The sequence below is a fragment of the Bos mutus genome, chromosome 27 (assembly GCF_027580195.1).
Source record: "Bos mutus isolate GX-2022 chromosome 27, NWIPB_WYAK_1.1, whole genome shotgun sequence".
NCBI lineage: Eukaryota > Metazoa > Chordata > Mammalia > Artiodactyla > Bovidae > Bos > Bos mutus.
The window spans coordinates 26,100,713-26,389,070 of record NC_091643.1 but is presented as its reverse complement, the minus strand read 5'-3'; the positions used below and the strand labels follow the sequence as shown (position 1 = coordinate 26,389,070).

The following is a 288,358-nucleotide window of genomic DNA, read 5'->3' as shown; positions in this document are numbered from 1 at the left end:
ATGACAAGTTTATATGTAAGTACACAAGTTTTAGAGAGAGCACACATTTTACACTATCTTCACTGACTGTTTCTGCTATCTTGGCATAGAGTACTGAGTTTGAATACTGAACCAACTTAGTTTAAATATCTAAATGGTATCTACTATAAGCAACCAGTGAAAATATTAATTATACACACCCCACTCCAGTACTCTTGCCTGGAAAATCCCATGGATGGAGGACCCTGGTAGGCTGCAGTCCATGGGATGGCTAAGAGTCAGACATGACTGAGCGACTTCATTTTCACTTTTCACTCTCACGCATTGGAGAAGGAAATGGCAACCCACTCCAGTGTTCTTGCCTGGAGAATCCCAGGGATGGGGGAGCCTGGTGGGCTGCCGTCTATGGGGTTGCACAGAGTCGGACACGACTGAAGCGATTTAGCAGCAACAGCATGGCATTTCAAATATATTTCAAAATACGACTCTGGTGAATGAAGAGTAGTTGCTCTTTTACTATGATGGCATTTATGATTAACCTGTCAGAATAGCTTCATAAGTAAAAATGACTGAAATGGCTCAACTATACTCTGGCCATAATGAAGAAAATTTGAAAAATGGATATTTTTCTCTTTGTGTCCTTCTATCTAATTATAAGCTACAAAATGTGCTTTCATTCACTCAAAAATACTTACTGCATACCAGTCATGATGCTGGTAGCTAGGGAAACACAGAAGAGTAAAACAGATACAGTTGCTGCCTAATGGAGAATACAGTCTAGCGGGAAAGACAGACATTAAAAAAACAATCATACTAATAACATATGTATTCTAGTCACAATCCATGATAAATGCTAGGAAGCAGGGGTGGGGAGTGCATGACAAGATTTAACTAAGGAACCTAATTCAGATGGGGGGAAAATATTATGGGAGAGGTCTTTGAGGAGTGACATTTTACCAGACATAAATGATGAGTAACAGCCATCCAAGCAGAACGTAGGAAAAGAGTTTTCTAGGCAGAGAGATAGGCATATACAAAAATCCCTGAGTCAGACAAGAGCTTGACTTATTCCAGGAACGGCAACAGGCCAGTGAAAGCAGCAGAAGCAAGGTGAAGTTAGAAAACTAAAGCAGGAAAAATCAAAAAGGCATAACAGAGCATACTGAGGCTCTTTTATTTTACACTAATTATGGCAGGAAGAGTGTTCATTCTGCAATGCTGGTCAGCTTGTTTTCAGGCTTCACTTCTGAAAAAATTTGTTTCCAGTTTTCTCTGGTCTGCTCTATGTGTTTTCACTGGTCCATCTGTTTACCAGTGTGTTCATTTCCTAGGGTGACTATAACTACCATAGAGTGGGTAACTTAAAACAACAGAAATTTGTTTCTCTCACAGGTCTGGAGGCCAGAAGTCTGAATTCAAGTTGATCACATGGTTGGCTCCTACAAAGAGGCTCACAGGGAGAAACTATTGTGAGTCCCTTTCCCAGCCTCTGGGGGCTGCCTGCAATCCTTGGCATTCCTTGGCTTGTGGCAACAAAATTCCCAGCAAGCACCACGAGGCCTCTCCCTGGGTGTTCATCTGTCTTCAAAGTTCCCTTTTACTAAAGACAACAATCCAAGAATTAGGGCCTGCTCTAATCCAGTATATGGCTCAGCAGTTAAGAATCTGCCTGCCAATACAGGAGACAAGGGTTCAATCCCTGGGTTGGGAAGATCCCCTGAAGAAGGAAATGGCAATCCACTCCAGTGTTCTCGCCTGGAGAATCCCATGGACAGAGAAGCCTGCCAGGCTATGGTCCATGGGATTGCAAAAGATGGCCACCACTTAGCGACTAAATAACAACAACATAATCCAGTATGATCTCATTTTACCTTGATTACATCTGCAAAGATTCTATTTCCAGATAAGGTCACAGTCACAGATACCAGGAAGGTTCAGCCCACAACAAGGAAGCTACTGAAGCTATTTTACCATGGAAGTGACATGATCATATTTGTATTTTAATATCACATTGCCTATAATGTAGAAAATGGATTGGAAAGAGGCTAAAGCAGAAAGGGAAAACCAATTAAAAGGATATTGTATGCTCCATTTTTAATAATATTGTAGAATAAATGTTCTAAAAAATTCTCATCATATAGACACATAGAAATACTAAAGAATATTTTCAGATTCTTTTAAATATATTGTTGAGCTAGAAATAATAATATAATTAACTTTAAAGGATGTAGAAATTTTCAAATGCCAAAAAATGAAATGAGAACTTCAATCCAGAGTGGTAAGCTGTCACTGCAGTAGGAGGTGTAACCAGGTATTTGCAACAACTTCTGGGGTTGGAAGCATGAGCTTTATATGCCTTAGATGAGAAAGTAGGCAAAGCATTTAACTTATATGCAGAGTACATCATGCGAAATGCTGGGCTACATGAATCACAAGCTATAATCAAGACCGCCAGGAGAAACATCAACAACCTCAGATACGCAGATGATGCCACCCTTATGGCAGAAACTGAAGAGGAGCTAAAGAGCCCCTTGATGAAGGTGAAAGAGGAGAGTGAAAAAGTTGGCTTAAAACTCAACATTCAAAAAACTAAGATTATCGCATCTGGTCCCATCACTTCATGGCAAACAGATGGGGAAACAGTGGAAATAGTGCCAGATTTTTTTTTTTGGAGGGGGGGGCTCCCAAATCACTGCAGATGGTGACTGCAGCCATGAAATTAAAAGATGTTTGCTCCTTGGAAGAAAAGCTATGACCAACCTAGACAGCATATTAAAAAGCAGAGACATCACTTTGCCAACAAAGGTCTGTATAGTCAGAGCTATGGTTTGTCCAGTAGTCATGTAAAGATATGAGAGTTGGACCATCAAGAAGGCTGAGTGCCAAAGAACTGATGCTTTCGAACAGTGGTGTTAGAGAAGACTCTTGAGAGTCCCTTGGACAGCAAGATCAAACCAGGCAATTGTAAGGGAAATCAGTCCTGTATATTCATTGGAAGGATTGATGCTGAAGCTGAAGCTCCAATTCTTTGGCTACCTGATGTGAAGAGTCTGATGCTGAGAAAGATTGAGGGCAGAAGGAGAAGGGGGCTATAGCATCACCAATTCAATGTGCCGGGGTCCAGCCCCGGCTGATCCAGGGTATTCGAAGGAGAGACGGCATCGGCGACCTATTTATTTAAATATTCATCAAAGATATAAAGAGTAATAGAATGAAGATAGCTCAGTGAGGAAATTCAGTGGAGAAAAGAGGCTGAAATAAGAATAGCTCAATGAGGAAATTCAGTGGAGAAAAGAGGCTGAATAATTCAGCCAGAAGGTGAGAGAAAGAACGACATGGGGAGACCAAGTTTCGGTGAACAAGGCCCGCACTTTATTTTCCAAAGTAGTTTTTATACCTTAAGTTGTGCATAGAGGATAATGGGGGAAGCGGTAGAGTCATGCAAGGACAGCAGTTCCTGATCCTAATCGAAGCCAGGCTTTTAAACTCATCGTATGCAAAAGTTTAGGTGATTTACATCATCTTCTGGCCAGGAGGCCTGTTAACATTTTAAGAAACTTATTTTTCTCTAAAGGTGATTAGTCAGGAGCCACCCTCCAAAAGCATTAGATAAAGTTGCATTCCTATAGGGCAAAGGTGTGGTGGGCTCAATCAAGAAAAGAATTAACTCAAGTGTCCAAGGTTACAAACATTGAGGCTACTACTTACATTTCTATACACCCATTATATCAATCAATACACTGCCAAGGACACAGTAGGTAAGGGATATGGAGACTTAGCAGCAAACATTGGCCCAACAAGTGAAAAACCCTTCACCAATACAATTTCTAATCAATCTTTTAACTACTCAAAGGAATCTGTGTTTAGACAGTTTAGAACATCTCCTGCCTCTCACAGTTGGGAGGCTCTGAACAATCACATGTGGCCGGAAAAACCTATTCAGGCAGGCTAGAGGATTTCCAAAGGAGTTTGTAGGTTAAAACACTGTCACACCCAGGAATTATTAACTGGAGCTGTAAGCTAACTCTTTTTTCAGAGAGAGGTAGTGGGGGACAGCCCCCTGTAAAGTCAGAGGTGTAGGTGAAAGCACAAAGCAGAAAGTAGGCAGACTCTGGTTTTGGGGGTAGATGCTCGAGAATTTCCAGGGGGACTCCTGAGGCTCAATCCTGCCTTTGTGTATGCCGAGCCTCCTTCCTCATGACCTTTGCCATGGGCGGAGTTCCTCACACTGGCTCCCGGCAGTGATAGAATTCCAGTTGAGCTATTCCAGATCCTGCAAGATGATGCTGTGGAAAGTGCTGCACTCAATATGCAGTATGCACTCAATATGCAATATGCTGGCTTCCAGCATCAATGGACATGAATTTGAGCAAACTCTGGGAGACAGTGAAAGACAGGGGAGCCTGGCATGCTGCAGTCCATGGGGCCGCAAATAGTCACACCGACTTACTGACTGAAAAATAACAACAATAAGCTTGATGCAGCCTGTATCTAAATCCATAACGGAAAACACTATAGTTGTATGTTTCTGTTCCAGTATTTGATAGTATGTGACCCTGTATTTTCAATAAGGCTTAATTTGGGGGGATATAAATTATTAAGGTAATATACACGTATATCATGTATATGTATGGCTGAGTCCTCTTGCTGTCCACCTGAAACTATCACATTGTTAATTGGCTATACTACAATATAAAATTAAAAGCTTTTTTTAATTATTAGGGAAATACAAAATGTAAGCCTTTATTTAAAATAAGCATGTATAGTTTGATCCTGGATTTATAAAACTTTATTTTTTGTCTGTCTCCAACTAGTTGGCTAGTTGTCCTTTGCCCTCTGAGTGTGTATGTGTATGTCGTGTGTGTAGGTGTGTCTATGAGTATATATGTGAAGGAGAGACAGCAGTGTTGGCATGGTGTTCATCTAATTTGCTGACTATTATTTTGAAGTCGTAAGATTTTAGGTGATAATATATTCTCATCTTACTGCTGCTGTTCAGTTGCTCAGTCCATCCAACTCTTGCAACTCCATGGATTGTAGCCCGCCAGGCTCCTCTGTCCATGGGATTCTCCAGGCAATAATACTGGAGTGGGTTGCCATGCCCTCCTCCAGGGGATCTTTCTGACACAGGGATCAAACTCACATCTCCTGTGTCTCCTGTATTGCAGGCGGATTCTTTACCCACTGAGCCATTGGGGAAGCCCCATATATTCTCATCGTAACCTTTCTGTATTGCTTGAAATTTTTAAAATGAGAATGAATCTTAAAATATTTTAGAAGCAATTCATGCTTATTGTAGAACTTTTAGAAAATATTTAAAAGCATGAGAGAAAAATAAGTTACAGTCTTAATTCTATCAATGTGTTAACACTTTGGTGTGGTTCCACAACAATTTATTTGAATATTCAATTGAGACTTTGCTTTTCTACATAGAAACCATAAAGTGTTTCCTGTGTCATGAACCATCACAGTACATTAGGAGAGGATTCTATGCAAGTAGATCATTTAATGAAAAGAGATGATGTTCTGTACTGGTGTGACAAGAGGTGCAATTAAAACAAAGGAGGAAATAGAATTATTTAGAGACAACTAACAGAATAAAGTGATGAATTTGATGTGTATTTTAAAATAACTTTCAAGTTACATTGATATATATTTTGACAAACATAAAGGTCTCACATAATTTTATGATAAATCAAGCAAAGAACACCAGTGCAATAATACCTTCACTGGAAGTACATGGAAATTTCTTACAAAGTCATAACTTGAAATTTCAAATTCATGGGCCAACATATTTATCTAAAGAGTCAAGAGAGTAGGTTTATGGGAATTATCTTTTCTAATGTGCATAGTCGCTCAGTCATATCCGACTCTTTGCGACCCTGTGGACCATAGCTTACCAGGTTCCTCTGTCCTTGGGGATTCTCCAGGCAAGAATACTGGAGTGGGTTGCCATGCCCTCCTCCAGGGGATCTTCCCAATCCAGGGATTGAACCCAGGTCTCCCACATTGCAGGCGGATTCTTTACTGTCTGAGCCAAATTTTACCCAACAGTATAAATGCATATGTTTCCTTCTGTGAAAAGAAACAAAAGGCTCGAAAATAATAGAAAAGAAAACGTCTTGGCTCTTAACCAGAGACTTCTATGGCACAATTCTGTCTTCACTACGTAACAGTGAAGTCTATTAAAAGTCCAAAACTGAAGCAAACTCAACTCCTCTTGCTGCTTTAATAACTGCTCTGAGGGTCTTTGCTACATATCTGAAATGTACTATATTTTCAAAGCTAACTGACTGATTTATGAGCAAACACACATGTGTTTTTTTGCCTCCCAAAAGCAACCCAAAGCACATTTGGATATTATTAAACTGAAAAGATAAAATATTGCACAGGTCTGACGAATTAATTTTAAAATGTTTCTTTAAGATAAACAGTGCATCAACTATATCTCGAATGTCGTCACTTTGAATGACCAACTAAGCAGATTTACAGACAATTGCATGGCTAAAAAGGAATTATTTTGGTCTGTCTGTCAAAAGCCATTATGTCCAAAGACATGGGCATTATCTCCACCCACCCTGTAAGCAGTGGAACCCCCACTGATAACAAGGGAGATATACTCCATGTCAAGCATAATTCTTCAAAGTATTTTCTCATTTTAAGATTGGCTCAAAAGTGGCCTATTCCTAGCGGTCACAAGAAGGAACTGTCAGCATTCCATCCTTCAGACTGTAATTCAGCTGTTATACAAGTCACATGCTGGTCTTATCAGAAATCTGCTTTCTTAGCTTTTCTTTACACATTCCAACCTATCTTCACATACTTTGGGTTTTTTATGATGAAATAAGAACTCTAAAACAGAATCGTTGGTTGTTGGTTTATACTTTATTAACCAGGTCTACGGCATGCATTTGATGAGTCTGAGAAAGGCTTCCACACCTAGCCAGCACCCAGCCCAGCCTGCCATGTGGCCCTGGAACAGTCCCTCTGCTGATGGGCATCTCTCTACAAGCCTGATGCAGCCACTCTGAGGGCTTTCAAATTCTCAACTACGGCCCCTTGAAGAGCTGCAGAGTTTGGCCACAGAGTTCTTCTCCCTCGGGTACCAAACTTGGAAGAAGGGGGCAAGCTTTTCTTAGGATAAAGGAGAAACAACACATCGGCGCAACTCGTTGATAACATTCTCCCCATATGAAGGTCCCTGGAAATCAAACTCCAACAGACCCACAACCCACAGTTTTTCTTAAGGATTCATTCATCCATTCCACAAATATTTACTGAGGGTCCACTACATACCAAGCATTATTTGAGCAATCAGGATGGAACATCAAACAAAAGAGAGAAAAATCTCCTTCCTCATGGAAATTACATTCCATATTTTGGAAGTTGATCCCTGGGTCAGGAAGATCCCCTGGAGAAGGGGTTGACTACCCACTCCAGTATTCTTGCCTGGAGAATTCCACAGGCAGAGGAGCCTGGCAGGCTAGAGTCCATGCAGTCGCCAACAGTAAGTCAGACATGACTGAGAGACTAACACTTTCACTTTCACTTCTACTGCCAAAGGGGATTCATTCTCGCTTAGGCAGAATCCAGAGGTGCTGGGGCGGGGGTGGGGCAGGGCGGGCAGTAGTTACACCCTTTACAACAGATAGACCCAGGAGAGAAAATTGGAGCTTCTTATTATAAATAATAGCTAATATCCCAATAAAAAGGCTACAGCAACTGAAATGCTACATTCCCTCTCCAAAGCTGAATTTCTCTAGTATTCATAAACATATAGCTGTACTTTTCTTAGGGAAAAAAAAGAAGTATTTCAGAGGATGAATGGTTTGAACCACTTGGAGCTAAGTGTAAACAATCTGGTACTTATACTTAACTATTCTGTTTCTTAAGAGAAGTTAGCTGTGTTCACCACCTTGGAGGGGCAAAAAAAAAAACCCATCACAGATGTTGGGAAAGTATTGTATTAGTCATAAAAAAAAAACCACAGTAATGTGAGGAATCATTCTCAGAAAGACTTTAAATCCTCTCTCACCTTCTAGCACATGGGAAGCCTAAGGATCTTTAAAAATACCTTGGAGGACAATGGATAATATCTCTTAGCACCTTGACTCCCCCAGGAACTCGAGATAAAAGCACGATGCTGGGGCCCCATCTTTCAGCAGTTTCTACTCACTTACAGGAAAACAATTCTTTCTTTCTTATGTAAAGAATAACCCTTGTAACCATTATGACTGAATTATCTTGACATTTAATGAGGTATGGGGTCTACAGAGGCAAATTTTGAAAGAAACAGGATTTTATTTAATAAACTTAATTTGATTAGTATTCATGCTGTCCAAAAATAAGGTTACTCAACCAAAATGTAGCAAGGCAAGATCCATTTTTAGTTTCTTCCTAATCATAAGGCTCAACAGGAGAATAATAATAGGGAAAATTTTATCATGGAATTGGATCCCACAAAACCTAAGATAAAGAAACAAAAAAAATGAAAAATACAAGTTATTCCAATTCTCCTTTTTCTGGATTCCCCTCTCCTTTTTAACACACCACGCTGTCTAGATTATGTATTCTCATGCTCTAAAAGGGAACCTTCCTATTGTGATATCTGTAACCCAAATATTTCTGTTAGGAATTTTTCTATATATGCATTGTTTTACATTGATATAATGCTTATTTTTAAAGTCTGTGGAACTCAATAGGTCATTAAATTAAAATTTTAGATGACCTACTTGAGATGGCAAATAAGTCATTCTTCCACAGGTAAACAAGCAGATTAAAATCACTTTGCATCCTTGATCAAAGATATCAACATTCAAAAACAAGGCTGACTGGGAGAGCAACACAGATATTCTATAACTTTATCACAGTCCACAATCTGTGGGCCCAGAGTGGAACCTTTGAGTAACTCACAGGCCCCAGTGTAATGAAGGTTTCATTCCTGTTTACACAGTCTACAGGTTTCATTCTCAAGCCCAACACTTAACACCTGGAGAAGTCCCTGATTTCTTGACCTTGGAATAGAGCTGCACTCAACTACAGGGAACACAGCACTGGCTTGGGCACCCTCAGAGGAGAAATAGGGGAGCATTACCTTCCTAGGGGAAAGGACTCAAGAAGAGCTTCTCAGCTCTCTCTGGGAACAAGGAAATCTCCCCAGACTGTTGACAGGAAGAGTTCTCACAAGTTCTTTATATCAGTTCATCCTAGGAGTTCACAGGCTTCCTTCTGCTCCGTGACAAGGATTCCTCCCACTCAGCAGCTCTGGCCCACAAGGATCCAGTTTCACACACACCTGCTAAGTACTGCATGCTGCATACACAGAATGCAGTAATCACCAACCTCTCAATAAAATTGGTCAATAGTAGCTGGTCTCTCCATGAATAATTATGTGTGCTACATCACTTCAGTCGTGTCCGACTCTGAGTGACCCTATAGACTGTAGCCCGCCAGGCTCCTCTGTCCATGGGATTCTCTAGGCAGGAAAACTGGAGTGGGGGGCTAATCCCTCTTCCAGGGGACCTTCCTGACCAGGGATCGAACTCACATCTCTTATGTCTCCTCCATTGGCAGGCAGGGTCTTTACCACTAGCGCCACCTGGGAAGCCCATTAAGTATAGGAAGTAAGCGAAATATATGGAACGGGATTATTTCATGGGGTTGAAAATATATCTAGTACTCTTTTTTTCAATTCCTTCATCATTTGGAATATAGAAAAGTATTCAGCAAATATGTCTTTGTTGGTTGGTCTATACCCAGAGTATCAAATCATTTTATGCATCAGATTTGCCCAGAGTCATAAAACTCTGGTTCTATAATAAACATACACAAATGAGTGTCCTAAAGGCTTACCCCTTTGAGCTCTAAACATTTCTTACTTTTTTCAGAACCAATACATAAACCACACAAGAAAAGTAAATGCATTGCTTTATAGTAACTCCTTGTTTTTGACCCAAGAGAATATGATTCAATCTCATCTACCACTTTATTTACCAGACTTAACTTGGTAGATGTTGACTATTTCACTCTCCTCAAAAAGCAAACACTCCTTCCCCTGATGACATCCAAATTAATGTGTCATAGAGTCCAAAAGCATTTTCAGAAAGTTCAGAGAAAGTTTTGATTAAGAGAACAGCTGGACTAAATATTTGGTCTCCTGAGCTCATAAACACACAGACTCTCAAATGGCAATGACCTGGAATGGTAAACTTAGTGTTTTTACTACTTATTACTTGATTTTATACATAGAGATTACATTCTGGATGTGCTGGGAAAGAACTCATCTTTTACAGATTAGGAAACAGTGAATATAGACTCTGATTTCTAAATAATTGTGTAATTATATTTAACTGAATTTAAATTCACACATATGATAGCATATCACATTATTTACAAATTCACTGAAAGTGAATCTTTATGCGTTATTTCCAAATTGCTTATATGACTCTGAAACTTTTAAACTTTACGTCCTTTGGAGAAATTTTTAGATTAAGATATCATCCTTCCTCTAAGCAAATGAGTTAGCTAAAATTTTCAGAAATGGTTTTCCTTTGGAACTATATCCTTACACCCTAATGTTTAAAGGAGTCTGCTCTGACTTATTTTTCAGAGGCAAAATCATCATGATATAATACCGAAACCAGACATTTTTCACTGCAAGCCTTTTTTAAATCAAAATGTTTATCAAGATAATTATAAAGTCACATGCAGTTATAAGAAATAATAGAGACAGATTCCCTATATACTCTTCCCAATTTGTTCCAATGGTAACATTTCACAAAACTACAATACAATACCACACTCAGAAAATTGACCTTGTACAATCTAGTAATCTTATTCAGATTTCCTTATATTTGTCCTCATTTGAGTCTGAGTATGTGTTTATTAGGTTTTGAGTGTGTGCTAAGTTGCCTCAGTCATGTCTGACTCTTTGCAACCCTATGGACCGTAGCCCACAGGCTCCTCTGTCCATGGGATTCTTCAGGCACGAAATATCGGAGGGGGTTGCCATGTGTTTCTCCAAGGGATCTTCCTGACCCAGGGATCGAACCCATATGTCTTCTGTCTCCTGCATGGACAGGCAGGTTCTTTCCCACTAGTGCCACCTGGGAAGCCCCCCTATCAGGTTTTGTACAGTTTTATCACCAGAGTAGGTTTCTGTATCTACCACCACAGTCAAGGTACTAGATAATTGCCTTGCCACAAAAATCCCTTGTTGATTTATTATTTTTTGCTTGGCAGACAGCTGCACTGTGGTGAATGAAAGTCACCAAAGTCTTGCCTGGTTTTCACGTATTTGGTTTTCACCCAAATGTGATTTTTCACAATTTGTTTTTCATAATCTGCCATCTCAGCAGGATCCAGATTACAGCTGCAATTTTTTATAATCAAGTCTTATTTTCAGCAGACCATACTTGCTGCACATCATTGTCAGGAAACAGAGAACAGAAACACTTTTAAGATGGCAAAAGCCATCATAGTCCCAAGACCGATAAATGTTAGAGTCCCCAGCAAAGTGGATGACCACCGCCCACATGCTCCTTTGCTCTTGGCCCTGCTGCTGTCTCCCTCTATTTCCATAACTTGTGTTATTTTATCCCCATCCTTACTTTCTTTTAAAGAGATATTGACAAGTAAAGAAAGTTGTGAAAGGAAATTTTTCTATTTTGAACTCCTAATATCAGAAGAATTTGAAGTCAAAACCAGCAGTTGATACAGACTAGAAGATTGTTGTTGATGTTTAGCTGCTCAGTTGTATCCAACTCTTTTGTGACCCCATGGACTCTAGCCCCGGAGAAGGCAATGGCAACCCACTCCAGTACTCTTGCCTGGAAAATCCCATGGGCAGAGAAGCCTGGTAGACTGCAGTCCATGGGGTCACTAAGAGTCGGACACGACTGAGCAACTTCACTTTCACTTTTCACTTTCATGCATTCGAGAAGGAAATGGCAACCCACTCCAGTGTTCTTGCCTGGAGAATCCCAGGGATGGCAGAGCCTGGTGGGCTGCCATCTATGGGGTCATACAGAGTCAGACACGACTGAAGCGACTTAGCAGCAGCAGCAGCAGGAGTCTAGCCCACCAGGCTCCTCTGTCCACGGGATTTCCCAGCCAAGAATACTGGAATGGGTTGCCATTTCCTTCTCCAGGGGATTTTTCCAACCCAGGGACTGAACCCACGTCTACTGCATTGGAAGGTGAATTCTTTACCACTGAGCCACCAAGGAAGCCCAGAGGAGAAGATACAGGTAAAATCAAAAAGAGCAGAAGACAGGAGGATAAAGTGCAGAGTTGTAAATAGCCCTCCAAGTGATCCATCTTCATGTAGCCAGAAGATTCTGGCAGGGCAGCAAATCTTAAAATGAAGAACATGGCAAAAACAGAACAGAACCAAACAGGAATGGAATATATAATTAAAGAACATAAAGACATTCATGTGGAGACTACATCTAAGATTCTCAAGCTGACCGTTGCAGAGGGCTCCACTCCTACAGGCAAAGCTGAGTTCAGAGAATGGGCTGCACTGTTTCCTTTGCACCAAGAGCATTTCTACATTTTCAAGGCCAGGATAGCCATGTCAGGACATCACATGACCTTGTTTATCTCAGATGGTGCCCTTCCTGGAAGCAAAGCCATCTTTGAGTGTTTCAGGATTTCATAATAGACTCTATTCCTGGGATTCATGAAAATTTAAGGTACTTTCTGAAGTTCACTTCAGAGAGATACCTATTTCCCTTTAGGGAACAGGCTGGCTGGTCCCACTAGAGACTCCCTGACTCGAACCTCATATAGGATGCAATCCGCTTCTTAAAGCCTCCCTCTCAGTCATTAAAAATCATCCAGGTGAAGTTTGTCCTCTGATGTAGTCATTCCTAATTGAAGTTTCCACTAATTCTACCCCCTCTGGGAGACCTGGGTTCGATCCCTGGAATGGGAAGATGCCCTGGAGAGGGGAACGGCTACCCACTCCAGTATTCTGGCCTGGAGAATTCAGTCCATGACTGAATTCTGTGACCCCTATACAGTCCATGGGGTCACAAAGAGTCAGACATGACTGAGTGACTTTCACTTTCACTTTCTTTATCCCCTCTGCATCTCCTTAATTCTATTCACCAACTAAATGAACATCTACTGAGTACTTAAGAGTTGTGCTGTGAAGAGTAATCAGTGAATAACATTCAATAGTATTCTTCATATTGCATGGCACTGATGCATATTCTTATTACATTTTTAGGAGAACTGTATAGTATAGCATATGTGTTTTCAACACCTTTGCTAAAAATTTCCCATATCTCTTTCTCCGTTGGCCTTACAAATTATTTTTATGCTAATTTAATACAATTAAATTATTAGTCTATGCTAACTCACCCAAATAAATAAGTATTCTAGGGCTCCCCTGGTGGTCCAGTGGTTAAGAATCCACCTGCCAATGCAGAGGACACAGGTTCGATCTCTGGTCCAGGAAGATCCCACATGCTGCAGGGCAACCAACCTCATGCGTCACAACTACCGAAGCCTGAACTCCCTAGACCTGTGCTCCGTGACAAGAGAAACCACCGCACTTGAATGCCTGCACACGGCAGCTGGAGAAAAGTCCTCTTTTCTCAGTAGCAAAGACCCAGTGCAGCCAAAAATAAATAAATAAAAAATTTTGTAAATAAGTATTCTATGTTGATTCATCCAACTTTTTTATGCCATTCCAGTCCATTGGAACTGCTAACAGCTTCAAAATTGAGATGTTTCCATTTTCAATTACTTTTAAAAAGGGTAGGTCCTCCCCCAGTTAATTCCTATAGCACCTTGAACTTCCTGGATAAGAGCACTGTCCTAAAATGGTCTTTCCACCTGTCCGCTAACCCCAGTATAACAAGTCTACAAAGTAATGAATTGTTGTTTAGTCACTCACTCACATCCGACTCTGCAACCCCACAGACTGTAACCCGACAAGCTCCTCTGTCCATGAGATTTCCCAGGCGAGAATAGTGGAGTGGGTTGCCATTTCCTTCTCCAGGGGATCTTTCCAATCCAGGAACCCAGCCTGCATCTCCTGCATTGCAGGCAGATTCTTTACCACTGAGCCACCTGGGAAGCCCAAAGTAAGGAATGCATGCTGCACGCTAAGTTGCTTCGGTCATGTCTGGCTCCTTGACTATAGGTACTGCAGCCCACCAGGATCCCCTATCCATGGGGATTCTCCAGGCAAGAATACTGGAGTGGGTTGCCATGTCCTCCTATATGTCCCTCATTCATCACTGCCATCCCAGCGGCTGGGGTAGGTAATCAGTTGTTAAATGAATGACCATAAGTCATTTTTTGTTTGCCCTTTCTGTGTGTTGTCTGGTTCAGACTGCTGACACCAGTATAAGTTGAACACAAAATTACTCCCACCAATCTGTTGGAAAGAAACTCAGCCGTGCCTTAACACACTTTGACCCTTTTCAATATCCTTTCCCAGCTGCTGTTTTCTACTCCTTGAAAGCATAACAAATCAAAGGACTTCTCTTTTTCAGTAAATTCTGAAAAATAATCACCTTACAAATCATACCAGGTGAATCTCATTAAGCTCTTTTGATGCTGTTAATACTAATTCATAAAAGAAAATGTCCTAAATCCCGACTCTAACAATGACAAAAGTTTAGGGACTCATCTAATTCAGCTCACAAAATTGGGCTACATTTCTTTTGCCATGAGCACAGCAAAAGGGAATCAACTGACTGAAAGAAAACAAAAGGGAGGGTTAAGTAATGGCATATTAAATTCGTTTGGGGGTGGGGGAGAGTTTCTAATGCTGTAACACAGGGATTTTTTTTTTTTGACCTGACTTTCCCCATCTTTATTAATGACTTTGGGGAGGAGAAGCAAATAGCATCTTAATAACCTCTGCAAGCAAATCACAACATCCATCTGTGCAGTGTTGTTAACATTCAGAGCTGAGAAATGAAACCAAGTAATACAGTCAGATTAGAAATGGAGGCAGGCAATAAAAATAAGATCCAGCCTAGTAAGGTAATATCTCTGTAGGGAATGTTATAAAACACCTTTCTGTAATGGAAGGAAGGTCCTTGTAAAAGTATAATAATAGAAGAGACATAGAACTGTTATAAGAAACTAAAACAGGATTTACTATGAGTGATGACAGCTGAAAAAAAACCAGTGACTGAGATGTGGGTGGTACCAACACAGGCATCTGAGAAGTGATATGGGAGTCTCGAAAAGGACCCAGAGGACCAGTGTCAATGTTATGCTTGGCTCCTGGGACTTTGGGTAAGAAAAATACAGAATATTAAAGAAAATTTAGGAGATAGAAAATAATACGAATCAGGGATTTCCTTGGTGGTCCAGTAGTTGGGGCTTTACCTTCCAACACAGGCATATGGGTTCGATCCCTAATAGGGACCTAAGATCCCACACACCTTGTGGCCAAAAAACCAAAACATAAAACTGAAACAATATTGAAACAAAGGCAAGAAAGACTTTAAAAATGGTCCACATCAAAAAAAAAAATATTTAAAGAAAATAAGAATTAAACACCTTAGTGAATTATTTATGTGAAAAGATTGGAAAGGTCAGATCTGTATGGTTTACCTAAATAATGACTTCGGAAGATACAACTATCTATTTAAAGCTACAGAAAATATGAAATTAAGGAAGTAAAACAAAATTGAGAGGAAAAAATTATAATGTCTTACTTGGATGTGGTGATGGTCTTTCAACAGACACCAAGAAAACGCCACCACGGGCCAAATCAAAAGTCTTGCATTACATGATTGGGGGATATTTTATGGAACAAAAGAAAATTACATATTCTTTGTTTTTCCATAAATAATTGAGGGCACGTTTTCCCCATCCTTCTTGTACTAAACACCTGTGTTACCTAATGTGTGTTGAAAATGTGAGGAAAATGTTTAAACCTCCATTCACACTTTTACAGTGGAATATTCAACACTCTTGCCCAAATATTTGTCAGTTGGGACCTATTCAAGTGTTGATATCAATGCTGGTGTTGATATTATTACAATCACCTTCCAAGAAGCTAGGGGGTTATTCTGTCATATATAGAATTTACTGTACAGAACAAAGAACAGTCAGAGTAGGGGTACAGGTGCTATTTTCCAGAGTTTTTTCTTTGAATTCCATTTTACCCTAACCTTTGGACCCAAAGTCATACAATGTACAATATGCCTTAATCTTTAATCATTTGTATGTATTTGACAATATAACTAAAATGAATTCTAACGAAACAGGTTCAATCTGTGTATTAAAATCTCATTTTTTACCTAATACAAATAACCCAGTGTCCACCCTCAAGAAATTTATAGTCTTCTTAAAAAGAGTGGATATCTATGTAAAATTAATTCACCAATACAAGGTAGAAAACAATCAACTAAATGGAACGGAGGCACAGTGAGTCATTAGAAGTAAAGAAGCTGCGAGACTTGGGAGTACTAAACTAACCCAAAGATTGAGAAAAAATATTCAGAAAAGATTTGAGCTCTTTATCGTTTGCTTGTTTGTCTTTTCTACAAATAAATATTCAGCACCTAGCCGATTTGAGACAATCTTTAAGATAGTTCCACTGTACCTCTTGAATACACTCATTCATGTGTGCGATATGTACCTGCATGCCTACCATATACCAAGTACTATTTTTAAAACTGGTGATACAGCAAAAAACAAAATTAAGTCCCTGATCTCGTGAGGATCACATTAGAGAAGGGGGGAGCTACCAGGAAAGACATTTTTTAAAGTGTATATGAAACATGTCAGGTTGTAAGAGGTGCTATGGAAAAGAATAAAGTAAAATTAGGGACTGCAGCCGACTCATTAGAAAAGACTCTGAAGCTGGGAAAGACTGAAGGCAAAAGGAGAAGAGGGCAGCAGAGGATGAGATAGTTGGAAGGCATCACCAATTCAATGGACATGATTTGAGCAACTCCGGAGACAGTGTAGGAAAGGGAAGCCTGGCGTGCTACAGTCCATGGGGTCACAAAGGGTCAGACATGACTCAGCAACTGAACAACAAAGGGACTAGAGAATGGTGAGGACACCATTTTAAATGAAGGAGTCAGAAAAGACTCCTCTGATGACAGGGCAATATTAAGCAGAGGCTTGGATAAAGGGAGAGAAAGTGAGCTATGGTGATATTTGGCTCTTTTATGGGAAAGGAATTTTTTAATTTATTTGGCATGCAGATCTTCAGTCTTCAGTGCAATATGCAGGAGCCACAACTCTAAGTTGCAGCATATGGGATCTAGTTCCACGACCAGGGATTGAATCCAGGCCCCATGCAATGGGAACAGGGTCTTAGCCCCTGGACCACCAGGGAAGTCCCGGAGCCATGGGTGACACTTGGTGGAAGAGTTTTCTGGGCAAAGGCCCTGACGCAGGAGAAGCACGTTTGCCTGGCATCTTGGAGGATTATCATGGAAGAGGGGGACTTGGTTGGACTTGAGATCAGGGAAGAGTCAGGGAACAAGATGATCCAAAGCCTTGTTCACTGTAGCAAGTTAGTGACTTTTACTTTGATCTGAAAAATGATAGCAAGTTTTTAAGCATATGAAAATATTATCTGTCAAAAAAAAAAAATATTATCTGTCTCAGAGAAAGAGAACTATCACATGACATCCCTTATTGTGAAATCTAAAAAGAAATGATACAAATGAACTTACTTTCGAAACACAAAGAGACTCACAGACTTACAAAACAGAACTCATGGTTGCTGGGGGGAAGGAATAGTTAAGGACTTTGGGAAGGTCATGTACACACTGCTATATTTTAAATGGATAATCAACAAAGACCTATTGTATAGCGCGTGGAACTCTGCTCAATGTTATGTGCCAGCCTGGATGGGAGGGGGGTTTGGGAAGAATGGATGTGTGTATATGTGTGTGGCTGAGTCCCTTCACTTGAAAGGGACTGAAAGTGTCACAACATTGTTAATCAGCTAAACCTCAATAAAAAAAAATGCTTTGGGTATTAAAAATAAAATTAAAAAAAAAGAAAATATTATCTGTCTCATGTTTCAAAAGGCTTACTCTAGCAGATGAGTGAAGAATAAAATGCAAGGGACAAGAGTGAATATATGAGAAATGAGTTAAGAGGCTGTTTAATAACCCAGGAAAATGATGTACGGAGGGAAGTAGACTGAACTCAATAGATGTGGTGAGAAAAGTGAGATTCGAATATAGTTCGTGTTTGCTGGTTGGGGTGTACGAAGTAAAGAGGAGTCAAGGTGAGCTTTTTTGCCCAGCAATGGGTAGCATGGAGTGGCCCCTTGCTAAGATGGGGAAGATCAAGGGCAGAGCAGGTGTAGGGGCCCAAGGATGTCAGCGAGGGAGCAGGAATCCTCCTGTGCATATGTAATGTTTGAATTGTCTATGACTCTTCCAAGAGGCAAGAATTAGCATGCAATTAGAGATATGAGCCTGGAGCTCAGGATGCAGTTGAAACCAGAGATACACATTTGTGTGTCTTCAGCGTGTAGGTGACATTTAATACCACTGGACTTCTTTGGGGATGAGTCTAGGTAGAAAGAGGCTAAGGACTGAAACCTGAGATACTCTTGGGTTAAAAGGTAAAGATTTCTTTTACATTTTGAACCTACAGAAATGACGATACAACAGTCAAATGCTGAAATGCTGCTCAGTTCATAGTAACACAAAATTCCTGTTTATCAGGTCACCAAGTGGCACTGAAAATTCAGAATTCTAGCAGGGATCACAAACAGGAAAGAAAAGTTAAAGTCTAAACTCAGATCAGTGGCCAAAACCCCGCCTTCCTTTCATGTATATGTATGGCTGAGTCCCTTCACGTTTTACCTAAAACTATCACAATGTTGTTAATTGGCTACACCACAATACAAAATGTTTTTGGTGTTAAAAAAAATAAAATTAAAATAAATAAAACCCTGCCCTCCTTGACCCTCCCATTAGAAAATATCAGTAATAACACAAATATATATTTATGCATCACAAGGTAAAGTCATAATACACTCAAAGATCCATTTTATCTACTGCACCATTATCATGGACCTATAGCAACAAAGTAATTTGATTAAAAATACACTTCCATGGAGAAGGAAATGGCAACCACCCAGGATTCCTGCCTGGGAAACCCCATGGACAGAGGAGCCTGGCAGGCTATAGTCCATGGGGTCACAAAGGGTTGGACATGACTTGGCAACTAAACAACATATATATATGCATATATAATATATATGTATAACTTATACACACATATATTTATGTATTTTATATATATATATATATATATCACTGAGGCATTTTGCTGTACATCAGAAATCAATACATTGTAAATCAACTATTTTTTCAATTAAAAAATTATTTCTCCTCTTCTCAAAAAAAAATAATACACTGCCACTCTCAAGCCAACAGCAGTTTATAGATACAAGACAAGGAGCTTGGTCTAAGGAGGCTAAAAAATAATTGAGAGAACAAGTAGATATGAAACTTGCAAGGAACAGAATCAGGCAGATAAGCCAGAGACAGTACAAGTGGCAAACAAAGCCAGGTAGAAAGACAAAACCCAGGAGTGGACAAATACCAGAACACACAAGAGGTGGGGTGTGCAAAGTTCAATGAAACAGTCAGTCACCAGCTAACCCATCGAAGTTTAAGCAAGAGGAAGGTAGCCGAGAGGGAGAGGGAGAGGGGCGGAGGTCTGCAACAGAAGACGGATGCAGGGGTGGGGGATCTACTTGATTACTTTGCAGAATGAGAGGCTCAGAAAATAACTGAGAGCCAGAGCTCGGAAGACTATCTAAACATATTAAACAGCTGGTGTTCGTGTCGGGGACCCGTGCAAAGTTTCTTTGTGAGGAACTGACAACACCATCACCTCACATCACATTTTTAGAAAGAATATAAATTGGGGAGGGACAGGAGGAATCTCTTACAATAAACGAAAAGAGTCTAAACACGGAGCAGCCGTGGAAATGGAAATAAAGTGGATGTAAGAGATTTCTAGAAGGCAGAATAAACAGAAACTAGAAGGGAGAATACAGGAGGGGGTGGGGTGTAAGGAGACTTACAACTTTCCAACCTGAACAAGGTGGAAATAATAGAGACTACAGAAGTAAAAGGAATGGTCCCAGGGGTTGGGAGTAGAAGGATAAATTAGGTTCCATTTTGTACAGGAGGAGGAGGAGAAAATTCAAGTAATTCATTTTGATTGTTTAAGCCAAGAAAAAAAAAAATTGAAGTTAAAGATTATAGAAGTGTCAAGAATGTTTTATGATGTTGAGACACAGAAAGCAGGTCCAAGAAAGCAAAACACTTCACATTTCTCTTCTGGTTAAAACAGAAGAAGAATAATTTTTCTGTTAAGGTTTATGATAACATACTGTTTCAATTAATCAAAGGTAGGCAGGATAAATTTGGCTATAAGTAAAAATACAAAAAAATTAGTTGCCTCTCTGGAAAAGGTAAGTCACTATTTCCTATGGTCTTAAATCGTTCTTCAAAATGATGGGACAATTGTGATCCTATTTACCTAGCCTTCTCCTTGATAGATTAAAGATTTATACAAAAATATTACTACATCTCAAGGACAATAATACACTCCATTGCTAATCTACACAATGCTAAAAGTATAAATCAAGGGAATTTGAAAACCAGACACAGTGTTCTAAAGGGAAAGATTATTCCAAAATGCTTCTGCATGCTTTAGAATAATTTCACAATTAAAAGATCTCTATACTTTCTAAAATCAGCCAATATTTTAACAACAAGTATCTCTAATAATAACAATATTAGAACTTAACAGTTTATAAAGCACTTTCATTACCTCCCTGCATTTAAGAAAATTCCTATGGCTCAGTATATTCAAGCATGTTAGAAAAATAACAGTTTTTGGAAGACGACATTTATAAGTGCAAATCACAAAATTTAAGTAATTTCTGACCCCTGCTATTGGTTTAAGCCTAGGAATTGCAATTGTTTATCATTCGGTCTGTAAATAAATCACAGAAGGCGGACTATCCCCGCTGGGAGCCTTGGGTAGCATAAGGCTCCAGGGGCAGAGGTGAAGGGTTGTAATTTAGTTCAATCATACATTTGAACTAAAGCTCTGACAGGCTTCAGCTCTATGGGTAAGCTTGGCAACACAAAGAAATTCTGTGAAAAGTACTGCGCACAAAGAATCGATCCTCTCTTCTTAAGATACAAAATGTGAGTTTTGTATCTCTAAAGAGCCAGTGAAATAGAAATTCCAAACAGGGACCGAAGTCGGACATGTAACTAACAAAATACCCCTCGTATCTGTTGTATACAATCCTACTCGATATTCAGGACTAACTCAAATAGTGCGATCTCCATGAAAGCGTCTCTGTTTCTCTCACCAGATGTACTTGCTGACTACATCCTCTCACCCAGAGCATGAAGTACGTTCTCTGAGGTTTTCTACCTTTAGACGGTAACTGAGTGCCTATGGTCAAGGACTTCACGGTCCGTTTTGTGACTCCCAATACAGTTGTCCTGCACCAAGCACACAGAGGATACTAATTAATGTTGATTGAACGCTGTGAAACCTTGGAATGCCACACGGTCATTGCAACATGGGTAATCATTTTTAAAAACATTTTGCAAGTTCTTTCGGTGTCAATTTTTTTAGATATTTTAATACTTCCAGGGATAGCAGCTCTTGCCCTTCCAAGTTAAATCTTATTTTAATTTAAAAACTGTCAAAAGTCATACAAAATCAGGCTTAAATATCTGAACAGCCTCTCTTCCTTCCCCCTTGATGCTAAGGAAAGGCCCTTTCTTTCCCGGGGAACTGCTTCATAAATAAATCTGTTGAATGAACAAACAAGTGAATAAGTGAAGTAAATGAGAGATCAAATTGTATACGGGTTTATTTATTCAAAAATGAGGGATATGACTGCCATACTGCTATCACTAGGCTCTGTCCTTACCTTGGAAACCCATGGCTTTGACAATGAAGAAGAAAGAACATAGAGTCCCTACCCGCCCCAGGTGCACTAAGGCTTTTCCGTTTACCTTAAGAAGATGCCCTTGCAGGTGAGAAATAATGGAGAAAGAGAGACCCAATCAGAAATGTAGGAGGAGATTTAATTGCCCATGAATTTGACTAGGACAGAAGAGAAAGCTGGACTTAAAGCCTCTAGACTCTTGACAAGGCAATAACTACCATCCATCTCTAACATCTGCCATGGCCTCAGGCTTCAAATGAAAGGGCTTCCCTGGTGGCTCAGATGGTAAAGAATCCTCCTGCAATGCAGGAAACCTGGGTTCAATCCCTGGATTGGGAAGATACCCTGGAGAAGGGAACCGCTACTCACTCCAGTATTCTGGTCTGGAGAAGTCCATGGACAGAGGAGGCTGGCAGGCTACAGTCCATGAGGTCGCAAAGAGTCAGACATGACCTCGGGCTTTCTAATATATGCCACAACCTCAGGCTTCAAATAACTCAGCACTAATAATGCCTTGACCAGAGATGCCAGAGACTGCCCAGGGAGCCTTCAGAGCATCACTTCCCACTCTCCTGACCTGCCTCACTTTCCTTGTAGGACTTGCAGGGCCCTCCAGCATCACAGATACCATTCCCCAATGTCCTAACATCCAAGTCTAGCTCCTCACTCTCTAGCAAGCACCAAGCTTGATTGTGTATCTAACCTCTCAGAAGTCAACCTCAGAGTAAGCCTGGATGGAAAAACAGGGGCAAGGAAAATAGAAGCAGGGAAAGAAGGCACTGTAGTGGATTTACACACATGACCACATTTCATCCACATACCAACCCTATAAGGTATGTGTTGCTGCGACCAGAAAATGAGGTTCAAAGAGCTTAAGTAATTTGCCTAAGACTTCACATGTCTACTGAGAACAGAGCCTGGATTCTGAATAGTTATGAGACTTCAAAGTCCACGTTAGTTCCACTGTATGTGACCCTAAAAGGCAGCTTAAATCAGTAAGACTGACTTCATCGCACATCTTATCACCAGCTCTGAAGACCAAGCCAACAGAAGAATCTTCGAAATGCTTTATGAGCAACGGTAGCATCCTGGGAATAAGTTGATAAATGTGCCCAGTTAGTACCTGTGACTCACTTGAGTTTCTTCTCTAAACGTGAAGTCAGAGCAAGGAAAAAGAATCTAAAGAGGAAGGGCTGAGGTGGGTGGGAGTGCAGGCCAATAAGGCTGAGCCGCATACAAGTCAACCCAACAGACAATTTGGGGATTTTTCTTCCTTTTCTCCAGATAAATCCAATAAAGATGTCTGTATCTACTATCTAAAATCAATCTGAAAGGTCCCCCTCCCCCCTCCCATCTTAAGTGACTTTATAGTGAGCACATAATTCAACTTTAGTTCCTATATCAAAGTTATTTCTTTTAATATTTTTATAGTATCATTCAAAGCAAGTCTTTTTACGTTATCCTTGGCAACCATAAGCAGAATGTCAACAATGCTCAACATATTAGCACTATTAGAGAGAAACTACCGTGCAATTCTAAAGACTCTGCTTATTGGGCAATGAAAAATTCATGCCCTGCTCTGGTGGAGCAAAGTTCTGGCAGTGTTAGTGACACAACGCCAAGGTACAAATGAAGTTTCAACCTGCTGTTTCAGATAAATGGCTTTCATTTTACTGTTTGCTTGTGTTTAATAAGGTACCAATTGATTCAAGTTGTTCACAACGCCTTGAAGGCAAAGGATGTCGTAGCACGCAGCATCCTCACAACTCACCAATGCTTTTCTAGAAGGAAGGTTCTTGTCATAATACCTGAGAAGGCAATGGAAATACTCCGCTTTTCATCATATATTAACTTTGCTCTGGAATGAAAGTCAAAGTGCTATTTGCTCCATCGTGTCTGACTCTTTGTGACCCCATGGACTGTAGCCTCCCAGGTTCCTCTGTCCATGGGATTCTCCAGACAAGAATACTGCAGTGGGCTGCCATTCCCTCCTCCAAGGGATCTTCCCAATCCAGGGATGAAACCCGGGTCTCCTGCATTGCAGGCAGATTCTTTACTATCTGAGCCACCAGAGAAGCCCTTGTTCTGGAATAAGTAAAACGTAACTACCAGAAATGCTCAGTGAGGATTTTGTGCTGATCCTTATGTGTGTTGGCTAAACTGTTAGTAGACCATAGGAAGATCCATGGTGCCAAGTCTCAGACCGCAGCAGGACAAGTATCAAAACATCTATTCTCAACTTGGAGCTGAAAATTCTAGTAAGAATTTTATTTTCTCCATAAGTACTCTTATGGTCTCAATGTTTGTGTCCCCTCCACCAAAATGTATGTGTTCAAAACATAATTCCTCAGATTTCCCTGGTGGCTCAGTGGTAAAGAATCCATCTTACAGCGCAGGGAATTCAGGTTCCATCCCGGGTCAGGGAACTAAGATCCCCCATGCCTTGGAGCATCTAAGCCTGTGTGCCACAACTAGAGAGTCCATGCATCACATCAGAAAAATCCCACATGACACAACAAAGATCCCAAATACTGTAACTAAGACCCAACACAGCCAAATAAATAAATTTTTTTTAAAAATTCCTAATGTGATGGAACTTTGAGGTGGGGCCTTTCCCAGATGACTAAGTCATGAAGGTGGAGCCCTCATGAACAGAGTGAGTGTCCTTATAAAAGAGGCCCCAGACAGAACTCTCAGCCCTTTCACCCCGTGAGGTTACAGTGTCCATCTACGAGGAAGCAGGACTTCACCAGACACTGAATCTGCCGGCACCATTATTACGGACTTCCCAGCCCCCAGAAATGTGAGAAATAAATATGTGTTGTTTATAAGCCACCCAATTTATGGTAGTTTTGTTCTAGTAGCCTATAGCCTCAACTATAGGCTTCCCTGGTGGATCAGTGGTGAAAAATCTGCCTATAATGCAGAAGATGCAGGTTCGATCCCTAGGTCTGGAAGATCCCCTGGAGAAGGAAATGGCAACCCACTCCAGTATTCTTGCCTGGGAAATGCCATAGACAGAGGAGCCTATGGGATGACAGTCCACGGGGTTGCAAAAGGGTTGGACACAGTTTAGCGACTAAAACAACAACAACAAAACAGATTAAGACTAGTATCAAGAAAAATATCTCAACATCTTAAAATATAGATCATTGAAAAGCAACTCCTTCTACCCTTCACACTGACAAATTGAAATGTTTGAAGTAAAACTTAGCTCTTATACTGTCACCCTCCCTTTATCCAGAGTTAACAGAAATGTTTATAGTACTGCTTGAAGTTTGTGGCTTTGATGGATTTAGTTATTGACATCTATATTTATTGTTTCTCACACACATCAACCACAGAAATCTCATATGGAAAAACCATTTCTGAAGGTATATGCTAGATTTCAAATTCCAACTTTCTTATCATTGTGCTCAAGCTAGGAAGCTATACTTCCCACACAAAGAAGTTGTTTTCTAAGAGCAAATGCCTCACAGCTCCCCCAACACCTGCCCTCCAAAACCCCACAAATAATTAAGACATTGGTCTTCTTCTCCCTTTAAACTGATTTATATGAAACAAAAGGTAAAAAAATCAGAAAAGGAAGTATGAGGCATCCACATACCCAATATCTAACACTATGCAAACAGAGTAGAAAAATTACAGGACAAACAAGGAGGAAAATGTTTTTTTTTTTCCTTCAGGTGTTTATAATCTAGAGTCTGAAACTAACACGAAATATTTGAGAATATTCCAGACAAAGAGCAAATACAAACATGAGAGAAAAGATGAGAAACCAGAACTTGGGCAAGTATTTCAATGGAGACACAGCAGTTCTGACTTGGGAGATCTCTGGAGCTACTCAACTTCCTCTGGGAGGTCAACCACATAGACTTTTTTCATCACTGGAGGAAGTCCCCCACCACCCCCCGCCAGGTCACATCAGTTTCTTTTCCCAAAGTCTTATACCTGTTTCATTTAAACAAACATATCTATGTGTGTATATAAAATATTCACTATGAGTTTGGCACTGTTATAAGCAGTGAAAATGTAACAATGACATAAAACAAAAATATTTACCCTCATTCAGATTACATTCTAGTGGGTGAAGGTGGACCATCAGCAAAATAAGTATGCAAGATATATAATGTTCTAGCAGACGATAATGTACGGAAAACTTAGGCAAGAAAAAGAGATTAGGAATTCTGGGAGAGAGCAGGTACAAAGTCAAGTACGATGGACAAGGAAGACACAGTAGCAGAATAATGATGCCCAAACATATCCACATCCTCACAGGGCCAAAGGACTATGCAGATGCGATTAAGCGAAGGACCATCGGATGGGGAGATTAGCGTGTGTTATCCACGTGGGCTCAATGTGATCACAAGGGTCCTTATGTGGGAAAGAGGCAGGTGGCAGAGACAGAGGCAGAAGGTGTAAGGACAGAGGCTGGAGTGATAAACTGCTGCCTGGGAGGGAGTCATGAGACACAGAACGTGAACCTCTTCTAAAAGCTGGGAAAAGTAAGGAAACAGACTCTTATTGGGAGAGAATGTGTGTTAAGTCGCTGAATTTGTACTAATTGACCACAGCAGTAATTAAAAAACTAATACAGATGATCTCACTGAGAAGGTGAAAAGGGAAGCCTGGCGTGCGGCAGTCCATGTACCACCAAGAGTTGAACATGACTGAGCGACTGAACAACAAGAGCCCTGAGAAGGTGACATTGAGCAAAGGTTTGCAGGAGGTGAGGAACCAGGTAGGCAGGTATCTGAGGAAAAGGTGTTCCAGGAAAAAAGGCAAACTGCGGCGAGAATGCCCTGATGAGAAAAGGGCCTCTCCAGATGGAGAAGCAGAACAACCCGGGAGTGGGGCAAACAGGATGAGGCAGGTTAGAGAGTGGGGTGCATCCGCTCGTTTAGGGCTTTGCTGGCCACTGTAGACGCTTTGGCTTATTCTGAGTGAGACAGGGAGTGTAGGAAGAGCTAGGAATATTCATAGGAATTCTGAGTGTTTACGAGGAGAATAAAAGTGGTGTCCTGGTAAATAATGGTAGGGTGGGGGTGGGGAGAGTCTGGGTTTGTAGCATTTGCTGATTTCCATGGACAGAGGTGCCTGGTGGGCTACAGTCCATGGGGTCACAAAGAGTCAGACACGACTGAAAGTGACTAAACACGCATGCGTGCATGGTGTAGATACTCCCATCATGGTTGACTTCACGCTCCCAGGAGTCTAATAACCAACTCACAAAAATTCCTGAATATTTCATTATCAGCCCCAGCAGGCACTGTGATCTCCATTTGCCAGTTCCACACTATATTCCATTTGGAGCAAGTGGGTTAACAGTCAGCTGGTGGCAAAACATATAAGAAAGCCCTCAATAAAAATCAGTCAGAAGATACCTGAGTTTAATAGATTTGGGATTCTGGAATCTAATTTCTCTTTACCTGCTCTACCTTGTATTCAGTTCAGTTCAGTCGCTCAGTCATGTCCAACTCTTTGCAACCCCATGAATCGCAGCATGCCATGCCTCCCTATCCATCACCAACTCCCGGAGTTCACCCAGACTCATGTCCATCGAATCAGTGATGCCATCCAGCCATCTCATCCTCTGCCATTCCCTTCTCCTCTTGCCCCCAATCCCTTCCAGCATCAGAGTCTTTTCCAATGAGTCAGCTCTTTGCATGAGGTGGCCAAAGTACTGGAGTTTCAGCTTTAGCATCATTCCTTCCAAAGAAATCCCAGGGCTGATCTCCTTCAGGATGGACTGGTTGGATCTCCTTGCAGTCCAAGGGACTCTCAAGAGTTTTCTCCAGCACCACAGTTCAAAAGCATCAATTCTTCGGCGCTCAGCCTTCTTCACAGTCCAACTCTCACATCCATACATGACCACCGGAAAAACCATAGCCTTGACTAGATGGACCTTTGCTGGGAAAGTAATGTCTCTGCTTTTCAATATGCTATCTAGGTTGGTCATAACTTTCCTTCCAAGGAGTAAGCGTCTTTTAATTTCATGGCTGCAGTAAAGGATGAGTTAAAAAGAAGCACTCTTTCTTTCTTATCAGAATGTTTCTATTAAATAAATGGAAGATATATTGAACTATATTCAGTTTTGCCTATTTTTCATTATCCTTAACAGAAACATCATCAGAGACCAGCTTCATAAAAAGAGCTATTGGGCTGTTGTTGTTCAGTTGCTCAGTCATGTCCGACTCTTTGAGACCCCCATGGACTGCAGCACACCAGGCTTCCCTGTCCTTCACTATCTCCCGGAGTTTGCTCAAACTCATGTCCATTGAGTCAGTGACACCATCCAACCATCTCATCCTCTGTCGCCCCCTTCTCCTCATAAAAGATCTATTGGGTAAAAAAAATAAATAAATAAGTTTTAATATACATTGGCTCCATCAGAAGGGAAAAGCAGACGAAAAGAAAAGAAGGCAGGCTTGGCCAAGCCAAAGAACAATACTAGACTCAGCAGGCACCAGGAGAAAAAGGAAGTCTGCCGACTGTTTAGTCTAGCTCTGTACTTCTCACTAGAGGAAAGTGAAATGTATATCCAGAAATAAGACCCAAATTCAAGACGGCTTGGATGGACATCATGTCTAGTGCAAGGAAAAACATGACCAAGATAGCACACAGTGACGTTTCCGTAAAAGAGAAGAGCATCCACGTTCTTTCTCTGGCATTAGAAGCCAGTATGGAACTCCTCAAGATTCCTGAATTGGTGCAATTTAATGCAGCTCAGCAGCCTCATTTAAACCATGCTCCTTCACTCAAAGGGGTGGAGGGAGATGATTAGGACTGAGGATGGCTGAGGACCTGGACCCCAGGGGAAGCCGCAGGGGGCAACAGGGAGAAACAAAGTTGTAGAGGCCAAGAAAGGATGTGAAGAATTGATTTCCCTCACCACTTCCGGCCCCTGAAGTTAGGGGCCTTTGGAGTAGCTTCAGGCTCTGTTCTTTACTCTTTCCCCATTCCCAGCTTTAGCAAACACAGAGATATTTTTGACTGACAAATACCTGATGATTGGTGAGATTTTAGGGGTCCTCTCATCTCTAGGCGGAGAAGACAATGGCACCCCACTCCACTACTCTTGCCTGGCAAATCCCATGGACGGAGGAGCCTGGTAGGCTGCAGTCCATGGGGTCTCTAGAAATCGGACACGACTGAGCGACTTCACTTTCACCTTTCACTTTCATGCATTGGAGAAGGAAATGACAACCCACTCCAGTGTTCTTGCCTGGAAAATCCCAGGGATAGGGGAGCCTGGTGGGCTGCCGTCTATGGGAGTGCACAGAGTCGGACACGACTGAAGCAACTTAGCAGCAGCAGCTCATCTCTAGGGAGTCATATGGGTCAATAACCAATAATCTTGGAGATTATTGTTGTTCAGTTGCTCAGCTGTGTCCAACTCTCTGCGACCCTATGAACTGTAGCCTGCCAGGCTCCTCTGTCCATGGGATTCTCCAGGCAAGAATACTGCAGTGAGTTGCCCTAACCTCCTCCAGAGGATCTTCCACACCCTAGGATCGTATTCACATCTCCTGCCTTGCAGGCACATTCTTTACTGCTGAGCCACCGAGGAAGCCCATAAATAGCATAAAAATTACCATTTTAACCACTTGTAAGTGAACAATTCAGTGGCATTAAGTGCATTCAAATGCTTTGCAACCATCACCACCATCCATCTTCAGAATTTTTCCATCGTCCCAAATAGAAACCCTATCCTATTAAACAATAACTTACCATCCCCACGTTTCCCCAGCCCCTGGTAACCCTCATTATACTTACTGTCTCTATGAATTTACCTATTCTAGACACCTCATGTAAGTGGAATCATACAATATTTGTCTTTTGTGTCCGGCTTACTTCACTTAGCATGTTTCCATATCCATGTTGTAGCAAGTATCAGAATTTCATTTGTTTTTACGTCTGAACACGATTCCATTATATGTATATACCACTTTCGTTATTCATTTATCCATAAATGGACTTTGGGGTTATTTCCACCTTTGGATATTGTGAATAGTGCAGTAATGAACATGGATACTCAAGTCTCTGAGTACTGCTTTCGGTTATTCTGGATATATACCAATCTATGGATGTGATTGGGCTTGCCTGGTGGCTCCGATGGTAAAGAATCTGCCTGCAATGCAGGAGACCCGGGTTCAGTCCCTGGGTCAGGAGGATCCCCTGGAGAAGGGAATGGCAACCCACTCCAGTATTCTTGCCTGGAGAATTCCATGGACAGGGGATCCTGGTGGGCTACAGTCTTTGGGTTGCAGAGTCAGACACGACTGAGCGACTACCACTACTACTACTGTAAATGTGATCACTGGCTCACAGGATTACTTCATTTAAGTTTTTGAGGAACCAGCACACTACTTCCCACAGCAGCTGCACCACTTTACATTCCCACCAGCCGTGCATGAGGGTTCCAACTTCACCACATCCTCACCAACACTTGTTATTTTCCATTTTCTAATTATAGCCATCCCAACAAGTGTACAATGTCGTTTTTTAATGCCACTCCTTTGATTTTAATGTGTAACCAGGAGTCAAAAAAAAAAAAAAGCATGCGTGTGAAGCTCAATTTTTCACTTGAGTTAAATGGAACAAATGAACCCCCTCTTAAAGGGTGGGTGTGAGGAGTAAATGAGTACCCCATAGAAGGCGAGTACCCCATAGAAGGCAGGGCTTCCCCTCAGCAGTGAAGAATCCACCTGCAATCCAGAAGCCCCAGGAGACATTGAGTTTGATCCCTGGGTGGGGAAGATCCCCTGGGGGAGGAAATGGCAATCCACTCCAGTGTTCTTGCCTGGAGAATCCCATGGATAGAGAAGCCTGGAGGGCTATAGTCCATGGGGTCACAAAGAGTTGGACACGACTGAAGCGGCTTAACAGCCAGCAGCAGCAGCATGGAAGGGCAATCAACACATGTTGGTCCCTCTCTCCTCCCTTAGATTTCTACTAAACTTCCTCCCTCAATGTCCAAAAAAGCTCTGTGCCGTTTTAAACTATGTAGATTTGACAGAGGGCTGATTATAACTTCTGCTTGGCTTTACCTACAGATCATGCAAAAGACGCCAAATGTGCCTCCATCACCCCTAAACGGCACTACACCTGCACCCACTTTCCTCTGCAATCAGGCATTCGTGAGCTCTCTTATTAAACAAACAAGGAGCAGCCGTAATGCTGAAAGGTTGCGTGGGATTGTACTTTAACGTGACAGCTCTGCCAACACTTTTAGTTTGTTGAAAAACTCCAACAAATTGTCTAGTTAAATTAATAAACATTTTGGCACCATAAAATCCTGAAACACTTGGCAATAGAAGCAATAAAATATTTTACAAGTAAAGTATACAAGTATGACACTATAGAAATGTTTTCAGAGGTAAGTAACGGTGTTTACTTTTAATTACTGTGTTTTCATTGGTCTCTCAGTCACAAACTATGGCTTCGTTCATTGGTTGAACACTCATCGCATGTCCTTTCTAACGTGCTGGAGATCTACAATAATGTTATTTTGGGGCTTCTTACAGAATCTGCAGAAGGCCCCAGGAACCACAAATCAATCGGTCAGCGATGTAACGTCTAAAGTATTTGCAACAAAACACTGAACAATTGACTTGCACCAAAGCTGGAATCCAATTACATTAAAGAAAAGGTGCCCTAGCCAGATTGTCTACAATACACAACCATGGATCAATGAAATATTGGAAAACCCAGAGTGACTGTGACTCACTGCTGTGCATTTATCCCGTGGTGTCATAGTGTGGCAAATCAACACAAAACAACTACATCAAGAGGTTTTCTAGGGTGGACTCAAAACTCTGTTAACGCAAACAAAGCTTGTTGCAACTTTCTGTTTGCTCAAATCAATTCATACTCTTCACAGACTTCACAGGCTCCTCTGTGTAATCCAAAACTTTTTTCTGCGTTGAATTTTTATTTCAATTTCCATTGTGGATTTTTTTAATTAACTCATTTATTTTAATTGGAGGATAATTACTTTACAATACTGTGATGGTATTTGCTATACATCAACATGAACTGGCCATAGATATACATGTGTCCACTCCATCCTGAAACCCGCCCCCCACCTCCCTCCTCACCCTATCCTTCCAGGTTGTCATGGAGCACTGGCTTTGGGGGCCCTACTTCATGCATCAGATGCACACTGGTTATCTATTTTATATATGGTAATGTGTATGTTTCAGTGCTATTCTCTCAAACCAAGCCTCTCTCTCCCACTGAGTCATGACCCAGCAATCCCACTACTGGACATGTACTCCAAGGAAACCAGAAACTGAACAAGACACTTGTACCCGAGGTTCACTGCAGCACTATTTACAATAGCTAGGACGTGGAAGCAACCTAGATGTCCATCGGCAGACGAATGGATAAGGAAGTTGTAGTACATATACAATAGAATTTTACTCAGCTATTAAAAGGAACACATTTGAGTCAGTTCTAAAGAGGTGGAGGAACCTAGAGCCTATTACACAGAGTGAAGTAAGTCAGAAAGAGAAAGACAAATACCATATATTAACACACTATATATGGAATCTAGAAAGATGGTACCAACAATCCTACGTATAGGGCAGCAAAGGAGACACAGACGTAAATCCAAAACTTTTGAAAGGTCACACTTAATTAAAAGTTTAACAGCTTCTGACTGGCAGGCTTCACCTCCCCTGCCTTCCTCCCTGGCGTCTCACTTCCTTTCCCTTCTGGGTGTCACAGATGCGATGAGAGAATCCACTACTTGGCTGAACTTATGCTGGTCATCTGGGGAAGGTCTCTCTAAAGAACTAACACTGAGGCTGAGGCCACACTTTCCTATGCACGTGAATCACTGAGGACTTTGGTGAAGTGTGGATTCTGCTCCATTAGGTCTAGGGTGGGACCTGAGTCCTAACAAGCTTCCAGGATGCCCAGGCCTCTGATCGTGGACACCACTTAGTGTAGCCAGGCCACCAGAGAATCCAGCCAAAGGGAGAGTGGGTGTACCACAGCCCAGGCAGCCTGGACCAGGCCAGCTACAGATCTGGAAAAGAGCAGTGACCGGGACAGATGAGTACTGGTGTGAAAGACGAGGCTGAAAAGGCTGGCGAGAGCAGGGTCGCTGCGTCAGGCCCTATTAGGTATTGGCATGAAGCACTGGGCTAGGCCTGTCTGTGTGCCTGCGCTCGGTTATTTCTGACTTTTGGGACTCCATGAACTGTAACCCACCAGGTTGCTCTGTTCACGGAATGTTCCAGGCAAAAATACTGAAGTGGGTTGCCATTTCCTCCTCCAGGGGATCTTCCCAACTCAGGAATCAAACCCATGTCTTCTCCTGCATCTCCTGTATTGGCAGGTGGATTCTTTACCACTGAGCCACAGGGAAGCCTAGGCTAAGCTCTGGGGAAACAGAAATAAACAGGACAAGCCTTTTTTTTTTTTTTGCAATTCAAGCAAATTATTTAATCCATATTTGGTTTTTTGTTTGTAAAAATGGAATAGTAATACATGAGTCTTTGTGTTATTAGGATTAAATATGCTATTGCTTGTAATGCTTATAATTTTACCTGCCACACATTAAACCTTACAAAAGGACCATCATGTATAGATGCCAAAGACAGCTGCCCATTATGTCAGTTTAAACTCATGTTAACAACGGTAAGCAGAATTTCATTGGCAATGATAAGGTAGCAGCACTTCACATTTAAAAAAATACTAAATGAAACCAAATGAAAAATATCTTGGCAAGATCTATCTCCAAAAGGATACAGCAGCCTTAGAGCTTGCAATCTAGCAGAATTATCTTGTGGGTGGGAAACCATTAATGATCTTTAAACAGAGAATAAATAAGATCTAATTGAAATCTTTAAAGGACCTCCCTGGATGCTCCGTAGAGAATGAACTGGAGGGGCACAGAGTTGGAAGGAGGAGTTCTGTTTACTCACCGGGTGAGAGGTACTCATGCGGATGGAAGGAGATTGCTATCAGGACATGTTTTTGAAGGAGAGTAACAGGACTTGATTGCAAGTGGTCCCATAGAGGTGTGACAAGAGAAAGAAGCATCAAGGATTACTCTTCATTTCTGGCAGAAGCAAGTGGGTAAATGAAGGTTATTTCTTTTTTTTTTCTTTTTTTTTTTTTTTTTTTTTGCTATACTAAGCTTTTATTTATTTTTTTTAATTTTATTTTATTTAACTTTATAATATTGTATTGGTTTTGCCATATATCAACATGAATCTGCCACAGGTATACATGTGTTCCCCATCCTGAACCCTCCTCCCTCCTCCCTCCCCATACCCTCCCTCTGGGTCGTCCCAGTGCACCAGCCCCAAGCATCCAGTATCGTGCATCGAACCTGGACTGGCGACTCGTTACATACATGATATTATACATGTTTCAATGCCATTCTCCCAAATCATCCCATCCTCTCCCTCTCCCACAGAGTCCAAAAGACTGTTCTATACATCAGTGTCTCTTTTGCTGTCTCGTATACAGGGTTATCGTTACCATCTTTCTAAATTCCATATATATGCGTTAGTATACTGTATTGGTGTTTTTCTTTCTGGCTTACTTCACTCTGTATAATAGGCTCCAGTTTCATCCACCTCATTAGAACTGATTCAAATGTATTCTTTCTAATGGCTGAGTAATACTCCATCGTATATATGTACCACAGCTTTCTTATCCATTCGTCCACTGATGGACATCTAGGTTGCTTCCATGTCCTGGCTATTATAAACAGTGCTGTGATGAACATTGGGGTACAGGTGTCTCTTTCAATTCTGGTTTCCTCAGTATGTATGCCCAGCAGTGGGATTGCTGGGTCATAAGGCAGTTCTATTTCCAGTTTTTTAAGGAATCTCCACACTGTTCTCCATAGTGGCTGTACTAGTTTGCATTCCCACCAACGGTGTAAGAGGGTTACCTTTTCTCCACACCCTCTCCAGCATTTATTGCTTGTAGACTTTTGGATCGCAGCCATTCTGACTGGCGTGAAATGGTACCTCATAGTGGTTTTGATTTGCATTTCTCTGATAATGAGTGATGTTGTTTCTATGAAGAACAAGAAGGCTGGATAAGAAGAAAACTAACAGGGAGGAATAGATTTAGGAAGAGGCATAACTTTGGGGGATAGACCTCAAGTTTTCTGAGTTCTGATTTTAGGTATGACTGTGAAAATCCAAGTGGAAACGTTAAAAAAAAAAAAAAAAACAGTTGGACATGGTGTTCTGGCACTTAGCAAGAAAGGTCTGTAGTACAGACTTACATCTGTGTTAAAATGATATTTAAGGCATAGGCATTATTAAAATCTTAAAGTTTTTATCAAGTGAGAAGAGAAGAGGACCCAGAACGAAGTCCCGAGGAATTCTAGCACTTAAGAGTTTGGAGGTAAGGAAAGATGGGGGGGCGGGGTGCACAGGGAGCGGGGGATCTGAGCCAAAGAAAGGGGAAAAAAATCACCCAAGTGTAGAATCAAAGGAGCACCCCCCCAAGAAAAGAGGAAGAGGTTTAATACTGAAAATTCCTCAGATCCCACCGGACTGAAAAATAAGAAGGCGATTGATGACTGTTATGTCTCAACTGTGTTCATCCGAAATGTATGTGTTGAAGTCCTATCACCAAGACCTCACAATGTGACTACTTGGAAATAAGGCCTTTTAAAAGGTTACTGTTTCATTGTTAAGTCATGTCTGACTCTTTGCAACCCCATGGACTGTATCCCACCAGTCTCCTCTGTCCATGGGATTTCTCAGGAAAGAATACTGGAGTGGGTTGCCATTTCCTCCTCCAGGGGATCTTTCTGAACCAGGGATCGAGCCTGCGTCTCCTGGAAGACTCTATACCATTGAGCCACCAGGGAAGCCCTAAGATTTAAATAGCTCTGGGTCAGAGAGTTGGAGAAACTCAGGGGAAGCTTATTTTGAAGGGATGAAAGTAAACCCGCCACAACAGGTGAATGAAATTCTAATTAAGTGAGAGATGATGAAATTCAAAATGAAAGGCTTTCACTTTCAGGAATCTGAGATTTGGTAGGGGGAGTGGGCAAAACCTAAAGACACAAAATCAGAAGCCTTCTGGGGGAGGGAGAGACTATGAGAAGCATCAATGAGAACAGCTTTTTTCAAATTCAAATAGACTATTCGAACTCTCAGATCGCTAGGACTGAACTCTGATTGGGAAAAACTCCGGGGGAACTGCTCTCCAATCCCAGGAGATCCCAAACGTGATTTAGGTAAAAAGCTTTTAGATTTACGGCTGGGGAAGGTAGCAGGAAAAGAAAATGAACTTCCTGCCAGTGATTCTTTCTCAAGCCCTGCCAATTTCCGCGTGTGGGGAAACTATAAAGAGTGTCCAACCTCGTGCTCTAAGAGTGGCCACTGATCTCCAGCCTACCTGAGCTGGAGCATCCCGGCATTGTAAGGCTGCTCGCCGCCCAGCCTGGAATGGGGAGGAAGACCCTGGGCTGCTGTTCACCCTCCACTGCAGGATCTGCCCGACAGGGCCATCAGCAGTAGGTGTCGGAGACACACAGACCACTGGAGCAAGCAGCTGATGAAAAGCAGAATCTTTTTCTCTTTGGCAGTAACGCCAACACCTGAAGCACGTCTCCTCTGGAGCTTTCCAAACCACTTCAAAAGCACGTTTTCTGGCACGGGTTGAGAAAGCCAGGCAAATAGCCCCCACATGCATAGCCATCAGCCAAGATATTGATGAGGGAAGGCAGCCCAGGACCCACACTCAGGCCGTGGAGTGGTCGTTCTCAGAGCTCTCTTAGCTCCAGCAGACCTGGGCAGCATCTGAGGGAAGCGGAGTGGGGTTTTCTGATGTGCTGCCAGCCCAAAGGTGGCCAGTTCCCTAGACAACCAGCGCCACCCTTCCCTGGACCCAGCCCGCTTCCTTGTGGCCTGCTCAGGCCCCCTGACACCAGATTTGTCTTGTGTCTGCCAAAACCAAGCATCTGGGGCTTCCCTGGTGGCTCAGTTCAATTCAGTTCAGTTCAGTCACTCAGTCGTGTCCAACTCTTTGCAACCCCATGGACTGCAGCACGCCGGCCTCCCTGTCCATCACCAACTCCTGGAGTTTACCCAAACTCATGTCCATTGACTCGGTGATGCCATCCAACCATCTCATCCTCTATCATCCCCTTCTCCTCCTGCCCTCAATCTTTCCCAGCATCAGGGTCTTTTCAAATGAGTCAGCTCTTCGTATCAGGTGGCCAAAGTATTGGAGTTTCAGCTTGAACATCAGTCCTTCCAATGAACACCCAGGACTGATTTCCTTTAGGATGGACTGGTTGGATCTCCTTGCAGTCCAAGGGACTCTCAAGAGTCTTCTCCAACACCACAGTTCAAAAGCATCAATTCTTCGGCGCTCAGCTTTCTGCACAGTCCAACTCTCACATCCATACATGACCACTGGAAAAACCATAGCCTTGACTAGACAGTCCTCTGTTGGCAAAGTAATGTCTCTGCTTTTAATATGCTGTCTAGGTTGGTCGTAACTTTCCTTCCAAGGAGTAAGCGTCTTTTAATTTCATGGCTGCAGTCACCAGCTGCAGTGATTTTGGAGCCCAGAAAAATAAAGTTCAGTGGTAATGAATCCACCTGCCAATGCAGGAGACATGGGTTCAACCCCGGATCCAGGAGATCCCACGTGCCAAAGAGCAACCACGCCCAAGTGCCACTATTGAGCCTGTGCTCTAGAGCCCGGAGCTCAAGTACTGAGCCCATACGCCCTGGAGCCCGTGCTCCACAACAAGAGAACCCAGCTCAACGAGAAGCTTGTGCACCACAACGAAAAGCAGCCCCCACTTATCACAACTAGGGGGAGAAAAAGAAAAGCAGAGTATTGTCGTGAGGGCTGAATATGAAGATAGTCAAAATTATTTAATAGGTCCAGTGCTTAACATAGGGTTAAGCGTACAGCAGGTAATCAATAAATATTTACGACCTTCCCAGCTCACACACATCTCCCAATAGTGGAATTTCTGATTGAGACAAGAGATAGTTCCCAGCAGTCTATTCCAGGCAGTCAAGTTTATTGCTAACCAATCAGGAAGTTTGCGGCAGATCAAAATATCCCTTTTATCACCAAGCCTAGAACTTGGTGAACAAGGGGGGAAACAATCAATATCCCTAAGAAGACACAAAAAGATTGACATCGTAACATAATTGGCTCACTCTACTTGTTCACTCAATCTCCATTTAGGTTTCAGTTCCACAAGGGCAAACAATTCGTCATAATGGCAGTGATTAAGATGGTATTTGGCCAAGGAACCAATCTCCAGACAATGTCCCTAAGAAAGATATATATGCACAGAAAACAAAGCACAGGAAAATAACAGTTTATTACTACCTGGAGATTTTCCCCAAACACACAGAGAGGTCACTGAGCTGAGTTGAATGCTGGAAGGACTCTGGTGTGTGTGTGTGTGTGTGTGTGTGTTAGCTGCTCATTCATGTCTGACTCTTTGCAACCCCATGGACTGTAGCCCGCCAGACTCCTCTGTCTATGGGATTCTCCAGGCAAGAATACTGGGTGGGTTGCCATTCCCTTCTAAAGGGGATCTTCCCAACCCAGGGATCAAACCCAGGTCTCCTGCATTGCAGGCGGATTCTTTACCATCTGAGCCACCAGGGAAGCCCTTGGTCGGATGCCAAAACAAGCCAGAGACCACTCCTGCCTACTTCTCCCAAAGGTCAGACCCAAATCTTAGATCTGGATACTCTCTTATGAGAAAGGGATGGAACATCTGTCACGAGGAGGACGAGGACAGCCACCAGACAGAGTAGACTTGAGGAAGCCTGGGAAGCCTGCCTAGGTTTCACTGTATTCTTTCTTATTTGTTTCTGGTTCTGTGTTCAGTGAAAGAGAGCGGATATCCTCTATTGACAAGGATTAGAAAGCAGATGCATTTTATCCAGCATTTGAGGGAACGAAGGGGAGTCAAAGAAAGAAATGATTAGACTTTTTCCCGAAAGGAGTAGTCGCAAGCTACATTAATTCTTCTGCTTGCCCATAAATCTTTACCTAGTCTCTAGAGGGACTTCTTTGGTGGCCCAATGGCTAAGGATCTGCACTCCCAGTGCAGGGGGCACGGGTTCAATCCCTGGTCAAGGAACTAGATCCCACATGCCACAACTAAGACCCAGTGTAGCCAAATAAAATAAATATTTAAAAAAAAAAAAAAAAACTTTACCGAGATCTAGGAAAGTTCTACCTCTCCCCGGGGGCTCATAAAAGATCCTTAAACTTGACTAACTGTAAAAAGTCCTTTGGAGATACAGTAAAAGGGAAGGGAATGGTATAAGCTGTGGGCCTTCTGTCCTGCACAGGCCAACAGTAACGTCTCTACTTCTTACTGAACTGGTGCAGAGAGAGCCTTCAAAAGATGCGTACCCACTGGCGATGCCACAGGACTGCTCCTCACCACAAACATTAGATTTCAAAGAACTTTTTTTGTCTGTATTATGGTGCCCTCTTCACAGATTGATTAAGTTGCTACCCAGAAGGAAGTGAGATTTCAGAAGGAAGAATGGTGGCATTCTCCAGGCCTTAAAAAAGCAGTGTTGGACAATGGTTAGGTCGTGGACTCAGAGAGACTGAGTATACCAACTTCAGCTCTACCACTTACAAATTGTGTGATCTTGGGCAAGTCTCCCAAAGTTAGTTCCTCAGCAAAACTGGACCAGTAAAAGGAATCAAGAGGAGGGTTTTGTGTGGATTTGTTCACAAATTCTACTGTATGATTCCAAAGCACATGCTTTACCCCTGGTGGCTCAGAGGTTAAAGTGTCTGCCTGTAATGTGGGAGACCCAGGTTTGATCCCTGGGTCGGGAAGATCCCCTGGAGAAGGAAATGGCAACCCACTCCAGTATTCTTGCCTGGAGAATCCCATGGATGGAGGAGCCTGGTGGGTTACAGTCCATGGGGTCGCAAAGAGTCGGACATGACTGAGCGACTTCACTTCACTTCACTTCATCTCTATGATAGATTAAATTATTAGAATTCTCCTGGATGTAATTCTGTAAAAATTCTGTAACTACAACAGGGCATGGATGAAGAAATCTTTCAAGGAAATAGTCAAGTATGCTTTGTTTTTAAGAAATCCAGACAGACAGTTTGGACAAGAATCAAGTCATAATTTTACATCATTTTTAGGGACTAGATCTTATCAGATGATGTGCTGTGGTCTACATGTTTGTGATTTCTCAAAATTCATATGTTAAAGCTATTCCCTACAATGGGATGGCATTACAAGCTTTTGCTTTGGGGAGGTGATTTAGTTTAGGTGAAGTCATGATGGTGAGGAAGTCATAAGGGGATTCGTGTTGTTGTTAGAACAGAAAGCGAGCTCTCTTACCATGTGAGGACAGGAGCCATCTGCAGATCAGAAAGCAGGTCCTGACCAAACGAGGAATTTTCCTTCATCTTGGACTTCCCAGATCCTACAACCGAGAGAAATAAGCAGTTTCATGTTTATGATTATATGTTATAGCAGCCCAATCAGACTAAGACATAAGAATTCTCTTAAAAAAAAAAAAATCCAGTTTAGGGCTTCCCTGGTGGCATAGTGGCTAGGAACCCACCTGCCAATGTGGGGTACACGGGCGCAATCCCTGGTTCGGGAAGATTCCACACGGCACGCAGCAACTAAGTCCACACACCATCCTCTACGGAAGTCCGTGGGCCCTAGAGCCCGAGCTTCGCAACAGAAGCCACTGCAATGAGAAGCCTGCGCGCCACAAGCAGAGAGCGGCCCCACTCACTGCAACTGGAAAAAGCCCGTGCAGCAACGAAGACCCAGTGCAGCCAAAAATAAATAATAAATAGGTAATTTTTTTTTAGTCCGGTATAAATGCAATCACCTATCATCAGGAGATGCTGTCTCCTCCCTCCTCCTTTGAACTATGAGCTCTAGGGCTACCGCTCCAAGGAGCCAAACCTGTACCCTCACCTGAAGAGCATGTCCCTGCTCCTGAAGGATGTCTCTATCAAACTTAGCCTAGCAAAGAGCATCTACCAAGTGGAACGAAGCAACCCCGTGCTGCTCGCCAGCCAGCATCTGAGGAGCACACTTCTGTGGGTTCTGTTGGATCTCCAAGGTGACTCAATCCTCCGATCAGACTGGAGTCTCAGCTGCAACTGAGACACCTAGATGCTGGTGTCAGATTTGGCATTAACGCCCTGCTTAGATTTGAGCTTTTTTTTTTTTTTTTTTTTTTTGAGGTTTTTCCAGTAGTCATGTATGGATGTGAGAGTTGGAGCATAAAGAAAGCTAAGCACAGAATTGATGCTTTTGAACTGTGGTGTTGGAGAAGACTCGAAGACTCTTGAGAGTCCCTTGGACTGCAAGGAGATCCAACCAGTCCATTCTAAAGGAAATCAGTCCTGAAAAATGGAAGGGCTGATGCTGAAGCTGAAACTCCAATACTTTGACCACCTGATGAGAAGAACTGACTCTTTGGAAAAGACCCTGATGCTGGGAAAGATTGAAGGCAGGAGGAGAAGGGGACGACAGAGGATGAGATGGTTGGATGGCATCACCGACTCGATGGACATGAGTTTGAGTAAACTCTGGGAGTTGGCGATGAACAGGGAGGCCTGGTGTGCTGCAGTCCACAGGGTCGCAAAGAGTCGGACACAACTGAGGGACTGAACTGAGTTCGCTTTGAGCACCAGACTCTGAACACGTGGCCACAACCTCTGGCCAGTGGCTTCTCTCCAGGTTCCAATGCCAGCCAACCTGACGCCTGGTCAGCCTTGGCCTTCAGTGAATACCGGATCACGTTAAGTCCGTCCAAGTGAGAACAAGATGACGTGCTGGCTCCCCATCCAGGGTTTCCCTCCAACCCATCAGCATATATACTAAGTGTATATACAAAACAACCAGGCTTGCTTTATTTTCCTTTCCACATTTTGCCACTTCCTAGAACTCTCGTTTTGAGAATCCTGACCTCCCAACATTCCATAATCCTCTTGAAAGGAATACAGCAAATATGCTCTCTGCACAGTGCAAACAGAAGCTGATTTCATTTTTCCATCATCTGAAAAGCACAGAAGGTAATTTCTAAGCCAGCAGTAAAATCTATTTATAAAGAAAGCTGATTTGTTTTCTGCACTTTCCAGCACAGAGGTTCAATTTATTTCCTTACCATAAAAAGAACCATTACTTTTTTTAAGCAATCGTAGTTGGTACATTTTTAAAATGTTTTAATTTCAAAAAAAAAAAAAAAAAAACCCAATTTGCAAATTAGAGCGTAAATAGCTTTCTTAAAATGGCCCGTTTCAGACCCAGTTTGCTGATTGATGATTTCACTGTGCTTCAAGGCAAATGATTTCACAGTCATTGGGTGTATAATATAATGATGTTTTTATGAAGCTGTTAGTATCACTAAAAATATAATTATTATAAATGAAATTATAAGGGAAAAAGAGAATGAAAAAAATCTTCAATCTGACAATGCCAAATTTTGTACTAAATCATAAATTATGCTTCTATAAGAAAAACTACACGTTACTTCTATGGGACAAACCTAATTGCACCCTGAAAAACTAATAATTATGGAAAAGGACCTACGGTGATATTTTGAGTCCCTTGTGTTCCTGGGATCGGCTGCCTTGTGTTATTCGTAGGGAAACAGCACCACCTTGTGGACATATAAGAAATGGCTACATTTCGCTCAAGGAGCATCAGATGATGTTAAGGAAAAAATACCAGTTCTTTTCAGTTTCTGTAGCGCTTTCTACCGGAAAAGGCAATGGCACCCCACTCCAGTACTCTTGCCTGGAAAATCCCATGGATGGAGGAGCCTGGAAGGCTGCAGTCCATGGGGTCGCTGAGGGTCTGACACGACTGAGCGACTTCACTTTCACTTTTCACTTTCATGCATTGGAGAAGGAAATGGCAACCCACTCCAGTGTTCTTGCCTGGAGAATCCCTGCCCTCTATGGGGTCGCACAGAGTCGGACACAACTGAAGTGACTTAGCAGCAGCAGCGCTTTCTACATGAAGAGCGTTATATTTGTATTTAAAGGACAGCATAGTATTGCTGATATTTATAAGTGATCTCAAAGTGTATTAGGGGAAACACATCCTCTAAATACAGCTTCAAGGATGCTTTCTAAATTCCAAATTTGGTTATGAGTACTTTTTTTAAGCAACACTTAACTTTATTACACATTCGCCCAACACATGCCTGCCTTTAGTAGTAATAATTTTTTAGGCTTTTATTGAATTTGCTGCTGCTAAGTCGCTTCAGTCATGTCCGACCCTGTGCGACCCCATAGAGAGCAGTCCACCAGGCTCTTCCGTCCCTGGGATTCTCCAGGCAAGAATACTGAAGTAGGTTGCCATTTCCTTCTCCAATGCATGCATGCATGCTAAGTCGCTTCAGTCGTGTCCGACTCTGTGTGACCCCATCGACAGCAGCCCACCAGGCTTCTCTGTCCCTGGGATTCTCCAGGCAAGAATACTGGAGTGGGTTGCCATTTCCTTCTCCAAATTTAGTAGATATCAAAGAGCTTTCACATCTATTATCATTTCTTTACACTTTTTATTTTGCACTGGGGTATAGTTGATCAAAAAAATGTCCTTTTCATTATAGGGGACTGGAATGCAAAAGTAGGAAGTCAAGAAACACCTGGAATAACAGGCAAATTTGGCCTTGGGGTACAGAATGAAGCAGGACAAAGGCTAACAGAGTTTTGCCAAGAGAACACACTGGTCATAGCAAACACCCTCTTCCAACAACACAAGAGAAGACTCTACATATGGACATCACCAGATGGTCAACACCGACATCAGATTGATTATATTCTTTGCAGCCAAAGATGGAGAAGCTCTATACAGTCAGCAAAAACAAAACTGGGAGCTGACTGTGGCTCAGATCATGAACTCCTTATTGCCAGATTCAGACTTAAATTGAAGAAAGTGGGGGAAACCACTAGACCATTCAGATATGACCTAAATCAAATGCCTTATGATTATACAATGTAAGTGAGAAATAGATTTAAGGGACTAGATCTGATAGAGTGCCTGATGAACTATGGACAGAGGTTCATGACATTGTACAGGAGACAGGGATCAAGACCATCTCCATGGAAAAGAAATGCAAAAAAGCAAAATGGCTGTCTGAGGAGGCCTTACAAATAGCTGTGAAAAGAAGAGAAACAAAAAGTAAAGGAGAAAAGGAAAGATATAAGCATCTGAATGCAGAGTTCCAAAGAATAGCAAGGAGAGATAAGAAAGCCTTCCTCAGCAATCAATGCAAAGAAATAGAGGAAAACAACAGAATGGGAAAGACTGGAGATCTCTTCAAGAAAATTAGAGATACCAAGGGAACATTTCATGCAAAGATGGGCTCGATAAAGGACAGAAATGGTATGGACTTAACAGAAGCAGAAGATATTAAGAAGAAGTGGCAAGAATACACAGAAGAACTGTACAAAAAAGAGCTTCACGACCCAGATAATCACGATGGTGTGATCACTCACCTAGAGCTAGACATCCTGGAATGTGAAGTCAAGTGGGCCTTAGAAAGCATGACTATGAACAAAGCTAGTGGAGGTGATGGAATTCCAGTGGAGCTATTTCAAACCCTGAAAGATGATGCTGTGAAAGTGCTGCACTCAATATGCCAGCATATTTGGAAAAGTCAGCAGTGGCCACAGGACTGGAAAAGGTCAGTTTTCATTCATTTTCATTTCATGCCCAAAGAAAGGCAATGCTAAAGAATGCTCAAACTACCGCACAATTGCACTCATCTCACACACTAGCAAAGTAATGCTCAAAATTCTCCAAGCCAGGCTTCAGCAATACGTGAACCATGAACTTCCAGATGTTCAAGCTGGTTTTAGAAAAGGCAGAGGAACCAGAGATCAAATTGCCAACATCCGCTGGATCATGGAAAAAGCAAGAGAGTTCCAGAAAAACATCTATTTCTGCTTTATTGACTATGCCAAAACCTTTGATTATGTGGATCATGATAAACTGTGGAACATTCTGAAGGAGATGGGAATACCAGACCACCTGACCTGCCTCCTTAGAAATCTGTATGCAGGTCAGGAAGCAACAGTTAGAACTGGACATGGAACAAGAGACTGGTTCCAAATAGGAAAAGGAGTACGTCAAGGCTGTATATTGTCACCCTGCTTATTTAACTTCTATGCAGAGTACATCATGAGAAGCGCTGGGCTGGAAGAAGCACAAGCTGGAATCAAGATTGCCAGGAGAAACATCAATAACCTCAGATATGCAGATGACACCACCCTTATGGCAGAAAGTGAAGAGGAACTAAAAAGCCTCTTGATGAAAGTGAAAGAAGAGAGTGAAAAAGTTGGCTTAAAGCTCAACATTCAGAAAACTAAGATCATGGCATCTGGTCCCATCACTTCATGGGAAATAGATGGGGAAACAGTGGAAACAGTGTCAGACTTTATTTTTCTGGGCTCCAAAATCACTGCAGATGGTGATTGCAGCCATGAAATTAAAAGACGCTTACTCCTTGGAAGGAAAGTTATGACCAACCTAGATAGTATATTCAAAAGCAGAGACATTACTTTGCCAACAAAGGTCCATCTAGTCAAGGCTATGTTTTTTCCAGTGGTCACGTATGGATGTGAGAGTTGGACTGTGAAGAAAGCTGAGCGCCAAAGAATTGATGCTTTTGAACTGTGGTGTTGGAGAAGACTCTTGAAGAGTCCCTTGGACTGCAAGGAGATCCAACCAGTCCATCCTATAGGAGATCAGTCCTGAGTGTTCATTGGAAGGACTGATGCTAAAGCTGAAACTCCAATACTTTGGCCACCTCATGCGAAGAGTTGACTCATTTGAAAAGACCCTGATGCTAGGAGGGATTGGGGGCAGGAGGAGAAGGGGACAACAGAGGATGAGATGGCTGGATGGCATCACCGACTCAATGGACATGAGTTTGAGTGAACTCCAGGAGCTGGTGATGGACAGGGAGGCCTGGCGTGCTGTGATTCATGGGGTCGCAAAGAGTCGGACACGACTGAGCAACTGAACTGAAGTGATAGTCAATCAACAAACAATGTTGTGACAGTTCCAGGTGAACAGTGAAGGGACTCAGCCATACACATACACACACCCGTTCTCCCCCAAACTCCTCTCCCATCCAGGCCTGCACGTAACATTGAGCAGAGTCCCACGTGCTATACAGTAGGTCCTTGCTGGTTATCCATTTTAAATACAGCGGTGTGTACATGTCCATCCCAAACTCCCTAACTATCCCTTTCCTCCAGCAATCGTAACTTCCTTCTCTAAGTCTGTGAATATCTTTCTGTTTTGCAAGTAAGTTCATTTGGGTATGGGTACTTTTAAGACAACCAGAAGCTACTTGAGCAAAATGCAGCCATTTTCTTAGTTGTCCACAAGGTGGTGCTGTCGGTTGGGACTAAGCTTTCCTGATAGTCCAGACTGGATATTTTTTCATAACCTGATGCTGCCTGAGGATGAAGGTGAAAGTCGAGAGTGAAAAAGTTGGCTTAAAGCTCAACATTCAGAAAACGAAGATCATGGCATCCGGTCCCATCACTTCATGGGAAATAGATGGGGAAACAGTGGAAACAGTGTCAGACTTTATTTTTCTGGGCTCCAAAATCACTACAGATGGTGACTGCAGCCATGAAATTAAAAGACGCTTACTCCTTGGAAGGAAAGTTATGACCAACCTAGATAGCATATTGAAAAGCAGAGACATTACTTTGCCAACAAAGGTTCATCTAGTCAAGGCTATGGTTTTTCCTGTGGTCATGTATGGATGTGAGAGTTGGACTGTGAAGAAGGCTGAGCGCTGAAGAATTGATGCTTTTCAACTGTGGTGTTGGAGAAAACTCTTGAGAGTCCCTTGGACTGCAAGGAGATCCAACCAGTCCATTCTGAAGGAGATCAGCCCTGGGATTTCTTTGGAAGGAATGATGCTAAAGCTGAAACTCCAGTACTTTGGCCACCTCATGCGAAGAGTTGACTCATTGGAAAAGACTCTGATGCTGGGAGCGATTGGGGGCAAGAGGAGAAGGGGACGACAGAGGATGAGATGGCTGGATGGCATCACTGACTCGATGGTCGTGAGTCTGAGTGAACTCCGGGAGTTGGTGATGGACAGGGAGGCCTGGCGTGCTGCGGTTCATGAGGTCGCAAGGAGTCGGACACGACTGAGCAACTTATCTGATCTGATCTGATCTGATGCTGCCTGACAAAGGATGAAATCGTTGGATGGCATCACCGATTTGACGGACATGAGTTTGAGTAAGCTCCAGGAGTTGGTGATGGACAAGGAAGCCTGGTGTCCTGCAGTCCATGGGGTCGCAAAGAGTCGGACACAATTGAGTGACTGCTGCTGCTGCTGCTAAGTCACTTCAGTCGTGTCCGACTCTGGGCGACCCCATAAACTACAGCCCACCAGGCTCCCCCATCCCTGGGATTCTCCAGGCAAGATCACTGGAGTGGGTTGCCATTTCCTTCTCCAATGCATGAAAGTGAAAAGTGAAAGTGAAGTCGCTCAGTCGTGTTCGACCCTTAGCATGGACTGCAGCCTACCAGGCTCCTCTGTCCATGGGATTTTCCAGGCAAGAGTAATGGAGTGGGGTGCCATGAACCGAACTGAACTGATGCTACTTGAGCAAAATGTAGCCATTTCTTATTTGTCCACAAGGTGGTGCTGATGGCTGAGACTACAACAAACCTTTTAAAAAGTTGGTCACAGCAAAGACAGTGATAGATAGATAGTGAAGTCACTCAGTCGTGTCCAACTCTTTGTGACCCCATGGACAGTAGCCAACCAGGCTTCTCCGTCCATGGGATTTTCCATACAAGAATACTGGAGTGGGTTGCCATTTCCTTCTCCAGGGGATCTTCCAGACCCAAGGATTGAACCCGGGTCTCCTGCATTGTAGGCAGACACTTTACCATCTGAGCCACCAGGGAAGTCGAAAGAAACAACCAGAAATAAAAAGGCAGTCTACAGAAATGGAGAAAATATTTGCAAATCATACATCTGATAAGGGATTAATATCCAAAATATGTAAGAAATTCAATAGAAAAAGCTATTTTAAATGGTCAAAGGAACTGAATAGATATCTTTCCAAAGGTCAACAGGTACATGAAAAGACACTCAATGTCACTAATTATTAGGGAAATGCAAATCAAACCACAATGAAATATCACCTCAGACCTGGAAGACAAGAGATAATAGCTTGCTACAACATTTCATTTATATCTTTCTCAGGGCACTTTGATAGCTAATAATAATAGCTAACATTTATGATGCACAACTTATCAGAAATTTTAAAAGTCTTTTCCTATATTAACTCTCAATATTCATCATTACCCTAGGAGATATCCCATTTTACAGCTGGAGAAACACAGTTACATGGAAGTTATATAACTTACAAATGAGGGAGACCTGGGTTTGATCCCTGGGTAGGGAAGATCCCCTGGAGAAGGGCATGGCAACCCACTCCAGTATTCTTGCCTGGACAGTATTCCAAGGACAGAGGAGCCTGAAGGGCTACAGTCCATGGGGTCACAGAAAGTCAGACCCGACTGACTTTCACACACACACACACATAACTTTACAAAGTCATCAAACTCAAAAAGACAGCAAGGTTTGTCTACCACAGCAGTCTGTCTCAAGCAGCTACACTCATTTTTTTTCGGGGTGGGGAGCGGGGGGTGCGGTCTGTGCTTGGTCTTCCTTGCTGCACACAGGCTTTCTCCAGTTGTAGCGAGTGGCGGCTCCTCTTTGTTGCAGTTTTGCAGGCGGTGGCTTCTCTTGTTGCAAAACATGGGTTCTAGAGCACAGGCTCCGTAATTGTGGCACATGGTTTAGCTGCTCTGCAGGCAGTTGTGGGATTTTCCCAGACCAGAGATCGAACCCGTGTCTCCTGCACTGACAGGTGGATTCTTTACCACTGAGCCACCAGGGAAGCCCTATACTCTTAATTATATGTTAAACCGCCTCTCGCTGCACATTATTTACTTAGATAAAGGCCCTTAAGATTAGGCCCTGAGTCAAAACATCTTTTGTATTTTCCTACCACTAGGTGGTGTAGGAGACACCAAGTTGCAGACACAGCTGGTAAATAAATAAGGAACTAATATCCAAAGGTCTGCTATTCCTTACCCATCCAACATGTCTACTTCTGTTTTTCTATCGCAACCCAACCTAGTCAAGTCACACTCTGTTCCACTCCCTTCATTATCGTACCCCAGGCTTTGGAATCTTAATATTTTAACTGATGTTTAGGCACGGTCTATTGTGAAGCAGGCATTGGGTGTGGGTGTAGATGAGACAAGTATAAATAAGCACACGGCTCCTGTGCTTTAAAAAGCACACAGTAAAGCTTTAGGATAAGAAATGAAGGCTCTTTGGGGAGACACAGGAAGTTACTCAAAGATGGCTTTTTGGAAGAAATAAGCCTGAACTTGTTTTAAAGGCTGAAAAGGAGGGGGCAGGGCCCACACAAAGAGGGTGGGTAAGCAGCTAGAGCAGCATTCTGGACAGGACAAGTAAAGGCAGAGCTTTCAAGCATTTCCAGTCAGGCTGTGCGGCTGGGGTTAAGGCAGCATGAGTTCCGGGGTGGGAAGGAGGCCAAGATCACCAGTTCACTACGTGCACTAGGATTCTCCCTCCCGAAACCAGGAGGCCTCCCTTTAATAGACTTTAGGGATAATGGCTTTTCATACTGTCCGTGGGGTTCTCCAGGAAAGAATACCAGAGTAGGCTGCCATTTCCTTCCCCAGTGCAAAATAGAAGGGGAAAAAAAGGGAAGCAGTGACAAATTTTATTTTCTCAGGCTCCAAAATCACTACAGATGGTGACTGCAGCCACGAAATTACAAGACCCTTGCTCCTTGGAAGAAAAGCTATGACAAACCTAGACAGCGTATTAAAAAGGCAGAGATATCACTTTGCTGACAAATGTCTGTATAGTCAAAGCTGTGGTTTTTCCAATAGTCATGCACGGATGTGAGAGTTGGACCATAAAGAAGGCTGAACACTGAAGAACTGATGCTTTCAAACCATGGTGTTGGAGAAGACTCTTGAGAGTCCCTTGGACTGCAAGGAGATCAAACCAGTCAATCCTAAAGGAAATCAACCCTGGATATTCATTGGAAGGACTGTTGCTGAAGCTGAAGCCTCAATACATTGGCCACCTGATGCAAAGAGCCGACTCACTAGAAAAGACCCTGAAGCTGGAAAAGATTGAGGCCAAGAGGAAAAGGGGACGACAGAGGATGAGATGGTTAGATAGCATCAATGACTCAATGGACATGAATTTGAGCAAACTCCGGGAGACAGTGGAGGACAGAGGAGCCTGGGGTTCCACAGTACATGGGGTCACAGAGTGGGATAGGACTTAGAGACTCAAGGAAAACAAGGGGGATAATGATCAGCTGTTTCTTTAGAGAGATCACTCGGCACTACAGTAGATGGTTTGGAAGGGAGAGACGATGGAATCAGAGAAGTAGATTATAAAACTGTTGAAGAGATGGGAGCAGGGACTGAAGCTGTGGAAGCCTCTTAAGATCCACCCTATACGGAGAAAGACCTCTCTGATGCATTAACTTTCCCTGTCACCCGCCTGCCCATCTCCACCCAGAATCCTGCAGCGCTAGTGAAATCTTCCGCCCAAACCTTGGCACTTAATTGTCTTTTATTTTATTCCCTGTTTGTTTCCTCTGCATTACTCGAGTCTCCGTAAGTACGAAGAGTACAATAAATGTTTACGCAATTGAGACGGCTTGTGAAGTCGCCCAAGGCCAAACAATGCGCCCTGTGTTAGTCAACGCCCCCGCTGCACACGCGGGCCCAGCCCTTGGCTGCGGGCGCGCAGTCAGAACCAGTCCATGGAGCGGCTTCGGGAGGGTTGATTTGAGTCAAAGCATCCCTGAGCTAATTACCGCCTCCTCCCAAGACCTAGCAGGCGGACTCTCTCCAGAGCGGCTCCAGTCGCCCAGCTCGGCTGCGAGACCCGCCGAGTCCACCAGAGGGCGCGTCTCCCCGGCTTCCGCATTCGGAAAAGCCCGTTCTCAGGGCGCAGGCAAAAAAAGAAACGCGGGTCTATTTCGGCCCTCTGCGGATGCCGTACCCAGTCTGTAAACAGGAAGTGGAACTCTATTTGGGACTTGACGTTGGGGTGAAAAAAGGCCAGGGGCCGGGGGGAGACGTGCCGTCTCTGCTGGAGCGTACGTTTTCGGGGAGCTTGGGCTTCACTTTTGTGCCTCCGTCGCCCGCTCCTGCTCCGCTTCACGTCTTTTGCCACGACCATGGCCGAGTACTCCTATGTGAAGTCCACCAAACTCGTGCTCAAGGGAACCAAGGCCAAGAGGTAAGGACGCGGGTTTGCGTGGGAGATTCTCGCCCTCTTTCTTGACGCCGCTCGGCCTTCCCCTCCCTGGGGCGAGTGTCCTGGGGCCGCTGGCAGCTGTCATTCAGGCTCCCAGTCCTTGGGCCTGGCCTCTTGCCGTGATCCTCAGATGTCAGCGCCCACCTGGGGGACCAGGAGCCACAAGGTTGGATTTCCCTTCATGAACCCCCAGCTCCAGACCTATGCTTGGTAGGGCTGTGTTAGTCTGATCGTATGGGTTATAAAAGTAACTTCTTTTATTAGGGATAACTGTTTTCATCATTGCCTCCCTGCCACCTTTAAAAAAAATTAATTTTAGTGCACTATGCAGATACGGATTTTGAAAAGGCTATGGGTTCGAATCTGGACTCCCCCAATTACTAATCTTGTGGCAGGTTCCTTAGTATCTTTGAGATTCCTCTTGGGGGGATTAGTGATGCTCGAAAAGGGTTGTTTTGAGGGTTAAACGAGGTGACGTGTACAGTAAATAAATAGAGCCAAATGCAAGGAAGAAGTTACCCTGGTGATTTATGAGATTTTTTAGGAAAAGATATCTGGCCACTCATACGTACACCTGTTTTTTAACTAGTAGATTTGCTCAGGGTTGATCATTTACACAAATGCTGAGCATTTCATCCTGGTCTCAGTGATAAGAGTTTTAGGTACTTTTAGATGGGATGGAAAGAAAGTGTCAAGAAGCAAACTGAAGCCACGACTCTCAAGAACTCTGCCTAGGAGTCTGGGATTAAGAATTTATCCTGAATACATACGAAACTGTTACTGTCTGAATTCATAGGGAGGAGAGAGTTAGCTTGTGAAAGCTTATTTTGTGATGAAAATACAAACAAGTGTGTCTTATAGTCATTATAACTGTCAATATAATTAACACACATGTAGCATTTCATATGTGCCAAGAACTGTTCTAAGCAATACCTATTAACTTTTTTAAAAGTCACTCTTGGGCTTTTTATTGTTGAGATATACTACATATACTATAAAATTCGCCCTTTTAAAGTAGAATTCAGTGGTTTTTAGTATATTCACAAGGCTCAGCACTGTTGAATTGCTGAACATTTTCATCCTCTCAGAAGGAAGCCCCACCATCATTTAGTAGTCACTCCACGTTCTGCTCCAGAGAAGGCAATGGCACCCCACTCCAGTACTCTTGCCTGGAAAATCCCATGGACGGAGGAGCCTGGTGGGCTGCAGTCCATGGAGTCGCAAAGAGTTGGACACGACTGAGCAACTTCCCTTTCACTTTTCACTTTCGTGCATTGGAGAAGGAAATGGCAACCCACTCCAGTGTTCTTGCCTGGAGAATCCCAGGGACGGGGGAGCCTGGTGGGCTGCCGTCTGCGGGGTCGCACAGAGTCGGACACAACTGAAGTGACTTAGCAGCAGCAGCAGCAGCCACGTTCTGCTCATCCCCTAATCCCTGGCAACCACTAATCCACCTTTTGTCTGTATCAGTTTGCATCATAAACATTCCATATAAATGGAATCATACAATATGCAGGCTAGGACACAACTGAACAACTGAACGATACAATATGCAGCATTTTGTATCTGGCTTCTTTTACTTAGGATAACATTCTCAAGATTCATCTATGTTGTATCAGTACTCATTCCTTTTATGGCTGAATAATATTCCATTAAGGGCTTCCCAGGTCTGGAAAGAGTAGAAATCTCTTCAAGAAAATTAGAGATACCAAGGGAACATTTCATGCAAAGATGGACTCAATAAAGGACAGAAATGGTATGGACCTAACAGAAGCATAAGATATTAAGAAGAGAAGGCAAGAATACACAGAAGAACTATGCAAAAAAGATCTTCACGACCCAGATAATCATGGTGTGATCACTCACCTAGAGCCAGACATCCTGGAATGTGAAGTCAAGTGGACCTTAGAAAGCATCACTACAAACAAAGCTAGTGGAAGTGATAAAATTGCAGTTGAGCTGTTTCAGATCCTAAAAGATGATGCTGTGAAAGTGCTGCACTCAGTATGTTAGCAAATTTAGAAGACTCAGCAGTGGCCACAGGATTGGAAAAGGTCAGTTTTCATTCCAATCCCAAAGAAAGGCAATGCCAAAGAATGCTCAAACTACCGCACAATTGCACTCATCTCACATGCTAGTAAAGTAATGCTCAAAATTCTCCAAGCCAGGCTTCAGCAATATGTGAACTGTGAACTTCCAGATGTTCAAGCTGGTTTTAGAAAAGGCAGAGGAACCAGAGATCAAATTGCCAACATCCGCTGGATCATCAAAAAAGCAAGAGAGTTCCAGAAAAACATCTATTTCTGCTTTATTGACTATGCCAAAGCCTTTGATTGTGTGGATCACAATAAACTGTGGAACATTCTGAAGGAGATGGGAATACCAGACCACCTGACCTGCCTCCTTAGAAATCTGTATGCAGGTCAGGAAACAACAGTTAGAACTGGACATGGAACAAGAGACTGGTTCCAAATAGGAAAAGGAGTACGTCAAGGCTGTATATTGTCACCCTGCTTATTTAATTTATATGCAGAGTACATCATGAGAAACGCTGGGCTGGATGAAGCACAAGCTGGAATCAAGATTGCCGGGAGAAACATCAATAACCTCAGATATGCAGATGACACCACCCTTATGGCAGAAAGTGAAGATGAACCAAAAAGCCTCGTGATGAAAGTGAAAGAAGAGAGTGAAAAAGTTGGCTTAAAGCTCAACATTCAGAAAACTAAGATCATGGCATCTGGTCCCATCACTTCATGGCAAATAGATGGGCAAACAGTAGAGACAGTGGCTGACTTTATTTTGGGGGGCTCCAAAATCACTGCAGATGGTGATTGCAGCCATGAAATTAAAAGATGCTTACTCCTTGAAAGGAAAGTTATGACCAATCTAGATAGCATATTAAAAAGCAGAGACATTACTTTGTCAACCAAGGTCCGTCCAGTCAAGGCTATGGTTTTTTCGGTGGTCATGTATGGATGTGAGAGTTGGACTATTAAGAAAGCTGAGCACTAAAGAATTGACGCTTTTGAACTGTGGTGTTGGAGGAGACTCTTGAGAGTCCCTTGGACTGCAAGGAGATCCAACCAGTCCATTCTGAAGGAGATCAGTCCTGGGTGTTCATTGGAAGGACTGATGCTAAATCTGAAACTCCAATACTTTGGCCACCTCATGCGAAGAGCTGACTCATTGGAAAAGATCCTGATGCTGGGAGGGATTGGGGGCAGGAGGAGAAGGGGACAGCAGAGGATGAGATGATTGGATGGCATCACCGAGTCAATGGACGTGAGTTTGAGTGAACTCCAGGAGTTGATGATGGACAGGGAGGCCTGGCGTGCTGGGGTTCATGGGGTCGCAAAGAGTTGAACACGACTTAGTGACTGAACTGAACTGAACTGAAGGTCACTCAGTGGTAAAGAATCTGCCTGCCAATGCAGGAGACGCAGATTTGATCCCTGGGTGAGGAAGGTCCCCTGGAGAAGGAAATGGCAGCCCACTCCAGTATTCTTGCCTGGGAAATGCCATGGACAGAGTAGCTTGGTGGGCCACAGTCCATGGGGTTGCACATTGTCAGACACGCCTGAGTGGCTAAACTACCACCAGTGCTCCATTGTATGGACATAACACATTTTGTTTATCCATTCATTAGTTGATGGACATTTGGGTTTCCATTTTGGGGACTCTTATGAATAATGCTGCTATGAATATTCTTATGCAAGTTTCTGTGCAGACCTATGTTTTCATTTCTCTTGGGTGTAAACCTAGGAGGAGAATCATTAGATTCTGTGGTTTCCATAAACCTAATTCCGTGTTTAACTTTTCAAGAACTCCAAACTCTTCTGGTTGCATCATTTTACATTTTCACAAGTAATGTATGAAGATCATGCCTTAACTCCTAATCCTTACAGTAAGAGTTGGATTAAATTGTTATCCTCATTTGTATAGGTGGGGAAATTGACAGATTAAGTAAATTCTCCAAAAAAATCACAGAGCTAAGAAATGACAGAATCATGATTCTAAAAGGCAGTCTGGCTCCTGAGTCTGTTTTCTTTAACTGTAACACAATATGAACAGGATCAGAAGTAACTTCTCTGTGTTAGAAGTAAGAGGGTATATCAAGTTATGTTGTTGTAGATCAGTAATTTATATATTAGTGTATATCTTAGAAGAGTCTTCTAAGATTCCATCTTACATTTAGTATGCAAATCAATATATCTAAACTCATCTATATAAATTATCTCCTGTAGTAAGAAGAAAAAGAGCAAAGAGAAGAAGAGAAAAAGAGAAGAAGATGAAGAAACTCAGCTTGATATTGTTGGTGAGTCAATTTTCTATTACTTCATTCTGAGAAAAGTTAGCACTGGTCGAGATCCCCTTAAAAATATTTTCCTAGTAGGGATAAGTAGTAAAAAGAAAGTGGAAGGAATTTATGGCCAACTCACGTTTGTCTTAAAAGTGCTCAAATATTGGAGTTATAGGTTGCTTTTATGTTCTAGCACAGTCGATGTCTGATGCCTTTTCTTCATCATCAGAACAAAGCACAGGAGAGAGGAAACTTAGGGCTCCGACTTAATAGGTGCCATTGTTAGACTACTTAATAGCCCAGAGATTCTGATATATCATTTTAAAGGCCTGATGCTTATAAATATCATTTAACCAAATGTATTTTACAAATTATTTTCTCTCTTTTTGTCATATTGATATGCAGTTGTCCTAGCACTATTGATGAATAGACTTTCTTTCCCATTAAAGTGCTTTGCTGTCTTTGTCAAAGATCAGTTGACTTTATATGTGTTAGTCTACTTCTGGACTCTGTTCCAGCGGTTTGTCTATTGTCTGTTGTTCTGTTTATATATTTGTCTTGATTACTGTCATTTCATAAAGTCTTGAAATCAGGTGGTGTGTATCTCCCAGCTTTATACTTCTGTACTTCTTTATACTCTTGTAGATCCTTTGTATTTCCATATAAATTTTATAATCAATGTATTGCTTTCTACAGTAAATCCTGTTGGATTGACTGTATTGAATTGACTGTATTGAATTTAGAAACTAAGTCATGTGGGGAGAATCAACATGAAGTGTACTTGGTCAGTATAGCACAGAACATATAAAATACAAATTATTTTCTATCACTAACTACTACCTTTTTAATAAAGAATGAATGATCATAGGATGTTGATAATGATTCTGAGTAAAACATTTTTTTTGTACTGAAACAATTATAAGTCAGAAAAAACTCAAATTATCTTGCAAACCTCTCACTAAATTATCTGAATTGTAGTAAAATATACCTAACATAAAATCCATTGCTTTAGCCGTTTTTAAGTGTACAGTTCAGTGTCATTAAGTGCATACCCACTACTGTGCAGCCATCACCATCCATCCATCTTCAAGATGAATTTTTTTTATCTTACAAAACTGAAACTTTTCACCCATTAAACTATAAATGCCCATACCTCACTCTCCCCTAGTCCCTAGCAACCACCATCCTGTTTTTTATCTCTCTGAATTCAACTACTCTAGAACTGCAAAATTAAAAACAAAAAAAAGTTAATAAGTTATAATGACAACAGCAGCAAGTAAGAACCTCCTGTCAGAAATACAAAATGTAAATTTAAATGACTGATTTTATCTTTTAGGAATCTGGTGGACAGTCACGAACTTTGGTGAGATTTCAGGAACCATAGCAATTGAAATGGATCAAGGAACCTACATACACGCACTCGACAATGGACTCTTTACCCTGGGAGCTCCACATAAAGAAGGTTTGTGTCTGGTAGAGGCAATGGGATGGAAAAGGCCACTTGAAGTTAATATTTTATGGCGTTCATTCACTTAGGCTAAATTCTAATAGCAAATATATGCCAGAGGAGTGAATCCATCGACTCGACTCTTCCACTTTTCTCCTTCCTCACTAGTTACATTATTGGCAACTCCCTCTTTCCAGTGTAAGCACTTGAAAACATTCTGTAAGTTCCAAAAGGGTATCCATGGCAATCAAACTAATGTGAATAATTGAAATAATAAAAGGAAAGAAAAAGAAAACCTAGATGAGTCAAAAGTTTGAATTCCTTTACTCTTTAGACCTTTTGCCACAGCTAACCCGGGGCACTGTTAATCTGAAGTTTTCTCTTTTCTTTTAGCCCATGGGAAGAAGCACTAATGAGACATGAAGCAATTAGAAAATTACTAAGAGCTTTTTGTCCAAATGGTCATCCCTTGAATAAATTAAAGCATTTTAGTTTTTTAAACATTAAGTGCTTATTTGTGCTGACTGCATTTTAAAACACAAAGAGATAGTATCTTGGAAGTAACTAAATAAATAAGCATCATGCTGACCTATCTCATTAGATATGTAAAACTAAACTTTAGTTTTTTTGTTTTTTTTTTAACATATGTTCTCATTGACTGTTAGAGACTTTCTAACAAAACTAAAGTTTAGTTTTACATATAGAAGATAAAGTATTCTCTCTCTCTCTTTTTTTTTTTGGCTTAAAATAACACAAATTTATTATCACACAACTGTAGAGGTCAGAAGTCCAAAGTGAGTCTTGATGATCTAGAATCAAGATGTTAACAGAGCTACATTTGAAGATAAAGTAACTCTTGATACTATGAATTCTATGTCATGTGTTAAGTTATTCAGTCATGTCTGACTCTTTGTGACCCTGTGGACTGTAGCCCGCCAGGCTCCTCTGTCCATGGGATTCTGCAGGCAAGAATACTAGAGTGGGTTGCCTTTTCCTACTCCAAGGGATCTTCCCAACCCAGGGATTGAACCCACATCTGCTTTGTGGCAGGTGGGTTCTTCACTGTCTGAACCACCAGAATACTGTATTATAATTATATAATATTCTTACATTTGTTTTTAAAAGAGAAAGAGCTACCTTTTTTTAAGCTAAAGAGTATTTTTACATGTATATTTATAAGAAATGTCATATTTACTTCAAAATGTTTTCTCTTGTAGTTGATGAGGGCCCTAGTCCTCCAGAGCAGTTTACAGCTGTCAAATTGTCTGATTCCAGGTAAGCTTGAGTTGAACTATAATTAATACACTGTAATACAACACGATACATTATAATAGAATATATCCATTAAAAGTGGTGTTTTTGAAGAATAATGAATTTGGGAAAATGCTGCATAATGTATTATATAGTACTTGTACTTAAAAAGTAGAATATTAACCTGTATGCACAGAACCACATTGTCCAGTATGGTAGCCACTTGCCACACATGGCTTTTGAACATTGGAACTGTGGTTAATCTGAATTTTATACACACGTTTTTATGTTCCACATTTAAATTTCTCTCAGTTTTTAACATTAAACAATTTTATTAATCTGAAGAATTGCCCTGAAATCTGGCTATGGGAAATACCTTGGTATAAATTCAGACGGACTTGTTGTTGGGCGTTCAGATGCAATTGGACCTAGAGAGCAGTGGGAACCCGTCTTTCAAGATGTAAGTACTATTATTTTTTGTTTACAAGCTCCTTCTCAGTGTAAGAGAAAGTCTCTAACAGTCAACGAGAGCATATTTTCAGGAAAAAAAAAAGTAGAGTGCAATAATATAATGCATTAAATTTTTAAAAACTAACATGAATTTATAACCTTCAAAAGATCTCAAAATATAGTGCAACACAGGAAAAAAAAACACAACAATCAACAGAGTGAAAAGACATGCTGTGGACTGGGGAAAAGTACTTACAAGCTAGATATCTGTTAAAGCGTTAATGTCCAAAATATATAAGAAACTCATTCAAGTCTCTGAGATCTGCTCTTACAGAAGTGGATCAGTGATGAAAATAGCCAAATCTGAGCATCAGACCTTTTAGTCTACCTGATACATGATCTCTGTAGTTCTGAGAAGCTAAAGAATTTAAAATAAAGTGTGTGTGTGTGTGTAAAGGTGACAGCAGATAACTGAGGACTTTATTGATGGGTGAGTTGTGTGTATTAAAGGCTGATCAGTTCTGAGCAATGATGAAAAGTTTTTATTACTATGGACCTTTATAACTGTGAAGGTTTCTACACTTGATCTGAGCTCAGAATTTTAAAAAAAACATTCAGTAGCAAAAACCAAAAAAAAAAATTTTTTTTTAATTGGCAAAGAAACTGAATAGCTATTTCTCATTATATCAACAGAAAAGGCCAGCATATCATAAGGCAATATGATGGCTCAGATACTACCATCATACAGAATTTTAGGGATTTTCATTTCACTTTATTTTGGGGGAAGACACTAAGTTTTAAAATTTTAAAGAAAGACTTAAAAGTCTCTGGTGTAACAAGTAAAACTTTAATGCAGAAAAGGGACTCAGCAGAAAAATCAGCAGCACAGATTTAAATCATCTTGGACTAAATCACAGCCACATCCCAGCTTACCAAGAGTCATGCAGATGACAGGAAACTCAGCCCTCACTCCCTCAAATAAGAAATTAAATCAAACTCATGTTATTAGCACTTTGGTCACTGGTTATGATAGATAATTAAATTCTTCCTACACCCAAAAGTCCCTCACACATTGATTCTTAAAAGTTCTGAGCAATAAATTCAGAGGCATCGACGGCTAGCTTTTCTATTCTTTTTCTGCATTTCTTTTTTTTTTAATGTTATTGAAGTATAATTGATTATACTTCAACTATTATTTTTTTATATTTTCTAATTATGGAGTAAAATCTTAAAGTATTACTATTTGAGTAAAATACATTATATTTTTTTTTCTTTAAAGCTAATTAAAAAAAAAAAAAAAAAAACTGACTAAATCAATTATATCCCAGTAAATCTTAGAGACCAAAGGAAATAATTCTATTCCATATAGTTAGAATTTAGTCCTACTAAACCTACTAATAGAATAAATTAAAAGTATTTAATGTGATTATCTTTGAGTAGTAAGATTATAAATGATTCTGATTTGCTTTTCTGTGTGTTTTTTTCTAGGTTTTCTTCACATTCTTGTTCCTGATTCCTTTTAGATTCGGGAAGGAATCAGTTCAATCTCAAGAGTTAAGAATCTTTTTGCAGATATTCTTATAACTTACTTCTTATTTTGTTTCATTTAGGGGAAAATGGCTTTACTGGCCTCCAATAGCTGTTTTATTAGATGCAATGAAGCAGGTGATATAGAAGCAAAAAGTAAAACGGCAGGAGAAGAAGAAATGATAAAGGTAATCATGAGAATTTTCTATAGACTAATGCACGTCACATATATGGTGTGACTACGTCCGTTTAAAATGTTGCAGTCTGATCCACACTCACTGTGTGTAATGCATTAATTAGTGAGGGCCATGGTGGAAGGCAGAAAGAAATGAAAAAAAGCCTTTTTTAAAGTGGCCTAATTCTTATAAATAAAGCATAAAAATCCACGTTACATTTTCTCTATCAGCATAACTTAAATGCATCTATCAAGTATGTGTATACATTTTGTTTTAAATTCTGTGTCATATATTTGATTCTACTTTTTAAATATTCTCAGTTCTCATAATCTTCAGTTTTACAGTCTTACAGTATTCTTTTTAACCTCAAAAATATCGCTAATCTTTTGAAACAAGAATGTTAATACCAGTAACTCTTCCTTTCATCATTTGAAGTTGATTGATGGAGAAAGAAATACCATTCTAGATAACTCAGGAATTAGAAGTTTTAGTATATCTTCCATAGTTTTCTCAAAAGCCATTTTTGCTGCTAAAAATATCCAAAAAAAATTTAAATCTAAAACCTAGATTTTCTTTTGTTGTAATTTTTAAAAGTGTTAGTCATAATATTTTTCAATTATTCAATACATAAAACTAAAGCAAATAGCTCTAGGCACATGCATGATTGTCTTTAGTGTTCCTATAAGATAGTTACTATTATCTTTTAACTGTCCAGGGGAGGAACAGCCTCTAACCATCCTTAAATCCTCACTGTTTTGATCAGTCACTGCACGAAGTCACACAGCGAAAGTGGAGACAGAATGCATATCCAGGCCCAACTGACCCTAGAAGTTACATTCCACAGCACATTGCTTCTCCGAAAGCAAGTCACTAGAAAAATGCTGGTGGGGCATTCTCTGGTGGTCTGGTGGTTAAGACTCCAGGCTTCTACTGCAGGGGCACGGGTTCTATCCCTGGTCAGGGAACTAAGATCCCACTCACCTATTTATTTCATTTTTAATTATATTTAATTTTTTGTATCATGTTTAAATTGTTTACTTGGATTACATTATAAAAGTATGATTATTGAAGACAAACAGTGCAACTCTATGAGCAGTACTTTGCACAACTACAGAAGGAAAAAAAATTATGCTGTATTTATCAACAGTTGCAGCTGTTTTTATATGAAGTACCTGTCAGGTTTCCCTGGGTCTGTTTGGTTGGGCAGGTACCTGGAACCTCTGAGCAGCGATAATCAGGACTCGGTCCACCCTCCCTTCCACATTGCAGGCTCTGCTTGTCTGCGTCAGCGTCCACCTTCATAGACTGGCCTTACCTACCAGAACACATCCCTTCCTGCCAAGGGCAGTATAGTGTCGCAGTACAGGATTTCCACAGCTCTTTGAGGACTCCTCCAGCCAGAGTGGTTGCACACATATTAATCGCACATGCCTTATTATCGCCTACAACTTTCAAAGCAGTCTTGGAACGTGCTGTAAGCCACAGAGATCACTTTCAAGATGTTGGTCCTTTGGGTTGCAGATGCCAGTTCCTTGGCCCTGAATTCTATCCCCTTCCTGCCCCACTCCATTCTCCAGTCAAGAATACTGGAGTGGGTAGCCATTCCCTTCTCCACGGGATCTTCCCCACCCAGGGATCGAACCCCAGGCTCCTGCATTGCAGGCAGTCTTCTCCATCTAAGCCACCAGGGAAGCCCTTTGCCCTACTCAGTTGATCTTAATTGTTATATCTGTGTCAGTTAATCTATTGCAGGTGATAGTATCTGTCAAAACTTATGAAGGTAAAAGGATTTAAGAGGGATAAATTCCAATTAGGTAGAAACAAGTTGTGTTATGTCAAAAGCTTTGAAGCATTTGGTAAAAGCCTGTGCATAGTAAAACAGCTACTGTCTTAAACTTTCAGTGTTATAAAGTGTACACTAAATAGCAGGATAATTTGATTCTACTGTATTTAGTTTTGGAGTCAAAATTAAACTAGTTAAATTATTGCCTAATTGGCATAGTGATATCTGATCTGTAAAATGCTTTTCAAGTAATTTTCTCTTTAGTTTTTCTCACGTTTAAGGGCTCTAAGGAAACATATAATAGCAATTACTTATGTAAGTTACATATATATATAAACATATCTAGAACTTGTTTTTTTCTGAATCTAACTGCCAAGCTGTTTTCTTCTTTTGTATAAGAAATCATCTAGAATGTTCTTTTGTAATAAGGTGGAGCAGGGGAAGATAAATGTGTAACCTCTGTATTCTCATCTCCAATATATAGATCAGATCCTGTGCCGAAAGAGAAACTAAGAAAAAAGATGATATTCCAGAAGAAGACAAAGGAAATGTCAAACAGTGTGAAATCAATTACGTGTAGGTATTTTTGTTTCTTTTAGAACCATAGGTTTGGCAGTGACATGCTTCTCAAGACACCTAAAATAAAAGACCTGAAAGACAAGAAAAGACAACATAATACAGAATCTAGGACAGGGCACTGAGCTGAATGCCTCTCGTAAGGGTTCAGGTTTCAACATTCCCGTCACCTGGATTGGTCTGTTCTCCCTGCTCAAGGCTTCCCCAGTGGCTCAGTGGTAAAGAATCCGCCTGCCATGCAGGAGATGCAGGTTCAGTCCCTGGGTCGGGAAGATCCGCTGGAGGAGGGCATGACAACCCACTCCAGTATTCTTGCCTAGAGAATCCCATGGACAGAGGAGCCTGGTGGGCTACCATCCATGGGGTCGCAAAGAGTCAGATGCAACTTTGCAACTAAACAACAGTCCTGCTCTGTAGAGTGGCTGTCACTGTCAGTACATAAAGCCTGTCAAACGTTGCCAGGACACAGGAGACTCCAGCCAACACTCCCAAGTGTTAATTAAGTTTGTAGTGCTACCCAGACAACTGCCTTCTTGATGGTGGGGTAGAAAGGTCATTTTTGTTGTTGAAAAGTTGTAAATTATTTGAGAAAAACAGGGGTTTTTTTAGTAAATGAAAAACTTAAATATTAGTAAGCTTGTTAGTAAACATGTATAATCAAAGTTTGAGACATTTTTCAAGAAAGGCATTTTCTTAACAGAAAAAAATTCCAGAGCTTCCAAGACCACAAGCTTAAAATAAGTAAAGAAGACAGTAAAATTCTAAAAAAGGCCCGGAAAGATGGATTCTTGCATGAAACACTTCTGGACAGGTAAGTAAATTTTTATTCATTTCCAACTATTTTCAGTGTCCAATAGAAGTGGTGTATAAACACATGTTCTTTTCTTAATTACTGTAATTTTAAAAAATTGTCTTTATTTCTAAGTTTTGAATGTGGTGGTATTACCTTAAAAGGGACATTGTAAGTCTGGGAAAAGATCACCAAAAAAAATTTTTGGAAATAGCCAGATTCCAAGTGCTTATATATTTTGTTACAAGCAATTCAGGTTTGACCAAAACTACTTCATAAATTCATTTACCATTGACTTTTTTGTAACTGTTAAAACCAGGGCTAGAGAGAAGTAGTTTGACTAATTTTAAAATTCAGTGGGCTCTGTTCAAAGTACTAGAGGTTTCCAAAAATGAGATAAATGTCAGCTTAAAAATTTCTAAGTATAAACTTGATAAAATTGAAGCACTTTGTTAAGTTGAATTCATACATGTGCAGGATATTCAACATAGCACATTATTAATATTTGTTTATTAGTTCCTATTTAAGAAAGTAGTGTCCTGGATTTCCAACATTAGTAAAATGGTTGGAGAGGCTTAGCTGTGAGCTTACAAGTACACATCAAGTAAGCACCAGATCAGAAGAGAATTTGGTAGTCTGCCACTGTTCAAGTCCTATGTTGCAAAGTTAGCTTTAAGATATTTCTTTAGATTACTTGATAATAACAGTGCTTTATCAGGTATTTCCTGTTAACCAGTCAATTAAGTGACTACCTGAAGACAGCAAATGATGATTATTTCCAGCTGAGCGTATTAACGTACCTATTTCTAGGCAATCAAGAATAGTCAATTAAAGTAATCAGGATATGGAATTGAAAGAAACAGAATAAGGTCTGTGTCCTGTAACCTTTATCAGTTATGAAAATACAACATTCCCACTGTATTAAATAGAAGTTTAGGCCATGCTTAAATTCAGAGGCAATTAAATTGCTGTTATGGATTTTAAAAGCCCTTAGGCAACATGAGTTAAAGATTAGGAAAAGTGTTTTTTGTAAGAATAAAATCCCATGTATTATGAAACATAAAATTGAGAAGTAAACATTTTAATTAAAATATTTTACCATAAGCAGCATGGTAAGATAATAGCTGAAACTGAGGGCACAATTGCCGAACACAAGTTTATGATTTTAGTAGCAGGTGACCACTATATGACATGTTTTCACATAGATTAATTTTTTTATTATTTGTTTTTTGTTTAAACAGGAGAGCCAAATTGAAAGCTGATAGATACTGCAAATGACCAGGATTTTTGTTTCTGTCTTCTCCTTTTGTGGGTTTTTTTTTTTTTTTGGATAATAAAACCAATGTTTTTACAGAATTATTGGGCTGTTTTGTAATTCTTGCTGAACCAGTAGCTAGATTTAACGAAGATTAATCAAGTTTAATTGAGCTTCCCCATGGAGGTACTTGGAAAGTGGCACAGAATTTTTTTTCTTTTCTGGATTTCCTGTCAAAAGGATGAGGTTCTACTATATGAAACTAATATTTCTTGTGCAGTTTGTGGAAGCTGTCTTACTGCTTTACAGTCTTACTTTCCATTTCTTAATACAATAGGTGTCTGAGAAGTGCCTTTAAAAGGAAGTTAGAAACTCCCAGTCCATCAGCAAGGCTTTGATTCTACCTCTGAAACTGCCCAGATCATACACAAGCCAAGCAAATAACAGGATGAGGGGGCTGGACAGAGAGAAAGAAATTGCATTAAGCAGTGGGGTGAAAACAGGAAACATCACAAAAGAGCAAGTAGGTTCAGAACAGAGGCTAAGAGTAAAATTGAGGAAATTCCATACTTAGGATCGTCTAGCCATAACAAATATGTATGTAATGCTTTCATCCTCACTTGTGGGATGGAAAGGGAGCTATGAAAGAGGTTCAGACACTAAGCATTGCTGAGGTCTGCTTTGCCCAGGCAGTTTTATGCCCAGTCTATCTCCTGGGCTGAAACGCTGGGCTGGATGAAGCACAAGCTGGAATCAAGATTGCCAGAAGAAATATCAATAACCTCAGATATGCAGATGACACCACCCTTATGGCAGAAAGCAAAGAAGAACTAAAGAGCCTCTTGATGAAAATGAAAGAGGAGAGTGAAAAAGGTGGCTTAAAGCTCAACATTCAGAAAACTAACATCATGGTATCTGGTCCCATCACTTCATGGCAAATAGATGGGGAAACAGTGGAAACAGTGACAGACTTTTTTTGGGCTCCAAAATCACTGCAGATGGTGACTGCAGCCGTGAATTACTCCTTGGAAGAAAAGCTATGACCAACCTAGACAGCATATTAAAAAGCAGAGACATTACTTTGCCAACAAAGGTCAAAGCTATGGTTTTTCCAGTAGTCATTTATGGATGTGAGAGTTGGACTACAATGAAAGCTGTGCATTGAAGAATTGATGCTTTTGAACTGTGGAGTTGGAGAAGACTCTTTGAGAGTCCCTTGGACTGCAAGGAGATCCAACCAGTCCATCCTAAAGGAAATCAGTCCTGAATATTCATTGGAAGGACTGATGTTGAAGCTGAAACTCCAATAATTTGGCCACCTGAGGCAAAGAACCAACTCATTTGAAAAGACCCTGATGCTGGGAAAGATTGAAGGTGGGAGAAGGGGACAACAGAGGATGAGATGGTTGGATGGCATCACTGACTCAATGGACATGAGTTTGGGTAAACTCCGGGAGTTGGTGATGGACAGGGAGGCCAGGCGTGCTGCAGTCGATGGGGTCGCAAAGATTGGACACGACTGAGCGACTGAACTGAACTGAACTGTCTCCTTCTGAGTTCCTGAACACAGTGCTCAGGATGTCATCTAACCCTGTGAGTGTTCCTGAATCCAGGTTGTGTACCAAGTACCTGGACTTCACTGGAAATTCTGCTTCAGTAGAGCTAAGGCTGGCTGATGGATTTTTATGTTTTTACAATTCCATGTTGATTCCAGTGCACAGCCATGACCAAGACCTGGTGTGACACCCTGTCTAGTTCTCAGCCTCTATATTCCATCTGTCACCAACTCTAGACTCCCATGGCCCCTCTACAAAAATGTTGCTAAGCCACCAACATAACAAGCCTTGTAGAGGAACTTCTGTTGTAGCTCTCACCCTAACGTGGCATCCTAGTTCCAACAGCTTGACATTCTCCAGTGTTGCTTTCTCCTCCTTTTTATCCCCCAAAGCAGTGGTTCTCAAGCAGGGCCAATTTTGCCCACAGGGGACATTTTGGAATGTCTGGAGACATTTTTGGTTGTCACAACTGGGAGAGGAGGGGGTAATATGAGATCTAGAGGATTAGAAACTAGGGATACTGCTAAACATTCTCCAATGCACAGGACAGCACCCCCCACCCCGAATAATTTGACAAAGAATCATCCAATCAAATTGCCACTGGTGCCAAGACTGTGAAACTTGCCCTAGGACTTAGTCCATTCCTTGCTTTTGTCAGCTCCCCAACCCCTAAAAATAAATGTATATACATAAGAATTGTCTAGGATACCTGTAGATTTCCAAGACCCATCCTTAGAGACACAGGCTTAACAAATCTAAGATTAGTCCCCCAGTTTTTAACAAGCACTCCAGGTAATTCTGAAGCAGGCCTCTAAAACACACTTGGAGAAACACTACCCTCAAGAGACAGATTCCCTGGTGGCTCAGCTGGTAAAGAATCCACCTGCAAGGCGGGAGACCTAGGTTCAATCCCTGGGTTGGGAAAATGCCCTGGAGGAGGGCATGGCAACCCACTCCAGTGTTCTTGCCTGGGGAATCCCCATGGACAAAGGAGCCTATCGGGCTTCAGTCCGTGGGGTCGCAAAGAGTTGGGCATGACTGAGCAACTAAGCACGCAAGAGACTTAAGTCTTATTTCCAACACTAGCTTGGCACCAGGGACCCGCTGCCAGCTGACTGAGTTCCCTGAAACAAACATTCTGTTAACCTGAATTTCTGAATGTAATACATTCCTGGATTTCTTGTCACCATGCTCATCTTCATGTTAACCCAGTGTCTGCCCCTGTTCAAGACAGCAGGACTAATTTCAGGTCTTGGCATCTAGGAGGATACAGATAGGCATTTCTTGTCTTCATGGAGTTTATATACTAGTGAAGGAGGATAACAAGTAAGTAAAAAATCGCAGGTAACAGGTCAGTGTTCCTTCCCTGTTTCGGGTATTGCATTTTATATAACCCCCATTATGTAGCACTGAAGTCAGTCTAGAAGAGTGGCAGAGATCAAGAATGAATGTACAGAGAGCCATGTGGTCCACATTTTTCCATCTTGTACATAAGCATATCATGAGAAATTTTGTTTAAAGCACTGTCAAAATCAAGATACGTCCTGGGCTTCCCTGGTAGCTCAGTGGTAAAGAATCCACCTGCCAATGCAGGAGACACGGGTTAAATCTCTGACCTGGGAAGATCCCACATGCGGCAGAGCAACTAAGCCCCTGCACTACAACTGTTGAGCCTGTGCTCTAGAGCCTAGGAGCTGCAACTACTGGGTCCACGCGCCCTAGAGCCTGTGCTCTGCGACAAGAGGAGCCGCCACAATGAGAAGCCGGTGCACGGCAGCTAGAATAGCCCCTGCTTGCCGCAACTAGAGGAAAGTCCACGCAACAACGAAGACCCAGTGCAGACAAAAATAAACATTTTTAAAGATGCGTTCTGATGAAACATTCCCCTGACTTACTAGTCTAGTAAACTTATGAAAAGGTAGGCTATATACAATAAAAGTACAAATAAAAAGCTCCCCACACCTGATTTTGACTGCTCACACATTTTCAGATTAGATCATCTTGAAGGTTTTTCTATCTTCATGTTCACAGACTCACTCTTTTTTCATCTCTAAACTGCTGTTAAACCCATCACTTTTTCATCTCAGACACTATTCTTCACTTCTAGAATCCATTTGATCCTCCTGTGGTTTTTGCTTTGTTGTTAAAATTTCTTTTTCTCTGCTGGAATTTCCTATCCATTCATTAAAGTCTTTTTTGGTGTTTTTGTTTTTAGGCAGAGTTATAATAGCTCCCTTAAAAATCCTTGTCTACTAATTCCAACATCTGGGTCAGTCACCACTGCTTGCCTTTCCTTTTTAGTATGTTCTTCATATGTCTGATTTAATTAGACTGTATCCTGGATGTTGTGAATAATATATTGTAGAAACTGTGGATTCTGATTTGTCCCTCTGAAGAATTTTTGTTGATATTACTTAGTAGTTGATTGTTGATATTGTTTAATTTGGTTGATCTCAAGCTCCAAATTCTAGATTTGTGTCTAGAGAAGACACATGTCTCATGTCTAGACTATGTGTCTAGACTCCAAATTCTAGACTTGTGTCTAGAGAAGACACATGCCTCACATGTGTCTTCATGTCCTCACACATGCCTCATGTCTAGACTATTTAGTTGCTCTGAACTCTGTCCTCAGATTCCTCATGTAAGATTTAAGTTTTAGTAACAGTAAGGTTTCTGTATGAGTATTAATGACTCTTAGTGGCACTTCCTGGGGCCTGCCCTAAGTTGAAAAAAATGTTAAGAATGTTATTTCCTTCTTACTAGAATTAACTCTCCTCAAGTTTCTACATACTTTTGGTCACCCTCTATTACCTTTAGATAATTTTTACTATTTTGTCCAAAGTTTAATTTCTGTCATGTGAGAAGGTTAGTCTAGTCAAGCTGCTCCACCATGACTTACTCAAACTCTTACTCTCTGCCCACTCTTCCCCAAATTAAGGACCTGCCTGGAATTTTTAGATACAGATACAAAACTCAACATCTTACAGAAAGAATAGTTAAAATATTCAAATATCTTAAAATAGGACTGAAGTCCTAAAATGGACTCAGCGTACCAGATGGCCCAATACCCACCCAAATGCTGTGGAATTCCTGGGTCAACTCTAGTGTAGACACTAATCAGTCCATACTTCAACTCTTTTTTGCAGGAATTATATTTACTCAATTGCTCCAAACTCTTATGATGCAGAAGAATTATTAAAATATGCTAGATTAACATCATATTTTATTAACTAAATTATGGCATGATAGCTAACAGGTGAAAAACATCAAAATGACTTTTCAAGTTATTGTTCTTCTATGGTATTATTATTATCAATAATAGCCTAAGGGATATAATGTGATAATTTTTCTGTGGTAATTTTTTCAGACTCACTCATCTTGAAATCCATTCATTTAATTAAAAGATTAGTAAGAAAATGAGAAAAAGAATAATTTCATGCCTTTACTTTCTCTTTTTCCTCATCTACCTATTAGTTTACAGTGAGTTTGTGTGGGTGGGTGTTGTTTTTTGTTTTTTGTTTTTTTAATTTTATTTTTTTACTTCAACAAGAGACATTTATTTATCACAGTTCCAGAGACTGGTAAGTCCAAGAACAAGGTGCTGGCTGATTCAATTCCTGGTGAGAGTCTCTTCATGGTTTGCTGGTCGTCATCTTGCTGGGTCCTCACACCGGAGAGAGAGGTGGAGAAAATCTTTGAATAATTTTAGATTTACAGAAAAGTTCCAAAAATTGTACAGATTTCCTTTATACTCTTCACTACAGATCCCCTAATATTAACATCTTATACAAGTGTTTTTTATGCATATTTCACTAAACGAAATGGTGTTAAGGCAGGTTTTATTTTATGACATTTCCTATGTATTAATACTTCACCCCTAGGAAAATCTCTGGCATTATTTGATTTATTTCTGTTTAATATTTTGCCACTGGGCTACTTCTCTTAAACCATTACTGAGGCTTATTTTCCATGATGGAAAAAGAATAAGCATTCTTTCCATCTGATCTTGTGTTTCAACCCTGCCTTTGTATTGCATAAAAAAAAAAAAAAACACCTAGATTTTCTTTTCAGAGTGTACAGCGAGGACTTGTAAATTAAAACCTGTAGGCGTCCTCACAGTGTTCTGCAGACCTGATGAGGTTTTGCAATCCTGTTCTGAGTGCTGCAGAGACAAAAAGAGTGTAGCACTACTAATTAGTGTTTATTTTTCCATCATGCTATTTCTTAATCCTGGTCCTCAGATACTAAGTGGAACTGTAAGGGAGAGAATACAGAAAATAAAGCATGTCTCTTTACTCCTTTAAAAAGGTGGAAACTTAAAGAAAAGTAGACTCCAAGGTAAGGAATCAAGTCATGGTTTCTAACCTTAGTTCCCTAACTAACTGTACCACCTGGAAATTTAAGTTGTACGTGTGCATGCTCAGTCGCTTCAGTTGTGTCTGACTCTTTATGACCCCATGGACTGTAGCCCACCAGGCTCCTTTGTCCGTGGGATTTCCCAGGCAAGAATACTAGAGAAATCTGCCATTTCCTAGTATCAGTTCAGTTCAGTTCAGTGTCTCAGTCATGTCTGACTCTTTACAACCCCATGAATCGCAGCACGCCAGGCCTCCCTGTCCATCACCAACTCCTGGAGTTCACTCAAACTCACGTCCATCAAGTCAGTGATGCCATCCAGCCATCTCATTCTCTGTCATTCCCTTCTCCTACTGCCCCCAATCCCTCCCAGCATCAGAGTCTTTTCCAATGAGTCAACTCTTCGCATGAGGTGGCCAAAGTACTGGAGTTTCAGCTTCAGCATCATTCCCTCAAAAGAAATCCCAGGGCTGATCTCCTTCAGAATGGACTGGTTGGATCTCCTTGTAGTCCAAGGGACTCTCGAGAGCCTCCTCCAACACCACAGTTCAAAAGCATCAATTCTTTGGCGCTCAGCTTTCTTCACAGTCCAACTCTCATATCCATACATGATGACTGAAAAAACCATAGCCTTGACTAGATGGACCTTATTTCCTAGTATAGGTCACCTTTAAAGCAGAGCAGCAGGAATTATGCATGTGTATCACTTCTTTCTATTGTTTGGGAAAATAATTTATTCCCCAGTTCCTACAGAAAGCTTCTTGTATGCCCCCGTTTTTCATTTTTAGTCCAAAACTGCTCTCTGGGAGACCTTCTATATGTCCATCACAGACTCTTCAACCTCTCCCACCTGCCAACCTATGATTACCAATTTTTCTTTTTCCATGTTCCTTTTACTGCCTTTTTCATTCCTCACTGGTGTGCTCTTTCTATAATACAGAAAAATGGACAAAGACTTAAGCATTTAGCAGAGGTGTAAACAAAAATTTCTAATAGACAAATTTCCTCTTGACTCTCCCATGAAAATGCCCCTCCTGACTCTTCTCAAGCTGAATTCAGCTCGCATACCTGTGCACCCAGAGTCAGAGAATCCTGCACCACAGCCCAAGTACCAGGTTTGAAGCTTCTCATTATCCCCACCCATCAGTTCAGGCCTTGAAGCACATACCATCCACACCCATTACCTCTGCAGTACCACACTGCTCTTCATCAGCATCCTCAACCCTCCAGGAACCTAGCTCTCAGTCTTTCTCTTCACGGAGCCTCCCATCCTCGGTTTTATCAACTTCAGTACTGACAGTATCCTGACCATTCAATGAACTCCACTAAAACAGTTAAAGCTTAGCTTAACTAAGTTAAAGCTGCCTTAAAGCTCAGCTGATCTTTTGCTCCACCTTAAATTAACTACAGGCCAGCGAGGTTAAGCATTGTGCTTCCACTACCTTCTTCCTAGATTGGAAATCCTTATCTCTAACGCTGAATGACCCTTCAGGAGCATTACCACTCATTCTTCTAACAAGAACACTTCTCATTTTTAAACATTTTGAAATATACCTTCTCAGTTCCATGCCCTCTATGTTATTATTAGATTTCAGTAGTGTTTTATTTCTTGTGTGTGTGCATGTGTGCTCAGTCATGTCCAACTCTTTGTATAGCCCACCAGGCTCTTCTGTCTATGGAATTTTCCAGGCAAGAATACTGAGTAGGTTGCCATTTCCTCCTCCAGGGAACATTCCCTATCCAGGGATTGAATCCACGTCTCTTTATAGGTTTTAATCACTTTGACTGAATAGATGCATATCCTACAATTCACAGATACCACTCCTTCAGATTTGAGATACAGGTGCAATATTAACATCCAGGAATAGATCCCATCTTTTCCTATGTGATCCTGATAAAATTAAGTATAGAATTGTGGTTGGTTGTGCATCTTGTATCTTTAATAGAAAAATGACAATGAGACAATCTCTAAAATTTTATTTTAGAGTCTGGAGAATAGAAAGCAAGCTTATTTCAGAGATATTCTGAGAAAAAAGCCCAATACCCAAGGTGTATCTCCCCAGGTCCTTGATCCAGCCTTGCTTCAAGAATTCATACTTCTTCCAATGCCCATCACAAACTGCAGACTTTCTACAAGAAGGTTGGAGACCACGAATACCACAGAGAGAAAGAGTGAAAGAAGTGTGGTTGAGGGAACAGGAGAAAAGGACAGGCTTGTAGAACTCCAGTTAGAATTTGAAGTGTGCTCCCCACAAAGTTTCATTACTTAGAGAAGTTGGGATCCTGAGCTCTGTAACTAATCAGTCACTTAATCATCATACATTTATTATACACCATCATTATGTCAGGCATTGCACCAGATATTGCAGATATAATAATTACAACATAGACATGACCCCTGTCTTGAGAGGATTTATAGATTCAGGAAGGCAGACTTCAAACAAATAAATAACTGAGTAATTATATGTACAAACAACTGACAAGGAGAAGTACAGGATAGCTGAGAACTGAATAACAGGGACCAAACTTGGTTTAGACAGTTGTAAGTCACAGAAGGTTTTACTAAAGAAGACATAAGCTGAACTCTCAGGAGTTACATATGCAAGGACAAGCATGAGAAAGAATATCCCATGTATAGGAAGCCAGTGAGTAGGAATACTGAGGCAAAAAAAAGTGTGGCATTGTGGAGGAACTGCTTTAAAAGGAATGATTGAGGGGGTGTGATAAGCAATAATGCCTTCCAGAGAGAAAATCGGAAGCAATCTGGTTTCTAAGCAGAGCCTTCTGAGCGACGGTTGAGAATTCTGGACTTGACTGTAGGAAAAATGGGAAATCACTGAAAAGATACTAAGCAGGGAAGCGAGAGCATAGGTAAAGAAAAAAAGAAATCTGAAGACCAGGTTCTGGGGCACCCCACAGATAGAGGTCAGTCGAGAAATAGAAACCAACAGAGGATATTGAATACACTTGTCCAGTGAGGAATATAAGAACCAAAAAAGAGTGGTATTCCAGAAATAAAATGAAGTGCTCCAATGCTGAAGACATGACAATGGAATTGGGCATTTGAGGTGAAAAAAGAGAAGAGGTCAAAAAACCTTGAAAAACCAGAATATTGGAAAAACTGTTTTTGTGGACATTGCAATCAGTAAGAATATTGACAGGAATCATGTTTAAAAGAGTGATAGTGAGCCAGATGTGGAAAATCTTCAAAGGGGAAGGAAAAGCAGGAGCCATCAGGGTCTACAGATGATCTTGAGTGATGGCCCCAGCTTCCAAGTCAAGTCAAATAATTGTGAGTATTTGGGGTGTCAGTAATACAAGGCTGACCATATAAAAGTGTTGACAGTCAACTACTCATTAACCTACAAACATTGCAGGCAGATTCTTTACCAACTGAGCCACCAGGGAAGCCCATATAAAATTGCCAATTCTGCAATTTCATGATTCAAGCCAATATAACTGAATATATATAATATACATGGTAGAATATATATGTGAATTGTGGTTGACCTCATAAGATGGTAGCTATTTATGTTAGTAGTATTTTCTTTTTCAGTTGTGAACTACCTTTGATTAGGAATTCCTATTTTACTGCATGTGTATCTTTTTCTTTTAATTGGAGGATAATTCCTTTACAATGTTGTGTTGGTTTCTGCCATACAACGTGGATCCGCCATAAATATACATATATCCCCTTCCCTCTTGAGCCTCTCTCCCACCCCCAACCCCCATCCCATCCCTCTAGGTCATCACAGAGCACTGGGCTGAGCTCCCTGTGTTATACAGCAACTTCCCTCTAGGTATCTATTTTACACATGGTAATGGATATATTTCGATGCTACTCTCTCAATTCATCCCACCCTCTCCTTCCCCCAACCTCTGTGCACAAGTCCATTCTCTATATCTATGCCTCTATTTCTGCCCTGCATGCATGTATATCTTCAACGACTCATACTGATCTGCTTGGTACTTTTAGTAGGTCATTTAGTACTTCTTATACACATGTTACTATAATTGCTACTGCTGACTTATGTTGTCATTTCAGGGTGAGAATCATTCTCCTCACATTTCCTGGTTGGGAAATGATTGAGAAATACACACAGGCATCAGGTGAGAATCAACATCAGCTTTACTACTGATTAAGCTGGAAAAGAGAAAACAGCTGGGACCTGAGGCCAAGATGGGGCACCAACTCCTTCTCCTCTGGAATGAATTTATGCACTCAGTCATTTGACAAATACAAACTGCTTCCCAGGGGCACAATTTCTAACATGACAGGGAGTAAACCAAGGGCAGGGTAGGCTAGGTTGGGAGGTGGAAGATGCAAGTATGTACCAAAGCCTCCATTTTTAAATTACTTTCTCTTAGTGTCTCCCAGAGCCACCCTTTCATGATGCTTTCTTCAGAGTCTTCACAGCCATTGTATCAACACTATACTTTTAAAAATTTGTTGGATAGGTGCCAATTTTGGAAGACACAGTCAAAGGCAGCAACTACTTTCCCTTCTGCTCTTGTCAGCAGGGCTGACCACTATGGGCAGACAGATCTGAATGAGAGAGCTAGAGAAGCCAGGCCTCACACATGCAGTGACCCATCCAGCTATCTACCAGTTAGGTAAGTTACCCTTCCCATAGGGAAACATGTTAAAGGGACGGGGGAAAAAGGTGAAAATTTTCTCTTCCAAAACACCTAATGGTTTTGTAAGGCCTAAAGCTTATACAATTTGGATGGTCCTCTTTAAGGAAACATATCCAAAATTACAAGTGTAAAATTAGGTAGAAAGTTTGGAAGATGCCTGAGCAAGTGAAGACCTTGAAACCTAAGTGTTATAGCTTTGTAAATATATAGCTTCATAAATTCTCCTCTGCTCTTGAGAAGGTAGATAAACCTATTTCTATGTGTACAGCAGTTAAGATGCTATCAGGTACAACAATTCAACTTGCAAGCAAACCAACCTGAACTGGCTTAAATGATAAACAAGAGTAGTGGCTCATAGTAACAAAGAGTCCAGTTGTTGGACAGGCTCTGTGGTTGGTTGATCTAGTCGCTTAACAATGCCATAATGACCCAGTTTCTTTCCATCTCTCCTCTGCCGTCCACAGTGTCTATTCATCCATAAACGGCTCACTTCAAGTTTAGAGCATGAATGCCAGTAACAGTGGAGACTAACAGCTTACTCTTTCCTGTTAGAAGAAAAAAGACAATTGCCTCAATCATAGAGTAAAAGCCCTGAGATTCAAACCATGGCCTATTGAATTCAGGAGTCTGAGTGACTCAGGCCAAAACCAAGCACGGGGGCAAGAAGACTACGATAACCTTAAAATATCAGGCCAAAAAGGGCCTACCTCGAGATGGGACCAAGGATGAGGCTATGGCTCATCCAAGCCACACAGCTGCTGCATAACAGAGGAGTGGAACTGAGGTTGGTGAAACAGCCACAATATTCAACCAGAGGGTAGAGCATGGAATAAGCAAAATCTATTGTTGTTTTACAAGACAGTCACTTGGTTTAACTTTTGCCTTCCATCTTCATTTTTCCTCTCCCATAAGACAGAATTCCTCTCCCATAGACAGGGAAAGAATCATTTTTTTGCTAGTCACCCAGCATGTAGAGTAAGTGCTTAGTGTTTATTGACAGAATAAATGAATTTACCACAAACTTGAGAAACAACTGGTTGGAAGCATCGAATAGGAAATTAGAATGGTTTACTTTGGCCACCTGATGCAAAGAACTGACTCATTTGAAAAAAACCCTGATGCTGGGAAAGATTGAAGACAAGAGGAGAAGGGGACGACAGAGGATGAGATGGTTGGGTGACATCACTGACTCAACAGACATGAGTTTGAGTAAACTCTGGGAGTTGGTGATGGACAGGGAGGCCTGGCGTGCTGCAGTCCATGGGGTGGCAAAGAGTAGGACATAACTGAGCGACTGAACTGAACTGAACTGATGTAAAATGAACTATGCAGGAATATGAAGTCAGAACAACAACAAAAGATGTATTTAGGGATTATTGATTTGAACTGAATTGACAATTTTCAGGTCAAAAGGACTTTCCCAGTGTAAGAATCCACCTTCCAGTGCAGGGGATGCAGGTTGGATCCCTGGTCTGGGAGCAAAGATCCTGCATGCCTCGGGGCAACTATACCCACAAGCCACAAATACTGAGCCAGTGGGGTCCGGAGCATGCAAGTTCCAACTAGAGGATCCCACATGCCACATCTAAGATGCAACACAGCCAAATAAATAACTAAAAATGATAATAATAATTCTCAGGTCAGAACCATATGTCTTATCAAAGAAAGTAGAAAGAGACAGAAGGACTTTTTTTTTTTTCAGAAGGACTTTTTTGTAAAGTGACTCTTCAGATTCTCACATGCCTGTGGTGTCAGAGGCTCAACAAGACATCAAAAACGTTTCACAAAGAAACAGAAAGGTAAGTGCAAAGTGAGGGGTAATTAAGATAACTATTTGACTTTGACATTATATGTGGGGACAATTAGATTAAATGGGAACACTTCTAGTTTTGTAATAGAATAAAATATCATTATACCTTTGAGTCAAAGGTAATAATTTGACATGTTTTTCTATATAAAAGCAAAACATATAAAGCAAGTAATCTTATTTAGTGTGATAAAAAAAACTGCTGGAGGGAAGGAATCATGTAACAGTTTTGCAAGACTTCTGATTTCCATGTTTTCTCTTTCTTTAGATTTCTTCCTGAAAATATGAACAAAAATCAAAGCTTTGAAACTCAGATTACATTTTAGATATACTGTCTTTTTTTTAATTAATTAAGCAACTCATTGGTAAATACTTTTGGTAAAATGTTTTTGCTTTTTTTAATGGAACGTTATTTCCATATTTCTTGCTTTTTTAGTGCAAACCTTTGAATATTCAGCTTTACTAAATCAAGTCATATCTGTCCTGGATAATATGTTATGTGTGATAGATTTCATTCAGGATTGGGTGGTTAAGTTGCAATGATTTTAAATCAAGTCTCCACCTCAGGAACCCAGGAATGTTAGATAGGAGATTAGAAAAAGTCCACAGCTTACCAAGACCTTCAGCTATTCTGATAAACAATTCGATTACTGATGCTGACTCTTCATACTAAACAGGTTATCCAAGTCTTATTCTTGATGCTTCCTGTGTAGGTAATATTTGAACCACCCTTTCCAACATAATCATTTGTACACTTAAATACCATTTCTATGAATATGTCAGTGTGCCACAAAGCACAGTGAAGTTTAATATGGCTGCACATTTGCCTTGGTCTTCCTTCTGTATCTAGTACCAAAAAATCGAGTAGGCTAAGAAAAAAGATGTAGGTGTAATTTAAAAAATACATAAATGGCATAATTTTAGGGAACTTGATTTAAATTTTGTCTGAAAACAGAATCAAAGGTATATAATAGAGTATTGAGAGTTAAACACAAAGTTATATGAAAATCATGTCTAAGAATATTATGCCAATTGACATAAATTTTCTGCGTAAAGATTCTGATTTTGCCAGACCATCTAACAAGCAATTAACATCCTCTTGTAAGGAAAAAAGAAATGTGTTTGGTGATGTGTTTTTTTAAGTATTTATTTATTTGGCTGTGCTGGGTCTTAGTCGCATCATGTGAGATCTTTCATTGTCACACAGTCTTAGTTGCTTCATGGCACGTGGGATCTTAGTTCCCCACATTACAGGGCAGATTCTTAACTACTGGACCACCAGGGAAGTCCCTGGTAACATGTTTAAAGTGCTCTCAGTAGTATTTAAGATAAATGATCTTGAAGGATGTGGAGAAAAGGAAACCCTCGTACACTGTTCGTGGGGATGTAAATTGTTGAAGCCACTGTGGAAAACAGTATGGCAGTTTCTCCAAAAACTAAAAATAGAGTAGTTCTATTTTTAGGTCACTACTATATGACCTAGTTTTAAAGAGCCTCTTGATGAAAGTGAAAGAGGAGAGGGAAAAAGTAGGTTTAAAAGTCAACATTCAGAAAACTAAGATCATGGCATCTGGTCCCATCACTTCATGGCAAATAGATGGGCAAACAGTGACAGACTTTGTTTTCTCGGGCTCCAAAATCGCAGATGGTGATTGTAGCCATGAAATTAAAAGACGCTTGCTCCTTGGAAAAAAAGCTGCAACCAACCTAGACAGCATATTAAAAAGCAGAGACATTATTTTGCCAACAAAGGTCTGTCTAATCAAGGCTATGGTTTTTCCAGTGCTCATGTATGGATGTGAGAGCTGGACTATAAAGAAAGCTGAGCAGCTAAGAATTGATGCTTTTGAACTGTGGTGTTGGAGAAGACTCTTCAGAGTCCCTTGGACTGCAAGGAGATCCAACCAGTCCCTCCTAAAGGAAATTAGTCCTGAATATTCATTGGAAGAACTGATGTTGAAACTGAAACTGCAATACTTTGGCCACCTGATGGGAAGAACTGACTCATTTGAAAAGACCCTGATGCTGGGAAAGATTGAAGGCAGGAGGAGAAGGGGATGACAGAGGATGAGATGCTTGGGTGGCATCACCAACTCAATGGACATGAGTCTGAGTAAACTCCAGGAGTTGGTGATGGACAGGGAGGCCTGGGGTGCTGCAGTCCATGGGGTTGCAAAGATTCAGACACAATTGAGTGACTGAACTGAACTGATATGACCTAGAAATTCCACTTCTGGGTATATATCCAAAAAACAGAAATGGAAAAGATACATGCACTCCTATCTTTATAGCATCATCATTTATAATGACCAAGGTATGAAAGAAATCTAAGAGTCTATCAGGATGAATAGATAAAGAAGTAGTGGCATATAAATATATACAATGGAATACTAAAGCCATATAAAAGAAGGAAATTTTGCCATTTGTAGTAAAATGGATGGACTTGGAAAGCATAATGCTTAGTGAAATAATATAGAGAAATACGAAATACTGTATGCTATCAGTCATATTGTGGAATCTGAAAAATAAAACAAACTAGTTAATAAACAAAAAAGAAGTAGATTCAAAGATATTGAAAACAAACTAGTGGTTACCAGTTGGGGAGAAGTGACAGGGGAGGGGCAATAATGCAATTATATGAAATCATGTATGTGTAATTTTTGAAAATTATAAAGCACCACAGAATTTAAAGAATCTTTTATTTGTTAAAATTTTTTTTAAAAAAGATGAATGATCAATGCCAGTGCAGTCTGTGCTCAGGGTGAGCATGTTCAGGGTGGCATTTCCTGTTCTTGTCCCTGTGCCACTGCAGCCAGGGTCTTGTCTGCTGCAGCCCAACCATGGCTTCAATTAAGAAGAGCTACAGAAAGATCTAGAAGAGTTGAAAGTGCCGCTGGAAAAAGCCACCAGAAAAAGAGTATCTGGTCCCCTCACAGCTGAAAAACCCAAGATTGAGACAGAAATAAAAAACAAAATGCAGCAGAAATCACAGAGGTAAAGCAAAACTTTTAGAAAATGAAAAGCTAGCTGCTGTGGTTGCTCTTATTAAAACAGCATATACAGTGAAATTCAGTAATTATGGATGGGATCAGTCAGACAAGTGTATGAAAATCTACATTAACTTCACTGGAGTTCATCAAGTGCCCACTGGGAATGTGCAGGTACATTTCACAGAGAGATCATTTGATCTTTTGGTAAAGAATTTAAATGGGAAGAGTTACTCCATGATTACGAACAATCTCTTGAAACCCATCTCTGTGGAAGGCAGTTCAAAAAAGGTCAAGAAAGATACAGTTCTTATCTACATAAAGAAAGCAGAAAACACACAGTGGAGCTACCTGACTCAGGTTGAAAAAAACGTTGAGAAAGATTAGACGTCCTATGACATTGAAACAGATCCTGTTGCTGCTGCTGCTAAGTCACTTCAGTCGTGTCCGACTCTGTGTGACCCCATAGACAGCAGCCCACCAGGCTCCCCCGTCCCTGGGATTCTCCAGGCAAGAACACTGGAGTGGGTTGCCATTTCCTTCTCCAATGCACGAAAGTGAAAAGTGGAAGTGAAGTCGCTCAGTCGTGTCCGACTCGTAGCGACCCCATGGACTGCAGCCCAGGCTCCTCCGTCCATGGGATTTTCCAGGCAGGAGTACTGGAGTGGGTTGCCATTGCCTTCTCCGAAACAGATCCTAGTGAGGAATTAATGAACATTCTAAAGAAAATTTACAAAGATGGAGATGATATGAAGCGAACCATTAATAAAGCCTGAGTGGAATCAAGAGGGAAGTAAGCCAAAAGAGATACAGAATTCTGAAACCTGAAAGTCTTTTTGCGAACTGTGATGTGGAAATAAAATGTTTCTAATAAGGAAATGCGGTGAGCGGCACAAATGAACATGACATGTAACTACTTACACAGCCTTCTTCTAAGTAAAGGCAATAAATTCTCCATTTCCTACTGGAGGATTTATTTAAATAGTGATTTAGTCACTAAGTTGTGTCTGACTCTTGGGACCCCATGGACTGTAGGCTGCCAGGCTCCTCTGTCCATGGGATTCTCCAGGTGAGAGTACACGTGTGGGTTGCCATTTCCTTCTCCAGAGGATCTTCCTGACCCAGGAATCGAACCCAGGTCTCCTGCAATACAGGCAGATTCTTTACCGACTGAGCTATGAGGTAAGCCCCTGATTTAAATAAAATACGCTTATTAAACACTTCCTCCAGAGATGGTTTCTTTAGTAACTGGTCATTTTATTCAAGAAAAGAGTAATGTATTCTAATGTGAAATGTAAAAAGTCTTGCCTAATGAAAATGCTACATTATGTGTATTATTATTCGGCTAGGAGGTAGAAAACAAAAGTTACTACTGCTTGCCTTTCGGTTCCTGACATCAGCTCCCACCAAGAATAAGTAAAAATAAAACCTGAATGTTTGCATAAAATGCAAAAAAAAAGATGATTTCAAATCAAATAGCCATTTATATAAAAGATGGGAATCCTCTACTTTTTTTCCTCTTTTTTTGTAGACTTACTCTAAGGTCCAAGATAAATCAACCTATTTACACATTTGCCTTGATTCATGGGGCCTAACATTCCAGGTTCCTATGCAATATTGCTCTTTACAGCATCGGACCTTGCTTCTATCACTGTTAGAACTGGACATGGAACAACAGACTGGTTCCAAATAGGAAAAGGAGTACGTCAAGGCTGTATATTGTCACCCTGCTTATTTAACTTCAATGCAGAGTACATCATGAGAAACGCTGGGCTGGATGAAGCACAAGCTGGAATCAAGATTGCTGGAAGAAATATCAATAACTTCAGATATGCAGATGATACCACCCTTATGGCAGAAAGTGAAGAGGAACTAAAAAGCCTCTTGATGAAAGTGAAAGAGGAGAGTGAAAAAGTTAGCTTAAAGTTCAACATTCAGAAAACTAAGATCATGGCATCTGGTCCCACCACTTCATGGCAAATAGATGGGGAAACAGTGGAAACAGTGTCAGACTTTCTTTTTTTGGGCTCCAAAATCACTGCAGATGGTGACTGCAGCCATGAAATTAAAAAGACGCTTACTCCTTGAAAGGAAAGTTATGACCAACCTAGATAGCATATTGAAAAGCAGAGACATTATTTTGCCAACAAAGGTCCGTCTAGTCAAGGCTATGGTTTTTCCAGTGGTCATGTATGGATGTGAGAGTTGAACTGTGAAGAAAGCTGAGCCTTGAAGAATCGATGCTTTTCAACTGTGGTGTTGGAGGAGACTCTTGAGAGTCCCTTGGACTGCAAGGAGATCCAACAAGTCCATTCTAAAGAAGATCTGTCCTGGGTGTTCTTTGGAAGGAATGATGCTAAAGCTGAAACTCCAGTACTTTGGCCACCTCATGTGAAGAGGTGACTCATTGGAGGAGACTCTGATGCTGGGAGGGATTGGGGGCAGAAGGGGATGACAGAGGATGAAATGGCTGGATGGCATCACCGACTCGATGGACACAAGTCTGAGTGAACTGTGGGAGTCGGTGATGGACTGGGAGGCCTGGCCTGCTGCAATTCATGCGGTCACAAAGAGTTGGACATGACTGAGCGACTGAACTGAACTGATGATCTTCTTGCTCACTGTTGAATCAGGAACTACTTTAATCATGTGATATGTTTTAAAAAGCAAACTTCCCTCATCAAAGAGAGGAATCCTGTCATCTACCAAAAAAAAAGAAAAGAAAAAACTGGAATAAATGTTCCCACATATCAAATTCTCATTTCCCAATTTCCAACAAAATCATTGATTTTTTCTAACAAAGTAATACAAATGGGTAAAACTGCAATTTCAAACTTACATAAGAAAAAAATATATATGAAGATTTTAGTGACAGTATTCTGATTTTGCTAAAGCATTAAAAAAAAAAATGCCAGTTGGAAATCAAAAAGGTTCAATCATAAAGTGGAACCGAGAGCTCAGGATTTCCTATTGAATTTATATGGCTAAGATGGTAAAGAATCTGCCTGCAATTGGGGAGACCTGGGTTCCATTCCTGGGTCGTGAAGATCCCCTGGAGGGCATGGCAACCCACTCCAGTATTCTTGCCTGGAAAATCCCACGGACAGAGGAGCCTCGCAGACTATAGTCCACCGGGTCGCAAAGAGTCGGACACGACTGAGCGACTAACACTTACACTTTATCTGACTAGGACAACAGTGTCCAAACACCGCACACGTGCCAAGCAAATACACCTGTAAAGTTGTTTTCTAGGTGCAGGCTATAACAGACTGCCCGCCTACCCTCCTCCCAGGTCCACCTGGGCTGTGCCAACCTGCGTCCTCTCACTGCAGCACGTGAAGAAGGTACACAGGCGCTTCACTCCACGGAAGGAAGGTTCTCGGTCCTTCCTGGGCATTCCACCTGTTGTCTCAGTGCGAGTAAACCGAAGCCTAAATTCTGTGGTTTGTCACTTCAGACGCGAAAGTCTAAATGGGTAAATTCACAGCCTGGAGCATCCGTGAGAATTAACTATGCCCTGCTCCTGGCCCCTGACAGCCGTCGGGTGACCCCACGGTCAGGACCAATAACCTCACTCACTTCGGGCCCTGCTCTCCTCAGAGGGCAAAGAACGGTCGCTGTCGCGGGCTACGCCGCGTTTTGAGACTCTCGTGACTTGTGCCCGTCTCATGGACATTTGGTACCGAGCAGCCCGCGTGCAGACTTCGCCCTGGGCCTTACGGGAACGGTGCGCGGCGGCACCGGCCGGAAGAGGGGAGGTGGTCCCCACCCCCAGGCTCTGAGGAGGGCGCGGCCCTCTGTGAGGGATCGAGGTGAGGAAAGTTCCACAGCCGCACCCGCCGGGGCGGGGCTTAGGGCCGGAGCTCGGGCTGGGCGCAACCACTGCCCGCGGTGCGGGAGGTGGGACGAACACCACGGTCCTAACTCGAGCGCTCACCTTCCATCCTGGGGGTTTGTTCTTCCTCTCGGAAGGCTCTATCGTCCTGCTGCGTCACTGAAAAGCCAGTTCCTCTCCTTGCCGCCCTCACCCCGGTGCCTATCTCCCCGCGCCCACATCTCGAGTGGCGCGGTCCGGCTGTCAGGTCACGTGGCAGCGTGGGCGTGGCCTGCTCGGCGCTCAGGTGGTGCCTCGTGCGGCCTCCTCAGGAGTCCTTTGCAGCTTGTTGGTGGCTGGAAGGATGTTAGGCTGGAGTCGTCTAACCTTCATCTTGCTGAGCGGGATCGTCACCTGCTTGGTGGCGCAGCAGGTGCCACCGGTGGGTGAGCTGGAGCCGAGGAGGCTGAGAGGGGCGCGCCGGAGCGTGGTGGGGGCGGGGGGGGGGGACGCGCAGGTGCGGGGCAGGCGGGGCTTGATCGACCCCTGGCAGCATCTTTACAGGCATCCGTGTTTCTCTAAGCATGTAAGAGGCGTGGGTGCAGAGCTGGCTGGCGAGCCTCACCCCTGGTCGACTCGGTACAAGCTGGAGCAAAGAAACTTTGAGGGGAAATCATCTCTGCAGACTGGCGGTTGTGTTTGCACACCTCACATTTGACTGAATGCACTTTTTCCACGCGCCTATAAAACTACTGGAGGAAGAGTTCCAGTTGATCTGTGTACCTAATTAAGTTACGAGTTGCTTGAGGACTGGCTTTCTCTGCCTTGTGACGAGGTGCTGAAGGAGAGGTTGTAACTGAGGATCTGAAGGGCCCTGGGAAAGGACGAGGCATCCCGGGTTAGGGCGATGGGAGTAGTCCAGGCCAACCCGAGTCAAGTGACCACCAGACCTGTGGCTCTTTACCCCTCAGGGAAGTAGCAGGAACACAGACTTGATAACTGAAAGAGCAAATGTGGGACCAGTTTCATTCTTTGCAAGGGAGGAAGTAGTCGCCGAGTGAGTCAGTGACTAACCAGAGGTCACACTGTTGTTTCTGGGTTCATGACAACTCAAGCCTCTGGACACCGAGTCTGGTGCTGTTGCACAATTCTCTTCTCAAAAAACCGTAAGACTGCATTTTTCTTTGTCGACTGATCAGATAAATAGGAACTTGGGTGCATGTGACTTAAGATTGACTAGATAACGCTGCTCTTGACGGCTTAAGTAGGATATTGATATTGCAAGCAAGGTGTGCATTCGCCTCCTTTATTCTTTTATTTCTCTACGGAGAAGTGCTTTAAGAATAAAATCGTGGTGACGTAGTAGTCAGCCATTCAAAAGTGACACGAGATAAAGCAAGTAAAAGCAGAAAACAAAATGGTATGCACAGTGATTTCTGTAAGAGAAAAATACACAGTGGGCATGGGTTGGAAGGATATAAGGAAAAGTAAAATTAGTCTGCTTTAATGTGGGTAGGGAATTAATTTGCTGTAAAATGGCGGGGATTATGAGAATTTTAAAAGAATCTTATACTTTGATACTGTCAATGCTTTCAGCCAAAGACCCCAGGAAACACGCCTATAGTTCAAAAACCTTGTTTTTATTGTTCCGCGGTGAATAAGAATGCTCGTCATGGGCAACTCTGGGGCCTCTCAGAAAAAAGGCGTTAGGAGAAACCTGGTTTATAATTTGGATTTAGTGTGTTTCAGGGTCAGGTCTAAGAAATCAGGGCTTTGCTGTAGATCAGATGCTTTTAGAAAGTGAGGCGACTCTATGATTGAGTGAAGAACGTCATTTGTTTAGCAGTAGAAGAGGGTCTTTCGTGTTTTGTGAGTTGCAAGGTACCCTTGTTTTTTTTGTTTGAACTTAGAGTCACGAAGTGGGCTTGCTTTGTATGATTTTATCGTGCCTCAGATTAACCTTCGCTGAGGTAGGTATTGTGAGGTCGATTATGTCTAACAGGAGAACAGAAATGGCCTGGCTGTTGAGTGTCAAATCAGCAAGTGCTAATACTGAGAGGTCTAGGTGTGGACCTCAGAACACTCTCAAATGTCAGCGAATGCTTTTTATTTCCTTTCTCAGTACTTAAGCAAAATTACTTTTAAAAAAAAAGGTATTTTTAGAGCAAGAAAATAAATAACCCCTCCGTGAATCTGGGCTTCCCAGGTGGCTCACTAGTAAAGAATTCACCTGCCAATGCAGGAGATGTGGATTTGATCTCTGGGTTGGGAAGATCCCCTGGAGAAGGAAATGGCAACCCACTCCAGTGTTCTTGCCTGTGTGACTGAGCAACTTCACTTTCACCTTTCACTTTCATGCATTGGAGAAGGAAATGGCAACCCACTCCAGTGTTCTTGCCTGGAGAATCCCAAGGACGGGGGAGCCTGGTGGCTGCCGTCTTTGGGGTCACACAGAGTCGACTGTGTGACTTAGAAGCAGCAGCAGCCAGTATTCTTGCCTGGAAAATCCCATGGACAGAGGAGCCTGGCAGGCTACAGTCGGTGGGGTGTCACAAAGAGTTGGACATGTTTGAGCATGCGCACATGCTCCATGAACTTAGTAGTTTTTATCTCAAACAGTGGTTATCAAAGTCTAGTCCAGCCTCTGGTGTCAGTTTGGGAAGCTGCTTTCACAAATCTTTAATGAAATGAGAAAAAATAGGCCATAAACTTATTAAATTAGAATGTTAGCTTTTATTCTGATTGCAGGTGTTCAATTTTTGTTAAAATGTTCTTTCTTTTATGTGTGTGAATTTTTTTTGTTTGTTTTAATATTTTCACTTTGGAGAAAAAATTGGGACTCCCCTGTGCTGGGCCCCTCTCAGTTTCTTAACTGATCTGGAAAATCTGGGAGCCACTGGCTGAGAAGATTTGGGGAACTTCAGTGACTCATCTTTTGACAGAAATAAGCAGGTTTTCATTTTGAATCATTCTATGATAAACTGTTGCCACATAATTACAAAACATATCTCAGAGCTGCTTTTGATAAATATGATAGTGGAAACTACAAGCCAAAACAGAAATCATTTGATTTGGAACATCTGTGGATTTTGTTCTGTTTTCTGAGGCTTTTCAGAATATGGTGTATTTTAAGCTCTTCTTGAGTTATTCTTTGATTCTATTAAGAGATAATGGTAGAGGAAAACATAAGCAGAATGCTGTATGACATAAATCACAGCGAGATCGTCTATGACCCACCTCCTAGAATAATGGAAATAAAAACAAAAATAAACAAGTGGGACCTAATTAAACTTAAAAGCTTTTGCACAGCAAAGGAAACTATAAACAAGGTGAAAAGACAACCCTCAGAATGGAGAAAATAGTAGCAAATGAAACAACTGACAAAGGATTAACTTCCATAATATACAAGCAGCTTATGCATCTCAATAACAGAAAAACAAACAACCCAATCCAAAGGTGGGCAAAAGACCTAAACAGACATGTCTCCAAAGAAGACATACGGATGGCTAATAAACACATGAAAAGATGCTCAGCATCACTAATTAATTATGGTCCAACTGTCACATCCATACATGACTACTAGAAAAACCATTAGAGAAATGCAAATCAAAATTCACTCATTATTAGAGAAATACAAATCAAAACTACAGTGAAATATCACTTCACAACAGTCAGAATGGCCATCATAAAAAATTCTGCAAATGATTAATGCTGGAGAGGGTATGGAGAAAAGGGAACTGTCTTACACTGTTGGTGGGAATGGAAATTGATACAGCCACCATGGAAGACAGTATGGAGATTCCTTTAAAAACTAGAAATAAAACTACCATATGATGCAACAATCCCAGTACCAGGCTTATAGCCTGAGAAAACCATAATAGAAAAAGACACATGTACCCCAGTGTTCATTGCAGCACTGTTTACAATAGCTAGGACGTGGAAGCAACCTAGATGTCCATTGACAGATGAATGGATAAAGAAGCTGCAGTGCATATATACAGTGAAATATTACTCAGCCATAAAAAGAAGCACACTTGAGTTAGTGCTAATGAGGTGGGTTAACCTAGAACCTGTTATACAGAGTGAAGGAAGTCAGAGAGAGAAAAACAAATATCATATGTTAACACATGTATAAGGATTCTGGAAAGACGGTATTATGAGCCTATTTGCAGGGCAGTGGTGGCGATGCTGACATAGAGAACAGACTTACAGACATGGCAGGTGTGAATAAAAAGGAGAGGGTGGGACGAATGGAGAGAGTAGCATGGAAACATACACACTAACATACATAAAATAACCAGTGAGAATTTGCTGTATGACTCAGGGAACTCAAACCTGAGCTCTGTGACAACCTAGAGGGGTGGGACGGGGTGGGAGATGGGAGGGAAGCTCAAGAAGGAGGGGACATATGTATGCCTATGGCTGATCCATGTTGCTATATGGCAGAAACCAGAATATTGCAATTATCCTTCAATTAAAAATAAAGAAAAAAAAGGAATACAGTCACAGAAAGTTTTTAAAAAAAGATGATGGTGACAAGCTATCCCATCTGTGGGTATTTATCCAAAGAAAATGAAAACACTAATTCAAAAAGATATCTGCATTCCCATGTTCGTTGAAGTATTATTTACAATAGCCAAGATACAGGAACAACCTAAGTGCCCATTAATGGATGAATGGATAAAAATATCTCACACACACACACACACACACACACACATTTGTGCACACACACATGCAGTGGAATACTACTTAGCCATAAAAAGATGAAATCTTGCCATGCGTGATAATGTGTATAAATCTTGAAAGTATTATGCTGAATGAAATAAATCAGACAGAGGACAGATACCATATGATTAATTCACATATGGAATATAAAAACAAAATAAATGAACAAACCAAACAAAGACAAGCACGTAGATGCAGAGAACAGAGTAGTGGTTACCAGAGGGGAAAAAGGGCAGAGGGAAGGAGAATTGGATAAAGGGGATCAACCCAATGGTGATGGATGGAAACAAAGTTTTGTGATATATACAGAAGTTGGGGCTTCCCTGGTGGCTCAGTGGTAAAGAATCTGCCTGCCAGTGCCAGAGACTTGAGTTTGATCCCTGGGTCGGGAAGATCTCCTGGAAAAGGAAATGGCAACCCACTCCAGGATTCTTGCCTGGGAAATTCCATGGACAGAGGAGCCTGGTGGGCTCCAGTCCCCAAGGTCACAAAGAGTCAGACACGACTTAATGACTCAACAACAGCAAGATTCAGAAGTAGATATATAATGTTATACACTGGTAACTTACATAATTTTATGGACCAATATTATCTTAATGAAAAATTTTATAACATTTTAAAAGAGATACTGGTGACAGAAATGGTGCAAGAAAAGTCTAGAAGGGGAGATGGAGATGACATCATCAGTGCTTTGTAGATCTTACTAAGGATTTTGGAATTTATCCTAAAAAGCACAGGAAGCTGTTGACTGGTTTTAAACACGATGTGATAAATTTCTCACTTTTGAAAGATCAGTTTTGATTGGAAGGGAGTAAGTAGGGTAGCTACGAGGACACTACAGGAGAAAACTAAGTGACTTGCAGGAAGGTTGTGCCAGTGGAAAAAGAAAGAAGTGGATGGTTCCAGAGAAGATTCGGAGGTAGAATGAGCAGAAGGAAGGGTCGGATGGGGTGAGAGACAGGTACCTTTCCAGTGCTCAGCTGGGTGAACGATGGCATCGCTAGCTGGGAACAGGGGAAGGGAAGAATGAAGATCATTTTCACTCTGGTTACGTCTAATTTCAGATGACACTGAACTTTCCAGCAGGCACTTGGGAGCTCAGGAGAGGGTATTGGGAGTCGTAGGCATATTGTTTGAAACCCACTGAAGCAGGTGAACATTGAGCAGATAGGAGAGAAGAAAAGAAGAGGCCCAGGGACAGGTATATGTCAGGTAGAGAAGAACAGGCTAAGCGAGAGCAGTGGCCAGAACTGAAGAGCAAGTGTTAGGGGAGATCGGGGAGAGAGCAGGACAGACCACCTGTGTTGAAGGCCAGGAGGATGTCTAGCGTCTGTTGCGCTTGGCGCTGAGAGGTCGTTGGTCACCTTGGCCGGAGCAGTGTTGGGAGCCGAAAATAGATTGTGGTAGCCTATGGAGTAATCAGAAGGGAAGGAATCAGACTGTGCCTGTATGCTAAGTCGCCTCAGTTGGTCCAATCTGCGGCCCCATGGACTGTAGCCCATCAGGTTCCTCTCCATGGGATTCCCCAGGCAGGGATACTGGAGTGTGGGTTGCCATGCCCTCCTCCAGCGGATCTTCCCGACCCAGGGATTGAACCCCTTGTCTCATGTCTCCTGCGTTGGGAGATGGGTTCTCAGTAATAAATCTAAGCAGATTCCTAAAACTGTGTGAAAATTAACCACACTGGCTCCGTAGTGAATTGCTGAATCGAGCTTGCTTTTATGCATCAGCTTCTGAAGTGAGTAACAAATATTGTGAATGTTAGCCACTGTATCAGCTCTTAGCATTGATTTGCAGAGTCTCCCCAAATCACATAAACCCCCTCTGGTCCGGCCAGCTTTATTGTACTGCATTTGCCTTTACCCCAGTACTTTAAAGGGAGAAATACACAGGTTTGCTTAGTCAACAGATACTACACACCTACTCTGTGCCAGATTGTGTTCCGGACGCTGGAGGTCTCTGCCCTTATGAAGAGGTTGTTCATATTCTGTCTAAATATCCACAGATTAATAAGGTACCATCTCATCAAAGGTCAGAAAACAAGTGAAAAATTTTGCATGCTCATTTGAGTTTGAAGAAACAGTCCTTTTCTTGTCCAAGAATGTCTTGAATGTGTCTGCACTGTCATACATGCTGCGAAGTCGCTTCAGTCGTGTCCAACTCTGTGCGACCCCATAGACGGCAGCCCACCAGGCTGCGCCATCCCTGGGATTCTCCAGGCAAGAACACTGGAGTGGGTTGCCATTTCCTTCTCCAGTGCATGAAAGTGAAAAGTGAAAGTGAAATCGCTCGGTCATGCCCAACTCTTAGCAACCCCATGGACTATATAGCCTACCAGGCTTCTCCGTCCATGGGATTTTCCAGGCAAGAGTACTGGAGTGGGGTGCCATTGCCTTCTCCGACTGTCATACATAGAGAACATCTTAAGAGACAGTTCTTATTTAGAAACTAGTTGTTGGTGAATTAAAGAATTGAATTGAAATTGCCTTGCTGTAATTGTTCAGCTTCTTTTCCTAAGGTAAGAACTCTGGTGTGCACTATATACTTTCTTTCATTGCCTTTTTCTGATTATGTGAATAAGACAAGCACTTGAGGGCTTTGTGGATTCTTTAGTACAGTCTTAGAAGCACGCATTTCATTGAGGTTCTCATCTGGAAGGGCTCATATTTTAGGGAGCTGGACAAGGTGTCATTTCTTTTAGGCATGGGGCAGCCGGGTTACTGATGGAAGAATTTTCAGTTTATATGTGATTTTCCTAAATATAGTTATGTAAGTAGCTCTATGGTTAGTTTTTTGGGTTTTTTTTGTTTTTTTTTTTTTAGTGAGTGGGGAGGATATCACGACTGAGGAATTTCAAAGAGTCTCAAGTTCTTATCAAATAACCAGAATAATTAGGGAATTTGCTGACCCAGGAAGTATTTACAAAACATTTTACAGACATTTTCACCACTTTCTTTGGCTTTAGGAAGCAGAAATGAGAGAGCACACAGATGAGAGAGATTGAGGTTTTAAATTGGTTGTGTTTTTTAACCCTTTGACAAAGTAACACAGTATACCACGCAGACTACCTAATATCACTCCTTGTCATCTAGTTACACTCTGTACCTATCATCTGTTTAAGTTTTTGCCTACCTTAATAAAGTTGTCTGTTACTAAAATCTTGTATAGTTAAATTTGGAGATAGTAAGAATCTGTAAATAACAAATGCGCTCACTGTAATTTTGTTTCAAGTCTACACGTAGATTTTGAAGCCGTCTTTCCTTGTAGAAGTTTCCCTTGACAGTGAGAATGTAACTGTCTTCATTCTACCCCAAATCTAATTTTTTTTGTTTAAAATGACTGTTGTTAGTGGGTATTATGCTTAGTGAAATAAGTCAGAGAGAGAAATACCATAGATTATTGCTTATATGAAGAATCTAAAAAATAAATGAATATAGCAAAACAGAAACAGGCTCACAGATACAGAGAGCAAACTAGTGGTTGCCAGTGGAGAGAAAGAAAGAGGTGGGCCAATTGGAGGTAGGAGATTAAGAGATACAGAGTACTATATGTAAAGTAAATAACCTACAAGGACGTTGTGTCCAGTTCAAGGAATAAAGTGAATATTTTATAATAACTGTAAATGGAATATGATCGATAAAAATTTGAATCATTATGCTGTATACCTGAAACTGATATAATAATGTAAAATCAACTCCACTTCAATAAAAAGAATTAAAAATTTAAAAATGACTTTGGTGACAGCACTTGATGTCTACCTGAAATAACCCTGATCTGGTGGGTGTTATCTTTAAAAATTACAATCACATTTACCCTTTACTCTTAATAGCCAAATTCCATGCAGATTTCATGTCTGTATATTTCAATGTTTATTTATTGCTACCAGGGTTATCGTGGTTCACTGGCTTATCAGCCTCCTGAATGTGTGATGAGTGGGTTACTTACTCTCTTATCTCTGGGGTAGGTTGAACTCTTTCATAATATTTGACAGAGAACCATTGCCTTCTCATTTATTGGCTTTGGAACCCAGGTCATACAGATATAATTACTAGGAAAGATGAGCCTCCTTACATTTCATTTACTCACTGAGTTGAAAAATCCCTGAAGGAATTACAGATTGTTCCCTATTAGGAAATAAATTGAGGCTTTATTCTTATTCTGTGGGAAGCTAGGAGAGTAAACAGGGAAGCCTGGGCTGGGACTGCCAGTGGGACTCCCGTTAGTCCCTGACCAAGCTGGGCTTTACATCCAGTGCATGACCCTAAAGTTGCTGAAAACTTGAAATGTAGCAAAAGGGCCATAAATTTGCTTTCTGCATTTTTTACTCACCTGAAGGTCTGATATTTAAGTAAGTTAGGATGAGGTAAGAGTTGCATTTCTAAAGTTAATACCTGCCCTTCTTTTTAAGTGATGTGTTTGGAAAACTTGTAGTTTGAGTTCTTAAGTAGAGTGCTGCTTTTCGGTGTCCAGTTTCAACATTTCACTAAACAAAGATTTAGAGTACCCTGCCCTCCACTGCAGTCACCACTGTTTTTAAATAATTTTAGATAATGACAGTTAAAAATACTTAAAATCATGTCAGGGAATCAGTCTCTGAAAGTCCTCCACATGATATAGATGAAATCTTGCAGGTTTTTGATTTGATATTTTAAAATGTGTATCAGAGTATACATAGTTAAAGGAAATCGAATAATACAGAGAGCTTTATGATGAAAAGCCGCCATCTCTAGCTCTTTCCTTCTGCCCCATCCCTCTTCTCTGGAAGCAAACTCTTTTTGTTGTGTTGCGTTTTCTGTTTTTTTTTAAATGTAATTGATTTACAGTATTATGTTTTTAGGTGTACAGCAAAGTGATTGAGTTATCAGATCAGATCAGTTGCTCAGTCGTGTCCGACTCTTTGCGACCCCATGAATCGCAGCACGCCAGGCCTCCCTGTCCATCACCAACTCCCGGAGTTCACTCAGACTCAACGTCCATCGAGTCAGTGATGCCATCCAGCCATCTCATCCTCTGTCATCCCCTTCTCCTCTTGCCCCCAAGCCCTCCCAGCATCAGAGTCTTTTCCAATGAGTCAACTCTTCGCATGAGGTGGCCAAAGTACTGGAGTTTCAGCTTTAGCATCATTCCTTCCAAAGAAATCCCAGGGCTGATCTCCTTCAGAATGGACTTGTTGGATCTCCTTGCAGTCCAAGGGACTCTCAAGAGTCTTCTCCAACACCACAGTTGAAAAGCATCAATTCTTCGGCGCTCAGCCTTCTTCACAGTCCAACTCTCACATCCATACATGACCACCAGAAAAACCATAGCCTTGACTAGATGAACCTTTGTTGGCAAAGTAAGGTCTCTGCTTTTGAATATGCTATCTAGGTTGGTCATAACTTTGCTTCCAAGGAGTAAGCGTCTTTTAATTTCATGGCTGCGGTCACCATCTGTAGTGATTTTGGAGCCCCCAAAAATAAAGTCTGACACTGTTTCCACTGTTTCCCCATCTATTCCCCATGAAATGATGGGACCGGATGCCATGATCTTTGTTTTCTGAATGTTGAGCTTTAAGCCAACTTTTTCACTCTCCACTTTCACTTTCATCAAGAGGCTTTTGAGTTCCTCTTCACTTTCTGCCATAAGGGTAGTGTCATCTGCATATCTGAGGTTATTGATATTTCTCCCGGCAATCTTGATTCCAGCTTGTGTTTCTTCCAGTCCAGAGTTTCTCATGATGTACTCTGCAGATAAGTTAAATAAGCAGGGTGACAGTATACAGCCTTGATGAACTCCTTTTCCTATTTGGAACCAGTCTGTTGTTCCGTGTCCAGTTCTAACTGTTGCTTCCTGACCACATGTATTTTTTTCAGATTATTTTCCATTATAGGTTATTATAAGATATTGAATATAATTCTCTATATTATATAATAAATCCTTGTTGCTTATCTATTTTATATATAGTAGCTTGTGTCTGTTAATCCTGTACTCCTAACTTATCCTTCCCTACACCCCTCCCTTTTCCCTTTTGTAACCGTAATTTGTTTTCTATGTCTGTGAGTCTGTTGCTGTTTTGTAAGTAGATTCATTTGTATAATTTTTTATATTCTACATATAAGTGATACCATGATGTTTGTCTTTGTCTTTCTGACTGACTGCATTTAGTATGATTATTTCTGGGTCCATCAGTGTTGCTGCAGATGGAAGTAAGTTCATTCCTTTTTATAGCTGAGTAATATTCCATGTCTTATCTTTATCCATTCTCCTGTTAATGGACACTTAGGTTGCTTCCACGTCTTGCCTGTTGTAAGTGTGCTGCTGTCAACCTTAAGGCACGTGTATCTTTTCGAATTAGACTTTCCATCTCAGAAGCAAACACTTCTGTGCTGTGCACAGACTCTCTAGTTGTAGCTTGCAGGCTCAGTAGTCGTGGCCTGTGGGGTCTTAGTTCCCCAACGAGGGATGGAACCCATGTCCCCAGCATTGCAAGGTGGATTCTTAACCATTGAACCACCAGGGAAATCCCAATATCCTTTACCTTTTGAAATATCTCAGTGATGTGTCTCACTGAAGGCGCTTGTATTCAGTCATTATTTCAAATAATCAGTAGGCCTTTTCATTTTGGGGCCTCATCTCCTTTCAGCTGTAGACATTTTTCTTACATTATCTCTTTCATTACTTTCCCCTCTTTATTATCTCTGCTCTCTTTCTGGAAGTCCATGCATTGATGCTCTAAATCTCTCTCTCTTTTTTTTCCCTCCTTTTTTTTCTCTCTATTCTGGGAAAAAGTTTATCACCTTTATTTTCCTATCCTTTTTATTTCTGCAGTTATGATTTTATTGAAGTATAGTTGATGTACAATATTATTTAAGTTATAGGTGTATAATATCGTGACCTACAATTTTTAAAGGTTATACTCCATTTATAGTTATTATAAAATATTATTTGCCTCATATTGTATAGTACATCATCGTGGCTTATTTTATGCCTAATAGTTTGTAACTCTTAATCTCCTACCCCTATATTGCCCTCCCGCCTTCCCTCCCCACTGGTAACCACTAGTTTATTCTCATGGCTGAGTAAGTATTCCATTCTATATATATACCAAGGAAAACCCTTGCAGGAGTTTTGACTGACGAAAAAAGTGGACAAAGGTGTTCTGAGGAAAGGCGATCCCAGAGAGATTCCTGGCTCAGAGTAGCATTTATTCTAGAGAATAAGAATAATGAAGACGAAAGGAGAGTTCAGTTGAGGGGCCAGTAGACAGAGGACAACCCCCACCCCAGCCTCTGCATCCAGACTTGCATATGGCACTGCAGCTGAGCAAAACACTAAACCCATACAGTGTCTCTCCCTCTTCTGTCTCTCTTTCACACATACATGCCACCTTCCCTTGTGGCTCAGACTGTGAAGCATCAGCCTGCAATGGGGGAGACCCAGGTTTGATCCTTGGGTCTGGAAGATCCCCTGGAGAAGGGCTGGCAGCCCACTCCAGTATTCTTGCCTGGAGAATTCCATGGACAGAGGAGCCTGTAGAGCTACAGCCCATGGGATTGCAAAGAGTGAGACGTAACTGAGCGACTAACACTTTCATTTTTACGCCACCTCGGAGGGTTTGCCTTGACAGAAACTGAAGAAATCATCTAGCAAGAGCAGCTTGTTTAGGTGTCAGTACCCTGAGTGCTGGTCTGGCACCTGTTTTTGTAAGGTCTGTGAACTGGGGATAGTTTGTATGTCCTTCAGAAGCTGGGGGGAGGGTGAAAGTGAAAGTGTTAGTCGCTCAGTTGTGTCTGACTCTTTGCAATCCCATGGACTGTAGTCCGCCAGGCTCCTCTGTCCGTGGGATTCTCCAGGCAAGAATACTGGAGTGGGTTGCCATGCCCTTCTCCAGGGGATCTTCCTGACCCAGGGATTGAACCCAGGTCTCCTACATTGCCAGCAGGTTTTTTCACCATCTGAGCCACCATGGAAGCTCTAGGGGAGAATGGATACATGTATGTGTATGGATGAGTCCCTTTGTGGTCCACCTGAAACTATCACAATGTTGTTCATCGGCTATACTCCAATATAAAACAAGTTAAAAACAAAATAAAATTTAAGAGGGTACAAATGGAAAAAAAGTTGGGAGGGAATCAAAAGAAGATTAATATTTCATGACGTGTCAAAATTACATGAAGTTCGTACATCAGGGTCCATACACCAAGCTATATTGGCCCATAGGTGCTCTTGTTTGCATTTTGGCTGTGGCCGCTTCAGCACAGGAGCAGTTGGCTTGTTCCTGAAGAGCCTGAGTGTGGTGGGCTCCAGGCTTTCAGTGCTGTTCCCTGTGTTTCGAATGGAGCTTACGCAGCTTACAACTCGGCTGCATTTAAGTGTCACATGAATTGACACATCACGTTATTTTAATCTTTAAGAAAATTACGAGGCTAAGCCTATCACATCATAACAAGGAAAATGGACTTCAGATGTGCTCTTGAGGCCAAGCAGAGTAGGGATTTTCTTGATAAGTAGCTGGCAGAACCTTGTGTTTATTACACAGAGACTCTAGAGTTGTATCCAAAGAATACAGCGTATGTTGACATCGCAGGACCATGCAGACATCACAATGTTCCCAATTCCTAGGGAAAAAAGTGATCACAAAACAACAGGTAGAGTATCTCATCACCGCAGAATTTATTGACATATTTTAAAAAGTAAAATGAGGCTACAACCAAAGTAAATCTGCAGGTAGCTTATTTATAAGCAAAGCAGGGAAAGCTGTTTATTAAAGGTGAGTTGATGAAATCACATTTGATGGCAGAAGTACAAGAAATGTGTCCTGAGAAAATTTGTTTCACACTGTTTTAGCCTTCAGCCAAAGACTGCTGCTGCCTGGGGCTTCAAGAGCAGTGTCGAGATCAACTAGACAACAAGGCAAATGATTCCCAGTTATCTTCTTGACTCTTGACACTGATCGCTTCTCAGTATTTATTAGAGCATCCAATGCCAAGTTTGAGACTAAAGATTTAGTCTTTGTGAATAGTCTGCGTAAAGCAACAGCAGGCCAAGGGTGTTTTCAGAGAACTTGAGAATTTAGTAGTTCCCTAAAACCTGAAGTGGAATCTGCTGTGATATGTAACAATTAATAGTGGTGGAGCAGAAAAAAAGCTTAGTTGGACAAATGTACAAAATTTCTGAAAATGCCAGATGTTTAAAGCTTATGGTTAGTAATTTTATTGTTGATTGGCAGGTACTTTGTGGAACATACTTAAATCTATCATGTTGTTGTTATTCAACTGTGAACTTCTTTTGCTCTCACAGATTTTTCACTTGTGTGAATTTTATAAGAAATAGACGCTGTGTATCCTGACTGTCCCTGCCTCTGCTGGCAGCAGTGCAGTTTTACTACAACTTCTGAACTCAGGACTGAGACTGAAATTTTTCTGAATAAGAACCACCACCCTCAGTCAGTCTTATTGAACACTGATTGGCTTTGAAAATTAGCTTGTGCTAATTTGATTCTGAACTGTCAAATCGATACTATTTAATATCTAATATTTTATATTCCAATCATGTGAAATGGAGCTTAAGTTCTAATGATAGCCTTTGAAAATTTAAGTTTACACTTAATACTGTTTTTTAATGAGTTCAACCAAAAGTGATAAACAAAACGGTACTTACATGAGAAACGTATTGTGGTATTTTGACAATTAATGTTTGAATATCGGGTAACGTCAGACTACCTTATACACTTCCCGGGTGATCAAAAGTTAAAACAGGATGTGAGATCTGCATTCCCAGACAAATTTGCTGTGGATATATTTTCTGAGGTCAAACTACAGTGCTAGTAGTTTCCTTTCCTACGTCACCTTCCTTTTACTGTGAATTTATGCTTCTTTAAAACAATTTTTTTTTCTCTTGCAATATTGGGTCTCCAGCAAAAAGAAGATGAACGCATCCTGGCATTTTGAGACTAGTAATAAAAGAATGATAAATCAGTGTGGATTTTTTTTAAATCATTTTGTACTGAGAACCATTTCGGTTTTGCTGCCAAGACTAAACCGTGTTCCCTAAAAACAGTCTTGTTCCTTCATTACCTCAGCGGTAGCCTCCGCGCAGGGGCTCTGCACACTCCTCAAGAACACAGTCTGGTCGTGAAGAGACGCACAGAGGAGTACAGGGCACATCAGAAGGGTAGCAAGGGAGATGTGTATGTGATCAGAAGGGTAGCAAGGGAGATGTGTACGTGTGCTGTGGGAGTAAAGAGGAGAGGGTGGCTATTCTCCCGGGGCAAGTAGATGAAGACATCACCAAAAAGACATCTGAGCTGGATCTTAGAAGTTGGAGCCAAAAGTTTACAAGGTGGAGGGTGGGCCTTGTAGGCAGAAGGCAGAGCGGGTGCTTGCACAGGCATGAACAGTGAGAGAGCACAGCATGTTGTTGCATGTGGCTGTACACGGAGGCTGGGGTGATGAAGGGCCAGAGTATGAAGGGGCCCGGCCTTGTGCCCTGAAAGTCTGGTTTAGGATGCAGATTTCTTGCAGTAGAGTTAGCTCATAAGTATATCAGATCCTGGCAAGTGATAAATCAACCTAGTTGTCATAAACCTTTTTCTACAGTTTCTTCTTCCTTTGGCTGCACCATGGGGCGTTTGGGATCTCCGTTTCCCCACCAGGGATTGAACCTGGGCCACAGCACTGAAAGCCCAAAATCCTAACCACTGGGCCTCCAAGGAACTCCCTCCATCTACATTTTTTTTTAATTTTTTAAACATTGAAATATGGTTGATTTACAATGCTGTGTTAGTTTCAGATGTAGCAGAGTGACTCAGCTCTACATCCATTTATGTGGGATCTTAGTTCCCCTACAAAGGACTGAACCCACACCCCCGGCATTGGAAGCACAGAGTCTTAAATGCTGTACCACCAAGGAAGCCTCAATCTATATTCTTGTATTTCCTCTTAACTCAATGTATTTGCAGTTGAAAAGCCAAATTAGTAAATTGAAGAGACCGAAAACTCACTTAAGTTTGAGATTTTGAAGTTTTCATGGGAGAAAAAGACTTTTAAGAGGCATTGAAATGGTCTAAAATGACAAATCATACTTGATTTTGTCTTCACCAGCTGTCTTTGCAGATTGCCTACTCTGTTTTTCTGAAACTTTTGTCTTTGCTTTTTTAGTGGACTGAAGACTGCAGAAAATCAACCTATCCTCCTTCAGGGCCCACGTGAGTAAACATCAGACGAGCAGGATTCACACTGACCTTCCTGGAGATTTCTCTCCATGTTAAGTATGATCTCATAGAAGTAACGACACTGAATAAAACCTTAAGTCATGTCTTCTATCCTGAGATGATTTTGTTTCCCTCAGGTTTGTGTGGTATGCATTTGGCTAAGACTTTGAACAAATGTGAAAATACCCCATGATGAAATGTCCCATTTCGAGCCCATCAAAATCAGGGGAAGAAAAAAAGGATTAGCATTCTCCACTAAATTCTTCTATCTCCCCCTAAGTATTTTTCTCATGCTAACAAATGCAGAGGTCACCGGTGATTTTCTGTGATGCCTGAGTATAAACCACCCTATCATGCTGAAACAAGAGAGTGTGGGATCTCACGTGAAACATTCAAAAAAATAAAACCCTGCCCATGATAATCAAAACTATTGAGGCCAAAACAGGATTGGAAAACAGGAAGGGCCAATATCATGTTTAGTGTGTTGAATATTAATGTTTTTAGTTGAGGGTTTTGGCCTTTTCAAATCCTACGTGGCTAAATAGGGAAAGATCTAAGAATGGCTCACCACCCCAGGGGGTACAGAATGTGAAAAAGAAGGAAGAGGTGTCAGGAACGGTCACCGTTTCTCCCTGCTCTTCCCTTGCCCTGAAAGTAGCCTGCTGCAGAGAAAGGAAGACAGAATGCATACAGCTTTAACAAAGAATTATTCTTCTTCATGACTACAGAAGTATAAATAGGACCCCAATACTGTGACTTGTAGGAACTAACACATCCCCTCTTAACCCACACCCACTATAGAAATCAGTCTGGATTTATGTCTGTATATTTAAGAGCCTGGTAACATTGTAGCACCCACCAGAGTGCACCATTTGCTTCTCTGGAGCAGGGCAGTAAAGGAGCAAATGCTGGCTATTTTTAGGCAGATTTAAGCTTATCAGTCACTGAATGGCACACCCGTAAGAGGCTCTTTCAGTTCAGTAACAGGTGCCAGAACATAATGTTTCCGTGGCAACAGAGAATAGTAGCAGAGTTCATCCATCAGGATTTTAGCCCTGGCTCCACTGATCAGTAGTGGATGTTGCTACTATCCTCACAGTAGAAATGGCTATGTGTAAATTGAAGAGTAGGACTTCGGGGAATGAATATGATCGAACAGTGACTTGGCTTGGACTTAATAAGAAGAATGAGGAGAGAGAATGTGGGGGCTTCCCTGGTGGTCCAGTGGTAAGACTCTGTGCTTTCATGCAAGGGGTCTGGGTTTGATCCCTTGTTGGGGAATTAAGATCCCATATGCCATCAGTTCAGTTCAGTTTAGTCGCTCAGTCGTGTCCGACTCTTTGCGACCCCATGAATCGCAGCACGCCAGGCCTCCCTGTCCATCACCAACTCCCGGAGTTCACTCAGACTCAACGTCCATCGAGTCAGTGATGCCATCCAGCCGTCTCATCCTCTGTCATCCCCTTCTCCTCCTGCCCCTAATCCCTCCCAGCATCACAGTCTTTTCCAGTGAGTCAACTCTTCGCATGAGGTGGCCAAAGTACTGGAGTTTCAGCTTTAGCATCATTCCTTCCAAAGAAATCCCAGGGCTGATCTCCTTCAGAATGGACTTGTTGGATCTCCTTGCAGTCCAAGGGACTCTCAAGAGTCTTCTCCAACACCACAGTTGAAAAGCATCAATTCTTCGGTGCTCAGCCTTCTTCACGGTCCAACTCTCACATCCATACATGACCACCAGAAAAACAATAGTCTTGACTAGACGAACCTTTGTTGGCAAAGTAATGTCTCTGCTTTTCAATATGCTATCTAGGTTGGTCATAACTTTGCTTCCAAGGAGTAAGCGTCTTTTAATTTCATGGCTGCAGTCACCATCTGCAGTGATTTTGGAGCCCCCAAAAATAAAGTCTGACACTGTTTCCACTGTTTCCCCATTTATTTCCCATGAAGTGATGGGACCGGATGCCATGATCTTCGTTTTCTGAATGTTGAGCTTTAAGCCAACTTTTTCACTCTCCACTTTCATTTTCATCAAGAGGCTTTTTAGTTCCTACAGCATAGCAAAAAAAAAAAAAAAAAAACGGAGAAGAGAGGACGTATAGTAGGATGCCTGGAAAATCCCATGGACGGAGGAGCCTGGTGGGCTGACTTTCACTTTTCACTTTCGTGCATTGGAGAAGGAAATGGCAACCCACTCCAGTGTTCTTGCCTGGAGAATCCCGGGCATGTGGAGCCTGGTGGGCTGCCATCTATGGGGCTGCACAGAGTCGGACATGACTGAAGGAACTTAGCAGCAGCAGCATAGTAGGAAGAGTAGCATGGCTGAGTCAGTAGTGAAGGTTCTTGAAGTCAGTGGTGGGAAGCTCATATATTATGTTGCCATTCTGGGGGCTTAAAAGTGACCTTACTGAAGCCAGCTCTAGAGTCAATGATTTGACAACAGTGTTGAGACTATCTAAGAGGGAATTCTGAGACTGGGAAACCAAATGGAGAAGTCCCCAGAGCCTAGACTAAATCTTCGTAGAGATTTAGGATGGAAAAAAAAGGTATATATTTTCTAGCAGTGATACTCAGGTTACATACAGCTATTGAGCCAAAATTGATTATTTTACCTATCACCATTATGCGTTAACCTTTCTATAATGCTGTAATTCCATTTTAGGGTTTCTAAAATGGCATTGAATAAATGACCCAGCACAGAAGTGCTGAGTGGAAAATGAGCTTTTTTGCAAATTTTGGTTTGAGTACCAACTTCTCTGTTGTTATTAAGAATATGTCTCTAACATACCTATAATGATGTAACTATCTAACCATCATGAGGAAACTGCTTTTAAACATTTGAAGATGATACACCTCTCATTGCAGTTACAGGGGTCCAGTTCCATGGTACACCATAAATCTCGATTTACCACCGTACAAAAGATGGCATGAATTGATGGTGGTCAAAGCACCAGCGGTAGGGTGTGATTCTTAAATCTTTTATTTCTGACTTGACTGAATATAATTGTATTTAAAAGAACACATCATGATACTTTGTACCACGTATTTTAAGAATCTGCTTTCCATGGTTCTCTGCCATTTATAATAAATGATAGTAGAGAAAAGAGGATGTCATTTTTCTGTAGCTTCTCGATTTTTACTAGCCTCTGCCTTTGTTTCTTTATCTCACATCATATATTATCATCTAAAGTTAATCGTGTATCATGTTAAAGATATGTCTTGTTTACATATGTTTTTAAATAGTACTCTCTTATTTAGCTACATATAGATAAGTCAAAAATCTATATCTTTTTTTTGTTACACCAAAATTAATCTTTTTTAACACTTAAAAAGCATTCAGTTTTTTTATTAATATATATATTCATTGCACACAGTTGAAATAAAACCTTCTGTAATTCATTGTGTGATTCTTGATTAAAATACAGATTATAGGCTTTCAGAAAATTTTTATTGGGGTATGGTATACATACAGTAAAGTGCACAGATCTTAGGTATACAGATCAGTGTGACATGATGACAATTATGATTACTGTGATTTACAAAACAGGGCTAATCATTTAGTAAACATGGATGTACATTAATTACAAGCCTTTTCTAAAATGGTCTTCAAATACTTTTCTATATGAAGATTAATGTTAAATGTCAACGCTTCCTTATGTCTCTAATCAATTTTTAAATTTATTTTTCAGCTGAAAGTTATAGTGAATTCCATGAAGAATATAGTAAATGCATTTGTGCCAAGTGGAAAAATTATACACTTAGTGGATCAAAAGTTGGTAAGAAATATTATTTCCTACAATAAATGTTAAAGACACACACAGCCAAATATACACACGTTTCGGCAAAGGCTCTATACTTATTTAAAGGCGTAATTTGACAGCCTTGTCTAAGGAACTTGGACAAATTTGCTTTTATTTCAGACTACTGTTAAAACCTCAGAGGGACTTAAAATTCTGGCCCTTGGTAATATTACAAGACATAAAATAGCGTGGTAAATTTCAGCAATTAGTTGCTTTTTAATGTATTTATAAAAGACATGGTTTGTGGATGAACATGGGGCAGCTAAGCCTGCAGGCCACAACTACTGCAACTACTACTCCATCTCCTGCTCCATCTGCTGCTCCGTCTGCTGCTCCAGCTGCTGCTCCAACTGCTACTCCATCTGCTACTCCAACTACTACTCCACCTCCTGTTCCGTCTGCTGCTCCATCTGCTGCTCCACCTGCTGCTCCAGCTACCGCTCCAACTGCTACTCCATCTACTACTCCAACTACTACTCTAGCCCTCGCACCTAGAGTCCATGCTGCACAACAAGAGAAGCCACTGCAAGGAGAAACCCTCGCACGGCACCTAGAGAGTAGCCCTGCTTGCCACAGCTAGAGAAAAGCCCGAGCGCAGCAAGGAAGACCCAGCAAAGCCAAAAATTAATTAATCAATTTTTAAAAACACAGGTTTTAACCCCTTAGGCAAAAAAAATAAGCTTTGATCACCTGTTGTGGCAACAATGGCTAGTACAGAGTATATGTAAAAGAACCAAATCTCAAAGCTACAGTTCAGGTTGAATGATTGTTAATGTATTTGTTTTTCAGCCTGGTCTGCTTGGCAACTTCCCTGGCCCTTTCGAGGAGGAAATGAAGGGGATTGCAGCTGTAACTGAAATCCCTTTAGGTAAAGTTCACTGCAGTTTTACAAAGTTTATTAAAGTACCCCCAATTTTTTATTGGGGTATGTTAATGCATACAGTGAAGTACATAGATCTTAGGAATACAGATCAATAGAATTTTTAAAATCCAGGAGTGTGTGTGTCTCAGTCATGTCCAACTGTAGCCTGCCAGGCTCCTCTGTCCCTGGCATTTTCCAGGTAAGAATACTGGAATGGGTTGCCATTTCCTACTCCAGGGGAGCTTCCTAACCCAGAGATCAAACCCACATCTCCTGCATTGGCAGGTAGACTCTTTACCACTGCACCACCCGGCACTCCCCATGCATACGTGCATTTAATCACAACTCAGAACAAGATACAGAAACAAATTACAGCAATCCAGCCTGCTCCATTCTGCACGATTCTGAACTTCTTGGTAACCACTATTTGGACTTCACCTTAGGTTAGTTTTGCCCCTTAAACGTCGTACAAATAGAGCCAAACAATATGAGCTGTTGTCTGGTTTCTTGCACATACCATTATAGGCAGTAGGCTATTGTACGACTAGGATATTTGTCATTTCCACATTTGAGTTATGAACATTCTTGTTCATGTTTTTTGATGGGCATGTACACGTATTTCTCTGGGATATGACCTGGGTTATAGGTTAGCTGAGTATTTAGTCTTGGAGTCTCTGCCAACCAGTTTTTCAAAGTGATTTTAACCATTGACAGTTAGCATAGTATTGATACAAGCCTTTTTTCCACTTGCTGATTCTCCATGTGATAGTGTCACTCTCTTTTATTTGGGCATTTTGTTGAGTGTGTTATATTCACTCTTATGGTTTAATTGGGGCTTTCCTGATAGCTCAGTTGGTAAAGAAAGTGAAAGTGAAAGTCGCTCAGTGTTTCCGACTCTTTTTGACCCCATGGACTATACAGTCCATGAAATTCTCTAGGCTGGAATACTGGAGTGGGTAGCTTTTCCCTTTTCCAGGGGATCTTCCCAACCCAGGGATCGAACTCAGGTCTCCTACGTTGCAGGTAGATTCTTTACCAGCTGAGCCATAGTTTCAGTAGGTAAAGAATCTGCCTGCAATGCAGGAGACCCCGGATGGTTCAATTCCTGGGTTGGGAAGATCTGCTGGAGAAGAGATGGGCTATCCACTCCAGTATTCTTGGGCTTCCCTTGTGACTCAGCTGGTAAAGAATCTGCCTGCAATGCGCAAGACCTGGGTTTGATCCCTGGGTTGGGAAGATCCCCTGGAGAAGGGATAAGCTACCCATTCCAGTATTCTTGCCTGGAGAATTCCACAGACAGAGGAGTCTGGCGGGATCTAATCCATTGGGTCACAAAGAGTCAGACATGACTAAGCGACTAACATAAGTGATATTTGCCTACCCCCAAAACATAATTCTTACGTGTTTTCTTCTCTATGACTTTTGTTTACTTTTTACAGATAGGCCCATGGTGTATCTCGAATTAACATGCATATGGTATGGGTTAGGGATCAAAGTTCAAGTTCTTTCCAATTGACATTACTGTTGACTAAAAAGGCTATCCTTTCCTCAGTGAATTCCCACAGTGCCTTTGACAGAGGGAGAGACCCCTGCCCCACCAGCCATACAGGCTCACTCAGGTTATCTGCAGACACTTAACGTTTGCCCAAGCAAAAACTCACATGATGACGATAGTTACACATTTTCTTAAAAAAGAATTTTCCTGACAATGTCACGATTCTGCATATTGACCAGAAAATTTCCTTTTTTTTCTCATAGGAGAGATTATTTTATTCAATATTTTCTATGAATTTTTTACCATTTGTACTTCAATAATAACAGAAGACAAAGAAGGTAAATGAATGTGTGCTGGGGGAGGGTAGGTGGTGCAAAGCACAAAATAGAAGAAAAATCTTGAAATAAATGAAATCAGAACTTTTAAAATACAGACTTGCTATGCATTTATGTGCATGTTGCATAGGGTTTTATAGATCTTGATTTTTTTTTTTTTTGGAAAGTGAATTGAAAACTGTTCTTATTTTAAAATCACTGTAACAGCTATTAAAGTTTAATTTAGGCATGCAGACCTCTTGCACAAATTGTTTCAGGACTGAAAACATTCTTTCTTTCCCTCATAGGCTACTTATACCCCTATTTGTCATTTGATCTAAGTACTCACAGGGGCAGAACAGAGTTTCTCCCATCATTTTCGGGCCAGTGGATCCTGTGTAGACCAACTTCACTTTTCCATATTTTTCCTGACAAGTCCTTAGATTACAAGGCCCAGGGTGATGTACCCTGATTCACTGTTATTTTTTGACCTATACTCTGGGTACGGCTGTAGGTGACAATCCCTGAAGGGAAGTGTGTTGGTAAGTCACATTAGGTGAGGCCGAGATAGCTTTGTCTGAGGAGGACAGTGTCATGGTGAAACCATGGCCGCTGATCTTTCCCCATCTTCTAGTCTTACCTGGAGCCCTGTGCTCTCAGGTACCGAGGGGGAATCTGGCCAGTGTGACAGGGACAGCCTTTTCATCTTGTTAAGGCTTGTGATGTTAGGTGCTACTTAATTCTTACTGTTGAATTGAATAGTCAGGAATATTACTTAACCAAAATTAAGTGTCCAGCTTTCGTTTAGAACCAATCGTCCTGTCATAATTGCTGTTACACGTCTCTTCTGCTTGCTTTCAATTTAGGTCATCTACTACATGGGCGAAACTTGGATTTTGGAGTATTTCTTGGGTAAGTAAAAAAACAAAACAAAACAATGTGGTATGTCTCAGTCCCTAAGAAGAGCAGGTAGTATTACATTGATGACAAAGTTAAGTACCAAGTCATTCCCAGAATATGACCAGAAAGGAAGACCCTAGATTTTTTAGTTTTGAGACCAGATTAAGCATGCTCCTATTCAGTTGAGAGTACAAGAATAGCATTCTATTTCATGTGTCTTCTTTACCTTCCAGAAAAAAAAATATGACAGTGCTTTGTAATTGGAGACCTAAATATTATCTGGGATTTGCTATTTATAGGCTGTGTCATGTTAGGGGAGTTACTTAACTTCTCTGATCCTCAGTATTATCATGGAAAATGGAAGATAAAACTTACCTATATTGGAAAATCCTTATGAATATTGATCATTGGGGATTGGGTCGATAAAGCACCTGCTGTAATATCTGACCAGGCTTCCCAGGTGGCTCAGATAGTAAAGAATCAACCTGCAGTGTGGGAGACCTGGGTTTGATCCCTGGATTGGGAAGATCTGCTGGAAGAAGGCATAGCAACCCACTCCAGTATTCTTGCCTGGAGAATTCCCCTGGACAGAGGAGCCTGGCGGGCTACAGTCCATGGGGTCACAAAGAGTCAGATACGACTGCGCGACTAAGCACAGCACACAGCACAGCATAATACTTGACCATAGTCTTCATACTCATCCTTATTGTCACTGTTATTAAATGTCACTGAAATTTGTCTTTTGTAGGTGGAATATAAATAATGATACTTGGGTCATAACTGAGGAACTAAAACCTTTAACAGTGAATTTGGACTTCCAGAGGAACAATAAAACTCTCTTCAGGGCAACAACCTTTGCTGGCTACGTGGGCATGTTAACAGGATTCAAACCAGTAAGGAATCTGTTGTTACCAGATTTTACAGGTAGCTCTGTGTGAATGATGGAGTCTAAGAAAGTGAGAACCTGAAAAGAATATGAAGCCCCAGGTCGTCCCATTGTACTTCTTGTTACCTTTAGCTCATGAGGTAGAGAAGAGTAGGAGGAAGCGAAGATTTCTGAGCCTTTTTTGGACATAAAGCCCATGGTTGGGTCACTAGGGCTGAGTGTAAACCTTGGAATCTGGCCATGGCTCTGGCCCTCAGGCAAGTTAGTCATTAAGTCCTTGCACTTCAATTTCCTTGTTGGAAAAGTGTGGCCAATAACATCTATCTACTTATCTCACACACTAGATGTGAAACATGCTTTGAACTTCTAAAAAGTAGTATCATGCCTTGATTTTTTTTTCTCTCCCCCCACACCCTGAAGTCCCCAGTCTAGGCCCTGATATAACAGTATACAAAAGAGCACAGTCTCTGGAGAAGGAAATGGCAACCCACTCCAGTATTCTTGCCTGGTAAATCCCATGGACGGAGGAGCCTGGTAGGCTACAGTCCATGGGGTCTAAAATAAAAAAAAAAAAGAAAAAAAAGAAAATAAATTTAAAAAAAAACAAAAGAGCACAGTGAGAGGGCTTAAACAGGATGGTGGAGGTTTCTGACCTCACGGCTTTGTTTTCTTTTCAGGGACTGTTTAGTGTTACGCTCAATGAACGCTTCAGTATAGATGGTGGTTTTATGGGTAAGTAGAGAGCTCTTAAATGAAATGGGAATTTCATAGCTGTTTTAAGAAGGCTAGGCTGTGGTTTCTGCTTAATAGTTTAATCTCTTCTAGGTCCTGTGACACTGTGTGTGTTTTATCTCTTCCAGGTGTCATGGAATGGATTTTGGGAAAGAAAGATGCCCAGTGGGTAGGGTTTATCATTAGATCAGTTCTAGAAAATAGCACAAGGTAATCTGTTTAGTTGCTTTATTATCAGATTTTTTATTTTTATATTTTTCCTTGAGGTATAATTGACATATTAGTATAAGAAGCATGCTACAAAATGTTTAGATATTTGTATATATGGCATAATGATCACAATAAGTCTAGTTAACATCTGTCACCACACAGTTACGATTTTTTTCCTTGTGATGAGAAATTTTTAGGTTTATTCTCTATGAAACTTTCAAATATGCGGTACAGTATTATTAACTGTAGTCACTGTGATGTACATGGCACCCTCAGGACTGATTTTATCCTGGAATTTTGTACCTTTTGATCCCCTTCACCCACCTCTCACCACCCTGCCCCACCTCTGTCAGCCACCAGGTTGTTCTCTATACCTGTGAATTTTAAAATGTTTTGTTGTAGATTCTACTTCTAAGTGTGATCACATGGTATTTGTCTTTATTTAATTTAGCAAAATGCTCTCAAGGCCCATCCATGTTGTCACAAATGGCAAGATTTCATTCTTTTTTATGGTTAAATAATATTCTATTGTATATATACCGCATTTTCTTTATCCATTCATCCTTCCTTAGGTTGTTTCCATAACTTGGCTTATGGTAAATAATGCTGCAGTTAATATGGGGGTGCGAATATCTTTTAGAGTTAGTGTTTTCATGTCCTCAGATCATTACTTAGAAGTGGGATTGCCGGGTTGTGTGGTAATTTTAGTTTTTTGAGGAACCTCCATACTGGTGGTTCCGTAGTGACTGCACCAATTTACATTCCACCAAATGTCACAGGGTTCCCTTTTCTCCACGTCTTGGCCAACACTTATCTCTTGTCTTTTTGATAATAGCCAGTCTGACAGGTGTGAGATGATCCTTATCCTTGCTTTGGTTTGCATTTCCCACCTTCTCATGCACCTGTTAGCCACCTGTATCTCATCTTTGGAAAAATGTCTGTTCAGACCCTCTGTCCGTTTTTTAATCAGATTGTCTGTTTTTTGCTATTGAGTTGTGTCAGTTCTATATATACTTTGGATATTAAATCCTTATCGGATGTATGAGTTACAGATATTTTATCCAGTTCAGTAGGTTGCCTTTTCATTTTGTTGAAGGTTTTATCTGTTGTGTAGAAGTTTTTTAGTTTGACATTGTCCTACTTGTTTATTTTTGTCTTTGTTACCTTTGTCTGTGTGTCAGATCTAGAACTTATTGCCGTCGTGTCAAGGAGCGTTATTACCTGTTTTTCTTTTAAGAGTTTTATGATTTCAGGTCTTAACGTTTAAATCTTTAATGCATTTTTATTTTTGTGTATGGTGTGAGACAGTGGTTTGGTTTCATCCTTTTGCATGTAGCTGTCCAGTTTCCCATATACCATCTTTTGAAGAGATTGTTCTTCCCCAGTGTGTATTCCTGGTTCCTTTTTCATAAATTATGGGCTGTTTATTCTCTTTCACTGATCGTTTTTTTATGCCAGCAGCATGGTTTTGATTACTGTGGCTTTGTAATACAGTTTGAAATATAGATGTTCTTCTTTTTCAAGATTGCTTTGGCTATTCATGGCCTTTGTTATTCCATACAGATTTTATGATTGTTTGTTCTATTTCTGTGAAAAATGCCTTTAGAATTTAAGAGAGGTTGCAGTGAATCTGTGTAGATTTCTTTGGGGTAGTATGGACATTTTAACATTAATTCTTCCAATCCATGACCATGGAATATCTTTGGTTTTTTGCATCTTCTGCTTCTTTCATCAGTGTCTTATAGTTTTCAGTGTACAGGTTTTTCACGCATTGGTTAAATTTATTCCCGTGTATTTTATTCTTTTGGATGTGATTGCAAATGGGACGATTTTCTTAATTTCTCTTTCTGATCATGTTACTAGTGTATGGAACCACAACTGATTGTTGTATACTGATTTCATGTCCTGAAACTTTACTGAATTTATTATTCCTAAAAGTTTTTTTCGTGGAGAGTATTATAGTATTATATCATCTGCAAATAGTGACAATTTCACTTCTTCCTTTCTGATTTGGATACCTTTTATTTTTCTTGCCTGATTATTCTGGCTAATACTACCAATACTATATTGAATAAAAATGGTGAGAGTGGACAAGTTTGTCTTGTTCCTAATCTTAGAGGAAAAACTTTTAACTTTTCACTATTGAGTATAATGTTAATGGTGAGCTTCTCTTATATGGCCCTTAATTATGTTAAGGTATGTTCCCTCTGCACACACTGTTTTGAGATGTTGAATTTTGTCAAATGCATCTGTTAAGATCATATTTTTATCTTTTATTTTTTTATTCTTTAATTGGAATTGCTTTATAGTTTTTTTCTGCCATATGACAATGCAGTTCAGCCTTCATTATACATGTATCATCTCCCTCTTGAACCTCCCTGTCCTCCCCCTACCTAAGTCGTCAGAGAGCACCACACCGGGCTCGCTGTTACACGGCAGCTTCTCCCCAGCTTCCACTTTGCAGGTGGCAGTGTGTATATGTCGATGCTACTTTCTGCATGTCGCACTTTGTCCTCCCCTCACTGTGTCCACAGGTTCATGCTCTGTGTCTATCTCCCTCCCTCCCTGCAGATGGGTTCATCAGTGCCATCTCTCTGCCACATGTGTGTTAATATACAGTATTTGTTTTTCTCTGATGTACTTCACTCTGTGTAACAGGCTCTGGGTTCATCCACTTCACTATAACTGACTCAAATTCATTCTTTTTTATGGCTGAGTAATATTCCATTGTATGTATGTACCACAACTTCTTCATCCATTCATCTATCCTTCATTGCTTATTGGGTGTATAAAGTTGATTAGTTTGTGGATGTTGAAACCATCTTTGCATCATGGTACATGAACCTTTTAAAGTAGTTTCTCTTAAAGTACTAATATTAAAATACTTCTGAGCTTTATCTTCCATTGAGAAACTATTTCAGAATTTCTTAGGTGAACCTTTGACACTAACATGGAATTCTGCATGTTTATGTGTGTGTGTGTGTGTTTATAGCAAGAAAAAATGGCAACCCACTCCAGTATTCTTGCCTAGAGAATCCTGTGGACAGAGGAGCCTGGTGGACTGCTGTCCATAGGGTCGTACAGAGTCGGACACGACTGAAGCGACTTAGCATGCATGCATGCATTGGAGAAGGGAATGGCAACCCACTCCAGTATTCTTGCCTGGAGAATCCCAGGGATGGAGGAGCCTGGTGGGCTGCCGTCTATGGGGTCGCACAGAGTCGGACACGACTGCAGCACCTTAGCAGCAGCAGCAGTGTATCTGTGAAGGGCATCTATGAAGTTTTCTTGGTATGCAAACAATCCCCCACCCATACAAAAAAGAATTTTGTGTAACAAAATCTTCATTTAAATTGTAATACCTGTTAACCTAGAAGTTATATTCTGTGCTGTTACATAAATCTGGTAGTAGCAAAACTGCCTTTAGCCAGTACTACCATGCAAATGACCTAAAATAAATGGGCATTAGTCTTGATTTCCAGGGCATACGATTTAGTAGTCTTCTTTGAAAATCCATTTCCATTTTTGATAGCTCTGATTTTCAAGTAATAAAATAATTTATATTATTTTCCCTAGTTCTGTTGTTGAGTGAAAGGTATATAGACTGTAAGGGTAGATGATGATCATTTCGTTTGTCCTTCACGTTTGATGTCACTGTTTCACTGTGAGGAGCGAAGGACTGTTTTCTCCCTGAGCCATTGTTCACTATTCTTTTTAGAAAAACATGTTCCTCAGATGTTTTCCCTTAGTTTCCACAGCTAAAAATTTCCATTTCAGGTCAACTAAAAGTTTTTCCTTTGTTCTAAATGTTTCTTTGTAGTTATGAAGAAACCAAGAATATATTGACCAAAACCAAGATATTGGCCCCAGCATACTTTATCCTGGGAGGCAACCAGTCTGGGGAGGGTTGTGTAATTACACGAGACAGAAAACAGTCTCTGGATATATATGAGTAAGTACATTTGCTCAAGCAAAACAAGCAGAAACTAAAGCATAGACAGACGTGTGGATTTAAGGTGTGAAGCCTAGGAGAAATCTCTCTTTGTATCTAGACTCGACCCCAAGCACGGTAGATGGTATGTGGTACAAACAAATTATGACCGATGGAAAAATCCCTTCTTCCTTGATGATCGCAGAACACCTGCGAAGATGTGTCTGAACCAGACAACCCAAGAGGTACATTCCCAGTGTCATATAGAGAAATGGTGACTACTAAAGATTATCTCCATTCTAACATTTTTCATTGGCCTTTAAGAATTTATAAACCTCCTAACAGTCATTGTCTCTGGACAGTTTCCACTGAGTTTTTAACATAAAGAGCAAAATTTCGCTGTACTTTTCCCTTGTTAATGGTGGACACCACTCTGTGGAGTTGAATCTCAGGAATCCAAGAAGGAAGGAAGAGAAAGAAAGCAAGCATGCTATATTAGAATCATCACCTGAACAGTGACCCAAGGGAAATTCTTTCATGGGGGTTAGGGGAGGTTGATTGAAGAATATCTTGGTCTAATGACCCATTTGTGTGGATAAAGCTGCCAACATCTGCATTTAATGTACTAAATATAACTATTTTTGTGTTTTAGAATATCTCATTTGCAACCATATATGATGTCTTGTCAACAAAACCTATCCTCAACAAGGTATTTTTTTTCAATATATGTACATATGTGTGTGTGTGTATATATATATGTATTTTTGATTTTAGGAAAAGAATTTGATCCCATGTTTTATCTTTCCCCTTTGTCTTGGATCAATCAGAGCTAGAATTCCAAGTCATGTTTGGCTTAAGGCTGCTTTTTAAAATGTTTTTGTGTGACCAAAACCATAACTCTTGGGGTGTGACAAAGAAGTTAGTCACTGCAGCTTGATATACAGTTTGGTCAGAATATTATTTCCAGCTTTACTTACATGGCATTCGGATTGAATTTAGCATGTTATTAGTGACTTCTCCATCCATGAGGAATTCAATGCTGTATGCTGCAACTAACACCTAATACTAGACAAAAGGAAGTCTGAAGTCTATTTTTAGACAGCTTTCTTAGTGGATTAGGTTTTTTTCTTAAACGTTAGTACAGCCTTTTCCCTACTCTTTAGCTAAAATTTGCAAAAGTCTTCTGATCATCCAGTTTGCTAATAGCCCCCCTCTTGCATGTTTCTGATTCCTCTGATTTTTCCCATTTGTTCCTTGCCGCCTTTTGCTAAACCCTAAGATCAGTGTCAGAGAAGGCAATGGCACCCCACTCCAGTACTCTTGCCTGGAAAATCCCATGGACAGAGGAGCCTGGTAGGCTGCAGTCCATGAGGTCGCTAAGAGTCAGACATGACTGAGCGACTTCACTTTCACTTTCCTGCATTGGAGAAGGAAATGGCAACCCACTCCAGTATTCTTGCCTGGAGAATCCCAGGGACGGGGGAGCCTGGTGGGCTGCCATCTATGGGGTCGCACAGAGTCGGACATGACTGAAGTGAATTAGCAGCAGTAGCAGCAGCAAGATCAGTGTGCCTCCATGAGAACCTGGCTTCTGAGGGAAGCTTTCCCTCTGCCCACCGACCCTAATGTCTCATTTTGCCCACGCCGTCTTTGCTTGAGTTCACAGTTGGGTTACTTACAGATTCTTGGTGAGTTGGGTGTGTACCTTCTAACCTGCGTGTCTGCATAGTTTTCCTCACTGCTTGAGAAATGGTTCCAGGATAAGGAAAGCCAAAGCTACACTCTATTCTCCACAGTACACCACTGGTCTTTGCAAAGTATGCACTGAGGAGCATTAAGTGAGCCTTAAAGCATTGTGAAGCAGTGTATGGCACAGAATCAAGACCTTGTAAAGAACTGAACATTCTCTCCCATACCTGTTTATAGCGTGGTAATGGTTCTATTGAAGTCAGTTGTTTTCATTATTATTGACTTATTATGTGGATCTTTTGTTTTGTGTCTTTACACACACACACACACACACACACACACACACACACACATACACACATAATCTACGATGGGAAGCCTGGCGTGCTGCAGTCCATGGGGCTGCAAAGATTTCAGACACAACTCAGCGATTGGACAACAACAAATTTAATGTTAAGAAACTTCATAAGCAGTTCCATAAAAAATGCTAATACAAGTAGGGTCATCTTAGAACTGAAAACATCCTTAAAGTAAAAGTTGACTTTTCTTTCAGCTGACGGTGTACACAGTCTTGATAGATGTTACCAAAGGTCAATTTGAGACGTACCTGCGGGACTGCCCAGACCCCTGCATAGGGTGGTGAGCACACACCTGGCCTACAGGACGCGCCCTCTATGACGTCAGGACCGGAGCTCCCGTGGGGCTGAGTGGAGTGGCGTCCGATCTCCTTCCAGAGACTCAGGGCAGTTTCTCTTTGAGGCGTGAGCTTGTCCTGCTGAGTATGTTTATAGGTCACAGGCTGTTTTTGCCATAATGTAGGTGATTGCCGTGTAACAAATAACTTCTTTCAGTGAAGTACAGCAGTCATCCAGAGTTTACTGTGATTCATTTTGGTCTGACATTTGGAGGCGGGGATAGGCAACTAAAAATGTGGTGGGACCCTCCAGGGAATAAAGCCAAGATTCTCTATGAGCACTGAATCCTGTACCTCTATGTGAGTAAGTTAAATAGCCATTACTCAGTTTTTCACTTTTATCTTTGTATTTGTGGTATGTTTTTGTCTTTTCCTCCTGGCTCTAACTACTATTAAAGTCAATACACTATTGTCTCTGCTGTGACAGCTGTGTATTTCACTAATTTTAATGGGATGGGGATGAGACAGGCATTCAGCTGTATGTTTCTCTTCATGAACATCACATTGATTCTGAATAGAAGGTGGCACTAATCGTAAAGAACCCACCTGCCAATGCAGGAGACATTGAGATGCGGGTTCAATCACTGGGTTGGGAAGGTCCCCTGAAGGAGGGCATGACAACTCATTCCAGTATTCCTGCCTGGAGAATCCCATGGACAGAGGAGCCTGGCAGGTTATGGTCCATAGGGTCACAAAGAGTCAGACACAACCGAAGAGACTTAGCATGCACAAGTAGTACCTTTTGGGGTTCTTGAAGTAACCAGTATGCAAGCAAGGCAGCTTTTATACTCAGAATTGAGGTGTTTCCTTTTTCATAACTAGCCTCCAGCTAACCCCAGAAAGTTATTAAATTTCAAAAACAGTCCCAGTTTCTGTGAATCAAGAGTAAGCAAGCAGGTCAAAGACAAATGGAAAATAGGAGATGAACCGTTACTTAACTCTTCATAAGTATCATTGAATACATTTGTTTAGTTTGTCCTTGTGCTCAGTATGTATATTTTAAAATGTAAATTACTAAAAATGTTTTATAGAAATCAATCTATTTATAAGTGCTAATAGAACTTGTTAACCTTTCATATTTTCATAATCAATTTTGAAATGTATGCCAGCTGGGCTAGACTGTAGCCACTTCATTGATGTGTAATGTCAGCTGTCTTCGTGACATTCAGTAGTCACTGGAAGAAGTATCAGTCAGCAGTCATGTACGCTGATTCAGTGTATATGTTAAGTGTCAGTTTGAGGGTGGTGGCTATGGAGAAATCCAAGCTGAGTATATTTGAATTAACATTATAGGGTTATGTAAGTGGGTTATTGAACTTATGACTAAGTGATCACAGTCTTACATGACTCATTGTAATTCAGTGGTTATCAACCTAGAGTGTAGGTGTCCAAAGGCAGCTTTTCCGACACAGGAGGTGCTTCCACCAAACTGCAGTGATGAAGCAAGGAGAATTACAAGAGGTTGTGTGTTAAAAACAGGATTTGATTTTTAAAGATCCTCTGTAATTTACACATTTCATAATTTTTTAATAGAAACTGTCATGAATTTTTCATGAAGTCCTATGTCCCCTGCAGTTTACCTCAGCGTGTCTTAAAACAATGTCATTTTCTCTGTGTGCCACGACCTGAGAAAAGGGGAAAGCAGCATCACAGAGCTCTGGATGGAAACCTGGAGGCCTGACTCTGGCTCTTGATCACTCAGTGGTGCGCCCTGGGGCAAGCCACCACTCCTTTCTGCCCCCTCTGACCTGCCTTGGTCAGGTAAGGGTTTAAACCCAGTTTCCCCCCAAGGTTTCCTCTAGCTTTATGAATCCAGACTTAAACTGCATCTCAGGTTAGAAGGCAGTTAGGGAGCAGTTGATATCCAGGTGCTGTTGGAAATGTCAGAACTGTTGTAGTTTTCTTTATTCACAGATGTAAGTGGATGAATCTAATCAAACATTTTCTTAATAGTTAAAATAATGATGACACTCAGTTTGCACGAAGCAAATTAACGTGCATTGTTAAAAGCAATTATGGCAGTAGCTCAGATGCCTCCAAACAGCCTGTCAGTTGCAAATAGGTATACACATATAATACCTGGATAACATGTGTATCTTACACACAGGCCGTAAATATGTTTTGAAAACACCTAACTCCTAAGTTCAATATCAACACTGTATCAATCTCAGGAAAACATAGTTAATTCAAGTTACGCCCTACAGTAGGCCATTGGGCTAAATAATTTCAGCTCCCACATATAGATAAGATATGAAACGGGGTTGATAGAATTATTTCAAAGTATAATGATAAGAGATAGGAATTCTAACAAGTAGAGTCCAAGACCACATACGCCCAGGTGTTTGTGGATTAAGTGCAACCTCATCACTTGCAGGATCAATGACCAAGAAGAAAACCTTGATGCTAGTAAGTTTCTGTTTTTCATGTACTCAAGCTACAACGGACCATATCACCAAATGGAATAAGTAAGACTTTTCATTTCAGTTACTGAGAATAAGTATTTCATTGTGTAACTAACTCTTAATCACTGGCTCGCCCTGACATTATCAGTAGAGAATTAAGTTTATTGTCTGAACTACAGAAAATTTTATATTTTTTTCCTGTTAATTTACAGTTGCTACATGGAATGAGTCAAATTTTCACTGTTGTTTGCCTTTAAGGATACTGAGTTCTTATTATATATGTAATAGTTTCAATATTGAAACTACTGCCATTGAGAGTTGGCAATAACTCTCATTGCCAGTGAGTGATTATGTCATGTAGGGGAAGGGGCATCCCTGGGCATTACGAGACTCGGCTTCTAGTCTTTGCTCTGCCAATTACTTTCCCTGTATTTAAATAAGAAGAAATCAAGGCGCAATGGAAGATCTTTGATATTTGCCAAATTTTTAGGGCAACCACAGACCAAGGAATGAGGTTTGGCTGTTTTATAACCAAAATAATAAGGGAATCTATAACAAATCAATAAGTACTGAACAAGACTGTTGTCTTGGAAACCAGTAAAAACTTCTAGTTTTCAAATCATTTCCATGTAGAAAATCTGCCATGGCCAAAGCAATCTGATATGGAATATATTTTTCTACCATCTCCTTAAAGCTATCAATATGCCAGGATTTTTTAATCATAGGTAGTTATTTAGAAAAGATTATAGCTATTTTCTTTTTTTAAAATCATAAAATTGATAGACTATACAGCTAGATCCTAGATTTCAAGGGTTGAATAGAAGTGCTTTTAATTTTTTTTTTTTCAAACTCAGTTACTTAGTGATAAATTTGCCATTAAAAACAGAAGAGCTAATAAATTTTCAGGTCATTTATAAGAATTTTAACCAAGGCAATTATCCTTTGTTGTATTATTCTGTGTAAAATACATGAAATAAAATTTAAAAAAAACCTGCAGCTTTGCTAAGGTAGTCAGAAAACAGAAGTGTACATTTTACTGAACTATTTTTTATCATTTTATTTTTGACAGTTCCATTAGTTTACAGGTAGAGTTACTTTTTCCCTCTTAAAATTAAAATACATTTAAAATTTGTAGCACTGTGAACAACAGATTTTACAGAGTTAATATTTTAAGAGTTCAGCTTAAACAACTAGGTGCAATTTTTTATCATGACATTAACAACAAATTTATTTAGAGAAAATGTTTTCTCTTTTCATGTTCTGCTTTAGATATGGCCACAAGATTTAATAGTAATTTTAAAATTTTATTAATAAGGTTAGGTAACCCAGATATAACCTTAACCTTATTAGTAAAATAAGACAGAATTTGGTCCACTGGAGAAGGGAATGGCAAACCACTTCAGTATTCTTGCCTTGAGAACCCCATGAACAGTATGAAAAGGCAAAATGATAGGATACTAAAAGAGGAACTTCCCGGGTCAGTAGGTGCCCAATATGCTACTGGAGATCAGTGGAGAAATAACTCCAGAAAGAATGAAGGGATGGAGCCAAAGCAAAAACAATACCCAGTTGTGGATATGACTGGTGATAGAAGCAAGGTCCGATGCTGTAAAGAGCAATATTGCATAGGAACCTGGAATGTCAGGTCCATGAATCCAGGTAAATTGGAAGTGGTCAAACAGGAGATGGCGAAACTGAACGTCGACATTCTAGGAATCAGCGAACTAAAATGGACTGGAATGGGTGAATTGAACTCAGATGACCATTGTATCTACTACTATGGACAGGAATCCCTCAGAAGAAATAGAGTAGCCATCATGGTCAACAAAAAGAGTCTGAAATGCAGTGCTTGGATGCAGTCTCAAAAACGACAGAATGATCTCTGTTCATTTCCAAGACAAACCATTCAATATCACGGTAATCCAAGCCTATGTCTGAACCAGTAACGCTGAAGAAGCTCAAGATGAATGGTTCTATGAAGACCTACAAGACCTTTTAGAACTAACACCCAAAAAAGATGTCCTATTCATTACAGGGGACTGGAATGCAAAAGTAGGAAGTCAAGAAACACCTGGAGTAACAGGCAAATTTGGCCTTGGAGTACAGAATGAAGCAGGGCAAAGGTTAATAAGAGTTTTGCCAAGACAACGCACTGGTCATAGCAAACACCCTCTTCCAGCAACACAAGAGAAGACTCTACACATGGACATCACCGGATAGTCAACACCAACATCAGATTGATTATATTCATTGCAGCCAAAGATGGAGAAGCTCTATACAGTCAGCAAAAACAAGATGGGGAGCTGACTGTGGCTCAGATCATGAACTCCTTATTGCCAAATTAAGACTTAAATTGAAGAAAGTAGGGAAAACCACTAGACCATTCAGGTATGACCTAAATCAAATCCCTCATGATTATACAGTGGAAGTAAGAAATAGATTTAAGGGACTAGATCTGATAGAGTGCCTGATGAACTATGGATGGAGGTTCATGACACTGTACAGGAGACAGGGATCAACACCATCCCCATGGAAAAGAAATGCAAAAAAGCAAAATGGCTGTCTGGGGAGGCCTTACAAATAGCTGTGAAAAGAAGAGAAGCAAAGGAGAAAAGCAAAGATACAAGCATCTGAATGCAGAGTTCCAAAGAATAGCAAGGAGAGATAAGAAAGCCTTCCTCAGGTATCAATGAAAAGAAATAGAGGAAAACAACAGAATGGGAAAGACTAGAGATCTCATCAAGAAAATTATAGAGATACCAAGGGAACATTTCATGCGAAGATGGGCTCGATAAAGGACAGAAACGGTATGGACCTAACAGAAGCAGAAGATATTAAGAAGTGGCAAGAATACAGATGCTAATGTTAAGTCACTTCAGTCGTGTCCGACTCTGTGTGACCCCACGCACGGCAGCCCACCAGGCTCCGCCGTCCCTGGGATTCTCCAGGCAAGAATACTGGAGTGGGTTGCCATTTCCTTCTCCAATACATGAAAGAGAAAAGTGAAAGTGAAGTCACTCAGTCGTGTCCAACTCTTAGCGACACCATGGACTGCAGCCTTCCAGGCTCCTCTGTCTATGGATTTTCCAGGCAAGAGTACTGGAGTGGGGTGCCATTGCCTTCTCCAAGAATACACAGAAGAACTGTCCAAAGAAGAGCTTCACGACCCAGATAATCATGATGGTGTGATCACTCACCTAGAGCCAGACATCCTGGAATGTGAAGTCAAGTGGAGGCGATGGAATTCCAGTTAAGCTATTTCAAATCCTGAAAGATTATGTGAAAGTGCTGCACTCAATATGCCAACAAATTTGGAAAAGTCAGCAGTGGTCACAGGACTGGGAAAGGTCAGTTTTCATTCCAATCCCAAAGAAAGGCAATGCCAAAGAATGCTCAAACCACCACACAATTGCACTCATCTCACACGCTAGTAAAGAAATGCTCAAAATTCTCCAAGCCAGGCTTCAGCAATACGTGAACCGTGAACTTCCAGATGTTCAAGCAGGTTTTAGAAAAGGCAAAGGAACCAGAGATCAAATTGCCAACATCTGCTGGATCATGGAAAAAGCAAGAGAGTTCCAGAAAAATATCTATTTCTGCTTTATTGACTATGCCAAAGCCTTTGACTGTGTGGATCATAAGAAACTGTGGAAAATTCTGAAAGAGATGGGAATACCAGACCACCTGACCTGCCTCTTGAGAAACCTATATGCAGGTCAGGAAGCAACAGTTAGAACTGGACATGGAACAGACTGGTTCCAAATAGGAAAAGGAGTACATCAAGGCTGTATATTGTCACCCTGCTTATTTAACTTCTATGCAGAGTACATCATGAGAAACGCTGGGCTGGAAGAAGCACAAGCTGGAATCAAGATTGCCAGGAGAAATATCAATAACCTCAGATATGCAGATGACACCACCCTTATGGCAGAAAGTGCAGATGAACTACAAAGCCTCTTGATGAAAGTGAAAGAGGAGAGTGAAAAAGTTGGCTTAAAGCTCAACATTCAGAAAACGAAGATCATGGCATCTGGTCCCATCACTTCATGGCAAATAGATGGGGAAACAGTGGAAACAGTGTCAGACTTTCTTTTTTTGGGCTCCAAATCACTGCAGATGGTGATTTCAGCCATGAAATTAAAAGACGCTTACTCCTTGAAAGGAAAGTTATGACCAACCTAGATAGCATATTGAAAAGCAGAGACATTACTTTGCCAACAAAGCTTTGTCTAGTTAAGGCTATGGTTTTTCCACTGGTCACGTATGGATGTTTGAGTTGGACTGTGAAGAAAGCTGAGGGCCGAAGAATTTATGCTTTTGAACTGTGTTGTTGGAGAAGACTCGAGAGTCCCTTGGACTGCAAGGGGATCCAACAAGTCCATCCTAAAGGCAATCAGGGCAATCAGTCCCGGGTGTTCATTGGAAGGACTGATGCTACAGCTGAAACTCCAGTACTTTGGCCACCTCATATGAAGAGTTGACTCATTGGATGAGACCCTGATGCTGGGAGGGATTGGGGGTAGGAGGAGAAGGGGACAACAGAGGATGCGATGGCTGGATGGCATCACCGAGTCGATGGACATGAGTTTGAGTGAGCTCCTCGAGTTGGTGATAGACAAGGTGGCCTGTGTGCCGCGATTCATAGGGTTGCAAAGAGTCGGATACGACTGAGTGACTGAACTGAACTGAACTGAGCCCAGATATAGTAAAATAAAAGAGTTGTCTCCGTGTAGATACTACATTAAGTTTCTGTCAGACCTACTTTTTTCAGTTACACCGCTGAACTACTTGGTGGCTTCTATACAAGAAGCCACTGGGTTATATATCTTACTATTTTTATAAATATACAAACAATTAGCAATTTATTCCTTTTGGTAAAAAAGTTTATTTTCTTTAGTGAAACAAAAAAACCCAAAAATCTCTTTATTTCATCTAATTCTGCTTCTCTGCCAGGAGGTAACCCCTCACACAAACTCTGCTATGTCTATGTCCTATGCTCATTTTTGTTGTTCCTTTAGCAGTATGAATTTCTTTCCGTGTCACTATCAGTTTTCATCATATTTTAAAATTCTTTGTAGGATTCTAAAATACAATTTGTGGACATTTATTTTCATGGCTTTGCAATTACAAGTAATGCTGTAGTGAACATACTTGGAATGAAAGCTTATAAAGCAGGTAACAGATAAAGATGTGTTTAGGTGCACACTTATTTTGTATGACACTCCTGAAGTCCCTTCCAGAATGTCTGAATCTTTATGAACTTCCACCAGCAGTGGGGAGAATGGCTTTTCCTGAGACATGCAAACAGTAATTGTAGTTAAATGATATCAGTGAACATATTTGTAAGAGTGAGACTACAGTTCCTCTATTTCTACTACCAGATTCATTTTCAGAGAATCCCTGGCACATCCTGCAAAGATATCCCTGGGGAGAGGAGGTCAGGTGGCCAACTCCCCAGCTTGGCGAGGGGTCCACTGTGAGTACTGCTAACAGGTGCCCGTGTTGGAGCAACTGAAAAAGGGAGAAGGAAGACCAACAGAAGACCTCTAAACCTAAAAAATCTGAAAAGGTGGGAAGAAATCAAGAATTAGGACTCCTGGCTGTAGCCCCATGTGCCAAAACAGTATTTTCCACCTAGACAAAATAAACAGCTTGTGACCAACTCACTTCACATTATAAGTCAACAAGTTCAACACTGAATGATGTATCCAAGGTGCTATAATTATCGTTTCGTAAATTAAGTCATTTTGGAAACATCAACTACCTAATTCAACCCTTTTGCCTACTGAGTCATTGAATTCCAGATCATTCAAGAAAGACTGTTTGCTTAGCAACAAAACCATGCACAGAAGCAGGGGACATGCCCCCAAACAATAAAACAATCGTGGCATGAGACCCACGTCCCTGCCCAGTGAGCTCAGTAAGCGCTTATGATAACTCCTCTGTCCACACTAAAAACTAGAAAGAAAAGGCTACATTATACTAGAACCTGATATGATTTACCATTTTTAGCACATGACAGTCGCAGCTTGACCAGGCACGGACAAGAAAACTCCACTGGAGAACAGAGCTCCTCGAAGCGCCCCCAAACGCCACCCAGTGGTTTCAGTTTGTCCACAGGATGTACTATTCAGCAATTCAAAGGTATGAACTATTGATACATGCTACATGAATCTCAGTATCAATAACCTCAGGTATGCAGATGACACCACCTTAATGGCAGAAAGTGAAGAGGAACTAAAGAGCCTTCTGATGAAGGTGAACGAGGAGAGTGAAAAGGCTGGCTTAAAACTCAACATTAAAAAAACTTACAGATTATGGCATCTAGTCCCATCACTTCATGGGCAAATAGATGGCGAAAAGAAACAGTGACAAACTTTATTTTCTTGGGCTCCAAAATCACCGCAGATGGTAACTGCAGCCATGAAATTAAAAGACGTTTACTCCTTGGAAGAAAAGCTGTGACAAACCTAGACAGTGTATTGAAAAACAGACATCACTTTGCTGACAAAGGTCCATATAATCAAAGCTATGGTTTTTCCAATAGTCATGTGCGGAGATCAAAGCTGTCAATTCTAAAGGAAATCAGTCCTGAATATTCATTGGAAGGACTGATGCTGAAGCTCAAGCTCCGATACTTTGGCCACCTGATGCAAAGAGCCAACTCTTTGGAAAACACCCTGATGCTGGGAAAGATTGAGGGCAGGAGGAGAAGGGGCCAACAGAAGATGAGACAGTTGGATGGCATCACCAACTCAATGGACAAGAGTTTGAGAAAGCTCCAGGAGATCAGTAAAGGACAGGGAAGCCTGGTGTGTTGCAGTCCATGGGGTCACAAAGAGCTGGACACAACTGAGCAACTGAATAACAACATGAATCTCTAATACCCTGAGTGAAGAAAGCCAGACAAACTTATATACAGTATAGTTGTATTTATATAAGTTTCTAGAAAATGCAAGCTAATCAATAGTGTCAGCAAATCAGTGGTTGCCTGGAGGTGAGGTGAAGTGGGGCATAGGCTAGACGGAAGGAATCCCAAGAGGCCTCAGGAAACTTTGGGGGACAACAGATATATTTATCATCTTGATTGTGGTAAGGGTCTCACAGGTGTGTACACCTATGTAAAAACTTAGAAAGTTGCACAGAGTTCACAATAATCCCTCAAATAAGGTTGTTAAAAATATACTTGGGAGCATACCCAACAACATGGGTGGTCTGCTAGGTATTGTGGATACCATGTTGAGCAAAAAAGAAAAGGCAAGGTCTTTGTAGATCTTAAGACACTGAAGAATCCTCTGTCCCATTTTCTTGCTCAGCTCCTGCTCCCTGCTACACACACACACTCCCTCTCGGTGACTACAGTGTCATAGGAGGAAGCTGTTAACATCAAAAAGGATTCACTGGATCGCTGCTTCAGGCAAGGGCTGCTAGAATTAGTATCCTAGAGCCTGAAGCAGCAGCAGCAGAGCCTGAAGCTAGACTTGGCTGCTATTTGGAACTGGATAGAATTCTCTGGCCTCTGTTTGTAGAGACAGTGACATCTATTTTTGTACTGTTAGGAAAGCTGTCTAGCTGTCCTCGGAAGAGCCAGCACTGGGTTAAAATCATGGGCTCAGAAATAAACCCACAAACCTATCATCAATTAATTTTTCTCAAAGGAGGCAAGAATATACAATGGAGAAAAGACAGTCTCTTCAGCAAGCAGTGCTGGAAAAGTTGGACAGCTTCATGTATATCAATGAAATTAGAATACTCCCTCACACGATATCTAAAAATAACTCAAAATGATTTAAAGACCTAAATGTAAAACGTAACACCATAAAATTCTTAGAAGAGAACATAGGTAAAACATTCCCTGATGTAAATAATAGTAGTATTTTCTGAGATCAGTCTCCCAAGCTAAAAAACTAAATCCCAAAATAAACAAATGGGACCTAGTCACACATAAAAGTTTTTTACATAGCAAAGGAAACCATAAACAAAATGAAAAGATATGGACTGGGAGAATATATTTGCAAATGATGTGACGTTGAGGGCTTAATTTCCAAAATATACAACAGTCCATACAACTCAGTATCAAAAAAAAAAAACCACCCCAAAATAAAAAATGACTAGAAAACCCTAAAAAGACATTTCTCCAAAGAAGACATACAGATGGCCAATAGGCACCTGAGAAGATGCTCCACATTGCTAATTATTAGAAATGCAAGTCAAAACTCCAATGAGGTACCATCTCACATTGACCAGAATGACCATTATCAAAAAGCCCACAAATAATAAATGGTGAAGAGGATGTGGAGAAAAAGGAACCCTCCTGGACTGTCAGTGGTTATGTAACTTGGCACAACCACTACAGAAAACAGTATGCAGTTTCCTTGAAAAACTAGAGCCACCATATGATCCAGCAATCCCACTCTTAGGCATATATCCAGGAAAATGAAAACTAATTTGCAAGCTACATGCACCCAGTGTTCATTGCAGCACACTTTATAATAGCTAAGACATGGAAACAACCCAAATGCCCATCAACAGATGACTGGTTTAACATGTATGTACACACACACACACAGAGGACTGGCCATAAGAAAATAAATACTGCCATTTGCAGCAACACGGATGGACCTAGAGAATACCACAGTAAGTGAAGCAAGTCAGATAAAGACAAATCTTGTATCACTTACATGTAGAATCTAAAAAAAACAATACAAATGCATCTATGTATAAAACAGCCTCAGAGAGAAAACAACTTACGGTCACCAAAAAGGAAAACAGAGGGAAGGATAAATCAGGAGTATGGGATTAATAAACTACTATATAGAAAATAAATGAGTAACAAACATTTACTGTATAGCACAGGGAACTACAATACTTTGTAATAACTAGGGAAAATAATCTAAAATATATATGAAAGTGAAAGTTGCTCAGTCGTGTCTGACTCTTTGCAACCCCATGGACTATGCAGTGCATGGAATTCTCTAGGCCAGAATACTAGAGTGGGTAGCCTTTCCGTTCTCCCAACCCAGGGATCAAACCCAGGTCTCCTGCATTGCAGGCAGATTCTTTACCAGATGAGCCACAAGGGAAGCCATACACACACACACACACACACAAAATATAAAAATACATATACAAATAAAAAAGTCACTTTGCTGTACACCTGAAACTAACACAATATTGTAAATGAATTATACTTCAGTTAAAAAAGTTTTTGTTAACAATGAAGTATACACGTTGTTTTGAACAATATCCACACATATGCTTTCTTTTCTTCATCCTTTCCTTTGAATTGTAGTTAAAGTGTGAGGAAAGGGTAATGATAAGGGCAGGGAAATAAACTTGACTAACATTTTGCAGTGACAAATGTAGATTTTAAAACGTATCAGTGAAAAACAACTAGTCAGATGTGCTGGCATCCACTGTAATACTAAACACCATCAGTAATTGTATACAAGAACAGAAAGACTTCAAATCTCCTCTACTCAAACTTATCCATATAATTTTCCTTGATGGATCTGATGCTTTGCTGAATTCGTGGTGTTTTTCATATAAAAAAAATCCTTAATCAGCAGAAATGGCCTTCAGAAGGCCTGACCAATCACCGATGTCTCACTTAAACCTTACTGTCAACATACACAATGTCACAAAAGAGGTGGTGCAAAATAAATATAACTATACACCCCATGGTACTCCACCCCGCGGCCCCCCCCAAAAAAAAACATGAAGAAATGAACTCTGCAAAATACCAAGTAGGAAATGGCCTTGTTTTTGCTGAGAAACTGTACAAGATGTTTGTGGTTTAGTAGTGTGATTGCATTGTCCTGTTCTCCGACCTCCTATATGACCAGCATATTACTACAGACAGGAGAGGCCCACACACTACCGCTCCTCCTCTGCCTGCTTGGCCACTCTCGGCAATAACAGGAAGATGACAAGGCAAGCAAGGTTCCGTTTGCCTTTAAGGTTAGAAACTATTGATAAGGTTGGCCCTGTCCTTTTTTCTTCCCACATCTTGGATCCTCAATAACAGTCTTTCCTGAACACGTGGGATGTTTGGCCTTCTATTTATAGAGAGGTAGTCAGAATGGAATCCATTTGCTTTGAAGAAGAGTTAACATTAAGTTGTTGTTTCCCACAATTTAGCCACCAAACAGTAAACTGTTGTGGTGATTAACAATAATTACCTCTGTTCTTGAAAAAGTTTCTTTCAAAAGTCTACCTAACCACTTCCCTTTTCAAAAATTGGGGACACTGAAATCAGCAATGCCAGAATTCTCTGAGTAGCCAAAGACCAGCAAATAATAGGTCAGTTGAGTTATTACATAAGTAGTGCATGCTACTGAAGTTGACAAATACAATCAAACTAAATTTCTGTACGGAACCAGAAGACAACCTAAACGATTGGAAAGCTACAGTGTTCATGGATTGGAAAACAGTTATCGTTTACATTCTTACTTTCTCAAATTGATCTATTTATTCGGTGCAATTACAATTAAAATCCTGGCATTTTTTTTTTAATGAAAAACTAAGACAGTTCTACAATTGGAAATGCAAGACTACAGACACAGAATAGCCAAAAGTTCTTGAGGCAAAAAAGAACACATTTAGAAGACTTACGTTGCCTACTTTTAACACTTTCTAAAAAACTACAATAGTGACATGGATATGTCTGATAAGACTAGATATATGAATGGGACAGAGATTCTACACACAGAGCCACACATGGCCAACTGATTTCCATAAAGGTGACAAGACAGTTTATAATAGACAGGGACAGTCCTGTCAACAAATGGTGTTTGCTCCCATATATCTTTATATGGGAGAAAAATAAATCTGATCCTTACCTCACATAATATAAAAAATCATTCAAAATGGACAATACACCTACATGTAAAAGCTAAAACTATAAAACCCTTAGAAGTAGGAAAAAAAATTTCAATGACTTTGGCACAGGCAAATAAATATTCCTTAGGATACAAAGTACCAAACATTTAACAAGAAAAAAATAACTACAAGCCACCGACTGGGAGGAAATAATTTAAACAAATATGTAAGACAAAGGACTAATTATTATCTAGAATTTTTCCTTGGAAGGAAAGTTATGTCCAACCTAGACAGCATATTCAAAAGCAGAGACATTACTTTGCCAACAAAGGTCCGTCTAGTCAAGGCTATGGTTTTTCCTGTGGTCATGTATGGATGTGAGTTGGACTGTGTGAAGGCTGAGCGCCGAAGAACTGATGCTTTTGAACTGTGGTGTTGGAGAAGACTCTTGAGAGTCCCTTGGACTGCAAAGAGATCCAACCAGTCCATCCTAAAGGAGATCAGTCCCGGGTGTTCATTGAAAGGACTGATGCTGAAGCTGAAACTCCAATACTTTGGCCACCTCATGCGAAGAGTTAACTCATTGGATGAGACCCTGATGCTGGGAGGGATTGGGGGCAATAGGAGAAGGGGACGACAGAGGATGAGATGGCTGGATGGCATCACCGACTTGATGGACATGAGTTTGGGTAAACTCTGGGAGTTGGTGATGGACAGGGAGGCCTGGTATGCTGTGGTTCATGGGGTCCCAAAGAGTCGGACACGACTGAGCAACTGAACTGAACTGAGAATATAAAAAGAATTGTTACAACTTATCTTTAGGATCGGAGAAGGCAACGGCACCCCACTCCAGTACTCTTGCCTGGAAAATCCCATGGATGAAGGAGCCTGGTAGGTTGCAGTTCATGGGGTCGCTAACAGTCGGGCACGACTGAGCGACTTCACTTTCACTTTTCACTTTCATGCACTGGAGAAGGAAATGGCAACCCACTCCAGTGTTCATGCCTGGAGAATCCCAGGGACGGGGGAGCCTGGTGGGCTGCCGTCTATGGGGTCGCACAGAGTCAGACACGACTGAAGCGACTTAGCAGAGCATAGCATCTTTAGGATACACTTTTAGAAACTGAATTGCTCTGTCAAAGGATATACATAAATATGAAAAAACCTTGGTGCATATTGCCAAACTTACAGGTGGTACCAAATGGGTCATTTAGTAGGAAAACCAGGGGGTGGGGTGGGGGGAGCTGTGTCTCTCAGTCCCTTCCCAGAAACCCTTAGTAGATATTCTTAAATCTGAATAAAAACCTGGCTTTTTGAATGGCCCAATGAGAAACAACCATAATAATTCAGTCAAGAGAGTCCAGAAATAAACCCACACACTTATGATGAATTAATCTATGACAAAGGAGACAAGAATACATAATGGGAAAAGGCAGTCTCTTCAATAAGTGGTGTTGGGAAAACCGGAAAGCTACACATAAAAGAATGAAATTAGAACATTTTCTTACACAATACACAAAAATAAACTCAAAATGGACCTAAATGTAAGAGACCACAAACCACAAAACTCATAGAAGAAAGCAGGTAGTATACTCTTTGACATCAGTCCCCTCAGATTTTTTTTTTGATATGTCTCCTCAAGCAAGGGAAACAAAAGCAGAAATAAACAAATGGAACGACATCAAACTAAAAAGTTTTTGCACAGCAAAGGAAACTATACACAAAAGGAAAAGGCCGCCTGCTGAATGGGAGATGATACCTGCAAAAGATTTATCCGATAAAGGGTTAGTATCCAAAACATACAATGAACTCATACAACAACAAAGAAAAACAAACAACCCAATTAAAAAATAGGCAGATAATCTGAATAAACATTTTTCCAAAGACATACAGATGGCCAGGAGGCACATGAAAAGATGCTCAACATCATTAACCATCAGGGCAATGCAAATCTAAACCACAATGAGTCATCACCTCACACCTGTCAGGATGTCTACTATCAAAAAGAACAACAAATAAGTGTTGTTGATGATGTGGAGAAAACACCGTGTACACCGCTGGTGGGAACGCACATTTGCAGCCACTATGGAAAATGGTATGGGAATTTTTCAAAAAACAAAAAATAGAACTGCTATATTAACCAACAATTTCACTTCTGGGTACATACCCAAAGAAAACAAAAACACTAATTTGAAAAGACACACACACATCAGTGTTCACTGCAGCATTATTTACAATTGCCAAGATACGGAAGCAACCCAAATGCTCATCAATAGATGAATGGGTAAAGACAATGCGGTACACACATGCCCACATACACACGATGGCATATTACACACAGCCATGAAAAAGAATGAAATTTTGCCATTTGCAACAACACAGATGAGCCTAGAGTGTATTATGCCTAGTAAAATAAGTCAGAGAAAGACAAATATATATCTTATCAGTTATATGTACAATCTAAAATATACAAAAAATGAGTATAACAAAATAGAAACAGACTCATAGAGAACAAACTAGTGGTTACCAGGAGGGGAAGGAAAGGGAGAGGTGCAAGCCAGGGGTAGAGAATAAAGAGGCACAAACTACTACCTATAAAGTAAATAAGCTGCAAGAACATACTGCACAGCACAGGGCAGACAGCCAGTATTTTATAAAAACATTAAATGGAGTATGATCTATAAAAATAATGAATTATCATGTTGCACACTTGAAGCTAATACTGTAAATTACACTTGAGTAAAGAACAAACACAAAAACCAAAAAGCTATCTGAAATACTAATTTTGTAGTACAAACTCAATTACTCTTCCTGTGTCTTATTAAACATTTTGGGTGATTTGGGGATAGTAAGAGTGAGGGAATAGAAAGAAGAGTAAATAAAATGTAGTAGTAGAAGGAAGATAACTTGGTGAAAGTGACACTGTGGGAAAACTCGACATCTAAAATCCATTATAATGAAGGCTCTTTAGACTTTGCCTCTTTACCAAAAGAAGGAAAAATTACTTGAGTATATAAGCAGAACATGTCAGAAAAGGCTCTGGTAAGTAGTTTTAAAAAGAATCAGTTCTAATGAGGTGGATGAAACTGGAGCCTATTATACAGAGTGAAGTAAGCCAGAAGGAAAAACATAAATACAGTATACTAACGCATATATATGGAATTTAGAAAGATGGTAACAATAACCCGGTGTACGACACAGCAAAAGAGACACTGATGTATAGAACAGTCTTATGGACTCTGTGGGAGAGGGAGAGGGTGGGAAGATTTGGGAGAATGGCATTGAAACATGTAAAATATCATGTAAGAAACGAGTTGCCAGTCCAGGTTCGATGCACGATACTGGATGCTTGGGGCTAGTGCACTGGGACGACCCAGAGGGATGGTATGGGGAGGGAGGAGGGAGGAGGGTTCAGGATGGGGAACACATGTATACCTGTGGCGGATTCATTTTGATATTTGGCAAAACTAATACAATTATGTAAAGTTTAAAAATAAAATAAAATTAGGAAAAAAAAAAAAAACTCTGTTTTGGAAATAGATTTTAAATTATGTCAGTTAGCACACCGAAAAGGAAGCAAAAACCTCACTATTGAGCTGTATAAGCTTGAGGAGAATCTTACCCCCCTTTTTTTTTGATCTTTCTTTTCTCCAACATGAATATGTAAATGATACCTGACATTTATATGGCACTTGTCATCAAAGCATTTCCACAAGCACTACTTCATCTGTCAGAGTGTGATATGCCTATACACATACCTTCTAGGAAGATATACTGAGTATCAACTGTGAGACAGATGAAAGGGGAATGAAAATGGAAAAAACCCTGAAATGTATATACATGGACACAGTCTAACAAAGAGTGAGGTTTAACGCCAATGCTGAATGCTACCACTGTGGGCTGGTATAGCACTTATAATTTTCAGTCTTTTCATGATATCATTTGGTTAACAAAATGGCCTTAAACATGCAACTATACTCTGGGATATTCAGCTCATTAAAGGTGAAGATTTCTAATTAATATTTCTGATTAATATTCTTAATATTATAACTATACTATTTATATTAAGTTAATTACATGTGATTTGCCAGACATGTACACTTGGGATAACTACACATAGGAAAAGTCATAATGCAAGAAATATATTAAGTATGTGAGAGAACAGAACTCTGTTATACTGAAACATGCTGTGATTAGTTTTCAAATAAATCAATAGCTTTCTATAAACTGCTGGCCTGAAGGATATTCTGTTGTGGATATTTCTGAGTCTGGGCAGATGAAATGAACTCATAAGATAATTAAAACTCTGTTCATATATGAATCAGTCATTTGTAGGCACAGAATTTTCCTGTGTTCCTTTTTTCTTTAATGGAAAGTGGGTCAGCCAGAGAGACTAGTTAATATGAGGAAAAAACTAGATGTGTAAAGATAGTGAACATTAAAACGTCGAGTTGTGCAGAAAGAACAAGAAATGCTGGTTCCTCCAGGCAAGGCAACTGAGCAACCATATTTGTACAGTGAAACAAGTGAAACCCAGAGCCAGTTATTTCTTTGACAGATTTTTAAAAATGAGTTTTTTATATTAAAGAAAGTTGAACAAGAAATATACCAATCTAATTTTGAGTAAACATGAGGATTTTCTGTACACTGTTTGTAAGACAGATGTAACTAAAAAAAAGAAGAGCACAGCTGCACTGTAAAAAATGTTTCTACTTTAATAAATCTCTCTGGCTGGTTGATATGTCATTATCTTTCATTTCTTTTTCTTTTAATTGAAGCATAGTTGATTTATAATGTAGTGTTAGTGTGTGGTATACATACACCAAAGTGATTCAGTTATACACATATTCTTTTTCACATTCTTTCCCATTAGAGTTTATTAGGGGATACTGAATACTTTCCTGTGCTATACAGTAGAACCCTATTGTTTTCTATTTTATATATAATAGTTTGTATTGAGTTTTTTTTTTTTTTAAACACACTTAAAATTGTCAAATAAGCCAAAAATCTGGAATAAATTCTAAAGCATAAATGAGTTTGTCAATTTAAATGAAAATGCAATTCAGGGTTGTATGCAGGATACACATTTATTAACAGTGAAAAAGCATTTACCCAAAGTGAATGTTAAAAATACAAAGAGTACCTGCTGCACAGTCTGGTGAGCTCAATCTTGTAGGCATTATTTCAACCTGCCTAGGTTTCTCTCTCACTTATTTTGACCTTTCTTCCTCTTTTACCTTTAACCAAATTTTTAACTTAAAAATTAAGACAACAGTACATATTGAATGCCTAACCCTTTAGCAACAGTTACCAGGGAAAAACATATTAAGCAAGTTATCTGCTCTCAAGCACTTAAAACTAAATTATCTACTATAATAGAAAACAAAAGACCAGATTACAACAGCTGTTAAGTCAAATAAACAAATTTGATAAGGTTCACAGATACTACAATAACTTAAGATCTAAGTACAACGATTCCACTGTATCCCATCTTTAATTTGTATGCAGAGAGAGAGACAGTCTTAATATTTAATGTGTAAGGCTTGGCTTGAGTGTATCAAAATGAAGTTTCTGTAGAGTCTAGAAAACAAATCTAGAACTTAAGTATACATATAATATATATGTATACCTACCATGCTTCAATTTCCCTGAAGTCAAGCCAATTGAATAATTCCTGCTTCTGGAATGATAGTGTTCTGAGTAAGTTTAATAAAGTTGGAGATATATGTTTCACCTAATTTAAATTACAGAACAATATAGTCAATGTCCTCAGAAGGAAATCCTCATTTAATATTCCCTGACTGGACATTATAGTTTTACACTGAAGTATCAGGCAAGAATTTCGAAGGAATACCAACCAAATTCTTTTTTTATGGGGTATTTCAGTAAACTGTTGACAAATTTAAAAGACTAATTTGGACTAATTCTTCGTATTTTATTCAAGGAACAGTCTGTAAAGTTGACTTGTTAACTGGCTTCGTGAAGCCTTTAACTCGATATACGGCAAGATGGGATCTACAAGTACACCACCTTTGAAAAGCTGATTTGCTTAGTGATAAAGAGGTCACGTAATTCTCATTACTCCATACAGTACTTCATCTGCACACCTGCTTCTCTCTCACTACACACAGAGACAACTGCTACGTTTTGGCCTAAATTATCGTCTCAAAAAGCAAGGTTGTCCAAAAGCAAATAGAACCTTAGTGCTCTGGTACGTAAATTTAGTTCTATTAATCCTTACTTTAAAGAGCTTGGTTTTCCTTTTTAAAGTAATCACAATGTTACTTTCCTTGTTTAAGCGGAAATATTCTCTAATTATAGAAAATGTTCTCTCTTTTAACGTTTAAACTGAGGCAACACAGATATGAATTGAAATCCTAGAAAATATTTATCTAATAGATAATTATGTAAATTCTAGGTACTAAGGACAAGTATTCTAAACTTATTATCCAATTTGAATAGAATATTTATATTCTATAATAACTTCTCAGAAATCCTGGATACCTTTATAACCTGCCCTATTCTTGCAAAGGAATAAGACTTGCAGGTATCTAAAAGAATATCAGACTCAATAGCAGCAACACTGGCATTATTTGGAAGCCTGGCCTGAAGGCTGGGCTTTGTAATAAATAGTATATTTCTTTAACTCTTGACCATTGCTCTTCTCTGAACAGCCTAATTATATAGAACAGTGACTTGCTGTATAGAATTCAACATAATTTTCAAAAAAGATAGTTTACAGATAAGTCCAAACTTTATTTAAAACTACATTTTAAATTCTATGTTACTAAACATCACAATGGGGAAAAAAATCAGGACCAAAAAAATGAAAGAAAAAGAAAAAAACCCCACAGTGTATCAAGGCTTGAATCTGTCCAGAATTCAGTTTTTGATGTTTTAAACTGCCATGGGCAGAGATTAGCACACCTACCAAAAATGCAGTGTCAAACTGATTTACATTTTATACAGATTAAAACAGATGTTTATTTAGTGCCATTTTCATATACGTATTGATCATGTCAAGAAAGAGTTAGATGAGCCTCTGGAGACATCTCATGTACTTTGGGCTCCCACTGTTTCTGAAAAACAGAATCATGGTTAATGCCTTATAAATTATTTACTGAGTTAATATGACCTTATAGAATTTAGTTTAATATTGTTCTCTTCCATTTAAAACTTTCAATTTTAATATAAAGTTATTACAAAAGAAACTTACTTTGCTACAATAATTCCCTGATGACACCACCAACAGTTTAAAAGGCATAGGTAAGGGTTTCCATCTTAAGATGGCAGACTGAGCACATACTTGCTCTCAAAAAAAAACAAAACAAAAAATACATTAGGGAAAAAAAAAGTATAAAAATGAATAAATCCAGACCAATAAAAGAAGTGGTTGTGAGAGAACCAGAGGACAGGAGATAAAAACAAATTTCCAGAACGCTGAGAACAGATGGAGGCGCAGGGCAACATGGAGGAAGCTGCAGCCCAGACACGCGACGACAGGCAGCAGGGGAGAGGGTACCAACTGCAGCCCTAACAGGCAGGAATGGGCTGAAAACTGGGAGATTAACTGAAGGTTTGATATATGGTTTCTCTTTTCGTCACCCTATTTCTTAAAAAAAACAAAAAATCTTGAGTTTCATCAATTGATGAACAAACAGAAAATCCTTGACCTTAATGCAAGAAATGTTCCCCTCTGAGTGGCCCTTGGGTTGTGCTATTAGACCCAAAAGAACGAAATCTTCCCAGATTTCCTGGGACTATCACTTGGCTCTGCAATGAATCATAAAATCTTCAGGAAAGTATAAAAGATTTCATTTTTATAGTTACAAAAACAGAATATAAGTGTGTTTAATAAGGTCAATAAAGTATGAAATGAGTAAATCAAACAGAGAAGGAAAAAGGGAGGAGCAAGCAGTTGGGTAATGACCAAAACTGACAGAACTAGAAAATGCGTACATTTATAAGAACAAAGGTCGCAGAAAAGCCAAAAATAACAGAAGCACTGAAAGAAGAGGTAGGTGTGAATAACTTTTCATTTGGGAGATAAGAAACATTATCTAATTTTTAAAATTCAGGAAAATTATAAGAATAGTATATAGAGATATAAAGGGCCTCCTCCAAAAGAACTGAAAACCAATGATTAAAAGAAATCGGCTCTTGACAATCATCACTAACTCCTCTGTAGCTTTCTTTCTTAAGCCATGTGCATCTATTACACTGTTAAAACTAAAAATAGAAAACATTATCTGATAGTACTATTTTATAAATTGGGCAATGGAACTAAAATTTTTACAGAATTATGCTTCCTTTCTAACGTTTGGCTTCTATCTTCCAGGTACTAGTAGCACATTTTAAAAACTAAAACAAAATGATGGTATCAAGATTCAGTAACTTTTCAGTGTGATATGATTAAAACTGCTAACTCTTACCAGGTTCTTTTAGTGTCTGAGAATTCCCAGCTAATTCTTCAGTCTGCATTGCACATATTTCACCAGATAAGTGGTTTTTCTGTTCTTCTTCGGCCATTTTCTTCCTTAGATCTGCCTGTAGAATGAAAATGAAAAATACAAAATCATTTTTCATTTTAACAATATCTGCTATATAACAACAACTGTAATTAAAGAGAGTGAAATACCTCTGAATATATTGTCAGTTTAAGTGGTAAATCTTCAACTTTCACAAAGTCTTCTTCATCAGATTTTTGACTTATGTTACCAGATTCTGCTTCCTATAAGATTAACAAATTATATTTAATGAAGGCAATCCACTCTATCTCTGGATCTAAACCAAAGTCATCCATGCCAAGAGATAAAGTGGATTCTCACATGTGTATAGATGTCAGTAATTCTGTCGTATTTGCTTTTCTTCTATATTTAGCTCAATGAGTAGAACAGAAATCTAGAGTTCAACACGAAGGGTTGCCCACTTGTAACAGTGGGCACACAGTGAAGCTTCTGTGCACCCATTTTATAAAGAGCCCATTCATACAGGTTAAAGGAAGAAACAGTAGTAGTTACATTGAGGGCTAAAATAATTACGACAACCCTCATTTCTTGATATGTTAACAGAATGCATCAGAGCTGTACTCAGAAGAATATAAGTAAACACAGATTTTTCAATATCAACTCTGGAAGCTCAAACAGAAAGATGAGGTGCGAATTTAGTAATTCACAAAAGTTATTAAAAATCACCTCACACTGTTTTTCAGAAACCTGAAGCGTTTTCTCCCAGTTTTTTGATTTTTAATAGTATCATCACTCTACCAATTACCCAAGTGGAAACCTTAAGTTCTTCTTTTTCCTGAAACATTTCTCACCCATTCCTCTCTCATTTAGCTCAATTTGTATTTATATGATATTGGAGACTCTCAACTCTGACTCCTCAACAACACTTTTTTTTTTTTTTTTTTTTTTTTTTAACAACACTTCTTATACAGTCATCGGATTCATCTTCAAAATCCGTGACTCTGACCATTTCACTTTCTTGCGCAAGACCTTTAATAGTGTTCCCTGCCTAAAATCCAAAATCCTTCAGGACCTTCTATGATCTAACTTCAAGTAAATTTTGAGCAAATCCCTTCTGTAGCAATTCTATGCACTCATCAAATAATAACAGTAAGAAACCTAATAAGTGACTTTTACAGTTTTCAATGGAAAATTTTACTGTTAGTGAAGCAAATAAAACAATTAAGATACTCTTTCTACTGTTTCTGAAATACCCCCTTTTGCTGAGAAGCTTTGAAATTATATTATAAACATATCTTTTGGAAGAAAACTGATGTTGATTAAAAAATATGTGAAACATGTTCTTTAGACTTAAAGAACATTATTATAAATCCCTTCATTTTTACCCACAAGACAAAGTATATAAAACATACACAACCCAAGGACCCAAAAAACAACCTATTGGCTATAAAATTAAATTGAAACAAATGTCTGGAGAAAACCTAAACTTATGTACTTACATTATAAATGCAAATTTGCTAGCTTACTTTTTCGTCATTCACTATAAATAGACAGGGACTCTACTGCTGTCAAATGAACTCTCTCAAGGTTACCACATACAATTCATCTCTTTGGTTCTCAAAACTATGAAAAGTAGAATTGTAGGTTTTGAAATGGTCATCTTCGTTCACTATCACTCTTCTGTTTGAGTTTAAAATAAGTCTGAATGAGAAATAAGTATGCTCCAACAGTTTCTAAACCCAAACGCAAAGTGGAGTTGTGTTTACATACGAGAAATGTTAACCTGCAAATGAAGAAAGGGGCACAGAAATGAAATGCACACGATACCTACATAGTCATTCACTAACACTGGAGATTCAGTATCAGGACTTCCAGCCAAAGAACTTTCAGGAGTCTCCTGAGCAGATTTCACTTCTTTGACTCTAGGCACCAAGGTTTCAATTTCAGTTAAAGGTAAAGGCAAAGGGTTAGGCTGACTGGACGAGTCGATGGTAGTGAGAGTGTCCTTCTGGACAGGGCTATTTAAAGGTTGCTCATTTTCCACGATATTGAGGTAACAGGGCTTCACAGGAGTGCTATCCTGGTCACCTGTCATCAAAAGAAAGTCTTAATATTAGTGTTATGCAACTGTCATTAAGTTTTACTAATGCGCTAAATAAAGACTAAAATGTATAAATGTATAATCAGACTACTTTCCTTACAAAATTTGTGTTTAAGTATTTATCAACTTTTCTTTAACAGCTGTTTGCAGAAACAAAGCCCTAGCATTTTCTACACAGGATTTAGGGAGAGAAAAAAGACATGTATCAGGTCCAAAATACCTTCAAACTTCCATTAGCTAAGAATTTAGATTTCTTTGTTTTTAAGCACATAAAGGACACACTGCAGATAATTTTAAAATGCAAATTTTAAATTTTTTTTTACCCTTACTAGTAGTGGGTTCTTGTTCTGATGGGACATTTTTGCTTTCTGATGATTTTTCAAAATCATGCTGTGGAACCTAGAAGGAAAAAATAATGTCTTAATAGTGGGACCTAAATATATAGTCACTATATAGGAGATGGATGGTATTTCCAACCTGAGACCTTCATACAAGGAAATTTTAAAATAATCTTCTAGAAGTGTTTCAAGAAGGCTGTGGTTGCAATTTCAAGATGGCTAAGTTTAAAAAGTTTACTTTTCTTAACTTCAGAATAACACAAAGAACTGGAGTAGTATAGATTTTACTATTATTTTTTTCAGACCTGACTCTATATTAAATGAAACTAAAAGATACTTGCTTATATGTAGATGTTAACTGAAGGAAAGGAGAGAAGGATGAACAAGCTAACTGCTATCTGAAGGAGGAGAGAAAATTGAAGATTCACCTCATAATTGGATGCCCCAGATTCTAGGAAGGATGGAGTACAGTGGTGGGGTGGGAGTCGATGACAAGGGGGTGGTGCTGAAGGTTGTTTGAAGCTGCTTGAGAAAAACGTGGACACTTAAGATTCCCTCCCCAGGCTCAACAGAAAATTGGAAATTATATTTTGGAGGAAATGAGCTAGTGAGTCTCAGACTTGGGGGCACCGTGGAAGGGACAGGCTGTGGAAAGCATGAGTGACAGGATACAGTGTCAAAATGAAATGGAAGATCTAGCGCAAGGCTGTATAATGGTGGGACCCTCAGCCCTAACCCTGCACCCAAGTTCAGAACACCAACAGCCAAGGAGAGGGACCTCCTACCAGGCAGAAGGAGATGGGCAGACCCTCCCTACTTTGGAGAAATTAACCTATTCCAATAGGAATTGCCATTTAGGATTTTCTATCAAAGAGTTATCTACTTGGCTGCCCCACAGTAAAGCCCAAAAGAATTCCAACTGGCTTTTTGGTATATTATTCTTTAATGTCAGCACCAAAGGTAGACTGGATATTTGGAGAAAGCCTTTATGTGTGGGTAAGAGAAAATACTGCTCCCATGAAGTAAAAGGGTGCTAAAAAGAAGTAACAATCAGAAAAAAGTACTTAGAAATTAAAATTATGACAGTTGAACTAAAAATAATATCATAGAGTTAAGGTCAAATAAATCTCCCAGAAAGTGATAAAACAGATCAATGGGTCAATAAAATGAAAAGGAGAAAATAGGGCCAATTAACATCTGATAACATTTATTTCAGAAGAAAAGAAGAGAAAATGGTGAGGAAGAAATTAAAGAAAATCTACCAAACCTGAAAAACATGCTACAGATTAAAGACAACTGAGTACACCTAGTGTAGTGAATAAAAAAGACCAGCAACAATGTATATTATCACTGTAAAATTTCAGAACTCCAGGTGAAAAAAACTTCTAGAGTTATAAAGAAAAAAGGACATATATGAAAAATCAGAACTAAGAAAGGCCTTCAAAGACCTGAGCGGAAATGATTTTCAACACAGAAATACTGAGTTTTCTTAGACAATATAAAATGGCAACTAGAGAAAGGAATGGTTACTCACTGGCTGGTGGGCTATAGTCCATGGGGTCTAAAAGAGTCAGACATTGAGCAGGGGGAAAAAAAAAGTCAAGATATGTTTTGCACTCTTTCTTAGAGAGTGACTGGAAGATGTATTCCACCAAAATTAGGTGATAAACCAAGGAAGAGAAAGGCAAGATTTGATTCCAGAAACTGAGACCTTAAAGTACGAAAGAGGGGATTCCCTAGCTGGTAGCTATCTATAGGTCTAAAGAGCCAAACCCAGAATGGAGCAGGAAGGAAGAAAGCTCCGGAAAGGACAAAACTGACTGACTGGTTCATGAAGAAAATTCTGAGAGATTTATTAAGCTACTGGTGGCCAGAGCAAGCACTTGGGTACGTGATCAAAGAAAATAAATAAAGAATTGAGACAGTTTTTAAATTCAGGTGAAAAAAATGTACAAGACTAAGCAGTAAACACTATTTGCTTAGCTCAACAGCCAGTAATATTGGCATGGTTCATTTAAATCTAAATATTTGATTAAAACAGATTTAATTAAAAGACGTGCTTAAATGAGGAATCATATGTGACCTAAGAGTCTTCACCTGCTATAATAGAATTCAAAAGGTAACATCTAACACATACACGAATAAATAAATACACACACATATTATTTAGATAGAGGGTAAACAGCAGAAGAAATCACACAAAGTTTTGCCTCTGGGGCAGGCTGAGGTGAGGATAGGAAGGGGAATGATTTTATTTTGTTACATACTACTTCCATGTAAAACTAGAAAAAACATAAGTTAAAAATAAAAATCTAAAGTCATCACATAGTTTTCAGGATTTGTTATTAAAATATTTTAAGTGCTTTAAATGTAAAAACATTGCTGAATAAAAAAAAATAAGTGTTTTAGATTTTAATAAGGATATTGAAGAAGTCTATATTCATGAAAATGAGAATGGGGAAGCTGTTGATTTTAGCATGTTTAAAAAGAATGTGCTTTTAGGTGTCACAGGAAGAATGGTGAAGAGTGTGTGAGTCTGCACTGGAATACCTGATCATCGTGTTCATTTTCTTCTGTAGTTTCAGTGTTAGCCTGAAGTGACGTCTGGACATCTACAGGTCCCTCTTCAAATTCTTCTATCTCTTCATCTTCATTCTCATCTTCTCCACTTCCGTAATTAGTCAAAGCCTGAGTTTCAGCTTTGGACAAACCTAGGTCGATCAACACACAACTTTAAGTAAAAGTTCCAGCACTTCCTTCCTAGCAGCTGCCATTTATTGCATGCCACACTGTGCAAGTGCCTCACATACAGCGTCTGAAACCTTCAAACCCGTAAGTGCTAGGAAACTGCTGCTGCAAGGACAGGGAACTTAGTCAGGGTCACACTGAAATTCACAGTTGTCTAACACCTAATTCTATATTCATTCCACTGCAACAAACTGTTTCAATAAGTGATCTGTAAAGAACTAATGCATAAACCTAGTCTAGAGCCTTCAGACTTACTAATAGACACTGGACATTCTTCACTTTCTTCATCATCCTCTTGATCAGAAATATCAGATCTCACATTTTTGGGGCCGTCACCATCATAAACCTCAGACGTTTGAGTCTGCTTAACTGTTTCCGTCTCATCCTTGTCCTAGCCACAAATAAATTTGAGTAATTAATTCCTTAAAGTACATTTTTTAAAGGTATATAGTAAGTCTATCATAAAAATTAGTAAGTCATTATCTAATTAAAAAATATAAAGAATGATTTTAAATTTAGTTGTTTTTAAAAGAAAATAAAACTCTGTCAGAAGAAAGGACATTTTATGATCTACTTTGCTCTCTACTATTAAGGTAAAAGCTACTAAAATTATTTAATCTTTTGTTTCAAAAGCCACTGAATTAGCACATACTTTGTCTTCATCATCAATTTCTCCAGCAGGTGAACTGTGATCTCCTTCAAGAATCCTTTTGGCCTATAAGCAAATCGGTTAGGCAGAATTCAGGGGTGATCATTCATTATCACACTTAAGTACTCAGTAAACTTTAACAAATCCTGCATTCTTAAACCATCATCCAAAGAGATTACTGTTTTCTTAGAAATATAAATTCAACTCTTATTAAATAAATCTTTTAAATGAAGAAAAACAAAAAGCAACACGGTCTACCTGACATCTCCTTGGATATCTAAGAAACATCACAAACTTACTAAATCCAAAACAAAAATCTTGATTCCTTTCCTTCTAAAACCCCCGTCTCCCTTCAGTCTTCCTAATCTCAGTAAATTGCCCTTCATTCACCAAAATGCACAAGTCAGAATCAGCCTGTACTTTATGTTTATTACCCACATCTGAACTACTAGACTGCATTTGACTCAATCATCCTAATGTACGTACTGTTACACACTCAGAGCTGAGACACTTCTTACTCACCCACTTCTTACATAAGAGCTGAGACACTTCTTACATGGACAACTGCAACAACCTTCCAAGAAGTCTCTCTGCTTCTCTCTCTACTCACCTACAATTCCTACTCAATAACGAAGCCTGACAAATCTTAACTAAGATTAGGACACTCCCCTCTCTCAAACTTTCCTGTGGGTTTCCATCATGCTTAGAATAAAATAAAATATAAGGTCCCTACAACAGTTTCTAAGATTTCACAAACTTGTCCTATTTACCTCTGTGACTTCATCTCCTACAGGCTCACCTCATTTAAAGTGTTCCTGCCTCCCTGGTTTCTCTCTTCCCCAAAACACTCAATCCTGCTTTGAAGTTTTTACACTTAATGGTTCTCTCTGCCTGGAACTGTTAAACTTAACAGTTCTCTCCTCTCATCTTCATTATAAACTCTTGTCTTTCCATAGCTTAGCTCACATTTCATCCCCTGAAGGAGCCTCTTGATTCTGCCATCTAAAGCAGTCCTCTCTATCATTTTTATCATATCATCCTGTTCTATTTTCTTCAAGCTCTAAGTAATGGCTGAAATTATCTGAAACTTATGTCTAGAAGAAAAACATTACGAAAAGCCTGAAAAAGGTGGCCTGCCTGATTTTACCTAGTTTAGATTTCTGCAAGAAGGGTTATCTCTTTATGTTTTGGGTCTTGACCTGTTTTTCCTCTTATGATTAGAGTCAAGAAAAGGGTGCTGGTGTCTCGGGGGAAAGCCTCCTGGTAGGCCTCAATCTCAAAAAAGACAGAATGATCTCTGTTTGTTTCCAAGGCAAACCATTCAGTATCACAGTAAACCAAGTCTATGCCCCAACCAGTAACACTGAAGAAGCTGAAGTTGAACGGTTCTATGAAGACCTACAAGAACTTTTAGAACTAACACCCCAAAAAGATGTCCTTTTCATTATAGGGAACTGGAATGCAAAAGTAGAAGTCAAGAAACACCTTGGAGCAACAGGCAAATCTGGCCTTGGAATATGGAATGAAGCAGGGCAAAGACTAATAAGAGTTTTGCCAAGAGAACGCACTGGTCACAGCAAACACACTCTTTCAACAACACAAGAGAAGACTCTACACACGGACATAACCAGATGGTCAACACCAAAATCAAACTGATTATATTCTTTGCAGCCAAAGATGGAGAAGCTCTATACAGTCAGCAAAAACAAGACAGGGAGCTGACTGTGGCTCAGATTCATGAACTCCTTATTGCCAAATTCAGACTTAAATTGAAGAAAGTGGGGGAAACCACTAGACCATTCAGGTATGACCTAAATCAAATCCCTTATGATTATACAGTGGAAGTGAGAAATAGACTTAAGGGACTAGATCTGATAGAGTGCCTGATGAACTATGGATGGCGGTTCATGACATTGTACAGGAGACACGGATCAAGACCATCCCCATGGAAAAGAAATGCAAAAAAGCAAAATGGCTGTCTGAGGAAGCCTTACAAATAGCTGTGAAAAGAAGAGAAGCGAAAAGCAAAGGAGAAAAGGAAAGCTATAAGCATCTGAATGCAGAGTTCCAAAGAATGGCAAGGAGAGATAAGAAAGCCTTCCTCAGCAATCAATGCAAAGAAATAGAGGAAAACAACAGAATGGGAAAGACTGGAAATCTCTTCAAGAAAATTAGAGATACCAAGGGAACATTTCATGCAAAGATGGGCTCAATAAAGGACAGAAATGGTATGGACCTAACAGAAGCAGAAGATATTAAGAAGAGGTGGCAAGAATACACAGAAGAACTGTACAAAAACCATCTTCACGACCCATATAATCACAATGGTGTGATCACTCATCTAGAGCCAGACATCCTGGAATGTGAAGTCAAGTGGACCTTAGAAAGCATCACTATGAACAAAGCTAGTGGAGGTGATGGAATTCCAGTGGAGCTATTTCAAATCTTGAAAGATGATGCTGTGAAAGTGCTGCACTCAATATGCCCACAAATTTGGAAAAGTCAGCAATGGCCACAGGATTGGAAAAGGTCAGTTTTCATTCCAATCCCAAAGAAAGGCAATGCCAAAGAATGCTCAAACTACCGCACAATTGCACTCATCTCACACGCTAGCAAAGTAATGCTCAAAATTCTCCAAGCCAGGCTTCAGCAATATGTGAACTGTGAACTTCCAGATGTTCAAGCTGGTTTTAGAAAAGGCAGAGGAACCAGAGATCAAATTGCCAACATCTGCTGGATCATGGAAAAAGCAAGAGAGTTCCAGAAAAACATCTATTTCTGCTTTATTGACTATGCCAAAGCCTTTGACTGTGTGGATCATAATAAATTGTGGAAAATTCTGAAGGAAATGGGAATACCAGACCACCTGACCTGCCTCTTGAGAAACCTGTATGTAGGTCAGGAAGCAACAGTTAGAATTGGACATGGAACAGACTGGTTCCAAATAGGAAAAGGAGTACGTCAAGGCTGCATATTGTCACCCTTCTTATTTAACTTCTATGCAGAGTACATCATGAGAAACACTGGGCTGGAAGAAGCACAAGCTGGAATCAAGATTACCGGGAGAAATATCAATAACCTCAGATATGCAGATGACACCACCCTTATGGCAGAAAGTGAAGAGGAACTAAAAAGCCTTTTGATGAAAGTGAAAGAGGAGAGCAAAAAGGTGGCTTAAAGCTCAACATTCAGAAAACGAAGATCATGGCATCTGGTCCCATCACTTCAAGGCAAACAGACAGGCAAACAGTGGAGACAGTGTCAGGGTCAGTGTCCAAAATCACTACAGATGGTGATTTCAGCCATGAAATTAAAAGACGCTTACTCCTTGGAAGGAAAGTTATGACCAACCTAGACAACATATTAAAAAGCAGAGACATTACTTTGGCAACAGAGGTCCGTCTAGTCAAGGCTATGGTTTTTCCTGTGGTCATGTATGGATGTGAGAGTTGAACTGTGAAGAAGGCTGAGCACTGAAGAATTGATGCTTTTGAACTGTGGTGTTGGAGAAGACTCTTGAGAGTCCCTTGGACTGCAAGGAGATCCAACCAGTCCATTCTGAAGGAGATCAGCCCTGGGATTTCTTTGGAGGGAATGATGCTGAAGCTGAAACTCCAGTACTTTGGCCACCTCATGCGAAGAGTTGACTCACTGGAAAAGACTGATGTTGGGAGGGATTGGGGGCAGGAGGAGAAGGGGACGACAGAGGATGAGATGGCTGGATGGCATCACCGACTCGATGGACCTGAGTCTGAGTGAACTCCAGGAGTTGGTGATGGACAGGGAGGCCTGGCATGCTGCGATTCATGGGGTTGCAAAGAGTCAGACATGACTGAGCGACTCAACTGACTGACTGAACTGAGGCCTCAGCTGAGGGGAAAAAACATCCAATTTCATATGTGATCAAGACTAATTCAACAGGGCATAGTAGCTACAGGGATGTGCAACCATGGCCTAACTAATAACAAGCATGTGTGTTGGCTGAGGTGCTAACACTCCTGGGGCATCTACTGTGATTAACAATAGCCACAGCAGGCAGCTGGCCAATGGCCAGATCCCAGTCCTCTCTCTCTGGATAAGCGGCCATAACGTGAAGTAGATACTTAACAATCCCCTGCCACCTGTTCCTGTCTTGAGCATCCCTGATCTCGAGCCACTGCTGTTACTGAGATTCAGTAAGTGGCTGGTGTTACGTTATTGACTTATAATCTGATTAACTCACATTACAAAAAAAAAAAAAATGCTTCGGTGAGGTCAAGTATGATTTTATTTACTCATAAAGATCAAAAGGACATTTATACACTAATTACAACTATTTCTATATCAAAATGAATGTCATTTACCTCTTTTGCATAAGACTGTATCACTCCAGCAGCTTCTATTTTCCTTTTGCATCTCTGTTTAACAGTTACACTATTATTATCCAAATCTTGCATGAGCTTAAAGAAAGCCAATTCATTAAATAACACTTCAGATATCTCTACAAGAAGATCTTCTCCACAATCCTTCAGTTTTCTGCCAGCAAATTTTGCCAGTGAATCCTATTCAAAGACAAACCAAATCACTTTAAGATTATACCAAACTTTAACTGTGGGTAGAGAAATACAGATGATTAACAAATTTGAATTATAATACTCATGAAGGGAAAAACAATTTTGTAACTTTTTAGTACTGAAAAACTTAAAACTAATGTCCAAGATAGGCTAAAAAACAATAGGTGAATATTACTAAGCAGGACTCTTGCTAGTCCTGCCCCCAGTTAGGAAGCACTACTATTACATAATTTAGTTACTGTTACAGCCCAAGAAGTCTCTACTATCAATAGTTTCCAGTTTCTACAATTTCCCAGATTGGTAAAAAAAAAAAAAAAAAAAAAATTATTTTAGAAAATACCAAGGAATACTTTCTAAACATTCCAAACTTGAAATGTTGTTCTTAGGTAGAGGAAAAATCAAAACAAAATTTTATTAGAGTTGGAAAAAGCCTTAGAGATGGTAAAGTTAAATGAAGACACAGGGCCTAATACAGTATTTTTTAATTAAGTAAGGAATAACCTAAAATGTATTACAGCGTCATCCCAAACGGATGCTAGAATGAACATCTACTTGAATAAATTGTGTAATGCCAGAAAAAGGAGGGGGGGGGGGCAGGGAGTCCTAACCACATGGTACATACTGGTAAGTCATATAAGTACAAGCTCTTACCTGTAATATACTTCCAAGCTGCTTATGAAAGAACTTTACAAACTCTTTGCTCTCATTGTTTTGCTGAGTAAGGACCAAAACCATGCGTCTTACTGAGGTTAGAAGTTGAGAAGAACATACTTCATCCATGTGCTCCTGAGAAAAATTCTAGTTGGTTAAGATATAACTTACTTATTGTGTAAAAAGTGTTAATCCACATGATATATGAGAGTGTATTGTTCTTGCATAAGCTCCTCAACTTTTAGAGGCACATTTGGAGACTTTGTTCATAAGAACAGCCAACTCCCCACTACACACACTAAAAGGTTTGCAAATTTTGATTCACCATAGCAGATAATAGCCAATAAGAAACTGGCTGATTCAACATTTCCCACTACTTTCTTTCTGTACTTTAAGGAACTATTCCTGCCATAGTTTCCATATCGCCTGTATGCCTATTTGCAGTTCAGTTCAACTAATCGCACAATCATACTTCAACTTCCACCAAATTTCCTGTGTTATCTGCTAACTTTCCTTAGCCTTGGCACTGCTGACATACTGTGGGTTGGAAGACGTTGAGCAGCCCTCTGAAGTCTACCCAAAAAAATCAAGATTTGAAGTGAAACGAGACATAATAGTTGAAATCAGATCATTAGTTCTACTAATTTTGTTGGCCTCAGAAATTGTCTGAAGTGATAAATTTAGCAAGGGAATCCTCATGAAAGAATAGAATCAGACACAAAACTGCAAATGCAACAAAATTTTCTGAGATGGTTTCATTCCCTACACATGAAGGTAAGTTATATTTTTTAACATTTAGAAAATAATTATACATATCAAATAAATATCACTACCAATATACCTAATTTAACAAAAAAGACACATTTAAAAGTATTTATTGCATTACATGAACACAAAAATGTAAAAGAAAAAAGGCAATACTACTCTGTTTATGGCTAAGATGGAAGTAAGCAATAACCTAAATAGAATAAAATAGCATATATTCTTATAATTTAGGGGAATATAAATATTTTAGGGGGTAAAAATATATTTTAATAAAGACACAAAAATAATTGATGAAATTGATGTATTTGTTTAATCTCCTCAAATTCCTTTTATCTAGTCTCTGAGATCCTTCTTGAGGGTAAGTACTAAGAAATTGAGAAAGATCTTGTTCTATTGGCGGGGTATATAGCAGAAAATCGCGATACTTTGTCTTAAGTGCTCTATAAAGACAGGTACCAAGTTTCCCAAGAGCAGGGAAAAGAAGGAGAAATTCTGCCAGCTAATACATACAAAACTATTTCAGCTCAATCCTGAAGGATAAGACCAACAGAGGAAGGATAAAGGCCATTCTGGGCAAAGGAAGTAACATGGGCAATGTGCCTTTTTGAACAATGTCAAGCAGGATACAAGGCATGTGGAAGGAACAGTTAAAAGGCTGGGATCAGGCTGTAGAAGTTTTATGAGCAATGCTGAATCTGATCTGGATCCTGTAGGCCAACAGTTTTCAACCTATATACTTGACTAGTTTAAAAACCACAGTCAAGGTTTGGTAGATCAATTCACTTACTAACATTCAATAAGTATTTACTGAATACTACTATGTGCATGTATTATTCCTGGGACTGGTAAGACACTGACCAAAACTATCTCTGATGTTAACTCTTCATGACTTCATGGAGTTCACATGTAACAAGGGAAACAGACAAAATCAATGAGCAAATATTAAATAGGTTATAAGGTGATAAGCACTATGAAGATAAAGAAAAGCAGGTAAGGAAAGGGGAGATCTGTTCACCAAATAAATAACATTTGACTAAAGCCTTCAGGGTTCAAAGGAGAAAGCCATGCAGACATGTGAAAAAACAGCATTCTAGACAGAAGTATCAGCAAGTGTCAAAGCCTTCGAAGCACCAGTAATGCTAGCAAGAGAGTTGAAAGATTAGAAGAGGAAGCAGAGACAAAACCATCTGGTGCTGCTGGGGGTGCTCAGGAAGAGGCTAAGCTTTTTAGTTTCTACATGCAATAATTTGGGCGTAGACAGATGGATCCTCTTTCCTCTCTTGGCTATCAAGCCTCTTTGGAGAAAACTGTTCCTAGAACTGCTTTTTCTCTCTTCTCTCAAAATACTCCAAAAAAAGCAATTACTTCCACCAGGGGAAGAAATATAAGTGTACGGAAATAAAAATTTTTGCTGTCAGCATCTAACACATTGGCAAGTACAAGCAGGTTGTAAGAAATGAACCTAATGACAACATATTTTGTATTTTCCCAACTCTGAATGAAAAGATTGTCTTTTCATCTCTATTTTTTAAAATTTCCATTAAATGAGAATGTAAGAGTCCCATCTCAGAAACCAGTCCTGGCTTTCCTTCTCTCCCCTCTTCCTTGTTATTAAACAAAAAATGGTACTGCTTTACTTGTCTTATAGTTTCACTGTTGCTAGGAATATAAATTGTTAACCTTTCTGAGGGATAATGTAGCATAATGTCTCAAAAGTCTTAAAAATATTCATACCTTTAAAGCTACAAATTCTATGTCTAAGAATTATGTCAAAGGAAATAAAAATGGGATGCATACTTAAATTTAGCTAAATCATTTAAGCATTTTTCATAATAGTGAAAAACAAACCAGAAGAGAATAAACACAAACATTTAACAACAAGAACTAATAAAATAATTAACAGGAAATTCTGTTCTATGAATACTCAACCCTCACAGTAGCAATCATATAACTTACTACTGGCAGTCCTACTTAGTCAACTCTGGCTCTTCTGCTTTTGCACAACCTCTTTATGTTTGATCACTGATCCTGGGCCCTAGTTCTAGTTCTAGGCTCCCTTCTCTTATCTAGTGCTGTGCTTTAGGTGACCCCATCTACTATTAGTAAGATCTGCTGATTTTCAAAATATATCCCATTTGTCTACTGTGCCCCATCTTTAGTACCACACCCTTACCTAAGTCATGATCATTTCTTGCCTGCCTCACTGTTGTTCTGACCCCTATACTCAATTCTCCAGAAACATCAGATTTTGTTTCTCTTACTTAAAATCTCCTACAAGTCACCCTTCGAACTTCCAACAAAATCCAAGCTGTGACCCATGCCTATGACAGTCTGCATAATTGGCCCTTCCTCCTATTCCAACATCATCTCACACGAATTTTCCTATAGCCATACAGTCGTTCCTCCAGTTTCTTCAACATGCCAAGCAAGCTTCTACTTCAAGGCCTTTCTCCGTCTGGAATGATCTTGGCTTAAGCCATCTCTTTATTCACACCTCTGCATAAATGCTCCTTCTTCAAGAAGACTTCCCTGACCGTCCAGTCAAAAACACACTATCACATCACCATATTTTAATTCTCTGCATGGACTACCTGACATACATCTACTTATATGTTCTATATTTACCTATTTTTTTAAACCCATATTCTCATCCTATCATGTAAACTTCATGAGAGCAAAGGCCTTGACTTGTTCATTATTATGTCCCAACACCTGGCATAAAGTAGGTATTCCACAAAAATTTTTGAATGAATAATGAATCAATGTGTGTATGTATAACCATTAAAAAATATGCAATAGAAAAATAGTCATCTAGAAAGATGTTTATGGTATCATTAATATTTGAAAAAAGCAGAATGCACATATATGTGGGCAAAATATTACAGAAAGGTTGACAAAATACTGACAGGCGCTATCTCTGGGTAACATAATTATGAGTGATTTTAGTTTTTTCTTTTATCTTTCTTAATTTACTACGATGGAGTCTTTGGCATGAATTTTAAAATATAAAACAGAACACTTACTTATTTTTAAAAATTATTACTTACCTTCAAAAAAGGAATGACTTCTTTCATAATTGCTTTAATTTGCCGGTCCAGTTGCTGAGTATCAATTCTAGGACACGGGACGGTAGCAACTTCACTCACGGGTTGCTGGGAACTATGATTTTCAATAACAGGAGTTTCTATTTTAAAAGAGAAAATGCTACATTAGCAAATAAAGTCTATGATGTGAAATGTATACATTTATGCAAAATTCTAAAGAACATTGAATTCTGATGATTTTATGCTAAAATAACACAAAGGAACATCCATGTAGTTCTAGTACTGCTGATAATTAAAAGTGGTCCAAAAATTCCCATTATACATCAGGTGGGGTTCATAGTTCTTTATATATGGATTTTTAGTCAGTTCAAGAACACACCTTCTAAATTATTACTAATCGTGGTCGTGGCAGCAGCACCATCGTCATCCTCAACGATCCTGCAGGTGCACCTGACGTCTGGACTACTGTCAGCCTCCATCTTCATATGCGTGTAGTCTCTCATTCTGGCTAATGCCTGATCTAAGTGAATCACAGTGTCACCTGTGTACAGAACAAAAATATTTCTAGCAAATATAAAAGCAAACTCTTTTCATGTATCCTATAAAATTTACTAATAAAAATATAATGTCTGAATATAGGGAAGAAAAACTAACTTAACAAGTTTCAGATACTGTACTATTTGGGTACTTGGCATGTATTACCACATGTACTTAATCCTTAAAATAACCCTATATAGTAGATGATAGTACCCTCATTTTCACAGAACTTAAGCAACTGCCCAAGGTTTCACAGCCAGTTAAATACAGAATCAAGAATTGGAACCCAGGTCTCTTAGACTCGTAAGTCCATATGTTATTTCACATAAACAGTACAGCAAAAAATAATTTCAAAATATCATGCAAATTCTGATGTAAATAATCCAACCTAATACAAGCAATTAAGGTAAAGACAAGACCTAAGAATGAGATTTCCCAATTCTCTTTTGCTCACTTCAGACAAAGCTAATGTTGAAGAACTTTAAATAAACAATCAGCTAATGAAACTGAGTAGGTACAACTCAAAATCGCTTGAGAACTCAGTAAGTAAAAAAAAAAAAGGGAGAAGGTTGACTATAGATTACCTTTTCTCTATAATGACATGAGCTCAGTACAGACTTGATAAGTGTTAATATTTAATAGATGGGAGCTCCTAGAGAGAGCTAGGGTTTAGAGTCCTCATATTAATACTTAGTAAGGCAAAAGGAAAACTTACTGCTTACTGAAAGGTACCTAACAATACAGCAAGGCTTGACCCTTTTCTTTTGTCATGGAAAAGGCTTTTGAAATCATCTAAATCTTGTTTTCATCATATAAACAAAAACTAGAATTACAGGACATTATTCTAACAACTAAGTGTCCTGGAAGTCTGAATGAGTGAATACTTGGGGACATTTTGATATGCTACAGCCTGGAAAATGAATCAGGTACTTAGACATCTTTCTTTTCTCTAATTTTCTTTCCAAATTTAGGACTTGGGGCTTTTTTCTCTCTGATCTATGAGACTCTCTAAGCTTTTGTTTTACTACTGATGGAAGAAATACAATGTGTCATGCCTTAGAGTTGCCTGGGTTTCCAACGATAGATTATATATGCTAAGAAATTTCAGTTCTTACTGCAAATTACCAAGTTCACATTTTTATTGAAGATGTGACTGGATGAGGCAATGCTACCTCTAAATTCTTCTTACTGATTAACTAGAAGATCTTAAGATGATTTTTATTTTGAAATCCAACATTTAGTAAAAAAAAATGATTTCATTCATTTATTAAACATTAATTGCCTAATATATGTGGCATGTCGTTGTTCTGGCAACTGAGCATTCAGAGTCTCTTCTCACAGAACTGACAAGGGATGACTTTCCTCTGAACTTCTATTAAGCATGCTAGAAAACTGCTTATTTTCCACAAGAACATAGCATGGTAAGACCCCATTTCCTAAGTATATGCAGAAAGTCAGAAAGATGAGATGACTGGCCCAAAGTCAAAGAGTTAACAGTCAAGAGACGGCTGAATTTAGACTGATGGATGGGTAGTATTTTAAGTTCACATTCTTTCTACCACACCTTCCCTTTCTAAACTTTTGTTTCCTTATCAATGCAATTCAAAGATTTTATTAAAGTCATGTTCTAAGATTACAAAAAATTCTGCTTACCCAGAACATCTGTTGCAAAAGGCTCACAAGTTGAAGATACACTAGCATTATCAGCATCATTTTGCTCACTTATTTTATGTGTTTCTCTCTCAAAGTTCTTCTCAAAAGTTTCCTAAGTTGTAGTTTAAAAAAACAAATAAAAGTCACTAGTATTGCTTTTAAAATTGTATGGATTAATATTAAAAATGTAACATAGAAACTATTTGCATAAAACACTTCAAACTGTGATATAATGGAAGTTATGAATGGTTGAATGCAGAGTCACAGAGAATATCAAACATCAAGTAGCCTTGCAGAACACGTTGTCATTACTGAGGTGAAAATGCATAGTGCCAGCTAACCACACTCTACCTTGGAAGAGGCAACATTACTCCTACACCCTCGGGGAGATTCTACCTTCAAACTCTAACAGTATCTAATACTTTACTATGATACCTGGTTGTCTCATATCAGAAGAAAAACACTGACGGCACCATTTATATTTTTAAAAATTTTTATTGAAATATAATTTACATACAACAATGCACCCATTAAGTGTACAGTTTGATGAGTTTTGAAAAATATACGCACTGAGGCAACCATCTTTCCTAAAGATAACACCATTTCCATCAGCCCAGAGTTCCTTTGTATCCTCTACTCCCCACTCACATGATTTCTATCACCAGAGATTAGTTTTGCTGTTTCTAGAACCTTATATAAATGGAACCACTCAGTATATACTCTTTAGTGTCTTGCTTCTTTCACTCAGTATGTTTCTGAAATTAATCCATGTTGTTGTGTTTCAGAAGTTCATTATTTTTTAATGGCTGAAATAGTATTCCATTGTATGGATATACCACTGTTTATTTATCCATTTATCTGTTGATGTTTCCAGTTTGAAGCTATATGACTAAAGATGATATTAACATTAGTGTACAAGTATTTGTGGATATGTTTTCATTTCTCTAAGATGAATACCTAGAAAAGAAATTGCTGGGTCACATGCCAAGTTTATGTTTAACTTTACAAGAACTGCCCAACTGCCTTCCAAAGTGGTTGTTACAATTTTTACAATCCTACAAGCAGTATGAAAGTTCCAACTGTTTCAAGTGCACACCAATACTTCTTATTGTCCATCTTTTAGATGTCTAAAAGCTTTTTTAGATTGCTTTTCTAGCAGGTGTGAGGTAGAATCTCATGTGGTTTTAATTTGCACACTGGCCATTTACATATATTCTTTTGTGAAACACATGTTCAAATCTCCTGCCCATTTTTATGAGCTGATTTTTTTTTCTGGATGCACCCCATGGAATATGGAATCCTTGTTCCCCAACCAGGGATTGAACCCAGGCCTCCTGCACTAGAAGCATGAAGCCATAACCACTGGACTGCCAGGGAGTCCCTTGAGTTGATTTCTTACAATTAAAGCCCTTTCTATAGTTAGGCTTTTTATACAGTCATTTGCCAGATATATGTACTAAGGCTGTTATCTCCTAATGGTACCTTTTGAAAAGCAGAAGGATTTTACTTTGATGAAGTCCAATTTATTTTTTTCCTTTCATATTTAGTGCTATGTCCTACAAAATCTCTCTCATGTCAAAATCATAGTTTTTTTTTTTCTAAGTTTTATAGTTTTAACTTTTCCAGTACTGTTGTTCTTGAGTGACTCTTTTGAGACCCCATGGACTGTAGCCTGTCAGGCTCCTCTGTCCATGGAATTTCCCAGGCAAGAATACTGGAGTGGGTTGCCATTTCCTCCTCCAGGGAATCTTCTGGATCCAGCGGTCGAACCTGTGTCTCCTGCATTGGAAGGTGGATTCTTTACCACTGAGCCACCAGAGAAGTTCCTTCTACTACTATAAAGTAGTTTCAAATTAATTTTTGTGTACAGTATGAGTAGGAGGGAGTATCAATTATATTTTGACTGCAACTCATCTCAAAACTATCTTCTTTCCAAGTTATTGATCTTTTAAAGTTTCTCTTAAATTATGAAATGAAAGGCCTGTCCCTGATTAAAGGAAATTCTGGCATAAGGGAACATGTTTTAAGAAATGGAAACATTTTGTTAGGCCTTCAAGCAATACCCAAAGTTAGATGTGACTTTGCCATTTTACAGCACCTGGAGTCGATGATGGAAACTGTCTCTTCCTCTTCCTAAACCTCAATTCCTCATCCTCCTTAATTTATAATCTCCAGATGACTACTTCAATTCTCTCTTTCATGGCATGGAAATGTTTACATGCCCTAAAAGGTATCTGAAAACCTCCATAAATGGAACTCCAAGGACCCTGGCTTAGTAACATGGAGAATGAGACTCTATATCCACCCAATATGGTAACCACTAGCCATGCAGCTAGTTAAACAACACTTAAAATTTAGTTCCTCAATCCCATTAGCCACATTAGTGCTCGAAAGCCATGTGTGCTAATAGATACTGTACTAGACAATGCAGATTGTAAGACATTTGGAACATTCTAGTGGCTAGCACTGCTCTGGATCTGTGGATATGAACACTGGACATTGTGCTAGCACTGCTGCTGACTAAATGACATAAATAAAGGGAAGATGATGATATAAATGAAGAATTTACGTTTTAGATGAAAAATTAAAGAACTGATTTATTTATTTAAAAGTAATTCTAAGTATAGTTATTTGTGCCAAGTCCCTATGGTAATGGAATGAATTTTTGTGTCCCTCACAAAATTTATATATTGAAGTTCAACTCCCAAAGTGGAGATATTAGGAGGCAGGGCAGCTGAGAGGTAGTCAGGTTTAGATGAAGTCACCAGGGTAGAGTCCCCTTGATGACCCTTTTAAGACAAGGAAGAGACATCAGAGCTTTCTCTCACTGCACAAGGATACAGAGAGAAGGTGGCCAACTGCAAGCCAGGAAGAGGGTCCACACCAAGAACCGAGTCTGCCGGTACAACATTCTCAGGACTTCCTAGCCTCCAGAATCGTGAGAAATAAATCTCTCTCGTTTAAGCCATCCAGTCTACAGTATTTTGTTGAACCAGCCTAAGCTAAGACACCTACTTACAAAGTATTACTACATCTTTAAATCTTATTTAACTTTAAAAGCTTGTCAGGTTAATTATATCATAAGTTGTAGCTCAATTTTCCAAATGTATTGTGCAAAACAATGGGCTCAAATCCTTTAAAATAACTGGAAGTAATGCTGCCTATATGAAATTTGGATAAAAAGAAAGGCGCTAGAGTTAAGGATATAAAATTACTAAAAAAGATTTTTCAAAAAAGACATTCTTCATGCTCTCTCAGTCATTTCAAGGCTAATAAATTTAATATAAGCTAGTATCTCCTATGTTTTATGTATACAGCTGGAACACTTCATTTCCCACCAAAAAAGACAACACAATTTTCAACTGGTTACAATAACAATTAATTCCAAGTACCAATCTGTTACATTAACTTATATTTGATAATAAAGTCAATCAAAACCATGTACTTTTTGTACATAGGTTTATGTTCATAGTAGTTTAAGGGCTGGAGCCTGGTGAAGAAAAATTTTAAGCAGAAAAGATGACTTGGGGAAGTACCATTTTAAACACAAGAGCAAAAATAGAGCAAAAATTTCTAAGTCCTCAATAATTGTAAGGAAGTTACTATACATGAAGAAAAGATGATCATCTCTGGAGAAAACACTATCTTTTCAGGAAAAAAGCTTATGTTATCATATTAACCATGGGAAGAAACACAATAATATGCTTCCAACTTCATAATCATAGTAGACATTTGCTAATCAATTATGGTACTCTGATCCATGAATATCCAGGTGCTGAAGGTGGTATAAAAAAGAACATAATTGCTATCCCAGGACCACATACATACAATCTTTTAAAATAGAATCAGGATCTGAACCTTTAAACAGGTGATTTCCAAGTGAGCTCATTACCTCCTCAGTCTCTTAGCAGTTGGCATACATTCAATCCACTATGTGCAAAGTAGGTGCTACTTGGAGAATATAGTTTATTGAAAATATATACTTCCCTCATCACTCTTTCATTTCCAGGCCCTTTTTACTTTACTCAAAATTTTCTTCAACAGTTTTAATACATTAAATTACATTTTCTTCTAGGCTTTTTTTGGTCTAGCTTCTCTTCTAACCTAAAAACATAATTTATCTTGTATTTATTCAACGGTTCTGTGATCTAATTGCTGTATGATTTACTCAAATGTCTTGAATGAACACAGCAATTTTTACTAAATGTGTGAGTGAGTGAAAGTTGGTTAGTCATGTCTGACTCTTTTGTGACCCCATGGACTATACAGTGCATGAAACTCTCTAGGCCAGAATACTGGAGTGGGTAGCCTTTCCCTTCTCCAGGGGATCTTCCCAACCCAGGGACTGAACCCAGGTCTCCGGCATTTCAGGTGGATTCTGTACCAGCTGAGCCACAAGGGAAGCCCAAGAATACTGGAGTGGGTAGCCTGTCCCTTCTCCAGTGGATCTTTCTGACCCAGGAATCGAACCAGGGTCTCCTACATTACAGGCAGATTCTTTACTAACTGAGCTATTACGACTCAACTCCTATATTGGACAAAGGAGATATAAATACAGTTATTTTAGACCTTATAAGCTATCATTTCTATATAACTTTCGGTGTTTGACTGCTGTCATATTTTGACTGAATTTTATACCTCACCTCAAAATTAAGCAATACATTACACTTAGCTTTTGAAAAAAGCTAAAAACTAAATACATAGCGTATAATCACAATTTATTAACAAACTACTTAACTTTTGTTCGCTGCATATTGAAATTATGTCTACATTTCATTAATCATTATCAGCTTACATCATCAGTAGTAGCAAGGCTTTCACTGGGAGTAAGTTCTGAGTTGGATGCTATCCAAGTACCAGAATTCACGGACTTTATATTTTCTCCTTCTTTTTCATGGTTCTCAGAAATATGCCTGGATACTATGTCCTAAAATAAGGAGAGAAGATAGCTATTTATGAAAAACATTTGTGTTTAATCACAAAATTAAAAGTAAAAGCAGACAGCAAAACAAAGGCAATCCTCCCAACCTCAAAGATTAACTATGAGAAAGATATAACAGGACAATACAATGAAAAACTGTCAGAAAAAGACTTTTATCTAAAGCCACTTAAGCTATATAAGAAAATTATTAAAATGGCATGGAAATACATAAAGAAACAGATTGAAATACTTATGGAACAAGGACATACTTCAATTTAAGAAAGTAAACAGAAAGAATTGGGAAAATTGGCAGTACCAGAAAGCAGAGGAAAGAGAATCTTAGGTACAAGATACCTGCAATGCATATAAGGCCCTCTGTCTCAAATAGTCTGTATTAAGTAGCTGAAGCTCATGGAAGAGTTCAATAAGAAAATGTGGACGAGATTCATTTTGAGAAATCAACGTAGCTACTTCAGAATAAATGGTATCCCGCAAAGCTTCGAACATGGAAAAATCACTACTGGTTTCTGGAAGATATTAAAGATCAGAAAGTTAATATTGGCGAAATATATTCCTATTTCTATTAACTTGCATCATTGCTCTCAACTTTAAATTACTTAAAAATCAGAACACAATTCTATCGCAGAGCTTTTAAAGTAAAAAAAGAATCTTCATAATTACCAGGATAAAGATAATTCTAAAAATCTCAAGATACATACTACTTACTAGAGAAATAACATTATCTAGCATCACTTAGACCAAAGTTATTTCTCAGTGAAAAATATCTGGAAAATTTTACATGTTTTATAGGAATAATCAGTGGAAATTTTTCAGCACTTGAATAAAATAAGTGAATTGAAAATTATTTTCTTTTTTTGCTAATATGAACTTTTTTACAGAAAAGGAAATTTATTTTGTTAATGTTGAGAACAAACGAAATGCTGCCAAGGAGACCTACTACTTTAAGGTTTATCTAGTTAGATCTACTGATTCTCAAATCTCTACTATCCTGCTGTACTGATGAAAAACTGAATTTGTAAATGTAACAAAATAGGTACAATTTTACTACAGTGTCTTACTGACACACTCAGTATAAGCTGAAGCAAGCAGTGACCCAAATGAACTTTTCAGTTACCCAGAATTAGGTATCACTCTATTATTTAGCAACACTTCTGCTGCATGTATTTATTTATAACAAAGAGTTATCACACTTAAAGGTATACAGCCATACCTTTACTTTTAAAAACACAAATTAGGAACTGATCCCATTTTGAGTTCTCTACGAAAAAAAAATTTCCACACAAATTAGGAACTGATCCCATTTTGAGTTCTCTACGAAAAAAACATTTTCAAGTGTTCTTCTAGCTATCAAACTCTATAAACTTTCTAGAGTAATAGTAGAACCACAAATAGATAAATACTTAAGTTTAAGTTCATTTTAGCTCACAGAAAGTAGTGCTAAATTTTCACAACAGGGAATTTGAAATGTTAAGTGTTTTAATACACTGTGCTTTCAAATAAATATTGCAAGATCATTAAGATTTAATTCACTTTTTCCAAGAAAGAAATTTTCAAAATGCAAAGCAAATGTGGTTTAATGAAAAAACTTTCCATTAACTTGCTAAGCAAATTAACATCCTCGGGCCTCAATTTCCACAAGTATAAGATGATAAGGATAATAAATATACAATGTCCCTACCGTGCCTCAGATATTTATGAGTATAAAATGAAATGATATACTATGATGCACTGTTACTATAAAAATATTTATTATGAGCAGGAACTGGAACTATCTCTGTAGGAGATTTCTACTTATAGGAAAAATCCAGATAAGATGTGACAGCATACAAACTTTCCCAATTCATACACTATATTGTAATTTGATCAGTTGTTTTAAAAAATGATTTTTAAATGGTTTCTTATATCTTAAAGATATAAGAACAAAGCATATTTAATGATATCTTTCATACCTTCATTATGTGATAAAATGATCACTCTAAATTATATATCAGTAAAGATTAAATTATTTCCAACTAATGAATTACAGCAGACATATACTTCATCCTTACAATAGAGAAGTCGAAAGTTTTTACCATTCTCTTTCTGGACCGAGGTGCACTAGTTTAAGCTAGAAAAATCTCTGACCTCAGCCAGATTTCTATGACTCCATCTTGTTTTTATCCTACTTTCTTCAGAGTTCTTTTCTTTAGGAAGTGCCACTGATATATTTAACTTCATCTGTGATAGATCCTTGTTTTGTGTTTTTTTTTCCTTTAAATTCTCCTAAAGGTTCATAACAGGCTTTTCTTTTTCACTCATGTGTAGCAGAGGAGGCATTAAAGAATATTTACAATTCTAAATCATACATGTCTAATAAATATTCATAGTTTAAAGACAAAAATAGCATTATGCAGTTTTCCATGACCTTTATTAATCATGGTATTTACATGTCATAGTTGTTTTGTTCAATGGTTTATTTTTTTACACGTGTGGACTGGTAAGAAAAAAATAACTACAACAGAAGTCATACACAATACTTAACACTGTAAATCACAGCTAAGAATAAAAACAACTGTATTTTTGTTTCCAAAAATATTAATGCTCATAAGCATTTAAAGAATACAAAATAAATAACTTCAAATAAAACATTAAATTACAAAAAAAGTTTTCTATTACCTACATGAATGTGTTGGTTATGTTACACACACTTAACAGAAAATGAAAGTAAGAGAAAAGCAGGCAATTTTACCAATTAAGAATTATAAATGAAAAGCTTCAGAATTTAATGGGTATGAATTCTCTTTCACTTTTACCAGCCAAATAACATATACACACTAAACTGAATCTAAAAAATAATTAGAACAATAAAACTAAGGATTTTTAGGACCAATGGTAAAAGTTAACAAAAAGCGGACACCAGAACTAAGCAGATTGTTACCTGGCGCTTCATTGCATGCATTTCTGTTAGACTGCTGTAGTATTCTCCTAGCATGTGCTGTAGGAAAGGGCAGACATAAGGATGAACATAAAATGTGTATGAATAGTAAAGACAGGGTCTATAATATGAATAAATGAATGAAAAAAAAAGAAGCAAATTTCTTTAAAATCATTTGCCTGAACTGAAATGTTATCACAAGGTATGGTTTATGCTCTATTTAAAAATAATCTCTTTGGGGAAAATATCAAATGATCTGCTATAAACTTGTGTTGATATGACTGATATGACTCTCATATAGTAAACTTTTACCATTCACTCTTAGAAGCGTACACATCAAGGCAACTTCCCACAGTCCTCGAGGGACAAGAGGACTGTACTGAATCGTATACAGTTCAATACTAGCAGCCTTAGATGTTACAATCAAATGATCATGTAACAAAAACTACTATAACATGCTACAAAGAACTTTAGGGTAATGGTTAAAACTAAAATTAAGTCTTCTACAAAATAGGAATATTTATATTATTCAAACTTGTTTTAGTTCATCAAAATTTGATGGTTATGTTTCTAAGTGACAGTAATAAGATCTGAAGTACTATGACCAACTATCAACTATTTAGGTAATGATAATTAATTTATTAAGCCTATCAATTTAGTGCCCTTCCCCAACCCTCACCTAACTGTCTGTTTGATGACATCACTATTTGATAAAGATAGTGAAAGGAGATGGAAACTACAAAATTTCAATAAAATGCTGGGGTCAGAACAACAGAATTAATATATTTGACAAAAGGATCCTGGACTTAAGAGACTAAGATTGAAACTTCAGCTCTATCATTTGCTAGCAATATGACCTTGAAGAAGTCATTTCAAAATATGAAAAAATAAATATTCATTGTAAGTTTTAGAAAATATAAAGGAGTTTATTTTTTATATATAATTTATTTTATTTTTAACTTTACAATATTGTACTGGTTTTGCCATATATCAACATGAATCCGCCACAGGTATACATAAAACCATTATTAATACTTTGATGTTCTTACACTTTTTTTTTCATCCAGATTTTTGTTTAAAATAGTTGGAATCACAATGTTTAGTCAACACCTAAATCCCAACTTCTTCTTTCACTTTTGTTTCCTTTAGGATGCATGCCTAAAAGTACAATTACTGAGTTAAAGGCATGACTTTTTTCCCAAGAACCAGTTAAACCAGATCAGTTTATATTACTGGTCCTTTATGAGCACTGAGAAAAAATAGGTACCCCCTGTGATAATGTTTCCTCATCTACAAAATAAAAAATAAATTCACAGGATTATGAAGTTCAAATGACATAAGTAATTAATTTGTAAACAGTGAAGCATAATATAAATGGTAGCTGCTATTATCATTTTCACGAAAGGTCTTAGGGACAACTGAAAATTTAGAGTCCATATTTACTGACTCTTTCTCCATATTTCTTTGAGATGTACTTACTCTTTATAAATCAGGAAAGTACTAGTATGTATTTAAACTAAAATGGTGGCAAATACATGACTCCATTCATTCAATAAACACTCACTGAGTGCCTACCATGTGTCAGGTACCACGCTAACATTTAAGATACAAATATGAAAAAATATTATCTATTGCCAAGGGACTCAAAAAAGCAATACAGACACTAAACAGGTGAATACTGTATAATGTAATACAGGCAACAGAAAAGGTTTACACAGGCTTTGACAGAAAAACAAAAAGGAAAAGGGAACCTATCCCTGCTTGGACTTGGATATAATTACAGAATTAAGATTTTATTTAAGAGCCAGCAGAGAAAAGGGCTTACAAAGAAAAGGACTTGAGGCAAAAAAGGCAACTGTCAAGGTGAGACAACTCTTGCGGTGGCTATGAAAAAATGTCAGTGAGAGTCAAGTTCAAGGCAGAGGGTATGAGAAAGGAGTCTGGAGAGGCAGGCAGGAAGGAATCAAATTCTGCTGGCCAGACATGTTGCATTAAGACAACAGGACATTGTCCTGTAGGCATGGTTGAAGACCAAAGATCTTAAGCAGGGGAATGGTAAGATTTTATATGGAATTCTTATTCAGATAATATTATCAGAATTTCAAATTAGGAGAACCAAATTAATGTCAACTAAGTTTGTTTATTCAGAGTTTTATCAAAATGCATCAAAGACAATATCACAGTAACAATAAAATATATTAATATTTAGTTTACATTTTTGGTGTCAAGAATTGTGTACTTACACTCTACTATAACACCTTATACATGATAGGAAAGTGTGACAGATCAATTTTCAGCTAGTTGTAATATAGCTTTTCAAATCTAGGATGAATAAATCCTTAAATTAAAACAAACCAAAACAGAACATACCTGAAGATATTTCTGTAGACCTACTACATCTTATGACTTTTTCCAGCTGCTCATGTTTCTTTCTGCTGAGTACTTTTGCTTGAACAGGCTCTTCGGTCTGGGCTGAATGTCTGTTTCTACTTTTGCAAGGTTCACATGTGCTAGACACACTGGCACTTTCATACCCTTGAGTAAAAAAATTGACAACTGTTATCAGTTGCAACTAACTCAAACTGAAAGGGAAACTGATTTCCATAGTGAAATAGTACGAGTAACTTAATTTATAATGTTGTGAGGGCTTTGTTTAAGAAGAAATCAAAAGAGTAAAGAATATGTCTTAGAAATATCTTTGTAATAATCTTTGGAGGCATGGGGTAACAGTAATAAATTCTAACACTTCACTGTCCTTTGATATTCACCTCAGTGAATATATCCCCAACTCGAACTACATGGTAGACCTCACATAACCCAAATTCTCTACTAGACTCCAAGTTAACAATTTTTCAATATTAGTAAATGTAAGAATCATATCTAGTCTATATATGTCCATAATAGAAGAATAAAGCGTTTGATCATATGCCTTTTGTAAATAATATGACTTGGTCTAAAAATTCTTTCCCATCCATGGTGGTGGTTTAGTTGCTAAGTTGTGTCCAACTCTTGTGATCCCATAGACTGCAGCCTGCCAGTCTTCTCTGTCCATGGGATTCTCCAGGCGAGACTACTGGAATGGGTTGCCATTTCCTTCTCCAGAGGATCTTCCCAATCCAGGAATTAAACCTGGGTCTCTTTCATTGCAGGCAGATTCTTTACCGGCTGAGCTATAAAGGAAGTGCTACCCCAACCATAGGTTATACATACATTCTATTAAATTTTCCAAGCTTCGTTGTTAATCTTTTTTACATTTGCTTTTTCGTATCTAGCACAAGGTAGAAATTCAACTTAATTTTGTTCCACATGAAGAGCTGATTGATTATACCTATATTTTTCCCACTGAATTAAAATGCAAGCTTGGTCGATACATTAAATCTCCTTATTTGTTGGGTTTTATTTCTGGACATTCCATCTGTTTTAATTATTCCAATGCCACAGAAGTTTCACAGTATGTTTAAACATCTGGTAAGGCAACTCCTATCTACCTTCTTTTCTTAGCTAATTTTGGACATCTGTCCTTCCATATAAGCTTTGAAATCTTTTGCCCCCGGTTTAAAAAACAATCCATGGAGATTCAAAATGGAATCTCACTTGAAGTATTTATTAATTTGCAGAGAATTGACATTAAATAATTTTACACATTCTAACTTAAGAATACAATTATGTTTTATATTTGCTCAATCTTATTTCATGTTCTTCAAAGTTTTTCTATAGATCTAGTACATTTCTTGCTAAATTTATTCCTTAGCATTTTTTGTCCCAGTAGCTCTGGATACTACTATGAAGAAAATACTCTCCACCACTTCCATTTCTACTGGGTATTATTAATACTATGATAAATACGTATACACTTACTTCATAACCTTATTTCATAATTACTTAAGTTAACTTAGGTAGCTATTTTCCAGTGTCTCTTGGGCTAGCTTAGAAAAAAATAAAAAATCTGCTTTCCTCCTTTTCAAACATTATTCCAATCATTTAATCTAGTCAAGATAATTTATGAAAAAATGCTTAATAATGATGGTGGCAGAGAGGGAATCTCAGTTAATTTCTGTCTCTGGAATATTTTCATTACAACAGTGCTTGTAACTGGCATCAGCTAACAGCTTTTATTATATTTAAATAACTGCCTCCCTTTTTAGGTGCATTTTCGTTAGGAATGATGTAAAATTTTATCTAATCTACTGCTATGACTACATGATTTGTCCTGTAATGTATTTGATACAATAAATTATGCTGACAGATTTCCTGATAATAAATCATGATTACATTTTGACATTCTAATATTCTTTTGAGAGACTGGCAGATTAAATCTGCTAATATTTTACTTCTGAATTTATATTAACAAATGAGATTAAACTACTGCTTTCTTTACTGAACTGTTACCTCTCCTTTTCACAGGTCTCTATCTCATTCATACGTTGTTTCTATGAAGATAGGATACACCAACATTTTCTTTTCATCTTGACAGGTAAAGATGAGCTCTTTGTCAGAGAAAAGGACTCTTTGAGGGTGTGTACATTCTCTCTGTATCTCCTGGCTAGAAAACAATCTGCAATCTTAAGTCTTCCTTCATTAAAGATACTCTTTTATTATTTAATAATTGCCTTCTCATCTGTTTTTTTCCTTCTTTAGAACTCCTTGTGTTATCAGCTCCCAAGATTTGTCTTTATGCCTCTAATCATTTCCCTCTTTCTTTTATTTCTTAGTACTTTCTGGCTTTCCTGGTGGCCCCAATGGTAAAGAATCCACCTGCAATGCAGGAGATGTGGGTTCGATCCCTGGGTTGGGAAGGTCCCCTGGAGGAAGTCATGCAACCCACTCCAGTATTCTTGCCTGGAGAAACCCCATGGACAGAGGAGCCTGATAGGCTGCAGTCCATGGTGTCACAAAGAGTCAGACACGACTGAGCAACTAAACACGGCGCGGCACTTTCTGCTCTGTGCAATGACACAGTTCTTCCCTTTGATTTTCTAGGCCAGTAATTTGGAACTTAACAGCATTCATCCTCTTTTCCAAATAATCTAGACATTAAATGTGAAAATCATTTTTTCTAGTTCTAAAGAATTTATAATTCAACTTGCTTTTTAAAAATAATTCTATTTAAGTATTCTTATTTCACTCAAGTGAGTATTTCCTTCAATAATTCTGTTTTTACTAGACTTTACCTGTTCCAGTGGTCAGCTTCTATGTCTTCTCTCTGACTGCTGCTCCCTTCTATGTGCATTGTTATATTCACTAGATTAGTCATGACTCTCATCTACCCATAGGGCTGGACCCAACTGCTGGGGAGCTTTATTGGCAGCACACCGATAGTGCCTGGAAGTCTCATGACTACACTGAAGCAATGTTCTGGCTAGTAAGTTGTCAGCCTCCCATCAAGACAGTAAAAGGAAGCCTCTCGATTCCTCAGTCTCGTCAGTTGCAAAGGTATATGCTCTACCATGTTCAGGGTAGGCAGGATGCCACCTCCTTTTCCAATGACACCCTTTCCCATTAGTACCTTGAAGTGGCAAATAACTGCTACTCTTGGAAGGGAACGAGGTGCCCTTCTCACAGAAGGGGCTACATGGGTTTCCTCCAACCAAGTTTTCTCCAAGAACCACAGAGCTCTGACTTTTGCCCCAGACACTCTTTGCAAGAGCCAGCAGATTCTAAAGCCTTGCTGCTTCTACCTCCAGATCACAACAGCTGCTGTTAGTAATAAATAAGTTCCCAAGATACTGTCAGTTTATTTTCTGTGATATCCTATCTGGATTCAACTTCCCTTTCTTTCTCTAAAACCATCTTTCAAGTCAGGACTTCATCATCTCATACATAGGTTCCTGATTTCTTTGTCGGTCTCCCAGATTCTCCAGCTACCCTAACTCATTTTGCATGAAGCTTATTAGAAAAAGAGCTCTCTTGGTTAATATGGACTATTACACAAAACAGCAATAAAAGGTATGCTTGCCAAAAGTAACAGGTAAAATGATATGAATGGTAGTACTATTGCTCATTTAATTAACAGCAAACATAGATCAAAGAAAATGAAATATGTTATTCTAGTAAGAAAAGCTTCCCCAGCGGCACAGCGGTAAAGAATCCACCTACCAATGCAGGAGACATGGGTTTGATCCCTGGGTCAAGAACATCATCTGGAGGAGGGCATGGCAACCCACTCCAGTATTTTTGCCTAGAGAATCCCATAGACAAGAGGAGCCTCATGGGCTATGGTCCATAGGGTCACAAAGAGTCAGACATGACTGACTAAGCACATATTCTAATAAGAATATTTATATAAATGAAATTAAGTTTCTGACTGCTATTACAGAATCATGTGAAAAGTGCTAAATGAATTCTAATCAAAATTAAAATATGTATTATGCAGCATACACAAAATTCTCTTTAGGGAGCAGTTAATTCCCCAACAGTTAAAAAAAAAAATAATTCAGTCATCCTCCAAAAGAGTTGAAATTGTTGAGAGAAACATGCTATAACTTTTAAGATGCTACCAAAATGGGGGGGTGGGGGGCGGGGCGGGGAAACCATGGTTTTACATGAGTCTCGCTGCCGTCTATGGGGTCGCACAGAGTAGGACACGACTGAAGCAACTTAGCAGCAGCAGCAGCAGCAGATTTAAAATATCAAGGGCTAGATTTCCAAAATTAGGGTACTACTGTTGACTAATTTCTCTTTGGAGCACTTTAATAGTAATTCTCCAGGAAAGCAGGAGATTTAAAGTTAGTAATATTTCAGAGTAACACTCGCCAGGCCAGCTGATACAACAACAGCAATAACAACTATGATGTTCCTTATTATCAGTTCAGTTCAGTTCAGTTGCTCAGTCCTGTCTGACTCTTTGTGACCCCATGAATCGCAGCACGCCAGGCCTCCCTGTCCATCACCAACTCCTGGAGTTCACTCAGACTCACATCCATCGAGTTGGTAATGCCATCCAGCCATCTCATCCTCTGTCGTCCCCTTCTCCTCCTGTCCCTAATCCCTCCCAGCATCAGAGTCTTTCCCAATGAGTCAACTCTTTGCATGAGGTGGCCAAAGTATTGGAGTTTCAGCTTTACCATCATTCCTTCCAAAGAAATCCCAGGACTGATCTCCTTTATGATGGACTGGTTGGATCGCCTTGCGGTCCAAGGGACTCTCAAGAGTCTTCTCCAACACCATAGTTCAAAAGCATCAATTCTTTGGCGCTCAGCTTTCTTCACAGTCCAATTCTCACATCCATACATGACTAATGGAAAAACCATAGCCTTGACTAGACGGACCTTTGTTGGCAAAGTAATGTCTCTGCTTTTCAATATGCTATCTAGGTTGGTCATAACTTTCCTTCCAAGGAGTAAGCGTCTTTTAATTTCATGGCTGCAATCACCATCTGCAGTGATTTTGGAACCCCCCAAAATAAAAGTCTGACACTGTTTCCACTGTTTCCCCACCTATTTCCCAGGAAGTGATGGGACCAGATGCCATGATCTTCGTTTTCTGAATGTTGATCTTTAAGCCAACTTTTTCACTCTCCTCTTTCACTTTCATCAAGAGGCTTTTTAGTTCCTCTTCTCTTTCTGCCATAAGGGTGGTGTCATCTGCATATCTGAGGTTATTGATACTTCTCCCTCATTCATATAAGGGGGTTATTTCCTGTCTCACGTCATCATTCTTTCCCTTACCTCCTTTCTGTTTTCCTCAGCACAAGTGGCTGCCACAGCCAGTTGAGTCGCCATTATAGGGAAACAGCTTGGCCATGGCCTCCTAGAGACCTTCCATGTTCCCACACAGAAAAGGATTGAATCATCAATGAATCTAAGTCTTGGGAGAAGGCCTTATTGTCCCCCTGTAACATGGAACACAGGAACCTCCCTCTCTCTCTCCCCTGAAAGGTTTCATGAAAGGATCTCTCACCTCCTCCTAGGCTCTGATAAAATATGAGACCAAGTTTGGCTCATACCACTGAGGACACAGCTCCTTTCTGTACTGCAGCTTAGCTACAGCACAGCACTGGCTTCGAAGTTACAGGGCGTCCCACCACTCATGATGCAACCGCTGTCTCGGTGTCGCCCTTGTGGTGGAATAAGGGACACGGGGAGCTGGCGCTTTTGGCCACCCTTCCTTTCTCTGACTTTGTGAGCAATAAACTCTCTGGGTCTAAAGAGGGCCACATCCGTCAGGACTTGTCTTGCCTGACGCTGGACATTTATTTAACCTCAGTCTTCAGCGAGCACAAAGAGCGGGGAAAGAAATGGAAAGATTCAGGGCTGGGTAGAACCCCAAAGTCATTACACAAACAGTCCCAACCAATTTCCCAAAAGAACGAGGACCATCTCAACTATGTGCTTCTACTCCTCTAATAACATCAAAAGAGGAAACAGGCCTGGTAGACAGAGCCAAATTATGGGTCTGATAACCAAGTTATATGTCTGATAACTCAAGTACCCATCCAGCAATGCCAAGAAATCATGCTAAACTCATAAAATCTGAATTTGAACTGAAGTTTGAAAAATGATTAGCACATAATTTGTAAAATCTTACTTTGCATGCAATAATACATATCTTCATAAAGACCTTCTATGGGAAACAAAGTTAAATGAAGATTTAGCATACTAACTCTGAAAGACTGTCAACATGTGCAGAAAAACCAGATTAACAGTTCATTCGGGAGAGTATATATGTCTACGCTTCATCTCACAAGATAGCAACTTAACTCCCACTGTGCTGGTCTATTTGTTTCCGCAGTTCTCTCAAGCTCTCTTCTTGCTTCATCCTGACTCATATACTACTTTTCTTATTGTTACTACAATTTGGAATGCTTTCCAATCTTCCCTCTATCGACCTCCATCCCTAATTTCTTTAAGACAAAGTAAACATTCTTTTTTCTAAGAAGTCATGGCTATTCCTATCCCATAGAGAACAAAAGAAGAATAAATCTGGTTCAGCACTTCTCAGTCTTAAATGTGCATATACTCAAATTAAAACACCTGGAATCTTGCTAACATGTGTACTGAAAAGCAATGTTGGTGTAAGGTGGGGCCCAAGAGGCTCCAATTCTAATAAGCTCCCAGATGATACAAACGCTGCCTGTCCATGGTTCACATTCTAACAGCAAGCATTTAGGTCATTTGATTTTGCTACATATTATTTTGACTCTGCATATATTAATTTGGTTCTCCTATTAGGTCTTTTATCTTTGTGTGCAAGCTTTAAAGGGGAACTCTCACGGACAAATGGTCTTAAATGCCTCTGACAAATGTGTGTGTTCTGGGCAAGTATTTTGATACTTAAATGTGAGAGCAAATAGATTAGAATGTCCATCTTTGCCTTAAGGTAGAAAAAAAGGTGACTCGTATAGCTGGAACCATAATTCTTCAGACTAAACAAATTTCAAAAATACAAATACACCAGGATTTCCAGGTTAAGGTAGCCATGGCCAAACGTTGGTTGAGAGTCTCTAAGACCCTGTTACTCAAACTGTAGTCCACAGACTACAATGTCAATACCAGTCAACAATCCTGGGGAGCTTGTTAGAAATGAAGGCTATCAGGTCCCTCCTGGGACTGACTGAATCAGACTCTTGACACTAAACAAGATTCCCAAGGAGATCTGTATGAAATGTTAGCATTTAAGAAGCTAATACACACAAATTAATTAGTTGCAAGAGAGAATGCTGGGATAACAAATGTTAGTTTCTTTCCTTTTATTCATAAGACAAAAAAGCATTTTGTTGGGGCAGGTATTGTACTTCACTATGATGTTCAGAGTTACCCAGACAGTCTCTCTCTAAGTGATCACTATCTACTCAAATGTTATCTAGTGGCACCAAGAGTGACCATGGAGAAGGCACAAATGTATTTTCATTCATTTGGATGGTTTCAGATCACTAACTAATCTGCTAAGTAACCAGCTCCTCCCAAACCTACACAACTGAAAAGTTACTTCAAGGATGATAATGCATATGCTGAGAAAAATTCTGCCCCTGTTCAAATCCACTTGTTTAACCATCAAATCATTTTCTCTACATGGGAGTAGAGGTAAGAGTCCAGGACTTTAGGATACATGAAGTATTGAAATGGAAAAAAAAAATGTACATGTATTTTTTTCATGTTCATAGTTTTCATCAGAGTTTTCAAGGGTTCCATTATCCAAAAATGCTTGAGATAAATGCTGCCAAAGTTCACAAGTGGATTTTTAACTGCAAAGTGCCCTAGGACCCTTCAGTTCAGTTCAGTTCAGTCGCTCAGTCATGTCTGACTCTGTGACCCCATGAACCGCAGCATGCCAGGCCTCCCTGTCCATCACCAACTCCCGGAGTCCACCCAAACCCATGTCCACTGAGTTGGTGATGCCATCCAGCCATCTCATCCTCTGTCGTCCCCTTCTCCTCCTGCCCTCAATGTTTCCCAGCATCAGGGTCTTTTCAAATGAGTCAGCTCTTTGCATCAGGTGGCCAAAGTACTGGAGTTTCAGCTTCAGCATCAGTCCTTCCAATGAATATTCAGGACTCATTTCCTTTAGAATGGACTGGTTGGATCTCCTACTATACTTATACATATTGTAGCTTCCAAGAGAGGGAGTCAGTGGGTGCAGTCAGTTTTCAAACTTTTCTGATTATAAGCCTAGAATATTTTGTTCTCAAGCACCAAATACTATATCCTTGAACACAGAACAACCTTTCAAGGCCACAGTCAAAAAGTGTCCCTTGCAAACTGGAAGGAGCATTGTTTAGCTATAATGTTCCAGATTTTAGCTAATAAATGTATTTTTAATCTAGCAGTAGACTTCAGTAAATTCTTCAAAAATCATAAATCAGGATGGGGAACACATGTATACCTGTGGCGGATTCATTTTGATATTTGGCAAAACTAATACAATTATGTAAAGTTTAAAAATAAAATAAAATTAAAAACAAAACACCCATGAGAACAATAACAACAAAAAAAAAATCATAAATAGTGAGTGCTATAAAGAGAACTTTAATGTGATACTCAATGACAAGCTTCAATAAAATATGGGTTAATGCTTTATCATACTAGCTAAGGTTCAATTCCTGAAGGATTAACAGCAAACATTTCAAAAGTGATTTCACCTACATGATATTCAAAGACTGCAATGTAGTTAGAGGGCCACATTTCGTTACATGAATCCCTACAGATCTAGCCAGAAGTCATGAATAAAGTGTTACGTGTAATATTAAACTATAGAATAGTAAAAACTTCCAAACTCACAGGAACCACCATACATAGGAAACATAAGAAGTTTTAAGAAGGCACTAAAAAGAATAAATGTTATGTTTTAAAATATCTACAACATTAAATCCTACTTGATACATTTTATTTAAAATGTTCTCAAAGGTAACTAAAAAATGACTTTATTCAAGTGGGTCTAAACAGCACCTACACATCTAGCCATACTGCAATTATTTACAACAGTGAGAGTAAGGTTACCAATAGTTAGGCTTATCAACAGTCAACAAATTTCAGTACTTACCAATATTTTTCACTCTGCTTTTCGGCTGAGCAGAATGCCTCTTCTTACTCTTTGATTTGGGAGTTTTATCTTTAGATGCCAGGCTGGCCTGTGCAGATGCTTTTCTTGACTTGAATGTTTTAGTTACTGTTGTTGGATCTACTGGGTCAAGCATACTGTTAAAGCTTTCTAAGGACACTTCATCAAACTGGCGTCTTCTCCTACTGGTATCTAGTTGATTTTTGCGATTACTATTTGTTGTTTTCTCTACAGACACTGCAAATCCAGTCTTGAGAAATGGCTTTTCTACTTCACCTTCTTGGTCATAAAACCATGGTGTCCTACTGTTCTCCACCTCCTCTTCAGGCTGTTTTTGATTCCTTACCAATGAAAATAAGTTTTTATATATTACAATGATACATTTCTATGTCTATGGAAAACTCCAGATATACTTAATTTGTAGTGTACTAGTAGAGTCAGATAAATAAAAATTGTCAACAGACTATAAAAATATTCTCACCAAATATACATTAAATATGAAAACATTACACAGACTAATTTACTAAATTATTTTAAAATTTAATTTTGGATCTTTCTCACTAAACCATTTTCACTAGTTCAAGTTCCAAAGATCCAACATTCAAGATGGAAAAGAGTGGGAAAGAAAAATCAAGGGAGGATGGGACACAAAAGGAAAAAAAAAAACACAGAAACAACTGAAAAAGAACCATAGCTGGAAACATACATGGATCTGTGTCACCTACAGCAGTCCAAATATAACCAGAATTTGGTGAAGACAATTGGTCACATAACGAGTAATTTATTTCTCTGCACATTAAACCTCGTTTAGCTCTATTAGTCTAGTGTCACTTTCCAAATTTTATCTACTAAACATCCTTGAATATGTTAACAGGAATTTAATGGTTAACTAAGTCTGGGGGAAAATGGGCAAAACAAAGTTAAACAGGCACTTCTCAGAACTTTTAATATGCCAATGTCCTTTAATATATGTCTTAGAAGAGAACACAGTGAATAGGATGTACAAAACTTTTTATTACAGAACCTGACATGGACAACAGTGTTCCTAAGAATATAATTTGGGAGACACTGATCTACAGGGAGTAACTCAAGATAAAGACAGCAGACCTACAGTTTACATGCCAAATTCAGCTTGCTGCCTGTTTTTGTATGGCCTGAGAGCTATGAATGAGCTTTATATTCTTAAAAGGTTGGGGAAAAAACAGAGAAAAATAGCTTGTGACACATGAAAATCATATAAAATTCAAACTTCACTGATCATAGATCAAATGTTATTGGAACACAGCAATTAATATGTTTACATAACTGTTTATGAATGCTTCTGTGCAAAAATGGCATAGACAAATGGTTATCTCTATCTCTAGCAATATTTACTAGCTAGGCCTTTATAGGAACAGTTTCCTGATCCCAGCTCAAGACTACAAGGTTTCATTTGACCTCTTTGTTATCTCCAGCCATTTAATTCAGAGAATCTATAACAGCTGAAATTTTAGCAAGAGATGAGGTCTAATCTGAAGTAGTCAAATATTTAAAACAGTAATATCCAGATCCATCCTTTATTTTTTAACTATCAATTAAATATAAAATACAGTTAATACTGAAGTAGGGACCTTTCAACAGGAAGGCTAAGGCTTTGAATAAATGTCCATTGCTTAAATCATTTTTGAATGGCAACTGAGCACTAAACACGGTCTCAGGCTCTGACAATAGGATACTTTCACAGAATAAAATGAGACTTAGTAGGAAAAAGTGGTTACTACAGCTAAGAAAAGGCATCAACAAGTTCAGGGCAGTCTATCCCAGGATTCCTCAAGACAAACAGGAAGTCAAATTCTAAGAATTTGTTGTTAATTAAGTAAAAAATAAAAAAAGTTCATGATTTAAAAACTATCAAAGTGCTAAGAGCTTGAGACATGCCCCAACACATAACTAAAAGGAAAGTAATGTGACATATATTTATAAAGGAATAGGAAAGACAAAATCATACAGATACTTCTGACAGAACAAGTATTAGGCTCAACAAATCGAATTTTTCATCCTTTTAAAGTTTTTCTGAAGGAAATAACAATAAAAAGGTTATAATATTTTTATCAGCTGGCTATCAAAATCATTTTCTGGATTAAAACAATCATAAAAAACTTATTTACTGAGCCATAAAAATGCTTAGAGAATGATTAACCCGGGCCAGTAAGTCTTTCACACTATTTGAGTCAAAATTATAACTGGGAAGAATATCACATTGAAAAAATAGTAAACGTGTGAGAAACAAAGAAAATCCTGACTATGACTGATAGTATGTATCACTAAAACTTTCTTGGCAAAATTTGTTTTTACAATCTAATAGCATTCAACATTGTGTCTGGATGCACCCTGGGCACATACTCTAATCAGGGGCTATGAATCAAACAAGTCATCACTTTATAAAAACCATCCTCCAGTAGTTAATGTTAGTTTCCAGTTCTAAACCAATGAACAGTGAACTGTTTATAATCTTAAAGAAAGGTACAAATCAAGGCCAAAGATACTCTATAGATTAGGTCTTATTCTTTCAAACTGAATCCCACAGGACACTCTGATCAAAACTCTGAACTGTTTTTGAACCAGCGTTAGCAGCAGATGTATGCCTGAGAGACCTCTGGTAAGAAGTCAAAGCTTCATTCTCAACACTCTCAAGCCAAACAATCACAAACATCCTCCCTAATTACATTTTCAAATGACATATAATACATATAATCACCAAGTGACGCTTAAGCAAATAATGGATTATGTTTACAATAAAGTACCTTTGTTTTTCTGCTCCAATAGAAGAACTACTTTCAAAAGGTTTTGGAAAAGCCATGTATTCTGTTTTCCCTGAAGGATTCTGGGCTAACGGTTGCTGCTGTTCAGTGGGTGTAGAAATATTTTGAGAAAAATCTCCAAAATTAGAAGGAAATAAAGGGCTGAAATTCATACCTAGTAAATAAAAACAATGGGTAAGATACAGAAGCACCTTTAACCTTAAAACAAAATTCAAAGATAGTTTTAATTAAATGTGCCATTCCAATCCACCAAAACAAAAAACTAATTAAAATAAACTAACAGGGTGGTTCAGTGGTAAAGAATCCACCTGCCAATGCAGGAGATGAAGGTTTGATCCCTGGGTCAGGAAGATCCCCTAGAGAAGGAAATGGCAGCCCACTCCAGTATTCTTGCTGGGGAAATCCCATGGACAGAGGAGCCTGATGGGCTACAATCCATGGGGTTGCAAAAGAGTTGGACACGATTTAGCAACTAAACAACATCACTCATTTATTTAATCACTGTTTTGCAGCTCAGTCCTACTATGTTTTCAGCATTGGTGATTCAAAGATAAATATCGATCCCCACCTCCTTAAGAGTTAAAAGTTAGAAAAAATAATACATGATATTTATCAAAGTAAGCATGACTCTACTGCAGGTGCATTAGACTCTACTGTAGGTGCATTACATGTTACTTCTTTCAATGCTCAAAACAATGCTGTGAAATAGGTACTGTATTTATTTGACTAGTGAGAAAATAGGCTTAGAGATCAAATGCCTAGTAAATGAAAGCAAAAGTTAGATCTCAGGTCTGCATGACTCCAAAGCTCAGGTTCTTTCCAATCTAACTGAGAAGTAAAATATAATCACATACTTTAACATACAGTGCTGCATCAGAGGTATTTGCAAAGGGGCCACTAACAACTTGGAGGAGAAGGGGAACAAGGTTTCAGGAAACTGAACTACATGATGAAGAATGAACAGTCTCTGAACAGAGCTGCCATTGGTAGAAGGCGTATTATGACAAAAAGGAACAGTACGTTTAATTGCCTATATTATTTGTTACTTAAACAGCCTAGTCAAAAAACATTTACTGCCAGTATTAACCCACACTCAAGAACTAAAAAACTTGTTAAACTGTTTAACACTATTACTTTTACAATCCCATTAAGAAAATACACTGTGATACATGGATATTTATATTTACAAAACCCTCCCAACCCTTTTTCTCTTCATATATTCTCTGGCAAACACCTTCAACTCCTCTCTCTTCATGACCCATCTAACTGAACATTCTATCTCCAGAACATTTTTAAAATTACTCCTTTTTCTTATCACTACTGCCAATGTCTTAGGTCAAGCTATCGTCCCCTTCCTGCTATTACTGCAATAGCCTTTTGTTCACCATCTATACTCTCAGCTCTGTCCCCCCAATCTCAATCAACTCTATGACTAGTGTCATCATTCTAAAATATAAATTTCATGCCATTCCTCTGCCCAAAGTCCGCCAGTGTCCCCTCTAGTAAGCAATGGAAAGTCCAAGCTTCTTTGCCCAGCACAAGGGCCTCTGCTGTGTTCCAGCACATGAACTACTCTGCCCCTGCCAAGGCCCAAAACACCAGCCACACTTTATGACCTCTAAATTCTTTACATGATACACTTGTTCCCCTGCTTTGCAACTCTAAGTGGTTCCACTGATCAGAAAGTCCTTTCCCTTCTAAACTCCCTGGAAAAAAGTTCTATTGGTTCTTTAGCTTTACTATCCCTTTCTAGATTTGCAGACAATCCGGTACCCGCAAAAAGCAGGCTATTCAACCCCACCTGCACCCAGCCTACAGCACCCATGACAAAGCACCAAGCATTTACTGACACTTTTAGCTTCCCCACTAGACTCTTAAATTCCTTAAAGCATCAGCTTTACTCATCTTTGAACCCCAGCCACTTATATACTGTATGGCACATGACAGGTGGAGAAAGTCTGAAAAAAGTCTGAACTAAATAAAAGTAAATATGAGCCTGAACCAAACAGTCACCCTTAGCCTAGAGGTTTATCTCCCTACGAAGACATAAAACTCCTCTAGAAGGGTGCTGTCCTATGCACCTCTTCTCTCCTAATATCTTACAGAGTACCTGATGTATAGTAGTCAGTAGACAAGTTAATTTCTTTCTTTGATAAATAGCTGTGGAATAATTCAAAGATGTTAAGACTAAGCAAACATTTCATAACTTTATTTCACTAGCAACCATATTCAGTTTAAACACTCACTATAAAGAATTAAAGTAGAGAAGAATTTATATTTTTCTTTGCAAACACTTCCTACCATTCCAAAAGTAAATGATAAAAATCCATGTATTACACAAATGTTATTCTCAAGGACTCTGCATTTACTTATTTTCCTTTAAGTTTTTGGCCACTTACTTGGTGCAAATGATGAAAAATTAGTAAATCCCGGTAGGTTAAACAGATTTACAGGCTGAGTTGGAAAGTTGAAAGGACAAAATAAACTGGGAGAAGGAGGGTGTGATGCACCACTGCCTCCTTCCTTGCTTGCAGGTTTTTCTGGATGCTGATTTTGTTGGTGCATGAGTTCACTGAGCATTTGTTTCAACCTATAAAAATTGAAGGAGTCAGTAATTTAAAGATTAGTTACATTAGCATCTATGTCAAGTATATCCAAGTGTGTGTGTGTGTATATATATATATAAAATGATTCAACAGTATGTGGAACACAGGGTTCTCTGGTGGCTCAGTGGTAAAGAATCTGCCTACCAATGCAGGAGACATGAGTTCGATCCCTAGTCTGCAAAGATCCCATGTGCCACGGATTAACTAAGCCCACGTGCCACAACTACTGAGCCTGTGCTCAAGAGACTGAGAACCACAACTACTGAAGCCTGGGCGCCCTAGAGCCCACGCTCTACAACAGGAGAAGCCACTGCAATAAGAAGCCTGTGCCAACTACAGAGTAGCCCATGTTCACTGCAACTAGAGAAAAACCCACACAGCAATGAAAATCCAACCCAGCCATAATTATATTTATTATATTTATAATAATAAATATAACATTATTTATAATGTTAAATAACAGTTAATTAAAAACAAAACAAAAAATGGTATGTGGAACAAACTGGCTGCTCTGATGTTTACTATAACAAATATTTGCTTGTGCTGCATGCTTAATAACTTAGCCTTTGCAACAAGAACTACACTTAGCACTTCTATCAGATAGGCATAATGACAACACTTTCACCTAAGGTTAAGTGTAAAGTTGAAAACCATAGTTATTTTTTTTAAGTCTGGTCCACAGAATTAAAAGAAAACATTAGGCAAAAATCACTGCTTATAAAATTCTCAGGAATCAGAGAAGATTCAAAAATGCAATTTGGTTCAGCCCTTCTCTCCCAGAAGGTAACTGTAAAACCTTTGCTTTTACACTGCAAACCAATGCTAAAACTGAGCTTTAGCACTGAGTACACATTCTCACTACTTCTAAGGAGCAAATTACCTCTGTACATTATTCTGCTGCCACGTTAGCTGGGTATAGCACTGGTTCAACTGGTGCATTATAAGGTGCACTTGCGGGGATGCAACACTGCTGGGCATAACACTATAAGGACTCGTGAGAAGAGTTTGTAGCAGACAAGACAGAGTCTGTGGAAAGAAAAAATTTTCCTTAACAGTTACCAATGACTTGAGAAAAATGTGTACTGCTTCAAAAACAAGATTAAAAAAATTTACTTGCAGAGTAAACTTTACCTGCTGGTCTTGCATTAAAGTCTGACAAATATTGACACTGAAATCAAGTTGTTTCTTTAGCTGATTAATTTGTTCTTGCCATTGTTCTTTCTCTTCTACATAAGAGAGTTCGGACACCCAGCGAAGGTTTTCCTGACGCTGCATGCTGATATTCTGTTGTCTTGTCTTGGCTAAAGGACGATAATTTCCATCTGCTGAAAAAGGGCGATTGTTCTTCCACCTAACACAAGATTTAAAGCATTGTCATTTTATGTAATTATGTGTATTTTAAATCTAGCAAAAAACCTTGATACCCTGCTTGGTCCCATACGCCTGTATTCCATTTTTAAGTTCACTGAACTTAAAATGTATGTAAAATAGAGTGAGAAAAATTCCGGATTTCTAGTCTTGTACAGTATCACTTTGCATTCCTTTTCAGTCTTTTTTCACTTATGTTTTACAGAGAAGAGTTCATATAATTCTGTATTCTTCAAAATGAAAAGTTATTATGGATACTTTATCACAAGCATTTTCCCACTCTTCAAGCCTTTAAGCTTAGCCACATAACACCCCATCAAGTGCAACTACTTAAACCATCTTTTTATACATGAAATGTATTTTGGTTATAAATAACAATGCAGTAGACATCTTTGCTGACACATCTTTTTTTTTACTATCTATGATTTTTATTTTTGCTTAATTCCCCAAAACAAGAGTGAAGATCAAAGATAATCAACCTTCCTGCTATCGAGCTGGAATCTATCTTGACAACAGTCTCCTGTGATAAAGTAAACACCCTATGTGGTCTTTGTCCCAGGTTCCCAGCACAGAGCTCCTAACTCCTGACCATCTCCTGAGTGCCAACTGCTTCTGTTATTCATCATGCGCTCCTTTTGGCAAACCCTAGTTAGCTTCATGATGAGGACTGGTCACCAGAAAAACCAACCAGATGTTAGGTTGGAACTTTCAGCATTCCCCAAACTTCCAGGGAGGGAGACTGAGCTTAATCGCCAATAACTTAATCAATTCTGCCTGTGTAAAGAAATCACCATAAAAACTCATAAACAGCATGGTGAGGACAGCTTCTGGGTTGAACACAGTGAAGTACTAGGCAGCTGATGTGCCCAGAGAGGGCATAAAAACTCTTTGCTCCTTCCCAACCCACCCATGCTTTACACATCTCTTTCTCTGAGTAATATCTTTCATAAGTTAGTAAATACAAGTATTTTCCAGAGCTCTATGAGCTGTTTTAGCAAATGATGGAACATGAAAGAGGCTGTTGCTGTTGTTGTTCAGTTGCTAAGTCACGTCCTAACTGCACACGCCGGGCTTCTCTGTCCATCACTATCTCCCTGAGTTTGCTCAAACTCATGTCCATCGAGTCAGTGATGCCATCCAGCCATCTCATCCTCTGTCACCCCCTTCTCCTCCCACCTTCAATCTTTCCCAGCATCAGTCTTTTCCAAGGAGTCAGGTCCTAGCACCAGATGGCCAAAGTATTGGAGCTTCAGCATCAGTCCTTCCAATGAATATTCAGGGTTGATTTCCTTTAGGATTGACTGGTTTGATCTCCTTCCTATGCAAGGGACTCTTGAGAGTCTGCCCAGCACAACAGTCTTCCCAGCACTACAGTTCAAAAGCATTAATTCTTTGGCACTCAGCGTTCTTTATGGTCCAACTCTTACATCCATACATGACTACTGGAAAAACCATAGCTTTGACTATACAGACCTTTGTCAGCAAAGCAAAGCCAGGAAATCCCAAAATCTATAGCCAAGTCATACAGAAGTGCGGGTGCTCTGAAGACTCGAGACTTTAAAGTGGCATCTGAAGTGAGGGCACTCTTCTTGGGACTGAGTCTCCTAACCTGTGGAGTCTGGCCAACTCCAGGCAGTTAGTGTTGGAATTATGTAGTGGAACATGCACTTGGTTCAGGTAACTGAAGAACTGCTTGGTGTCAGAAAGACAGGAAACTCTTTAAAATCAAGCAAAAAGTTGAAACACTGAAACTAACCTATTTTTAGTTTCCTTTACATTGTAAGAATTACGATTTGCACTGTTTGGAGGATACATATGAAAGTTATCATTGGAACTGGCATCTTGCTCCTCCTCTTCCTCCTCTTCATCTGTCCGAATAATTCCTTCAGAAAGGTAACCATCTTCATCCCCTTCTTCATCTAGGGCACACTGGGTAGAACCTCCCCAAGTTGCCATTGTTCTGGAGATTAAGAGACAAAATACAGATCATTCTGGAGATGAGCTACTTCACCTCCTACTATGAAACAAACTCTATACCCCTCACCAAAAAAAATTACATAAATATATGTACATGTATATGCATACATGGGTTGTGTATATAAAACTTCATTTAGGGATAATTAACTATGAGATGGCTGTTACTCTCCAACTGCTGTAATATAAAATGTTTACTCTGACTTCCACAAAACAATTCTTCAAATAGATTAAACCAGTAATCATATCCCCTGGGACTCATTCCTAAAGTAAACCTCCCTCAGCTTTTAACTTTTCCATGAGTGACAGTTTTCTAGATCAAAACCCTCAAGAAAATCTCTATCAGTTTGGTCAAGTGTCTTAGTAATTTTTTAAAAAAATTTTAAAAGAGAGAAAAGTGATGCTATGAGAAGTTACAACAGAAAGTAGCTGCACTGAGTCACAAAGGTGATGCATAACACCCAAGCCTCACTGCAATAGCAGACTTGTGCTGTGATGCAGAGGGAAAATGAGGCTTGCCTATCCTACAAGTGTTAAGTTGGTGGTATTTTTTAAACTGATTTAAACACCTCTCTTACTTTTCTGTTCTGCTTTGCTGAGGTGTACACAGGTTCTCAGATCCATCACTTCTCAGTGAAACAGCCACTGGAGATGCAGTTTCAGCCAGACCTTGCCTCCTCTGATGTTCAGCCATCAGAGCTTCCAGCTGCTTTCTTCTCTGTCGTAGCTCCTCCCTTAACATTTCATGTCTTCGCATATCTGACCATACCTGTTATTTCAAAAGTTACAGTCAAGTTACTATAAATACTGGATTTGTTTCAGCCTTAAAGAAAAACAGGTTAATACTATTGCTAACACCAACAAAAATTTCTATCCTGACTCTATCCTTTCTACACTGAGACACCCATGAAGGTTAAAATGCTATTTTAGTAATAACATGTATACCTGTGGCGGATTCATTTTGATATTTGGCAAAACTAATACAATTATGTAAAGTTTAAAAATAAAATAAAATTAGAAAAAAAAAATTAGGCAACCATTAATTCTTAATGAATACAGTCAGGAGACACGCAAGTCACGGTTTCCATCTCTGGGTCAGGAAGATTCCCTGGAGGAGGAAATGGCAACCCACTCCAGTATTCATGTCTGGGAAATCCCATGGACAGAGGAGCCTGTGCCACAGTCCATGTGGCTGCAAAAGAGTCAGACATGACTAAGCAACTGAACACGGACATATTAACTTCATCAACTATTGAGAGAAAGTTGTTATGTTTTCCACAAATCACATATAAATAAAATGCCAAAGGACAAGTTTTTCTAATTGAAATGAATACTACTTACTGTAACTATTCCTTACATACAAGTCTGCCAAATATTTGTTAATAAAGGGCAAGACTTAAGATATTTAGAAGTATCTCAACTTAATTACTTTTTGGAAAAAATTATTTCTTTCCACAACTTAATAGGCTACATAATAGGCTACATTTAAAAACATGTTTCACGGATATTCAGTTTTCTTCCTTAAGACATGACTTAAGACCCAGGAACAAGATGCAATATACAATACCTCATTATCTACCACTGAAGAATCATGAGGCTCAAAACCAGATTTGTTTGTACTGGCTTCATTCTCATTAACGGTTGGGGATGAAGTAACAGCTGGCATATGTGTTTTTGTGGGACAATTACCCACACTAGCAGCTGACAGCTAAAAAAGAATTAATAAAAACTATTATAAAGAATTAAAGTAATTATGTTAATTTCATAAAAGCAATTATTCACCATTTCTCTAGGGCTTTGGTACCATATTTAGTTTTTTATTGCCACACCTCAATTGCCATCATGATTCAAAGAAAACCTAACATAAGAAAACAAGATGAAAATGCAGGCTAAAGATGATCAGTATTACTAACCCTCCAGAACATGAGGAATAAAACATTACTGTGGAAAATGTCATATACTCAACCCAACTCTAGCATATATTCCTCTGGTATTTAGACTGGGAACAAGAAAAAAGATGTAGACAAAGAATAAAAGATAAACATCTAGAAAACAAAGTTATATTAGAAATATCACTTGATACATCTCCTTTTCTTTGAAAACAAAACCTGACTCATAAATAAAGCTATTCATAACAATAAAGTGTAGGAAAAACCTCCAAAAGAATGGATAGTTCCCTCCCATATTAACCCTACTCCTGATTACATGACATGGACAAAGACTGTACATTCTCTGCTCAATCTCAAACACCCATGTGTGGGGTACCATTTAATAAGCATATATACATATAATATTCAAACTACAAATAAAGTATTTTAATTTCCAAAAAAACTCACAGTAGCTTAACAGCTTTACCATGTAATTTTAGACCAGTAAGAAATGGAAATGCTTCTCCCTTAACTGCAAAGTTCAAACCAAAATATCTTAATAAATAGTTATGAACACACATGTTCTGAATCACTAGCCAGGCAGCCCAACAAGTGAAGAATGTAAATAATCAGAGTTAATTCATACATGCTATCTTTCACAGTATAAAGGTACATCCCTAACCCATTTCATTTGTCCCTCCATTTCTTTAATCATGAAAGATTTATAAATCTATCATATTAGTACTAGAAAAGACAAGGAGTACTTTCAATTGACATTAAGGCTTTAAACATCTTTCTTCAGACAAACAAAGAAATTTCCTAATTACCTGTAGGTTAGGACATGCCTTTTGCAATTCTTGAATTTTCTCTTGAATCTCAATCAGTTTCTTTCTTTCTTCCTGCAATTGTTTGAGTTCTCTCTGTTGCTGCTGTAGTTTAGCCTCATAAAATTTCTCTCTATAATTAAATTGACATTATATTTATGGACTCCAATAAATCTGATAACAGCATTAAACATGATGTAGTAGAGTACCTATGGAGACTTTCTAACAAGCACTAAATTTTTATGACATGAAAGTCAGAAGCTTAACATACCTTGCCTTTTCATTTACTCTAGCATCTTTTTGTGTTTTATTGGCATTTCCTCTAGTGTTATTTGCATTTTGTTTGGTGTCTTCTGCTGGGAAGAAATCCTCCACAGAAGTAACTCCTTGATTGGCTGCATCATCGTCCTAAAATAGCATCATTATATTAAAATCATCTTGATATGTAAAGACATTATCCAATTCATAACTTAGTAAAATATGACTCGGTTGTAAAATTCACATAAAATTGAAAGCAGTAGGGAAAGCATGATTTTTAGAGAATAATGAAGTTCATCTTCTACCAATGACAAGAAATAAAGTACTAAAACTAAAACAGTACATTAATAATTTGAGCTGCCAATTACCTAGTACTGGCAAATACTAGTTTGACTTTTCCTTCCTTGACTAGATTGTGAACTATCAAAAAACAGTTTATATGAAAAAGATAAAAACTGCATCACTGAAGCTGGGAACTCTTGATATGAGATCATTTTTCTTCAGATATATAACTTTTATATCAACAATTTAATAATTTATGTCTAGTATCACTTGCTCAGTTAGTTTTCCATTTCCTCACTTTGGTATTTAGTTTGTGAAACAAGTACCAATGGCTCCCAATAGAAAAGCTAATGAGAATGAACCATCTCAAATGTGTCACTGGAAAAACAACAAAAAATTACTTATCTTCCTAACAGTAGGTCCATATCTTCTTTTAAAATCAATGTACTTATTAAACTGTTAAGACTGGAGGTCATCTGTCACATTTTCTTAAAAATATTTAATACTGTACACTTTATACATGCTTTCTCTGCAGATATCAACTGAAACTCTAACTGCTGGATATAGAATTATAGTAAAATCTTTTTTTTTTTTTTTTTTTTTAGAATTATAGTAAAATCTTAAAGAGTTAAAGCTGACTAGATTGCAAACCTGTCTAATCCATTTTAAGCTTCTAGACATGGTGTTACTCTGGTCTTCTCATGGATCTAAAAGCTAAGCTAATATATTACTAATACAGTAAGCTTAAAAAGAACTGAGTTACAACCCAAAGATACCAAAAATGGATCATGAGGCATTTTCACACAATAAGTGGAAAAACCAAAGTATGAGAAAAAAAAATACCCTGAAGTTTCAGATTGTTATATGAGGGTGTCTGATCACTTGATATAAACTCCAACACTAAAAGTAACTGACTACAGAATTACTGATGTAATACATGTTGTATTACAAGAGATTGGTTCAAGATGGCGGAGCAGAAGGACAAGCGCTCATGTTCTGAGAGAGCACCAAAATCACTACTAGCTGTTGAACCACCATCGACAGGTGGACACTGGAACCCACCAAAAAAAGATACTCCACATACAAGGACAAAGGAGAAGCCACAATGAGATAGGAGGAGGGTCGCAATCATAATAAAACCAAATCCTATACCCAGCAGGTAGGCGACCCACAAATTGGAGAACAATACTACCAAAGAAGTTCTCGCACTATTGTGAAGGTTCTAAGCAGCCCATCAGTCTCCCCAGCCTGGGGATCCGGCAAAGGGGCTGGGAATCCCCAGGGAACCTGACTTTGGAGGCCAGTGGGGTTTGATTATAGAACTTCCATAGGACAGGAAACAGAGACTCTACTCTTGGAGGGCACTAACACATTGTTTTACAGACTAAGATACATCAGATGGACATGTGGAGACTTAAAAGACATCATAAGGTTTTACAGAACATATAAGCTGTCTCATTTAATCTAATCAGGAATAATGATAGTTTTATACAATCATGGTAACTGTATAATTGTTTTGAACTTCTCCTGAGTCCCTTGGAAAAAAAGGATATGAGTAAAGGCACAAGCAAAAGAAAACTACCCATAATAAAATAAATAAAACTTATCAATCTTAAACATACAAAAATTTGGGGAGTTTTGGATCATTTTTTAAAAAGCTCTCAGGACAAGGCCCCTTAATCCTTTGGGGTTGCAGTTTTCTTTTTTTTTCATACATGTCATTTCCCTAAAACAAAAGAGCTCCAGTCAACATAAACCTGAAGTTAAGCTGACTCATCTCTAAGCCACCAAGTTATTCACCATTTCTGATTTATTATTCCCAAGCTGGAATCAGGATTGCTGGGAGAAATAACAACAAGCTCAGATATGCAGATGATACCACTCTAATGGCAGAAAGTGAAGAGACACTGAAAAGCCTCTTGATGAGAATGAAAGAGGAGAGTGAAAAACCAGGCTTGAAACTCAACATTAAAAAAACTAAGATCATGGCATCTGGTCCCATCACTTCATGGCGAACAGAAGGGGAAAAAGTGGAAACAGTGACAGATTTTGTCTTCTTGGGCTCCAAAATCACTGCAGATGGTGACTGCAGCCACAAAATGAAAAGATGCTTGCTCCTTGGAAGGAAAGATATGACAAACTTAGCATATTAAAAAGCAAAGACATCACGTTGCCAACAAACATCCATATAGTCAAAGCTACTGTTTTTCCATTAGTCATATACACATGTGAGAGTTGGACCATAAAGAAGGCTGAGCACTGAAGAATTGATGACTCCAAATTGTGATGCTAGAGAAGACTCTTGACAATCCTTTGGCCTGCAAGAAGATCCAATCAGTCAATCCTAAAGGAAATCAACCTTGAATATTCACTGGAAGGACTGATGCTGAAGCTGAAACTCCAGTACTTTGGTCACCTGATGCAAAGACCTGGCTCACTGGAAATCCTTATGTTGGGAAAGACTGAAGGTTAAAAAAGAAGGCAGCTGCAGAGGATGGGGTGGTTAGACAGAATCACCAACTCAATGGACAGGAATTTGAACAAACTTCAGGAGATATAGTCAAGGATAAGGTAGCCTAGTGCGCTGCAGTCCATGGGATTGCAAAGTCAGACACGATTTAGCAACAGAACAACGTTATATGTATAAACATATAAGGTATTATTTATATTTCATAATTATTTATCTGTGTAATTATATAGACAGGTATATATACACTGATATGAAGTCGGAGAAACCTGGCATGCTACAGCTCATAGGGTCACAAAGATCTGGACATGACTTAGTGACTGAAAAACAACACACTGATATGAAGAAATCTCTGACATGTGTAGTAGGAAAAAAAGCAAGTTGTAAAATAATATAATCTATATAAACACAAAGAAATAAAAAACAAAACTTTTATGTAATTTTTGTTTACAACTGCAAACTGATTTAAATGCACAGCAACCTCTGTAAAGGAGAATGGGATTATGAAGGTTCAGAGGGAGTTTATGAGTAATATTTCTTTTATTTTAAAATAAAGTACACAGTCATCTTTCACTTGAGTAATTTAAAATAAGAATTTCAAAAGAGGTTTTAAATAATACTTGAAATTTTTTATTCGCCAAAAAAATTTTTTCTATACATTTATTAGTGTGGTTATATACACTTCATTTTTTCAACGTAACGTAAGCTAAGCAAACCTAAATGAAAACAAATGATTAATTTTACCAGAAGATTTCTGGATTTCAAAAATCATATAAATTTGAATACTTTAGAAACACTCTTAAGGATACTTCTATACAGTGATTACGCTGCTGAGAAAACAACAGAAATATATATGTAATAGATGAATGATTTTTAAAAGTTTAGTCATTTTTAAAAAGGTTTAGAGCTAGTCATAACTTTGAACCACAACAGTTAATAAATACACTGTCTAGAGTGTATTAATAATTATATAATTTTATGTTCATATATACAAATGGCTTTTTTAAAATTTACAGCTAATAGGTCCAACTTTACTTATTTGGCCTTACTGAATAAAATTCAGACAACATATGGTTTTTCTACATCAAGTGAGTTAAGATCTCAGCTAGAAGTCTCAACTCTGGCTCTGACAATAGTACAACTGTGGTTAATTAACATTTCTAGTCTGTATGTATATCCACCTAAATGAGATGCTACTGCGTTCTACAAGATACAGAACTAGAATCTCTGGCAGGAAGACAAACTTGTTTTTGTAATAAAGCTATACTGGTACACAGCCATGCTCATTTGTTTACTGTCTATTGCTGCTTTTGTGCTGGGTATTATGACAGAAACTTTATGGCCCACAAAGCCTAAAATAATTACTAATTCACCCTTAGGAAAAGTTTGCTGATCTCTGGTAATATGGCATGTAAAGTGCTAAGCATATAAACTACTATATAGTTAGAATCCAATAAACATATACTAGTATACTTACACCCACATAATTATCAAACATATACACACATTTTACCTTATAAGACTATACATTTTTTGACAGATTAAAAAAAAAAAAAAGCAGTATTTACCTGCACCATGGCTACAAGGTTCTGTAAGTGTCTAAGTTTCAGTTTTGCAGCCATAAGCTTCTGGATCTTATGTTCAAATTCAGCATCTTCAGGAGTCTCAATGATCAGGCTGCTGCTGTGACTAGACAGTGAAGCTCCACTGAGGGCCTCATCTTCTGCTTCCTCCTCCTCCTCCTCCTCATCATGACCTTGTGCAACAGGCATCTCCTGTTCTCCTTCTCTATTGTATCGACAATCTGCTGAAAATATGTATCACTGAAATGCAGTAACTTAATGAACTTAATTAAGAGCTCTAAAGAAAGAAAATCCACTTCCCAAGAGTATGGTACAAGTATCTGTGAATAGAGTCAATCATACCTGAAGGAGGAGGCATGTTTAGAGCCCTTATGTTGGCAGCAGACCTGTTGTTAATTTCACAGTTAGAATTAACTGCTCGCCCATCTCTATTGTTAGAAACACACTGTGCATTAGAATTACTATTTACTTCGTTCCAGGTGGCAGCCACTTGTGGATTTCTGAAAGGAAGGAAAACAGCTTCAAGTTACTTAAAGTAAAAAAATATATGTAATATTAAAAAATCAAAGTTTTAGAACTACTAAAAAAATAATTCCAAACTATGAACATCATTGGCTATTTCATCTTTTAAATAAATGGCTCCTGCATTTCACTGGCTTCAACTATTCAGAAATTTAAGAAGAAAAATATCTAAAAAAATCAAAATTACAACAAAGAAAATTAAAATTACACCAAAAAATAAAGACACAGGAAAATGAGAAATTATATACTTCTTATAATTAACTTATATTTGATGTAACAAACAGCAAATTTACTAAACTTCTGTACTCAATAAATCCCTACTTGCTTTTCTTTACAGGACAAGTTAAGATTACACTGACCAAACAGCAGACTTACAGGAGAAAAGCTTAAGTAAAATGCAAACAGTAAGCACTCTACTGAGGGTTTTCTGTTCCATATTAAAAGTACTATTAGAATGAGTATGTTAGAAAAACAAACTTGAAAAAAGTTCTCACCGAATGTGAGTAACAGGTTCAGAGTTTTCATGCTCAGAATCATATTCCGACTCTTCAGTTTCTTCTTCTTTTGTGTTTTCATTCACAGCATCTGTCATCATATCTGATGTTTGCTCATAATAATGAACTAATTCTCTTAGTTCATTCAACCTCTTTCGAACTTCATTTAACTTCCTGATAAACAACAAATATATACAAATTAATACCCATTTTAGTAAAATAAAGAATACACCATTTCCATACAGTAGCAGCCAGCACATACAAATGTTAAACTCAGTCAAATACCCAGGGTACGAGACTGCAATGAATTTAATTTCAAGTACAAGTCATTCAAAATCTCATCACCTTATATCTAAACGTTACAGACAAAAATGTAAGAAATTCTCCTTAAAGTGCTCACTTTAAACAGGTACAAATGTTAACAGCTTAAATCTTAATGTCAAAGATATTCCTAGGTTTCTTAATAAGTATCAAGAATGTGAAGTACTAAATATTTCATTTAAATAGTACCTCTCAGGCAAATCCAATATATAGGGATTACTGAGCATTTACTGAAGATTCTCAATTTGTCTACAATATATAGAGCTCTATAAAGTATGTCACATTTTACAAAAAATAATAATTAGGTTGTTTTTACTGAATTCCAGGAATAATGCCAATAGTTTTTAATACTTAAAACACCTTTATCATCAAATATATTATGCCAGATGAAGAGAAAGAGGCTTAGTGAGGGTGCTATTCGTCCAGTCACACAGCCTTGTGAAATACAACTTCAAAGCTATCTGACTCTACAGTCTGGGCTAAAATACACAGATCTTTTAACTGCAGTACCTTTACTTGTAAAATGGGAATATATTATGTACTGCTGTGCTCATTCACTCAGTCTGGTCTGACTCTTCGTGACACTATGGACTATATAGCCCACCAGGCTCCTCTGCCCATGGAATTTTCCAGGCAAGAATACTGGAGCAGGTTGCCATGCCCTCTTTCAGGAGATCTTCCCAACCCAGGGATCAAACCCACGTCTCTTGCATCTCCTGCACTGGCAGGTAGATTCTCTACCACTGTGCCACCTGGGAATACCCCAGGAATACATTAGCTCACAGAAATTACATTTCTCTGGGATAACTCAAAAATGCATGTATAATACATACACACTTACTCTTCCACTATATCACTTAGGAATGTTTATCATATTAAATTCAGTTTTTCCAGAGTTTTCAACAACAAAAAACCCTAAATTTGACCCTATGATTCAATTATAATCTATGTAAACAATGTGCGTATAAATTATTTACTGGAGTTTTTCAGTTGGATTTAGGTGGCCTTCATTTTCATTCTGATTCTGAGAAACTAGAGAAGCAGCAGGATAAGGAACAGATGGCGTGAGGTTATTGGATTCTCCATTGACCACTGGTGTTAAGACTACAGGAGCAGAAGGAGCTGTGGTTGTACTTCTCTGATCCACACTCCTTTGTGGAGAGGCTGAAGAAGGCACAACTACCAAAAAAAAAAAAAAAAAAAGCCAGGTAACATACATAAATATAGCATCAAACAACACATTCACAGTTTGCTTGGATAGAGAAAAATGAAAACTAAAAGTCATTAACATCTTAAATTCTGCAGCTTTAAAATGTGAAACTTAAGCATATAACATCCAGGCTACTTGTTAATTAAGAAGTCCCTCAACCAACCAGAGTTAAAACAGAAGGGAAAGAAGAGCAGGAAGACAAGATGGAAATCAACAAGAACTATGATATTCTACCTTGAAAAATTAACGAGAGTGCTTCTGTGATCAATTTGGTTCTAGGTTAAGTTAAACACAGCCACTGTGTATGATGTACAGCCCACGAGCTACAAATTTACGGGGCAGCCCTAGCTGATCAGGTCCCTGAGAATGTTCCACTCCAGAGGGATTCTATCTGGTCTCCAAGATAGAACTCTTCTTGTTCCAAAAGATAAAGCAAAATTGTTAAAGTGACTGTGGTACATTACACCATGAAATGCAATAAAATTTTCTAATTGGTTGATGGCTAATCCTCTGCAGTTCTTGAACTACATTTTAATTACTCTTCTGTCCACACAAATCAAAGATATTTTATGCTTTCAAATGCAATGAATGAAGGCTAAGAACCTTTGTGCTTCTCTCCTACCACTCTAAGCTATAATCATTTATCTTTCTCACAATGACAACCATCATTTGTTGCTCACATTACCATCTACTACAGCTGGTTACCAATAGTCTTTTCTTTCTATTCCTTGACTGTTTTACCTTTTGCTGCTGCTTTCACGCTTTTTCCCAGAGAAAAGTATGATTTTTTAGTCTCAGTAGACAGAGTGCTCCTTCCTTTATATATATAAAGCTGACCACAAGGCTCTGAGTACAACTTCCGAAAAACTTAAGACGTTTTTCTTGGTTATGATCATCAGTTTAGGAAGAATAAGCATTGGGATTAGATTATACTCTGGAGGAGGGGGGGAGTAGCTGAAGTCGGGGGAAAGAAAGGAGTGTATTTCAGGGAAGAAATAGTACACTTCTTTGAGGGTGGCAGAGAATTAGGTTAAAGAACAAGGAACAGAGGTCCAGAGATGATGTTTTCTATCCCTCGTTTTTTCTTTAATAAGACAGCAGCTGAAGAGAATAATGACCAGTGGGGTTGATCCTGCCAATTCTGATTTCCAACGCTATAGCTCCTACTATCAACTGTTTGAGGAAGAGGCCTGACCAGACTTGGAGAAGGATAAGGTTAAATGAGGACAAGTAACTAGATCTCAATTAGACAAAGGCAAGTAAAACATGAGGTCGGAAAAGACAGTTTCTACAGTATAACTGAGATGACCACTGGTTTTCTTATATAACTAACTAGTTATAAATCAATATAAATAACTAGTACAATCAGCCCTCCATATCCAAGAGATGTGCAGATTTAACAAAAAGCAGACAGAAAATATTCAGGAAAAAAAACAAAACAAAACGTGGATCTGCAGCATGCTGGTTAACTGTCTACACAGCATTGACACTGTATTACGTATTTTAAGTAACCCAGAGATGATTTCAAATGGACTGGACGAGGTGCTTAGATTATATGTAAATTCTATGCCATTTAGATAAGGGACTTAAGCACCCTCACATTTTGTCATCTGTAGAAGGTGTGGGTGGGAGTACTGGCACCAATCCCCCATGGATACTAACAAATGGTTGTATAATTATTTAACTAGTATTAACTAGGTTGACTGTATGCCTTTTCTATTCCTGCCTGAGATGACTATTTCTATATTTCAAAAAATGAGGTGTTTGGAACTTTCTGGACTAAGTTTTTCATATCTCGATTTTTTTGTATAAATACTTCCTAAATCTGTTTTATAATTTTAAAATAAATGTACTAATCTGGTTTAGTTTTTCTTTAAGGAAAAATTCTGGATATGCTAAAAAGTGCAGCATTACTATGTCCAAGTATCTAAGTGCTTTGATACTTTTCCCTTTCTAAAATGCTACCAATTTTTCAAGTCCAAATTCATCTTTTTTTCTGAATTTTACAGAACATATCTACCATCTATTTGGCTCTACATTATATTGCTTTATTACTCAAAAATGTTTCACATGCAAGTGCTATTTCACCACAAAAATCTTAATTTTGGGTAACTATGCATTCATTCATTCATCAAATATTTACAAAGTAATTACTACACGCTGACATATATACTTATGCATCCTATACTTAAGACTACTGAGCCAGATTTACTTACATGATGAATTGTTCAAATGCTGATCTCGAAGTGTATGAAGTTCTCCAAGAAGTTTGTCCATTTTTTGTTTCTTTTCTTGTAACACTCTCATCTTGCTAAAAAGTTGGACTTTCTCATCAGGTAAATGCTCTGAAACTGATGGATTTCTGCTCTGAGAAATCTCCCTAGTTAATGAAAGACTTTCTGCTTGTCTTCTATTGTCTGGAACAGCTGGAGGCTTATTAAAAAAAAAAAGAGAAGAAAAATAAAGGCAATTCAAGGTTGCATTCTCATTTTAAAGATGCGTAAATATTCTTTATAAAAAGAGATAAACAACTGTATTGTGCTGCTAGGTAAGCGTGTCTTTCCTTTTCCTCAATTGCATACAGTTTTCTGATGTGCCACTATATATAATGTGATATATACTGTTTTATAGACACAAATAACTACACAGTGGGGATTTATTGGATGTTATTACCTGGATCTAAATTAAGTTCTAGAAATGCCACATTTTATACAGAATAAACCTTCAAAAATCTCATCCTCTCTCTTGCCATCTTTTTACAATCACCATCATACACTTCTTAACCTATCGGTTTTTCCTAACACTTCTTTCCTATTAAAAAAAATTAATGAAACATTTATGAAACATAAATCCACAAAGGATTAGGGAATCATATATGAATTACCACCACTGACTTTAGTCCAATTTCAATATTTAATATTAAGATGTTATGGGAAAAACCCCAACAAACTTTTTGGCTAACTCAATATTTTGCCACATTCACGTCAATTCTTTTAGAGAAATATTATGAATATAATATTAAAGCTAAAGCTTTATAGGTACAAAACCTCAACCAATTACTCTCTCAAGAGATAACCACAATCTGGAATTTGACATCTACCATTCTCATACATGTTTTTATTTTGTAATACCTGTCCATGTATCCATAAAAAATATACACTCATTACTCATTAGATAAGCTAAGTGGTATCCTTCTTAAACTTTCATTTTCATTCATTAGCTTTGGTTTGTTTACTCTAACTGGTTATGGGATTTCGCTCTGTGTATATATCATAATTTATTAACCCATTTTCCTGTTCATGGACATTTAGATTGTTTCTACTTTGCTATTAATACAATACTGCCATGAACATTCTTGTATGTATCTCCTTTTGAATATCTGAGAGTTTCTCCAAGGTGGGCCACTGCAGGGTCACTAAAGAAAATGTACTGCTGCTGCTGCTGCTGCTAAGTGTCCGACTCTGTGCAACCCCATAGACGGCAGCCCACCAGCCTCCCCAGTCCCTGGGATTCTCAAGGCAAGAACACTGGAGTGGGTTGCCATGTCCTTCTCCAATGCATGAAAGTGAAAAGTGAAAGTGAAGTCGCTCAGTCGTGTCCAACTCTTAGCGACCCCATGGACTGCAGCCTACCAGGCTCTTCTGTTCATGGGATTTTCCAGGCAAGAGTACTGGAGTGGGGTGTCATTCCCTTCTCCGAAAGAAAATGTACTAGATACTGCTAAATAACTCTCCAAAGTAGTTGAAACTCTCCAAAGTAGTTGGGTCATTTTAACTTGGTCAGCAGACAGGAGATAATGCATTGTCAACCATACTCATTTCCAGTGGAGAGAGATTAATTCATCCTTTATTATTCAAAGTCCACAGATTGAAATTTTTCATTTATATCATTATTTACAAAGGTCATCAAACTTATTAACTCTGAAATTAAACTTTAGGACTTTCTTGTTAGTTAAACACTGCAAAAACACAGATTCACAATAACTTAACAGTTGTGACTATACAATCTTTAAGGTGAAATAAGAATGTGTCATCTGGAAGCATAGGAAGGGGAAGTTTCACTCATCACTACGTTTAAAGGAGGTATTTCCTCTAATTTAGTGTTTCCCAAAGTATAGTCCCAACATGTCCAGCAGTGGAATTGCATGGCAGGATGCCCATCTCAAATGTGTGAATCAAAACAATTTTGGAAGTGGAGGTTCCCACTGACCAGAAATCTACAATTTCGAACAATCATGCTGTGTGACATCATTATGCTTGGTAAAGTCTGAGAAGCACTGCTTTCGTTAATGTGATTTTAAATCCAGTACACCAAAATAACGAAGTGCTGCCATGAGAATCACGGCATACAGAATCACAGATACCTGAGAATCACGAAGCTGATTATGAAAATGCTGAATTAAATCATTCAATTCTTCATTTAGTTCAGAGGTGATACTGACTCCAGATAGGCTACCTGTAGTTTCTGTTACAATTAAAAAGAAAGTTAACTATTCATTAAAGCAAATAAATGAAAACAACACTTTTACTTCTGAGAAGCTAAAAATAAATTGGAAGGGGGCATGCTTAGTCACTCAGTCATGTCTGATTCTTTGTGACTCCATGGACTGTACCATACCAGGCTCCTCTGTTCATGGGACTTCCCAAGCAAGAATACTAGAGTGGGCTGCCATTTCCTTCTCCAAGGGAATCTTCTTGACCCAGGGGTCAAACCCACGTCTCCTGCATTGCAGGCAGATTCCTCACCATCTAAGCAACCAGGGAAGCCTAAATTGAGGGGTAGGGGTGAGGATTTTAAAATGTCACTTAATGTAAGTTGAAACTAGTTAACTCTTAGATTTATCTGCCAACCAATCATTTTATATTTCCATCTAACCTGAAATAAAGGAAAATTCATAAAACTCTAGTATTGTGGTTCAACTCTTTCTGTCCCAACAGTCAAGAGGAAAATTGCTACATCTCAATTAAGCAAAAGGACTCAACATAGTTCCAATGAGGTGGATGAACCTAGAGCCTATTATACAGAGTGAAGTAAGTCAGAAAGAGAAAAACAAATGTCATATATTAACATATATACATGGAATCTAGAAAGATGCTACTGATGAACCTATTTGCAGGGCAACAATGGAGACAGACACAGAGAACAGACTTACGCACAAGGGCGGGAGGGGAGGGGAAGGAAGGAGAAGGCAAGATGAATGGAGCGAGTACCATGGAAATACATACACCACCATATGTCAGACAGGCAGCCAACGGAAATTTGTTATATGCCTCAGGGAACTCCAACTGGGGCTCTGTAACAACCTAGAGGGGTGGCAAAGGGTGGGAAGTGGGAGGAAGGTTCTCGAGGGAGGGGACATATGTACACCTATAGCTAATTCATGTTGATGTATGGCAGAAATCAAACCAATGCTGTAAAGCATTTATCCTTCAATTAAAAATAATTTTTTTTTAAAAGGGGGGAAAATAATAGGGACTCAATAGAGTTGGGGTGCAAGCAGGTCAACCAAATTGGGCTGGAAAAGTGGCAGGGAAAGTGGTGCTTCTGAAAAAGCCCAGCTGATTCTCACCAGCCTCAATCCCCACTTCATCCAACAAAATCAATGCTCTATACAGGGGTCAGCAAACTTTCCTTAAAGATTCAGATAGTAAATATGTTAGGCTTTGTGGAAATACATTACTTGTCTCAACTACCCAATTCTGCCTTTGCATGGCAAAAGCTACTATATATAATCATAAACAGATGAACATGGTTATGTTCCACGAAATTTTATTTCAGGCTAGTTTGCTCACTTCTACAATAGAACAGGTAATTTATTGAAGCACTTGCTTGTGATACAAGCTATACTAAAAGACCACAGTTTTTATTGTCAGGCTGTATTCCCAAGGCAGTATTCTGATGACAATTTTGATAAAAGTTACTGCTCTACTACTCACTCAACCATGTTTATCTTTCCAGCTCTAAGAGACACTATAAACTATTTCTGTTTTGAAGGAAAAATATTAGCTTTCTCAATGAGAAATTAGAATTTCAGGGCAGGATAATATCCCACGTATCTAGTCCAAACTATTTGAAAACAATAAATTAGACTCTAGGATAACACACAAGCTAGTTAACTGATGAAAGGGAAACTCTTTCTCATGAAAATCATGTTGCCTCTCTTATAGACCAGAAGATTAAATACTGTAAGTTTGTTTTTTCATCAGTATTCTCCTGCAAAATCTCCTAAGTACAAGAGGAAAACTGTCTTCAATCATTAACCTAAAATTATTTTTGAACTAGTACATAAAATAAATTCAAATTTAAATTCCTGTCCATTCTCCTCTTGGTCCCAGACTCATAAGAGTACAGTAAAAAAAAAAAAAAAAATTACCTGCTTACTACAAGGGAAAAATAGGGATGAAGATTTGCATAATTATAATTATATACTATACCATATATATACAAATATATATATGGTATATGCTATACTATATATAATTACTATAAAAGAGTAAGTTAACTTACCAGTCATAAAAATTTCCTATGAAAATGGAAAATTAAATTACAAATAACAGTGATCAGAAGGTTGAGCCAATGGGCTCAGTGTAGACAGCATGATAAACTGAGTAACAAGAGGGTAACCACAGTAAGAAGCTAAAATGGAGAGCCCACAGGAGATAAATTATTATTAGACTGGGATGACACACTACTACAAATTAGACCCTAGTTTTACTGAGTTCTAAAAAGTAACAATTTGTTTTTGACTTACTGAGAAATTAAACACTTAGGTTTGAAGGTAATGAGAAGAATTGTAAGGTTAGATTCAATACCAAGGAACTCAATACTATTTCCATCTAAGTGATACACGGCTCTGAGGGAAGAAGGAAACAATGAAAGAACCTTTCTGAGTCTCAGGGAGACTGGATAGGATACAAATTTAGTTCAAAGGAACTAGTGCATACAACTGGGTACCTTACTGATACAATAGTGAAGCTGCCTCACTTAAAAGTTTTAACCCTTCCTTGGCAGGCAAGCAAAGTATAGCAATCCTAGCTAAATAAGTACAAAAGGCAAAAATAAAAGCAACAAGAGCCCTATCAATCTGAAATACAAAAACAGAACGACAGCCTGTCCCTTTACCTCTTATGGGTACTCTCTGATGCAAAGGTGAACGAGCCGGCTGTCTGCCTGGTACAGTATGATGGCCAGGAGTTGTCTCCGCAACCTTTTCTGCATAACCAGAGAAAAGCACAGGACAGAGTAAGCCTTACATGTAGGTTTTTAAACTAGGCAACAATCCTAGATCTGATTAAAAAACCACCAGCATCCACCTTGCAATCGTACCATTGCTTACTGGGCGTTACTTATAAAAACAACATCCTAAAACAGTAGCATACCAGAATCATCCATCACAGCTATAGCCTGCTCGGCTTTATGCTGCAGGGCAAGCAGAGCAGCTTGTCGTCCCTGTAGAGCTCTCAGCTGCTCCTGCTGCTGTAACATCCTTTTTAATAAATCATGTTGTTTCTTCAAATTTTCTATCTCTTCTATAGGCTCCTGCTGAGGATCTCTGGCCTGAAAAATAAGACCAACAACACTTATATCTATTTAAAATCTATGCTCATGTGTCAACTATCAATGGTAAAATACAAACATAAATAATAAATTTGTATTAAATATACAACACAAGATACAGACTTGAAAGGAAAAAAAAGAAAATGATGACACAGAGACAGCCTGTCATGTTAAGAATTAGGTAATTAAGTAATTTCAAGGTAAAAGACCATATGCACAGACTTAGCATGAAGAAGAATTAACAAAAGGAAAATAAAGGAAGAGGCTTACAAAAAGAAAGATAAAAGGGTCAAGAAGGCAAAAGGAGCTACACACAGAAACACAGACACATGCCCACGTGCACGTACACACACACAGGAATGAGATCCAGGTCTTAGAAAGGGAGAAGCAATGTTATACCAGGCTAATGCCCCAAAGGTAGCCCTGAAAAAGCCCAGACCAAAAAGATGCTCTGCCTCATTCCTAGAAGGGATGTTTAAACCCAACAAAACCAACAGATGAAAAATTTTTTAATTTTTAATTTTTATTTAATTTTTAAAATGCATTTTTATTTGATTATCTGATGTGAAAGGCTTTAATTTACTTGTATCACTTTATATAAGCATACAATAAAGAAAAATGTTTTTTTCTTTTAAAAGATGCTCCTTTAGATAAGTCTAAGAACACAAATTACTTTGAAATTCCCCCTAAAGACAGCATTTTGCCTAAAAGAGGAACAGACTGAATAGGTGTCAATTATAAATAACTATAAAATTTTAAATATTAATCTTCAACCTATTCAAATGTAACTCAACCAGAAACACTATGGTCAATTAATCAAAGAGACAAATTTAAGTGCAACTTGGAAACAATAAAATTTTAAGTCAAATTATGCATGAAATTATACCATAATGGTATTTTTCATCATTGATTTGCCTTTTAAAATTTTTATATCTTAAAAGTTTAATGATTTTACCTAATATTTACATAAAGTATTTCTATCAGCTTAGAAAGAGTCAATTTTAAATTTGCATTGGTATCAAATTTTTGTTGGGGTTATTTATAGACTTTAAATGAATGACCTCCCTTGGCCCTGACTGAAGTTAACAAGGAGGATAAAGAAGTTCAATGATTTCTTTTGAAAATAAAAATGCACTGATCTGTATTCCCTATGTACATGTAATTCCAGGAGAAATTAAGGAGAACACAAATGGCTCTAGAGAAGTTTCCTTCTGGGGGACATCCCTTACCAATACTTTGCAAAAACTTCTTTTCTTTATCTCCCCAAGCAGAACTCATCAGTAATGTGAGTAACCGTGTAACTTGGCAAGCAATAAAAGTAAGTACATGGCTCAGAATTAAGAACTCAAAGAAATGAAGATCAAATAATAAGTAGAAGACTGCAATCAGAATTTTTGATGAATGTATCAGAGAAGCCAGGTCAGTGCTCTATCATGAACATGGAAGAGAAATAACACATCTTGGTTAAGCTACTATTTCCTGAAGAATTCCCAATAAACTGAACCCATTTTCAAGTCAACAACAATTTACTCAGTTCTCTCCCATCCAACACAAGTAGAGTTACTCTGTTAACATTACACTCATTCCTATAAAAAGTCATCTTCTTAGTTCTGGCTCAATTTAAGATTGTTTACATCTCGTAAAATAATTTGAAAGGTGAGAGAAAACTATGAATCTGATATAGCGAGTCATCTCAGATTTGAACCTAATTAATTTCATTGAAAAGTGAAAGTCATTCAGTCATGTCGGACTCTTTGCAACACCATGGTCTATACAGTCCATGGAATTCTCCAGGCCAGAATACTGGAGTGGGTAGCCTTTGCCTTCTCCAGGGGATCTTCCCAACCCAGGTCTCAAATCCAGGTCTCAAACCCAGGTCTCCCGCATTGCATGTGGATTCTTTGCCAGCTGAGCCACAATGGAAGCAATTTCATCAAAGTCATTGGTAAAATATAAACCAGATCCAATTAGGTACAGATTTCAATTGGAAAGACTCAAGAGAAATATCTCCAGATTGACATCAAATACTCCAACAAAGCATCAATGGAAATAACTAAGAAAAGAAACATTATACATATTAAGACAAAAATTCACCTAGGGAAAAAACCATCAAGAATGCACTGATGCTGCTGCTGCTGCTACTGCTGCTGCTAAGTCGCTTCAGTCGTGTCCGACTCTGTGCGACCCCATAGACAGCAGCCCACCAGGCTCCACCGTCCCTGGGATTCTCCAGGCCAGAACACTGGAGTGGGTTGCCATTTCCTTCTCCAATGCATGAAATTGAAAAGTGAAAGTAAAGTCACTCAGTCATGTCCGACTCTTAGCGACCCCATGGACTGCAGCCTACCAGGCTCCTCCGTCTATGGGATTTTCCAGGCAAGAGTACTGGAGTGGGGTGCCATTGCCTTCTCCGCAAGAATGCACTATCTCCATCTAACTCATCATTTTCTCATCTCTCAAAATTAGATTAACTTTAAAGAATTTACTAAACAATTTAATATTACGGTTTCTTACCCAAATTACATCCTTAGATCATGTCTTATGTACTTAGAACTATCTCTGAAGAAGCATAATCTGGCTTGGGAGACATATCTAGCCCACATGAAATAATCAGAAATGATAAAAAAAAATAATAGCAAAAAATGGGTAGATGGCATTTTGAAAAGCTTATGAATTCTCTAAGAAGTGAGATTAAGTATGTGGGGGGAGGATGAGTGTGGGAAAACAATGAAAGCATTCTGGGAAGGCTTTTTAAAAAAATTATGCAATGATATCATGTCTATAAAATATTTCAAGGAATAGACTCTGCCCTTGTAGGCAACTCAAGAATATCACTTATTTCCTATTAAGCTGCAACTCACAAGGCTGCTTTAAGCTCGGAACCTCGGTTAAGACACCAACTTTCTTCCCTAATTTTGTAGCAGAATACTACATTTTCAAACATGTTAAGGAGGGAATGAAGGTAGGTGGGGAGGACAAGAGGGTCTGCATAGCAGAGAAAGGATAAAGACAGTCAGTGGGACTTAGGGTTTTTTTTTTTAGAAACTGAAATCACTTTATGAACAGAGTACTGACAAAACTACCCTAGGATGGCCCTAAGAATCAAAAGATTCAAAAGAAGCAAATTAAAATAAACTCCAAAAAAGAAGTTCAAGAGAAAATCATATTCATTTATAAGGTCATTATTCAAAGAAACCTAAAAACAGAATAATAGCTTTTAAAAGCAAACATAATGCCTTAAGGAAAAAAGCTAGCAGATACTATGCTATAGTAATTGTCAACTCAAGTTCTGCTTGTTGCTATTCAAAGACTTCAGAAGAAAGGAACATTAAGTTCTAAAGGACATCTATTTTCCCCCCACTCACCTTTTCTTCTCCAATGCTACTAGTTTTAAAAATAACCAGCTACTTTACTCTTCTGTTGAATTGGGACACCTTTAGCTTAACATTTTATAGTAAGATCACTACATTGTTGCTGTTTAGTGGCTAAGTCGCATCCAACTCTTTTGCGACTCCTTGGACTGTAGCCCGCCAGGCTCCTCTGTCTATGGGATTCTCCAGGCAAGAATACTGGAGTGGGTTGCCATTTCCTTCTCCAATGCATGCATGCATGCTAAGTCGCTTCAGTCGTGTCCAACTCTGTGCGACCCCATGGACAGCAGCCCACCTGGCTCCTCTGTCCACAGGATTCTCCAGGCAAGAATACTGGAGTGGGTTGCCATTTCCTTCTCCAATGCATGAAAGTGAAAAGTGGAAGTGAAGTCACTCAGTCGTGTCCGACTCTTTGTGACCCCGTGGACTGCAGCCTACCAGGCTCCTCTATCCATGGGATTTCCCAGGCAAGAGTACTGGAGTGGGTTTCCAATGCCTTCTCCAAAGATAAAGACTAATCCTAGGTAATAAGCTAGTAATAAAACATACGAAATTGATCTTATTTATACTCAATTATCGGAGAAGGCAATGGCACCCCACTCCAGTACTCTTGCCTGGAAAATCCCATGGATGGAGGAGCCTGGTAGGCTGCAGTCTATGGGGTCGCTAAGAGTCAGACATGACTGAGCGACTTCACTTTCACTTTTCACTTTCATGCATTGGAGAGAAGGAAATGGCAACCCACTCCAGTGTTCTGGCCTGGAGAATCCCAGGGACGGGGGAGCCTGGTGGGCTGCTGTCTATGGGGTCGCACAGAGTCGGAGACGACTGAAGCGACGCAGCAGCAGCATACTCAATTATTAAAATAGTACTGTACTCTTGTCAAATGGATAGGAGCACTTTTACAAATGCTATTTTTTATTCAAACTGTTTTTTTTTTCCTTTTTTTTTTTAAATTTTATTTTATTTTTAAACTTTACATAATTGTATTAGTTTTGCCAAATATCAAAATGAATCCATCACAGGTATACATGTGCTCCCTATCCTGAACCCTCCTCCCTCCTCCCTCCCCATACCATCCCTCTGGGTCGTGCCAGTGCACTAGCCCCAAGCATCCACCCAAGCATTGAACCTGGACTGGCATCTCGTTTCATACATGATATTTTACATGTTTCAATGCCATTCTCCCAAATCTTCCCACCCTCTCCCTCTCCCTCTCCCACAGAGAAGTGGAGCTACACAAATGGTTGTCTTTAAACCCTTCCTGAATGTCTTGATGCAAGTCATGGAAAGTTTCTAAAGAAAGAACATTTAGAGCAAACACTGGAGGAAAAAAAGGAGCAAAAACATTAGGAAACAAGTCAACTGACTAATAAAATATTTTTCTAAAAAAAAAAAGAAGGGAAGGGATTTCCAATGGGAAGAAAAAATATAAACCAAAAACACTATAAAAATATTTCATTCTTAAAAAAAAAAAAGGAACGCTAACAGCTTGCTCCATTTTTTCTCTCTTTAATAAATGACTAAGGAAATAAGACAAGATTTAAAAGGACCATTTTAATCCACAGACACAAATATCAGAAACAAAAGGCAACTAATGATTAGGGTTTAAGAATGTGTTATATTTTGAGCTCTCAATAGCAAAAAAAAAAGGAAAATGGATTAAGTTTCAAGTCTTTTGTTAATGCAAATTAAAAACAGCTGCCACACATAGTCCACGGAGAGCAGAAAAGAAGAAAAACACTAAGGTATCTTTACTAATGCAAATTACTGTACAACTAACCATGTTAATAACATACAAATTTAAAAGTTACAGCAATAACAGAAAAGCAAATAAGCAAGAGGAAATACGAACAAAAGAGGTGCTCATTTAGAGGGTTCCCAAGTTAATATTATAAAGTATACCTTTGAGGGAAATCCACGTTTCCGGCTACATTTCCTATTAGGCCTCAGCTCCCTGTCATGCTGAGGAGGTCTGTCACCTTTCCCTTTTGGACTTGTAGTAACGTCAGTGTCTGAAACCTGTGCTTGTGAAGCTGAATTCCCTAGTTTGTCCTCAACGCACGGCCGAATTCTCAGACTAAAAGATGCCTCCTTTATTAAATAGTGTAGCATATTAATTTCTTAATACAAACTCCTGTTTAACATACAAGCCAGCCTTGTAAATAAATATAAAAATTCACCAATCCATGATTTAGAAAATTAATCCACCCTCTCCCCAAGTGGCAATAAAACTTTAGACTTTTAAATTCCCATAGACTAGACTATTGGCTTATTCTAAATAAGTATCATATCTTAGGCAATTTCCAAGCTATACAACAATCACTGAAGCATATTTTAACATTTATTGTATGTTACTGATTTCCAAAATGTCCTGATTTTATGCTATGAAAGAAAATCTCATCGTGGTGAACACTATATACACTACATATACAGATAAATTATTATAATCAATTACACCATTTCCCACCCCTCTCAAACACAATTCCTTTACACACATGCCCCCACCCTTCCATTTCTGCTGGAATGAAATGTGAGAAAGAAATTATTCCCCACACCACTGTGAACAGAAAAACAATTTCCCCACAGTAGACTGCATTCTTCAACAACCATTTGGATCAAGCCCTCTGAGCACCTCCTGGTGAAAATAATGGAGAAAAAAAAATTCAAGTTTCCTCTTCGAATCAGGAAGGGCAGGATGAGAAAGGAGGCAGATAAGAAACTATGCAGGGCGATGCTAAAAGGAAACAAACCCTCAGATTCTTAATGCTGACTAGAAATTTGGAACATACCTCAGAAACAAACGATACACATGGTCTATCCTTTCACAAGAAAGGCATTACTGACAACAGGGTTTCAAGTTTACTAACGCATGGTTATAGGTGCAGTTGCTAAAATTAAAATGTTTACAAGTATACTAGTTTCATACTAACTTCTATGAAGTATATTTTACAAATCTTGCCTCAAAGTTCTGAAAATTTCTGATTTTCCCGAAAGACAGTATTTTGATACATCTCATTTTGCAGAGTTAAAATTTATATACTTTTCTCACTAAATAAATCCCAAAGTAAATGCTAACCTGTCCCATTTTCAGCTCAGTTTACCAGCCGTCTGGTTTGGCTTCAGTTCTAGGCTAGCCTGACAAATGAAAATCCTAACAGCCTTCAAACTGGTCCTCAGTGGCAGAGAAACTTGGGAGGCTTTTCCAAAAGACAGTATGCCAAGCGATGACACAGTCCTCATAACTAGTACATCTACAAAGAATTTTAACTCTCCCAGTGCCTCTTAAAATGAGCAAAGCTGTGCTTAACGATACAAATGAGGAAACCCAGGTTTTTGCAAGCTGAAGACCAGAAATTAATCAACCATTAAAACTACTTTTAATGTTAATAAATAAAACTTTTAAATTTCCATGTTCAAAAAGAATATATACAGCATTAACAATCTGAGGGTTTCTTTCCTGAGATAAATTTTTCATTAAGGAATGCCTACAAAAGTATTATTGTGAAAAATAAGGGGAAAGTTTTTATCTTCATTTCCAGCACTTTAATTACTAAAAAGCCGCTTACCGTGGCATCTGAAGCCTCAGACCGCACATCTATGTTTAGCGATGTGCTCTCAGCTACAGAACCAGATCCCACAGCTGAATCTATAGTCCGAACATCCTCCTCCTCATTTTCTCTAGCCTGAAATATTTTAGTGGTATAAATCATACAACTATTAAAAAGGGCAATAAAATGTTACAAGGGATGGCACGATTTTTTAAATATATTAACTCCTCTGGGGTGGCAATCAGAATGTTATCACCATAGGTACACACTAATGTACTACAAAAATCAGTACATTAAGTAAAAGGTTCAAAACTTACAAGAATCTTCTGGAGAAATTTCATATATGACTTTTCTTGTTCTTTAAGGTGATCTATTAGATGAGTGAGGCGCTCAACATTAGCAGATCTTTCATTTTTCTCTACAAGGTCTTCCCGCATGGAACTAGCTTTAGTAATATACTCACGAATCTGAACAAGCCTGCTTACAATCTGCAGGGGAAATATTAGGGGGGTGGGGGAAGGACATGAAAATAAACAGGATGTGAAAATGAGCATATTTTATTGAACAGAAACAATTTTACAGATTTTAATTTCAAATAACCAAAGATACTTCTAAGTTTATTGCATGAATTCATACATGCCAAAGATCTGAACCAAATTTACAATTTAATCAAAACTTAATAGGCAATACTAACAACTCCAATTTCCATTAATTTCAAAATTAGTTTTAATTTACATTACTTGAAAACTTCACTTTATAAAACTGCATATTAAACTATTATTTATATAAATTCTTCTAGTGTTTATATTTCTTTATAAATTTTAAAAATTAAAATACTTTAAAAACAGAATTATCTTTTCAAATGAATTATATAACCATTTAAAGAAATTTCTACAACAATCTATTAATCACATTACTCCAACTTCTCTTTACTAAAAATTAACAATACAGCACTTTACAGGTGAACAGAAAGTCTTAATTTACCTGACTATGCCACTTCTAAAATCATTTTTGTAAAAATAAATTTACACAGTTTCTAATAAACCTGACAGGATTAATGAGCAAAAGTTAAGGAAGTACTATGCATGCAAGGTAAGTAGCTTCAGTCATGTCAACTCTTTGCAACCCTATGGACTGTAGCCCACCAGACTCCTCTTGTCCAAGGTATTCTACAGGCAAGAACACTGGAGTGGGTTGCCATGCCCTCTTCTAGGCAATCTTTCCGACCCAGGGATCAAACCCTTGTCTTTTATGACTCCTGCACTGGCAAGTGGATTCTTCACCACTAGTGCCACATGGGAAACCTGGGAAGTACTTTCATTCTACCTAACTGAAATTCCTATGTGCACTTTTTAAAACCTTCATGCTTCTAATCTGAGGTTTATGAAAGCAAAGAGTAAAAGAAATATATCACCTGGCTGCTCTCCATTGCAGGTTCTCCTCTTCCATCTTCTTCAGAGACTTGACAGTTTTGCAAAAGGTCATTACTTAAAGCAGAAGCAAACAACTCTTTACACTGTGCTGATCCAATCATTTCTCTCTTTTGAGGACTTACAGTGGCATCTTTGCTCTTGTTAGTATTAATCTGCATAGGCAAAAAGTTGAAGGGCTTTCGGTTCTCACTAAGCTGACGTTTGTTGTTAGCAGCTGTTGCTCTACCTTGAGAATCACTTCCAATGCTTCTCTATACATGAAAGAAAAACCAAATCCCACAAACATTAATCTTTCAAAATTAAAAAAAAATCCAATGTTCTTAGCTTCACCATCAGACACTGATTCAGGAGGTATATAAAAAAGATCTGTCATAAGATTCAGAGCAGCTTCAGACCTACAAAATTATTTTAGAAAAATACCAAATTCAATTATCATGTCCTATTCCTCATTCTGTCAGAGACAACTGAAATGATGACTATGAGCAAGATTGGTCTAAATAAAGTACGATTATGAACCATATTTATAACTCAAATTGCTAGTCATACTTGATCACAGAATATAACATAGGCTTTGGACCTAATGAATCAACGTTAAATAATACAAACATTAACATAAAGATGTGTCAACGTGAAGCACTGTCTGATAAATTATTCAACATAGTGCCCAGCATACAGTAACTGTTCAATAATTGATACAAAGGTGACTAAATGATATATGATCATCACCGTCATCATACCAGACTAGAATCTATCTTTATGCATATTTAGAAAAACTTTATCAAGTACAGATCAGAAAATAAAATGTGAAGAGTTCATTTTCATTTCTACTTGCTTTAGTTCTAAACTTGACTTTGGTGATTATAAACACAAATAACAGTTTTATTCTAAACTTGAGGTAACAGCACATTCCACACTTAGCCAATGATAAATATTCTAAAGTGGATCTTCTCTTTTGCTTAACAGCTATCTTACCCAGTTAGTAGCATGCAAATTTTAGTTTCAAAATGAAATCATTTAAGTCAGCCAAACACTGTAATAATAAAGTTCTGAAAAACCTGTCCTCAGCAAGTTTAGAAATAAGGACTTTGCCGCCTTCCAAAGAACACAGTACCATCACCACTGATTAACATTCTTTCCATATACACAGAAGCCAAGAAAAAGAAGTAAACAGTTCAATTTCATTAAGACAAATGATTTATCTATGCAAGTACTTTCCACAGTCATAACTTGATTTGTAAAATATTTACAAACCTGATCTAAATCACTGAAGTTTATCCGCTGTTTGAGTTTTTCTAGTTCTGCCTGCTCAGGAACAGACATCTGAGTCATGTATCTACTATGTGGAAACGTCAGTGAAGTCTTTGTTCTTCGTCTTCCAACTCCTGGCGATGACTCCGGAGAAATATCATTAGTTACCCTTTTATCACTTTCTACACCAAATTTTCTCTTATTCTTTTCTGATGACCTATTTGCCTTCTTCTGCTGGCTGCCCCAATCCTTTAAAAAAGTAAAGGCAAATGTTAATCTGGCCTCTATCAAATCAGGAAAATACTTTGGTATGCTTTAAAATTTTGGGTCTTAAAGTTAGAAATGACAAAACATTTTTCACATAAATACACAGTCTTAGAGACAATAACTTACCTGTATTAGCCCATTTTCCCTCTACTACACATAGCCTAAATTTTAAACTGTGCTGAAATTATTGTAATTATTCAGAAAATAACTACTTCCCTATCACAAATCATTAACAAATACCCAACCTCTAACCCTAGCATCAGTCTAAATATTTTCAGAAGCATTTTAAAAAATGGTTCCTTACTATTTATAAACTGATTAGTGAAATAAAATTATAGATATCTTCACTGGTCTCCTTTAAAGTCAACATGTATAGGTAGACAGATGAGGAATCAACCTGTGTTCTAAAGCAGTTACTGTTATATGAAGAAATGCTCCACTGTGTGACCCTAGGCAACTTAACGTTCATAAATCTGTTTCCTAATCTCTAAAATAGTGTTACCTTTAAAATACAATTTAAAATAACATATATAAAACATCCAGCACAGTGCCTAGCATGTAGTAAGCAATAGATGTTAATAATAATAATGTTATTATTATTTTCTATAGGCAACAACAATGTACTACATGATAAGGTCTTATATGAAATGATAAAAAAATATGGCAGAAAGCGAAGAAGAACTAAAGAGCCTCTTGATGAAAGTGAAAGAGGAGAGTGAAAAAGTTGGTTTAAAGCTCAACGTGGCATCTGGTCCCATCACTTCATGGCAAATAGTTGGGGAAACAGTGCAAATGGTGACAAACTTTATTTTGGGGGGCTCCAAAATCACTGCAGATGGTGACTGCAGCCATGAAATTGAAAGACACTTACTCCTTGGAAGGAAAGTTATGACCAACCTAGATAGCATATTCAAAAGCAGAGACATTACTTTGCCAACAAAGGTCTGTCTAGTCAAGGCTATGGTTTTTCCAGTGGTCATGTATGGATGCGAGAGTTGGACTATAAAGAAAGCTGAGCACCGAAGAATTGATGCTTTTGAACTGTGGTGTTGGAGAAGACTCCTGAAAGTCCCTGGGACTGCAAGGAGATCCAACCAGTCCCTCCTAAAGGAAATCCGTCCTGAATATTCATTGGAAGGACTGATGCTGAAGCTGAAACTCCAATACCTTAGCCACCTGGTGGGAAGAACTGACTCATTTGAAAAGACCCTGATGCTGGGAAAGATTGAGGGCAGGAGGAGAAGGGGACGATAGAGGATGAGATGGTTGGATGGCATCACTGATTCAATGGACATGAGCTTGAGTAAACTCCGGGAGTTGGTGATGGACAAGGAGGCCTGGCGTGCTGCAGTCCATAGGGTCGCAAAAAGTCTGACACGACTGAGCGACTGAACTGAACTGAACGTTTTACCAGAAAATATGTTTATTTACTTAGCTATACTCACATAACACATTCAAAAGTTCTGTAAATTCCCACCTTATCCATATTGGAAGAATATTTTAGTTTTACTTTACTAACACCTTTTAGAATATTTTTCACTTTTGTAACAAAACTTCCTTCTCTATACACTGTCCCTCCAGCCCAATTCACATGTGGATGTTCCTGCCAACCTCCTGTTCTACTTACCCCACCCAATCTTGGCCACAGGTGACTGGAAAAGAGATGCATACCTAACACAAGTTAGGATAATCATACTTTAAAATTTCAAATTGGAACTAACAGATAACTAGTCAGTCTATATAACAGCAGCCATAACTGAAAACTGTAGAATGAAGGAGCAGCCACAGTATATCACGTGGACAAGACGAGAGAGAAAACTGGTCTGTGAAATTAAAGTTGGGTCTAGTAGAGGCACTCAGAAGCAAAGAGTTAGTGAAGTGAAAAAGTAATTCTTGACAACTTCCTGACTGCTTTTTCTATTTCCTTCCTAAAACCCAGCTATATTCCTTTAACTTATTTTCCATAAAACATCTTTATATTCTTATAATAAATCTCTTTTCAGTTTAAGCTAACTCAAGTTGATACATTAACCTGCAAAGAAAAATGTCTTCAACTAATATAGCAAACAGCCCCGGGTCGTTTACTACACTGGCCAGCAAGAAAACTGTGTCTACATAGTTTCAGTGAGCGTGACTTGGCTAAGTCAGGGGAAAACTGCATTTTAATGTCAGTAGCCAACAACACACCATCAACAATAAGATATCTTACCATGTTGTTGAGTCGGTCATCAACACTCTCATTGCTCCAGTTTGGTAAATCCTGATCATTCACACCTTCTTCAAAAGGAGCTCCTCCCGTGGCCATACTGGCTTTTACAATTAATCTTCTGCAAAACAAGTGAAGACTAAACTTTTTAACACATAAAAACAAACTGTAATATTTAAATCATTCCATGAAGCTCAGCAATAAAAACAAGTATCAAAAAAGTTGATTTTATGAAATAAAAGAGGCATCATCAACCACACACAAAATGATTTAGCTGCCACAGGCATAGTATGTTTAGCATGCATTAAGTAGCTGAAGTGACGGGGAGGGGAAGGAAAAAACCTTGGAATATCCACTCTTTCTGCAGGCTTGCATCCTTTAAGGTTACTCAATTTATCTGATACAATCCAAAAAGGTAAAGAGTAGGAAAAAGTTACTGGATGGAAATGACATCACTTATAATAGTGACAAAAAGTAAAATTATCTAGGAATAATATAATTTTGCCCTATGTAGTAAAGACACATTATTTTTTAAATCAAAGTATAGTTGATTTACAATGTTGTGCTTATTTCTGCTGTACAGCAAAGTGATTCAGTTAAACACATACAAGAAGCACTATTAAACTCTATAAAACAATGCAAGAGAAAATGTGAATAAGTGGAAAAACATACTATCTCCCTTGATGAGAAGACTAAACATTTTTTCTGAATTTATAGACTTAATTAAATACCCACTGGGATTCTTGGAATTTGACAGAACAATTCTAAAAACGATCTGGAAGAACAAACAAGTTAGAAAAAAATTACCTGAAAAATAAAAGAAAAAGTTGCTGTAGTGGTCAAGAGAGTAGAAAATTAATCCCAAGATATTAAACCACATTAAGTATCTATATGGTTCAATAAGCACCACTCAAAAAGAAAATCCTCAAATATACCCAATTCAAAAAATTTAATGACAAAAATTAACTATAGCTAACATCAATTTTGTTCACTATATGCCAAGTGCTAATGCTAAACATTTTATGTTTATCATTTAACCTTTGCAATAATTGAGTGGTAAGTCAAGTCGTCACTCAGTCATGTCTAACTCTTGCGACCCCATGAACTGCAGCCCGCAAGGTTCCTCTGTCCACAGGATTCTCCACATGGGACAATTTGCTAACAATGTTGAAAAAAGTTTATTTAAAGCTTTAACAGACTTCCTAAACTAGGATTCATCATCTTAAACACAAAACACAGAAAAATTATTTCAGTGACTATTTTCTCAATTCTCCCAAGGATGGTACATACCCAGTACCATTCCAGACACACAGAAGAATTAATTCATAGTAAACAACAGATGCCTTACAGTGTTAGAGCTTAATTCCCCTCAGATGAAAAAGACTGCCTTACACCATAAACCAAGATACTATCCAGTAGATTAAAAATAGATGAATAAGATTAAAGAGTCAAATAAAAGACAAGAAAAAAGAACGAGCTTTAAAAATAGAGATTTTTACCAATTTGGAATGTGGAAATAAAAAGGAATATGTTCAACCAATTTTACTCACACACAAGTGAATCCTATGTATACTGAGAATAAATAGTAAATGACAAGCTGGGAAAAAAATCTGAAAGAAATATGAAGTATATAATTAGTATCTTTACTATATTAAAAAATGCTTGCATGAAAGCAGTTGTTGGTTACAGGGTAGGAATATGATTTTTGCTCTTTACCTTATATATTTCCCGCAATATTTTACAACATTTTTTATACCAGAAATATATTTAAGAACTTTGCAAAATAACTGATACTCATAAAGAGGTATGTCCAGTGAACTGACTCATTTAAATGAAACATTTTACAACTACCTTTTTCTAAGATGCACTGATGTAATTTGTAATATTAAAGAATAGGAGCTCAAAAAAATACATAAGCAATAGAGGTGAAAACAATACCTAACATTACAAAAAGCAATTTATCTTAAAGTGGAGATTAGAAGAGAAATTGCTATAATATTTAAGTAAAAACTCTTACCAATTTTTTGGTAAAATACAGTATGTTGCATTTTCTATCAGTAGAGTAATAATAAAGTAAGTTTACTTTAAGATAAATTAAAAATATATTCAAAGAGATGTTTTATACTCATTTATTATAATGAATTCCTCCTAAAATGAGCTTTTCCTAAGGATCTAGTGATAAGCTAAGGACTTTGAACGCAGGTTTCTAAAACAACTTAAAACATATATTAAAATTAGTCTGGAGAAAATAGGTCAACTATTTCTTAAAAATCATTTTTAAAGACCATTTACTAAATAAAAGTCTACAAAGTTTATAAACAACTTTGTCTAGTTGTGATTGACGTAAGATGATATTGAGTATTTATAACTCAGTACTAATGATACCAAATGGTTGAGAAGGCATACTCCTACAGAAGTAAAATTATCAGCATGAAGCTAATGAAGTGAAAACAAAGGCAAGTCATTTCTTTCTTATGTCAACCTCTTTAACCTCTTCAAAGTCACCTTTAAAACTACTGATATCTACCCTCTAAATTTTATTCTGTAAACACATTAATATAATGTATAGTTTTTGATTATATTATGCTTCAGCAATATTTGAACCGTGAACTTCCTGATGTTCAAGCTGGTTTTAGAAAAGGCAGAGGAACCAGAGATCAAATTGCCAACATCCACTGGATCATGGAAAAAGAAAGAGTTCCAGAAAAACATCTATTTCTGCTTTATTGACTATGCCAAAGCCTTTGACTGTGTGGATCACAATAAACTGTGGAAAATTCTGAAAGAGATGGGAATACCAGAACACCTGATCTGCCTCTTGAGAAATTTGTATGCAGGTCAGGAAGCAACAGTTAGAACTGGACATGGAACAACAGACTGGTTCCAAATAGGAAAAGGAGTACGTCAAGGCTGTATATTGTCACCCTGCTTATTTAACTTATATGCAGAGTACATCATGATAAATGCTGGACTGGAAGAAACACAAGCTGGAATCAAGATTGCCGGGAGAAATATCAATAACCTCAGATATGCAGCTGATACCACCCTTATGGCAGAAAGTGAAGAGGAACTAAAAAGCCTCTTGATGAAAGTGAAAGTGGAGAGTGAAAAAGTTGGCTTAAAGCTCAACATTCAGAAAACAAAGATTATGGCATCCGGTCCCATCACTTCACGGGAAATAGATGGGGAAACAGTGTCAGACTTTATTTTTCTGGGCTCCAAAATCACTACAGATGGTGACTGCAGCCATGAAATTAAAAGACGCTTACTCCTTGGAAGGAAAGTTATGACCAACCTAGATAGCATATTCAAAAGCAGAGACATTACTTTGCCAACAAAGGTTCGTCTAGTCAAGGCTATGGTTTTTCCTGTGGTCATGTATGGATGTGAGAGTTGGACTGTGAAGAAGGCTGAGCGCAGAAGAATTGATGCTTTTGAACTGTGGTGTTGGAGAAGACTCTTGAGAGTCCCTTGGACTGCAAGGAGATCCAACCAGTCCATTCTGAAGGAGATCAGCCCTGGGATTTCTTTGGAAGGAATGATGTTAAAGCTGAAGCTCCAGTACTTTGGCCACCTGATGCGAAGAGTTGACTCATTGGAAAAGACTCTGATGCTGGGAGGGATTGGGGGCAGGAGGACAAGGGGACGACAGAGGATGAGATGGCTGGATGGCATCACTGACTCGATGGACGTGAGTCTGAGTGAACTCTGGGAGTTGGTGATGGACAGGGAGGCCTGGCGTGCTGCGATTCATGGGGTTGCAAAGAGTCGGACACGACTGAGCGACTAATTTGATCTGATCTGATCTCTGATTTGTATAGAAAGACTTTTAATAATCAAAACACTAGGTATGCAAGAGAAGAGGACCAATGCAAGGAAGATTTTGATGGCGGAATCAATATGGCTTCAATAATCCAACTTCAATAATCCAACTTCAATAACCCAACTTCAATAATGAAGTTGGAGATGAGGCAGGGAGAAAGGAGTTAACGGGTGACCCCTGGGTTTCTAGCTTGAAAACAGGATATATGATGATACATTCAAAGTAATTTGAAAAGAAACACATTTCTGTTAATGAAACAAAAGGATGAGCTCAGTTTTAGAGACGTTTGAGATATCTATTCCATGCCCAATTAAATTTGTCCAGTGGGCAAACAGCCATCTCTCAGCAGTGAAATCTAGCCTACAGAGATGTGCGAATCATCAATAAGAGAATGAAAAGTGGAACAGAAGGCTCATGGAGAAGATAAAGAGTAAGAGAAGACTAAACCTTGAAGGACATAGATATTTAAAAAAGAAAGGAAAAGAACACTCAGAAGGTACAGAAAGACAGGAGGGAAACCAAAACTAGAAGAATGTGCTAGCAAGAGGGAGAAGTGTGTAAAGAAGGAGGGTATGATAAGAATGCCAAGTATTACTTTATCATATACACAAACTAGTGAGAAGTGTACATCTGGATTCAGCAACAAGGTTACTGGCAACCTTGTTGCCAGTAAAAATCAATTCCGTAACTGAAATGCATTTATTGATGGTGAAGAGCAAAAACTAAAGGAAGTCATTAGGTGATTTTTTTCAAAAAACCATTCTGTGATGCAAAGCAGCCAGAGAAGGTCAGGTAGAAAGATTCCTTAAAATGGAGGCATCTTACATATGGTAATGCACACGTTTCAATGCTACTCTCTCATATCATCCCACCCTCTCCTTTCCCCCACTGTATCCAAAAGTCGGTGTTTCCTGTGCTGCTGCTGCTAATTCACCTCAGTCGTGTCTGACTCTGTGCGACCCCATAGACGGCAGCCCACCAGGCGCCCCCGTCCCTAGGATTCTCTAGGCAAGAACACTGGAGTGGGTTTGCCATTTCCTTCTCCAATGCATGAACGTGAAAAGTCAAAGTGAAGTCACTCAGTTGTGTCCGATTCTTAGCAACTTTGCTGCCCTGCAAATAGGATCATCAGTATTATCTTTCTAGATTCCATATATACACATAAATATATGATATTTGTCTTTCTCTTTTTGACTTACTTCACTCTGTATAATAGACTCTAGGTTTCTCCACCTCAGTATAACTGACTCAAATGCATTCTGTATGACGCAGGGAACCCAAAGTTGGTGCTCTGTGACAGCCTAGAGGGGTGGGAGGGGACATATGTATACCAATGGCTGATTCATACTGATGTATGGCAGAAACCAACACAATATTGTAATTATCTTCCAATTAAAAATAAAATTTAAAAAAATATTAATAAAACTGATAAATATATATCTAACCAGGGGGCAAAGAGGGAGGTATCTTGAGTACATTTAAAATTTGTCAGGATAGCGCTCACAGAGGGAGACAAAGATGCAAACTGTGTGTGGTCTCTGAAAAACTGGGAAGGACTGGGATCTAGGGCTTAAGAAACATGATTAGCATTAGATAGGCAAAAGAATATCTCTTTCACTGAAATGAAAGCAAGAAAGGATAGAATTGGATACAGGCTAGTTAGCAGAACTGGTGGTAGGAAGCGGAAAGAGTCTGTTAATTACCATGAAGTAAAACCGACTGCTCGTTAAATATGTGAGGGTAAGATGACAGTGTCTGAGAGGCTGGGGAAGAGTGACGGAGAGTGAATAAGCAGCACTCAGGACTCAGATTAGAGCAGAGAACATTCACTGTTAGCACTAATGTAACACTAATCTGCAGTTTCCATTTTTTTCCAGAAGTGCTCATCAGCCTTGATATAAAGCAGTGGATTCCACTGAATCCGTCCAAGGTTGGGATTTTGCCAGGCAGGTTTAATAGAAAAACAATGAGATGGAAAAGTTGAAGCCACTGGAAAATAATTAGCACAAGTGATGGATGATCGTGTGTGAAGCAGAATGGAGATAAAATTCTTTTACTTCAAACAAGCACTTTCATCCACCCTATGACCTACTAAAGTAAGTTGAAAGTATTATTTATAAGTTTCATTTTGCTATTTTTGACAGTCTTATTTGGTTTCCTCATCTTACAAGGATATGAAATGCAAAAATACCATGGCAATTTACAAGGTACTTTCAGTGACTGATCTTTCTGAAGAAAATCCTGTTGTAGGAGTCTTACTGTAAGTATTACAGATATCTAAGTAGAATATCACAGTATTAATTACCATGAAAATACCCAAGACTGATTAAAGTTACCTTTGAAATAAAAATACAAACAAATTAATCAAGAAAAGAAAAAATTATTTTTCCTAAAATCTTTAAAATTCAGATATTATTTCTCAAATGATATTAAATGACTCATAAGTGTCTTTGGAAATATCTTACATCTCAACTGACAGTTGTAAACCAAGGTTTTAGAAATTCTCATCAAAATAAAGGATTTTCCTATTTGCTCAGGGGTAAAGAATTCACCTGCCAACGCAAGAGACGCAGATTTGATCCCTGGGTTGGGATGATTCCCTGGAGGAGGGCATGGCAACCCACTCCAATATCCTTGCCTGGAGAATCCCATGGATAGAGGAGCCTGGCAGGCTATAATCCATGGGGTAGAAAAGAGTCAGATGCAACTAAGCACATCCAAATAAAATATTATAGACAGTATATATATATATATATATTTTTTTTTTTTTATTTTGCTTAGAGTCACAAAATAACCAGAGCTGGTATCTTATATTATCTGCACAAGTTTTCTGAAGGTTGAATTAGCTGGGCTATTTCTTTTACTAATTATATAAGGAAATATCCAGTATACTCTTTTGAAAGCCTTAACATAGTGCACAACTACACTAAGCACATTCAATGGAAACTGAGAAGAAAACGTGTAAGTTTCTGGCATTATGTGTTGTTTAGTTTCATTTGAGGAATTTCTCAATTTCTTCTCTATACCTAAAAACCATACAGATCTTTTGCATAGTTCTTTGAGTTTGACACTTACTAAAAATTTCAGTAATTTTTTTTAGAACTTAAGGTATCTCTTTATAATTACCCTCTTTAAAAAAAAAACAAAAGCTCTTTAGGTATTGGGGGAAAGAGGATGAATAGACTGCCATACAACACTCAATTGGAATCAACAAAAATTTGATTAGACCTCACCATGTACCAAGTACTGTACTGGGTCTATCTTACGATACAGTTACTCTGTGTAGAATGTTTCCACACCAAGAAAATTTAATATATCCTCGCTCTCTATAAAAGCAAATGAGAACCCTGAGGTCAACTAAATTCAGGTTGTTAAAACCTCTCTCTACAGCTTATATTTGAAATCTGTCACTTCCTTGTCATTGATACCTCCCTAGGCAAATCTATACATCCTGCTATAACCAATCCCAATCTTCAATGCCATTCCATCCCATACTCTCTACTGATAACAGCTCTTCCTGTGATTCCTTTCCACTGGACCATTACAAACTCACTCCCTATTATACATCCTCGATCTATTCCCAAACATTCCTTCTACTTCTTTGGCTTCAATAAAATCCTAAACCACTCTGAAAGCACTATTTCCTTAGAAATCCTTTCTAGAAGATGTTACTCTTCCTAGTCTCTCAGATTCATGGGGAAAGAATATCATTTACAGACTATTCTTATTTAACAATGCTTAGCCTTCCTCTTTTGAACAAGTTAACCATCAAAAACACCACTCTCCCTATCTTGGGTACGATTTCCTACTGTTCACCCCAAGACCGTCTTACATTTTTAACTGGCTTGTGGTTTTCACTCTCCACGTCACTCTTTGCTTTCATGACCTGAACATCTGTAATGATTTTTTTCTAAGACTCTGACCTCAGTTACAACATTCATCTCATCTGCTCTATTCTATTTCTACTCTGGACAGATAATTTGTTCGACATCCTAAACTTCTGAAATACCTCTTTTTGAACCTAAGTCCTTGCATCCTGCTTTGTCTCACCTGCTCATTCCTGCTGAACTTACCCCTTGGCCCTGCTCAATACCTCTTGTCCCTTGATCATTTCCCTTTCTAAGAATCCATTCGCTTCTTACTGTCTTACTTAACCCATGAATGCTACTTCCAAAAATGCCTTGATAGCATCCTTGGCCTCCTCATCAATTTGCCCATTTCATCAACTCAATTCTGCATAAACCTCATTTCTCATTCTTTCTGTTGGTACTCTCAAAACTGTCAAATAGTTAGAAAATGGCACTGACTGTGTCCACTACTAAGGTATACTACACATTGACACTTTCAAAATATAGGTTTACTCCTTGAGCTAAGGCACTTTATCTGTTTTGCTCACTGCTCTATCTCTAGTACTTTGCAGCCATGAAGTCACACATTGCATGCACTCAGTTAAATGTGTAAGATGAATGTACTGCTATGTTATCATGTTACCCTTTTCTGGCTTCTTAATAAATTCCCTAGTGTGATTACTCTGAACACTCTATGTTTTCCAAATCTCATACACATTTACCTCTTTTCCAACAAATGGCCAAATCTCCTATTGAGAAAACCAAGATCTTTTAAAGCAAGTTTAACTCAACTGCTTTGTATTTTTATTCTATTTTACCCATCTTTGCTAAAGTGTTAAAAGGAAAATTATTTGTGACTGATTTTACAACTTTTTATTTTACCAAATACTCCAGTGTTAAAGGCTCTGAAACACAGATTCATATCTGACATTTCCTCTGAGTTCTATTTTTCTTGTCTTATTCTATTATAGTCTTTCAACTAACAGAAAAAGATACCAAGAAGTACAATTAAGATATAAATCAATGGCCAATCTATATTCTTATGATAACCTATTGCATAAGTGTGTTGAAGATTTGTCTGCTTTGCTAGAAAGCAAGGATATATTCATCTTATTTTGAGAATTAGGCTGTCTTTAAAATTTTAACAGGAGAACTAAATTTTCTGAAATCTTTAAAAGAGAGTAATTATGGAATCAAGATTGCCGGGAGAAATATCAATAACCTCAGATATGCAGATGACACCACCCTTATGGCAGAAAGTGAAGAGGAACTCAAAAGCCTCTTGATGAAAGTGAAAGTGGAGAGTGAAAAAGTTGGCTTAAAGCTCAACATTCAGAAAACGAAGATCATGGCATCCGGTCCCATCACTTCATGGGAAATAGATGGAGAAATAGTAGAAACAGTGTCAGACTTTATTTTTCTGGGCTCCAGAATCACTACAGATGGTGACTGCAGCCATGAAATTAAAAGACGCTTACTCCTTGGAAGGAAAGTTATGACCAACCTAGATAGCATATTCAAAAGCAGAGACATTACTTTGCCAACAAAGGTCCATCTAGACAAGGCTATGGTCTTTCCAGTGGTCATGTATGGATGTGAGAGTTGGACTATAAAGAAAGTTAAGCACTGAAGAATTGATGCTTTTGAACTGTGGTGTTGGAGAAGACTCTTGAGAGTCCCTTGGACTGCAAGGAGATCCAACCAGTCCATTCTGAAGGAGATCAGCCCTGGGATTTCTTTGGAAGGAATGATGTTAAAGCTGAAACTCCAGTACTTTGGCCACCTGATGCGAAGAGTTGACTCATTGGAAAAGACTCTGATGCTGGGAGGGATTGGGGGCAGGAGGACAAGGGGACGACAGAGGATGAGATGGCTGGATGGCATCACTGACTCAATGGACGTGAGTCTGAGTGAACTCCGGGAGTTGGTGATGGACAGGGAGGCCGGACACGACTGAGCGACTGATCTGATCTGATTGCTAAAATGGTTCTAACAAAAATTTCTTCTAATCCTTATCCTCTAGTCATTTAATTTCTAAATTGTCCTTAACAAACAATTTCTTAACTTTCCCTCAGTGAACTTACATTGACTTCTTCCTGCTGGTCAGAGAGTATCTTTACGTAACCAGCATTTGAGAATGCCCTGTGTATAGAAACTAAAGTTTAAAGTAAGTTTAGACAACTGCAACTAACAAACTTCAATCAACAGTATACATAATAAGCTCAAAAAGTAGAGGAGCTTGTGAATAAAAAAAAAAACAGCCAATTAATAGAAAAGTTGTACCAGATGACTTAAATGAATTGGGAACAAGAGGCTATCCAAATAGTTGCTACAGGAAACATTCAAACTCAAATGAGCAGATGAAGAAACTGTGAAGACAAAGACATTTTAAAAAGTATTACATAAACTATTGTAGCATTTAATAATTACGAATGACATGGCTCTTTTCAAACAAAAGTATGAAGACAGACCAAAGTGGCACAGTAAAAAGCAGGCCAAACAGGGCAGCAAACCGAGGCCGTTCGTTTACTACAGGCACTGGTACTTTATAACCGTATCCAGCATCAAGTCTTCTTCAAATAGGATACAAAAGCCAATAACATATACAGTGATGTCAAATTACCTGTTTAAAATCTAGTTTTCGTAGCTCAGAAACAGCTCCCTTCCTGCTTCACACTTCAAAGCTGTTGTGTGCTTATGATTTAAAAAAAAGAAAAAAAAATCATTTTAGCCCATTTCACTGTGGTGTACAGAATATCAAATAGTATTTATAACCTGAAGTGTGCTCAGAAAATCAACAGAAAAGGAAAAATCCAATTAATCAATATTTTAAATTCAACGTCAACGTACTTTAATCCTTTAGGAAAACAAGGCGATAAACAGGTTTAAATCCTCCAAACCTGTTAAGAGCCTACCAAACAGCACTGTGATACCTTAATATCTACTTAGAATACAATGAACTACTAAGTCGTTTCAGTCGTGTCCGACTCTGTGCGACCCCACAGACGGCAGCCCACCAGGCTCCCCCATCCCTGGTTATTCTCCAGGCAAGAACACTGGAGTGGGCTGCCATTTCCTTCTGCAATGCACGAAAGTGAAAAGTGGAAGTAAAGTCGCTCAGTCGTGTCCGACTCTTAGCGACCCCATGGACTACAGCCCACCAGGCTCCTCCGCCCATGGGATTTTCCAGGCAAGAGTACTGGAGTGGGGTGCCATTGCCTTCCCCGAATACAATGAAATTATAATGTAAAAACACTATAATGCAATCATCACATAGATTTCTCCATGAAAGTTAAAATCCACGCAAAAGATTACTCTTTCAGATTGACCAAGTCATTAACTTCCTGTCACGCAAAACTATTCCAGAACTTTGCATCCCCGTTGATGAGAACATCTTTTTCTTTATTTAAAAGCTAGCTACTTCATTAAAAAATAACCCTGTCACTACAGAAACCAAGGTTTACATTTCAGTTCAAACACTCATAATTATAATGGTTTCTAGCGGCTCTATCTGGGAAGGTGTTAGGGAAAGAAAGAAGCAGGTGCACCCGAAGCTTTACACCACCTCCCACTCCAGTAACCAGAGAAATAGCACAAGGCGGAGTCTGGAAGGCAGTTATGGGGCGGGGGTGGAAGGGGCGCCCAGAAACCCCGCTTCTTCCAGCGTCAAAACACGATCCGTCACCCGTAGAGCCCCCGCCACAGACCTCGAATTGGTCCAAAAAAACAAAAAAATTTTTTCAGATAGGATGAGCTCTAGAGGAATGAGACGCGGGGCTTAAAAGTTTGGAGGCCCCGCCTCCCCAGCGGGGCCTACGACCTAATCCCCAAACACTCGTTTCTGCAGAGCAAGCAACGTTCCTCGAATCCATTTGGCATTTATTATTTCCCCACCGGGGGCCCATCCAAACTGGACCTGCAATAAGGGATGGCGAAGGGGCGCCGAGGGAGGGCGGAAGGAAGCGCGGTGAAATTAGCATTCGCCTCTCCAGTAGGAACCCCAAAGTCAGGAACGCCTCCCCCGGCCCTTCAGCTCTAAAAACGCCCGGGACGGCGTTAAGTCCTGCTGCTCACGGCCCAACCCCAAAGTCGCACCGCTCCTAACCCGCTCTTCTCCACTCCAAATTCTGGAGCTCGAGAGCCCCACGGAACAGAATTTGGGGGGTAGGGTAGAAGAGGCGCAGATTATGGCCCACTAAGGCCCCTTGCTATGGAAAACAAGACCCCCCCCCACCTCCGCCCGCCAACCAAATCGTAGCCCCCACTCCGCTTCCTCCACTCGCGAAGGGCATTCCTGGAGCGCCCGAGTCCCCAGGGCGGCCTCCTCCCCGGGGTCAGCAAGAGGGGCGGGGAGGCAACCAGGGGGTCCTGCAGTTGCCGACGCGTCCCTAGATGCTCACCCCGAGATTAGCATCGCTCGGTCTGGGGAAAGGGGCAATCGGCCCGCCCAGGGGACGGGAAGCAAGCAGCAAGGAGCCCCAGCAGAGGCGTGGGCCCGAGGCCAGGCTCTCCAGGGTCAAGTGTCCCAGGGCCGTTGCTCTCCCGCCCCGGCGCCGCGCTGCCCTCGGTTGCCAAGGGCTGGGAACGCGCAGGCATTACCTGTAAACGAAGCAGCCGCTCCTGCCAAAAGCGGAGTAGCGGTCAGCGCCCCCACGACCCGCCACCGGCAGCGGGCCGCCCTTAGAGACCGCAGCAGGGAGAAGCCCCAAGTTCCTTGGCTGCTTAGGGCCCAATGGCCGCCTCGTCTACCTCAGCTCCTCAGCGCCAACCGCCGCAGCCACCGCCATCTTAGGATCTCATTGTGGTGGGAGAAGAGGGGCGGGGGGACTGCAGAGGGGGCAACGCGCCGGGAGACATGCGCCGTCTCCTCGGCAACGGCCGCGCGGGGGCGAAACTCGCCCGGGCGGGAGCCGCAGTGCGATCCGCGCGCTAGACCGGAGTCATGTGACCCGCTGGAGTCGGTGGTGTCACCTCTCGCTCCGGAGCCCGGTGTCGAGTCCACAAACGAACCACCAGAAACTACATATCCCAGAATGCCAGCTGGCTCTCGGGTTACACGCTCCCGCTCGTTCGCCACGAGGGATGTGACTACGAATCCCAGCATGCTGTGCGCTTCCGGCTCCTCCACAAGGAAGGCGAGGCCTCTGAGGAAATGGTTGGAGACCTACTTTGGCAGATGGAAAACGAGAGGAGGCGCGATCTCGTTTTCCTTGGGGCGGGGGGTAGGCGGGATGGGTGCCAGCCCCTGAAAGTGCCGGAAGAAGAAGAGAGACCAGAAACTGGGGTCTCTCTCCACCCATATGTGGGTCGGGAAAGGATGGAACCAAAAGGACCTTTACAATATGGGCCTAATTTTATACGCCTGAGGAGATAAACCCACGCAAGTTTAATAGTCGAAATCGTCCAGCTGGTCAGTGGGAGCATCATCAGTCAGTAATTAATACCAGCTTGAATTCATGCCCTGCTGGTCTTAGAAGAGCCGGATGATTTTCATCAAAATTGAATCTCAAGAAATGTTATCTGAAACCATAGTCTCTGAATTCCCTGTGTATGTACTCTCTTCTCTCATCAGCGACACTGTTAAGGTTAGTAATACATTGACAGGTTCTCTCGTAAACCCCCCAAATGCGGTAAAGTGATAGTTAAGGTCTTCGGTGTGGCTAACTGAAAGCTTTAAACACAGCTCAATTTTTCTTGAGTGCGAGAGCATTTTATTTTTCGACAGTTTGCAGTTGCGGGATAGTTTTGTTTTAAGCAAAATAAAGGTAGGAGGAATGAAGAATACGCATCTGAGTTCCAAGAACAAATTGTTCTTAGTCACCAATAAAAACTGTTAGCAAAACCGATTAGTAGAACTGCATGTCAATACATAATTCAGATAAATAAAGCTCTTCCTGCTACTGTAATTTGCAACTGAATGTAGGTTCAGTTTCAGTGCAGTGATCTTTGACACTTCGTCATACATTTTTAAGTACATTATTTAGATAACAAAAACTTAGTCCCTGCCCTTTGAGAGGTATTTTATTGAATGATGAAGAAATAAGGTATGATGTAAATAAATTCTTTTTTATAAGATAACAAAGTGCTGTGGGAACTCACACCACCGATGGGATAATGGATTAGATTACTCTAGCCCATTAAGACCTTGGGCAAGTTAACCTTTCTGAGCTTCAGTTGCCCCATCCGTGAAAGGAGGGACAAGAGCTAGTAACGTTGCCTACCTTGAAAGGCTCCCTCGGCGCCCCGCTCCGCCCCCCCGCCCCCCCCGCTTAAAGTAATGTTAATTCTGTAACGGACACCGGTTCCAGCATTTCATCTGTTGTAATTTTTTTAATTCTCACAACTGTCATGAAGATAACTCGTTCTGCATCAGTTCCATTTTACTAATGAGAGGTTAAATAAATCGTCAGAGTTCTGAGGGCTCCAAGTGGGAGAGCCCAGGTTTAAACTGAGGTCTAGTGACCCCTTAAAAGAATTTTTTAATTAAGAAAATGCATGGGGAAAAAAAATAAGCCATCATCATCACTATTTTGTTTTATGCCTATAATAACATATATGCATAAAACAAAATGGTGATAGAAGCTACTGGCATTGAAACAATTCAAATGGATTCAAAAGCACTACTGAAATCATTGTGGTCATTATTTTATTTTTAAATTTTTTTAAATTTATGAACCCTAAAAAAATGTTAATGTTCTTATGTCTGGTGGTGGGAGGAGCCTGATAAATGTTTATATTACAATGGGGGCCTCAAAATAAGTATGGGCAGTGGACAGAGGAAAGAACCCAAAAATGATGAAATTGTCCCCAATTTCTAAAAACTTCACATCTAATTTAGAAAACAACGATGCAAATAAACCAGTTTAGCATCGGTAGTGTTAGTGTATGAATATGGCAAATAAAGATACAGTAAGTGCTTTAGGAATGCAGAGAAAAAGTATGTTCTATTAAATGCTTACGTGCTCAGCCATTCAGTCGTGTCTGACACTGTGACCCTCTGGGCCCGTGGTAGCCCACCAGGCTCCTCTGTCCGTGGGATTTTCCAGGCAAGAATACTGGTGTGGGTTGCCATTTCCTCATCCAAGGGATCTTCTGGGCCCAGGGATTGAACTCACATCTCTTGCATCTCCTACCTTGGAAAACAGATACTTTATCACTGGGAAGCTCTGTTGAATTAAGTATGTTACATTGCCTCAAAGATGGTGATAGTTCTATGATATCTCTGTAGGGTGAAATTAGGGGCAACACCCTTGTGGAAATGTAAATAAGGAATGAGCGGCCTCTAAGAGATACAGGTTGAAACTACATCTCAGCTTTCCATGTTTAAGAAAAACTTAACGTATATTAAAGATGGGTGTGAAGGCCTAAATGGAAGAATGATGTTCAAGGAAAAAAGAGCTATAAGTTAGATAGTATGTCCAAAATAAGCAATAGATAATGCAGAAGACAGACAGGGTCAAATAGAGAATTCATGTGGTGGGGAATGGGGAAACAGGAGAAGAAAGCAAAATGGATGAACAGGTTAGGGCCAAACTGTAAAAAATAATCTTAAATGTTGATCTGAAAGGTTGGGCTTTGTTCAATAGATAGTGTGGAACCAAATGAGGGTTTGGAAGAGGCAATGATATAAATGAAGTAGTCATTTTAAGACTTTAATCTAGTGGCAATGTTTAGAACTGACTAGGGAGAGGACAGAGGAGAGACAAAGAATGGGTGGTAACTGGCATGAAATAATTAAAGCCTGGTCTAAGGTGGTGGCAGAATGAATCAAGTCAAGGGCTTGGAATCTGATGGTTAATTAAATCAGTTGTCATGCTGTGTAAAATATTAAAATGTGTTATTGAGATTTAGTATGACACTGACCAGGGGGCACTTAAAATATAATGTTTTGTGCTATATTGTTTATCTCTTTAATGTATTCTGTAAGTTCTTTATCCACAGATAGATTTTAAGTGTGGCTTGAGAAGAAAGCCTGCCTTTTATGCTTCTTTGTATCCCAAATGCCTTGTGAAGTTCATTTGTTCTGATGTTCATTAATTTTGATGTTCATTGAAGACAGTTTTTGCAGTACTTAGTTATAACCTGCAGGTGGCAATAGAACTTAAAGGAAAACCCTTCAGAGACCACTGTTTAGTGCAGTTCAGTCGCTCAGTTGTGTCTGACTCATTGCGACCCTGTGAACCGCAGCACTCCAGGCCTCCCTGTCCATCACCAACTCTCGGAGTCCACCCAAACCCATGTCCATTGAGTCGGCGATGCCATCCAACCATCTCATCCTCTCTCCTCTTCCCCTCCTGCCCTCAATCTTTCCCAGCATCAGGGTCTTTTCAAATGAGTCAGCTCTTCGCATCAGGTGGCCAAAGTATATTACTATTATAACTGAATTTAAGATTGTTTTTATGTGATTTTTTGTATATCCAAGAAAATTATTAAGTACAACAAGAAAAGAAATACTGAATAACCCACTTACTAACATAAAATGTAGAATATAATCTGTATATTTAAGGATTCCTTAGCATTCCACCAAGCTTGTTCCTCTTCTTTGCAGACATAAATACTATCTTGAATGACATTGGTGTTATAATTCCTTCATTTTCCTTGTGTAACTATATTTATATATCCCTAAATAGTATATTTTTTAGTTTTGTTTTCAACCTTTATATGCATGATATCATGCTGATTATTTTCTTACTTGACTTGTTTATTGACTCATTGTTAACATTTCTGAGATTCATCCATGTCGATGGGTAGAAACATAAGATCTATTAAGAGCAGAATGTAAAATTAATTTTTGAATAGTTCTCCAATTGAGTATAACTGATTTGTCTTTACTATTTATCTTAGCTTTGTGAGTAAGATAGCTTTTTGATAAAAAAAGAGAGAGATTGATCATGTCACACAGGATACTAGTTGGAGACCTCTGGCCTAGTTTTTTCACCTTTTGGTTAAATCTGAGCATTTTACTGCTCTGCCTTAAGTAAGCCCAGAGTTTCTTAATCTTGACATGATTGACATTCAGGGCTGGATGTTCTTTGCTGTGGGGGGCTGTCCTATGCATGGCAGGACCCCTGGCCTCTTCCCATGAGATGCCTGTAGCACCCTGTCTCCCCAGCTGTGACAGTCAAAAATGTCTCCTGACATAGCTAAATACCCTCCAGAGTCAGGGTGGGGTAGGGGGGTGAGGGCAAAATCACTCCCAGTTGAGAAGCACTGTCTAGTGTTTGCAATGAGAAACCACTGTGTTAATTATAATTTTTATGTACTTCTTTTGCTCAAAAAACCTGAATGAAATAATTATATTAATTATCTATAATTAATATAATTAAATCAATTAATTACTATATAATTATATCACATAATTATACCAAATCCACATGCATAAGTAATGTTTCAAGGCTCTTCTTACCATCCTCTGTTTCCCCCATATCTAATTACCATGACATCTCTCATTACTGTTTAGCTCAGACTTTTTATTACTAGATTCCAAAATATCTAATCACCCCTTCCAATGTATAATAATAACATTTACATCAGTCCAAACTGTTCTTTCCTTCCTAACCAATTTATGGTCCTTTTCTTTCAAAATTCACTCATTCAATATATGTAATCCTGTGATTCCAACAATCCCATACATATTTGCATGGCTTTCCAACTGTAGAGGTATAATTACTATACCCTTCTTCATCTATGTTGCTTGTATATATTCTTGGGAGTCTGTATGTTTTTACCCTCCTTCTCTATTCACTGTAAACCTGATCAGAGCTGCAGTCATGCACTCCTGTGTACAATGCTTGCTTCCCAGGAAAAAATCAAGTTAGAGGGATTTTTTTTAAGGGCTCAGAGGTTAAAGCATCTGCCTGCAATGGGGGAGACCTGGGTTCAATCCCTTGGTCGGGAAGATCCCCTGGAGAAGGAAATGGCAACCCACTCCAGTATTCTTGCCTGGAGAATCCCATGGACAGAGAAGCCTGGTGGGCTACAGTCCACAGGGTTGCAGAGAGTCGGACATGACTGAGTGACTTAACTTTCACTTTCTGGTGATCCAGTGGTTAGGAGTCTGCACTGCCACTGCAAGGATGTGGGTTCAATCCCTAGTCCAGAACTAAGATCCCACATGCCGAGTAGCATGGCCAAAAAAGGGGTGGGGGGAAGAGAGGGAAACTGAAGCACAGAGAAGTTAAGTCATTTGCCCAAGGTCACGCAGGATGTTTGTATGCATCCTCCATGCTCTTGACCAAAAAATGAAAAATTAAAAAGATTCTGAGTAGCAATAAAAAACTGGAAAGAAAATAATCTATATTTTTTATGAGCTTCCCACCAACCCTACAACAGGAAAGTAGTAAATATAACTAGATGTAGGTTGTTAATAATTAAATCATGTAATTAAGTGGTAATTATGGAAAGTGAAAAGTGAAAGTGTTAGTCACTCAGTGGTTTCTGACTCTTTGCAACCCCTTGGACTGTAGCCCACCAGCCTCCTCTATCCATGGAATTCGCCAGGCAAGAATAGTGGAGTGGGGTGCCCTTCCTTTCTCCAGGGAATCTTCCCAACCCAGGGATCGAACCCAGGTCTCCCACACTGCAGGCAGATTGTTTACCATTTGAGCTACCTAGAAAGCCCCTTATGGAAATACAGGCTAATAGAGATTTTGTGCCTTAATTCATATGAAAAATATTAGAAAGTTATGAAAAGTAATCTTCAGCTTTTACTTTTAAAAACCTGTCATTAAAATTAAAATTATATGAAATAACTCAACAATTGCCATGGGTATAAAGGAGTAATCTGGAGTAACTCAGTAAAAGATGAACTCTGGGTGCTTTTTTCTCCAATAAATAAGGAGATTGTAGGTGACAACTAGATTGGTATATGCATGAAACTAAGGGTGGGGTAATGTATCCAACATGATTGGGGTTACATTGAGTCATTTTCCATTCACTCCATTATGTAGGGAGACCCCATCTGTATTTGCTGTGATTTCTGCTCTTTTACCATAAAAATACTTCGCATAACGCATTCCTCCTTCATAAGAAAGACTCTATCTAAGGTCAGGGAGAATTGTCAAAACCTGTGAACTCAGATTAATCAGGTAAGAGAAGTCAGAATGTTTTTTCTTTAGCAGAAGAGTACAAAATTTCCAAAGTTAAAAACTGGAAGATATTGAATGATGGACAGTCCAGTCTAGAGAAGGAAAAAAATAAAACCCTGCCAGTAAGAGCAACAGAATGATGTAGGGCAGGGGTTGACAAGCTTTTTCTGTGAAAGGCTAGATATGAAATATTTTTGGTACTGTGGACCATACAGTCCCCCTACTTAATAATTGTGCAGTGAAAGCAGTCTGTGTTCCAACATAACAATATTTTGGAAATATATTGTTTTTATATAAAATATTTTTAAAAACCACTAAAATTTAAATTTTATATAATTTTCACAAGTCACGAAATATTAATCATCACCTAATTTTTTTCCAACCACTTAAAAATATTAAAATAGGCAGTGGGCCCAATTTAACCCAGGTGTCATAGTTTGCTGACCCCTGATATAGAGTACTGAACTTTTAAAGTTTTTAGATAATTAATGATAGATCAAAGGAGAAGTTAGCAACAGAAAAAAAAGTACAGTTTCACTACTTTGCAGGGTGATCATTTTGCGAGGAATCTTTTGAACTAATGAAGAAAGGGAGAATATCAAGCAAATGCAACTGAACAGTATTTGTAGGTGTTAGTTTGTTTCATTTTCTTATGTATTTTCTTTTCCCCCATTCGGGTTAGTTATAGGTATGCATTGCCTCCATGATGGGTTGTCACACTCAGAGACAGAAAATTTTCAGGAAAAAAAAAAAAAAATTAAGGTCAGAGCAGTTTCTATCCCTTAGAATTTGTGGAAAGAGGAAGAACGGATGGGAAGTCAAAAGAGTTAGATGCTGTCCCTTGCATCTCTGAAAAGGAAGGGGAGGAAGGTTTAGCAGCAGTCTGTGTGGACTGATGGCTGAGGAGAACTCAGAGGGGCCGGTATCTGCAACAGGAATAGCTGGTTCTCATTGGCCAATGCAGACCTCACCTACCAGAAGCCCCAGAAATCAGTGCAAGTGAGACTGGGTTTCTTCAAGCCCGTAGAATATTGTCTTGAAATCCAATTGGAAAAATAAGAATTACAGTTATCTTTCTCATGTAAGTTTGTGGCATAAGAAATATACCCACTTTACTTACACAGTTCAGATGTCAGCTACCTAACTGATCCCAAGCCCTCAAGGCTGCTGGGGTAACCACATTGCAGTCACAGAAACACCAGGAAACCTAATCTCATTTGCCAACATATTCTGGAATCCTTGGAGCTTATGTTTTTCTTTATTTTTTGCTTCTGCTGAATTCCCAAGTCTAGCCTCTTTTGGCTATTCTTTTTCTTCATCCCACATCATTCCCAAGGCAAACATGGCCTCTTCCTCTTTATTTTCTCAAAATACCACGGACACAAGGCACCTTTGTCTGGTAGTTTTTCACTGAAGAAAAGCTAGCAGTGCAAGGGGGTGAAGAGAAAGAGGACTTCGTTGTGCTTCAGCAAACATCTTAAAAATGGATATCAGCACCCCTTTCTGTAGAGATCTTTGGCCATAGCTGGAATTCCTCACTGGCTGCCACTCATGAACTTTGTCATCTTGATGAATTCTTCACATTCTACTCCCCATTCTTATCTCACTCACTCCTCACTTTTCACCCTCTTCCTCTTGGGTTCCCCATGAAACCTACAAATTCTTCAGCAATTCCTTGTTATCAGAACAGTGTTTTTCCCTTGGTCTTGCTTCTAGCCTGTCCCAGCTAGACCTACCATTAAAATAAACAATGTTCTTCTTCTGCAACAAGAATTAATGTGACCCATTTCCTCAGCATGAAGTTCTAAGAAAGTTGTGTCTTCTTTGAATGCTGAAATTATCTGCATAAGACTTAACTATCCTGATGAGCAGAGACTGTAAGAAGAAACATGTCCCTCTACTTCCATCTGGTCAAGGCTATGGTTTTTCCAGTGGTCATGTATGGATGTGAGAGTTATAGTATGGACTATAACGAAAGCTGAACAATGAAGAATTGATGCTTTTGAACTGTGATGTTGGAGAAGACTCTTGAGAGTCCCTTGGACTGCAAGGAGATTCAACCAGTCCATCCTAAAGGAAATCAGTCCTGAATATTCATAGGAAGGACTGATGTTGAAGCTGAAACTCCAATACTTTGGCCACCGGATGCGAAGAACTGACTCATTTGAAAAGACCCTGATGCTGGGAAAGATTGAAGATGAGAGGAGAAGGGGATGATAGAGGATGAGATGGTTGGATGGCATCAACGACTCAATGGACATGAGTTTGAGTAAAGTCAGGAGTTGGTGATGGACAGGGAGGCCTGGTGTGCTGCAGTCCATGAGGTCGCAAAGAGTTGGACATGACTGAGCGACTGAACTGAACTGAACTGAACCACTTCCCTGACATTTCCTCCTTTGATATTCAAGAATGGAGTGGAGGATGCTTAACTCGGTTCTTAGGAGTCAGTCTAGTCCAAACCCACAGTGGGGAGAGAAGGGCAGACTATGCCTGATTTTTAAGACGGATCCCACGTTTTGTTCTTTGTTTTACTGCCCTCATCTTGTCATCTTTAAAAACATCCCTGTATGATCTGTGGCCATCATTATCCCCTGCAGCAGTGATTCCACTTCTGGGCTCTCAGAAGCTTTTCATGGAGTGTTGGCAAGGAGGTTGGGGGCACTGGGAAGATGTGGAGACAAGGATTCTCCGTAAAATGTTATGCTGCAGCTTTAGGTTGCCCTCAGCTGCCATTGGCACCCCACTCCAGTACTCTTGCCTGGAAAATCCCATGGATGGAAGAGCCTGGAAGGCTGTAGTCCATGGGGTCGCTGAGGATTGGACACAACTGAGCGACTTCACTTTCACTTTTCACTTTCATGCATTGGAGAAGGAAATGGCAACCCACTCCAGTGTTCTTGCCTGGAGAATCCCAGGGATGGGGGAGCCTGGTGGGCTGCTGTCTCTGAGGTCGCACAGAGTCGGACACGACTGAAGCAACTTAGCAGCAGGAGCAGCAGCAGCAGCTGCCATTGACTCAGGCTCCCACACTTTGCCTCTGATTAGCATAGATCCCTGGAGAGGCTGTAATGATGTTCTAAGGCTGGGTGACCCCACTGCCTTTGTGTAAAGCTAGCAGAGCACCTCAGCAAGTGGATGAGAACATACTTCTGAGGCCAGACTATTTCAAGTCAAACTCTAGTATATGTGACCACCTTCAGCAAGTTATTTGCCCTTTTTTATGTCTCAGTTACCTCACTGGCAAAATGGGAATAAAAATAAGAAATACATATCTCAAAGAGCTGTTACGAGGATTAAATGAGTTAATACACAGAAAATGTCACCCAACTCACAGATACAAATGTTTACCCTTATTAAGCTTGCAAAGAAGGCTCTGTGTCAATACTGACTTAGGCCTCAAGTTTTCAAGACCCATTCCTGCATCACATTTTAGCAGAGGTTTCAAAGCATTCACACTATACCAGTTTGGCTAAGTCACAGATGGCTTTAACCGTCAGGACCACTTGACTACCAGTGGATACTGACACCAAGACAAAATCACCACATAAAAGAAACTGGATTTTATCTTGTTGATTATCAAGGGCCACTTTAGTCTTATTAACAGAGGAGTGATGTGGTCACATTTGTTTTTATACAGATAACTTTTTTTTTTAACTGCAAAGGAAATATTCACCATGGGAAGGAAACTAGAAGCAGATTGATCACAGAGGAGGTACCAACAGATTATGGGCTTCTTTGGTAGCTCAGCTGGTAAAGAATCCACCTGCAGTGCAGGAGACCCCGGTTTGATTCTTAGGTTGGGAAGATCCCCTGGAGAAAGGAATAGCTACCAACAGATTATACTAAGCTAAGGTGGTGAGGACATAAATTCAGATTGCAGTGGCGATGAGGTTGTAACCAAGGGGCTGATGCTGAGAATTCAGATTTAGGAGGTAGATTCAGTAAGACTTACTAAGGAAATAACAGATGAGGGAGAGGACTGATGTCTGATAATGCCAAGGTTTTTGAACTAAATAAGTAAGTAGGAGTTTTACCAACTCGCTGTGTTCTCCCAAAGGCAAGACTTTTCTTCTGGGGAACAGAAGAGAATGAGGCTGAGTTGACTGTTGGTCAAATGCTTCTAGAGTTACAGATAGAAGTGAAAGCTGGAGTTGGAAATTTGGGAGTTGGTAAACACTGACTTTCAGTGAACTAGCAGAGGAAGAGTAACTACTATATAAAGAAAAGAGGAAAAACTTGGAGGACACCCAGAGAGCTAAGAGGGAAGGGTTTTAGGAAAACTCACTGAAGAGTAAGTCTTGAAGAAGGAGCAGTCTGAGAAATCAATAAATTGCTCTGAAGAGGCTTGCAACCTCACAGTAAGCAGCTGCAGCAAAATGAAGAGATCAGAAGTCACTGGCTTTAGCTGTGGGATTAATAGGAGGTGAGACTAGAGTCAGTGAACATTCAGTTCAGTTCAGTCACTCAGTCATGTCCAACTTTGTGTCCGACCCCATGGCCTGCAACATGCCAGGCTTCCCTGTCCATCACCAACTCCTGGAACTTGCTCAAACTCATATCCATGGAGTCAGTGATACCATTCAATCATCTGATCCTCTGTTATCCCCTTTTCCTCCCACCTTCAGTCTTTCTCAGCATCAGGGTCTTTTCAAATGAATCAGTTCCTCCAGTCAGGTGCCGAAAGTATTGGAGTTTCAGCTTCAGCATCAGTCCTTCCTATGAATATTCAGGACTGATTTCCTTCAGGATGGACTGGTTTGATCTCCTTGCTGTCCAAAGGACTCTTAAGAGTCTTCTCCAACACCACAATTCAAAAACATCAATTCTTCGGCACTCAGCTTTCTTTATGGTCAACTGTCACATCCATACATGACTACTGGAAAAACCATAGCTTTGACTACACAAACCTATGTTAGCAAAGTAATCTCAACTTTTTAATATGCTGTCTAGGTTGGTCATAGCTTTTCTTTCAAGGAGCAAGTGCCTTTTAATTTCATGGCTGAAGTCACCATCTGCAGAGATTTTGGAGCCTAAGAAAATAAAGTCTGTCACTGTTTCCATTGTTTCCCCATCTATCTGCCATGAAGTGAGTGTAGAATGCCCTTTTTATGAAGCTTGGTTGGAAAGGAGGGAGAACAATAAGAGGGTAGTTAGAGATGGGAATCGGAGAAGGCAATGGCACCCCACTCCAGTACTCTTGCCTGGAAAATCCCATGGATGGAGGAGCCTGGTGGGCTGCAGTCCATGGGGTCTCTAAGAGTCGGACACAACTGAGCGACTTCACTTTCACTTTTCACTTTCATGTATTGGAGAAGGAAATGGCAACCCACTCCAGTGTTCTTGCCTGGAGAATCCCAGGGACGGGGGAGCCTGGTGGGCTGCAGTCCATGGGGTTGCTGGGAGTCGGACACAACTGAGCGACTTCACTTTATTTTTTCACTTTCATGCATTGGAGAAGGAAATGGCAACCCACTCCAGTGTTCTTGCCTGGAGAATCCCAGGGACGGGGGAGTCTGGTGGGCTGCCGTCTATGGGGTCGCACAGAGTCGGACACGACTGAAGCAACTTAGCAGCAGCAGAAGCAGAGCAGAACAGAAATTCGAGGGGTGAGTAGGAGCAAGAAAATACTAATGTATCAGAGTTCCTATTTCTGACTGGCTAATTTAAGCAATTTTATTGAAGTTTACTGTAAACTGTCAGGCTCACATAATCATAAGGCATCTGGGACCATCAGACTTCAGGATGCACAGAAATTCAGGGAGCTCTGGAAAGCCAAGAAGCAGGAAGCAGAGGGTAGAGCAGCTGTATCATATCCTGGACCTTTTGGCCAGCATGCTGCCTCCTCTGCTCTCCTGGGATGCATAACCTCCTTGTGTCTCTCCTTAAACAGGCAAATTCTGGAGAAAGCACCTAGCGCCCTCAGCCCACTGTCCTCTGGCTCCTGCAGTGGAAGCACAGAATTAATTCCCCAAAAAGTTCTGGAGAAGCCCCAGGCAAAATAGAGATGCTATTAGGGAGGAGAAATAGAAGGGGGAGGCAAAAGAACTGCAGATAACCAGACAGTTCAGTTAACCAGACAGGGCTGTTGTCTGGGGCTGCCTGTTGACTGTGGGTGATGCAGAACTGGTCACTAATAAGTGAATAACCACATGGTGGCGCTAGTGGTAAAGAACCCACCTGCCAACGCAGGAGACTTTAAAGACTTGGGTTTGATCTCTGGGTCGGAAGATTCCCTGGAGGAGGAAATGGCAACCCACTCCAGTATTTATGCCTGGAAAATTCCATGGACAGAAGAGCCTGGTGGGCTATGCTCCATGAGATCGCAAACAGTCAAACATGACTGACCATCTATCTGATCACAGCACATAAGAACCTTATGACCTAGAACATACAACTTTCGTTGGCTGTAATATGTATAATGTAGTATTTAAAGGACAAACTGAAAAATAAAAAAGGAATAAATTGAAATAGGCATTAGCAGTGTAATGAAAAGATGCTAAATGAAATTGCCTCAGAATAGGAAAATAATTATTAGCATTTTGCTCTGTTCCGACCTACAGGTCAGAGTTGACTATCACAGGTCCTTTGAGAAAAGTTTTCTGCAGGCTTAATGAACAGCATGGGCAAAGGTACAGAAACAGAAAGTACAACTTGTATTTGGGAAATGGCACATATCCAGTTTGGCTGGGGTGGAGGAAACATGAGTTTGTTCAGACCTTTCCTGGACTTTTATTCTTCTGAGAGCTGAACAATACTTTTTAAGGCACTTACCTGTTTTGCAAACCTGCTTTTAATTCTCATATAGTGTGAATGACCTAAAACTCAAAATCTGACACTGAATCTCACCAACTGAAGTTCATAGTTCATATTTTGGCCTCTTGCTCTCTTTTATCCTTTATTAGTCATGGAGAGATTAAAAAGCAACTGATATATTGTATACCAATGTTCATAGTAGCATTATTCATAGTAGCCAAGAGATGGAAACAACCCAAATATCCATCAACAGACAGATAGATAAACAAGATGTGGTATATACATACAATGGAATATTGTTGTTGTTTAGTCACTAAGTCATGTCTGACTCTTTGCGACCCCATGGACTGCAGGACATCAGGCTTCCCTGTCCATCACCAACTCCCGGAGCTTGCTCAAACTCATATCCGTCAAGTCAGTGATGCAATCCAACCATCTCATCCTCTGTCATCCCCTTCTCCTCCCACCTTCAGTCTTTTCCAGAATCAGGGTCTTTTCTAATGAGTCAGTTCTTCGCATCAGGTGGCCAAAGTATTGGAGCTTCAGCATTGGTCTTTGCAATGAATATCCAGGACTGATCTCCTTTAGGTTGGACTGGTTGGATCTCCTTGCAGTCCAAGGGACTCTCAAGAGTCTTCTCCAACACCACAGTTCAAAAGCATCAATTCTTCACTACTCAGCTTTCTTTATAGTCCAATTCTCACATCCATACATGACTACTGGAAAAACCATAGCTTTGACTATACAGACCTTTGTTGGCAAAATAATGTCTCTGCTTTTTAATATGCTGTCTATGTTGGTCATAGCTTTTCTTCCAAGGAGCAAGCGTCTTTTAATTTTGTGGCTGCAGTCACCATCTGCAGCGATTTTGGAGCCCCAAAAAGTAAAGTTGTCACTGTTTCCGTTGTTTCTCCATCTGTTTGCCATGAAGTGATGGGACCAGAAGCCATTATCTTAGTTTTCTGAATGTTGAGTTTTAAGCCAACTTTTTCACACTCCTGTTTCACTTTCATCAAGAAGCTTTTTAGTTCTTCCTCACTTTCTGCCATAAGGGTGGTGTCATCTGCATATCTGAGGTTATGATACTTGTCCCAGCAATCTTGATTCCAGCTTGTGCTTCATCCAGCGGGGCATTTCACATGATGTACTCTACATATACGTTAAATAAGCAGGGTGATTATATATAGCCTTGATGTTGCTGCTGCTAAGTCACTTCAGTCATGTCCGACTCTGTGCGACCCCAGAGACGGCAGCCCACCAGGCTCCCCCGTCCCTGGGATTCTCCAGGCAAGAACACTGGAGTGGGTTGCCATTTCCTTCTCCAATGCAGGAAAGTGAAAAGTGAAAGTGAAGTCGCTCAGTCGTGTCCTACTCCTAGCGACCCCATGGACTGCAGCCTACCAGGTTCCTCCATCCATGGGATTTTCCAGGCAAGAGTACTGGAGTGGGGTGTCATTGCCTTCTCCGCCTTGACGTTACTCCTTTCCTAATTCTGAACCAGTTTGTTGTTCCGTGTCCAGTTCTGACTGTTGCTTCTTGTCCTGCATACAAATTTCTCAGGAGGCAGGCAAGGTGATCTGGTACTCTCATCTCTTTAAGAATGTTCCACAGTTTGTTGTAATCCACATAGTCAAAGACTTTAGCTTATTCAATGAAGCAGAAGTAGATTTTTTTTTTAATTCCCTTGCTTTTTCTATGATCCAGCCTATGTTGGAAATTTGATCTCTGATTCCTCCGCCTTTTCTAAATCCAGCTTGTTTATCTGGAAATTCTCAGTTCACATACTGCTGAAGCCTACCTTGAAGGATTTTGAGCGTAATCTTGCTGGCATGTGAAATGAGTGCGATTGTGTGGTAATTTGAACATTCTTTGGCATTGCCTTTCTTTGGGATTGGAATAAAAACTTACCTTTTCCAGTCCTGTGGCCACTGCTGAGTTTTACATATTTGCTGGCCTAGTGAGTGCAGCACTTTAACAGCATCATCTTTAGGATTTGAAATAGCTCAGATAGAATTCCATCACTTCCACTAGCTTTGTTTGCAGTAATGCTTCCTAAGACCCACTCGACTTCACACTCCAGGATGTCTGGCTCTAGGTGAGTGACCACACCATCATGGTTATCTGGGTCATAAAGAGCTTTTTGTATACTTCCCTGGTGGCTCAGACAGTAAAGCATCTGTCTACAATGTGGGAGACCCGGGTTTGATCCCTGGGTCGGGAAGCTCCCCTGGAGAAGGAAATGGCAATCCACTCCAGTACTATTGCCTGGAAAATCCCATGGACAGAGGAGCCTGGTAGGCTACAGTCCATGGGGTCTCAAAGAGTCGGACATGACTGAGCGACTTCACTCTCCTTTCCTTTCTGTGTATTGGGTATCTATTAATAGGCTCTGCTCTCTTCCACCAAGTGAATGAATAATTCCTGCGACCATATCCGTAGGTGTAATCAAAATGGTGATGCACCACCTCCAGATGACCACTTCAAGGGAGAATTTGTTGCCCTGTTGCTGGGTGTGCTGTCAGCCCCTTAAAGGCTTCCCTCAGTATAGAGACCCACCTCTGGCCAAGGTCTCTTGCCTCCCTGGGCAGCCCACATGTCATGTCCCATCAAGCAGGGAGTAAGGTCCAGCTGTTTTGGCCCAAAACAGTGTACCTCTGATGGGCCATATTAATTCAAAACTCTGCATAGGTTCTCCCTTTACCCAAACCTGCTCCCTTCCACAGGGGTGGATCACAAGCCACTCCCTCATGAATATGGGAAGAACAAAACTCTGTCTCACAGTTAGCTTCCTGGAGAATATAATCTGAATGGACAGACTTAGTTCCATTAAAACCAGCAAGAGGGAAAAAACAAGTGTTACATAGGGAGAAACAAGGATACTAGAGCATTTCTTGTTGAAATAATGCAAGTGAGAATGCTATATGCAGCAAAATACCTTTCAGAAACTAAGGCAAAAATATTTTCAGATGTAAATAAATGGAAAAATCAATCACTAGAATGTCTACACTACAGAAAAAGTAGTTTGAGAAAGTTCACTGAACTATATACTAATGAGTTGTGCACTTTTCCTGTGTGTATTTTTTGCTTTCAACTGTTTACACTTTAAAAAAAAAAACAACAAGAATAACTTACATTTATTGTATTATGACTGTGGGCAGCTTTCTTCTCTTTACAGTCTGGCCCCTTAAGCCCTGACTGCCTTAGTGACTCCCTGATGCTTTCATACAGATAGTCTTTTTTATTTCCCTAAGTGCTCAAGTTTTTCTTGGTAACAATTTTGTTATGCTACAAGTACTTCCATTATAGATCAAAGCAGAAGCTTCTGTTACCTTTCTTTATTAGAATATAAAATTCTCATTCTGCTTGACGTGTGAGTTTGGCATTGTTAGAAAATTATTTTAGGAGCAGGATACTGTCTCCAGATTCACCTCTTCCCCATCTCACAAATAATTCTATATTTTAGATAGCACTTTCTTCCTTCTCCTTCTAAATTAACAATATATATGAAACTGTTAGGGCTTCCTCAGTGGCTCAGCAGTAAAAAATCCAAACGTAGTAGCTGCAGGAGACATGAGTTTGATCCCTGGGTCAGGATAATCTCTTGGAGGAGGGCATGGCAACCCACTCCAGTATTCTTGCCTGAAGAATCTCATGGTCAGAGGAGGCTGGTGGGCTACAATCCATGGGGTCACACATGACTGAAGTGACTTAGCACATGAAACTTTTAATTATCTGTGTGTATATATTGCTTCCTCATTCTCTATAGATTAAATTCAATAGGCATATTCCTGTTTCAAAACAATAAGAAACTAAAATTTATGTCATCTGTGTATTAGGCCCAGTAGTGAGTACTTCATTTAAGTTACCAAGTTTGAATCTTTTATTATATACTCTTACACATAGGGGATTGTTCCATGAACAATAACTATTTTTGAGCCTCTGTTGTATGATATGTATATACTAAGGTGCTGTGGATAAAGAAGCAAGAAAAATGTCCATGATCACTCTTTAATGACAAGAGAAATTCTAGTACACAATATAGTGACGTGTGATGTAAGAGAGGAAACACAGGAAGACATCTAGCTTAGGTGGATGGGCTCAGGGGTAGAGCGGGTGGCCAGGGAAGTCTTATTTCACTCATAGAGGCTACAGAGGGATTATTGGAATATTAGAATAGGCAAATAAATGAAAAGAGACTGGAATATATTATTTATACATATATACGCATATAGTGGTAAAGAATCTGCCTGCCAATACAGAAGACTCAAGAAACTTGGATTCAATCCCTGGGTAGGGAAGATCCCCTGGAGAAGGAAATGGCAACGCACTCTAGCAGTCTTGCCTGGGAAATCCCAGGGACAGAGGAGGCTGGCAGGTCACAGTCCATGGGGTCCCAGAGAGTCGAACACAACTTAGCAACTAGACAGCAACAACATAGGGTGCACACAGCAGAGTCAATCCCACAACACCTCCTGCTGAGGGTTTTGCTGCAATACACATTCTGCCTTTCTCAGCATTTTTTGTGGCAGCATGTTATTGATTCTGTTACTTACCTTAGTATCCCTCCAATAAATGAAATTGCTTTTTTTACTCACAATGACTAGATAAATTAATTTTTTTAGCTTTACAAGCACAAACAAAATGAAAAACAGTGTAAAAGAATTACTCTGAGATTGGGCTTTGATATTTCATAATCTTTGATTACTAGAGGTAGGGACAAAAGATCTAGTCTAAAAGTTCTAGAATTTTCCTTCACTATCTCTAAGGAGGACACAAGAAAACACTTTAGTCTTAGAGAATCACTTCAGTGTACACTCTTGGTCATGCACATGTGTGGGCACCTATCCTTTATTTTTGAATTAGTCTTAGTTGTTGGTAAAGTCATTCACGTGTCAATGTAAAATTTTTAAACGTAAAGTTTAGTACACCAGTTTCTGATCTTAAATGCACATGCAGAAAAATTAATTCCTTGTAATGTGCCATCTGTGGGCTAACCAGCAAATCAGAATATGTGTAATTGTGCACAATAAAACTTTTTCTCAGATTGTGTAGCTCTTTTGAAGTGAAAGTAAGAACCGTATCTCAGAGCATTATATTTAGACTGTCAGTTTTTTCTAAGAAATAAAAATCATTAAAAGCTGAATGAAAAATAAGGGCAACTTTTAAATTCAAATGTGCAAATACACTTTCGACAATTGCAAAAAAAAATTTTTTTTTATTTTAAATTTTCTGCTCATGTCCAGAAATTTTGTCAGGATAGCTAATAATTCTGCGAATTCTAATTTTAGATGTGGTCATCATGTGTTTTCAAATTAGTTGGGTGATGTTTTAGGAGAGATAACATTTTAAGAATCTAAAAACTGGGCGGGGGAAAGCACACATAGAAATCAGATTTAGGTACCTGAATGAAAAAGATTTATAGCAAATTTATCAAAGAAATCAGAGAAGTTGTACTGAGGAGTAGAGTGAAAGCAGACACTTGTGTTACCACCCACCTTCCTTGGGTATAAAATTGTATTTTAAAATGTGGTTTTACTTAATATGAGCTCTTGTTTTCTTTTTTCTCCATGTATTTTTTACACAATATGGCTGAATTTCATCTTCATGTATTTAATGTAAAAAATATGTTTTAAAATATGTTAGAATTTAATATTTATTTGATTACAGTTTTTTTTTTAATGACATGAACTTATGGGAAGCTTCCTCTTTAAGGAAAGATGTTATTGTTCAGAAGCATAAAATATATGCAATTCTGAAGTCCTTGCATACACATTGTAAGAAAAACATTCCTTGGCCAGAGCTCTTTTTATTCTTCGCTGGGAAAATAAATTAAGAAACATCTTTTGTACTTAGCCCTGTTAAGCAACAAATTTTGAATTGGTCTGATACCAGAGGAAAAAAATTTTGGATAGGTGAGCAACCTCTGGAAAGAAGAGTAGTGAATAAGCATTTCATTTTGTATCTTAACAGGGAAGCAGGGGAGGATAAAGGTTTTGTGGGACCTGAAGGTCTACATTTGGGGACATCTGTCAAACATCTGTTGAGGAGAACTTTTTCCAGGCTTCATGTAGCAGACCAACAGGACCAGCAGTCCAGATTTGAGCAGAATTGAGGGCTCTGGCCGGGAGTCCTCCAGCAAACAACAGTGTATTCGGAAAATTCCTTCTCTGGCATTCGGTCTTTCTGTTTCAGATCCTGTACATAACAGAGTTCACTCAGAGAAGCAGAGCCTCTAGGATACATAAGGGGTGAACCTTAGGCTACTGTGGATCTCACAAAGGCCCTTTTCTTGACATAAGATGGTGGATGAGTTCGAAGGATGAGGGTAAAGTGGGAAGGGTAGATGGCCCTCCGGGAAGCAGGAGCCGGAGCCCATGAAGATGGACTGAAAGCTGTGTCAGCCCTAGTTGCCTCTGACCTTGGTGTTGTGGGTGTCCCGGAGAAGCAGAACCCTCTGTCACATGCTGAAAATCCAGAGGAAGCCAGGGCAGCTGCAACTCTGGCAGAGGCCTTAGGCCGATGAGATGAGCCAACAGACAGGCAACAGCAGGAGACAGCTACAAAGCCTGCCTGCCCTGCGAGCCTCTCAGCAGGAATCTCAGCTGTGGGGAAGGATAGGGATTTCTGGGAAATGGAGTTCAGTCTACATAGTAGTGTTAATCCAGTCCGACTCTTTGGGATTCCAGGGACTGTAGCCCACCAGGATTCTCTGTCCAGGGGATGCTCCAGGCAAGAATACTGGATTGGATTGCCATTGTCTTCTCCAGGGGATCTTCCCGACCCAGGTGTTGAACTGGGGTCTCTGGCATTGCAGGCAGATTCTTTATCATTTGCGCTACAGGGAAGACCATAGTCTAGATAAGTTGACACCATCCCCAACCCCACCCCCTCCTCCCGCCCCAACCCTTTTTCTTGGTTCCTTCTTTGTCTTTTTCTTTATCAATCTTCATTCGGCCTTTTTTTCTGGATCATATTTGTCAGACTTTCTCAGAAAGGCTACATTAAGGCAGTTTATTTGTTTTATTTGTTATTATTATTATTTTTTTTTAGTTTTTGCACATCTGAAATGGCTTTATTCACACGTTACACGTGATTGCTACCTTGGCAGTGGAGAGTCCCAATTTGGGCAATATAAATTCCCTCAGAATTTTTAAGGCAGTCTTTCTGTGGAGAAGCAAGATGTCATTCTGAGTCTCCATACTTTTTTATGTGATTTCACTTCTGAAAGCTTTTTGCAATTTTTCACTAACACTGCTATTCAAAATTTTATCATGATTTTCCCAAGAGGTGGGTGTTTTTTGTCTTGTTTTATAAATTCTTTGTTGTTGTTGTTTAGTCTCTAAGTCCTGTCTGACTCTTTGTGACCTCATGGACTATAGCTCCCCAGGCTCCTCTGTCCATGGGATTTCCCAGGCAAGAATACTGTAGTGGGGACTTCCCTGGTGGCAGAGTGGATAAGAATCCGCCTGCCAGTGCAGGGGACATGGGTTCAATCCCTAGTCCAGGAAGGTTCCACATGCCGCAGAGCAGCTAATCCTGTGTGCCTCAACTACTGTAGCTCAAGAGCCTAGAGCCTGTGCTTCACAAGAGAAACCACTGCAATGAGAAGCCCAAGCACCACAACAAAGAGCAGCCGCTGCTTGCTGTAACCAGAGAAAACCCACGCAAAAGCAGCAAAGACCCAGTGTAGCCAAAAAAAAAAATACTGGAGTGGTTTGCCATTTCCTTCTCCAGGGGATCTTACCAGACCAAGGATCAAACCTACATCTCCTGCACTGGCAGGCTGGTTCTTTACCACTGAGCCACCAGGAAAGCCTTGTGCTGGCAAGTAAATAGACTCATCTCCCTTTCCTTCACTGAGCCGTCCCTGGTGGCTCAGTGGCAAAGGATCTACCTGTCATGCAGGAGACACCAGTTGGGTCTCTGGGTTGGGAAGGTCACCTGGAGGAGGAAATGGCAACCTACCCCTGTATTCTTCCTGGGAAATCCCCTGGGCAGAGGAGCTTGCTGGGTTCCTCTCCTTCAGTCCTGGGAGTTGTATTGTTTCTTTGATAATTCACTCTCCACTGGGGCCTGTCACCTCTTTGAAAGTTCTATTAGGTACCTAATTGACTTCCTAAACTATACCTCTAATTTTCTTATCTTTTCTCTCCTATTCGACTTCCCTTGTATTTTTATTCTGCTTTTTGGCAGGATTCCTTGAATATATATTTTAATGCACTCAGTGAAGTTTGACTTTGACTATTTAATTTATTTAAGCTCTTTCTGCTTTGTGCTATTAGAAAGAGGTGCCTGGTTGTATTTTTTCTATACATACTTTAACTTTCTCTGTTTGTAGCTCCTGCCTTTCAATGTTCTTGCTACTCCCAAATGAAAATAAATTCCAAATCAAATTCTTTTAGGAGTAAAAATTGGGCAAGTGGTAGGTAGTATATGTATAAAGAGGGTAGCAGTTACATGGGGTAGGGAAGAGGCAATCAGGTCCAACTACACTTTATATATTATTTTACCAATCCCCTTATTTTCATCCTTGACAGTCACTCTCAAGTTTTGTGTTTCCTCTAAAATCTCTTCCAGTAAGTTGTTGTAATCTCTTATTCCTTCACATGTCATTCCTGTTTGCTTTGACATTGTTCTTGTTGTTTAGTCACTGAGTCATGTCCAACCCTGCGACCCCGTGGACCATAGCTCACCAGGCTTCTCTGTCCATGGGCTTTCCCAGGCAAAGATACTGGAGTGAGTTGTCATTTCCTTCTACAGAGGATCTTCCTGACCCAGGGAATGAACTCATGTCTCCTACATTGGCAGGCGGATTCTTTACCACTGAGCCACTAGGGAAGCCCTTTTTTGACATTGTAGGTTTATATTTTTTTATTTCATTGCTGTCATTTTAAAGAGATTTGAGGAGAAAACACATATTAAAATATGTAATCAATCCACCATATTTAACAAGATTTTGGTAACAATTTTTTTTTTTTAGCTAGAAACAGAGCTGTACTTATCTTTGGAGAAAGCTTTTCTTTTTCTTGGTAAGTGATACTTTAATAAGCTTTTATTATACAAAAGTACAGTGCAGACTATATTCTGAAATGGAAACTTTATGGAAAAAAGCAAAATTTTTCTGCATCATCTATAAATTTGTCTTAATAGTAGGTAAAGAATCCCTAGTAGTTAGTACTTTATTGGCTGGGGACATAGAAGTTTCTTCCCCTCTTATAAACCAAGAGAGGAATTAAGGGTAGGATATGATCAAGGACATTCTCTGCATGGGGGGTTATGTAATTCCTTCAATATGTCAGTAGTGTGGGTCCATGGATAAGGGGAGAGGTGGCCCAGGGGGCCCTCTATTCTCTATGGAGAAGAGAATAGTCATAGCTAATATTGCTGCTTAACATTTTCCTTCTCTGCATTGTAATTTCCTTCCATTATCCCATGAGTTTCAGAAGTTTTGCAAAAATCACAGCCTGTTAAATGCTTTTGTTGGGGTTTCAGGGGAGAGGCTTGTGTCCAAGTCTAGATTAGGTTAGGGAAGGAGAAAGTGATTTTTTCCTACCACCACGACTTATATTTTGAAATCTGGTGGTAACCGCAGCATTTCAAGACCACCATGGCCCTATAACTCCAGAAGTTGGCCAGAAACAGAGCAAAACGACTAGACTTTTTTAGATAATATGGGTTTCCCAACTGGATAATTCAGCAGTTTTGTGATTTTCTGCTTTGAGTCCCAGAGGAGCTATGAAGGGGATTCTTAATTCCATGGGACTCTGTACCCCAAGTCTCAGTTCCAACCTAGTTGATTCATCCATTGCACATACTTATTAGTGTTGCCTTGCTATCCATGAACTTTCTTAACTTTGATATAAAACTTCAGTCCTTTTTCATAGCATGTTCTGGGCTTCCTGTGTAGCTCAGTTGGTAAAGAATCTGCCTGCAATGCTGGAGACCTGGATTCAATCCCTGGGTTGGGAAGATTCCCTGGATAAGGAAATGGCAACTCACTCCAGTATTCTTGCCTTGACAATCTGATGGATAGAGGACTCTGGCAGGCTACAGTTCATAGGGTTGCAAGACTTGGACATGACTTAGTGCTATCTTTCTTTCTTTATAGCATGTTCTAGGGAGATTTCTTGGAGATAATAATAAATAAGCAAAAAATAATTTAAAAGTGGGAGTGGGTCATAAGGGTTATTAGATCCAATAGCTATTTTCATAGATGAGAAGACTAACGTTCAGAGAGGAGCAATGACTTGCTCAAGAGCATATAATGAGCCATGACAGAGCTTGGAAATCAATGCAGTTCTCTCAGTCTTCAGGAAAATGACTTTATTCCCTTGACCATACCATTCATATTGACATGACATGGATTAATTAATTCAGGACCCATTTTTGAGTATCTATTAATTTAAACTTTACTAGTTACATAGACAACAGGAATAGGTAGGGTGATTCACTAGTAAGATTTTGGTTTAGTTTTACTAATTTTAAAAATACTTTTCCATAGTAATTTCTCAGACTTACACTACTTGAGAATGTTTTATATCCTGTCAGGACTCCATATGAAATGATATCTAAACCAACATTTTAGAAAGTTTATATATTTAGGAGTTTTATTATTTCCACCTGAGGGGCCCTGTTAGTTGCCTGAAATGAAGATTAGCCTTGATAATCATTTCCTTGATACTTAAAGTATGTTCCATTCTAAATATTTTTATAAAAGTTATATTTTTAAGTTGAAAATGTGCTCACTGTATTCAGTTCAGTTCAGTTGCTCAGTCGTGTCCAACTCTTTGTGACCCCATGGACCGCAGCATGCCAGGCCTCCCTGTCCATCACCAACTCCTGACTTTACTCAAACTCATGTCCATTGAGTCGTTGATGCCATCCAACCATCTCATGCTCTGTCATCCCCTTCTCCTCCTGCCTTCAATCTTTCCCAGCATCAGGGTCTTTTCACATGAGTGAGTTCTTCGCATCAAGTGGCCAAAGTATTGGAGTTTCAGCTTCAGCATCAGTCCTTCCAATTAATATTCAGGACTGATTTCCTTTAGAATGGACTGGTTGAATCTCCTTGCAGTCTAAGGGACTCTAAAGAGTCTTCTCCAACACCACAGTTCAAAAGCATCAATTCTTCAGCGCTCAACTTTCTTTATACTCCAACTCTCACATCCATACATGATACTGGAAAAACCATAGCTTTGACTAGACAGACCTTTGTCAGCAAAGTAATGTCTCTGCTTTTTAATATGCTGTCTAGGTTGGTCATAACTTTTCTTCCAAGGAGCAAGCATCTTAATTTCATGACATCAGTCACCATCTGCAGTGATTTTGGAGCCCCAAAAAATAAAGTCAGCCACTGTTTCCACTGTTTCCCCATCTATTTGCCATGAAGTGATGGGATCAGATTCCATTATTTTAGTTTTCTGAATGTTGAGTTTTAAGCCAACTTTTTCACTCTTCTCTTTCACTTTCATCAAGAGGCTCTTTAGTTCTTCTTCACTTTCTGTCATAAGGGTGGTGTCATCTGCATATCTGAGGTTATTGATATTTCTCCCTACAATCTTGATGCCAGCTTGTGCTTTATCCAGCCCAACGTTTCTCATGATGTACTCTGCAAAGTGATAGATAGTGAAGTTGCTCAGTCATGTCTGACTCTTTGCAACCCCATGGACAGTAGCCAACCAGGCTTCTCCATCCATGGGATTTTCCAGACAAGAATACTGGAGTGGGTTGCCATTTCCTTCTCCAGGGGATCTTCCAGACCCAAGGATCGAACCTGGGTCTCCTGCATTGTAGGCAGACGCTTTACCATCTGAGCCACCAGGGAAGTTAAATAAGCAGGGTGACAATATACAGCCTTGACGTACTCCTTTCCCTATTTGGAACCAGTCTGTTGTTCCATGTCCAGTTCTAACTGTTGCTTCCTGACCTGCATTACAGATTTCTCAAGAGGCAGGTCAGTATTCCCATCTCTTTAAGAATTTTCCACATTTTGTTGTGATCCACACAGTCAAAGGCTTTGGCATAGTCAATAAAGCAGAAATAGATGTTTTTCTGGAACTCTCTTGCTTTCGATGATCCAGCAGATGTTGGCAATTTGATCTCTGGTTCCTGTGCCTTTTCTAAAACCAACTTGAACATCTGGAATTTCATGGTTCATGTATTGCTGAAGCCTGGCTTGGAGAATTTTGAGCATTACTTTCCTAGCGTGTGAGATGAGTGCAATTGTGCACTCACTGTATTTAGAGCAAAGGATTTTATAAGTCCCATACAAGGTGTCTCCCCCTTCATTGGCGGTTAAGGTTGGAAAGTGTGACCATCAGGAATGTATGCTGGTAGAATACACTAAAGGATATATGACAGTTGTCTGAGTTTAGTTCATGATGGGGATGAGAACAGACATGTTCACTGCTGCAGGCGGGAGCCACTAAAGATGGAGAGACCCGGAACTTGACTTTCCTCCTGGGACTGGGTCAGGTATCAAGTAAGGGGCAGGCACAATACAGAGTCCAGAGGGTTTGGATGATAGTGTGCTATAAGTGATGTATTAATTGAGAGAGTTCTCTGACTATAGTCTTCCAAAAGGAGAAAAGTGAAAGTGAAGTTGTTCAGTCATGTCCGACTCTTTGTGACCCCATGGGCTGTAGCCTACCACGCTCCTCCATTTTCCAGGCAAGAGTAATGGAGTGGGTTGCCATTTCCTTCTCTAGAGGATCTTCCTGACCCAGAGATCAAACCCAGGTCTCCTGCATTGTAGGCACATGCTCTACCATCTGAGCCACCAGGGAAATCCAAAAGGAGAAGGAAAGAATTTGTCAGTGCTCATCTAATCTTGTCTGGGAGCCAGAGTGACCTGATTAATCTTGGTGCAACTATATCTGTCATCCAGTGGAAATATTCTCTGGTCAGAGAGGAAAATTATATCTAATTACTTTACTTTGGGGAAAGAAAAAAAAAAGCCTCTAAGTCCAATGCACTTTATTCAAGTTCTTTGTTCATCAAAATTCCTTTTGCTTGATTTGCTTTTGTGTAATATCTATCTGATGCTGAAGCTGAAACTCCAATACTTTGGCCACCTGATGCGAAGAACTGACTCATTTGAAAAGACTCTGATGCTGGGAGGGATTGGGGGCAGGAGGAGAAGGGGATGACAGAGGATAAGATGGTTGGATGGCATCACTGACTCAATGAACATGAGTTTGAGTGAACTCCGGGAGATGGTGATGGACAGGGAGGCCTGGCGTGCTGCGGTTCATGGGGCTGCAAAGAGTCGGACACAACTGAGCGACTGAACTGACTGAACTGAATATCTGTCCACCATGAGGAAAACTCTGTAAATTCCTAAACAGGTTATCTTACCAAGCACTTCTCTTTTTCTAAATTAATATGGTTACTTTTGTTTTATTTATCCTTTGAGAAACTGTTATCCGTGAGTCCATTTTCCAGAAAATAATCACTCAGGGTAAATGTGTAAAATACAACTTCTAGACAAGCTGATTGAAGGTGTAAGCCTAATGATCTCACTATTCTGCTCAGTAAAGTCTCTTTAAGAAGCTGTGCCCTGTATGCTAAGTGAAAAAAGACAGAGAAAGACAAATACTGTATGATATGGGGAATCTAAAAAATACACAAACTAGTGAATATAACAAGAAAGAAGCAGACCTGCAGATATAGCGAATAAGTTAATGGTTACCAGTGAGGAGAGAGAAGCAGGGAGGGGAAAAAAGAGGGGTAGGGGAGTAAAAGGTATGACTAGTACATATAAAATAAACTAAAAGGACTTATTGTACAACATGGGGGAATATAGCCAATATTTTATTTTTTAATTGGAATCTAGTTGCTTTACAATGTTGTGTTAGTTTCTGCTGTACAGCAAAGTAACTTAGCTATACCTAAACATAAATCACCTCTTTTTTGGATTTCCTTCCAATTAAGGTCACCACAGCATTGAGTAGAGTTCCCTGTGTTGTACAGTAGGTTCTCATTAGTTATCTATACATAGTATCAATAGTATGTATGTATCAATCCCATTCTCCCAGTTCATCCCACTCCTCCCTTCCCCCTTGATGACTATAAATTTGTTCTTTATTATGTGACTCTGTGTAGCCAATATTTTATAATAACAATCATTGAAGTATAACCTTTAAAAATGGCAAATCACTGTATGTACACTTGTATTATATAATATTGTACAGCAACTATACTTCAAATTTTAACAAAGAAAGAAAGCGGGGCAGGTGGGCAGCAGGAAGCAGCTGCACCTTAGAGTACGCATCCCAACCACTCTGTTTCTGGCCCATCTCCTCAAAAACTGGATCCCACTGGCTCCTGTTTATCATTGTCTTCTCACACTTCTGTCAGCCAGTGAGCTCAGGTCTCATTCTCACTTCATCGCTTTGGTACAGCTGTGCAAGGTCACAAATCTGACCTTTCCTGATGACAGTTCCTCCACTACGCTATGACAATGCATCCATGAACTACAGCGATAGTATTCCTCCCAGGAGGTTCAGCTTCTGGCATGCCTTCACAAGACATTCACCCTAAATTCTGCCCTTGGGGGCTTCCCTGGTGGCTCAGACGGTAAATAATCTGCCTGCAATGCAGGAGACCCAGGTTCGATCCCTGGGTCAGAAAGATCCGCTGGAGATGGGAATGGCAACCCACTCCAGTATTCTCACCTGGAGAATTCCATGGACAGAGGAGCCTGGAGGGCTACAGTCCATAGGGTTGTAAGAGTCGGACACAACTGAGTGACTTTCACTTTTACTTTTTTTTCTGTCCCTGTGTCTAATTTGCTTTTTCCAAGTTTCTCTTGAGGCATAGGGCTGGAGAGATCCTTGACAGACAGCACTGACCATCTTTAATGGTAAAGGGCACAGATTCTGAGCCAGTCTTCCTTTGAATCCTAGCTCTCCCTCTTGCTAATATGTGACCTTGGGCTAGTTCTTTAAACCTCTGTGCCTCAGTTTCCTCATCTGTGAAATGAAGATAGCAATTCCTGATGATAGGGTTGTTGGGTCTGAATGAGTTCATTTTTTACCATGTCTGGTACATAATTGTGCCACACATGATAGCTATTGTTACCACAATGATTGTCCCTCCTCTGAGGAAGTAGGCACAGGGCTCATTAAATGCTTGAACAGGGAAGAGGCAAAAGGGATACAAGGATTAAAAAAAAAAATACATTTTTACTTGAAAATGTTGCATTTTACCAGAGGTAATTATCAAATCAGCCAAATAATCCCATACCTTTGTTTTTAAAATTTAACTGCAGCAGCTTGAATTTGTTATTATGAATGTATAATCTCCACTTCTCCTGTGGGTATAAATCACTCCAACCTAATTGACTTTTTCTTTCCAATAAATCAGCAGGATTACCTTTTCCTTAATAAACTGGAAAACTTCTCAGGGAATAATGTGACAATGCTTAACGGGAAGGCTGAACACCAGTAATACTTGAGTTCAGAAAAGAACAGCAAAGAAACAACTTTTTACTGGAATCTGAGTTAATAAATAGTGATCAAAGAACAAACAGCAAAGGACTGTGTGAGTTACAACAGAATTAAAATAGAAATGAACCTGGGTTTCCAGTCTGAAACTATTACACAATATGAATAATGAAGCTAACATCTCACACATTCAAACTCCTCTACAATTTAAAACAAAAGGAACAGCTCATTCAGAGGATAACTGATGCTTACAGATAAATTTCACAATTTTGCCCCTCAGGGAATATTTTTGTATATTTTAAAGATCAAATAAACTGTTTCATCTTGGAAAATATTGCCACTTTTTTCTGTAAGAAAAATCTGGCTCTCTCCATATGGTAATTGAAATGACATTTAATCCATATCTTTTATAGGTAAAATTTTATCATCATTAGTACAATAAAGCAAAGCTTCCACTGCACTTTGGTTTTACTTAATCTTAAAGTGAGCATTACTTAAATTAGTCAAAGTACAAAAATTTTCTGGATGAGCACAATAGTAAAAGGTTAAAAAATCAGAGATATATTTTTATAAAGATATATTATTGGATCTTTCATAAAAATTCATACAAATAGGGAAAACAAGAAAAATATCAGAGTATTAGAATTTGTCCTTGAATCTCCTTTTTTAGTTTTCCTTCCAGTTAAACTGATTTCCTCATCTATTTATTTCTGGACTGAAGCCAGAATCAACATTGTCCGTTTTTCTAATCAAATAGTGGAGAAGCAATTACAAAGTCTGAGTCCAGATAGAGGAGCCTGGAAGGCAGAGCAACTGGACCTCGCCTAAGCCGTGTCTCTGACTCATTTCTGACTTTAGGCAAGGTATTTAACTTCTCAGCACTTTGACATAATAATGCTAGTTTGTTTCATAGGTACGATATTAAAACACAACTCAAGAAACAACTGTTGGCTCTTGAGAACGATGTTGATTAGATAGATGTCCGCTTCTGCGGCTTGGAAAAGAGATTAGAATTACATCTCTTTTCCATTCCTGATACATTTTGAATGAATTAGATGAGAACTTGATGTAAATAAAAAGATTGCAACTTTAAATACAAAATAGAAAACAAAATGGACCATGTTATAATTTTTACCTCAGAAGTAAAAACTCCAGATATGTTGTTCTTTATTTCTGTCTTTTGGAAGTCAAACTTACTTGGCTTTTTAAGGCTTTCATTGAGTATACACTCTTGAGATAAATAACAAAAATACTGTTATATTCCATTACCAGAAAAAAAAGGGGGGAAAAAATAGGGGAAAATAACCCAAAGGGAGTCTCTAATTCTATGTTAATGGGTAATTGTTTAACTGTTTTACATTAATATGAGACACATTAATATGTGTGAGCACTGCTGTCTGAGAATGCCAACTGATTAAATATGCTTCCTTCAATAACTTTTTCTTCTTTTTAATTTCTTCTATCTTGTATCCTTTCATAATAGCTCACTTAAAACATACCATTTTTGAAATTTTACATGCTAGTAATGTATGTTTGTTTGGTGATTGTGTTTTTAAGACTTACATGTTAGCTATAAAACTTTATAGCCCTAAAGTTAATATTTTGCCTTTAATTTTAATTTACTATAATTAATTAACTTAAAAATGTTTATTGGGAAGAAATTAGACTTAACACTTTGAACAATTTGTATCAAATAATACAGTACATCAAAGGACCACCATTTGAAACTATTTCAATTTTACAATAATTTAAAGTTTTGAGACAGCCAAAGCAAAAGCATTGTAAAGTAAATACAACTAATTGTATAATGAAGAGTGAATAATCTGATAGCTTCACCACAAGCCAGATTTGCAAAACAGTAATGGTTACTATAATGAATGATGGAGATGAGAATTTCAAAGCAAGTTTCTTATACCTAAATACTTCTTCAATATTGTAGAATATGGGTGGGGTTACTAATGGAGGCACTAGGGAATTTTAGAGGTCTTAAGATAGTCTCAGGAATTATTCTAAAGATGATAAAAGTAATGTAATGACTGTTAAAATATATATAGCATTTTGAAATGCCTTATTGTTTAAAGATCTGCCAGACTAGGGCTGCCTCCTTTCTCTGGGAAAGATCAGATTTGACTATTTTACTGTCAATGAGTTGGAAATTTCAGGAGACCAATAGAAACCTGCCAAAGCTTTTCATTGGCCCTTTATTTTCTACAAAATCTAATACATTGCAATCTGTATATATGTTAAATAATTTCCCAGTATCTCCCAGAGCACTTTTAACACACACTTTTCCTTGCACAAGAGCCAGATTCAGATACAGATTTAAGAACATAATTTTTTCTATTAAAGTATAGTTAATGGTGCCTTCAAGTGTATAGCAAAGTGGTACGGTTCCCTGTGACTTCCCAAGTGGTTCAGTGATAAAGAATTCACCTGCCAATGCAGGAGGCGCCTGAGGTATGGATTCAATCTCTGGGTCCGAAAGATCGCCTGGAGAAGGAAATGGCAGCCCGCTCCCAATATTCTTGCCTGGGAAATTCCATGGGCAGAGGAGCCTAGCAGGCTACAGTCCATGAGGGCGCAGAGTCGGACACAACTTGGTGACTAAACAGCAACATAGTTCCCTGTGCTATATATTAGGTACTTGCTGTTTACCTATTTTATATGTATTGTGTTGTGTATACGTTAACCCCTAGCTCCTAATGTCCCTGCCCCTTTCCCCATTGGTAACCATAAGTGTTCTATGTCTGTGAGTCTGTTTCTGTTTGGTAAATAAATTCATTTGTGTCATTTTTTTTTAGATTCCACATATAAGTGATATCATATGGTATTTGTTTCTCTCTGCCTGACTTCAGTTCAACTTAATGTGATAATCTCCAGGTTTATCTGTGTTGCTGCAAATGGCATTATTTCATTCATTTTATGGCTGAGTAATATTCCATTATATATACACAGACACTGCATCTCCTTCATTCATCCATCTGTCCATGGACATTTAGGTTGCTTTCTAACTATACTTCAATTTGGGGGGAAAAAATAACAATTTTTAAAGCTCTCTTTTTAACCTAATTTATTCATTTCTGAAATAAAATACTTGATCCCACAAATATATAAGGGAATGTGATGAACCAAACAAAAATATAATACTTTCAACAGATAATATTAAAGTGAGAATGGCAAAAGTTTTCATAACTTAGTTCCTGATTGCTGAATATTTTATATGATAGCTGCTAGAAGTGAATTAAAGTAATGAAGATCTGGTTGCTATTTTATAAGAAAAATGAGATTACTTTTCCTACTGGAAAGAAAAAGGAAAAACCCCAATCAATAATCCATTCACTATATTGATTCTTTTCAGTCAGAAAAACAGTATGACTCACATTCATATGACTCACATTCACAAATGGTAGTACATTTTTAAAGCTTCTAAGTTAATGTGAATCTCCTTAGTAAGTCTGTTTTATTTCTTTAGGCAAATTATTTTCCCTCTCTGAACCTCAAATGTTTCCTCAAATGTTGATGACATTTGACCAGATGATCTCACTTCCTTTAATTATATTTTGACCGTGTGTTCTAGCCTCATGGGATAATACTTTCTACTTCTAAAATCTCTTTTATGTGTTTTAAAAGAACATTTTCTATTTTTTGTCTTTATTTTCTTTTGCTTGCTTATAATAAAACGATTATTCTTGCTTCTTTTTTTTGTATGATTATATGTAGAAGACTATTACACGTTAAGAAACCTCCATTATGTGGAGGGTTTTTTTGGTTTGGTTTGGTTTTACTTTTTGCTACTTAAACTTCATGGTAAATTTTAAAATTAAATAATAAGTGACCATAAGAGTACAAATGAGATTTTTTAAAAATTAGCAGCATAACTGTTGTAATTTTGCTCAATAAATATATTTACTACCAACTGAAAATAAGAGTCAAACTAATAATTTATCATGAGATAGCTATGATAATGGCTTTAGCCCCATTGGTGAAGTGCAAGTCACTCAGTCGTGTCCAACTCTTTGGGACTCCATAGACTATACAGTCCATCAAATTCTCCAGGCCAGAATATTGGAGTGGGTAGCCTTCCCCTTCTCCAGGGAATCTTCCCAGTCCAGGGATCGAACCCAGGTCTCCCACATTGCAGGTAGATTCTTTACTAACTGAGCTGCGCATTAAGAGCCAAATTTTTAATATTCTAGGTATTAAGTTTTCCATTTTTTTTTCCTTTGGGGATTTTATAAATCCAAATATCTCTTCTTAAAATAATTCTTTTTTAGCAGTTTTGTGAACTCTGCCATGTGCTTTTTGTCCTGTTGTTGACGTTGCATGCAAAGTGTTTTCTCCTCTCTCTTTCTCCTCCACCTTGTCAATCCCTGTCTTTTCCATTTTTCTTTACTCCTTTCCTAGTGGGGTTTTGTGAGAAAGAAAAAAAAAAATGTATGTGTTCAATCCAACCCAAAGTCCCTAACTCCTTCTTAACACATATTTTCAAAATATACTTAGCTCGTTGTTTTCCCCCTGACAAGGATAAGCACAGGGGAGGAATTATGTCACTGGGAACAGACCAGTTTTATGCCAAGGAAATCACATTTTTCCCCGCTGGGAAAGATGTTCCCTCTTGGGAAACTCTAAACTTATATTGGAGTCACCGCAATTTCAGTTAGATGCTGGGATACAAGTTACCAAGATGTGGCCTTTGCCTTCAAAAACCCTACCCTAAACAGAATCATGGACAAAGGGAAGCAGTTGGAAAGAGACATGTGAAAAGCCAACTAGATGATAATTCCATCACCTGGCACAGTGCCTGGACCATACGTAGCACGCAAGCGCACACTGTTCCCTGAGTGAGTGAATGCTTTATTGGTCTGTAAACATAGTGTGAGATCACAGTGGAGGAAGTAATTAATTTTGTCTTGAGAGTTCATCTGGAAAAATTTAGTTTTTATGTTTAACTACATATGGTTTCATGTATGCTAAATTTCTGTTGTCTTTCTTTCCATTTTAATATTTATTTTAATTTCTTCCCCCAAATATTGCCTTGATGAGGCAGCTATGTTATTTTCCCACAGCATGTGAGCCAGTGCTGAGCAGCTAGCTGATGATCAGGTAGCACTTGCTGGCCCCAGGATTCTCTAGGACTGCTTCTGGTTAGTGCTGCTGTCTCCTCTCCTGCCAGGCTGACCTAATGTTCCTTCACAGGAGCCAAAGGCTTCCTACCTGGAGGGCCCATGACCCCGAACCTGTATTCTGCATGGTCTTCCTTTCTATATACATATATGCCTGTTACACAAAGGGACGCAAGATGCACAGAGGTATAGAGGCCCTGCTCCTTGACCTTCTCCAGTGAAGATCATTCTCACTTCTAAAACACGACTATGACTTAGCCGTTCCTAAGTCCTGTGCTTCGTGAAGGAACATTAGGTATTCAGTGACTTGACATCTCTGATCTATCCATTTGTAAGATGCGGATAATAATACTTGCCTTAGAGAATTATTTGAGGATGAAATAAGATGCTTAGAAAATGCATAGCCCAATATTGAAAATGGATAACCAACAAAAACCCATTGTATAGCACATGGAACTCTCCTCAATGTTATGTGCCAACCTGGATAGGAGGGGAGTTTAAGGGAGAATGGATACATGTATATGTGTGGCTGAGTCCCTTCACTGTTCACCTGAAACTATCACAACATTGTTAACTGGCTGTACCCCAATGCCAAATGTTTTTGGTGTTAAAAAATAAATAAAATTAGAAGAAAAAAAAAGTCTTTGGATCAAATGCATAGCACAATTCTAGGTATGTAATAAAAATATACATCAGCCAAAAGTAAAATTGTGTGAAGTAAAATTTTATGGTTTATCTAGGAGACTCTTTATTACTCTCTGTAATGTGCAAATTTAACATATTCTAAAAATTTACATTATATATAGTAATGTTTCCCAAGATGCTCATGCATGCTATTTGCCCCTGAATTTAAGTAATGCCCCTCTCGTACTGTAGCTGTTTTTTGTTGTTGTTGTTTTGTATGGCCCCACAAGGATTGAGAACTACCTATTTTGTTAAAATAGACTGGAAAAAATATGTCTATTAAATCCCTAAATCGTTGCTTCCCAAACTTTGCTGACCATTGGAAAAAGCTGCTAAGTCACTTCAGTCATGTCCGACTCTGTGTGACCCCATAGACGGCAGCCCACCAGGCTCCCCCATCCCTGGGATTCTCCAGGTAAGAACACTGGAGTGGGTTGCCATTTCCTTCTCCAATGCATGAAAGTGAAAAGTGAAAGTGAGGTCGCTCAGCCATGTCCGACTCTTAGCGACCCCATGGACTGCAGCCTACAGGCTCCTCCATCCCTGGGATTTTCGAGGCAAGAGTACTGGAGTGGGGTGCCACTGCCTTCTCCTTGGAAAAAGCTGGCAGTCTTTTAAAAATTCTAAGGCCTGACTGCCACCTTTAGACATTAGACTCAATTCCTGGACATGGAAATGTTTTTAAAGCTCATCAAGTGATCCCAATGGGCCCCAAAGTTTAGGACCCACTTTTTTAATTACATAGAAACTCAGAAAGAGATACATGGAAAGGACCTGTGGTCATAGGTTTTATAAGGATAAAAATAGGCTGACAAATAAATAATTCAGTTGATTTCAGTTTTGTTTTTTTTTTAGCAGCAACCATAGGTATAAAATTTCTTTGAATATTATGCAGATATTTCTGTCCTCTTAGGCTCCTGAGCTTCTAAAATTTATGAGAATTCACAACTGATGACATAGAGAAATTATTTTGAGGATGAGCAAAATTTTTCATCAAGACTCATGACTTCATGATTGATTTTAAGAATAATCTCAAGTGGTAAAATTAATTTTCCTCTACAACTTTAAAGAGAACTTCAGGTTTTATTTTATCTCATTAGCTGCCTACACATTAAAACATTAAGAAAAGCAATTCATATTACTTCCTATTTGTTGTAACTTTTTTTTTCCTTTTTCTCAAAATAAAAACAGGCTTCCCTGTACAAAATGAGTAACTAATCATTTAGCACTTATCACATGCCAGGGTATATGGAAAAATTAATATCAAAATGGCCATAGTCCTACAAAGTAAGAATTATGATGTCCATTTTACAGATCAGGAGCATTTTATAGTAAGCTGTGTGAGGTCACACCACTAGGAACTGACCAGCCAAAATATGGAACCAGGTCTTTGTGCTTAAAGAGTCTGTGCCTTTTCCACACTCCAGAGAACCATAGACCTGCCTCTATATTTGCAAACTGCTTCAATTCTCTACAAGATAACAGTGAGCATCCTTCTGTGGGGGGAAGCCTGGGAAAATCCAAGAGAATTTCCTTGGCAACTCACAGATTAGACTCGACCTAGAGCTGTGTCTGAGCTCCTGGATCGCATAGAGTCAAGCCAACACTGGTCTCATAAAAAATTCACAATAAGTTAAATTCTTTTTGTTCCTACAGTTCTTCCAATGGGAAAAATGGCGAAGATGTTTAGTTTCATCCTTGTCACCACTGCTCTGGTAATGGGCAGGGGAAGCTCGGTAAGCTTATTACAAAAACTATTATATTTTTAATTCCTGCTTTGATCTTAATTTTCTCTTGCAAAAAAACTGTAGTAACTTGTCACTGAAAAAACTAAGGAGGAAAACTAAAAAAGATTTGTGGAAGCACCTGCCACATAATAGGCATTATTAAGTGCTTTAAAATTTTTTTAGAGTAAAAAATCAGTATTTACACTGTCTTTTTGATTTACTGAGGTTATTTGGGTGGTTACATGGTATTAAGAATTTAAAAGCTGTTTCAGATTTACCTTGAGCTTTGTAATATTGGACACTGTCCATGTAAACTAAACAGATTATTTGAAAGTAATTGCAATGCACTTGTGCCTCCCTCCATGAATAAAAGTGTGAAAACACTCATTTACTCAAAGTTGTAGGAGAAAGAAAATCCCTAATTTTTTTAAAGATCTTTTTTTTCTTTGATGTGGACCATTTTTAAAGTCTTTATTGAATTTGTTACAATATCACTTCTGTTTTATGTTTTGGCTTTTTTGACCACCAGGCACGTAGGATCTTAGCTTCCCGACCAGGGATCAAACCTGCAACCCCTGGTTTAGAAGGTGAGATCCCAGCCACTGTACTCCAGGGAAGCTCCCCCACTAAGTTTTAAATAAGTTTACTAACACGGTATATATAGTCACATAAAAATTGAACATTCTTGCCCTGTAATCCTTTAGTCACTTTAAATTGTATAGTTCACTGTATTTAACAGTATCACAACCAATCTTCCACTGTTAGAAAGCAAGGCAGAATTCCAGATGCCCTAAAATGACTTTGCTGTTCATTTTTTAGACAGGTGTGACTGAGGGGGCTAAGCAAATAATTGGTTCAAACAGAATGAATCAAAGAGTGGTGAGGTGAAAGTTACAAAAATACAAAATAGCTTCTTTGGTGGTCCAGTGGTTGGGAATCTGCCTGCCAAAACAGGAGACAGGATTTCGATCCCTGATCCAGGAAGATACCACATGCTGAGAAGCAACTAAGCCCGTGTGCCACAGTTACTGAGCCTGTGCTCTAGAGCCCCGGAATCGCCACAACTGAAAGCTGCGTGCCCTAGGGCCGGTGCTCTGCAACAAGAGAAGCCGCAAGGAGAAGCCTTCACGCCACAACTAGAGAGTGGCCCCTGCTTGCCACGACTAAAGAAAGCCTGCAGTCACCAACCGACAAAGACCTAGCACAGCCAGAAATAAAGAAAGAAATGAAAAGTTTTAAGAAAGAGAAATAGTACTAGAGAAACAGCCAGGAGCGAGTCGGCGACTGGGTACTGGAGATTGGAGAGAGGGGGTCTCTATTCTCATTGCCACTCACTTGCTGTAAGACTTTCAGTTTTGAGGTTGAATTTCTGTTTTTACATTATAGTCCATAGTGAAAAAACGCACCTCTTTCTTTTTCTCAGATAAGATATCTACTGTTCAAACTGCCTAACAGAGTGCCCAGAACACAGTAGGTCCTCCAATTTATGGAAGAAATATATATAAGGTGCTTCCCTGGTAGCTCAGCTGGTAAAGAATCTGCCTGCAAAGCAGGAGACCTGGGTTCGATCCCTGGGTTGGGAAGATCCCCTGGAGGATTATGGAAGGAATACATATAAGGTAGCAGATAAAGATAGGAACAGAAAGTTATGTGAATATAAATTGAGAAATATACCTGACTCTAATTAAATGCCTATAAAAGGAAATAATATAAAAGTAGTATAAAGCACTTACATGTTAAGAATCGTAATTTCTCAGCAAACATTTGCATTTATCACAGGAGATCATGACATGAGCTGCAAACAGAGATGTCAAAGTAAAAATGGGAAAGTGGCAAAAATTTGTGTTTTGTCCTTTTTTTTCATGGTCCCCAAGTAACTCTCCCAGTGTTAAATACTTAAGAGCCTTTATTACAGCTTCTTGGTCTCAGTAGCTCTTCCCAGGAGACCCACCTCTGCAACTCCCCTTCCCAACTCACCGCATTTGCTTTATTTCTGGAGGAATCTGCTCAGTCAGATGCCACTTTAGAAAGAAACTGATAAACTCGTTCATGTGCAGCATTCTTGGGTTATTTGCCTTTGTTAAAGAAAGTAGCTGATTCAACTGAAAAACTCAGGCTTCTCCATCCCTTTTTTGAAGTCATTGAGGGAAAAACACTATACAAAGTTAAAGTGACTCCAGTCATATTTCTAGCAACAGGTAAATGGGTAAGATCCTCGGGGACAGGAGGAACTGAAGTAGCATCCTTTATAAAGATGGCCATGTGTCATCAGGTTATAAGCATTCAAATATATTTTTAAACATGTTAATACCAAAAGATCATTCAAAAGCCTCGTTTATTTTAGAAACTGCAACACTAGTCATGCATAAGGCACTTTCCTGTTAAGAAAGCACTCAGGAGAAGACATATTGAGATTGAGAGCAGGGACCTTGAACTGGATGTGAATCCAGACTCTTCTTGCCCACTGAGAATTTTTGAGCAAGTTTACTAAAAGATGAGCTCTTTCCTATCTCATGGAATTGTTATGAGGATCAAATGAAGCAGCGACTCTAAAGCTCTTAGCATGGTCATTTACATTATAGCATTTTTTAGTTCAAAAATTTCTTATTCTGGTAAGCCATAATTTCTTTTTCTTCAAATGCATGGTTTTCGGACCTCTAAACACTTCCTAGTTAGAATACTATTCTGAAATGGGAACTGGGGACAAAATTGAACCATACATTTAGCAACTCATTCCGGGGGCTTATTTTCTGTAAGACGATATGCACATTACTTTGCAGGCTCTGGACAACTGCCTCCAGGAGCAGGCGCGGCTCAGAGCCCAAGTGTACCTGCTGGAGACCCGGGTCAAGCAGCAACAAGTCAAGATCTCGCAGCTTTTGCATGAGAAAGAAGTCCAGCTCCTTGATAAAGGAGAGGAGAATAGTGTCATTGACCTTGGAGGAAAGAGGCAATACGCAGGTCAGAATTTATTTTTATTTTTTTTTCCTTAATTTTTTATTGGGGTATAGTTCATTTACATAATCTAATTTTCTTAAGTGTTTCAATAACTTAACATTGGGGTTTCCCTGGTGGTCCAGTGGTTAAGACTCCACTCTTCCAATGCAAGGGGCATGGGTCCCGTCCCTGGTCAGGGAAATAAAATTCCATATGCTGTGCAGCCTGGCCAAAAAAAATTTTTTAAGCCAAAGCTTATTAAAAATAATAATAATAAAGATTTTTAAATAAAAAATTTATGACACAATGATAAGATAGATAATAAAAAGTGAAAGTCGCTCAGTCGTGTCTGACTCTCCATGGAATTCTCCAGGCCAGAATACTGGAGTGGGTAGCCTTTCCCTTCTCCAGGGGATCTTCCCAACCCAGCGATCGAACCTGGGTCTCCCACATTGCAGGCAGATTTTTTACCAACTGAACTATGAGGGGAGCCCCTAAGATGGATAATAGACATCCTGTGTGACTGTTTGGGGGTATAACAGCTAAAAGAAAATTCCAGAAGTCAGTAGATCTGTATTTAATATTCTTCACAGATGTTGTAAGCATGAAGGAGGAGAAGGAGGAATAAACTATGAAATACAAATCCAATTCAATTTTACTCTATTTTTCAGCATACAGGAAAACTACTGGAGAATCTATCAAGAGCAAAAAAAAAAACACTCAATAAACAAAATACATAATAAAACATAAATTCTAAGAAAATACATAATATATTTAGCGTAATATATAATGTATAAAATATATAAAAATTTGCTCACACCAAAGGGTATGTTTTTGGTCTCCTTAAATTTAAAAAAAGGTTAAATATTTATGTATATGATCCATAGAAATAAATTTCTTTTTTCTTATTTATAAGTTACTGTATTATTACTAAATCAATTATTTTCTGAATCCTAATTCATCTCATAGTAGGAAACACCTAATTACATACAACCTGGCAATTTTTGAAAACAATGCACAAATCACATGATTTTTATACAACATATAGTTAAATGTATTTTTTAAGCTTTTGGGTGTGATTGAATTATGTGCCTTTATTAAAAGATTAGTCTACCAAATTCACACTTATTGTTGACAATCAAAACAGCCTTTTAGCATCATCTGTTCGGCCAACATGACCACTAGTTTAACCATGGCCCCTTGTGCAGGAGCCCCCAGTATTTACGAGACAGTATCTCAAAAGGCAGTATGTGTAGCGTTTAAAGTAGAGACTCCAAAGCCTGGGTTCAAAATCCAGTTGCACATGTTGCTAGAAGTGGCCTTTGAGCAAATTACTTGACCTCTTTGTGCCTCTAATTCCTCATCTGTAAAATGGGAGTGATAAGGATACCTATTTCTTTGGTGTAAAGATCAAATAAGTTAATAGATCTAATGAAATGCTTACAAAAGCATTTCTCATTTGGCTCAATGAATGCCAGCTCTCTACCTACATTATTATATCTTCTCTCCCTTACTTTCAGAGGAGAGAGCCCACCAATCCTCCGCACAGCAATATTGCAACTTCCTCTCTCTCCTCTAAATCTCATCTTATGTTGCCTGGGGCTGAGGATGGCATTCCTGGCATTTCCCAGCATGCTCTGTGGCATGTGGCTGAGCTCAGGCTGGCCTTCCTTCGAGTTTAGAATGTGGGGGTACTTAGTGCCTTTGGTTCTCAGTCACCATTCTGGGACAAAAGGAAAAAGTTCATTTGGCAGGCTGGCACGTCCCTTTGTGAAGCTTCAACAGTCGTGCTTCCAGCACGGTTTGCTTTATGCTTGAGCAGAGCGTATTCACCTCACCCAGTTTAACACACTGTTTGTCAAACAGAGGGCAGGAAGCCTTGGCCTCACTCTAGCATTATGTAAGTATCCAAAAATTCTTTTTTAAACTCCCGTGAGCACAGATCTCTCTAACCCTCTACCCCTCTTCTGTCTATTCTCTGGGGTGGTTGAAATCGTAGTTTGAAATATCTAGTTAATATTTTAAACCCTCTATTGCTTGAACTTTCTATCAGAGTAAAAGTCACATTTTCCCAAAGCAGGCTCCTTAATCTATTTGCTGTAAGAAATTGAGCTAGTGGCATTTTTTTTTTCTTTGTTTGGGTTTTGTTTTTGTTTTTTTCAGTGGAAATCTTTCCTCTGAATCTTAAGTTCTGTTTGGCATTTTCCTCTGGGAAGATCAAAAAATTTTTAAAAACTTAAATTCAGAGTTGGCATAAAATAAGAACAAATAGAAAATGTTGGCTGAAAACTCCATATTCACAGAATTTTCCAGAGACAAATGTTATAGCTAATTATTCCCATATTTGCTTGGGAAATAGTCTGAACCTTGTGAGTCTTTACTATTCAGCTGTTTGGTAGGTGGTTAAATGTAAGCAAAGAGCTGTTTTCCTAACAAGCTTATACAGAGTGAAGTAAGAAAGAGAAAAATAAATATTGCATATTAACACATACATATGGAATCTAGAATAATGGTACTGATTAACCTATTTGCAGGGCAGGAATAGAGATACAGACATGGAGAAAAGACTTGTGGACCCAGCAGGGGGAAGAGAGGGTGGGACTAATTGAGAGAGAAGCATTGATATGTACACTGCTGCTGCCACTGCTGCTGCTAAGTCGCTTCAGTCATGTCCGACTCTGTGCAACCCCATAGACAGCAGCCCACCAGGCTCCCCCGTCCCTGGGATTCTCCAGGCAAGAACACTGGAGTGGGTTGCCATTTCCTTCTCCAATGCAGGAAAGTGAAAAGTGAAAGTGAAGTCGCTCAGTCTTGTCTGACTCTTCATGATCCCATGGACTGCAGCCTACCAGGCTCCTCTGTCTCTGGGATTTTCCAGGCAAGAGTACTGGAGTGGGGTGCCATTGTCTTCTCCAGATACATACCCTACCATGTGTAAAATAGCCAGTGGGAGGCCACTATAGCGCACAGGGTGCTCTGTGACAACCTGGGGGTGTGGGGCGGGCTAGAAGGGACGCTCAAGAGGGAAGGGATGCATGTGTACTTACGGTTGGATCACCTTGTTGTACAGCAGAAACCAACACAACATTGTAAAGCAATTATCCTCCAATTTAAAAAAAAAGTAAGTGGAAAAAAAAAAATCTGCTTACTCTAATGAAAAATGCTGTGCAATGTACTTGACCACAAGATGTAAGCTTTTGAACAACCTTGAACTAATTTTAGATAATCATTTTCACATTGTTTTTCTTCTTGTTTAACTGCAAAACAGGATTAAAAAAAAAATAATCCAGGATGTGGAAAAGAACACAGGGGCTTCTGAATCTCAAAAATAAATACATGATTAAGGCCTAACTCATTAGAAAAATGGACATCTCACCAAAGCAGTAGTAAATGATGGGTCTCAACCTGATGAGGGTTTTAGAAAGTGACTAAGGTTCTTTATTTTTGTTTCTCCTCTGATTCCTATTGCCTGTTCAATCTATTTAATGTGGGATATATTTTATTTGTAACAAAATTATAGACAATTTGGCATCAGAACAATGAAAATGAAGAAAGAACTTAATATGCTAAAAGAATGAAATTGTCAATCAGGGAAAGAAAATTTTCATTAGGTACAATTAAACATAAAACATTATATTAATTTCTGGTATATAATATAATGATATGATGTTTGTATATATTGTGAAATGATCACTACACTAAGTCCAGTTAACATCCATCACCATTTATAGTTACAGAATTGTAGAAAATACATTTTTTTAAAAAGGAGGAAACGAACAAAATAATAAGGGTAAAATTTGAAAGTTCGTGATGTTAAATTATAGTATTTTTTATTAAAGAAATACCCAATTGTGATTGGGTATCCTTGAAACTATCTCTTTACAGTGGCCATCAATTCAGCTACCCTAAAGCAGAGCTGCCTGGGCATCTAAACAATAGCGAGTTCGTGTCTGCCATATGGGCTTCCACGGTGGCTCAGTGGTAAAGAATCCACCTGCAATGCAGGAGGATTGTGGGAAACAATCCATTTGCAATGCAGACGCCAAGTTGATCCCTGGGTTGGGAAGATCCCCTGGAAGAGGGCACCGAAACCCAGTCCAGTATTCTTGCCTGGGAGAATCCCATGGACAGGGGAGCCTGGTGGGCAACAGTTCATAGTATCCCACAGAGCTGGAGTTGACTGAAGTGATCTAGTACACACATATCAGCCGTATTCTCTAATTCAGCCCAGATCAGCCTAGATGAGACCAATGATTATTAATTTATCCCACCTTCACATGATTTACAGAGAAGGCAATGGCAACCCACTCCAGTACTCTTGCCTGGAAAATCCCATGGACGGAGGAGCCTGGTAGGCTGCAGTCCATGGGGTCTCAAAGAGTCGGACACAACTGAGCGACTTCACTTTCACTTTTCACTTCCCTGCATTGGAGAAGGAAATGGCAACCCACTCCAGTGTTCTTGCCTGGAGAATCCCAGGGACGGGGGAGTCTGGTGGAATGCTGTCTATGGGGTCACACAGAGTCGGACACGACTGAATCAACTTAGCAGCAGCAGCAGCACATGATTTAAGAAACAGATATTATTTTTTGGTGACAAATTGGTGGCTTCAGTGGTCAAAGAAATATCAGCGCAGAGAAGACCGCAGGGATGAAATAATAGAAACTTGCAGTTTTTAGCAAAAACATCTAAGAATGCATGGACTCTTCGAAATTTCAGTGGGTGAGTAAAAACTCTGGTGAGACTGGGAGGTTATAAGAATCTAACAAGATTACTATTTTGAGTTCATTTCCAGATGTTCAGAATGATTTATAATGCTGTAAATCAAGATAATCTGTATTAAATTGTTTGGTATTATATTTCTACTTTCATTTTAGTGCCATGAGAGAAAAAAGTTCTGTACTGTTTGATAAAATGTTTCACTTAAATATACTGTAATTAACTAAAACATAATTTCAGACTCTTCTAAAAAAATCAGAAATGAGAAACCATATACCTATTTCACCATTTTATTTTTTTCATGATCATATCAAGAAGTCAGATGATAATTATATCATCTAGAAAAAAAGAACTTCCTAGTAGCCACTGGAAGATGTACAAGATGCAGTTTTAAACAGCTGATTATCTACATCATGTATTTATCTGTCTCCATTAGTATTGAGTAATCTCATTCAGAGGCTCCCTTTAAAAAAAAAAAAAAGACACATGACAAATATTACATTACTTTGTTTTCCAAACAGATTGTTCAGAGATTTTCAATGACGGGTACAAGCAGAGTGGATTTTATAAAATCAAACCTCTCCAGAGCCCAGCAGAATTCTCTGTCTATTGTGACATGTCTGATGGAGGAGGATGGACTGTAATTCAGAGACGATCTGATGGCAGTGAAAACTTTAACAGGTGTGCTAATTATGATATAAGGATTTATTTGGAGTAGGAAATATGAGGTTTACCAAAGTTAAGCCTCTTTATTATACCTGAAGTGTATTAGAACTTCATTCTTTCTAAATAGAAGTACATTAGCTAATCAAGAAGATACTGTGGGTAGGGGTAAAAGTGTGCACCTTGCGTACTGCAAAGGTCTGTTTGGATTTTGCTAAAGTCAGCTTTCACTTTCATTTTTTTAGAGACTGGAGTGACTATGAAAATGGCTTTGGAAATTTTGTCCAAAAAAATGGTGAATATTGGTTGGGTAATAGAAATCTTCACTTACTGACCACACAAGGTAAGGTTTACCTCATACCAAATTCACTGGAAATACAAAAAGGGAACACAACTGTTTTTCTCTAAATCCTAGAACAAATTCAGTAACTACTATGATTTGCAGATGGCCAATAATCCCTTTTGGGAAATAATCTCCTTTGTAAAAGGTGGCTGCTTAGACCTAGGTTGTGGGAGAGATATTTCTCACATACATTTTTTCTGTTTCTGGGAAGGAAATCTACTGTCGTAATCATTCTTTTAAATGACTTGTGTGACTCAAAACATATATATTGTATGCATAACAAGCCACTTATGAATTTAGTGACTTAAAACAACAACTCTTTATTATTTCTCACAAATATACAGGGCAGCTGGGTGGTTTTGCTCCTTAGGGCTGGGCTCTGCTGATCTCGCTGGGCTTGCTCATGAGCTGGTGACCAGCTTCCTCATCAGTGGGAGGCTGGCTGTCCAGCTCACTCCACATGGTCCGTCATCTTCCAGCTGGCTAGCCTGGACTTGTTCTTGAAGCAGAAGCAGAGTTCTAAGAAAGAGAATGAAAGCACATAACTAACTTGAGACCTAGACTCAGTAATGGCACACAGTCACTTACACTGCCTTCTGTTTTGGTGAAAGCAAGTCACAGGACCAGCTCAGATGTAAGGAGAAAGGAAATAGGCTTAATGGGAGGACTTAAAGTCCCATTGCAAAGGGAAAGGTGAAGAATTGAGGAATTATGGCTGTTTTTGGAATCAAATACCAAAGAATATAAATGTTCTTATTCCCATCCCCTTGCAAATCTTAAGTTGAAAAACTTGCAAGATACAACAAAACTGGAAGAGATTTCAACCTACCACCTAGATTTTACATTAACATTTTAATCCTGTAACTTTTCATCTATCCATCCATCGATCCATTTCTTTGACATTTCCAAGTATATTGCAGACATCTGTATCATTCCCTCTATCTGCTTTTGCATGGATGTCTTTCACTGGAGTTTGACATTTGTTTAAAGGATCACTAGCTTAATATTTTCCAAGTTTCCCTTTTCCATGTTCTTTTGCTCCAGTCCTTTATCTTCCTTACCTCACTTTCTACCTGAGATTGTAGTCAGTTCCACTCAAATCTGATTCTTAATGTTTCATAAAAGACAATTGTATTGCTCAAGAAAGCATGTTAAATCACACTGGCAAGGCACTAATTGTAAGAGCAAGGTTTATTCATTCCAAACAAGTTAAGGAAAGTGATTTGTGTGTCTATATTCATAATAGTATTATAGAGATCTTGGAAACACCCCAGGATAGTAACTTAAGAGAGGATGGATAATCTTAGAAATCTTAAGCTTTCTTTGTACATTCTTCTTATGATCAGTGTTCTCTAAATTTCAAAGTATTTATTATCCTACTTGTGTTTTATGATAGATATATAACATTTATCATACCAATTCCTGTTTCTTTTACATATTAATATGCATCTGGTTTTTCATTGAAACTATGAAAACCCCAAGAAGTAACCCTTGGATCCTTCTAAACATACAGAATTTAAACTTATTAATTAATAATAGTGAAGGACAGGGAAGCCTGGTATGCTGCAGTCCATGGGGTGGCAAAGAGTCAGACATGACTGAGCAACTAAACAACAACAAATATTATTAATTAACTATTTTAAAAATAAATATTATTTTTCAAATTATTATTAAGTATTTATTTGTCCAGATGCACTTTGGCAACATATCTGCTTCACATTTTCATTGGTATTTCAGGCTGGCTACTCTCATGGTGGCAAAAATGTATTTATCAGTTCCAGGGATCACAACTGCATAGAACATCATCCCAAGGAAAAAGAGTGACTTTCTCCCTACATTTCTTTTCTTTCCTTTTTATTTAAAAACAAAAAAATATTGTGGCTGTACCACAATATCCCCCATGTGCGGCATGAGGGATCTTAGTTCCCAGACCAGGGATAGAACTCATGCCCTGTGCAGTGAAAGCACAGAATCTTAACCACTAGACTGCCAGAGAAGTCCCCCTGCATTTCTTAATTATGAGAACATTTAAAGCTAAGGAGTTGCCTCTTTAAAATAACTTTATCCCCATTATATAAATTTTGGCTGGAAGTGTTTGCAGTAAAGCTAATTTAGAAATGATCCAAAATTGAATTTTTATTTACTCATGAACTAAAGAGATATTTAGATGGTTACCTAAAAGTCTAAACCTCTTCTATAATGCAAAGTACTTTTTAGGAGCATTGATTTAGCCTTTATTTCTGCTCTAGTCCACTTCACAGTCTTAGCTCACATAACATTTACTACCTTTTGATCAGATTAAAGCGGCCTCTTCCTTGAAATCCCACTTTAGAGAGCTCCATGAGCCAAGGAATCTGTGGGGCCAGAGAGTCTCCTAGACTCACTCTGGCGATATAGAGTCCAGCATTCTCTACTGAAGAAGCCTTGACTTTGTCTCCAGGACCTATTCATGCCTCTTCTTCATCTGTCCCCCTGTAGGAAAATTGTACGTCTGATGTGTGCACCCCTAAGTCTGAGGAGAAGTAAAGAAACAGCTTTTATTTTGGATGTCAACAGAGCTTGGTGTGCAGTCTGGAATGTCCATAAGTGTGGGCAAGGCCCTTTGCTCTGTGTGATGGAGACTGGGGTGGGACAAGAGAGCAGGCTGACCATGGGCCAGGTCTGCATGACCTGCTGCTGTGTTCCAGCTTAGAACTAGGAAGAGGCTAAGACTCTGAATTCAGACCTGATCTTACTAGTCATTGTGAAATTTTATTTATCAAAGTAGAAGGATTGAATACAAATATATTATCTGACTGTCAGTTTGATTTATAACTTTGTATGTTTCTAACAATAGTTCTGTTTCTGAAAGAGTAGTCTTTGTTATTTGCAAATGATGAGACAATGAAGAAAAGCTGATTACTTGATGGTATCAACTATTTCAGTCATTATTTAATGTTGAAGATCAACATCCTTACCAAAAGTAAGAAAAAAAAGTCAACTTTTAAACTTCACAAAACTTCTGTTTATTCACTGTTAGATTTCTTAATCTATGTACTGAAAAATGACTTGCTTTCTGTTCTTCTTTGCCAAGTGAACTACACTGGCTCTTATCTATAATAGATCTAGTAGAAATGTTCTACCTTTAATATTACATTCCTAACTTTTTCCAAGTAAAATACACAATAAAACATGCATATTGTAAATACAATGGAGTCACTGTTTATTCTTTGAAAGCTGCCTCATGGTAGAAGGAAATGGTCTAAGTAAAATAGAGCCACAAACTGTTTTTAAGCCTCAGTAAGGAATGATGCTAAAGCTGAAACTCCAGTACTTTGGCCACCTCATGCAAAGAGTTGACTCATTGGAAAAGACTCTAATGCTGGGAGGGATTGGGGGCAGGAGGAGAAGGGGACGACAGAGGATGAGATCGCTGGATGGCATCACTGACTCGATGGACATGAGTCTGAGTGAACTCCGGGTGTTGGTGATGGACAGGGAGGCCTGGCGTGCTGCGATTCATGGGGTCGCAAAGAGTCAGACACGACTGAGCGACTGAACTGAACTGAACTGAACTGAAGTAAATGTCATCTCATACATTAAAAAAAAAAAAAAAAAAAAAACCTACAATTTCTGTTTTTTCCCTTTCCTAGGAGATTACACATTAAAAATCGACCTTGCAGATTTTGAGAAAAATAGCCGTTATGCTCAATATAAAAATTTCAAAGTTGGAGATGAAAAGGTACTAACATTTTCAAATACATATCACCACAAATTAATGTGTAAAACATACAATATAAAACCCAAAGTCAGGGGAAACAAAAATCTGTGATAGAGCCTGATCTTTTATTTATTACATAAGCCTGTTTTTAAAATAGTAATAGAGAAACCCAGGCGGGCTACACTCCATGGGGTCACAAGGAGTCAGACACTACTGAGTGACTGAACACACACGTACACATACACAAAATAGTAACAACTGATCATGGAAATCGCCTCTTTTTCTTTAGAATTCCTATGATTTACATATTGGGGAATATTCTGGAACCGCTGGAGACTCCCTTACTGGAAATTTTCATCCTGAAGTGCAATGGTGGGCCAGTCACCAAAGAATGAAATTCAGCACGTGGGACAGAGACAACGACAACTACGAAGGGAACTGTGCGAAAGAGGATCAGTCTGGCTGGTGGTTTAACAGGTTTGATGTTTCTTAAACACAGTTGCAATTGCATTGATGATATCTGACTGCTGCTGCTGCTGCTAAGTCGCTTCAGTCATGTCCGACTCTATGCAACCCCATAGACGGCACCTCACCAGGCTCCCCCGTCCCTGGGATTCTCCAGGCAAGAACACTGGAGTGGGTTGCCATTTCCTTCTCCAATGCATGAAAGTGAAAAGTGAAAGTGAAGTTGCTCAGTCGTGTCCAACTCTTAGCAACCCCATGGACTGCAGCCTACCAAGCTCCTCCGTCCATGAGACTTTCCAGGCAAGACTACTGGAGTGGGTTGCCATTGCCTTCTCCAGATATCTGACTGGTGGGCATTAATTATAACGTATGCAGGAGTGTTGGTCTGCTTTGTAATACTGGTATTATTAAGTAATCATCCTTATTAGAATCTTTCAGTAATGAAGTAGCTTTAAGGATTTGTTCACTGTGTACCTTAGTCAAGCTTGAAAGATACGTCATAGAGAAAAATCAAACTACTGCTTTCATAAAGATTGTTTGCAAATGGAGTTACGGGTGAGTTATCATAAATAGTGGGTCACAAATTGACGCAAAGAAATACAGAGCATTTTCGACATTCTAATAACCAGGTAGCTCTTCACCTTCTCCTAGCATGTTATTATAAATTTTTCTGTGTAATACTGTTTACATTTACTGTGACTTTTTTAAAATCATTCAACCCAAGCTCCTCTCAATGCATAAATTTCCTCTAACATTCCTGAAACCTAATTCTATCTTCTGGTTGAATACTCCAATGTTCCTTTATCAGCAAATTCATTCCATTTTTGATTGTACTAAATCAGTTTTTCTTTTTTTAATCTTTTTTTGTGTATTGAAATTTTTATGGGGGTGCTGCACTGTGGGGCCTGTAGGATCTTAGTTCCCTGACCAGGGACTGAGCCCAGGCCCCCAGCACTGGAAGCACAGAGTTTTAACCACTGAACCACCAGGGAAGTCCGCTATGTCAGCTTTTCTTCATTTTCTTGTATTAACCTGAAATCTTGCTTCTTATTACTTTGTCAGTTTTTTTCCTCAGTAGTTACAGAGTAACTGTATTCTTTTTCAACATAACTCTTCGGGTCTGGGTAAGAAAATATTTACTGTGCTCCTCGACGTTTTCTCTTCTTTAACTATTCATTAATGTTTCATTCCTTTAACTATTCTTCACCCAGGATGATTTCCAGACAGTACCTTTTGTTGTCATCACAAAGTTAAGGCAGGAATGGAAAAATTCAGTCATCCTTTAAAATAACCTGATAAGCCCACTATGTCTACAAAGCAGTTGTGTTCAACAGTTACGCCATACATGGGCTTTTTTTTTTTTTTCTTTAGTACATGGCCTTTGAACATCTCCTTTTGTCTTTAGAAGACAAAATATCTGGACACTTAAACATTCCATTACAGAATCCTTCGTGAGTATGTCTGGAGTGCTGAGTTTTCCGTGTAATTGAGGACTAATCATTTAAATTCCACAATCTAAATTTTAACATTTTTTCATTACGTAAATACTTTTTAAGTATTTACATAAAGAATCCTCCATCTTTTTAAGTGGAGGTATACCAGACATAGATCTATTTTCCATAAAATCATGAGAATCCTCCTTATGAACATCTTGAGTTATTATGATGTGCTGATTTTAGAGTCATAAATTCTATGGAGGTAGAGTTAGCTGTATATAGTGTGGAATATCAAATTGAATATATAAACACTATTTTATCTGGATTTTGCTTTTTTCAAAGTTTGAGTCCATTTAAATTTTGGTCATTTGTAAAGGAAGTGGAACATACACAGCAGTGAGAGGGGAGAGAAAACCAAAGTTATCTTTCCTACTTAACAGATCAAACAAAGGTGGTGACGATCTTTTTCCCTTATGGTTTTCTCGTTCTCTTTAAAACTGTATTTATCACCTTCTCTTTATCCTCCTTTTTCTTCCCCTTTCCCTCTAAGTTAGCATTATGTAAGAGTTATCAACATTATGTAAAACTTGTCTATAATTCACAAAGTCTCAAGCACCCCTTAATGTAACAGAATTCCATACATGGAAATAACAACCACATTGGTTAATATTAGCAGATCAAAACCAAGTACCCACCCAATTAAATGATAAGTGGCACACAGTTCAACGTGGAATAATAAATGATTTACTTGACTTTAAAGATAGGAGTTCAGGGAAGACAAAGAAAGGCAATTCAGTTGCTGGAGCCACCCAAGGAAGCTCCATTATCCTTGGAGTCAAATGAGATCGTGCAGGTGGAAAGTCAGAAAAGCTGAAGAGAAAGCCAACTGTTCCAGCAGCTCAGTGCTACTTCTTCCATGCCTGCCTCTGCTATGGTTTAACTCCATCATCCTCTTCCTCCTTATTCTTGTTTTGTTCTTATTTTTCTCCTGTCCCATAGTTCTTCCAATTTACATAAACTCTTGGCATTTCTAAGTTTTACCCACCTACTAGGCATTCCTTCTCATCATAGCAAACCAATCACTGAGCGTTGCGTTGATGTCTTCTCTTCTTTACCAATGTAGCATCTCATGTGTGTGCACAAGGCTACTTCTTCACCAAGGGAGCCCCAACCATCTCCCAACCTAGCCTCAAGTCCAGGCTGTTCTAGAACCTGAAAGATGCTGGGAAAAAGTGGTCTTAGAATTGCTAAGGTTTGCTATGTTGACCAGAGTCAGCTTCCTAACAGGATTCAAATCACAGACTAAATAGAAAAATATTAATATATATAGTAGATATCTCTAGGAAGATAGAATATGTCAAAATATGTATTTGGGAGGCTCAGTCTAGAGTATTTTCTCTTTTGCCATTACTTTCCATGCAGTTTTAAAAACATAACAGGCTCTTAACACTTGAAGATTTAGCATACATGGTTTTGATTAGTTACATCAATTTAAATTAGGAGGACTGTGGGGACAATTAGCAGGAAAGAATTATGAGGGCTGGTAAGTGAGGCTAGTCAACCACTCAACATTGACGGGTAAATTACATGCTTACTTTGACTCAGTAATTCAGGCACTTTCCATAGATTTTTAGAACTATTCTTTTGCATGTTCCTCTATGTCCCAGTGTCTGAAATCTTTTCATTGGTTGTAGCAATAAAGAAATATATAGTAACTAATTTAATAACAGTACCCAGAAAATTATCGCCTACTCTTCGTTTAGCCATATTAGGAGCAAAATGTACAGATCCCAAAGAGGAAGGGGGACATTTTAAGATTTATGATAACCTAACCAGTGTATCTCGGTTGGAACAATATAGGTAAAAATAATAAACTCCGCAATTAAGACAGATGATCATTAGTTGATACTGGAAAACTTTAAATCATGGTTTGGGTTTTGTTTCTTTACCCCTTTGAGGTTAAAATAATTGATATACTGGTGACTCAAGAGGGAGGAAGGGAATTGAAATTATGAAAGCTAAGTCTTGGCAGCAGATGGATGAACATTTTAAGTGTAAATTATACAGGGAAGCTGGCAAATGGAGCAGCGCACCACACCCATACCACTCTGGCTAAGGCTCAGGCTTACCAGGTCATGCTTTTGTTTGCTTGTTTTTCTTTCTTCCTTCCTTCCTGCCTCTCTCTCTCCCTCTCTCATTTCCTTCCTTTCTTTCTCATTTAAAGTCTGTTAAGAACAGAGCTGCTTTTTTTTTAATCAGTATAAGTGGGGCTTCCATAGTGGTCCAGAGGCTAAGACTTCGCACTCCCAATGCAGGGGGCCCTGGCTTTGGTCTCTGGTCAGGGAACTAGATCCCACATGCTGCAAGAGTGGGGTTTTGCATTGCTGCAATGAAAATCAAAGATTCTGCATGTTGAAACTAAGATCAGGTGCAGCCAGATATAAATAAATAAATACTCTATAAGTGGCCTGGGTTTTATCCTGAGAGTTGTTATGGTACTAAAACCCACCAGTTTAAAATACTCATGTTGTAGAAATCTCTTGGCTTTTGGAAACTGCTAAATATTCTCTTATCCAAAAACAGCACAGGAAATTCCCTGGCAGTCCAATGGTTAGGCCTCTGTGCAATCACTCCCAAGGGCATGGGTTCAGTCCCTGGTTGGGGAATTAAAATCCCATAAGCCACAAGGGATAGCCCCCCCTCAAAAAAAGAAAAAATGGCAGAATTCATAGTTAAAATATTTTCAGCCATTTGATCACAGAATAAGGGTTTCAAAGGATATTTTTCTAGTCTGATTTTTTCATGTTTATTTTTCCTCCCACTAGGTGTCACTCTGCAAACCTGAATGGCTTCTACCACAAGGGTCCCTACACCGCTAAAACGGACAATGGGATTGTCTGGCACACCTGGCATGGATGGTGGTATTCCTTGAAATCTGTGGTTATGAAAATTAGGCCAAATGATTTCATTCCAAATATTGTTTAATTGTCCCTGCTGGAGTTTCAGTTCTGCAGTTTATCTTGGTTTAAGTGATTTGAAAAATGTAGCAAATCTGAATATTCACATGTATGATGATGGCAATTGTTATGTGCACTACTTTTCATTCTCACTTTTCTTACTTCAGGTACTTTCCATACAGCAAATATGTGATACTTACCAAATAAATGTAGATTATATTAATATCTATTGAATTGCTGTGTGCAAAGGGCTCTGATAAGAGATGATGAGCAAAATATAAAATCATACAGTATATACATGACTTGGGAGACAACATAGCATAGATATATAATAAATTACATATGAATACAGTTTAAAAAATACATGAAAAAAGTTTAGGAAATGATGGATGGCCAAATCAGCTGCCTGGATGGTAAATATTATGAGTTAGCAATGAACTCAGGTGTCTGACTGCACATTAGAACCTTAAAATACAACCCAGGATCTTAATCACTATGGAACACTCTCTCATATTTTTCGGATGTTTATGTAGACTATACGCTTCTTTCAGAATCCTCATTTTAATTCTTTTATCAATCTTGTAAGGCATTATTGTTGCTGTTGTTTAGTTGCCAAATTATGTCCAACTCTTTGTGACCCTATGGGCTGTAACCCACCAGGCTCCTCTGTCCATAGGGTTACCCAGGCAAGAATACTGGAGTGGGTTGCCATTCCCTTCTACAGGGGATCTTCCCGACCCAGGGCTCAAGCCCATATCTCTTGCATTGGCAGGCAGACCACTGAGCCACCAGGAAAGCCCAGGCATTATTATCCCCACTTAACAGAGCTGAGAACTTATGGATCTAAGACAGTTTGATTGCTTAACAATTACAAAACTAATAAGTAGGGGAACAAGGACTCAAATCCAAGTCTTCTGATGCAAAATCAAATACTTTGCATCCAGGCTACAGCTTCTGCCAGCCTGTGTCAGACACAGAAGATATACTTCAGTTTTTTAGCTAAAGATATACACTAAACCATAGATCTTCCCTGTACCTCAGATGGTAAAGAAGCTGCCTGCAATGCAGGAGATCTGAGTTCGATCCCTAGGTCAGGAAGATCCTCTGGAGAAGGGAATGGCGATCCACTCCAGTATTCTTGCCTGGAGAATCCCATGGACAGAGGAGTTTGTTGGCCTACAGTTTGTGGGGTCACAAAGAGTTGGACTCGACGAGCGACTAACACTGCTACTGCTATCCACCAGCCATACAATCACAGAAATGTAAATAATTCTAAAAGCTGATAAGTAAGAAGGAAAAAATGTGTGCCTGGGAGATGTGTAGTAGGGAACCTGACCTGGTTCAGAGGAGAGGGGCCAGAGAAGTTTCCTGGAGGAATGAACTTTTTAAACCGAGAGCTTTTTTTGTTTTCTTTAATATGTTTTCATTTCTTTGGCTGTGTCGGGTCTTCGTTGCGGCATGTGGGATCTTCACTGTGGCATGGGCTCTAGAGCACAGGCTCAGTAGTTGTGGTACAAGGGCTTTGTCGCCCCTTGGCATGTGGAATCTTAGTTCCTCAACCAGGGATCAAATCCGAGTCCCCTGCATTAAAAGGTGGATTCTTAACCATTGGACGACCAGGGAAGTCCCTGAGATCTTTTCACTAGGTGTGTGTGTGGGAGATCATTGTAGGAAGAAAGAAATCCTTGTGTAAAGTACACAAAGCAAGAAAGTACATGGAAACATAGAGAGTATATTTGCTGCTGCTAAGTCGCTTCAGTCGTGTCCGACTCTGTGCGACCCCATAGACCACAGCCCACCAGGCTTCCCCGTCCCTGGGATTCTCCAGGCAAGAACACTGGAGTGGGTTGCCATTTCCTTCTCTAATGCATGAAAGTGAAAAGTGAAAGTCAAGTCGCTCAGTCGTGTCCAACTCTTAGTGACCCCATGGACTGCAGCCCATCAGGCTCCTCCATCCATGGGATTTTCCAGGCAAGAGTACTGGAGTGGGGTGCCATTGCCTTTTGGTGATCCTTAATTCCTTAAACCAAGGTTTCTGCCACCTAATATCTGTGTGACCTTGGATAGGCTACTTAACTCCGCTGAGCCTCAGTAATCTCATCCATAAAGTGAAGATTATAACAGTGCCTACCTCTGTGGATTGGGTTGAGGATTACATAAGTACTTAGAATAGTGCCTTGCACAAAACAATCAGAAAGAAGTAGGTGTGATTATTAGTGAAATAGGCATTAGGGGACAATAAAAATAGATGTCTTGAAATAATGAGTCACGTAAAGACGTTAAAATTAGTCGTACTTTCTCCTCTAAACGGTGTTTCCCAAAGCAGTGCTTCTCAAACTTTAATGTCACACCAGCCACCTGGGCATCTTGTTAAAGTGATTCTGGGGTGGGGCCTAAGATGTGAGTTTAACAAGTTTCCAGGTGATGAATATTGAGGAATCTGGTCTAGGGATCACATTTTGAACCGTAAGGGTGTACAGAACCATGGGCTTGCTTGGTGGCTCAGTGGCAAAAAATCTGCCTGCCAATGCAGGAGATTCGGGTTCAGTTCCTGAGTTGGAAAGATCCCCTGAAGTAGGAAATGGCAACCCACTCCAGTATTCTTGCCTTGGAAATCCCATGGACAGAGGAGCCAGGAGGGCTACAGTCCATGGGGCCGCAAGAGAGTCGGACACGAATTAGCGACTAAACAACAAAAACAGGGAACTATAGTTCTGTGAGATAGTAATAGTTAATATAAGAAGAAAAGGGCTCTATCAAATGTATTTAGGAGATGATATAGTAAACAAAATTCAACAGATTTCTTCTCTTGAGTATTTCTCGGGTCCTGTAATACTCTTAGGTACATGCTAAAGTTCCAACAGGAACATACAGTCCTCCTCCTCTTCCCTTTCCAAGGTTTCAGTTACCCACAGTCAATCATGGTATGAACATTTTAAACAGAAAATTTCAGAAATAAACTATGTGTTATTGATAAATTATGTAACTTCTGAGTAACGAGATGAAATCTCGCGCCGATCTGCTCTGTCCCTTGCAGGACGTAAATCTTCCCTTTATCTGGAGTCTCTTACCTGTTACTTAGTAGCCACCTCAGTATCAGATCAACTGGGTATCAGGATACTTTTGTTCAAGCGACCCTTCCTTTACTTCATAATGACACCCTAAGTGCAAGGGTGGTGATGCTTGCAGTTCGGATTTGCCAAAGAGGAGTTATAAAGTGCTTCCTTTAACTGAAAGGTGAAAATTCTCAATCAGAAAGCAAAAGAAGTCATATGCTAGAGTTGCTAAAGTCTACAGTAAGACCTCATCTCCTTTCTGTGAAATTGTGAGCAAGGAAAAAGAAATTTGTGCTAGTTTTGCTGTTGCATCTCAAACTGCAAAAGTCATAGCCACAGAGTGTGGTAAGTGCTTAGTTAAAATGGAAAAGACAGTAAATTAATACAATAAAATATTTGCAGGGAGAGGGAGAAAAGAGACCATGCTCACGTAACTTTTATTAGTGTTCAGTTCAGTTCAGTTCAGTCGCTCAGTCTTGTCTGACTCTTTGCGACCCCATGAATTGTAGCACGCCAGGCCTCCCTGTCCATCACCAACTCCCGGAGTTCACTCAGACTCACGTCCATCGAGTCAGTGATGCCATCCAGCCATCTCATCCTCTGTCGTCCCCTTCTCCTCCTGCCCCCAATCCCTCCCAGCATCAGAGTCTTTTCCAATGAGTCAACTCAGGTGGCCAAAGTACTAGAGTTTCAGCTTTAGCATCATTCCTTCCAAAGAAATCCCAGGGCTGTTCTCCTTCAGAATGGACTGGTTGGATCTCCTTGCAGTCCAAGGGACTCTCAAGAGTCTTCTCCAACACCACAGTTTAAAAGCATCAATTCTTCGGCGCTCAGCCTTCTTCACAGTCCAACTCTCACATCCATACATGACCACAGGAAAAACCATAGCCTTGACTAGACGAACCTTTGTTGGCAAAGTAATGTCTCTGTTTTTGAATATGCTGTCTAGGTTGGTCATAACTTTCCTTCCAAGGAGTAAGCGTCTTTTAATTTCATGGCTGCAGTCACCATCTGCAGTGATTTTGGAGCCCAGAAAAATAAAGTCTGACACTGTTTCCACTGTTTCCCCATCTATTTCCCATGAAGTGATGGGACCGGATGCCATGATCTTCGTTTTCTGAATGTTGAGCTTTAAGCCAACTTTTTCACTCTCCACTTTCACTTTCATCAAGAGGCTTTTGAGTTCCTCTTCACTTTCTGCCATAAGGGTGGTGTCAGCTGCATATCTGAGGTTATTGATATTTCTCCCGGCAATCTTGATTCCAGCTTGCGTTTCTTCCAGTCCAGCGTTTCTCATGATGTACTCTGCATGTAGGTTAAATAAACAGGGTGACAATATACAGCCTTGACATACTCCTTTTCCTATTTGGAACCAGTCTGTTGTTCCATGTCCAGTTCTAACTGTTGCTTCCTGACCTGCATACAAATTTCTCGAGGCAGATCAGGTGTTCTGGTATTCCCATCTCTTTCAGAATTTTCCACAGTTTATTGTGATCCACACAGTCAAAGGCTTTGGCATAGTCAATAAAGCAGAAATAGATGTTTTTCTGGAACTCTCTTGCTTTTTCCATGATCCAGCAGATGTTGGCAATTTGATCTCTGGTTCCTGTGCCTTTTCTAAAACCAGCTTGAACATCAGAAAGTTCACAGTTCACATATTGCTGAAGCCTGGCTTGGAGAATTTTGAGCATTACTTTTCTAGCGTGTGAGATGAGTGCAGTTGTGCGATAGCTTGAGCATTCTTTGGCATTGCCTTTCTTTGGGATTGGAATGAAAACTGACCTTTTCCATTGCTGTGGCCACTGCTGAGTTTTCCAAATTTGCTGGCATATTGAGTGCAGCACTTTCACAGCATCGTCTTTCAGGATTTGAAATAGCTCAACTGGAATTCCATCACCTCCACTAGCTTTGTTCATAGTGATGCTTTCTAAGGCCCACTTGACTTCACATTCCAGGATGTCTGGCTCTAGGTCAGTGATCACACCATCGTGATTATTAGTGTATCATTATTTCATTGTTTGTTGTTTAGTCACTCAGTCATATATGATGCTTTGTGACCCCATGGACTGCAGGACACCAGGCTTCCCTGTCTTTCACTATCTCCCAGAGTTTGCTCAAACTCATGTCCATTAAATCGGTGATGCAACACAACCATCTCAACCTCTGTCGTCCCCTTCTTCTGCCCTCAATCTTTCCCAACATCAGGGTCTTTTCCAATAAATCGACTCTTTGCATCAGGTGGCCAAACTATTGGAGCTTCAGCTTCAGTGTCAGTCCTTCCAATGATTATTTAGGGTTGATTTCCTTTAGGATTGACTGGTTTGATCTCCTTGCAGTCCAAAGGACTCTTCAAGAGTCTTCTCCAGCACCACAATTTGAAGGCATCAATTCTTTGGTGCTCAGCCTTCTCTGTGGTCCAACTCTCACATCTATAAATGACTACTGGAAAAACCATAGCTGTGATCTATACTGATCTTTGTCAGCAAAGTGATATCTCTGCTTTTTAATATTCTGTATAGATTTGTTGCAGCTTTCCTGCCAAGGAGCAACTGTCTTAATTTCATGGCTGCAGTCACCATCTGCTGTGATTGTGGAGTCCAAGAAAGTAAAATCTGTCACTGTTTTCACTTTTTCCCCTTCTATTTGCTATGAAGCGATGGGACTGGATGCCATGATCTTAGTTTTTGAATGCTGAGTTTTAAGGCAGCTTTTTCACTCGCCTCTTTGACCCTCATCAAGAGGCTCTTTAGTTCCTCTTTGCTTTCTGCCATTAGAGTGGTATCATCTGTATATCTGAGGTTGTTGATATTTCTCCTGGCAATCTTGATTCCAGCCTGTGATTCATCCAGCCTGGCATTGTGCATGATGTACTCTGCACAGAAGTTAAATAAGCACATGTATGGATGTGAGAGTTGGACTGTGAAGAAGGCTGAGCACTGAAGAATTGATGCTTTTGAACTGTGGTGTTGGAGAAGACTCTTGAGAGTCCCTTGGACTGCAAGGAGATCCAACCAGTCCATTCTGAAGGAGATCAGCCCTGGGATTTCCTTGGAAGGAATGATGCTGAAGCTGAAACTCCAGTACTTTGGCCACCTCATGCGAAGAGTTGACTCATTGGAAAAGACTCTGATGCTGGGAGGGATTGGGGTAGGAGGAGAAGGGGGACGACAGAGGATGAGATGGCTGGATGGCATCACTGACTCGATGGACGTGAGTCTGAGTGAACTCCGGGAGTTGGTGATGGACAGGGAGGCCTGGCGTGCTGCGATTCATGGGGTCGCAAAGAGTCGGACATGACTGAGCAACTGATCTGATTTGACAATATACAGCTTTGACGTAATCCTTTCCCAATTTGGAACCAATCTGTTGTTCTATGTCTGGTTTTAGCTGTTGCTTCTTGACCTGCATACAGGTTTCTCAGGAGACAGGTCAGGTGGCCTGGTATTCCCATCTCTTTAAGAATTTTCCACAGTTTGTTGTGGTCCATACATAGGTTTTAGCATAGTCAACAAAGCAGAAGTAGATGTTTTTCTGGAATTCCCTTGCTTTCTCTATGATCCAACGAATGTTGTTATTAATCTCTTAGTGAAGTGAAAGTGAAGACGCTCAGTCATGTCCGACTCTTTGCGACCCCCGTGGACTGTAGCCTACCAGGCTTCTCTGTCCATGGGATTTTTCAGGAAAGAATACTGGAGTGGGTTTCCATTTCCTTCTCCAGGGGATCTTCCTGACTCAGTGATTGAACCCGGGTCTCCCGCATTGTAGGCAGACACTTTACCCTCTGAGCCACCAGGGAAGCCCGTTAATCTCTTACTATGCCTCATTTATAAATTAAACTTAATCATCGATATGTATGTATAAGAAAAAAAAATACATAGAGTTCAGTATTATCCGCGGTTTTAGGCATCCATGAGGGTCTTTGAACATATTCCCTGCAGATAAGCAGGGGAAACCACTTTTGTGTTCTTAGATCTAGTTAGGAGTGTGTTCTGACTGAGCGACTTCACTTTGACTTTTCACTTTCATGCATTGGAGAAGGAAATGGCAACCCACTCCAGTGTTCTTGCCTGGAGAATCCTAGGGACGGGGGAGCCTGGTGGGCTGCCGTCTATGGGGTCGCACAGAGTCAGACACGATTGAAGTGACTTAGCAGCAGCAGCAGCATCGAGTGTGTTCAGCTGCAAGATGTTAATCACTTGATTATGGAAGTCCAGACAAACGGGGACATGTCCCTCTTATGTAACAGGAACTCAGGAGGTAGGAGGTTGCTGGCCTTGGTTCAGTGCTCTGCAGTGTGGAAGCTGATATCTCTGCCACTCACTTTGCCCTTCCTTCAGAATCTCAGGTTTTCTACTGCAGTTTCTGCTTTGAGTCCCTGTTGAAAGCAGGAAGAAGGGAGGATTTATTTATCTTCTTATTTATGCCTTATTGGCTTAATAAAGCATAAATAGACCTCAGTTTATGCCTTATTAGCCAGAATTGCATCATGTAGTTATTCTAGCTGAAAGTAAGATTATTAGGGAGATTCTTTAATTTTATAGTTACTAGAATGTACAGGCAAGAGAAGTATCTGCCATGGTTCCTGAACTTTTTAAAACTTATTTTATTATAGTTGATTTACAATGTTGTGTTAATTTCTGCCATGCAGCAAAGTGATTCAGAGTTATGCATATAGATACATTCTTTTTCATATTCTTTTCCATGATGGTTTATCACAGAGTATTGAATATAGTTTCCTGGGCTATATAATAGGACCTTGTTTATCCATTCTATATATGAGTTTGCATCTTCTAATCCTAGACTCCCGCATCCTTCCCCCATCCCACCTTTCCCTTTGGCAACCACAAGTCTGCTCTTTCTGTGATTCTATTTCATAGATTACTGAACTTTTTTTAAAAAAATGCAGTCTTGAGGGAACAGTGTTCCATAGATCATACTTTGCGAAGGTATAAATAATGGGGCACCAGTGGCAATTTAAAATATGGGTATTATTTGCTCAAGTAATAGCATAAAGACCTCATGCAATTAGGAGATCAAAAGAAGAAAAGCTTTTAAAGGAGAGAAAAATGATTTTACAGACAAGTGGGAGGGGAGCTAAACAAGTATCGTGTTACATAAATCTCAGTGTAATAATTTTTCAATGCAGAGGGAATGAAAAACAATTTTAATGCCATAAAAAGATGGAAGAGAAAGAGTTCTAATGAAAAACCTTTGGATATAGTGATAATGTTATTTAAACTTAAGTGTCCTTAAGCCCATTTCAATGGACTAGTCTGGGAGAATAGCCAGAGGGCGGAAATAAAAGCAGTTAGAGAAGATAGGCTATTTGAGTTTAGATGTGAGAGAGGGAAATTGGACTTATTTACCTGAAGTGAGACAGTAAAAGCATCTGCCTACAGTGCGGGAGACCTGGGTTCGACCCCTGGGTCGGGAAGATCCCCTGGAGAAGGAAATGGCACCCCACTCCAGTATTCTTGCCTGGAAAATCCCATGGATGGAGGAGCTTGGTGGGCTGCAGTCCACGGGGTCGCACAGAGTCGGACACGACTGAAGCGACTTCACTACTACTACTACCTGAAGTCAAAACCCCAGAAATACCCCAGTCTGAAACCAATTCCTCAAAAAATTTACCATTAGAGGGTTATTTGCTAGACTTTACCACTTTTTAAAAATGTTTATTAATTTTTTAATTGAAGGAGAATTGCTTTACAGAATTTTGTTGTTTTCTGTCAAACCTCAACATGAATCAGCCATAGATATTCATATATCTCCTTCCTTTTGAACCTCCCTCCCATCTCCCTCCCCATCCTAAAATTGCAAATATATTTTAATTTACATCAGGTGATTGTATTATGGCCAAGAGTTGTTTTGTTTTTTTAAATAAAGCAAAGTAGAATAAAATGCAAGAATACTGAATACCTGACATCATTGTAGAAGAGTTTTCCACCAGAAGATGAATGATACTTTTAAGAAAAGGAGGGTAGGGAGGTGTTCCTTAAAGTACCAACTTCACAAGTTTGCCCAAGATCTATAATTTCAACAAGGATGTAAATAATAAAATTAAGATCCCACCATACAGCCCATAATCTATGGTTCAGCCAGCATGAAATTAATCGGGAAGAAAGACAAGTCAACACACAGGCAGTTAGTCTATTCCAAGCGATAATCAAGATGGTTTAATGTTATCTATTGTCCCAAAAGATTGCAATGTGACTGTCTGGAGTTTAAATTTTATCTTTGCTTTTTTCTATGACAAATTACATCTCTGTGCTGAGTGTTCTTATCTCTAAAGTATTAATAACAATATAGCTACCCTATAGTAGTGTTGTGAGGATTAAATGAGGTATACTATGCTGGGCACATACTAAGTGCTCCATAAATATTTACTATGATAACAGTGGTGATGCTAGTGAAGAAGAGGAAGATAAAAAAGGAATATGGGAATTTCCCTGGCTGTCTAGTGGTTAATACTCTGCACTCCCAGTGCAGAGGACACAGACTTGATCCCTGGTCAGGGAACTAAGATCCTGCATGCTCCACTGCATGGCCAAAAATAAAAAAATAAATAATGTATTTTTTAAAAGATAATTGGCAAAGTCATCAAAAGTTTCTTTAAAAAAGGAATGTGGTAATGGCGAACTAGAGTCCTGTGTGACCTTCACCTAAAGCTGAAGGTGTGAGAAGACAGAGGTTCTCCAGACAGGGTGTAGATACAGTGAGTTATGTCCCTGGGTAAGTTGTATCTTTTTTAAAAGCTCTGCAGTCCAGGTTCTTTATAGAATCTAAAATACTAAAAAGTGAGAGAATGAAACCTGGTTTACAGATTCTTAATAGAATTTAAAATACTAAAAAGTGAGAGAATGAAACCTGATCCAGTGGTCTCTACAGAGGGCTGGGGTGGGGAAGGGTCTTTGATTTTGACAGTGTGCCTTGGGGTCACTTCAGAGAACAGGAAGTTTTCGTCTTTCATTTTTCATTCGACACAGCTGTGTTTTGTTTGTTTGTTTGTTTTTGTTTTTAATCTAGTCTCTGTATTTGGGTTCCACATATGTGGTTTTGTTTGTTTTCCCTGGGTCGGGAAGATCCCCTGGAGAAGGAAATGGCAACCCACTCCAGTATTCTGGCCTGGAGAATCCCATGGATGGAGGAGCCTGGTGGGCTACAGTCCACAGGGTTGCAAAGAGTTTGACACAACTGAGCAACCTCACTTCACTTTGTTTGTTTGGAAAGGAAAGAAAGCTTATTGTCTCTCAAACAAGGTTTAGATCTGTTCCTTTTTTCAGATTCAGATGAAGAAGTTTACTGCATTTTGCAGAGGACAGGTCTTTCTGGGGAAGGACTTAGTTACTCCCTGGATTCAGGTGAGTTAAGAAGTATTATAATCCCAAGACTGTACCCTGTGTTCTAATGAATATCAGCGCTTCCTTTAGAACACTGCCTTCTAAAGCCTGTGCACTCAGTAAATACTACACTCTATGGTGGGTAAGTTCATGACAAGCTGCCACATTTACAAGAGGATAAAAGAGCAAATTAGGCATTCAGTCATGCCAACTTGGTCTCAGGGAGAAAATGACACCGGGTATTGTCTTTTTAGCTTCACTCCTTGGGTGTTGGCACCGTTTGCAGTTTCTAGGCCTTTCTAATTATAGATGTGCTTCATAACATTGTCCCGACCTGCACCTCTAACAACAATATTCAGCACTTTAAGATTATCAAAGATCATTCCAGCTTGAACTAATTAATTCATATAATCCAACCATCTGGGACAGATAGTACTATTATCCAGGTTTTATAGACACAGAAAACTTCAAAAGAGGTTTATGCAAGGTCATATAGTAACTGGAATGAGGCCAGGAGTATAT

General features: G+C 39.3%; 4 protein-coding genes, 2 non-coding genes and 1 pseudogene across 25 annotated transcripts; 6 read left to right on the top strand and 1 right to left on the bottom strand.

Annotated features, from left to right (window-relative positions):
• The first annotated feature begins 51,025 nt into the window (after window positions 1-51,025).
• FRG1 (FSHD region gene 1) lies at window positions 51,026-64,950 on the top strand. The gene is made up of 9 exons (XM_005887166.3): window positions 51,026-51,273; window positions 55,539-55,609; window positions 56,931-57,056; window positions 58,259-58,316; window positions 58,638-58,752; window positions 60,353-60,457; window positions 62,713-62,804; window positions 63,505-63,615; window positions 64,836-64,950. The coding sequence occupies exons 1-9, from the start codon at window positions 51,212-51,214 to the stop codon at window positions 64,870-64,872; spliced, it is 777 nt and encodes a 258-aa protein (XP_005887228.1). The 5' UTR covers window positions 51,026-51,211; the 3' UTR covers window positions 64,873-64,950.
• LOC138986003 (small nucleolar RNA U2-19) lies at window positions 59,082-59,158 on the top strand. Its single transcript, XR_011462954.1, has one exon. It is a non-coding gene; the product is annotated as a small nucleolar RNA U2-19 (small nucleolar RNA).
• Window positions 59,266-59,338, top strand: LOC138986002 (small nucleolar RNA U2-30). The gene has a single exon (XR_011462953.1). It is a non-coding gene; the product is annotated as a small nucleolar RNA U2-30 (small nucleolar RNA).
• A 13,819-nt stretch (window positions 64,951-78,769) lies between the features above and the next one.
• Window positions 78,770-81,014, top strand: LOC102285290 (calcyclin-binding protein-like; annotated as a pseudogene).
• A 3,276-nt stretch (window positions 81,015-84,290) lies between these two features.
• ASAH1 (N-acylsphingosine amidohydrolase 1) lies at window positions 84,291-115,860 on the top strand. Its single transcript, XM_005887165.2, has 14 exons — window positions 84,291-84,449; window positions 99,874-99,920; window positions 102,789-102,879; window positions 103,613-103,699; window positions 104,513-104,591; window positions 106,344-106,418; window positions 107,261-107,306; window positions 108,043-108,187; window positions 108,858-108,912; window positions 109,041-109,122; window positions 112,943-113,074; window positions 113,175-113,298; window positions 113,706-113,762; window positions 115,296-115,860. The coding sequence occupies exons 1-14, from the start codon at window positions 84,372-84,374 to the stop codon at window positions 115,383-115,385; spliced, it is 1,188 nt and encodes a 395-aa protein (XP_005887227.1). The 5' UTR covers window positions 84,291-84,371; the 3' UTR covers window positions 115,386-115,860.
• Window positions 115,861-133,349: 17,489 nt separating this feature from the next.
• PCM1 (pericentriolar material 1) lies at window positions 133,350-224,387 on the bottom strand. 19 transcript variants are annotated; one of them, XM_070364076.1, is made up of 44 exons: window positions 224,000-224,387; window positions 222,024-222,094; window positions 211,733-211,850; window positions 209,260-209,505; window positions 207,990-208,259; window positions 206,893-207,063; window positions 206,594-206,710; window positions 204,930-205,118; window positions 199,476-199,653; window positions 199,219-199,308; window positions 196,460-196,560; window positions 194,313-194,529; window positions 191,864-192,065; window positions 190,566-190,739; window positions 189,892-190,049; window positions 189,535-189,773; window positions 185,231-185,367; window positions 184,963-185,092; window positions 183,835-183,975; window positions 182,846-183,036; window positions 182,050-182,253; window positions 180,057-180,276; window positions 179,806-179,951; window positions 178,719-178,909; window positions 176,302-176,473; window positions 173,501-173,859; window positions 164,393-164,557; window positions 162,026-162,082; window positions 159,442-159,614; window positions 158,962-159,093; window positions 154,167-154,278; window positions 152,356-152,517; window positions 151,980-152,116; window positions 148,168-148,302; window positions 147,307-147,504; window positions 142,967-143,029; window positions 142,570-142,705; window positions 142,117-142,277; window positions 139,558-139,627; window positions 138,959-139,233; window positions 137,298-137,390; window positions 137,092-137,206; window positions 135,876-135,970; window positions 133,350-135,738 (listed from the first exon to the last, which is right to left on the bottom strand). In XM_070364076.1, the coding sequence occupies exons 3-44, from the start codon at window positions 211,826-211,828 to the stop codon at window positions 135,679-135,681; spliced, it is 6,678 nt and encodes a 2,225-aa protein (XP_070220177.1). In that variant the 5' UTR covers window positions 211,829-211,850; window positions 222,024-222,094; window positions 224,000-224,387; the 3' UTR covers window positions 133,350-135,678. The 19 variants fall into 19 exon arrangements, with proteins under 19 accessions (XP_070220177.1, XP_070220181.1, XP_070220179.1 ...); XM_070364080.1 differs by having other exon boundaries at window positions 138,959-139,215; XM_070364078.1 differs by having other exon boundaries at window positions 189,535-189,770.
• Window positions 224,388-224,538: 151 nt separating this feature from the next.
• Window positions 224,539-277,665, top strand: FGL1 (fibrinogen like 1). Of its 2 annotated transcripts, none has more exons than XM_070364216.1 (8): window positions 224,539-224,985; window positions 260,150-260,229; window positions 263,001-263,181; window positions 268,398-268,557; window positions 268,785-268,882; window positions 272,515-272,603; window positions 272,872-273,059; window positions 277,309-277,665. In XM_070364216.1, the coding sequence occupies exons 2-8, from the start codon at window positions 260,158-260,160 to the stop codon at window positions 277,466-277,468; spliced, it is 948 nt and encodes a 315-aa protein (XP_070220317.1). In that variant the 5' UTR covers window positions 224,539-224,985; window positions 260,150-260,157; the 3' UTR covers window positions 277,469-277,665. The 2 variants fall into 2 exon arrangements, with proteins under 2 accessions (XP_070220317.1, XP_005887226.1); XM_005887164.3 differs by lacking the exon at window positions 224,539-224,985 and adding an exon at window positions 253,426-253,549.
• The last annotated feature ends 10,693 nt before the right edge of the window (window positions 277,666-288,358 follow it).

Excerpts from the sequence above, each read along its gene's own strand:
- FRG1 (XM_005887166.3), top strand. The coding sequence starts at position 51,212 with ATGGCCGAGTACTCCTATGTGAAGTCCACCAAACTCGTGCTCAAGGGA. Across the intron at positions 51,274-55,538 it reads AAGGGAACCAAGGCCAAGAG|TAAGAAGAAAAAGAGCAAAG; the intron begins GTAAGGACGCGG and ends TATCTCCTGTAG. Across the intron at positions 62,805-63,504 it reads CAGTGTGAAATCAATTACGT|AAAAAAATTCCAGAGCTTCC; the intron begins GTAGGTATTTTT and ends TTTTCTTAACAG.
- ASAH1 (XM_005887165.2), top strand. The coding sequence starts at position 84,372 with ATGTTAGGCTGGAGTCGTCTAACCTTCATCTTGCTGAGCGGGATCGTC. Across the intron at positions 84,450-99,873 it reads TGGCGCAGCAGGTGCCACCG|TGGACTGAAGACTGCAGAAA; the intron begins GTGGGTGAGCTG and ends TTGCTTTTTTAG. Across the intron at positions 109,123-112,942 it reads GTTCTAGAAAATAGCACAAG|TTATGAAGAAACCAAGAATA; the intron begins GTAATCTGTTTA and ends GTTTCTTTGTAG.
- PCM1 (XM_070364076.1), bottom strand. The coding sequence starts at position 211,828 with ATGGCCACGGGAGGAGCTCCTTTTGAAGAAGGTGTGAATGATCAGGAT. Across the intron at positions 185,093-185,230 it reads AGAGTAAATGAAAAGGCAAG|AGAGAAATTTTATGAGGCTA; the intron begins GTATGTTAAGCT and ends ATTTAATTATAG. Across the intron at positions 164,558-173,500 it reads AAGCAGAGTGAAAAATATTG|GGTATGAAAGTGCCAGTGTG; the intron begins GTAAGTACTGAA and ends TTTTTACTCAAG.
- FGL1 (XM_070364216.1), top strand. The coding sequence starts at position 260,158 with ATGGGAAAAATGGCGAAGATGTTTAGTTTCATCCTTGTCACCACTGCT. Across the intron at positions 272,604-272,871 it reads TCAAAGTTGGAGATGAAAAG|AATTCCTATGATTTACATAT; the intron begins GTACTAACATTT and ends CTTTTTCTTTAG. Across the intron at positions 273,060-277,308 it reads TCTGGCTGGTGGTTTAACAG|GTGTCACTCTGCAAACCTGA; the intron begins GTTTGATGTTTC and ends TCCTCCCACTAG.